Source organism: Pongo abelii, chromosome 1 (assembly GCF_028885655.2).
Source record: "Pongo abelii isolate AG06213 chromosome 1, NHGRI_mPonAbe1-v2.0_pri, whole genome shotgun sequence".
Classification (NCBI taxonomy): Eukaryota; Metazoa; Chordata; class Mammalia; order Primates; family Hominidae; genus Pongo; species Pongo abelii.
Window position 1 is genome coordinate 16,676,733 of NC_071985.2, and position 288,358 is coordinate 16,965,090.

The 288,358-nt window shown below is 41.8% G+C and overlaps 1 protein-coding gene across 12 annotated transcripts; it reads left to right on the plus strand.

Annotated features, from left to right (window-relative positions):
• The first annotated feature begins 2,313 nt into the window (after positions 1–2,313).
• On the plus strand, positions 2,314–240,208 carry SIPA1L2 (signal induced proliferation associated 1 like 2). Of its 12 annotated transcripts, XM_054561454.2 has the most exons (24): positions 2,842–2,938; positions 23,855–23,931; positions 41,807–42,007; positions 121,557–123,306; positions 143,527–143,660; positions 146,116–146,304; positions 153,200–153,374; positions 157,434–157,537; positions 165,627–165,784; positions 171,718–172,294; positions 175,984–176,258; positions 191,252–191,509; positions 193,358–193,441; positions 195,174–195,274; positions 195,648–195,751; positions 197,538–197,926; positions 204,579–204,803; positions 208,441–208,639; positions 211,233–211,452; positions 222,160–222,291; positions 233,928–233,981; positions 234,535–234,658; positions 235,632–235,713; positions 238,892–240,208. In XM_054561454.2, the coding sequence occupies exons 4-24, from the start codon at positions 121,824–121,826 to the stop codon at positions 239,036–239,038; spliced, it is 5,214 nt and encodes a 1,737-aa protein (XP_054417429.1). In that variant the 5' UTR covers positions 2,842–2,938; positions 23,855–23,931; positions 41,807–42,007; positions 121,557–121,823; the 3' UTR covers positions 239,039–240,208. The 12 variants fall into 12 exon arrangements, with proteins under 12 accessions (XP_054417437.1, XP_054417429.1, XP_054417408.1 ...); XM_054561444.2 differs by lacking the exons at positions 2,842–2,938; positions 23,855–23,931 and adding an exon at positions 37,497–38,782; XM_054561456.2 differs by lacking the exons at positions 2,842–2,938; positions 23,855–23,931 and adding an exon at positions 38,792–38,925.
• Positions 240,209–288,358: the final 48,150 nt, after the last annotated feature.

Sequence of the window (288,358 nt, forward strand, 5' to 3'; positions counted from 1 at the left end):
TTTTGCTCTCGCCTGTATGTATCACCATTGTTCTGCACAGCAAAGGGGCTCACTCAGGACCTGTTTGTTGAAAGCAGGAACATTCTGATGAAGGCCAGCCTCATGTGACGTGGAGTTCTGGGAAAGTCAGAAACTCCCACAGACCTTCATAAACGTACACAAATATTTACTCTGCACAATCAATTACAGGCATTAAAAAAAAATACTGCCAACCTTGGTAGTGGGGCTTAGGATATTTCAATTTTAGTTTGGAAAACACAAGAAGTGGGATGGGAAGGTGAGAGAGTGAGAATGGTGGCTAATACCGTCATCGAAGAGTGTCTGGTCAGACTTCCTTCCACATATGATCATTATGTATTGGATATTAAGAAACACATCAAAGGGGTGGGTTCCTCTTCATCTATTAGACAGTGGACATTTGCAGCTGCAGCAGTAAGACCCACCTCAATGACAACCCACTGACCCAGGATCTGCTCCGGACTGTAGTGGATTTGTGCCTTATGGATCAAAATGCTGGAGGAGATGTGGTTCTTCTCCTCAAGGCCCTTATAGACAATGAAACACGCAATAAGGTGAAATGTGAGTATGTCCTCCCTAGGCACTCCCAGGAAAAGTTCCTTCACGGCTGCTTCTCCTGTAGGGTTTTGTTGAGTACATAGGAGATAATGTTGATATTTCTTGTAGAGTATCTACAACGTATGAGGATGCACCTGTGAGATGGTGAGCTCTTGAAAAGCCGAGCCTTATGTCCTGTGCATTTTATATTCCCAGCACCTAGCATGGTCTGGAATATCAGAGGATCTCCATAAATCTGTTTTTTCTTTTTTTTTTTGAGACGGAGTCTCACTCTGTCACCCAGGCTGGCGTGCAGTGGCATGATCCCGGCTCACTGCAAGCTCCACATCCCGGGTTCACACCATCCTCTTGCCTCAGCTACCCGAGTAGCTGGGACTACAGGCGCCTGCCACCACAGGCGCCTGCCACCACGCCCGGCTAATTTTTTGTATTTTTAGTAGAGACTGGGTTTCACCATGTTAGCCAGGAAGATCCTGATCTCCTGACCTTGTGATCCTCCCGCCTCGGCCTCCCAAAATGCTGGGATTACAGGCGTGAGCCACTGCGCCTGGCTTCATAAACGTTTGTTAAATGAATACATGACAATCTTGTAAATGCTGATAATTGGGTGACAGTTGGGAAACTCATCAAAACCTGGAGTGCTCAGGAATTGTATTATGTCACAGGATTGCTTCTTGACCTGTTTAGTTATACCTAATCCCACAGATTATACCTATAATTTAAAAAGATACAAAAGATTGTATAATGTGTACATGCTTCAGATCACAGAGAAATACAGCGTGGGAGGGAACGCCTCTATTTAACTTTTAACAGGGCTGTGTTCTAGGAAGTGTTTGTGATAGGGAAGTAGAGATAACATTTTTTCTTCAGGAAGAAGTCTGACTCTAGAAGGGGAGGAACTGAAAGCCCCAATCCAGTCTCAGGGAACCCAGCTCAAAACTCTAACAAAAAAGCCTGCTCAGGAAATTCTACGGTGTGGCTGGAAGGTAAGTTAGAGGCTGCCTCCACCTGCTTTATTATTCCTGCGTATAGATGACTGTTGCTGTTCATTTAGGCAGAGTCAATTCCAGTCCAGCTTAAAAGATTCTTCTGAGACCCTTTAATCTTTCCGCATCTAATTCAAATGTCAAGCAATTTACAATAATAGTTTCAAATAATGCTTCCTCACAGGTGAGTCAACATTTCTAAGAAAGTTGGGTATAAAAAGTTCAATTCTTCCTCGTCGGAAAAAAGATCCAAGACATTTCTACCGTGGGCTGAGCGCTGCCTGGAGGGCAGGGAGGAAGGGGTGAGCGGACCGCGCTGGGATGCGGGTGCCTGGAACTGCTGGTCTCTCCGTTTTCCCCCAGCTCCTAAAGGTTTCTTAGCAGCATTTCCTGCACGCTGGCACCCCCTGTCCTCCTAACGTTTTACTGCCTGCGTGTTTCTCTGTGCTTCCCCACCCTCCGACCCACAGGGTCCGGGGCGCCCTCCGGGGGCCGGCACATAGCAGGGTCTCGCTTCCTCGCGCTGTCTTCTTCAGATGGGATCACTTCGACTTGCGGCCGTTCGGGCGTTCGCGGGGCCTCGGCGATTCTGTGGCGTCCTGGGCTGTGTATGTAGCCCCAGCGGCCGAGGATCACGGATCCGACCGCCTGGCCGCCGCGTCTGTCCCAAGTTGGGAGATGGGAGGGCCGGGTGGGGTCGCGCCTGCGCCAGGGGGCGGCTCAGAACCAGACTCGCGGTTTTTAACTTATTCCTCAGAGGGGCGAAAGCGAGTCCCGACAAGGACGGCGACGGCTTTCTAGAAGCCGGGGTCCAGGTAGGCTGCCCGGCCCTCGAGCTCGCCCAGCGCCGCTCATGCTGCGCCCCGCAGCCCCCTCCGCAAGAAGGGCGTCCGGGCCCCTCCTGGACGCGCAGCTCCAGCGCGCTGCGGGGCCTGGGAACAGCGCACCGGCTGCGCCCAGAGCCCGGCGGGCGCTGAGACTGACGGTGCCTGCGCCCAATCGTGGGGCGGGGCCGAGGGGGCCTGCAAGCGGCGGCCAATGGGAGCCCGCAGAGCGGGCGGGGGGCGGTGCCGCTGGGCGGGCGGGCGGTGGCATCGGGAGCCGGCGCGGCAGACTGGGAGCCCGGGAGGAGCCGGCGGAGCGAGAGGAGGAGGAGGACGGAGGAGGAGCACCGCGCCCCCGCCGGCCGCCCGAGCGCAGGCCGAGAGCTCCAGCCGCAGCCGGCGGGTCCGGGCCGCCTCCGCCGGAGCCCGGCGCGGGGAGAGTCCGGGCCGATGGGCAGCCCGGGGCAGCGGCGGGCGGCGAGGCGGCAGCCCGGGTACGCGCCGCCCGGCGCGCACAGGCTGTAGCAGGTCCCGGCGGACGGCGTTGCGAAGGTTCGTGTCGGCAAATCGGACGGGCAGCGTGGCGAGGGTCGGTTTGGGATGGCTGCGGCCAGGCGGGGACTGTCCCGAAGGGGAAGGGGATGCCCTTTGGGGCGCTTTGGGGGGCTGACGGCGGCGAGGGGTGCGAGGGGCGCGGGGGTGCGAGGGGCGCGAAGGTGCGAGGGGCGCGGAGGTGCGAGGGGCGCGGCGCAGGGTCCGGCTTGTAGGCGCAGATGCGCCCCGCGCTCCCGGGCCCCGGCTGGAAGAGGAGCCGCCGCCGCCTCTTCTCTCCAAGTTATCGATCGGCTGAAAGGTTATTCCGGTCTCGGCGACACAGGCACTGAGGAGGATCTCCTCCAGGTGCCCAGAACTCCGCTTTGACTAACGCTCTCTGGAAGGGCTCGCGGTTGCCCGACGCAGCTTCCCCGGCGCGCCTGGCCGGTTGACGCCGAACTTGCTGCAGGGCTAATTCCCCTTCTAGAAGGGGTGCGCCCGGAGCGCGCGCCCTCACCGGGACGGATTCCTCTTTGTAAGACCGTGAGCCTCTCGCGAGCGCCCTTCTTACTCACTGCGACCTTTCTTCCCACTTTGCCAGCTCCTGGGCCTCTCCGGGTCTTCCCGTGTCAGTGAGGGTAGTTTGCCCACGTCCTGGGAATATCCCCAGGAACACCTACAGATTCATTTTCAGCCGTGCGGCAAACCCAAAGAATCAATTTCGGCTCATCATCTGCAAGAGAGAGCCGAGGCTTCTCGGAAAGGAGAACAACTTGGCATTACCCCTCTGGGAGATATTTGTCATCATTAACCTGCTTGAGTTAAATTAATTCAGCCCAAGATGACTCTGGCCTGAGTATTGGAAAAAATCAAGTGCGTTGGTCACGGAATTGTGCTCACCAAAACATGATTTTGGTCAAAATAAAATTGTAGACATTTTGGATTTTGGTTAAATTGAGACTGGGTTTTGACAAGAATGGCTTTTTTTCAAAAAACAAGGAAAAAAAGCCTCAAAGAATCTTGGTGATTCTCATGGCTTTGCTCAGTAAGTTCAAAATAGTCGCACAGATTTTTCTTTTCTTTGCCTCTTTTGTCTGCCGTCTCCATTCTAAACGTTAACACTAGATGGCTTTCTTATGACAGACATTTAGTAAACTGCCCATTTGAGTTGCGTTTGTGTGCAGCCTAGGTTGTAGTTTTTCTAGTGTTACAATTAGTAATTGAAGGAAAAAGATCTCCCAAACTGTTGCTTTTTATTACTTTCCTAGAAAACCTACACATACCGATATTTTTGCGGATATTGAGAGGTGGCCTATTATTTTTGGCATTCCTAAAGTTGAATTTCAAGAGACAACTTGGTTACTGTATTTAGTTACATCATTTAAGAATGCCTGTTTCATGTTTGGACTTACTTAAAGAATTCAGAGTTCTGTTAGTTTTGTCATCCTGTTTAGACAATATTTCCAGTTGAAAGATATTTACCGCTTGATTGAATTTGACTGCTTGATTCAGAGTTATAAGAGAGTATTATTCATGAGAAAATGCAATCTTTCTTAAGTTTTGGGTATAAATCACATTGATTCTTCCTAAAAGATTCCATTGATCCATTTTGGGAAGAGATTCAGTTAAAGTATCTGCATGATTCATACCAGGGATTGTGTTAGGGACATCTTCTCCCCAGAGGATATTTGATTTTTTCATTTCTAAGCACAAGCCCTTTTATGACAAGCACAATAGCCCGTAGTTTCAGCAGTAACAGCAGCAGCAGCAGCAGCAGCAGGCTCCCAGTTATGTTTTTAAGCACTTTTATTCTAAAGCAAGATCATGGCAGCCTGTCCAAATCTTGCCTAGGTAGGCAAACTTATTTATACGCTGGATAAATATCTTGAAATTATCTTTATAGCGCTCATTTATTGTGTGCCTTGCCCATTTTAAAATAAGACATATTGAATTTGTTCTAAATTAGAGTGTATTCATAAATAGCTGAAGGAAAAAGAAGAAAAACTACAGAGCAAACATCTGGGAAGTAGGAAATGAAATCAGAAACAGCTTTTATCAGTACCCACATTCTACCTATAGATGGGGTGAAATGAACTTGGATAAGAAGCAGTGTAAGCACTTGATCCGGAAAATAAAGCAAGCCCTAGATCACAGGTATGGGGGTGGAGCTTCTGGCTTTTAGTATGGGCCACAGATTTTACCCAGTTGCTTTAAGTATATGTTTTTCATTAAATGCTTTTTATGTTTTTAAATCATAGATTTTCTCAAAGAGCTTTAATTGTATGGAATGTAACTTTTAGTCTAATAGGGGAATTATCAGATCATGATTTGGCTTCTATGATGCTTACTGTAGTTAAAGCTGTGTAATATGGATTTGGAAGGTTTTTTTTTTTTCTCCCCCCCACCCCCCAAGACTGGGATGGTGGTTTGAAGGGTTTCTTGATACCTGAGCTTAGTAAACACTTGTCCACCTTGGGGATCTTTTTACCTGAGGCAAAGGGGAAGCGGGTTATTATTTTGAAATTAGCAGTCTATTTCTGAAAGTAAGGAAATACTAGCTACCCTGAAAAACCAGTTGTTTTGGTAATTGAAACTGGTTTAAAAGCACTGTGTTTGGGCATCAAAACTAGTTTAAAGGGATTGTGTTTCCCGCATACTTTGCAAAGAACTATGTGTTTATGTGGATACAGCCCCTTGCCCCCAACCATAATTGGTAAATGCAGGGGTTATTTTTTGAGATTGAGGAAGGCATTGAGTTTTTGAACTTCTGATCAATTTATGGTGGTAGTTTAGGATTACAAATCCTTTTAAAGACATACTGAATTTGAAGAAAATTTAGACTGGGGTATTGTTAATTGAAAAGCTGTTTTGTTTTGTTTTTTCTGTTTTGAACTTCAGTGAAATACAAAGTACAGTCCTAGAGAAGAGTGAACCATGTTCTAGGTTTTCTACTTCTGTTAAGGTGCCTAATTCATTTGCAGAGTGAGAGTGGAAAAAGCTTTAGGCACAGACAGGAACCTTGAGCTTCCTGCCTCTACCACCTGTCACAAATGAATTTGGATGAAAGTATTTTCGTGATCCCTTTCAGCACCAAAATTTGGGGTTTCTTTAAGGTTTAAAACGAATGCATTAGAGTAATGAAAATGCCTGTCTGACTGGGATGTTTATATTTTTCATGATTATGTCATTTCTTCGCCTTGGCCTATAGTAAGTTTGTATGTGAATGTTTTGCATGAGGGTCATAGTTACTTGATTTACCTTGAAATCAATGATTCAGAAATTGCTTTTTCTGTTCCAATTGCATTTAGCTGTGACTCCTTTTAAAAGAGTGATAACAATATGGTAGGAATTTAACAGCCTCCCAACTTTAGACATAGATTATTTTGATCCTTTCTGAACTTGATTCATAAACTTTGGTTCCAAAGAACAGCAGTTGTAGAAGGGAGCCAGATCTTGACTCACTGTTGAAGTTCTGCTTCTTGAGAGATTTCATATTTAGTGCAACCCAATTCCTTGGTTCGTTCTTCCCCCCCCAGTACTAGATAGCCAAGTTGGGTGGTAGGAAGGAAGAAAATATGCAGCAAGTCGAGTCTAGTTGTCATAGCACCTTTGGACCAGAAAGGACCTTAAAGACTGCCTCATCATGTTATTCCTATATCTTTTGTTTTCATCTACCTGTAAAATGAAAAAAACAAGCAAATATTAGGGATTGTTAGATATGTCAGCATTTAATGTTGCTACGTAAGTGTGTTTAAAATTGACAACAGCAGTTACTACCTATTGTCAATGCATTTTGTCAAAATCTGTTTGATGTACCAAAAAAGAGAAAAGGTGGGGAAAGGGGGAAGAATATGTATGCTGTCAGACTTAAAGGAGAGTTCTTCCTATCCAGAGAGGAGCTGTGTTAAAATTACCACACTCGTGGATTTATAGCTATCCCCACACAGACACTTTTTTCTTTTGCGTGGGTCAATGAAAACTTCACTAAGTACCAGGGTTTGGAAATCACTGAGTAGCTCAACTAACCCTTCTTTGATATTTGAATCCTTTTATATAATCTCTATAAGTGGTCTTCCAGTAATACCTGAACATTGCAAGTAACGGGTGGTGATCTCCACCTTTTAATGGTTTTGAGTACTAGAAAGTTTTTTTGGCCTATAGAATTGAAATCTGATTCTGCTTGTTTATTCAAATTCTACTGCCTTGGTCTACAGAACAAATCCTTCAGTCTCTGTCAGAGTTGGGCTCCTGGTGTAACGTGACCCGTGAACATGACCCATGTAGAGTAGAGCAGGAGTGTCCTGTCATAGGTTGCATGTTGCTTGCACTGATGTAGTCCAAGTTTGCGTTCACTTTTCCGGTGGCCAGACTCAATGAGTTTCCTTTTCACTAAAACCCCCCGAGCCGTTAATCACATGCTGCCATTGAACCTCGTCTTTCCATCTTGTGCTGATGTCACTGCAAAACCTATTGCGCTGTGGTTTTGCTTTATTTTAGCTGATTCTTTCCATCATGCTTTTTGGAATTTGATTATATTATTTGGCACCTTCACCTGTCCTCCCAAAGAAATGCTGTCTGTACATTATTAGATCAGACTCTTTTATATTTTTGCTTAAGCCAGTGATGAAATTGTTAAACTGGCTGAACAGCACCAAGTGTGTCTCTGGAAGCTTCCCTCGAGGCTTACAAGGAGTTACACTCTCAGTTACAGTTAACTACTAATGCTCTTAATATCATATAACTAGCCCATATATCTCCACCTTTCCACATGGATATCCTGAAAAAGGGTGTCAAACCTCCTTTGCTGGTTCTACTGACCAAGTTATGCTGAGTAATAATGAGTTCATTTTCAGTGTGTCCCTAGTAACGAGGACTCTCTTCTACATATGATTAAGAAAATTTGTTGAATGACTGACTAGATTGAGACACTAGGGTCACGCTGTGATCTGTGACCTCTGGAGGCCTTAGGAACTGCAGTGCTTGTAGGAAAAATCAGAATCTTGTTGGACTTTCTTCAGCTTGTTTTTTGGTTTGGTATTCTCTTGTGTTGAATTGCTTTCAGATAGTAGGGAAGAACACCACAGTCTCTTCCGGTTTTGTTTTAATTGGTTGATATACTTCTCTTCCTATTTTACTAATAAACATTTAGCCAGAAGGGGTGTCTTGAACTCTGCCCATTAGATTACTCCATATTTTTCACTTCTGCATATTTGCTTAATCTGCTGAGAAATATCCCCATTTAGTTGAGTTGCTCAAGAAATCAGAACAGTCCGAAGTAGGCTATCTGGTAGTATATTCAAACTCTTAAGTAAAAATATCTAGGTAAAGAGCCAGTGTTAAAAATTGTTACTGTGGAAAGTAAGAATTCTTGGGTGAATAAAAGATTATGTATGCTGAGATCAACTATTGTGTGGAGTTTTAAAAGAAAGTTCTGATTAATGCTTAAGGCATAGTGTCCTGTGAAGTCAGCATAACTACTTTCACTGTCTTCTGGAGGTGGTTTTGATAACACATTTGGTTCCTTGTTGAACAGTGGGTATTCACATTGTTGAGGAATAGCTTTGGGATACTGTCCTCTCTGTATTGAAGTTTCTAATAAATAATTTTAGGAATTATAGTTTTGATTCTTTGTACAGGGCAATGCTACCTGTTTCAGGTGTTTAAATGGCCTAATGCAAAAAACAGTGGTTTCTTTTTAGTAGGTTCTCAAGGTTCTCAAACTTTTTTCAACGTTCATCCCATCTGTACACAGTTGTCTAAGTGTTCATGTATGTATGCATATACATATATACATATCTGCATGCACGTTTGTGTGTGTGTATATGTATAATATATCTGTATGTATAAACATATACTTTACTGTGCTAAGATATTATTGACATTATAAAACAAATGTACATTTTAAGGAGATTAATATTAAAAATAAATAGATGTAGAAGTATTTTCTCTGCATCTCAAGGGCGTTTGTATCTTTGAAATGTGTGGCCCCTGTTTAGAGACCACTGTTGTACTATCACTGGTTAGGGTTTATAGCAGTTGAGAAATGGAATTTCTAGGGAGCCTGTAGGGTCTTGTGAGGCAAGCCGAAGACAAACTCCACTCTTGATGGGCCTTATATTTACTGTGTATGTATTCTTTTTCCCGAAGACATTTCTGACTTTGGCCTGTTTTCTTACAGAATTGCTTGTGGGTCTTGGTTTGAGGTTTCATTTATTGAGGGGTAGGAGGTTAATGTAATGGTGATGCTATTCTCCTTAGAAAGTTTCTAGTTGAACTCCGCTGTTTTTTTGTTTTGTTTTGTTTTGTGTTTTGAGACGGAGTCTCGCACTGTCACCCAGGCTGGAGTGCAGTGGCGCGATCTTGGCTCACTGCAAGCTCCGCCTTCTGGGTTCATGCCATTCTCCTGCCTCAGCCTCCCAAGAAGCTGGGACTACAGGTGCCTGCCACCATGCCTAGCTAATTTTTTTTTGTATTTTTAGTAGAGACGGGGTTTCACCATGTTAGCCAGGATGGTCTCGATCTCCTGACCTCGTGATCTGCCCGCCTCAGCCTCCCAGAGTGCTGGGATTACAGGCGTGAGCCACTGTGCCTGGCCTGAACTCAGCTGTTTAAGAAGCATCATACTTTCACACTCAGACAAAACCATTCCCAGGATCAGGGTATGTTAAAAGTTCAGATTGATAGCCTAGCTCTGTCTGTATGTGGTTGGCTAGAACTGTAGCACACAGGCACCCGTAGTTCAAGGAATGCGTAGCTTCCCAGCCATTAGTGGGTTGGGAATGAATGAGGAGAGACAGCAGGGAGCCCTGCTCTTGTATCTCCAGTAGCTTCCAGCTAAACGAGCACCATCCACCCCCACCTATCCTCCTGTGCCATTTTAGTAATGGAACATTAACAGCAAACAGGCAGGGACATTTCTAGTTTACTGCTGTATTCCCTGCACTTAGGTGGTTTTTGACACATAATAGGCTCACGGTAAACAAATATTTGTTAAAGAAATGATTGGGAGTTGTGGGTTGAACATAAAAGAACTTCCTTTATCTTGGCTTTTGTTGAACTAAATACTGTTGAGCAAGTTCTAATCATTATTTCTATTGTACATGATCTATCTTGAACAACAGTTTATACCTCATTTATGCCTTTCCTGGGTCATTTGAAATGACCTGTGATTGAACTCTGATATGGAACTGGTAAAAATGTGGAAGTTTCTGAAGAGGGACTGTGTTCCATCTGTTACATCAAGAATTTTATAGCCCCATTCAGAGGGGTGTGGTTCCTGGGAGCCTGGGCACCCTTAGGTGGCCGCCTTTCATGAGAGAGTATGATTTACACCTTTCCCAGGTTTCAAAGTCTCATCTGTGCTGATGACTGCATAGCCCTATTTGAATCCCATGAGGCTGCAGTTGACTTAAAAGCCCTGGCTGGGGCTTAATCAAGCTTACTGAAAAGAAACGATTTCTGAATTGTGTAGTACTGTCTGTAGTCCTTTAGCTCTCAGTCCATTAGCAGGGTTCATTTCTACAGGAAATCATGATGTTTAAAAACCCCATCAGTAGTGTATAGTGCATCTTTTGTTGACTCAGTACATGAGGATATTATTTATGCCTTAAATATGGTAGGTGCTCAGTAGCCATAGTCTTAATTTTACATGGTAAAAGTCTTTTATCTTTAATATCTTAACGTAGTGCTAGTTCTTATAATATGACATTAGAGGGATATCATTCTAACTCCTATTTGTTTATATTTGTGTATAAGGTATGCTGTGATAAGTGCTGTAAGCAAGGCGTACATGATAGTAGAAGCATCCAATTTATCAACCAATTTTATTTGAGGATCGTTGTAACTCATTTGTTTGGAATAATAGGTCATTTTTCCCGTTTAAAATGTTTTAAGTTGGGCATAGTGGCTCATGCCTGTAATCCCAGCACTTTGGGAGGCTGAGGCAAGGATTGCTTGAGCCCAGGAGTTTGAGACTAGCCTGGACTACAAAGCAAGACCTCATCTCTACAAAAAATTTTAAAATGAGCTGAGTGTGGTGGTGCACACCTGTCGACCTAGCCACTGGGGAGGCTGAGGAGGGCCGATCCCTTGAGCCCAGGTGTTTGAGGTTACAGTGGGCTGATTGTACCAGTGGACCCCAACCTGTGTGACAGAGTGAGACCCTCTCACACACACACAAAAATAAAATGTTTTAAATGACAAGAATAAGTGAAGGAGACTAATGTTGTTGATTTATGAAGAGAATAAAGAATTGGGGAGAGATATTCTTAAAGGCAAGTGTAAAATGTTATCGTGCTTGAACTTTCATTTGTGTTCTCTCATGTATACTTAACGAGAACCTTATAAGGCTGGTGGGATTTTTTTCCCTTTTACAGATACAGAAACTAAGGTTTAATGAAAGTGTGGTTTTCTGAATCTGAGTCCTTATATTTTAAACCCATGTCTCTTGGTTCCAGCTATAGTGTTCTTTATTCTACAGCTCACTTGTAAGGTATGGTAGGTTTCAATAAATCATGATAAAAGGAAAGAATGAAAAGACAGAAAGGAAGAAGGGAGAGAGGGAGGGACTAAAGAAGGTGTATGCATATGAGAATGGTGGAATTATCCGACTCACTGTCACTGAAAGGGGGAAGTGGAGGCTGAGGGTTGGGTTAATGAGCTCATTGTTCTGGTCTAAAAACTGCCGTGTTCTCTCAGCCAGTGAATTGTCTGTTATTAACTAGAAATTTTGTAATTTGTGGTGAGGTAGCAGTTTTACTGATTGAATCAGGTTATATATTCTTTGTTGGGAAGTGAGTGGGTCCTTCTGTGATCATGCAGAGAACATTTTTTTTAGCCCCTGAGTCTTTGCCAAGATTAAAAGAAATATAAGAGGAAAACAATTTTTGTTTTGCATTTATACTTTGCTAGATTTGCATAATCTTTGTTTAAGCCAGTTGAATGTGAATCCCTAAATAAATTTCAGGCATTTAAATATTTAAAAAGATTCATCCACAGTACTTTACTCACCCAAAGAATAAGTGCTTACAACAAAGAAAATAACACCCTTGCAGATGTAGCCTATATAGACTTTGTTCACCTTGTCATTGAATTATACAACATTAGTAGCGAAGCTAGAATTTGAAGATTCACTGAAATGCTTAGCTGGCTCTGTTCCAAAATATTGTTTCCCTGGTAGAGAAAGCAGGACAATTTGTTTAAAACTGGCAGTTCGCCAGTCAGAATAGCTCTGACGCAATCATTGCAGTAACTACTTTGCTCTGACTGCTAATTTTAGGGCAGTTAAATCTGGGTGATGTCTGATGGCTGCTGTCGCTGTGCGTCTGGTTATGTGGAGCTTTCTAAATTCATCCTCTTAGCTTGGCACCGTAACTTAGTTCTTTCTGAGATAAGCTGTGGAGCAGAGGGGATGTTGAGTCGGCACAGGATATGTGCATGGAATGAAGAACAAGGCCCTAGGAGAGTTTCAAGAGACACTGCTTTCATCTTACTACGCTCTTTGTTATTCCAATAGCAAAGGCTTAGCACATCTGTACTTCCCTTGCTGTAGCACCCTGGGAGGTGTTGAGGAAGGTGGAGAGAAGTGTACATCGAGACACCTGCCTTCATGGAGCAGGGTTCTGGCAATATGCACTTGCTTTCCTTGTCATCCCTGCAAGCATTAGTGTGTTTAAAAGTGAACTTTTACCTTCTTCCTTTTTGGAACAGGTAAAACTACAGAGAAAAATGATAATTTAAAAAAATCTGGCCAGGCGTGGTGGCTCATGCCTATAATCCCAGCACTTTGGGAGGCTGAGGTGGGCGGATCATGAGTTCAGGAGTTCAAGACCAGCCTGACCAACATGGTGAAACCCCGTCTCTACTAAAAATACAAAAATTAGCCAGGCTTGGCAATGCATGCCTGTAATCCCAGCTACTCAGGAGGCTGAGGCGGGAGAAACGCTTGAATTCGGGAGGCGGAGGTTGCAGTGAACTGAGATCACGCCATTGCACTCCAGCCTAGTGAGAGAGTAAGACTCCATCTTAAAAAAAAAAATCTATTTGGAGCATTTAAGAGTAGAGTAGACTATCTTGCTATTGCAGATGATACAAGTGGGATAAGGGGTTCTTCCGTGGCCTTGTCTAACTCTCTCAGCTTTCTGGGGCAGTGACTATAATCCAATTTTAAAATAAGGATGTGGGGCCATGCCATCTTGAAGTCTTTTTAAATGCTGGCATTCTAAGATTTCCAAGTTAACAGGGGCACCCTAGGGTGTGAGATCCCTGAGGACAGGGATCTTGTCCTTCCATCCCTTCCATCCCGTCCTGGGTAGCTGTCAGGCAGAGTCAGCAAATTAACTGACTTAGAATTTAGTCCTCAGAGGGACTTTGAGTGTTTGTCTAGTTAAACTTCCTTATATTACTGATTCAGAACTATCAGAGGGAATGATTTAATCACTAGAGCTATTGTGTAGTAGCATGGGCTACCTTATTAGGTGATGAATGAACTGCCTTCTTAGATGATGAACTAACTAACTTGGGCAGAGTTGATGGCTATGTGTCAGGTGTATTAGAAAAAGATTCCTGTGTAAATGAGACCATATGATAGATGGGCACTACAGCTTCTTTCAGATGAAAGAGTGTGTGGTTAGCTGAGAATAAGGTGGGTTTGCATAGTTAGGAAAACATTCAAGGAAGATAGAACTTGAGTTAAGCTTTGGAAAATAGTTAGGATTTGAATTTTTGTTGAGGGCCTCTTGTGTGCAGGAAACTGTAGGCCCTCTCCAAGACCAGAAGATACATACAGAACACTCTCAGTTGTTCCTTTGATCACAGTACTATCTCTATTAAAATGATCTGCTTAAATCCAAACTCATCTTTTTGCCTGGTTTAGGTTTTGCAACTCCAGAAATGGATTTTATTAACAAAAGCAACATTAAGGAGAAGTGACGGACAGTATTTTCAAAGTGGTGATAATTACTTTGTCTATCATGTAAGATGGTCATTATGTTTTTTTTCCTCATTGTAATTTACTAAAGGTTATAGACTGTGTCATAAAACTAAAGGAAAAATTATTTTGGATATACAGAGATATAAATGATGTTTTGGTATAAAATTACTGAATTCATTTCAGTTAGTTGACAGAATATACACATAGTATTATATTTGCAACTCAAGGTCATGTGTTTTGTTTTGAGACTTTATACTTAGGAATATATAACTTGATAATTGATACACTGAAGTGATTTATTTTAAAATTATGCTGAGTAACAAGAGTTTTTTTTTTTTTTTTTTGAGATGGAGTCTCGCTCTGTCCCTCAGGCTGGAGTGCAGTGGTGCAATCTTGGCTCACTGCAACCTCCGACTCCTGGGTTCAAGCGATTCTCCTGCCTCAGCCTCCTGATTAGCTGAGATTACAGGCACACGCCACCACGCCCAGCTAATTTTTGTATTTTTAGTAGAGACGGGGTTTCACCATGTTGGTCAGGCTGGTCTCGAACTCCTGACCTTGTGATCCACCCGCCTTGGCCTCCTAAAGTGCTGGGATTACAGGTGTGAGCCACCGCGCCCAGCCACAAGAGTTTTAAACTGAGGCGACATTAGGAAGGATGTCTGTGGACAAAAAGAGCTTGCCTTGCCTGAGCATCCCTTCAGCCCCCAGGTCTCTGGGGTGTTGTTCGTTTGCTGCCCATGCTCCCTTCCTTCAGTCCACTTCCTGTCTTATGTCTCATGAACTAACAGTAAGTGCTGGGTAAGATTTGCGTTCTGCTTTAAACTTCTGCGATTTATTTAAACCAATAAATCTCAGTGTAATTGCCATATACTTTCTCCCAACGTTTTATCATGCAAATTTGCAATCTTACAGAAAAGCTGAGAATATTGTGTGGTTTAGTGGACACCTCTGTACCCACCTCCTGGATCCCAGAGTTGTTAGGTCTGGCTTTATTTGCTTTATACATGTCTCTCTGTCTTCTACCCATCCATCAGTCCATTTTATTTTTTTGATGCATTTCAGAGTAAGTTGCACACATGTTTACACTTTATCACTAAACACTTTAGCATGTATATTGTAAATGAGTTAAAAACTTTTACATTTTTTGAAGTAAAAGGTATAGAGTGAAATGCACAAATCTTAAGTGTATCATTCTGTGAGTTTTGATAAATGCATACACCCATATGGCCCATACTTCTATTAGGATGTGAAATGTTTCTTTCACTTCCGAAAGTTCTCTGATGTCCCTGCCCGGTCAACTTACTCTTTTGTTTCCCACCTTTATCTGAGGCAACCTTTGTTCCTTTTATTTTTAGGGCCATTGATAAGTTTTGCATGTTCTTGTACTTGATGTAAATGGAATCATGCAGTATGCACTCCTGTGTATAAAGCTTCTTTCAAAATTCAGCATAATTTATTTATTTTTACTTTGTTGTATACTTTATATGACCACACTGGGTTTTCTTTACCTTCATCTTGATCACATGACCTTTTCAGAGGTCATATCCGTTTGTCAAATGATTTTAGGAGCAATTTCTGTCAGATATTTATGTATTTATCTTCAGTCACATCTCAACTTTCCTTTTCCCTACAGGGGTGTGATTTTCCTATCTGATTTGGCAGTTTCCCCACTGGATCTCATCTTACATCCCACCCATTCATTCTGGAGATTAGGTGCTTCTTTTGTTAGTTGGCTGACACTTGCTGCAGGCCTGGCTCAGGCCAGCTCACAGCATTGAGCTGAGCAACTTTGCTTCTGAAGAGTTGGATCCTGACATATTACTGGTTTATTTGTATCTGATACTTAGAAAATTTTAGGTGAATGAAAATAAATCTATTTATCTTTGCAAAACTGAGGAATTATTTCTAATTAATTCAAATTATTTCCAATTATTTCAAATGCAACAATTATTAAAACAAAAAAAATTCCTGAGTTCAGTTTTATGATACTATATGAAGGTGACTAATCAATTAGCCATGAAAAAATACAGATTTTCAATCACTTATGCTGAAGAGATACTGGCTGGCAAAATGAAGACATAGTTGACATAAAAATAAAAGTCTAGACTTAATTAACCACCTCCTTTTCTATTTCTTCTACTACTGAAGTTCTGAGTTGCTAAACCTCTCCAGCCATAAATGAAAGTACTAAAATGTTTTCATCAGCTGTACCGGGTTAATGGTTGTTTTGCATATGGAATGTGCATCAAGGTGAGAAGACTTTTCCTTAGGGCTGTATTGGTTAAGGTAGCTCTGCTTGCTCTAAGAGACACTACAGAATGCTCTGGCGGTGGAAAAGCTGATTTCTTTCTAGTGTGACAGCCTAAAGTCCGGACAGGTAGGCTGCTCTCCGCCACCTGACGTGTGTGGATTCAGGTTCCTTCCATCTGTTTCTGCCATCATAGGGCCCAGCCTCGCTGCATTGCTCTCAGCGATCTGCGCTGAGGCTTGTTGAGGGGGAAGGGGCACCCAGGTGTGCATCACCTAAAGGGCCGGCCCAGAAGGGTCTCCTCCATCCCTTCCACTCATTCTTCTGGAGCTCTTATTATGACCTGACCTAACTTCAGGGGATCCTAGGGAATGTCGTGTAGCTGGCTATCCCTGGGCTTCTGTTCTAGTCTTGTGGAATTAGCATTGCCAATTCTTCGGTTCTGCTTTGCCCAGTGTGTTTTATGATGCTTTGTGTGATGCTGGATGTTAGAACTCTTGTGTTGGGAGCTTCCCTAGTATTCCTCTCTACTGTAGGATAAAATTCCTTGTGATCTTGAGCTCTTTTTGCTATATTGTACTCCCAAGATACAGAACACGTTTTGGATAGATCAGACATGGGCTAAGACTGAGGGGCCATCTCCATGGCTGTGGGGCCTGTATGTCAGTCAGCGGCTTCCCCTCTAAAAGTCCACATTTCTGAACCTGTAAGTGGAAAAAATTTAGTCCGTGTCATAGTATTACGGAGAGGATTTATCGAGAAAAGCTGCCTGTCGTATAGCTGGTGCTCAGATGTATTAATTCGTCTGCTATTTATTACGTGTTCTTTTTTACCAGACACAGTTCTAGGGACTCAGGTTATGGTGGTGAGTAAGGCAGACAGGGTGTTGCCCTTGTGGTGCTCTTATTCTGGAAATACAGTAGATTTTCTAATAATATTTCTCAAGATAGAGTCCTTCCCCGCTCCCCCCCCATTGGAAGTAGTTTAGTTCTGGGTGGAGGAAGGGAGAGTAAAGTCTAATAATTAGATTGCTGACAGATTCTATAACTTCGAAAGAAATGTTACTGGAGACATGGATCAGGGGATGTAATAAAAGACCTAGTCCCTGTTTAAAATTCAGACTCATAATAGAAGGCTTAAGAGACAGTTGATGAATGGAATAATAGTAATCACTTATTCAGGAGTCAGAGGATTTCTTGGGAGCAAAAACCTTTGAATGACTGCAGGGCCCTCTGGCTTGCCTGCGATTCAGAGGAAGTTCCATTGGAGTCCAGGGGCCATCTCATACTCTGAGGAGCTGGGATGGAGTTGGGGCAAATAGTAAGGAAGCAGTTGTGCGTGTGATTTTCTCCTTCTCTAATGAGCTCACGTTGTGCTGCTTTAGCCTGAAAGGACCTTCAGCAGACTGCTGGCTAGCACCTTGAAAAACTCTTGAAGTGACGATTCTGATCGATTTTAGTGGCCACTTTGGAGACCGTGTGGAGTAGATTCCGCGCCTGTGTCCAAGCTCAAGGGCAGCAAGTGCTGTGGTCAGTGCACCATGGTGTCAGAGGCAGGAGATGGAGCGTGGCCCCCATTCTTGGGCTCTTGAGTTTTGTGTCTCTAGAGTTATCTTGTGGTTTCCAAGGATGTGTAGCAGTAATTCTGATGATACCAGACATAAATATTCTTTCCAGAGGGTCACCTCATAACATCCACAGTGTACTATGAACGTGAGCTTATTCCTCTCAGAATGTTTGAGAGTAGAGGCTTACACTTGTTTGCTCTAAGTTAAGGGATTATATCCAGCTTTGGACTGGAATTTTCTCCTAGAGATTGGAGTGTTCATGTTCTTGAATGAAGACATGCAAAAGAATGAAAACTTAGTGATAAGGATGCATTTGTCACTTTCCACTATCAAATTAGAAAAAGAGGCAGGAGAAACTCTTGGTTAAAATAAATGACATTTCAAATTTTTGTAAGATGGAAAGGCTAAATGGTTTTTTAACAGGAGCATCATGGCATTTTGATAATTCGAAAGTTGCATTCATTTCCTTTTGAATGCTGCTGTCTGCTCGAGGTGTATTATAGATGGGCTATGCATATATTGCTAATTTTTGCCAATAACTTAATCATGGAAGGATTCCGGGAACCTCCCGAGCAATAAGAATGCAGCTGAGCATTTCTTGAGCCTTTCATTTGATTTGGGGGCAGTAGCTGTGGCTAAACAGCTGCAGATGGTATGTTTTCAATTCATCCTTTGGCAATTTGGGAATTCTTTTTACATCTTTTTGTTTATAGTGAACAAAAGAGCAATGTGGAACTTAATCAGTTAGATCAAATGTGTATAAATTCTGAGGACGGTGTTTCTACTCTATCTGAACTGAAATACGAAACGTGTGTGAGGAAAACTGGCCTGCTGATTTATGGTGCCTGATTAAATCCTACATTAACATGCCTCTAAAATGTGTGTGCTTTGACTTTCCATTAATGGGTAAACATTTACACAGGCCTTGGCTGATGGAATAATGAGTTATTCCATCAGCCAAAACCCTTTATCTTTCTCTTCTTACGCTGTTACACGAAGTATCTGGCAATCCCTGTGTGGAGTGTGAGCCTATGCTTTTCATGACAGTAAGTTAGTGTAGTCTGTTGGTTGGGGATTTTGGAGGAAAAAGGGAAGCCTTCTACAGGAGGGTGAAGGTTTCTCAGAGTTCATGTCTTCATGGGAAGAGTGGGAGGAGATGCCAAAGAAATTGCAAATATACTAATAATCCTCAGATAAGTGGTTTCTGCACAGTGCCCTCCTGCTAAGTGTTCTGTTATTGTTGGACTCGGAATAAAGATTTGCTGGACTCTGCCTCAAATCCTGTGGGCGATTCTTACATTTTTGTGTTCAAACCCATCCTAGCTTCCTGTTGCTCAGATACTGGGTGTGTTCTGTGGGTTAGAAAGCACATAGCACATGAAAGATCATATTCTGTGCTCCCTAAATTGAGATGAACTAATTTGACCTACATTACAACATTTTTGGCATTATACACACACACACTCACACACATATAATTTTGTTCTTGAATTTTAACTTAATTGGAAGCTTCCAAAAACTGGATCCTGCTAATCTTATCTTTATGGTAGTATCTGTATTTTGTTCACAGCTTTTAATCCTTGCTCTATTCTTCTAAGTGTTTAGATTCCTAGTAACTTCCAGAATTGCTGGAAGACAGTTCCGTGTTGGATACCTTCAGAGAATATATAGAATGCTGTTACCACCTGGAGAAGGTTCCCTTGACTCCATAATAAAAGTGGGTGGTTTTCTAAAGACCACCTGTAACTTTGTGTTTTCCTTCTTGCCTGGGCCTTTCTACAGCTTTACCACCAGGATGCCTTCTAAAAAGTCTAGTATAAAGGGTCTTGTGAAAACACTAATATTTTAAGTTATATCTTTCTGGGTAGAGACATTGTGAAGTCCATTGAAAAAGTACTGCTCACTTTTCCACCCACTCAAAATGAAGAGGTGACGAATAAGCTGAAGGTCAGTGTATTAGTCTGTTTTCACGCTGCTGATAAAAGACATACCGGAGACTGGGAAGAAAAAGAGGTTTAATTGGACTTACAGTTTCACATGGCTGGGGAGGCCTCAGAATCATGGCAGGAGGTGAAAGCCATTTCTTACATGGCGGCAGCAAGGGAAAAAGCGGAAACACTTGATAAAAACCATCAGATCTCGTGAGACTTATTCACTACCACGAGAACAGTATGGGGGAAACTGCCCCCATGATTCAAACTATCTTCCACCAGGTCCCTCCCTCCCACAACGTGTAGGAGTTATGGGAGTACAATTCAAGATAAGATTTGGGTGAGGACACAGAGCTAAACCATATCATTGCACCTCTGGCCTCTCCAAATCTCATGTCCTGACATTTCAAAACCAATCATGCCTTCCCAATAGTCCCCCAATGTCTTAACTCATTTCAGCAGTAACCCAAAAGTTAGCAGTCCAAAGTCTCATCGGAGACAAGACAAGTTCCTTCCACCTATGAGCCTGTGAAATCAAGAGCAAGCCAATTACTTCTTAGATACAATGGGGATACAGGTATGAGTAAATACAGCTGTTCCAAATGGGAGAAATTGACCAAAACAAAGGGGTTACAGGGCCCATGCAGCAGGGCAGTCAAGTGTTAAAACTCCAAAATGATCTCCTTTGACTGCAGGTCTCACATCCAGGTCATGCTGATGCAAGAGGTGGGTTCCCATGGTCTTGGGCAGCTCCACCTCTGTGGCTTTGCAGGGTACAGCCTCCCTCCCAGCTGCTTTCATGGGCTGGCGTTGAGTGTCTGCAGCTTTTCCAGGCGAACGGTGCAAGCTCTTGGTGGATCTACCATTCTGGGGTCTGGAGGACAGTGGCCCTCTTCTCACAGCTCCACTAGGCAGTGCCCCAGTAGGGACTCTGTGTGGGGACTCCACCACACATTTCCCTTTTACACTGCCCTAGCAGAGTTTCTCCATGAGTGCCTGCCCCTACAGCAAACTTCTGCCTGGTTATCCAGGTATTTGCATACATCCTGCGAAATCTAGGCTGAGGTTCCCAAACCTCAGTTCTTGACTTCTGTGCACTCGTGGGCTCAACACCATGTGGAAGCTGCCAAGGCTTGAGGCTTGTCCCTTCTGAAGCCAGGGCCCCAGCTCTACATTGACCCCTCTCAGCCACGGCTGGAGCGACTGGGACACAGGGCACCAAGTCTGTAGGCTGCACACGGCACAGGAACCCTGGGCCTGGCCCATGAAACCATTTTCTCCTAGGTTTCTGGGCCTGTGATGGGAGGCGCTGCTGGGAAGGCCTCTGATATGCCCTGGAGACATTTTCCCCATTGTCTTGGGGATTAACAGTTGGCTCCTCATTGTTTATGCACATTTCTTCAGGTGGCTTGGATTTCTCCTCAGAAAATGGGATTTTCTTTTCTGTCACATTGTCAGGCTGCAAATTTTTTGAACTTTTATGATCTGCTTTCCTTATAAAACTGAATGCCGTTAACAGCACCTAAGTCACCTCTTGAATGCTTTGCTGCTTAGAAATTTCTTCTGCCGGATACCCTAAATTCTCTCTCTGAAGTTCAAAGTTCCACAAATCTCTAGGGCAAGGGTAAAATGCCACTAGTCTCTTTGCTAAAACATAACAGGAGTCACCTTTGCTCCAGTTCCCAAGTTCCTCATCTTCCTCTGAGAGCGCCTCAGCCTGGACCTTATTGTTCATATCACTATCAGGCTTTTGGTCAAAGCCATTCAACGAGTCTCAGGCAAGTTCCAAACTTTCCCACATTTTTCTCTCTTCTTCTGAGCCCTCCAAACTGTTCCAACTTCTGCCTGTTACCTACTAAAGTAACAGTCGGCAAAGTCGCTCCCACATTTTCAGGTGTCTTTTCAGCAACGCCCCACTCTACTGGTACCAATTTACTGTATTAATCCATTTTCACGCTGCTGATAAAGATATATTCGAGACTGGGAAGAAAAAATGGTTTAACTGGAGTTCCACATGGCTGGGGAGGCCTCAGAATCATGGCAGGAGGCAAAAGACAGTTCTTACATGGCAGAGGCAAGAGAAAATGAGGAAGATGCAAAAGCGGAACCCCTGATAAAACCATCAGGTCTTGTGAGGCTTATTCACTACCACAAGAACAGGATGGGGGAAGCTGCCCCCATAATTCAAATTGTCTCCCTCTGGGTCCCTAATTCAAATTGTCTCCCTCTGGGTCCCTCCCACAACACGTAGGAATTACGGGAGTACAATTCAAGATGAGATTTGGGTGGAGACACAGAGCCAAACCATATCAGTCAGAGAGCGTTGGTGGCACTCTGGGTTTCAGGCCTATTGTTAGTACAAATAGAGTTTTTATTTTATTTTTTGTAAGGTCATTTTAGAAATGTGAGTTAAAGCCCTACCTGAACCAAGGTGTTCCTCCCCATTTAATTGCCCTTATTCTCCTTCACTTGCTGTTAGGCCTGTGCTGGCCTCTGATGAGTTCCAACTCGGGAACAGATGACACGGTGCCGCTCCACACTGAGAAAGGCTAAACTCTGAGCTCTTCTGGCGGCCTAGTGTCAGGCCCAGGTGCCTGAGTTCATCATTGCTGATGTGTGTATGTGGAGGGGGTTGCTTGTTTGCCTGATTACTGGTTTTTAAGACTTGGAGACAAACTGACAAACATACAAATATTTTGCTGTTTATCAAGATCTCTTAGGATTTTGTATGTATTTTATTTTTAGAAACTACATAAATAAGTAAGGCACATTTCCCTCCTTACATCTTCCATAGCACCGAGTTTTTGTGTCTTACTTTAGCCCTGGAAACCTGGTGTCCAGCCCAGTGCTGGCGGGGCCCTCACCATGCCCTTGCATCGGCAGAGGCAGTTTCTCCAAGCGAGTCCAGGTCTCAACCAGTGACTTGTTCCCATCCAGATCACCTAGCACAGCACTTCTCTGTGGCGGAGAACTGAAGGAACTCAAGTGTCTTTAATTTCCAATCCCTCACAGATTGGTACTTCTGAGAATATAAATAATATTCATTATTAAAAAAGAAACATGAAGAGATACACAGTACAACATTTTAAAACCTCAATTTTTATTGTTAGATTTAACAGACGTTAACTTCCATTCCTTTAAATATAATCACAATAAACATGGGAAAAAAGAAAAGCATTATTAAAGAAAATTATATTTGTTCCATGAAAATGTGCATATCAGAGATGAATAAAGTGAGTCACAATTACTCTCACAACTTTGTTCTGCAATTATAACTAAAGTTACAAGTGAGAGATCAGGTCTCCATTTTAAATGCTAATAACAGATTTTGAACAGACACTATGCATATCATTATTTTAAGATTTTAATTTGATAACTGAGTTTGCTTCCTTTTTTTTCTTTTTTCTTTTTTTTTCTGAGATGGAGTCTTGCACTGTCGCCTGGGCTGGAGTGCAGTGGTGCGATCTTGGCTCACTGCAAGCTCTGCCTCCCAGGTTCAAGTGATTCTTCTGCCTCAGCCTCCCAGGTAGCTGGGATTACAGGCACCCACCACCACACCCAGCTAATTTTTTGTATTTTTAGTAGAGACGGGGTTTCACTATGTTGGCCAGGCTGGTCTCAAACTCCTGACCCTGTGATCTGCCCACCTTGGCCTCCCAAAATACTGGGATTACAGGTGTGAGCCACCATGCCAGGCCACTTGCTTCGTTCTTGCTTGATAATTTATCTACTCAGGTTTGGATTGATAACACTATTTTAGGGGATAATGTGTATCTCAATGGTTTCTGTTTTGTTTTAATAATATGCATAATAGAGATACCCTTTCACAGAGAAGTATGTTGATGGAAATGGAAGAAGAAATTTGGAAGCAATTTCAGCATATTCATTTTAAACTTTTACCCAGAAAGTAAGCAAATGATATATTTCAAAATTTATTTTTGATATGTCATTGGTGATTAGGTCCAACCGTTTATTTTATTAAGTAATAGTTAATTTGATGAACAAAATGGATTCTGGATTTTGTATACTTTTGTATGAAAGTTAACAACTAACTATAAAACATCACTGTTGTAACACTGTCCTAATGATCTTAATTAGTCATGTGACTCACCATACAAGTTCAACAACATCCAAACTGGTCTATGGCTAGTTTGATGTGGGTGATTATCCCAAATTACCTTTTAGAGAGACAAAATTAAATTGTGGAAAACAAACTATTAGAAAAGAGGTTACTTTTTTTTTTCTTTTTTCACAGCTAATTCTTTTCTAAAGGAGGGGATGTCGGTTAATGTTAGATACGTGTTTGACTTTAAGAAGACCGGCCTATTGTGAGTAAGTAGCTAGATTGTGAACTCTTTGGAAGATTTATTTTGGGGCTGTGAGTTGAAGATGGAGTAATGGAATCTCACAGTCCCAGGTAGGTGAACTTGCCTGGCACTTGCTTGGCCATTGTATGTGGTTTTCTCTGTGGTGTATTTCTCGCCCATGTGCCTCTACCTTAGTTGGAGTGCTTATCAGTCTTCTACTGTGCATGGATCTCCTCGTGTTTGTAATATATGCCGAGATATGGGTGTGCGGGACACAGAGAAACATCTGTAATAACTCGAGTAACTTGGCAACACCAAAATGCTAAAATAATTTTTTATTTTAATGAGAGAGGAGGACCATGTTAATGCCTGAGCTTGTACTCAGAGGGTAGAGGAAGAGATAGCATTGAAAAGAGGGCACCAGCCTCTTGATTCCAACCCATTAATTTGTTTTCTATTATTTGAGAGTTGTTACTGCATTTGCAGGTGGTCTTCCCTCTGCAGCAGTCCCTCACTGGATATTTGACCCCTTGTGAGAAGCTATCCCTAAAAGATTATCTGCCCATTCCTCTCAAGAGGTGAAATATGGGGTTGGGCACAGTGGCTCATGCCTGTAATCCCAGTACTTTGGGAGGTTGAGGCGGACAGATCACTTGAAGTCAGGAGTTCGAGACCAGCCTGACCACCATGGTGAAATCCTGTCTCTACTAAAAATACAGAAAAATTAGTGGGGTGTGGTGATGCATGCCTGTAGTTCCAGCTACTCAGGAGGCTGAGGCATGAGAGTCGCTTGAGTCTAGAGGTGGAAGTTGTGGTGAGCTGAGATTGCGCCACTGCACTCCAACCTGGTTGACTCGTTTTTTTTTTTTTTGAGATGGAGTTTCGCTCTTGTTGCCCAGGCTGGAGTGCAATGGTGCGATCTCGGCTCACTGCAACCTCCGCCTCCCCAATTCGAGTGATTTTCCTGCCTCAGCCTCCCGAGTAGCTGGGATTACAGGCGTGCGCTACCCCGCCTAGCTAATTTTGTATTTTTAGTAGAAACGGGGTTTCTCCGTTTTGATCAGGCTGGTTTCAAACTCCTGACCTCAGGTGATCCGCCTGCCTCTGACTCCCAGAGTGCTGGGATTACAGGCATGAGACACCGTGCCTGGCTTTTTTTTTTTTTTTTTTTAAAGAGGTGAAATATGGGAAATAAGTGCAGATGGGAACATGACCATGTAACCCTACCTGTATGCCTGAAGACTTTGAACAAAGAAGCCCTTCTCTTCCATGGTACTGGCTGAAAGATTAATAAATATGAGGAGAAGTGGGGACAGTTTTCGTTAATGCTGAGTGCTCTAAGCATGGCGTTCCTTGTCTTCTTGGTTAAGCTCTGTGCCACTTTTCATAACACAGAAAGTTAATAATTTTATGGGGATTTGGGATGAGCAGTTTACCCTATGAAATAATCACAAGTGGTCTAAAAGATTTATGTATAAGGATACCCAATGTAATATTAGTTATTATATGAAAAATTGGAAAAAATTTGATAGTAAGATATTCAATTATGATACTGCATATGATCAAGTAATTTAAATCAATTAAATATCTTGTTTTATAAGGCTATTTAATGACATGGGAAAATGTTCACATAATATTAAATGAAAACATTTTCTTGGTAAGCAGTATATTAAATATGCATATGTATTAATGGAACAGGGATACGTTAAAAAATTTACAATGGTTATTACTTGTGGTTGTGTTATGTGTAATTATCATTTTCTTTTTGCATTTGTTTTCCAGCTTTTCTAAAATGAACATATTAATTTTATAATAGGAAAAAACATGCTGTTAAAATATTTGAATGACTGAATTATATGTAATCTTTAAAAAATAATTAGTCTGTCTCAAAATAGTTTCCTGATTCAATATAGTTTGGATTTATTTTCTTTTAATTGTATTTAACAGAAGTTTTCAAGGCAAGTAATTAGCAAATATTTACTAGACTCTACTTAACAGAAATTTTCAAGACAAGTAATTAGCAAATGTTTATTAGATATAGATGTCTAATAGATATGTTTTTGGTACATGCTCTTCATCGTAAAAGCCCCTAACATCTAAGTTTAGTTTCATGTATGCTTTGAAAATTATTTGCTGATCTTATATGTCAGTTTAAGCATTATATTTTTTAACCTTCTGACAACTTTCTTTCATTTAAACTTATTACATAGGAAGAAATACATATATATGTATAATTTAAAGGCATTGAAATTAATTTCAGGATCTTTTTATTAATAATATATTATAAATTATATAATATATATAATAAATGAATAATATAATTCATTGGTAAGGCCCAGAATGACTTGCTTTATATACCTACATTATTTTATTTAATTATCACAAGTACCTCTCCTTGACAATGAGAATATTTTTCTGCATTGCTACTAAACGTTAAGTTAGAGATTTTGGCATTTACTTTAAAAATACCGTTAAAGCTCTCGGCTTATTTCTGAAAGCAGAGATACCTTGACCCAGATAACTTCCATGTCTTTTTAGCAGTATAATTGCCGGCCCTTTGGTACTATGCTTTTTGACATTTATGTTAAAAATAAAAATTAGCTAATTTGTAAGTTATGAGGTCTCAAAAAAAAGTTCATTCCTCTTTCACACCTGTTAATGCTTCTATTAAAATTCTGAAATGGCTTATTAAATTAAATGCAGTGTCAAAGGCTAATTGTCTCTCTGTGAATTAGTCTACATGACTTATGAAAGCATGTTTTAAGAATTATGTTTGAATAGCAACTCTGAAGTCAATTTTTAGTATCTATCAAATTGTAATGATAGTAGATGAAAAGTATTAATAGATTATGAGGTCCTTTCTCTTGCTGTTACAAAAGATGCCTATAATATATATTCGTTGTTAATGTACTTGAAATTTCTTGAACTCAGTAGCATCACGTGTCTGAAACACTGATATGAATATGTGGTTAGAATGTGCTGTGTGTGCTACAGCATTGTCTGATGGATCAGAAAGCAGCACCTGTGTCTGACTGTGGCATAGGCAGTGCACATATGTGTGATGTGTGTAAGAATTCCTATCATATTGTTGGAGAATCAGAAATCCTGTATTTTTTATTTTTATCATAATGTAAAAATTATATTTCACAAGCCAGTATAATTTTAGTGGAATGAATGTGAGGCTTGAGGTACCCTGTTTTTTTTGTTTGTTTTGAGACAGAATCTCACTCTGTCGCCCAGGCTGGAGTACAGTGGCGTGATCTTGGCTCACTGCAACCTCCGCCTCACAGGTTCAAGCGATTCTCCTGCCTCAGCCTCCCAAGTAGCTGGGATTACAGGCACCCGCCACCATGCCTGGCTAATTTTGTATTTTTAGTAGAGACAGAGTTTCCCCATGTTGGCCAGGCTTGTCTCGAATTCCTGACCTCAGGTGATCCACCCTTTTCGGCCTCCCAAAGTTCTGCAATTACAGGCATGTGCCACCACACCCAGCTGGGAGTAACTTTTATTCAGTGTCTTTTGAACACCTACCATGGTTTGTTCACTGTGATATTCCAGAGTTTGAACCTGAAGTCTGTACTACCTTGGGTGGCTGGGCACAGCGACTCACACGTGTAATCCTCCTGGCACTTTGGGAGGCTGAGGAAAGTGGATCATTTGAGCCCAGGAGTTCGACACCAGACTGGGCAACGTGGAGAAACCCCGTCTGTACAGAAAAATACAAAAATTAGCTGGGTGTGGTGATGTATGCCTATAGTCCTAGCTACTCAGGAGACTGAGGTGGGAGAATCACTTGAGCCCAGGAGGTCAAGACTGCAGTGAGCCATGATTGAGCCACTGCACTCCAGCCAGGGAGACAGAGCAAGACCCTGTGTATTAAGTCAGTTCTTGCATTGCTATAAAGAAATACCTGAGACTGGGTAATTTATAAGGAAAAGAGCTTTAATTGGCTCACGGTTCTGCAGGCTGTACAGGAAGCATGATGCTGGCCATCTGCTTGGCTTCTGGGGAGGCCTCAGGAAACTTACAATTATGGCGGAAGATGAAGTGGAAACAAACAGGTCTTACATGGCCCACACAGGAGGAAGAGAGGAGAAGGGGGTATGTGCCACACACATTTAAACAAACATCTCCTGAGAACTCCATCACGAGATAGTACTAGGAGGCTGGTGCTAAACCATTAGAAACCACCCCCATGATCCAGTCCCTCCCACCAGGCCTCACCTCCAACATTGGTGATTACAATTCAACATGAGATTTGGGTGGGGACACAGATCCAAGCCACATCACCCTGTCTCAGAAAAACAAAACCACACCAAAACAAAACCCAAACAGATACACCACCTTGGGTAAGTTAAGCCTCGATTCTCACATCTCGAAATGGGGATTAGAATATCTATTGTGAAAGATTGTTGTGAGATTCTGATAATGCTTGTGAAAGTGCTTTGTCAAGTGCCTGGCACATAGTAGGTGCACAATAAACTGTAGTTACTATTCCGCATTATTGAACATCTGGTATGTGTTAAATAACTTGTCTGCCTACACTAGAGCAGAGTGAGAGGAGGCGGCTGGAAAGGAAATGAATACAACAGAATATAAAAGTGGAGTGAATTTTAGTGAACGAAGAGGTTTTTAAAGTCAAAATACAAAAATTGTATTCAACAATTAATATTCTTATTAGTGATAGTGAGAGTCAAAACAAAGTTGATTTGAAGGGAGTTGGTGTGGACTCTCACAGGGGAAGTTCCCTTATGCTTGACAACGTGCTGGAATCTTTTGAAGATTCTTAAACTGATAAGCAAGAGTCTGTGAATGCGTCGTATCCTTCTGCTTGATGTAATTAATCCCTGTGGTGGAATCAGGTTGATTTGTTTGAAAATGCCATTCAGCAGGTCTTAAAAAGGATAGTCTCATTGTGGATTGAGTAAATATGATGTCCACTTCTGTGAAATTCCCTGCTCACTTCACTTTTGTATTTCAGAAGGTTTCTTTCTGCTGGGTACCCTTTTACTTAGTCATCAAAAATAGGTAACTTGAACTTTTCTGATAGTTTCTATTGGGGCCTAGAAGAAATGGTCTCAGTAAAGACTTGGGGTGTAATGATGTGGCTGGTGTTAGAGCAGGGCCTGAGTGCCCCATGTGGATCTAATGGTCACCTGCATCAGTGGATGGCAGGGCCTGGAAGGAGAGATGGGTTTCCATGGCCTTGCTGCTGTGATCCTGACATCCACCAGCTCTCCCACACCTCCGAACCCTGCTGGTGCTGCCACAGTCTTGTCTTCCACCCATGGCTTTCGTCATCTGGTGTTTCCTCCCGGCTCTGTGGGTCCTGGTATTGCCAATCCTACGGCTTGTCCTCAGTCCGCATCCTCTGTCGCTTTCTGCTCCTCTTGACCCTGAGTAACACCCTACTGTTCAAACACCTCTGCGCCTGGTTCTCCTCACTCCCCTGGTCATTTCTCTTCTGCCTTTGCTGGCCTCTCCACCTCTCAATGCCTTTTAAACACTGGGGTCTCATGATCTTATTGTCACTTTGCATGATCAATCACACCTCCCTAAGTGGCATCTTTCACAGCCTCTGGAAGGAGACCTCCAGATCTTTACCTGTCTGGCCTTTTTCCAGCTGTCACTAGTCATCTTCCTTGGATCCTCTCAATACATTTCACAGTAAATAAATCCTTTCTGGATCTGTTGTCTTCCCCCCAGATCTCTGTTGCACTCTGTTCTTTGTCTTAGTATGTGCTGTCACTGTCAACATAGGACGCCCAGTTAGATGAAGCTTGTTGTCCTCCCTAACTCAATCCTTATACCACGTGTCCGGTGGGTCACCAGCATCTGCTAATTCTGCATCAGAAATGCCTTTGAATCTGTCTTTTTCATCTCCCCTGCTCCTGCCTTACTTAGGACATGTCATCCTTCATTGAATTTTGAAATCGCTTTCTAGCTGGTGTGTTCAATATGGTAGCCACCAGCTGCATGAGGCCATTTAAATTTAGATTAACTAAAATTAAATAAAAATAAAAATTCAGTTCCTTATTCTCACTAGCTACCTTTCAGGTGCTCAACGGCCCCATGTAGCTGCCATACCGGGCATTGCAGGAGTAACATTTTCATCACTGCAGAAGTTTCTGTAGATACCGCTGTCTAGCTCATCTCTCCATCTCCAGTTGTCTACTCTGCCCATTTCATCCTTCATATTGCTGCCAGCATTTTCTGCGTGGAAACAGTCATCTAGTTATGAGCCTTCCCTCCTTAAATAACCTGAGGGTGGCTGGAAGCAGTGGCTCACGCCTGTAGTCCCAGCACTTTGGGAGGCTGAGGTGGGTGGATCATGAGGTCAGGAGTTCAAGACCAGCCTGGCCAAGATGGTGAAACCCCGTCTCTACTAATAATACAAAAATCAGCTGGGCATGGTGGTGTGCACCTGTAATCCCAGCTACTCTGGAGGCTGAGGCAGAGAATAGCTTGAACCTGGGAGGCAGAGGTTGCAGTGAGCCAGGATCGTGCTACTGCACTCCACCTTGGGCAACAGAGTGAGACTCCATCTTAAATAAACAAAACAAAACAAAAAACCTTCTGAGGGTGCTTGAGTAAAATCTGCACCCCTCAGCATGGCCTGTAGGTCCTCAGAGCCTCCCCTCTCCTCCCACACCACTCTCCTTGGTCTCTAGGCTCAGAGGCTCCTGCCCCTCTCGAGGTCAGGAGATCGAGACCATCCTGGCTAACACGGTGAAACCCCGTCTCTACTAAAAAATACAAAAAAAAAAAAAAAAAAATTAGCCAGGCATGATGGCGGGCGTCTGTAGTCCCAGCTACTCAGGAGGCCGAGGCAGGAGAATGGCATGAACCCGGGAGGCGGAGGTTGCAGTGAGCCGAGTTCGCACCACTGCACTCCAGCCTGGGCGACAGAGCGAAACTCCGTCTCAAAAAAAAAAAAAAAGAAGTAACAAGGTTTGATCTGGACTCGGAAAAATCACTCAGGCCCCTACTGTGATCCAGGCAAGAGAGGCTGATCTTGGCCCTGTAGTGACAGTGGAGACCTGAACAATTTCGGAGGTGGAATCAGAACTCCACACAGCATTCCACAGGAATTCCACACAGGAATTCCTTTTAGACAGGTTGAGTCTGAGGCACCCGAAAGAACACTTCCAAAGTGCAATACACACCTCACTTTTAAAACCTGTTCTCCATGTTTTCTTAAAGGAAGGCACACCTGCATGTGAGCCACAGACTGAATTTGAAACTAACAAAAGCTTGCCAATAATTGTGTCCTCATCCTCAGCATGGCCATGATCTCTTAATTTTCATTATCTGGCTCCCAAAGAGAAGTTTGTTCTGCTCAGTCAATGTTCCTTTTAAAGACAGCCTGGGCCAGGCTCTGTGGCTCATGCCTGTAATACTGACACTTTGGGAGGCCAAGGCAGGAGGATTGCTCGAGCCCAGGAGTTTGAGACTAGCCTGGGCAACGTAGTGAAACCCTGTCTCTTTAAAAAAAAAAAAAAAAAAAAAAAAAAAAAAAAAATCAGCCGGGTGTGTGCTGGTGCGCACCTGTAGTCCCTGCTACTTGGGAAGACAAAGTGGAAGGATTGCTGATTAAGCCGAGGAGTCTGAGAGGTTGCAAGTAAGCAGTGATGGCATCAATGTACTCCAGCTGAGTGACAGAACGAAACCCTGTCTCTAAAAGAAAAGCAAAAATGACAGCTTGTAGCTAACTCAAAGACACCTGTTGTCTTTTGATTCATCCATAAAGCATTGGAAATATACAAATAAATTATGCAGTGTCTTAGCCTGTTCAAGCTGCTATAACAAAATAGCATAAGCTAGGTAGCTTATAAACCAAGAAATTTATTTCTCACAGTTCTGGAGGCTGGAAGTCCAAGATCAGGCACTAGCACATGCAGGGCTTTGCTGCTTCTCTGCCTGTGCATAACCTCTTCTTGCTGCTTGGAATGCCTACCTCCTCGTCTTCAGACTTGCCCGCACTTCTCTCTGGTATTGACTTCCCCTCCTTGCCTTGTAGCATTTGTTTACTAGGCCACCTTCTCCATGCGAGGGCTTTTCTCAAGGGCATGGTCTTCAAAGATTTTTGTCTTTGCACCCTCTGAAATAATTTTTAAAAAACCATATACTCCTTCACATGCTTGTAAGGTGACATCCCGTATTTTAAATCATAAATAGTATGTTTTTGTTAATAGCAAGTAGGAAGTGTTAAACATATTATGAGATGAAAATAATATGAAGATTGACTTAGTTTGATATACCTTTTACAATAGAATTTGAGATAATTGATTTTATCTACCTGGTTGAAAAATGTACTGTAAAGAATACAAGTAAAATTGTTATCTTTGAAGTTTCTGTAACTTGGCTTGAAGATTTTGGCATTTGGTGTGTTGGGGGTGTGGAATTTCACAAATATTTAAGAGAATCTGTGCCATTAAACCTGTATGTCTTCAGTTTTTCTGAATCCAGAACATCCCCAAATGGGCCAGATTTCACCCATAACAGAAATGTGTTGAAGACACATAAAAACTGGAAGCCATATGGATTCAAGGGGCCATTGGCCATAATTAATCATCAAAGAAGACATCTTGATGATCAGTGTTTTGAATTATCCTTTTTTTGGTGCCCTGAGGTTTTTTAAAACTTTGGAAGAATGCCCCATAATAAGATTTCAGGGAGAGTGGAGCTGTTGCAAAGACAGGAATGCCCGTCTGTTTTCAGAAAGAGTTGCATAGGGAAGGTGAGGGTCTCAAAATTGATTCCGTAGGAGGATTGCTTGGGCCCAGGAGATTGAGACTAGCCTGGGCAACATAGCTGTTAGCTATTAGCTCTCCTTAAAATGGGCACACAGACTTTTCGAGTCCCTAAAGTTGAATATCTCTGTTGGACTACTGCAACTCTAGGATGAGGCAGTCTTCATCTTGCCTGTGTCCCAGGGCCTGGCCTTGGGGCTGACTGAATAGGCCTCCTCCCTAGTCTAACTTGGCATAACTTCCCTGGCTGGTCCCTTGTTCTCCTTTAGGGGATACCTTTGGGGCTGTTGTTGGTACCTGCTCTTGCCTATAGGTTTACTTGAGACACCACTGGCCACAGGAAACAGGGACTGTCATTCTACCTTTGGGAAGAGTGAAAGTATTTTTGTCATGACACAATAACTGTTTATAGCAGCTTGCATGATTTTATCAGTTATTCTACAACCCATTTTGTAGGACAGGGGTGACATTGCTATGCAGGCTGCCTGGCTGTCACGTGTGTGCCCTGAGGCTTCCATATGAGTGGCTTCCATGAGTCTTCGTGGAGCAACTGCCACCTGCTGCTCTGGAACTGAGTGCTGAGGGGCAGGGGGTGGGGCACGATCGGGGTGAGCGTCCTGCCCACTATAGAAGTAAGTCGCACGGTGACCATTGTTCCCCAGCTAGATCACAGATAAACCACATTATGTCATCCAACAGGCATGCTCCTTCATTTAGGCTATTACCTTTTTTAGAAGTTATATAAACAGACACCCTTGGGCAGAAAGCAAAATCAAACAAAAAAGCTTGTTTCAGACACAACAGTTTGATTCTCAGTCACCCCAGTAACCCAGTTTCCTCATCCCTTCACACTCATAACTTTCATTTCTCAGCAGGTAAGGCTTTGTCCACATGAGGTACTCTAGCTGTTGGAAGCTTGAAGTAACTAAAATAAGTTAAAAATACCTGATGAAAAATAAAAAGAGAGTATTGATTATGGCTATAACTTATTAGGGAGGATAGCTGGAAAAAAAGAGTTGATTTTTAAATTCTTGTTTTCAGAATGTGTTTTCTAATTCTGCTACCATAGCACAGCACAGAAATGAAAAAGAATTTTTTTTTTTTGTTAACTCTGTCACCAACACTGCCCCATCATTTGAAAATGCAAACTTGCTATCAGTTTATAGCTCCTTCCAGAACTGAGCATAAAGTTCTCAAGCATCCCCAAAAAGCACCGAGCAAAGCTGAAGGTCCTGCTTTCAGAGCCAGTTCAGGACCAAGGGTGCCACTCCAGAAAGGCACTAAACTCTGGCAATGGATTAGTGCCCATGTTCTGGCAGGAGCCCTGCAGATGGGCAAGCAGAGCCCAAGTGTTTGCTTCCTGATCCTTCGTACATTAGTTGCTAAATTTTTCATCAGTTAGGTTTGTGTAACATACTTTAAGGAAGGCATTTCTTGGACAGGAGGTGCCTAGGTAAATATATGTGGTTAATAAATGGTTTGTTGAATATTTTCGAGCATGCACTCCTGCAGAGCAGACAGATTGTGTTGTAGCAGTCCTCTGGCCTTGCTGTATGTGACTGCAGTCATCTTAGTGTGAGGCCCAGGTCTTGCTAAGAAGCTGTGGGCATAAATGTATCTTACACAGCTCTGCCCGGGGCTACAGCAGGGGACTAGGAAGCATGATTGGTCATCTCCGATCTTAGAGGGTAGTTCTACCCCACCGTGTAGCCACTCTCACCAAAACTCACCAGAACTTCGAAGTCATCACAGCTGCTTCCTACTGTGGAGTCACACAGGGTGGGCACACAGGGATCTGCACTGTGGATTGGTGAGTTTCTCCTGGAATTGGAAACACATTTTGATTTGATAGTGTACAGAAGATGATGCAACTTCCTACAACAGGTAAAAATTTGCCCTTGGCCACAGTTCTTATTGGCAGATCTTTGCTGAGGAGCAGTCAGCATCTTGCTGTCCTGGATGCCCCGCTGAGTGGTATACTTAGAGTGGGGGAATACAGGTGTTGGGAGCAAGCTTTTGGTATAGGCTCCACTGTCAGACTCATTAAGCTGTTACCGGCTTAGGCAGAGTGGGTGGTATTTGCAGAAGCTGTGGTGTTCCAGACGATCAGACACCACTGTTGTTTTTTTTTTAAATATGTAATCTGAATCCAGAACCCTTGCCCTTGTTTTGTCACATTACAGAGTTTAAGCATAGAGCCGGTTGCTGTTCACCTAATGGATGCTCATTATTTGCTAAGGGAACTAATGTTATTGAATCGAATGGATTTGGGGTTCTGAAGGAAATTGCTCCATAAAGCAGCTGTCGAATTACATTTAAATGTAGTGGCTAAAAATCGCAGGATTTGGAAGTCTTTTTTTTTTTTTTTTTGAGGGGTAGAGGGTTTGTCACATACGCAACAGGCTTGTTTCACTGGAGTTGAGCTGCAGCTGAGGCATATTTGTCTTGTTGATCTTAGTCTGCTCACCAGTCTCTACTCGCTTGGTCTGAATATTTATATTCCCCCAAAATTCATATGTTGAAAATCCTGACTTCCAAGGTGATGGTATTGACAGGTGGGGCCTTTGGAAGGTGATTAGGTCATGAGGCCTGAGCCCTGTTGAATTGGATAAATGCCCTTATAAGATGCCCAAGAGAGGAAGAGACCCATTTAAGATGGTGACGTTCTGTGAATCAGAGAAGCAGGCTCTCACCAGACCCTGCATGTGCTAGTGCCCTGATCTTGGACTTCCAGCCTCCAGAACTGTGAGAAATAAATTTCTTGGTTTATAAGCTACCTAGCTTATGCTATTTTGTTATAGCAGCTTGAACAGGCTAAGACACTGCATAATTTATTTCCAATGCTTTATGGATGAATCAAAAGACAACAGGTGTCTTTGAGTTAGCTACAAGCTGTCATTTTTGCTTTTCTTTTAGAGACAGGGTTTCGTTCTGTCACTCAGCTGGAGTACATTGATGCCATCACTGCTTACTTGCAACCTCTCAGACTCCTCGGCTTAATCAGCAATCCTTCCACTTTGTCTTCCCAAGTAGCAGGGACTACAGGTGCGCACCAGCACACACCCGGCTGATTTTTTTTTTTTTTTTTTTTTTTTTTTTTTTTTTAAAGAGACAGGGTTTCACTACGTTGCCCAGGCTAGTCTCAAACTCCTGGGCTCGAGCAATCCTCCTGCCTTGGCCTCCCAAAGTGTCAGTATTACAGGCATGAGCCACAGAGCCTGGCCTACAGGCTGTCTTTAAAAGGAACATTGACTGAGCAGAACAAACTTCTCTTTGGGAGCCAGATAATGAAAATTAAGAGATCATGGCCATGCTGAGGATGAGGACACAATTATTGGCAAGCTTTTGTTAGTTTCAAATTCAGTCTGTGGCTCACATGCAGGTGTGCCTTCCTTTAAGAAAACGTGGAGAACAGGTTTTAAAAGTGAGGTGTGTATTGCACTTTGGAAGTGTTCTTTCGGGTGCCTCAGACTCAGCCTGTCTAAAAGGAATTCCTGTGTGGAATTCCTGTGGAATGCTGTGTGGAGTTCTGATTCCACCTCCGAAATTGTTCAGGTCTCCACTGTCACTACAGGGCCAAGATCAGCCTCTCTTGCCTGGATCACAGTAGGGGCCTGAGTGATTTTTCCGAGTCCAGATCAAATCTTGTTACTTCTTTTTTTTTTTTTTTTTTTTTTTTTGAGACGGAGTTTTGCTCTGTCGCCCAGGCTGGAGTGCAGTGGCACGAACTCGGCTCACTGCAACCTCCGCCTCCCGGGTTCATGCCATTCTCCTGCCTCGGCCTCCTGAGTAGCTGGGACTACAGACGCCCGCCATCACGCCTGGCTAATCTAATGTTTTGGTTTTTTTTTGTATTTTTTTTTTTTTTTGTATTTTTTAGTAGAGACGGGGTTTCACCGTGTTAGCCAGGATGGTCTCGATCTCCTGACCTCGAGATCCGCCCACCTTGGCCTCCCAAAGTGCTGGGATTACAGGCCTGAGCCACCGCGCCCGGCCAAATCTTGTTACTTCTTTAGGTTGATGTTCAGGCCCCTGAGTCCCACCATAGAGGCTGCAGTCTCCTGGCCTCTGCCAGTTCACTATCCCCACCTTGTGCCTTTTCCTCTGGATTGTTTGTGTTTGGGGGCTGCCATCCAGGCCTGCAGGCCTATGTGTGTGGGGTATTGATGCCACGTTTTAATTTTGGCTGTATTCACAGGTGCATTGTTAGGTTAAGTGCCCTTTTGGGAAGGGAAATTGATACTGTTACCCATTCACAGATGTTGGGGTTTCTGTGATGCTCATAGAACCCTCTTCTTGCCCAAGCTTTGAAAAAGTTAAAAACCATAAGGAAAGTGAAAGTAGAGGCCCACATAATCATTTATCACTGATAGAGGCAAGGTTGGAGGCCACAGCTTGTTGTGAAAACCAAATGGTCCTGCCAGCAGAGTCTCAGGATTAGGCCATTTAACTTACGGGCCCAGGTGGCACGTTGCCTGCATGGGGGCCTGGTCCTGGAGCAGGAGGAGGCCGGGAATGAACCATTTTCTAATCAGATAAGTCCCTGCACTTCTCAGGAGTGGAAGAGTCCCAGAGTTAACTCATCGAGCCCCTCACAGGAGAAGTGGGGAAGAAGCACTTCTCACTAACAGGCTTCTCAAAAACTCTTCTTCCCTTTAGTGATTGTTTCAATATTAATAAGAAGAAGCTGTTCTTTCTACAAATAGGTTAACTACTGGAAATTTAATAGAGTATTTATTTAATTCAAGTAGCTAAACATCTTACCCTTCCTTCATATGAACATTGATATTTAGAATGTATTTATTGACAAAATGATAAAACAAGAAATATTTAACAGTTTATTTTTCTGTAAGCAGTTCTAAATGTCTTATAATAGCATGAATAAATTCAGCAACCAAAGAATTATGTTAGGGTTCTTCCTTGTTGGTGATTTGGGGCCCAGTTCTGCTTTGATGGAGCTCTCACGTGGAGTTAAATTTCAGCAGAAGATGCCTCAGTGGCAGTGTATGTTTGAAATTCGTTTCACATATGGAAAACACATAGGGCAGTTTTCTTATAGCATGTGAGCATTGGGGAGACTTTTCTAGTGTGATGTTCTGTATGTTTAGTGTTGTTTCATGAGGGAAAATGGATTTGAGAGAGTGAGCAGTGAGCTAAGAGTGTGCAGTATATTCAGGGTAAGCCTGAATTGGGCATCAGCAAAACCACTTCAAGACTAGCCTTTTGACTTTCCAGAATCCTGGTTAGTTTTAAGCTAGAACCTTCTTTTCTTTCTCCTCTTCTTTGTGTCTAGCCTCCACCCTCACCCCCATCTTCCGCTTAAAACCTCTTACAAATAGCATCCCAAAGGCATCATTCATGAAGCTGAACGGTTTTGAAAAGAGCAAGGGAAGTTACTCACTTTTTTTCCAGTGAACTCTATGGGCAGTGGAACTCTAAGGTAATTGTCAACCATTGTGGAAAGCAATATTTTCATTTGGTTAACGTATTTGGACCCATTCGATCCTCTGTACTAGCATTAGAAAGATGATTTCCATCTATTCTTAATGAAAATAGGTTTTCTTTGAAACATTTAAAGGAACAAAAGCGTAAATTCCAAATAATCCTAAAACCTTAAAAAGGGTTTCCTTTTTGAATGAGCCTTGGAAGAAAATGGTCATTCGTAGCACAGACTCTACCTAAGCATAGTCCACCATTCCCTCCTGATTGAAAGTTAGACAGTTTATATGAAAGTCAGGAATCTGAAATCCTCTTTTGTGGGGGGACCACAAAAGATGACTTTTGCAGACCCAGAGCAGAGTTTGAGCCGGGTGGAATGAGATTAGTGTGCTGGGGGGAACGTCTGGACCCCTGGCCTTCTCTCCTTTGTGAGGAATGTGACAGCTGAAAGGAGTCAGAAGCCGCCCGGTGCAGCAGTGACAGCCCAGCACAAAGGGTGGTGTGCTTTCCGACCTCTGGCCGCCCTTTGCTAGACCTTCAATTGTAGTTTGGGGCCCAGACTTCGCATTTTTCTCTTTTATGGCTTAATTTAATTTTATTTCTAGCCAGTTTATTAGAGTGAAGGCCTTCTTCGTTGCCCCGAAGCTTTGTGCGCGTTGGACTGGAAATTAGATGAGCTGAGGGGTAAGTATTCTTTGTATGCATGAGAGAGTTGGTGACTGGGAAGACACTGAGGGTCAGACCTCACTAGCCAGTGGACCAGTGATTTCAACCTAGCAAGATCACTTATTACTAAGGGAAGGGGCAGTTGAAAAGTGGTAAGCAAGGTAAGTCATCACTAGCAACTAGCCACGGTTGTGTAGCTGTTCCTGTTCCTCAGAATGGGCACCTTTGCTGTGTTTCTTTTGTGCCCTCTCAAACTTGGCTCCATATTGGAATCACTGGTAGCATTGGAAACAACAACAAAAACGGATGCCTGGGCCCCTGCAGAGCTTCTGGTTTAATTGGAATGGGTGCAGCCTGGGTGTGGGCACTGCAGATCTTCAGGTGATGGTACAGTGTAGCCTCAGTGGAACACCACTGGCCTGCCTGAGACCTGAGGTGCTTGGGCATTACCTGTAGGCTTTACAGAAAAGTTAAATGGTGTTAGAGTATTTCAGGGGAGGTTCTGATTAGATCTAAGAATGAGCATTTAAATTTAGGAGACTAGGACTTTTTAGGGTTGTTGAGCTGGAAAAACTTTGGTGGGAACAATGGAGCTTATTGATTTTTTAAAAAAAAAACCTTAAAAAGAATAGCTAGAAAGAGGCTGGGTAAAGGGGCATTGAAATTGACTCCCTTAAGCACTGGTCCCAAGGTATTTGTTTTTCCCAGAAGGAGAGTGAGGATGGAAACTAAAGAAATAAAAATTATCTGGCCATAGCTACTCCAGACAGAGTGATGGCTGTGGGTGATCATGAACATGAAATGAGGCGAGGGCAGGAGTCCTCGCCCTGGCTCCGCTCAGTGTTCACTCACGTCTCTCCTGTGTGCTCATCTTTGACACCAGCTCCTCTGACTCAACTTTTCCCTTTGTTTTTACTCTCTCCTTAGCACCAGCTGTTGATTTTTATTCCTTGCTTTTTCCCCACAGCCAGCTCTGCCTGTATCAGCTCTACCACTATCTCCTTTCCCCTCTGGTGGCAACGCTCTCCTTCGTTCATGTTTTACCTTCACTTCTTGTGTTATCAGTTCCATGGAATCAGTAGGAGTCACGCTCTACAAGCCTGTTCTAGTCCGACTGGGCAGATAGAGTGAGGTCATCAGAATACTGGAGGGGAGTGCTGAGGATGCTGCCAGGGTGGGGTTTTGAGAATTAACAGGGGGCTGAGGTCAGGCTTGTCGGAGACAGGAGGTTAGAGATTACTAGAGGGTCAGAGGTCCCACTGCTTGGGCAGGAGGGCAGGAGGGCAGGAGCCAGCTGAGCAGGGCTGACTGAGGGGCCTGAGCTTGCCCTTGTGGCTTTGAGGCTGGGCCATTTAGACTGTGCCTGCCCAAGCAGGGTCCGCCCTGGATGTCCACAGAGTATAAAGAGGCCCCTTAGGTGAGGGCGGTGCAACCATTCGCTGAAAGGTGACTTTTCTAAAGACCTATTCCTGTTTTGAATATTGCTTATTTCACACGATTTAAGTGGGATGTTTTTGTTTTTATTTGTTTATTTTTGTGTGTGTGTACGTTACTGAGAATTTGTATCTTTTCATTTAAGTTCAACAACTTGTTGGAAAATGCTGGCCACTCTGACTTCTAAGATACTTAGTGACATTTTATAGATAGTTCGGATTGTTTCTGTGTAATCATTTGAATAAAACCATAACAAATCATTTTATGAAAAGCAGGCCGGGCGCGGTGGCTCATGCCTGTAATCCCAGCACTTTGGGATGGCCCAGGCGGGCGGATCACGAGGTCAGGAGATCGAGACCATCCTGGCTAATGCAGTGAAACCCCGTCTCTACTAAAAATACAAAAAATTAGCTGGGCGAGGTGGCGGGCACCTGTAGTCCCAGCTACTTGGGAGGCTGAGGCAGGAGAATGGCCTGAACCCCAGGGGGCAGAGTCTGCAGTGAGCCGAGATCGCGCCACTGCACTCCAGCCTGAGATTGGTTTCAGAATTCTTATGCTGTGAGCTACATTTAAAAAAATGTAATGTCTCCAGGTTAGGCCTTATGAAGCACCCCCATTAATATCCTGCTTATGTTCAGGAACATCTAGAAAAAGGTGTTAGCGCAGAAGCTGAAAGCACACAGTCTGTGCGTGCTGAGCGGGTTCCTCACCCCAGCCTTTCTCCCAGGCTGCAGAAAGGACTCAGGAAATGTAGCCCATCATTATTACTCATGCTTGTTAAACAGGAATTGACCAGATACCTCATTTTAACATTTTAAAGATATCTCTATGAGAGAGTTGAATATTTGACTTAGGACTTTTAGAAAAATATATATTATTGTTTTTCTTAAATGTGATGTTTTGTATTTGTTGTAAATGTGTGATACAATATGTAATAATTCATGCAGCCCCTGAACACGCTGTCTTCAGAGTCATTTTGCAGCTGCTGTCTGAGTTTCCTAAGTCATTTGGATTTACTTGGGTGTGTTCAGCCCAGGTAAAAATTTGGATTTACCTGGATGTGTCCAGCACCTGCACCACTATTAAAACTGAGAATCTCCTGAGGTCAGGAATTACAGGGAACTGATTCTCTTCATTACTTGGGACTAATTTCCCCTTCTTCCATTTTTCTAGTCGTACAGCAGAAGACTATGAAATAGAGGATTTAAGGAGAGAAGAAAAGGGCATTTGCACCTTTTTTTTTTCTGTGAACATTCAGAGAGGATAAACTGAAGCTTGAAATATTAGTGCTCATTTTAATTTTATATTAAATTAGTTTTATTAGAAGTTTTCTAAGGTTCTTTATGGAAAGGTTAAAAAAGATCTGTTGTTGTTGTTTAGTTCTAGAAAACCTAGCCGTTTACAAAGTTTTGGGGTAACAGTAAACATTCCTTTCTTTGATTCACTAAGTTTTTCTTAGTCTTTCAATACCTGAGGGCAAGGAGTGTATAGACTACATGGTAAATCAGTTTTTTATTTTATTTTCACATATAAACCAGTTAATTTGATTTAAGATCACAGACTTGATTTATAAAAGAATACTTGTATTTTTGGATCTGAACGTTTTAGGTGGCTACAATTTTACCCCAAATTAAGAACCTTTGCAAACCAAGTGGCAGGTGGTCTCATTCAGCTATACCAGTTGAGATGTGTTTACCTCTGGAGATGGAGTGAAAGTAATTGTATCTGGCAGACAGCGGAGGAAAATTGTCTTCACGGCGAATTATTCAGTGACTTCTATCTATGCAGCTTCCCATTTTAATTCTGACGGTAAGTGTCTGCAAATGTCTGTGCTAAATATTCCTCTTGCTTTCAGACAGCCTCTAAGTAAGTGTGTGTGTAAAGAATTGATAACTTTATATTTTTTTCCTTCCTTTTCTCTGGTAGTTTATTTTTAGTAGTAAAATAGTGGCAATAGATAATTCAGTCATGTTTTCCTTCTTTTTCTTATTCTGGTAGCCCCTTCCTAGGAGTGATTAGTGGGAAAAAAGGGACACAAGGGCTCAGTCCCAGTAGAAACACCCATAGAAGTGGCCCTTTATGATGGCAGGCGGCACTTACAGGTGTAGGCTGTTGCCATTTCAACTGTGTTCTTATTTCTTTAAGCAAGAGTCTCAGCCAGTTCTAGTAAATTAAAAATTAAAACATAAGAAGTGACTCTTGTTCCTCCTGGGCCAGGATAAACTGGATTTTGAAGTAGAGCAACCTCGGTTCACTGACTCCTTGGTCAGGAGTTTATTGGTACAAGGGCTCAGAAGTATTTTCCCCTCTCCTTGTCATAAGGTACTGCATCTTTTTGATTTTCTTAGACTCTGCCCTAACGTGGCCTCACTAAGGAGACTAGAAAACTGAGAGAAAACCATGCCAGTCAGTAAACTGCATCATGAGGCCTGAAGAGAGAGCTTAAAGGCAACACACAACAAAAGGCAGAGGTGCCAGACGGCTATGCCATTCTGGGTTAAAAGTTAAACCTCGTCCTCCCTGGAGACCAGCCAGAGGCAGCCACATTCCTGGCCCTGGTGGGGGCTGCTGGCCCAAGGGCTCCACTGCCCACCCCAGGCAGACCCAGGGAGGAGCTGGGTTTGGTGTAGAAGAAGTAATGGGCAGCACAGTACTCATGAGTAGCAAACCTTACAGGACTGATCCCGTCATGACCAATATGGAAATGTCAGTACTTGAGTACGTGTGTGTTGATCTCTCTGAAATATAAACAGCTAAATTATTTTCCAATTTGGTCAAGGAAATAGGGAATCACATGTGAACTATTTTTGTAACAGGCCGAGTTACTAATTTTTGTTTAACTAACTGTTTCCATTTAAATGCTTTTGGCCGTTTTTCCATTGTTCTATGTGGGCTGCTATTTTCAGATAGGGTGCTGGAGGTCAGTAAGGCCAAGAGAGGTGGTGAGCACTCATCACTGCTCCCGTGTTGGCTGCACTCCGGAAAATGGACACACACCTTGAAATCAACTGTGTTCTGATTTACCAGGCTTTCCTTTAACCAGCCCTTTAACTTGATCAAGATTTATTCCCTTTTGTTTGTTGTAAACTATGTTGAGGAAACTCTTACAAAGCACAGTCCTTCCTGTTTGTATTGTCTGCATTTTAGGTTGATGGGGTGGGTTTCATTTCTCTCTTAGAGTCACTTCTCTAATCCAGTTTCTTTTGTCTAATGCATGGTAAAGAATTCACTGTTCGATATCATGACTGACTTTGGTCTGCTGTTAGTTGGAAGATCTCATTATTTCACTGCAGGACCGTTTTTTTTTTTCCTTTTTTTGTTTTTTTGTGGTGGTAGAGATATTGGGAGGAATGCAGGGATGGAACTAATTTGTGTGTGGCTGGTTCCATGGGCGAGGCCAGATGCCATGTGCTTCTCTAAGCCACGTTCCCCTTCAGGAAGTAGGTAGGGCCCGAGAGCTGGGGTCTGAATCAGCATGTGACATCAGGTCCACTGTGTTTCTCCTCCATACCCTTTGCTTTCCAGAATACAGTGTGTATGAACTCCAGCTCACTTTCTTCCAGCAGTCTTGTTAAAATGCTGGTGGTATCACTGAGTTAAATTTCTTATTTCTTCTTCAACTTTATTAAGTTGGGTTTAATTTATTTACTTTCTTCAGACTCAAGTTCTATACAAAAATAAATGGAGCTTTATTGAATCTCTCAATTGGTGGCACACACCTTTTAGAGAAATAAAGTCAAGAGTCATTTTATTAGAGAAATAAAGTCAAGAATAAATTCTTGAGGGGGTTTTGCGTAGCCTGTGTGGGAGGGCCCTGGAGGTGGAGGTGAGAGACTGTGGGAATGGGGAGGTGAGGACTGTCTCTTCCATGGTGTGCTCTAGCAAGGTGTCTGGGGACTTGACTTCCCTTGTGGGGAAGAGGATAGGAGAGGTGGAATTCCCGGCTTGCGTCGCTGGATTGCAGGCACACTCTATTGGGCTCTGGAAACCCTCAGAGGAGGAACCCTTGACTTGAGATAGAGCGATGACTTCCTGTTCTGCTGTGATTCGTCCTCCTTGGCTGGATGGTTTCTGTACTGCTGCAGGAAGTGTCTGTTTAGCTGTGCAAGTATTGTTTTAGGAATTAGAAGTTGTGTTTCCTTTCCTGAAACGCATATGCCTTACTATAGATAAGGAGATTGTTTTTTCTTTTTTATAGTTCTTATACCTCAAGCATGCCATTTTTCTAACAGAAGCCTATACGTGAATGCACTTACCAGTTTTCCCCGGGTTCAGTAAAATGGATTTGTCTTAGATTCCTATAGTAAAGTTGTTGACAGAGAGTTGAGGAAAGATCGGGTGAAAAGCATCCAAGTGTGGAATCCAGCGGAGAACAGAGCTTTGCCCATTTAAGTGTCTGACAACTGAGTTATTTGTAAGTTATGCCAAGGATATTTTTAGAACTCAGTATCTTATCCTTAGGTTTCCAATTATTTTGATTCCCCAACAGACTCCAAAGGGTACAAGAGAAGTGAGATTGGAAAAAAAAATTTCTGCGAAGAGAAGCTCAACTGAATCTTAATTATGGTAATTAATTGGCAGAAAATCAATCATTCAGTGAGAAGTCTCTCAGCCAATGGTGGCAAAAGACAATGTAGTGAATGTTAGTGGATTTGGGAGAGTATACAAGTACCAGTGAGCTAATTGGGTGAATTTACATACTGTGTTACTGTAGTGTTACACAAGACTAGTCATTTGGGAAATTGATAGAATATTAATGGAGATCCAAATGTTTAAATAGTTTAATCATTGTCTGACCCTAAAGAGAAACCTCAATGAATATGTATTTGGCTTAATGAATTGAAATGAAACTGCGTTTTGTCACCTGATGATGAGGAAATTTTAGCTCACCTACTTTATGTCTCAAATTATTTTCCATAAACCTGCCCCTGTGTTTCCATGTGGGAACTGCCACCTAAATGTTTCTTTCAGATAGTGCTTCTCAATTATTTTAGTCTCATGCCTTTTTTTTACACTCTGGAAAATAATTGAGGACTCCAAAGAGCTTTTGTTTATGTGAGTTCTATCAATCACGTAATCTATCATATTAGAAATAAAAAAGGGATCTTAGAAATCATTATTGAATTTAAAGTAACAATATACCCACCTGTATGTTAACATAAATAATACTTTCGTGAAAAATAACTATTTTCCAAAACAAAGACGCTTAATGAGAGGTACGCTTCGTTATTTTTTGCAAATATCTTTAGTATCTGGCTTATTAGAAGACGGCTGGTTTCTTGCCTTGCATCCACATTCAGTCTGTTGTGATATGTAGCTCTGGTTGCCATCCAACCAAAGAAAACCTAGCCTCACACAGGTTTGTAGTTGGAAAAGGGAGTGTTTGAATTTCCTTTCAGATAATAGTGGATCTTCTTTGATATAACACTAGAGAAGTGGTATCTCAAAGTTTGGTCGAGATGTATGTAGATCCTGAAACCCTATCTATGAACTTTAAAAACTCTGTTTTATGTATTATTTTGAATATCATGCATTGGCCACTTAGAAAATCTCCCAAATGTTTATACATTTCACTTGTAATATAAAAAATTCTTGTCATGAATCAGAAAATTCTTAAGTGTAGGGAAATTGTCAAGATCACAGTGGTTATTCAAGTTTTAAGAAAGTCTAAAATTTTCATAAAAGCTTAATTTTACTGTTTTCCTCGAAAATGGGCCCATTTTGTTTCTTTTCTTTAAAATACCTGCCAGATAGCCTTGTCTGAATAATCATTGTTTTATATATCGCTCTGTCAAGTACAAGGTTGGGTTCAATGAAGAAAAGTGGCTCATCACCTCATAGGTCCACCCCACAGGTGCTGACCCTTGCGACAGCCACCAATATATGCTGCAACAGGGCTTTCCCTTCCATCACACAGAGTCATAGTGTGTGTGTGCTGAAGAGTCAAGGCGTAATAAAATCAGTTTTTTACTTCTCCATTGTATTAGTCTGTTTTCATGCTGCTGATAAAGACATACCTGAGACTGGGCAGTTTACAAAAGAAAGAGGTTTAATGGACCCACAGTAACACATGGCTGGGGAGGCCTCACAATCATGGTGGAAGGTGAAAGGCACATCTCACATGGTGGCAGACAAGAGAAGAGTGAGAGCCAAGTGGAAGGGATTTCCCCTTCTAAAACCGTCAGCTCTTTTGAGACTTATTCACTGCCACAAGAACAGTATGGGGGAAACCGCCACCATGATTTAGTTATCTCTCACTGGGTCCCTCCCACAACACAAGGGAATTATGGGAGCTACAGTTCGAGATGAGATTTGGGTGGGGACACAGCCAAATCATATCCTCCATCAAGGACAATAATATTTTAACTGCAGTTATGTGGTAAGATGACAGCTAGTAAGTACAGTCTGGGGCCACTGCCTTGCTGTGTGGTAAGGTACACACATTTTTACATGCTGTTGCTCTTGTACTGTTGATGCTGTAGAAAAAGGCAAATAATAGCTTTAGAATTCTAGTTTGACCTCACAGATCCAGTTGAAGAGCCTTGGGGATCCTAAGGGGCCCGTGGTTCATACTTTTTGAGAACCACAACTTTAAGACATACGGGAAAGGTGCTAAATGAGACAGAACTAGACTTGATTCATTATGAACTTAGTATTACAGAAATGGGTCAGATACCTCGTATGTGTGGTGATAGACGTGTGGGGCCATGTGGGAGGGATGTGTAAGAGAGTTCCTGGAGTGTGGCATTTTCACTGGGGCTGTTGACTCCTGTGTCCTGAACATCTAAATCTGTACCTGGTGTATCAGTTCATACTTTATGTAGCAGTTTGAATAATTAGGGCACGTGTAATGGCTGCATAAATTCATTAGTTTTTAAAAAGTCAGATGGGTTTTGTGTTCATAATAAAGATTAGTCAAGGTAATCTTTTTGTATTGTAAAAGTAATAAAGTTGTGAAATACAGCTGCACAGCCCCTCCCATCCCACCTTCCTGTGATACCGTCATCCTCAGTCTCCCTACCCTTGTATGTCTGTTTCCTTTTACCATCAAGGCCCATGACACCAGCTGTGTAGACATACTCCAAAAATAATAGACACAGCCTTTATCATTATTCGCTTAAAAAGCCAACCAGTGTTCTTTCCCCTGATTGGGAATGTGCCCAGTATGAAGGGACAGCATCCGATTGGTTATGTAATTGATGCTGTTTGTGACAAAGACTCCTGTTTCACTCCTGTTTTCCCAGCAATTTTGCATTGTAACTAGGTAGTGATGATGTTTGCTTGTTTTCTGTGTATGAAGAATCACAAGTGTGTTTTTCTTGGGTGGCTCTAGAAGAGAAAGCTTTCATGCCTGGAAGAATATCTTGTTATTTCTATAGAAGCTTTTTAAAAATTCTTCATTAAAAGAAATTTTAAGTCATTTAGAGTAGCTGTTTTTGTGTGAGTTGATATTTTGACCCATTTTATTTTTCTCTTCAGTTTTCTGATTTGTGTGATTACATGATGAGCTCTTCCTGTGAATCTCGAACACACAGGTTGGAGTCATTCGGTCTTTGGAGCCTTTTGGGAGGAAGCCAGGTGCCCTTCAACTGCCCTTTGCATTAGGACTCCCTGGTAATAACTGTGGTGATGATGGACTTGTGTAGATAAAATGACATCTAATAAAATATTAATAAATACATTATAATGGACACCTGCTTCTGAGGATGTGGATGTGTGAAACCTAGACATTCAATTTATGAATGTCTTTTTAATTGAGTCCTCTGGACACAGAGAGAGGACCCACATGATCACTGGAAAATATCAGAGTACAGGTGGCAGAACTGTGGCAGAATTCCCTGTGCAAACTGTATCGCTGTGCGGAGACAGAGCTAACAAACAGGATCTCAAGGAGAAACCGAGTCTTGTGCTTTGCTTTCATGCGGGATTTTTCTGAGTTAGCTGATGAAGCCAAGCTAAGTAAATATTATCTTCTTTTTGTGTTGGCCTTTTGTTTTGAAATATTCCAACTCTATTTCCTCCATAGTTTTCTCTTTATTGCTGTTATTATTTTTACAGATTAGAGGTACCACCTTTTCCAGTCTTGCTCATCATGGTTTTTCCTACTTCAAGCTGTGAACTATTTAATTCAGTTCAGCAAGCATTTTTGGAGTGTTTGCAAGTCAGTAGCTGTGTTATTACCAAACCTGCCATCTTTACTTTCTGCTGTTGCTATAAGCCCTTTGATTTGCATGTTCAGTATCAGCACTCTTAGCAGCTTCTTCTCTGTGTTTGCCTCCCTTGGTAGGTTTTAGATTAAGGGAACCTTGTTATGGAGAATGGGGCTTCCAGGATTGTGTAGCTCCACAATCTTTGTTCTCTTTGTATGGTTTCATCGTTTTACTTTACTCTTTTCCTCGCTCAGAGCTTCTAGTATCAAGCTGTTTCTTGGAGTAGGAAGTAGTTTTGGAGATGAGAAACACAGGGAGAGGAGGAGAGAGAATATTAGAGGAGAAAATTGTTCTCTTTGGATCAGTTTCCATTATGCATTAACCATTGGCCTGTCCCTTTCCCCACTGCCCCTTAGACACTGTAGGTCTTCATCTGTGCTTATATAATGAGGTCTGAATTGTTCTGTGGTGATCCTATGACCATTTCCATAGATGAGACTGTAAATATCTTCTTTTACTGTGGGGAGAAAGGCACTTAGCTAGAAAATAAGAGTAAGCCTCCAGAAGAGTATATTCTGCTATGTTTATAGAACTGTCATCTTTGGTTCTAATACATTGCTGCTGAGAAAATTGATAGAAGTTGTGTTTACTTGAATACAGCAAATTACCTAAATGGATAGGTAAAGATTATTCACTTTTATTACATTTCAAATGGTTTCATGTATTTCCCCAAATTGTACATTTATTACAGAAGTTAGCTTTGTGTTTCTACTTTTAGGTTTATAAAAATCAAGATCTCTACCCCAATTGATGAGATATATAATGGTTTAAATCTGAACACTATGAAATAATGGGGCTTAAATGAAATATTCCCTTACTACTTAGTGAATGTTTGATATAAATCAGCCGCAATACTTCCTCTCTCCCCCATATATGGATGATAGTTATATAACCTTCTAATGATGGATTTATTTATTCTCTTCCAGAAGTGCTCAAGCCTATTGTAGACAAATCTCTACAAATTTATTTTTCTTTTTAAATTTTTCTTCTGTCTGGTTGACCTAACTCATCACAGGTTTCCATCTAGCATTTTGTGTAAGTAGTCATTTAAGTATGATTTAAGAAGTTCATCTGATAATGGGTACTTTCCCTTTGTAGGGGCCAAGGGAAAACTTCCCTGTCACCCCTGAAGGTTCACTGAAAATCACTGACAAGAGGTAGATTAATGGGAGGAAAGGCATACAAATTTGTTTGATCACATTTTTATATCACATGAGAGCCTTCAGAATGAAGACCCAAAGATACAGGATAAACTGTCCATTTTTATGCTTAGGTTCAACAAAGTATGGTCAGCTTTGCAGAAATATGATTGGACTAGGCCAAGACAGGCAGATCATACGGTCTATCGAGACCATCCTGGCCAATATGCTGAAACCCCATCTCTACTAAAAATGCAAAAATTCTCTGGGTGTGGTGGCACGCACCTGTAGTCCCAACTACTCGGGAGGCTGAGGCAGGAGAATCGCTTGAACCTGGGAGGCAGAGGTTGCAGTGAGCAGAGATCGCACCACTATACTACAGCCTGCTGATAGAGTGAGACTCCGTCTTAAAAAAAAAAAAATGGACTAAAAGGATATGATTGATTGCCAACTGACTGAATGGGGAAGCCCAGCAAGGCCTGTCTGTCTAGATTCTTCCTGGCCTCTCTGAGCATGTTCTCCTTCCTTCTGGGTATGGTGCAGGACTCTCTCTGGAATGGGCATCTTATGATCTACAATCAAACATGGTAGTTCAGATAATTTCTTTATGGCCAGTTTTTATACAGAGAGCGGAGAAGAGTTAATACGTTTAGGTTTTATGGCTAGTTCTGGGCAAAAGGGATTCTAGTTTCTATGACCTGTCTTGGGAAAGAGGGATTCTAGTTTCTGTGGCTTGCTTCGAAGGAGAATGAGAGACCAGAGACAGGAGGGCAGAGAGAGCTCCTTTTGAGGCCTTTATTTTGTTGTATCATTTTCTGAGCACCAGCATCTTTCAGTGTTGGAAAACAGAGATAGTACTAAGTAGCAGAGTTATCAGTTTGAGACATATTTACCTTTCATGGACACCTGTAGTCGTTTGAGTGAATTTAGACTTCCTTAGTTTATTACAGTTGCTTTTAGTAGCTGTCCTTAAAATAGAGAATATTCTTGAATTTAACACATACAATTTATTCTCTCCTCTCTTTATTGATTTAATAAGTACCATTTCAGGTTTATAATAGAATTCCCCAGTCTTAAAATGCTTATGGCATTGAAACATCATTAAGTTAGAGCTTTGTTCAGCCTACACAGAGAATGGAGGACGCTGTGGTTTTCACTGTGCTCCATTTGACCATGGATGGTCTTCGGGCTGTATCACTATTCAACTCTTAAGATAATAAATATAAGCTACTACTTTAATGAGTGATATTCTCTCATTTTTAGTGTTTCGCTTGTCTACAAGCAGATGGTAAAAGCAAACTAGTAAATGATGGAAAAACCTGTATCAGCTATATATGCTAAATTTTATGTCCTGTTTTTTTTCCTGGATAGGCATGCTTGTGGTGATGCATATTACTTCCTAACTTTTATCTTTTCTGCTAATAAAATTGTCCCTGCTTCCCATAGTAAAATGATGTCATTATTTGTAATGTTTTACAAATTGGGTGGAAGAGGTGTGTGTTCACCAAGCAACATCATGACGTTTCACTGCTCCACGCTTTACCCAGGCAAGTTGGAAGAACAACTATTTGAGTGTGAGAACAAGAGCACCAGGACAAGAAGCTGGAAAAATAAATAGGAGATATTGCTAGTGGCCTGGTTGCGTTGACTAGAAATTTGCGCTTTCTGTTCATTGTGGAGTAGTTAAAGCTTTTTAGCTTGAATTTAGCAGGGTTATATTGGTTTCCAATGAGTCTTCCTTATATATCTTGTTTGTGGGAAATACTGAAAGAGCTGCAGAGTTTTCAACACCACATGGAGGCTATCCCAATAATCACAATAACTTAATTATTTATTCTTAAAAGCTCAGAGAAGAATTAATGTAAAAAATTATGGGAACCCTTATACACTGTTGGGGGGAATGCAGATTAGTTCACCCACTGTGGAAAGCAGTTTGGAGATTTCTCAAAGAACTTAGAACTACCATTCGACCCAGCAGTTCCATTACTGGGTATATAACCAAAGGAAAATAGATCATATGCCAAAAAGACACATGCACTCATATGTGTATCACTATGCTGTTCACAATAGCAAAGACATGGAATCAACCTAGGTGCCCATCAGTGGTGGATTAAATAAAGAAAATGTGGTATATATATACTATGGAATACGTGCTGCCATGAAAAGAATGAAATCATGTTGTTTATAGCAACATGGATGGAGCTGGAAACCATAATCCTAAGCAAACCAATGCAGGTATAGAAAACTAAATATTACATGTTCACATTTATAAGTGGGAACTAAATATTGAGCACCTATGGATGTAAACATGGGAACAACCTAGATACTGCAGACTACTTGAGGGAGGAAGGGAGGAGGGGATGGGGTAAAACACTGTCTTGGGTACTAGGCACTGCCTGGGTGCAATATACCCATGTAACAAACCTGCACATGTACCCCCTGTATCTAAAAGTTGAAAAAAAAAATTATGGAAAAAGCATAGACAGTGAATTAAATGAATTGTGACATCATCAGCAGCAAATGTTTCTTGAATGCAAGAAGCTTACCTGCTTATTCATTTCACCAACCATTTATTATTATGCATAAGGCTCTGCCCATTAAGAATTCACAGTTGAAGGTGCAGACATATCTATCAAGAAGTTACATAAGAGACTGAAAAATGTTCCAGCAAAAGGTACAAGTAGTATTCTAAGTGAGTAGTAGAGAGGAAGAGACACTTTCTGTCTAGGAAGTTTTTCTTTAACAGTTTTTCCCTTGGAAATGTCTGAGAAGGTTTTGTAGGGAATGTGGGGGTTTTACGCTCAAAGGATGCTGTTTATTTTGGGTAATGGGAACGTCTTAATAGAAGGGACAGAGGCAGGAAACTTTAGGGCATATTCATTTGGGAAAGGTCATTTAATGTGTATTCTGACTGTCAGGTAGGGAAGTTGAGTTAGGAAGGTTCTTGGGCCATATTATAGAATTATTTGAAGGTTATTTTGAGATTTAAGTTACACATAGCATAGTTTTGAATAGATGTGTCTCAGTGGGCTGTTGGTTATCAGTGAAAGAAACCCAACTTAAAGTAACTTAAGCAAAAAAAGAAAGGCATAGCTCAAGTAACTGGGATGTCTAGGAGTGGCATACTGCAGGCATTGTTGGATTCAGGGGCTCAAACATTGTCAGAAGGCCTCTTTTTTTCCTTTCTGTCTCTGTCCTGGCTCTGCCTTCCCTACGTTGAGCTCTGCATAATAGCCCTTTCTCTGTGATCTATGAGACAGTGGCCAGCAGCTGCAGCCCACACCCTCCTAGCTTAGTTCCTTTGGCAGAACTGAACTTCTTAAGATCACGACATCATCCCAGAGAAGACTGTAGATGACCTTGCCATGGCCTGCACATATCCTTGAACTAGTCACCGAGCTAAGGGAATGGTGTGCCCAGAGCAGCTCAGGGGACAGCATGACATCAAGGGTAGGGATGGTTCCTTACAAGAACCAGAACAGAATGTGGGAAAGGGACACGAGGCGGACAGAAACTTTAGCTGCCATGGTTGCAGCACAAGAGGGAGGGTAAGAGAAGACTGGAGCTGTTAGCCCAGGTGGGGAACATGGGTGGAGGAAGAGATTTGTCAGGAAGGATGCAGACTCCATCTTCTGCATGTTGAGTTATAGGTGCTATGGGTCATTCATGTGGCAGTTGGCTGTGAGGGCACAAAGGAGAGGGATAAAGTTAGTGTTGCAGCAGAATAAGGGATTGATGATAAAGAGAGTGAAGGGAACCAAAATATTTTATCCTGAAATATACTTTGACATATTTCAAGATGGCTATTCACTGGGCTTGAAATACAAGAATAGCTGAAAAGCTGTCTTTTGTAGGGGAGATTTGCATCTGTAGGGAATCTGCATTAATGCAGCCAGGCTTTCTCTAAGGCTCTCCCTTGTCCTGATCTAGGCAAGATTAACTGAGAGTCTGACACCTATAAAGGTCTGAAAAAAAATTTACCATCCATTCATTCTCTCTGAGGGCTGCTACCCATGTGAGGTTTCATCTGCATCATGAGGCAACCTTTGCTAGCCAGGACTCCTCCCCTTCCCATAACCTGTCCTGTCATCATAACTTGAGGTACCATCATAACCTGTTGTTGGCTATGCTCCTGTCAGGCATTTTAACCAGAGTGATTCCATCTTGAACAGGGGCTGAGTAAAATGAGGCTGACACCTATTGGGCTGCATTCCCAGGAGGTTAGATATTATTAGTCACAGGATGAGACAGGAGGTCAGCGCAAGATACAGGTCACAAAGACCTTGCTGATAAAATAGGTTGAGGTAAAGAAGCTGCCCAAACTCACCAAAACCAAGATGGTGACAAAAGTGACCTCTGGTCATCCTCATTGCTCATTATATGCTAATTATAATGCATCACCATGCTAAAAGACACTCCCACCAGCACCATGACAGTTTACAAATGCCATGACAACACCAGGAAGTTATTATATAGTCTAAAAAGGGGAGGAACTATGACTTCTTGGATTGCTTGCCCCTTTCCTGGAAAACTCATGAATAATCTACCCCTTATTTAGCATATAATCAAGAAATAACTATAAGTATACTCAGTTGAGCAGCCCATGCCCCTGCTCTGCCTGTGGAGTAGCCATTTTTTAATTCTTTACTTCCGTAATAAACTTGCTTTCACTTTACGAATTCACCTCAAATTCTTTCTTGTGTGAGATCCAAGAACCCTCCTCTCCTGGGGTCTGGATCGGGATCCCTTTTCAGTAACACTCCAAGCCCCCGTTCTTTCTATAACCTCAGAAAAAGCTTCACCCATTTGGCCATTTCTTTGAGTTCTTTTGTTTTGTGAGACTTCTGTTCATATTAATATATTTGCTTTTTCTCCTATTAATCTGCCTTTAGTTGATTTTTCATTGAGCTTGGAGAGTGAAGAGGAAGTTTTCCCATGCCTCCTACAATAATAGCATGGAATAGGGAAGCTCATTGAGGAGGATCAGAGGTTAGATTGGATTGCATGAAATTACTGCTTTTTTAGGTCAAAAATGGAGAACCATTGGTGGTTTCATGTGGTTCAGCCTATTCTTTGGATTCCCTTATGGGAATGGCTGTGTTCTTCCCTCAGCAGACACTTGCTTATCCTGTAGGAAATGCCCTGCCTCCCTCCTCTTTTCTTCATCTCTTCTGGAAAATATGTACTGGGAGCTTTTTAAGTACAGAGCATGTGCTTAGTCCTGGATATGTGGTCATGAACCTTGCTGGTGTCTAGAGTCTAGACCGGAGTGTTTTGGGGCTAATAGAAAACTCTGAGGTGTGGCGGTGCGGGGCTGCAAAACAAACACAAACAAAAACAAAAAGCAGCCTTTTTTTGATGCTGGCTTTCCCCACATACTAGCAAATCCATCTTAACAGTAAGTAGAGAAACGGAGCTTGATGGAATATTTGTGTTCATTTCAGTGGAAAGAAAATGTTTGCCTTCACTTTCTCAGAACTTTCTTTTGCAGAGAAAACAGCTGATGAACCTGCTGGTAAGAATGAAGAGCCAGACCTCTGTTTGTCTGCAAATCTGGTTTTCACACAGAGCTTCCTGATGAAGTGTGAGGAGCCTCCTCTCAGTGATAGACCAGGGAACAAGGGGAGAACCTTTCCCCCTCACACTTGGCATCACAGCACCTGGCCCCAAGCTCTGTTGCTTGAGAAGATTGTGCTGCTGAAAGCTCATTTCTTTTTTTCCTGTCTAAAGGCAAAACAAGGTAAAATACAATAGCCAGTTGCCTCATATAAACCACCTGCTCAGTAGGAAATGAAGTAAAACTCTGCAGTCCCTATTGCTACTTGAAGAATTTGTGGTTTCCTTTCCTGTCAGTAAACAAAAGCCGTCAGTTAAAAGAGTGGAACATTAATTGTTTACAGGATGTTTGCTGTAACAAAGGAAGGAAAAGTGCCTTTTACAGACTGTTCATTGTGTTGGGGATATTACAACATCAAGTGTCTCTCCTAGAGAAGAGACATTAAGCATAAGATATTTAGTCACAAAACACAGACTGTTTCATTAACAGGACTTTAAAAGACTTATTTTGTAAACTCAAGTTGAGGACTTTATAACGTATCGGCATAAAGAATATAGATGAGAGTAGAAAGCTTCCTTAGAGAAAAAATGGGATCCCAAAATTTTGAAAAATACTGATGCTTCAGAGGCTTTGAGGTTTTTTAAATTGTAGAATATCATGCCTTTTTTTTTTTTTTTTGCAAGAAACATTTATCTTTTATAGTTCAGTAATGTATTTTACCTAGGCTTCCGCACGTTGCCTTTCAGTACAGGCATACTTTGGAGGTTTGCTTATTTCCCAGACAACTGCAATAAAACAAATGTTGCAGTATAGCAAGTCACACAGTTTTTTTTTTTCCAGTGCATTTAAAAGTTACAGTTACACTATACTGGAGTTTATTAGGTATGCAGTAGCATTATGTCTAAAAAATGTGCAAACCTTAATTTAAAAATACTTTTTACTAAAAAATGCAAATGATTATCTGAGCCTTCAGCAAGTCAGTCTTTTTGTGGGTGGAGAATCTTGCCTCAGTGTTGATGGCTGTTGACTGATCAGGGTGGTGGTGGCTGAAGGTTGGGCTGGGTATGGCAATTTCTTAAAATAAGACAACAATGAAGTTTGCCACATCAATCGGCTCTTCTTTCATGAAAGACTTCATGCTGTTTCATAGCATTTGACCCACAGTAGAACTTCAAGACTGGAGTCTCTCCTCTCAAACCCTGCCAAGTTTATGTAATATCCTAAATCCTTTGCAGCAATGTTCATATCATCTTCACCTCCATCTCAAGAAACCAGTTTCTTTGCTCCTCTACAAAAAGCAACTCCTCATCCATTCAAGTTTGATCATGAGTTTGCAGCAATTTAGTCAGATCTTTAGGCGCCAATTATAATTCTAGTTTTCTTGCTATTTCTTCCTCTATTGCAATGTTGAGCCCCCGCCCCAAAGTCATCCTTGAAGGTTGGAGTCAACTTCTTCCAAACTCCTGTTAATTGTTGATATTTTGACCTCCACCCATGAATCATGAATGCTCTTGATGGCATCTAGAATGGTGATTTTAAAAGGGTTTCAGTTTACTTTGCCCAGATCCACCAGAGGAATTGCTATCCGTGATAGCTATAACATTACAAAAATTACCTCTTAAATAATAAAACTTAAAAGTCAGATTTACTTTTTAATCCATGGGCTGCGGAATGGATGTTGTTAGCAGGCAAGAAACAACATTCGTCTCCTTGTACACCTCTGTTAGAGCTCTCGGGTAATCAGGTGCATTGTCAATGAGCAGTAACATTTTGAAAGGAATCTTTTTTTCTGAGCACTAGGTTTCAATGTGGACTTAAAATATTTAGTAAACGATGCTGTAAACAGATGTGCTGTCATCCAGGCTTTGTTGTTCCAATGATAGAGCACTGGCAGAGTAGATTTAGCATAATTCTTAAGGGCCCAAAGATTTTCAGAATGGTAACTAAGCATGAGTTTCAACTTAAAGTCACCAGCTGCGTTAACTGCTAACAAGAGAATTAGCCTGTCCTTTAAAACTTTGAATCCAGGCATTGACTTCCCCTCTCTAGCTGTGAAAGCCCTATAGGACATCTTCTAACAGAAGGCTGTTTGATTTACATTGAACATTTGCTGTTTAGTGTAGCTCTCCTTGTACCTCACGAACCAGCCTCTGCTACCTGCAGACTTTTCTTCTGCAGCCTCCTCACCTCTCTCAGCCTTCATTGAATTGGAGTATTAGGGCCTTCCTCTGAACTAGGCTTTGGCTTAAGGAAATGTGGCTGGTTTCATCTTCTATCCAGAACACTCAAACTTTCCCCGTATCAGCAACGAGGTTGTTTTGCTTTCTTATCATTTGTGTGTTCACTGAAGTAGCACTTTTAATTTCCTTCAAGAACTTTTCCTTTGTATTCATGACTTGGCTGTTTGGCACAAGAGGCTTAGCTTTCGGCCTGTTTTGGCTTTTGACATGTCTTCCCCATTGAGCTTAATTGCTTCTAGTTTTTGATTTAAAGTCAGTTGTTTGACTCTTACTTGAATACAGAGAGGCCGTTGTATAGTTATTAATTGGCCTAAGTTCAATATTGTTGTGTCTCAGGGAATCAGGAGGTCTGAGGAGAGGGAGAGAAACGGGGAAGGCTGGTCGGTGGAGCCATCAAAACACAATATTTATGGATTAAATACACTGTTTTATACGAGTGTGGCTCATGCCACCCCAAAACAGTTACACTAGTTCCATCCAAGATCGCTGATCACAGGTCACCATAACAAACGTAAAAGTAATGACGAAGTTCGAAATATTGTGAGAATCACAGTGTGACACAGAAACACCAAGTGAGCACTTAGTGTCAGAAAAATGGTGCCGATAGACTTGCTCCATGCAGGGTTGCCACAAACCTCCAGTCTGTAAAAGACACAGTGTCTGCAAAGCACTGTAACATGAGGTTCACCTTATACCTAGTACTGTGTCTGAGTCCCTGACGGTACTAGACGTCCACTGATGTTACGTAGATTGAGACTGTTGTGCAACCATCACCATCATCCATTTTCAGACCTCTTCATCCTGAAAACTCTGTATCTATTTAACCCCACTTCCCCTCACCCCAATCCCTGGCAACCACCATTGTACTTTCTGATTTTATGAATTTGACTTACTCTGCATACCTCGTATAAATGGAATCATACAGTATTTGTCCTTTTTGTGACTGGCTTATTTGCTTAGTGTGGTATCTTCAGGGTTCATCTATGTTGTAGTTTGTGTGAGACTTTCCTTCCTTTTTAAGGCTGAATAATATTCCATGGCATGTATTTCCCATATGTTGTTTCTGCATTCATCTAATGGGCATTTGGGTTGCTTCTACCTTTTGGGCCACTGTGAATAATGTTGCTGTGAACAGGGCTGTGCCAGTTCATCTTCGAGATCCTGCTTTCAGTTCTTTTGGCTGTATGCCCAGAAGTAGAATTGCTGGGTTATATGGTAATGCTGTGTTTAATTTTTTTTTAGGTACCCACTATATTATGCATCAGATTTTTAAACTCAGAACTGTCTACATAAATTGTCAGTGAGAATTTCTTTCCCCACCCTAATCCTAACCACTGCACAAAATCTTACATTCAGCTGCAGTTGAGGGACTACTGGTAATTTTTCATCTACTGTTTCTGTGCTTCATAAAAATGGAGACAGACTGAAAAAGGAGGGCTTTTTAAAACTAAGACTAGTCATAGCTTTCTCAGTGGTGACCTTATAGTTTATCACCTCTCAAAGTGAAAGGAACGCTGTTAATGCTATGCTGGGTTAACAGTTGTAAACTGGGCTGTCTCTGGGGTGCCCTCCTTCTTGGGGTCCGTCTTGTCTTTTTTAGGAAGCAGTGCTGGATCTTGGCAGCATTTAGAGAACCACATTGTCTTCATAAACCCATGTTTATATAGTTTTGTCTGAAGTGTATACTCCACATTGTTGCGTTTTGAGTCCATGCAGTGTCAGGTCTGAGTGTGAGCCCTGGGGCGCTTGGCTGTAGTTGAGTTTGCAGAAATTCTTACGTTGATTATTTTAAAAAATGATGTGTTGAAAGCATGATCTTAGGAGTCCAGCTGACTTGAGTTCACATCCTGCGCTTGCTGATTCGCTTGGGGCAAATAACCAGTCTCTCGAGTGCCAGTTTCCTCAACCAGGGAGGCAGAGAAGGCCAATTTTTTTTTCTTTTAAAGTGGTGGTGAGTTTGGAAATAACATATATAAAGTGTTTTAGTAGAGTGTCTAGTACGTAGCACTGCATACCTAATATTGACCATCACCATTATCATTAAAAGAAGATGCAGTTCAACAGAATTTAGTACCATGGATACCTGGAGTTTTCAAAATTTTTGGTTTTAGGATTCCTTTGACGTTCTTAAAAATTATTGGAATTCCATGGAGCTTTTGATTATGTGGCTTATCCCTGTTGATGTTTACCATACTAGAATTAAAACTGAGAAATTTTGAAAATATTTATTAATTAAGAATGATGGTAATAACCCCTTTATATTTTATTATAAATAGCATTTTATGAAAATAATTATTTTCAAAACAGAAAAATTAATGAGCAGAATGATATTGCTTTATACTTTTGCAAATTTCATTAATGTATGGCTGAAGAGAAGAGAGCTGGATTCTCTTAGCTGCTTCTTCATTCAATCTCTTGTGCTATTGTATGTTCCTCAACCTCTGGAAAACTCCATTGAACATTGGGGAGAAAAGAAGGGTAGAAAAGATAAATAGTGCCTTGGTATCAACATGAAAATGGTTTTGACCTTGTGGACCCCTGGGGAATCCTCAGATCACATGTTGAAACTGCTGACCAAGAGTTGCTCTGGGAGTCTGAATGGGTCTCTTTCTTCGTTTGTAGGTTCTTGCCAGGCTGTGTGAGCAGGAGCCCGCTGCTCTTCCCCACTCAAGCCTGCAAGCAAGGCATCCTCACTTCAGAGAGGCATGTTGATTTTTAAATTGGGGTTTTGTGTCCCACTAATTTTTTTTAAAAGATAGTTTCAATTTCCCTAGGCTGATAGAATGTATGTTTTTATGTTGTCACTCTTCCACAGCAAACATGGGTGAGCATTGTTTTAAGAAAGCTCATTTGAATTTTGGAGTCACCTGGTTTCAAAGCCTCTGGAGGCTTTGAAAGGAGTCACTGAAGAGTTCCTGTGAGCATCGCTGAAAGCGTTTAAAAGGATCTGCTTTTAATAATTGGTTTGTATGTTAGCTACATGAAGCGTCCCTTATATTAGAGGCACAACACACGAGCATGTTGGTGGGTAAAGAGCTGCCAAAGGCTTCTCTCCTGGTATAGGATGTGCCCTGGACCTACTGAGAGCGGCCGTTGTGAGGAAGGTGATCAAAGGAGTGGTGGGGCAAGTCCCACCTGCTCTGCCCAGGGCCGGGGGCACTGTCACCTAAACCCCTTCCTTGGCTGCAGAATAAAGGCAGAGGTGCTCCCTTACTTGTGTGTGTGCACAAATACTGCATTTCCTGTAGCAGCAGGAAATAAGATGGGCTTGTGAAGGAGCCTGTCTGAAGTAACCACCCCCAGGACATTTGTCCTCCAGCTTTGGATTGTCAAAAATGAATTCCTATCCTTTCCTCTCAGTCTGTGTCTACACAGCAATGCACACAGGCACATGGCACATGCATGCACCCACACACACAGTTTTCAGGTTACAAACTTCATGACCTTTTACCCCTAAGCACTTCAGTGTGATAGAGATATTTGCTTGGGTAACAGAGGTTTAGTTATCAACTTCAGATAGCTTAATATCAATTCCTTACTCACACCGAATCTATTATTTGTATCCTGGTTTTACCATTTGCCTGAAAATGTCCTTTGTAGCATTATTCCCCTCCATATAGGGTCCCTCTAGGGTTAGGTGCTGCATTTAGTTGTCCCTTTCTCAATCTTTATTTCCACAGCCTTTGTCTTTTATGCGTGTTGGTGCATTTTGAGGTCTGTGGCCTGGGAGCTTGCCTTTAAAAATGATTTGAGGGGCCGGGCACAGTGACTCAAACCTGTAATCCCAGCATTTTGGAAGGCCGAGGTGGGCGGATCATCTGAGATGGGGAGTTCAAGACCACCCTGACCAACATGGAGAAACACCGTCTCTACTAAAAATACAAAAAAATTAGACGGGCATGGTGGCTCATGCCTGTAATCCCAGCTGCTTGGGAGGCTGAGGCAGGAGAATCACTTGAACCCAGGAGGCGGAGGTTGTGGTGAGCCGAGATCGCACCATTGCATTCCAGCCTGGGCAGCAAGAGCTAGACTTTGTCTCAAGGAAAAAAAAAAAAAAAAATATATATATATATATATGTATATATATTTGAGGATAAACATTTAAACTGTGACAGAATACCACTGGAGAAGGGGGTGGATATCCACTACGAGTTTCTTATAAATTGTGAATGCATAAGTACAAACATGTTGAGTGGTGAAATTGTGAAAATCCTTGCAAGAGAAGAGGTGGAATGGAGGAGAGAACAGTAGAGACAGACTCTGCCTGAAAAGAATGTGTTGCCTCCTAATGGGAATCAAGAGACTTGGCTGAAGTGCTAATGAAAACCATTGAGACTGAGTAAATTCTGATGTGGAAGTAAAACGAGGCAGATAGTGAACATTTTCACCATAGGAAATGGGAGGTGCTTCCCACCTAGGTTTAAGGAAAAACCAACACTTTGTACGGCTGCCCTTGTCCCTCCCAGTTCCTTGGTTTCCTCTGAATCTAAGCGATGAGTTCTTTGTTACTAGCCTGCTGGCCAGCTAAGGGACACCTCATGCTGCCCGGACACAGCTGGGGACCTTCTGGCCTTTACTGCACTTTGGAGTACTGTGGGAAGTAGGCACTGTGTGGACTTCACACTTTCTGAATTTTCCTTAGTCGGGTGTATACAGAACTGCGCCTAGAGGACATGCTCTCCAGATTAATTTCTTTGTGGGTAATTTGATGAGTGAGGTTCTGGAATATGCTACCGTATACAATAGGGAGCACATTTGTGATGCGTTTTGTTAGCCCCTTTTTGTGTTGCTATAAAGAAATACCTGAGGCTGGATAATTTACAAAGAAAAGGGGTTTAATTCACGGTTCTGCAGGCTGTACAGGAAGCATGGTACTGGCATCTGCTTGGCTTCTGGTGAGACCTAAGAAAGCTTTTAGGTAGAAATTGAAGCGGAAGCCAGCATGCCACGTGGGGAGAGTGGAAGGATCAGACAGAAGGGGGAGGTCCCAGACTCTCTTAAACAACCATATTTCATGTGAACTAACTGAGGGAGAACTCACTTAACCCCAAGGGGACAGTGCTAAACCATTCATGAGGGATCCACCTCCATGATTCAGTCATCTCTCACCAGGCCCCACCCCCAACCCTGGGATCACATTTCAACATGAGATTTGGAGGGAGCAAACATGCAAGCCATATCATGTGTGTGCGTGATTTTAGGCAAACTTTATTTTGCCAAAAGTTCTTTAGTTTTTAAATTTTTAAGTATATTAATTTCAGGTAACACAGAAATGTATAAAACGGAGCATAAATCTCTCCTGCAGTCTCATTCCCCAAAGGCAATCACTGTCAACAGACTTTTCAGAAATCCACATGCACACTTAAAAAAATTGAATTATTCAATATGTACTATTTTTGACCACAGATATGTTGTACATTGCCTTTATTTTCACTTACCAATATATTGTAAACATCTTTTCATTGTCTGGTTTTAATGTTAAAAAAAGTGTTTTATCGTTTTAGTGTTTATGTTCTAAAAAATTAATACTGAGGTTAGTTTACATGCTTATTGGCCACTTGTATTTGTTTTGCTCATTTATCTTTTGGAGTTTTACATGTACTGATATTTTTAATCTCTATTCTGGATATTAGTCTTTTGTCACATGTAACAAACAAGTATTTTTTCCAATTCTTAGTTTGCCCTTGAGCTTTCTGGAGATACCTTTTGCAATACAGTACTTTTGATTTCTCTTTTATCAAGTATGTCAGTCTCTCAGTCTCTCCCTAAGTTTAGCTCCTTTTTTTTTTTTATAGTTTCTGGCCTGATTCTCATGCTAAGAGAAAACTTCCCCACTCCACAATTATAAAAATTACTTTCTATATTTTAGTTTTAAATTTGCATATGATACTTTTTTCTTTATTTTTGCATGTGGTATGAGTTCCAGATCTAAATTTTTTCCAGTCTGTTAGTCCAACTCCAGGTATTCTTTCTTGTTTTAAAATTAATTTTATTTATATTTTTAGTGTTTGAGTTGCTTTTGATTTGGATCCATATGATGTCTTTAAGAGCATAGAGGAAAGTAAAGCTGTGCTTCCTTGAATAAGCTGCTGTGTCCCAGGTAGTCTTTTTTCTCAATTGAAAATCCATTTCAAATGCTATTTTAACATGGGTTACAATTGGACCCTAATTAAAGGGGACATCACAAATCTGTACAACATATCTGTTGATAAAAAGTATGAATGAAGTTCAATTGCTTTGGTTCTTTTAGTTTTTCTTTTGCAGTGACCTTTATTCTCCAGTTAACTCATATGTAAAGAGCACCTTGTTTAAAATCTACAGATTTTGTGATAGCATCAGAACCGAGGAGACGGCATACTTATTTAATTACTGACTTGTTGCGTACTCCTTCGTAGATGATTTTACCACTTGATGCCCTCATTTTCCCATTGGCGAAGTTAGGATTTGTTCACTTAACCATCTTAAAGGCTTAGAAACTTGTTTATCAGAGGATTAGGAGACTTGTTCTGTGGGAGAGATCAAATTATTATCATGAGAAGTGACTGAGACAAGTTTGGGCTGAGCTCCAAATTCTTGTCCTTACAAAGATGAATAGAATTTTCTGAGATAGCTGGCGCTGTAGTGTTACAGAGGTCTGTGTTTCAGCTTTCAGACTTCTATTAAGAATTTTTAACTCCTTAGGTGTTTTCTTATCAGAAAGGTGCTGTTTTGATGCCTGGAATATTTTGTTCCTTCTCTCTGCTTTCAGCTTTACCTTCTGCCTTTCAACCTTTGGGAATCAAAATAAGTATTGGAGGGATGGTGCTAGGCTTCCTTTTGATCCTGCACTTTTTTATTTTATGGTCAGTTTTGTAAAGCCAGTGGAATTCTTTAATTTAAAGCCAGTGGAATGGATCTTTAGAGGATCCATAATTTATCTTTATTTATTTATTTATTTATTTAGAGATGGAGTCTCGCTCTGTTGCCCAGGCTAGAGTGCAGTGGTGCCATCTTGGCTCACTGCAACCTCCACCTCCTGGGTTCAAGTGGTTCTCCTGCCACAACCTCCCAAGTAGCTGGGAGTACAGGCATCACCACGCCCAGCTAATTTTTGTATTTTTAGTAGAGATGGGGTTTCCCTGTGTTGGCCAGGCTGGTCTCGAACTCCTGACCTCAGGTGATTTGCCTGCCTTAGCCTCCCAAAGTGCTGGGATTACAGGTGTGAGCCACCGTACCTGGCCTTCATCGATTGTAAAATGTTCTCAGACTGAGTTTCTCATTGTCCCGCCCAAGTTTCTGAACAAACATTCTAGTTGCTAGATCTCTACAGAGGGAACGACATAGCATCCTTTGCCTGCTTACAGCAGATGTGTGCCATCTCTTGCCAGGATCGGGTTGTCAAGAACAAGTCAGGGGTGCTGGTGCTTGATCCTTCACTCGGGTGTTTGACCACTGGGACATGCAGTTGCCTATGTATAGCATGTTTAGATGATTTCATATCTCTTCCTAAATTCCAATTTTTTTGCTGCTTATGTCTGAATTTCAGGGTGGGTAAACACAAACATTTTCCAGATTACGTTTTGAAACATTTTATTTTATATCGCACTATCAGCCAAATTTAGAAAGCTGTAGCCATCTCAGGCAGATGGTCTTAAAATCCGAAGACCTCAGGGGAAGGAGACTGTGGGCTCTCAAGAGTGATTTCATACAGTAAATATTTACCGAATAATTTCTGTAAGTGCAGTACTCTGTTAGTTGCTGGGGGAAACAAGATGATGAAAAGGCAGCCCTTCCCCATCAAGAGTTTATAATCTAAAGGGGAAAAAGCAAATATACATAAATAGCTCTGATAAAAGGTTCAGTTGCTGTAATGATAAAATACTGGGAGAATACTAGTGAGCTGAGATGACCGTGGATCTGTGTGTCCTCCAGGGCGCCTGGCATGTTGTAGGCACTCAATACACACGTTTGGGTGGATAAATGAACACATGTAGACGTGCATTTTGGTGTACTTTATTCAGAGTGAAAAAGATGTATAGAAAGAGATAATGTGTTAGATTTGCATATGGCTTCATACGGTTTGAGGATTTGATGAGGTCATCAAGGGTCTGAGGCAAACTGAGCAGAAATCCAGCCCATGGTCCACTCCATGTCCTCTTGTACCCAGGACAGCCTGCCTGTTCCTTAGCCGCCTCTTCCCAAGGCTTGGAACGCTTTTTTTCTGCAGCACCTGAACCCATTGCACAAACAAAGTAAGATTTGGTCCTTAATTCAATAGGTCTATGAGAGTGAAAAAAGCAGTGTTTTTTCCTCTGCTGCTGTCATACCACAACAGTCAACAAAGAAGACTCCATGACCACATGTTTGGTGGTTTCCCCCCACACCAAGCAAGCAATTACTCCTGCAGCAAACACCAGCTGGCTGTCTTCTAATTCAACTCAGCTCTGATACTGTTTACCTGGAGATAGTGTCAGATCCCACAGGTTGAGGGCCCAGTCCCAGGACTTTCCTTCCTTTCTCTGCCGCTTCATGTGCCAGTCTCAAGCTCCAGGTGGATTTCCCTGTGCTCCTGATTGACTACATTGGGGTTTCCACAACCCCCTCGTTGGATATGATTAATTTGCTAGAGTGGCCCACTGAACTCAGGGAAACTCTTAGATATACTGGTTTATTACAAAGGTTGTTACATGTCTCTTCTACAGATGAAATGCATAGGGTGAGGTCAGGGAGAGAGACACAGAGCATCCATGTACTTTACAGTCATACCACCTTCCAGGAACCTCCATGTGTTCAGCTGTCTGGAAGCTTCCGGAACCCTGTCGTTTGGACTGTTAGGGAAGCTTCGTTACATAGGCATTATTGATTAAACCACTGGTCATTGGTGATCAAATTAACCTTCAGCCCCTCTCTCCTCCCTGGAGGCTGTGGGATGGGGCAGAAAGTCCCAACCCTCCAATTAGGCTTTGGTCTTTCAGTTGACCAGCCCCATCGTAAAGCTACCTCAGGGCTTCCATCTATCAGTTAACTCATTAGCATACAAAAAGATGTCACTGGAAATTTTAAGTGTTTTAGGAGTCGTATACCAGGAAATGGGGTTGAAGTTCAAATATATATTTTATACTGTCATAGTCCAATACGCTGGTTTCTGGTGGACTGATTCATGCTAATCAGACTCAAAACAAACTCCTTTATATCTTGGAATTTTTTTTTTTTTTTATTGGCAAGGTAGAATATGCTTTACTTGGTAATTAGAAATTTCTTTATTTTCCTTCCCTTTTTCCAATTTTTGTTCTTACCGTTAGGTTATAGCTAGTTGAATAAATGACAATAATTTATTATATATCTTGATTATATTATTAATAAGGTTTCCCAAAATGTAATGCTGATCAACTTGATCACACAAGACACACTTTATGACTGAAGGTGACAGATGCTGTCTCTCATTTGCAGTGTATCTTCAGGCCATTTCCTCTTCTGTTGAATAATTATTCAGCTTTATTTGCTTACTGTTCACTATGTGACAGATAATATTTTAGTATTTTACCTTTTTCATTTAACCTTTCAGTAGTGCTTTGAAGTAGGTATGTCCATTTAAAAATAAGGCCCAGGGAGGCTTTGTGATTTGCCTCATATAGCTAATTTGTAGTGGAGCAAACTACCAGATCTCTGTGGCAGTGCCCCAAGGGTAGTGACTTAAGGAGACGGCCAAGTCATCCCGTTAGTCGTATTTTATAGATAATTTCAGAATGTGGTCTTATTTTGCTTCTGCAGGCAGTTAGGAGAAAAACCAAAAAGAAGCATCTGTACAATTATATTGTTATCTTCTATATGTTCATATATTGTTCATGCAGAAAGATAAGCATATTGATATTGTGCAAAACCAAATTGAATCCTGATAAGACTTCAAGAATGTGTACTAGAGTAATAGGAAAGAATTACTGCATATTCTCACACTCAAATGAAATTATTGATCCATTCATAGCCTAAAGCCCTGCTTGAAATAATCAGACTTCTAAAAACACACTGACCCCTGAGTGTTGTGAACGTTGGATTCTTTTCTGTTTTGCCGAATCTTCAGCTTAAGTGGAGATTAAATGGTTAAGATATCTGAAAGAAGTGTGAAATGTGAAAGTCAGTATATTAAGGATTATCCCTACAAATGTTTAAAATGCAATGTCGTGCTTTGTACAAGCCTTCTACAGGGTTATTTGGAAAGCATTTATAGTACCATATTATAAAGACAGTTTTGTATATTCTGTTAGTGAAAAGCCACGAATACCACTCTTAGTTCATGAATCTGAAATCCAGCAGGGCTTTTCCACATACCACATTGTGATTTTATAAGTTAAGTCTCAGTATGTATGGTTTATTTTCTTTCCTTTGTTTGTTTGCTTTTATTAAACATTTCTCTTTGGAGGAAATATCAGTGGAAAGCTTTATAAAGGAAGAATTCAGTGAGGAACAATGGATAGTGTTAAGGTTTTGATTCTTTAATGAGATAACTATTTTTCCTCAATGAAAGCACTTTCTGAGGTAATGAGCAATGTGTCTGATAGAGGCTGAGAGGCTAAGACTCCATCTCAAAACCAAAGAAAACAAAACAAACAGAAAAAGCTTTGTTATTTTAAGCAGTGGTCTAAGCCCTAGCTGTGCACCTCAGAAATTTAAAACTGAATTAAAAACTGAATTTCCAACATCTGTATTTTCCTAAACTGCCCCAGGTAGTTCTTAAAAGCTATGAAGGGTTGAGAACTTCAGTGTAAGGGCAACTTGAAAGAGCCATAGTCAATAATTATTATAATGTAATCATCACCTTCATGTCTATTTCAGTGGGCGGGTAAAAGTTCTCTTAACTGTGACAGTGTATACTTAGGAACCATCCCATCTTGAGAGTCCTTTCAAACTCAAACATTCCTTCTGCCTCATACTTATGTGGTCTAGGAAGTCACAGGATATTGGATCATTGTGTCCCCTTCATACCTTAAGGCACACATAATAGAAATAAAGATCCTGCGTCACCCATTTTAAAAGTTTGTTTGTTTAGAGAGAGAAAGGAATAGAGAATCTGTATGTGCAGTAAAAGGTGATAATTTTCTGTATTGATTTTCCTACTAACAAATGGTAACACATTCTCAGTTCAGATTTAATTCTTGGTAATAATAATAGCTAGCATTTATTGAGTACTTCCTGTTCTAAGTCTTGCTGTAAGCATTTTGCTGGTGTTCTTTCTTTTATTAATTAGTATAAAGCAGCTCCTCTTGCTGTCTTTCTTGCTCTGTGGATGCAGCACACAGAGGCACAAAGATGCCTAAGGGACTTGTCCAGGTCGTACAGTCAATAGTTGAGCAGGCACTTTGGCCTGAAGGAGATTCTAGTGTCAGGCTCTTAGCCATGAGCCTGTGTTGACACCCATGTATTTGCAGAAAAGCATTCTGGCAGTTGGGCTTGGTGAAAACAGTTTGATTTAGTGAAAAAACCTGGAAGAACCTTAATTTGAGAGTTAGACAGCAACTGGTTTGCCATCCAAGGTGTCAGATTATTAACTTCATGTAACATTGGGCCAGTTACTTCACCTATCTAAGGTTTTTATCCAGATTCATCCAGACGATGCTTGTTGATCTAGCTGTTTTCTTTATTTGAAAAATCAACTCTGTTAGTAAGACACTTACTATTTTTATCTTTAATTTCATTTAGTGTACTTACTCATTATCAATTTATTTACTTTAAGTTCTGGGATCCATGCACACAACGTGCAGGTTTGTTATGTAGGTATACATGTGCCATGGTGGTTTGCTGCACCTATCAACCCGTCATCTAGGTTTTAAGCCCCACATGCATTAGCTATTTGTCCTGATGTTCTCCCTCCCCTCATCCCCCACCCTGAGACAGGCCTCAGTGTGTGTTGTTCCCTTCCCTATGTCCATGTGTTCTCATTGTTCGGGTCCCACTTATGAGAGAGAACATGTGTACACTTATTATTTATTACTTCTCCCATCTATATTAATATGTATTAATTTATTAATACTTCTGGGAGAAGAGTAATACTTCTCCCATCCTGTCCCCACAATAAAAACCCAGAGTAAGAATCTCTTTTCAAATAAATATATTGAAAAAAGGAAAAGTAAATGCTAAATTAAAATTGGGGTTTGAGGTGTGTTAACATGTAGCTTTTAACTTTGTACTTTCTTATGATCTCATCTGCTGGTTTCTTGTAGCTGCCTATTGTGGCCTGATTTTCAGTCTGTCCAGGAGTGCTCTCTAGAAGGGTGGCACTCCTGGCCTCTTGGTGGCCCATCCATTGCAGGCAGGCTTCATGCTTGATACTGACCCCCTCCCTCCTGGTTTTTGTTTCCTGCCTCTGTGGCCTGAGCAGTGGACCTGATGGGGTCTAAAAACCTTTCTTGGCCAGGAGCAGTGGCTGATGCCTGTAAGAAGTTGCAGCGAGCCAAGATCGCACCATTGCATTCCAGCCTGGGCAACGAGAGCGAAACTCCATCACACACACACACACACACACACACAAAACAAACAAACAAACAACAACAAAAAAAACAACCTTTGTCGTTCAGTCTGGCCAACATGATGAAACCTCATCTCTACTAAAAAGACAAAAATTAGCTGGGCATGGTGGCAGGAACCTGTAATCCCAGCGACTCAGGAGGCTGAGGCAGGAGAATCGCTTGAACCCTGGAGGCAGAGGCTGCAGGAAGTGGAGATCATGCCACTGCACTCTAGCCTGGGCAACAGAGCGAGACTCCATCATAAAACAAAACAAAACAAAAAGCTTTGTTGTTTTAAGCAGTGGTCTAAGCCCTAGCTGTGCACCTCAGAAACTTAAAACTGAGTTTAAAACTGAATTTCCAACATCTGTATTTTCCTAAACTTCCCCAGGTAATTCTTAAAAGCTATGAAGGAAGGGTTGAGAACTTCAGTGTAAGGGAAACTTGAAAGCCGTATTCAATAATTATTATAATGTAATCATCACAATAGACCTTCATGTCTATTTCAGTGGGAGGGTAAAAGTTCTCTTAAGCGTGGCAGTGTATACTATAGAAATGTGTGGCTCAGTCATGCACCCCACCTCTGTTTGTCTGCCTAGGTCCCCCCACATTCCTCTCATTTTCTTGTGTAGGCTGTAAGGGCTAAAATTTAGGTTTGCTGTGTGTTCAGACAAAATGAGGAAGCTGGAGGAATCCAGGTGAAGAGGTGACCACAAGAGCTTAGGTGCAGACTGAAAATACAATTTAGTTTTCTTTTCTATTCCTTTGTCTGTTGTTTAGGAGTTGAGTATGTAGGATTATTCCTTGGTATGATCTGCCTGCCAAACCATACTATTTTTAGGCACTACACCACACAATAGGTTTATAAAGAGGCTATTGAACCTTCTGAGGCTGCTGTAGCCTGTCTAACAAGGGCTGAGCTACAAGGAGGGTCCCCCACCTCACCGTTCAGGCATGTAGGATTTTTATTGTTTCTTCTTTAGAAAGCATCTGAATAGCTTAAAAATACAGTGGTTTGGCAGTCTGACAGGTGATGCCAGATGTCTACACAGCTCTCCTTCCATGCCTGGGTTCTCTAGACACAGCCTTGCAGGTGTTTGTTAGGTTGCTGATTTTTATTTTTTCTCCTTTTTAAAATGTGCTAAAATGTGCACAGTTAGTGGTGCTAAGGGGAAAAAAGTGAACATGTGAAGCATTTTCTTGTTTGTAGGTCTCTGTCCTCTGTCTGATGATGCGTTTTATTTGCTGAGGGGATCCCCTCGTTCAGATCTGATTATCAAGTGGACTAAACAGAGTCAGTAGTAAACATTTATTATTTTACATTTGTTGTTAAAATGGCAATCGATCTTGTTGGCTTCGAATCCATTCTTGGAAATACGCATCAGTACATTAGGGTGAAAAAGTATTAGGTTATTAACAGTTGCAATGGAAAAACAAACTTTCATTATAAAATAATGTGATGCCTTTAAGGTATCCATATAATAGATTGGGTATTATTTATTATTCTTTTCTTCCTTTATTCTATCTCCTTCCATTAAAATGCTATAATAGGCGGTGTGTTAGAATTCCTATGTAGCTTTGACTTTTTAAAGCACGTATCTTTATGCAGATCATCCCCAAACTAATTTTCATCCAGGCAATTAGCTAAGTAAAGATTTTTCTTTAGCAGTGCTTAGGGAGGGGATAGACTCTAAGTTATCTTTGACAACTTTATGATTAATACTGAATATATTTAACTCCTTTCTGCTGCTGTTACAGACACATGTGCCTCCTTGGCATTCAAAATGTGCAGTTGACACATCTGCCACTCTGTAAGGACAGGGCTGGGCAGCCTTGCCAAGGGCAGCGTTTTGGTTTTCGTAACTACATTTGGGTCATTTTCCCCATTTCTCCTCATCAGTACTTCTCCAGTGTCCTCTACCCTCCAAAACTCCTTGGGGATTTGTTGGTGATCTCAGCAACTTATCCACATTCGATGCCATATTTACTCGCTCAGGGCCTCTCAGAGCAGCTGGCGCAGTGGGACCCATCAGGTGGTTGGCTTTATGGCCTCCTCTTTATCTCTGGTCCTGGAAAAGGTTTAGTAATCGCTAAGCCTGCGTATCAAGAGTCATCTGAGGCCTTTGCTGAAGTACCCATGCCCAGGTGCATTCCACATGCTGCCCTGTGTATCCCTCTCTCCTGCTCCTGCATTTTGACTCAGTAGGTATAAGCTGGGGCTGGAAAGTGGAATTTTCTTTCATCAAGACCATTCCCATCAAAGCCTGGCAATGACAAGTAACTTATCTAGGGTCACTCTGGACAACCTGCCAGTCAAAGGTAAAAGACCATGTACTCTACTTTTGTTTTCTATCTGTAGAATAGGGAAGGACCAACAGGCTCATTGGACTGTTCATTCTGGACACAGGCAAATGGCTGTTTTGCTCATTAGTGTTTCATTTCCTGTTACTAGGGGTGGGCATTGTGTCTGGCTCCCTGTGGTAGAGAAGGACGTTGGATGAACATGTGATCTGTGTATCCAGCTGCAACCCAAAAGGTAATGAAAATGGGATCCAGTTTGTAGTTTTGCATATGGAAATAATTACGTTAACTGCAGGTACACATCAGGGGCCAGTCAGAATCTGGCATGAGAATGTCCAAAATGTAGTCTTCTGGTCACATAGTGACAGATACATATTTGCAAACCCATTTAAAATAATCAAAAGCTGACTTCCTGAAACTTTACCTGAAACTTTGTTATCTTTTACCAGGATATGTAATGATAAGGAGTTGGGAAGAGAGTTGAGAAAGATGCTGTGGCCATTTGTATCATTAATCAAAAAGGTCTAGGAATTCATATTATTTGACTGACTTTGTCTTCTATTATCTTTATCAGTTGACGTGGAGATTGCAGTATACGTCCCCAGGAACTGGTAGACGGTGGGAATGTCTAAACCAAATGACTTTTTATGCACGTGAGCAAATATGTAAGAGTCATAATATATCTGTCTGGAACATAGTAGATTCTTAATAAATATTTGAATGAAAGCTTAATGCTTTGAAAAAGGCTCCTTTTACGTCTACTAAAGTTCTAGCTCAGGATACTGTAGTGTTTTTATTTACTTTTTTTTTCCTCTTCATGAAAATCTAGACTCTTAAAATCCAGAATCTTTAGTAGATAATTTGTAGTTATTTATTATCCAAGTTTTACATCTTGGCATTTTTCCAGCAGTGATACCTCTCATGATTCTGTTCCACTGTGAGAAATTATATGCACTTAGAAGCTTTGATTTCTGGTTCATGTTAGAACTTCTCAGTACATGGCCCAGGGCTTTGGGGCTGCTGTGTCCTGGTCTGGCCGTTGAGGCTCATGAAGGCTGAGGCCTCTGGGCCTGCCTCCCACATGCAGAGGAGGCAGGTGAGAGCTGGAGGGCCTCCCTGCTGGGCAAGGTAACCAGTACGCAGCATTTTCCTTCCCATGAGGATTAAACAATCACTGGGAAACGTTCCTATATCTAAGGAATTATGCCTTATTAAAGGAATCTTTAGTAAGTACTCAACTTGATGAGCAGATGATCCAAAAAGATAACTCTGAATTAAATTTTTTATTCCTGAGGGCCTTATTAAATACCAGTGCAGCGTATGAGCAACAGGGCATAGCAGCTTCTTTTGGGTGATATTATTTGGTTAAATCAATTACTAATACCAGACTACTGATTTCTTACTAATGTTTTGGTGTAGTGCTGGTAGCTGGGGATGTGGTTTGGGGTAGGAGGTGGTTAAGCCATTTTATCCCAATAGTCTGTTGGATAGGAAAATGGGATTGCTGGCTGCCATGCTACTACCAACTCACAGGGAAAACTGTTTTTAAAAACACAAAGTACGTTTCTTTACTGTCAATAAAGGACTGGCCAAGGGCTATTTCTGTTCTGAGTTAATTCCTTTGTGGGCCCTGAAAGTCCAACAGTTCTGTGTGTGAGAGAGATACCAGATTAGGCAGGGATCAAAAATCAAGAATGAATTGAGGGGAACCGACAGGAAGGAAATTTGTTTCCAGACTGATTTGCTGATGGGTAGGTATTATTACTCTTTGTGAATCACGGAACTTTTATTTCCTTGATGAACAGATAGTCAATTTATATCTGCATTGAATTAGCCTATGGTAGAAACATTGTAGCTTACTCTAACAATAGAGCAATTTATTTATTTAAAGTAATACACACTAATCTTCATTTACTTATATTTTGAACCAAGGCTGCTTTGTTTTATACGGGTAACCTATTAAAAGTAATATATATTACATATATAATATTTGTATAGAAAGAAGGAAATAAAATCTCCTCAATTGTCAACACCCAATGATGAAAACAAAATTTTGGAGAATTTTCTTCATCTTTTTTCTATAAATATATGGTGTGTCTGTATATGTATGTTTGTATTATATTCTGTTGATACACTGCATATACATTTTGGTGTGCTTTTATTAAAGCACATTTCATTATTTCATGGTCTTTATAAATAGTATTTTTATGCTAGAACATGTAATGTATTTATTTTACAGGAGTTGGCACATTTCTTTTCAAGAACACTGACTGGGACAAAAGGAGGTTTACTCTTCTTGCCTGTGCAGTTCCCAGGCTTAGTGCTTGTGACTGCAGAGCCTAAAGCACTCTACGTGCTGGGTCTAGCTGGAGCTGATTGAGTTTATGTTACTATTTGTTCATATTGGAAGCATCCCTTCTGTGTTAAGATGTAGAAGAAAAAGTTTATTAAATGGGATGCTGGTGCCCTATGATTGAGCTCTGCATAGTGAAAATATTTACTCAGTCTGTCTGACTTCTAGGATAATCCCTGCTACCCCATGGGCTGGCAGGAAGGAAGCTGAGCTCTGGCTTCCTGCTGGGCCTAGAGTGCTGATGTCTGGGGTTGCTGGGGTAAATTCAGACATTCTTCTACTTTACATAATTGAGATCACCCACCCACTGGTGGGATGAGGACTCTAGAGTGTGAAATTAACACATCGAGTGAATTTTATATCATGGTAGCCTTGGGCTGGATTTTGCAAATTAAATTTTTGCCTCAGCCCTGCAAAAGCAGTATTAATTTAGTACTGGTGAAACCAAACTGTTTCCATGACACTTCTACCCTGAGAGGTGAGACGATCGTTTTATACTAGGATAGTGAGTCTTACTGAATAAATTGTTATCTGTTTGGTAAAAACTACTATTGACTAAAAGTGATTACCCTCATAAAACTCAATCCACATGATGTAGAAATTTAAGAAAATATGCATAAAAATGAAGATTTAGGATCATGCATCAGCCAGGAGAAATGCCAGTTAGTTCTTCCAGAAGACTTTTATGGGAGATAACTCATTAGCTGGCAAAATTTAAAAAAAAATTCTTTTTGGGGTGCACTGAGAATGGATCTATCTCTCAGACTTAGTTGCTTTAAGCAAACTCAATAGCGGAGTATGTGACAAGAATGCCTACTTAGTAATGTACAAAACTAAATATGCTCACCGTGGGAACCTGAATGCCAGCCTTTTCTCAGTGCCATATTCCCTCCCAGAAGGTAGACAGAGGTCTGCAGGTTGCTCAGCACATTTGCCATCAGAACCGGGGTGGGGGGTGAGGCACATTTACCGTCAGAACCAGGGAGAGAAGTGAGTTGAACAATTACTGGCTTCAGACAAGGACTGCCCAGGAGAGGACTCCCCATCTAGTGGGTCCTTCTCCTCTGGATGCCAAAATTTCCTCTAGGATCCTCTTTTCGTGTCCCCAGTTCCAGACCAAAACTCTCTTTAATTACGTTTTGCCATTAATTAGGATACAGTCAAATCTTACCTCGAGGCTTCTTGCTCTTTGAAGTTTAAATCTCAGTGGGTTATCTTTTCTCCTCATTTCAAGCTGTCTGGGGAGGTTTCACTGTGTGAGATAAAAGCCTATGGCAACTGGCTTTCCAGGTAGGGTTCTGTTTGAACAATACAGCTACGACTTGTCACTTTTGCCAGCAAGGCGTTTGTTTTGGCTTACTCTCCATACAGACACTGCTTTGGTGATGTGGAATAATGATCCTTATAAAAATAATGTCTGAGTGTTTTAAATGTGTGATTTATCTATGGACTGGAGATGTTACAGTCAGTGTCATGCTGGTGCAGGATGTTTGGCCTGTTGACGCTTCTAAGCACATGCCGGCAATGTTTCATTTAGCTGACAATCTTTTGTGCGTTCACTGTGCCAGGTATCTTGTTAGGCAGGGCGAGACAATACCACATTGACCAGGTTTCTCTGATTTCTATATCCTCAGTCTAGTGGGATGGACAAGTATGTAAATAAATAATGGTAATGTTGGGTTGTGTCTCTCAGAACACGGAATAGGGCAAGAGCTGTGGCTTGCCAGAGACAGTGAGAACACATGGAAGTCACAGTAGCTGCAGAGGAAATATTCTTTGGAATATTGGAATTTTCAAAGTGCCTGGAGTTTGGGTTGACAAGAGTGAGAGAGGAAACTCACTGGCTGGGAATGGAAAGACTGGTTGAAGTCATTGTTTGGTGGGGCCTGATGTGTTATGGGGTTAAGATAGTAAATGATTCGCATAGAAAGAAACACACAAGGAGATTTTTTTGTAACCTTTGACCAAAGTTAAACACCTACCCCCGCTGTATGTGGCTTCCACTATTGAAAAGTGCCTGAACTCTCAAGAGTCCGTTATCGCTCATCTTAATAGAGAGACTGATAACCACATTATGGGGTGTCTTAGGTAGAAGCGAATACCAGAAATGGAGCCCAACCCCTGGCAGGCATTCACTGTATGTTATATCTTCCTATTTGTCCTATACGCCTGCTGAATTTGTGATAGCAATGAGACCAGCTCCACAAACATTTTCGCCATAACCTACTGTGGATTGCACAGGCGCTGTGCAGTGTCAGCCTCTCACCTCCTATCAGTATTTTATTGAGCTGCCTTCATGAGTTTTTGTTAATCCTCTTTTGCTCGCGGGAGACAGGTAAAAATTTACTTTTGTTGGGTGTGGGATTTCTTCCACATGGCTTCTCTCTCCATTCTTGACTGTTGTCCCAGAGCTGGCCTGTGTCTCCTGGTCCAACGGATTGCCTCCATCCTGAAAATCTCAAAGACTGCAAAATCCTTGAGATTTCCATATCTGAATCTAAAAAATAGAGGGAAATTAAATGAGCTTTCAAAGAAGTGTGCTTTAACTTTTCCTGGGTAAATTGTCTTATCTTTTTGCAGACTTCAGTCTAACCCCAGTGTTCACTACCTTGGAGCTCTTCCATTTTTTTTTTTTTTAACTGTTTGTATAAGAGAGGATAAGATCCCTAGTTTTACAAAGCAAAGTTCAAAGATTCTCAAGTGTGGTTGATAACAGCTCCCGAAGACACATAATTTCTTTTGGTTTTATCTTGTTTCTGTCTCTGTTTGTTTTTCCTGGATGACACACTTATCTGTCTGGTTTCTCCATATCTGAATGGGGTTTATGTGCCATTGATAGCTGCCTTTTGAGTTGCATGGATTTTGTTTCCATCCTTGTCTGTGCAGCATCAGAGCACATTTGTAGAATTATCGCCTGGTGTGTTAAACTGCACTATGGCCATACCTTATCGCTAAAGGGAGAGAAGAAGTTTTGGGTTCACTTTTTCTTTTAAAAATGTAATTGAGATAATTATTTGGTTATCTTTAACTTAAGCAACAGCAGCAGCAACAACAGAAAACCTGACATGCCAACAGATGAAATAGATGTTGGGTAAATTTGAGGGGCAGAGGCTGCCAGCAAAGCCCTTGATGAGAGAAACTTAGTTGAGTTCAGTTCATTCCTCTGTAAGTTTTGTAACAGAAAGGTAAGCTTTTATCACAGTGTACACATTAAACTTCTTTAAACAGCTTATTGGATCCTGAGTTCTTGCTACAGATATTTCAGCATGTGTGCACTCGTGTTATCTTTAGCAGTAATGTCATCTTTAAGGAATCCTGTGTTAGCTCTTCGTGGCTCTCACCAAGTTTAGGTGATCCTTGAACTGTTGACAGTCTTCTGGGTTAACTATGGCTTGTCGTCTCTGCAAAATGCTATTCAAGGACATTGTTGCAATGTGGAGGTTGCTAGGGAAGCAACTTTTCAGTTAATACCCTTGTGAGCTAATACCTTTGTGATGGATAGATTTTTTTCTGTAATAGAGAATTTGCAGAATGGTTTTGTTTAGAAATGTTGTATTGTGCTTTCTAGGACTTAGAATGTAGAGTTCTCTATCCCCTGCTGTTCTGTCCTTTCATCCTTTCATTTATTTAGAATTTCCAAAGACTGCATAGGCTCCGTGGATCTTTTTTGAATCTGCTGATTTTTCTGTGAAGCTGATGTCATGGTCTGGACCTTCACTCTTACATATGCTAATTATTAGATTACATTTGGCTGTTGAGGCTTCCTTAGAGTGGGGCTGAAGAAAGTGGATTCTTTATCAGCTGTCTGCTTTGTCTTAGACTTGGTGATACTTCAGTGAGAACCTATATATGGTGGAGCAACTGGAGGTTCTTCTCTCTGTTAATTAGGCATTTGGTTAGTCTGTCTTGAGGAATTCTGGTTGGAAGTACACCTGGGGAACCTGACTCCTCCCTCCAGCTGGAGCAACTGGAGGTTCTTCTCTCTGTTAATTAGGCATTTGGTTAGTCTGTCTTGAGGAATTCTGGTTGGAAGTACACCTGGGGAACCTGACTCCTCCCTCCAGCTGGAGCAACTGGAGGTTCTTCTCTCTGTTAATTAGGCATTTGGTTAGGCTGTCTTGAGGAATTCTGGTTGGAAGTACACCTGGGGAACCTGACTCCTCCCTCCAGCTGGAGCAACTGGAGGTTCTTCTCTCTGTTAATTAGGCATTTGGTTAGTCTGTCTTGAGGAATTCTGGTTAGAAGTACACCTGGGGAACCTGACTCCTCCCTCCAGCTGGAGCAACTGAAGGTTCTTCTCTCTGTTAATTAGGCATTTGGTTAGTCTGTCTTGAGGAATTGTGGTTAGAAGTACACCTGGGGAACCTGACTCCTCCCTCCAGCTGGAGCAACTGAAGGTTCTTCTCTCTGTTAATTAGGCATTTGGTTAGTCTGTCTTGAGGAATTCTGGTTAGAAGTACACCTGGGGAACCTGACTCCTCCCTCCAGCTGGAGCAACTGGAGGTTCTTCTCTCTGTTAATTAGGCATTTGGTTAGTCTGTCTTGAGGAATTCTGGTTAGAAGTACACCTGGGGAACCTGACTCCTCCCTCCAGCTGGAGCAACTGGAGGTTCTTCTCTCTGTTAATTAGGCATTTGGTTAGGCTGTCTTGAGGAATTGTGGTTGGAAGTACACCTGGGGAACCTGACTCCTCCCTCCAGCTGGAGCAACTGGAGGTTCTTCTCTCTGTTAATTAGGCATTTGGTTAGTCTGTCTTGAGGAATTCTGGTTGGAAGTACACCTGGGGAACCTGACTCCTCCCTCCAGCTGGAGCAACTGGAGGTTCTTCTCTCTGTTAATTAGGCATTTGGTTAGTCTGTCTTGAGGAATTCTGGTTGGAAGTACACCTGGGGAACCTGACTCCTCCCTCCAGCTGGAGCAACTGGAGGTTCTTCTCTCTGTTAATTAGGCATTTGGTTAGTCTGTCTTGAGGAATTCTGGTTGGAAGTACACCTGGGGAACCTGACTCCTCCCTCCAGCTGGAGCAACTGGAGGTTCTTCTCTCTGTTAATTAGGCATTTGGTTAGTCTGTCTTGAGGAATTCTGGTTAGAAGTACACCTGGGGAACCTGACTCCTCCCTTCAGCTGGAGCAACTGGAGGTTCTTCTCTCTGTTAATTAGGCATTTGGTTAGGCTGTCTTGAGGAATTCTGGTTAGAAGTACACCTGGGGAACCTGACTCCTCCCTCCAGCTGGAGCAACTGGAGGTTCTTCTCTCTGTTAATTAGGCATTTGGTTAGTCTGTCTTGAGGAATTGTGGTTAGAAGTACACCTGGGGAACCTGACTCCTCCCTCCAGCTGGAGCAACTGGAGGTTCTTCTCTCTGTTAATTAGGCATTTGGTTAGTCTGTCTTGAGGAATTCTGGTTAGAAGTACACCTGGGGAACCTGACTCCTCCCTCCAGCTGGAGCAACTGGAGGTTCTTCTCTCTGTTAATTAGGCATTTGGTTAGTCTGTCTTGAGGAATTCTGGTTGGAAGTACACCTGGGGAACCTGACTCCTCCCTCCAGCTGGAGCAACTGGAGGTTCTTCTCTCTGTTAATTAGGCATTTGGTTAGACTGTCTTGAGGAATTCTGGTTAGAAGTACACTTGGGGAACCTGACTCCTCCCTCCAGCTGGAGCAACTGGAGGTTCTTCTCTCTGTTAATTAGGCATTTGGTTAGTCTGTCTTGAGGAATTCTGGTTAGAAGTACACCTGGGGAACCTGACTCCTCCCTCCAGCTGGAGCAACTGGAGGTTCTTCTCTCTGTTAATTAGTCATTTGGTTAGTCTGTCTTGAGGAATTCTGGTTAGAAGTACACCTGGGGAACCTGACTCCTCCCTCCAGCTGGAGCAACTGGAGGTTCTTCTCTCTGTTAATTAGGCATTTGGTTAGTCTGTCTTGAGGAATTCTGGTTGGAAGTACACCTGGGGAACCTGACTCCTCCCTCCAGCTGGAGCAACTGGAGGTTCTTCTCTCTGTTAATTAGGCATTTGGTTAGGCTGTCTTGAGGAATTCTGGTTAGAAGTACACCTGGGGAACCTGACTCCTCCCTCCAGCTGGAGCAACTGGAGGTTCTTCTCTCTGTTAATTAGGCATTTGGTTAGTCTGTCTTGAGGAATTCTGGTTGGAAGTACACCTGGGGAACCTGACTCCTCCCTCCAGCTGGAGCAACTGGATGGAGGTTCTTCTCTCTGTTAATTAGGCATTTGGTTAGTCTGTCTTGAGGAATTGTGGTTGGAAGTACACCTGGGGAACCTGACTCCTCCCTCCAGCTGGAGCAACTGGAGGTTCTTCTCTCTGTTAATTAGGCATTTGGTTAGTCTGTCTTGAGGAGTTGTGGTTGGAAGTACACCTGGGGAACCTGACTCCTCCCTCCAGCTGGAGCAACTGGAGGTTCTTCTCTCTGTTAATTAGGCATTTGGTTAGGCTGTCTTGAGGAATTCTGGTTGGAAGTACACCCGGGGAACCTGACTCCTCCCTCCAGCTGGAGCAACTGGAGGTTCTTCTCTCTGTTAATTAGGCATTTGGTTAGTCTGTCTTGAGGAATTCTGGTTGGAAGTACACCCGGGGAACCTGACTCCTCCCTCCACCTGGAGCAACTGGAGGTTCTTCTCTCTGTTAATTAGGCATTTGGTTAGTCTGTCTTGAGGAATTGTGGTTGGAAGTACACCCGGGGAACCTGACTCCTCCCTCCAGCTGGAGCAACTGGAGGTTCTTCTTGCTGTTAATTAGGCATTTGGTTAGGCTGTCTTCAGGAATTCTGGTTAGAAGTACACCCGGGGAACCTGACTCCTCCCTCCAGCTGGAGCAACTGGAGGTTCTTCTCTCTGTTAATTAGGCATTTGGTTAGGCTGTCTTGAGGAATTCTGGTTAGAAGTACACCTGGGGAACCTGACTCCTCCCTCCAGCTGGAGCAACTGGAGGTTCTTCTCTCTGTTAATTAGGCATTTGGTTAGTCTGTCTTGAGGAATTGTGGTTGGAAGTACACCTGGAGAACCTGACTCCTCCCTCCAGCTGGAGCAACTGGAGGTTCTTCTCTCTGTTAATTAGGCATTTGGTTAGTCTGTCTTGAGGAATTCTGGTTGGAAGTACACCTGGGGAACCTGACTCCTCCCTCCAGCTGGGGGTGATAAAGATCAGGGTGGGTTTCTGCTGCTCCAAGTTGGCTTTAGTGGGGGCAAAGCATGGCATTGTAAATAGAATTACATTCAGACTTGGCTCCACAAATACCTGCTCTCCCACTCTGGCTTCAGATTACCAGTGGAGGTGAATTGTTGAGTCTGAAATCTTTTCTCTGTTTAATTTTGGGCATGGGAGTAGTGCAGCTGAAAGATAAATAATGTTTGGGTGGTTTCATTTGTTCGAAAGAAGAGTCACTGGTTTTCTCAGAACTGCTGAGATTAGTGATGTGATTTAGAACCTAGAAGTTTTTCACATGTTTGTATTGTAACTGATTTTAAAGTAAAAGCCTCTGCCAAAATTGAATAATTAATGTCCATAAGTTTGTAAACTCAATTTCTTGTTTATTTGCTTTTATTTCTTGGACAGCTATTATAAGGAAGCAAGCCAAATACTTTACAGAGAGAAAGGGACATCTAATTTTGCTAATTACAGACACAAATGTATGATGTGCAGATTCTTTCACTTAGAAATTCATTGTTGGAAGTTATTTCCTTATTGTTATTTTGATAAAAAATAATTGTACCCCTTTTAGCCTGTTAGATAAAATTAAACCAAGAAACTCCGTGGAATGCCTGGGAACAACACCCAACTTGCCAGCACAACAGCTGCAAGGCCAGGGCGCACACCAAACACGGCTGATGCAGATCCCATTTCTAGAAAGAAAACATCAGCACGTGTGTGATAGTGTCAAGATATGTGTGCATTACATAAATATCGCTCTCTAGTTAAAATAAGTCGTCGTTTCATTCTTCATGACACCAGTGTTCTTGCAAAAGCAAACTGAAGGGAAATCTACATGGTACCCTGAGAAAGAATAAAGGGAACTATTTTTAGGGTAGCATTGTGGAAAGACTTTTCCTGTTAAAGGCTTTGGAGTTTGAGAGGCTGTATAAAGTAAGTTTGTTAAAAATAGGACTTTAAATGTAAACATTTTATTTCATAATCCCTTCTTTTAGCGCAGCCACTTCACCATATCGTTTCCTGTATGAGCCCTTCTCCTTTGTATTGTGTCCTGTTATTGAAGTTTCAGACTGTCCAGCCACTGATCTGCTATGTCTCTCTTATAGATTGTTCTCCATTTGTCCTTCTCTTCTGGTTTGCTCTGATGACTGCATTTAAATAATTCTAGTGCTTGTTAACATTTATCTCTGAGAGAGACAGACAGGAGATGAAGATAGAAATTTAAAACCAAATGTATCCATTTTGATTCTTAATAGTTACTCTGGTGGAAAAAATAACTTTTTAGAGATTGAAACTAGTGTTGTGGACAGATTTGTACGTTAATCTCGCCTCCTGCAGTAGTTTATAAACGTCCTGGAGTCAGGGCTCATGCCTTAGGTATTTCTCATTGCCTACCATGGGGCCTTGCTGCTTGGTAAATTCTTAATGCTTAAATGAAAGAATGAACATGGGTTATCAGAATTTTCATTTTGTTGATGGCTTTTATGTTCTTTATGAGAAAATTTTTATTGATCATTTACAGATGGCTCACCTCTGTAATGAATATAAATATGTGTTTGTACTCTTGGAGTTTGTCTGATAATGGAGATAAATATTCACAAACTACAGAAAAGACCGATTTTTAAAATGAGTTTTATGGTAGAAGAGGATTTAGACATGTATTTTATAAGGAGAAGAAAACATTAAATGGACGCTCAGGGGTAAGAGTATAAATATAGGAGACAGTCGAGCAGCTAACTCCTCTATCTAAATCCTGTGCTGGCTCCTTGCCTCCTGGCAGCCTGGCCACTTTCCACGTGTAGCTGAGGCCAGAGACAACGTGTCACATAGTGATATGGACAAGAGACAGGAAACAGGGAAATACTGGGTAGAAGAGGGCAGTTCTCCAACAAAGGCCCCACCCCCAAGCCTGGAAACCCACGGCCCTAAGTGGGAACAGACATTCCTGTTTTCATGCTCAAATGTTGTCTTTTGGCCCACTACGCCCCCCGTATCCTGTACCCATATAAACCCCAAACCCCAGGCTCCATGAGCAGATGGGCAGATGAACAGAAGAGAGAAGGGCAGCAGAACAGTGCAGCAGAGAAGGAGAGACGAGGAGGAGCATCTGAATATCCAGAGAAGTTCGGCTAGGGACGGTTGGGGAGGAGATCAGCCACTGGATGGCCAAACTCCAGGGGAGGATTATCCTCTCACTCTACCCCCTCTCCAGCTCCTCATCCATCCTGCTGAGAGCCACCTCCACCACTCGGTAAAACCCCTGAATTCACCATCCTTCAAGTCTGTGTGTGACCTGATTCTTCCTGGAATCCAGACAAGAACCCAAGTACCAAGAGGGCACTGAGCTGGTTAACACTTAGGCTGTCTGCAGATGGCAGAGCTAAAAGCATGCCCATTGGGGCTTTGGGAGTCGCAGGCACCCACCCAAGATGCTACTGTGTGGCTGGAGCCCATAAGATCTCCCCCTGGTTCCTGCACCTGCCCGTGTGCATGCTCCCCCATCCATAAGGAGTGCCACTCGCCTGTCTCACATTCAGTGAAGGGGGTCAGGGAACTCTTCTGTTTCCATTGTAGTGGCCATTTTATGGTGTTAAAATACAGGAATCTGCTTTTTTATTTCATTAATGTTATCTCTTTCTCTTATACTATATTTGCTAGATATAATCCATTCACTTAAGCATTCTTTGATTCAACAGATACTTATTGGCTGTGAGTGGCAGTTCATGCCCATAATCCCAACATTTTGGAAGGCTGAGGTGGAAGGATCACTTGAGCCCAGGAGTTCAAGACCAACCTGGGCAACAGAGCAAGACCCCAGCTCTAGAAAAAATACAAAATTAACCCGATGTGATGGCGTATGCCTGTAGTCCTAGCTGCTTGGGAGGCTGAGGCAGAAGGATACCTTGAGCCTCAACTATGATTGCACCACTGTGCTCCAGCCTGGGCAACAGAGGGAGACCCTTTCTCTAAAAAAGAAACAAACAGAAAACAAATATTTACTAATTACTTAGTCTGTGTCAGGCAAATTACCAGTTCCATAAGTCAGTGAGAGCTACCAATCTCCTGATTTCAACCTTTTACCTAAGAATTAAGAAAAATCTGTAGTGCCAGGTAAATGCAGTATATAAGCATATTGTTATCAGTATTAATAAAAGGTGACATTTACTCACTGCTTGCTCTTTGTGAGGCACTGGACACTAAATACTTGATATAAATCTAACCCTCTCTGGCTTAAAAACTTACTGTTCTCAGCCAGGCGTGGTGGCTTACGCCTGTAATCCCAGCACTTTGGGAGGCCGAGGTGGGTGGATCATCTGAGGTCAGGAGTTCGAGACCAGCCTGGCCAACATGATGAAACCCTGTCTTTACTAAAAATACAAAAATTACAGGCATGGTGGCGGGCGCCTGTAATCCCAGCTACTCAGGAGGCTGAGGCAGGAGAATCGCTTAAACCCAGGAGGCAGAGGTTGCAGTGAGCCGAGATCACACCATTGCACTCCAGCCTGGGGGACAAGAGCGAGACTTCTTCTCATGGGGAAAATAAACAAATAAAAAATAACCTTATTGTTCTCATGGAAAAGTTAAAATTCCTTGGCCTGGCTTTTAAGGCTCAACTATTCAGCTAAACTATCACTCCGGCTGTAGCTTTTTAAAAGGCTTTTACAGTTCACAGGAATCTGAATCATTTGCTCCAGCGCAGCCCTTCCGCCCTCCTGCTCTGTGGGGCTGTGGGCAGCCTGGAGCGCTCTGCCTCTTCCCTCTGCGGAGGCTGGAGGGTCTTTCCAGGCCTTCTTCTCACCGCCCCCACTGGGGCCTCTCTCCTTCCTGGAAATTCCCACTGCTCTTCTTGGGAGTACTACTGCTTTGTCAGTTTGACATATTGTCCTTCATTTTTAAAAAATTTTTCAAATTCTCGTGGCTCATCCTCAGTTAGTTTGTTGTTAAACTAGTTTGTTATTAGGCCTCCCCAGCGAGCATGGAGCAGTAAACCTGCTGGCAGCCAATGTTCCTTAGATACTGGGTGTTAAGTTGTGAGGGCTCCTCTCTTAGGTAGTATTTCAGGTCTACCCCTTTTCTCTTACAGATGGAGAAAGAGCTGGTTCTGGGTCATATAATAGAAACAGCTGATTTTAGGGGAACATGACAGAAGGGACTAAACCAGTGTTTTGTGGTTTTCGTTTTTTGGTTTTGGAGTGCCTATTAGGTCCCAAACACATACGTTCTGTTATCTCATCTAATCTTCCTACCAACCCTCCTGTTTGCTTCATTAACTCTTTACAGATGAGAAAACAGACATAGAAACGCACGGTAGTTTGTCTGGGGCCACCTAGGAGCTAATAGGTGGTGGGAGGAGGATTCCCATTCAGGCTTGATTTTTTTTCCAGTCTGTGCTGTTTTCACTCCTGGTTGGTCTTTACCTGTCTCCTCACTCCCAGTCCACTGTTTCTGTTTCATTGTCCTCAAGGGCACTCTGCTTTAAGCCAGAACCTAGTGAGTTGACTTAGCAATACCTCTTCCATGTTGCTCTTCCCCCTTTTTTCCATTTAAAATATTCTTGAATATTTTAATAGTCTTGACTATTTTAAATAACAGTTTGGAAAGAGGACTTTAGTGTTTCTGTCTGTTTTAGCCCACGCACCTCTCAAGTTTTCTCAATGAAATGCATCACCTCCCCAGGGGAGAAGAGTTGCCAGCCTTGGTTCTGTTGTCTGCATTAAGAAGACAGTAGTGTTGGGTACCTTTAAGTGAGATTAACGTTGCTGCTACTGCTGCTGCTGCTAATTCGGATCATAGTAGCAAAAACAGTCACAATTATTAATGCTCCAAAAGGCAGAATCAGCTGTTTTTCCAAATGTTCTTCTGATTTGTGTAATGGTGTTTAACTGCTTTTCTGGTTGAAAATATTGCTGCTGTCAGGATTATTTCTTATATAAATGAAGGTGGCTGCACAGACTCTTGTGGTTGGCAATCCTGTTTCCTTATGTTTAAGCTATCCTTGTATTGAAATTTCTATATTGGTTTGAAAATAGATAGTAATTAAGTCTGACTTGCGGTGGGTGGCTGGATAAGAACGTTCATATTTAAAATACTGAGAAATGCAAATATTTGACTTGATATAATGCAGCCATACATCCTGCACTAGATCATGATTACTTAAACCTTCTGTTGAGCTCTTAGACAGATGGTCTTTTGAGTAATGAACACTCTCCTTTGAATACAGCAAGATGCCATTTGGTAAACTAATGAAGTAGCGTTGTTAATAAGTATTTCATGCAGCAACCACAACAAAAATCTGAAATGGATGTGGGTAGTTACAGTTTAGAAAAATTCTGAGTTTTGTCTTACAGATAGTTAAGTGTGTAATCCCTCTTCAGGCATTTGATCAGCTATTCTCTATTCCTGCACAGAAATGAAAAAGAAATTCACTGTCACAGTTATCACCATCACACTGTATTTATTAAGAGTCTCTGCCTGTGGGTGACCAGGCTGCAGAATGATTGTAGAGCACCATTCTTTCTCCCTGCTGGTTATTATAATCTAAGGCAGCGGTGGTATAGTCAATTAGCAACATAAAATAAAAATGATGAAGAAAAATAATATTGACCAGTGAGTTTTATGTCAAAACTTGAAATGTAAGTTGGATCAGCAGATTTTTCAGTTTCAGAAAAAGCTTAGTTTTTCCTCCCTTATTTGTACCTCAGATTCCTCTCCTCAATCCTCCCTCCCCCAATTTTAGGTGAATAGTGGTACCGTGCCTCACTTATTTACAATCATTAGGGAAAAAGTGTCCCACTTACGGAAATTTCCCACATAATAGGAGCTCCCATCAACATCAGATAACATGCTGATTTCAGTCATTTTGCATGTTAACAATTCTTGAGAGTTTTCTTATGCTACCTGGCTTCTTCTCTACCAACTGCTTACACTCTAAAGTGGTCAGCTTTAATTCTGTATACCTTTTCTACAACCTTGAGGATTTGGCTTTCAGATCTCCTCTTTTGCGATTAATTAGAGAAAACCACTGGGAAGAGTGACAGGCAGGTTGAAAAGGATGACGGTGTAAGGCTAGGAACATCTGCAGTCGAGTCCTAAGAGGAAGAAAGGTGGGTGGTCAAGGACGAAGGTCCTGTGTCAGCTAAAAGGAAGGCGCTGGGAGGTCGTCCAGGCAGGCTGGAAGTGAGGGCAGTGGAGTGGGGACTTTGCTGGCTGCTCCTGTCACCTCTGGTTGGGGGAGGCCTCACTTGGGTTGTGTGGAGGACAGGGTGCTGGTGGCGCAGGCCCAGCATGAAGGCTCCATGTCCCTTTTGGTGTGCAAATCCTAACCAGTAAAAGGAAACTCCTCCTTCTGTTTCCCAGGTTATTTCTTGCAGAATTCCCTTTCTCAGTGTTATTCAAGCCTCTGGCTGTACACCAGCCCCTTGGGCTCTCCAGAAGCTTCTGCTCCTCCCTGCACAGCTGGCCTTGGCCTTTCCACTTCTGTACCTCATCTGCCACTTGCTTTCCTCCCTTGTCCTTGCACGGATCCTGCTCGCTCTCCCTTCATGTCTTTGCATAGGCTGCGTCCCCTGCCTGGATCCATGCCATCCCTCTGTGACGTGTTCTGTCCTGTCCTCACAGTTGATCTGGGCCCCCTCTGTTCAGGGGAGCTCGGTTCCTGTTGGAGTGTGGGGTTTACACTACCCCCAAGACTGTGGGAGGCCTTGCCGTGTCCCTCTTTTCACTACTCCTGCAGTGCTGGGCTTGTTATCTGCCTTCAGGTAGGGGCGTTAGTATATATTTATTGAAAGAGTAAATGAATGAAGTATATTTATTGAATTTATTAGTACATATTTATTGAAAGAGTAAATGAATGAAGTATATTGAACTTACCATTGTTTGAGGTTGTAAAACAAATATTTTGTCTTCCATGAGTCTTAGTATTGTGGGAAGGTAAATACCAAACAATAAAGATACTCTGGGTTTCATACTAATTATGAATTGAGACAAGTATGTACGGAGGTTGGAAGCAAATGGAGGTGGCGAATGAGGTTGTTTGTAGTCTGAGAATATCCCCTGGGGAGTCAGGGTGGCTCTTCAGCTGTGTTTGCTTATCATGCCAAGCCTGCATCTTGGGAGCTGCAGAAGAAAGCCATACAGTTCTCGAATCTGTGCTTTATAGAATCCATTAGAACCCTTGGAGATTTGGGCTCTGCCTCCAGCGTGTTCATGATTACTATAGTCATCATACTAGTGTTTATTTTTCTTTTACTCAAGTAATTACTCTGTAGAAGAGCCTGTCTGTAAAAAGTGGATTATGTAATTATTTCTCCAGAAAATTGGCTTTCTACTTGTTCTTGGGATTAGCATTTGAGAAGACTGGGAATCACATTTTGGGACAGCCAGTTGTGTGTCAGGCCACAGTGTGTGCTGTTGTGTATCAGGAGGCCATCTTTGCACAGCACAGACGTTGAAGCTGCCACTGAGAACAGTCTCTTGCGCCTTTGCCACTGCATTCACAGTCAGCCACACTCAGCAGGTTAGGGATCTTTACTAGATGTTTATTATTCTGAAGAAAACTGCTTAAAGCTTGAGGGATTTGGAAATGAGATATGATCTGGAAATGTGAGGGATTTGGAAGTGAGGTAACGTTGGCTAATCACTTATCAATAGGAATTGTTTCGTTAAACACTGTAGAGGCCTCCGAAAGTCTTTGAATAACATAGGATTTGGATGATGGCAATGCTGGTGTTCTTCCCTAGATTGGTAATTTTCAAACTTTTTACTTTTTCTCACTCTTATCTGCCCCACCCTGCCCCCACCCAGCCCCCACCCCGGGCCATAGTGCTCATTAGAGCACATTTTGATTACCGTGAAAACGATGGCTCTGGAAACATGCTTGAATAGAATGAAACCTGTGATTCTGTCCCTAGGGCTTCCCTGATTGTCACACCGAGACCACCTTACCCCGAAAGGGTTATTTCATCTTGTGAGGGTTGCGTTCCCATATCCCAGGGTCACTCAGACATGATTTGGGGAAGACCTGTATATACCAGTCTCCTGTCTGTTACTTATCCCAGCTGTGTGTTCTGCATAAAAAATGCTGGATTTGTTTTGTCATGGGGTAGGGGGCAAGAGTTAGTTTTACGTATTATTTATTTAAAATTCTATTTATTTGGAGAGATATATTCATACTGTCTAAAGCATAGCCCTGAAAAGTTTTCTCCCACCCTCTGCCCAGCATCCACTTCCTTACGGTATTACTAATATTAGCAGTTTATTTGTATTACTAGTTTCTTGTGTATCCTTTCAGAGATTTCTTTTGCATAGTCAGGCAGGTACTAATTTGCATTCTACAATTTCCTAGTGCTCTGTCACGCTTTAATTTTGCCAGCCGCTCCTTCTGCCTGGAATGCCTTTGCCTCTTCTCTCCACCTGGCAGACCTCCTCCTCATTTGAGGATCTGAGTATTCGTTTCTTCTGAGAAACTGTCCTGATCAGCCCCATCCTGACAGGTGGCTGTTTTCTTCTTGATGCGTTCATAGGGCTGTGCAGTTATCTCTTTCACTATATTGCTATCAACATGTCTTAATGCATGTCTCTTCCCTTTACTAGACTTGTTTTTAGGAACTGAGCTGTTGTATTCCAGAATGCCGACTGTCCTACACGGTTCCTGAAACAGCCTAGACATTTAGTCAATGAACGGAATGAACTGTGTTCATCAGTGCACTACTTTGTGTGTTTTTGGTGGGACTGTGTTCAGTTTTCCACGCAAAGTAAGTTAGAGTGTGTCTGTGATTACCCTAGGCATCTCCTCAGAGTCAAGTGCCATGTTGTCTGATACCCTGTATGCCATCATTACGTGCCATTGATTGCCCGGCTGGGCAGTCTTCCTGTTAAATCTTTTACTAGACAGAATGGGAGGTTCATAAAGTGTATTGACTCTTACTAAAGAGGAGTGGGCCATAAATCCCTTTTGTAAAAGTAGACGAAAAATGGTAAGTCAATAAAGGTGAAGTCTTGGCGTCATGGTGGTCTTTTAGGGTTTTCTTTCCTCTCTCTTATGGAGGCTAGTAGAAAAATCCTTTATCTAGAGAACAGAAGAAGGTGAAGGGACGTCTTTACGTGCAAAAGTAAGGTTATGCTGTGTAACTGGCTGGCTGCCTAGGAAATGCAGAGTGCACTTTTCTTGTCTTCAGTCTGTTACAATTTATCTATCCAAATCACTCTAGCTTGCTTTAGCCTGAAGATTTAGACAGGACTCTAGGTGTACTAGAAGATTAAAATGATGCTTTTCTGTGATCTGCACATTCCTAACACAATATAATGACAACATGGTTGCTGATTGTGCCTCCATCAGTGACACCAGAAAGAGAAGGGAAGAAAGAAACTTCTTGGTCTGTACATAATTTACATTCTGTTGAGCAATTCTGCATAAGATCTGCATCTATATGTTTAACTCTTAAAGGAAGCTATAACTTATTTAAAGAAGTAATATAGATTTTTATTTGTTGACAGGGAAAGTTACTAATACATTAATTGAAGAAAGATTATAGAACATTATCGCATATATACTATTATGTAATTCTATTACTGCTAAATTACAAACATTAAGAGAATTATATGCAAATTAGAAAACTAGAAGGCTGTGTATATCAAACTGTTAATAATGGTTGAGAAAAGTGTTTTCCTTCTTTAGACTGTTTGAATTTTTAAAAAACAATTATGTTTATCAGAGTAAAAAGCTATGAATGTTTCAGCTTATTAGTAGGAAACACAGCCCAAGAACAAGAGATTAAAAGAAATAGAAATAGAAATAGGTTAGAAGAGGTTAGAAGAATAGCTTCTGTAAGGGTGGTAGTATTACGTGTGATTACATACTTATTCTTCAGTCCTATAGTTTTGTAAATGTAAGTAGATTACTTTCATAATTAAAAACAGAGCCAACCATGGTTCTTCTAGAGCGCTTAGGTGCCCACACGGAGCCTAATAGATATGTGAGTCAAGTGCTTTAATTCAAAGTTTTAAGCCAGATATGAAAAACAAGTAATGTGTATAATAGAAAGTTAGAAATCATATAGTCAGTAAGTGTAGCTTGTTCGTGGCCAGGTTTAGGTCCATGTGAAGGCTGTGCTTTTTCAGTGCTGTGCTACAGGGAACCTTGTACGAGAGTTTATGCTTATTGCTTTGCTGAGTAGTCTGGTAAAAATTAAGGCGTTAAAGTTGCTATCAGATTTTTTTAATTTTAAAAAATATTCTTACAAATTGAAATATCTTAGTATGAGGTTGGCTCCTCTGGTGCTTCTGTAACCATCCACCGCTTTGCCTGGTTTTTTTTCCTCAGGAAGAAAAGGCATGAAAATGAGCAGACAGTTGTGTCACTGGGCCTGCCCCGTTTACAGGTGTATAATTCCTGTTAACGCCTTTAAAAAGAATTCATATGCTGGATTCAGAGTGTAGTAGGCTTTATGCCTATATACAGTGATCCCCTGCCTTAGAGAAGAGGGGATCTGCTTTCGGAGCTTTTTTGATTGTGATAATAACAATGGTAAAGTTTTAGGCACCTGGTGTTTATCTGTCTTTTCGTGCAAGAAGACTTGGCTGTGTTGTGCGTTAGGTATCTTTTATTTGCTAGTAAAATAGGTGGCTGCAGGGCAGGGATGTTCCAAGCAACCTTTGTATTATTTTCTTCCTTTCCGCCAGCACATTTCTTAATCACTTTGACCAAGCCTCTGTCAAATATGTTAGAGCAGATGCTCTTTTTGAGAGATAAGGATCATTATTGGCATTCAAGCACCTTTTTTTTTTTTTTTTTTTTTTGAGACAGAAGTCTCGCTCTGTCGCCCGGGCTGGTGTGCAGTGGTGTAATCTCAGCTCACTGCAAGCTCCGCCTCCCGGGTTCACGTCATTCTCCTGCGTCAGCCTCCCGAGTAGCTGGGACTACAGGCGCTGCCACCACGCCCGGCTAATTTTTTGGGTATTTAGTAGAGACGGGGTTTCACCATGTTAGCCAGGATAGTCTCTATCTCCTGACCTTGTGATCCGCCCGACTTGGCCTCCCAAAGTGCTGGGTTACAGGCGTGAGCCATTGCGCCCGGCCGCTAGCACTTTTGTATTAGAAAGTCATTATAGCCATTAAATCATGTAAAACATTGCCTATGTCCCAAGATGTCTCAGAATGTGGAAGTAGTTCCATGCTTATTCCACGCATTTCAATGCTTATTCTGTGAATAAGAGGATTAAAAAAAAAGAAGGTTTCTGTTGGGGGGTACATAAATACATGCACATGTTTTTGTGTATACCTATGCCCATATTTAAAACATTTGCTGTGAAAATATTAACCGTAATTTTAGAAATTCCAGTCTTTCTGAAGTACAGTTGACTTGAACAATGTGAGAGTTAGGGGCACCAACCCCCTCCCTCCAAAATTTACTAATGGCTTACTGTTGTTTGGAAGCATCCTTAATAATATAAACAGTTAATTAACATTTTATATTTTATATGTTTTGGTTTTGAGATAGAGTGGAGCTCTGTCACCCAGTCTGGAGTGCAGTGGTGCAATCATAGCTCACGGTAGCCTCAAGCTCCTGGGCTCACTGATCCTCTCACCTCAGCCTCCCAAGTAGCTAGGACTGCAGGTATGCGCCACCACTCCTGGCCAATTTTTAAAACTTTTTGTAAAGGCAGGGCCCGCTGTGTTGCCTAGGCTGGGCTTCAACTCCTGGCCTCAGGCTGTCCTCCCTCCTCAGCCTCGCAAAGCCTTGAGATTATAGGCAGCTTGAGCCACTGCACCTGGCCCATTGTATGCATTATATACTATAGTCTTGCATTACAGTAAGCTAGAGAAAAGAAAATGTAAAAACATATTTACTGTTCATTCAGTGGAAGTGGATCCTATAAAGGTCTTCACATTGAGTAGGCAGAAGAGGAAGAGAAAGGGGTAACAGAGGTGGAAAAGGTGGAGGAGGTGGAAGGGGCCAGGAGAGGCAGGCACACGCAGTGTAACTTACTGAAAAAAATATGTGTATAAGTGGACCCATGCAGTGCAAACCCGTGTTCAAGGGCCAGCTGTATTGATTCATTTGAATCATGACAAAAAGTGTTTTGGTAAATTATGCAAATTAATGTTTGTATATGATACATTTCGATTACTACTTAGATAGACCTAGATGAAAGTATAGTAAGGATAGTAGCAAGGCTTTGCTCTGTGCGTCTCTTCATTCGATTTACATAGCAGCATAGTCACAGGCTGTCCTGTGGAAGACAGTGACTGGTTGTGTTAGATACACTGTACAATGAGAGACCCTTCTAGTACAGATTAAGCCTCATGAAGGTGCACAAATTTATAAAATTTACTTAAAATAGCTTCTTGAGGATTCTTGGAAAACTTAGCTGTTTTTCTGAATCTGAGGGAATTAGTAGGTGGCAAAGCCTGATTTTTGTCATGTGCAAATACCAGTGTGTACAAACAAGGCATGTTCCATTCATAGACTTAGGCTATTTGCAGACACATAGAGAGGAGTATATATGAGCGAAAGGAATGTGCAGTTCCTCACAGGGCTCAGCTGGGCCCTGGAGACAAAGTGGGAAGACCCAGACTACCAGAATTACATGAGATCGCATAACTGCAAATACCTTGCCAGTGCCTAGTGCATAGCCGACCTGAGGTAAGCGCATTTTCTTTTTTCTTCACTCTGTGGGGTTTGGCCTCAGTTCCTTTAACTTAGTCCCTGGCCTCTTGGAGAGTGGGAAGTACAGTTGTTTGGGGTCAGGTTTGGAGGGCCCTGATTGCTAGGGTGGGAAATTTGCTTTTTATTTTGTGGCAGAGGGAAAATGAAGATTTTTGCAGGTTTTGAAAGACTGGACATGAACAGATATATGTTGATGAAGGTTATTCTGGTACCCTGTCTTAAGACTAGAGTAGATGCATTTTAGAACTTTATGATAAATACCCACTGTCTATGAGAGTGCACTTTGCATACGGTAAATGCATCTTATTTGAGCTACTGGAAGTGAGTAATTTCTGATAGATGAAATGCCTACATCTTTAAGCATTTTTAAGCATGGCATAGATGGCATAGATGCAGGTGATTGTGCCCCATCACCTCAGTATCTCTATGTTGAGTATCCTGGAAATAATTGTATTGAGGATTAACTAAATTAATAATTATTTAAAATAATCATTTTTCAGGCAGAAGAGAAATTAGTATATATCGCGAAGCGACTTTCCCAGGGTTACATAAGTAGATGGTAGCAGTCGAGTGCTATTTGTCTGTATCATACTGATAACTTTAAATCATTACATCATTCACTACAAATGCTGAATATTCAGAGACACTTTTATGTATCAGATGTAATCTTGTACAAAAACAGGAATAAAAATACTGTTTGTCTTCTGTTAAGGGTTTAGATAGATATTTTTAAAACTATACAGAGAGAGCGAGAGAGAGAGAGAGATTTAAGGCTCAGCCCAAGATTTAACATTCTTTCCCTGCCCCAGTTCCCCCTCACGAATTACTTTTTTTTTTTTTTTTTAATCTGTAGGATCAAGCCAGTCCTTGCCACCTAGATTGTAGAAATGTGCTCTACTCTTGTGAAGAATGTTCCTGGAGAGGGCTTATTTGAGAGGGTGTACTGAAAACTGGGCTTCTGAAGGTCTTAATGTGTTCCTCTTTCATTCTTTCTTTCTTTTTGTTAAATATCAGTAAAAAGCATCAAATGAGCGGATAAAGTTGATGGGGAAGTCTAAGTTTAAAACACTTCTACTGTACAAGAACCAAAATATCAACTTACTGTCTTAACTCAGAGATGCAGATATTGTCAAGAAAAGAATTTAGGACTTGTTCAGCATCAGTGAACCTGGAGTTTTTGGGGAAAAATAAATTATCTATCTGGTTCATCAAAGAAAGCCTGACTTGCACTTGGGCCTTAGAGTTCAGGAAACCCGTAGAACCTACTGTTAAAGGTTTTATGTCTTCTTTATTTTCAAATGGTGTTTTGTTAAATATACCTAGTAGACTATCTGAGCTATTTTCTTGTTGAAAATAATAAATTATTAATAAATGGCAAGCCCAGAAGATATATTCTGTTATGTTATGTTATGTTATGCTATGCTATGCTATGCTATGCTATGCCATGCCATGCCATGCTATGTTCTGGGATACATGTGCAGGTTTGTTACATAGGTAAACGTGTGTGCCATAGTGGTTTGCTGCACCTATCAACCCATCACCTAGGTTTTAAGCCCGGTGTGCATTAGCTGTTTATTCTGATATTCTCCCTTCCCCTGCCCCACTCATTGGCCCCAGTGTGTGTTGTTCCCCTCCCTGTGTCCATGTGTTCTCATTGTTCGGCTCCCACTTATAAGTGAAAACGTGGTGTTTGGTTTTCTGTTCCTGTGTTAGTTTGCTGAGGATAATGGCTTCCAGCTTCATCCATGTCCCTGCAAAGGACATGATCTTGTTCCTTATTAAGAGAGAGATATTCTTAAAGACTTGATATAACAGACAACACACAGTGAGTGCTCTGTAAGTTAATGGCAAGGTGCCTGATGAAGGCGTTGACTATTGCTTATAATGATAGTGATAATTCTGGTCAAATTTTAAGTTTTATCACCGTATTTCACCAACTAGATCCATATTCTTTCTTTTCTCTCTCCCTCTTGCATTTGCCTGACTTCTTTTTCTCTAGAGCCAGTTTTCTTCTTGCATGTTTCTGTTTTTTCCCCAGTTGCTTGCCCTTCTCCCTTTCCTTCCATTCTATCTTTCTGCCGTCCTCTCCTCTAACACTTATGGAAATTGCCAGAGATACCCCTGGTTGGCCTTTGCTCTCTTATTTTCCTGACTCACTTGAGTGCCCTCTGACTGTGAAGACTGTGAATTCCTTCCCTTATTCAGAGGGGGTGGGCAATGGAGGCAACAGGTGTTGGAGAATCGAAACCAATGAAGATTTGCAAAGAGGCTGTCATGGCAGAGGCTGGCTCAGTGAAATGAAGACTCCAGTTTGAAGGTGCCATTTCATTGCTATCTTGCTTTCAGTGTTGGTGCTTTCTAGTTGAAGTTTTGTTTTTGTTGTTGTTGTTGTTGTTGTTTTTGAGATGGAGTTTCATTCTTGTCTCCCAGGCTGGAGTGCAATGGCGCGATATCGGCTCACTGCAACGTCCGCCTTCCGGGTTCAAGTGATTCTCCTGCCTCAGCCTCTTGAGTAGCTGGGATTACAGGTGCCCACCACCATGCCCGGCTAAATTTTGTATTTTAAGTAGAGACGAGGTTTCACCATGTTGGCCAGGCTGGTTTTGAGCTCCTGACCTCATATGATCTGCCCACCTCGGCCTCCCAAAGTGCTGGGATTACAGGTGTGAGCCACCGCACCCAGCCTTTATTTGAAGTTTTAACTTGCTGGGAGCTGGACACTATTTTACATGCTATACAGGCATTGGCATTGGGCACCATGCAGCTTTCTCCATACTGCAGGAACAAATTAGACACAGACCTTTCATTTTTATTTTGACCTTGTAGTCCGCACAGAAGAAAGAATGAATAACGAAAACTGGTAGAATTAAGCTCAGAGGAGCCAGATCTAGATTGACAGGTCACTGGGGCTTTCTGAAGTCAGAGGGCTGTCGTCAGACTGGTGGTAGAAAGAGGCTGGCCACAGGGTGCAGCTGGGATCCCAGCTCTAGCTGGTTCTGGAGGGTAGGCATGGGGGAATGGGGAGAGTGCAGAATGAGAGAAGAGCTGCTCTCCGGGTCAGTTGTGTTTGCTCTTCTTGTACAACCTGCATGAGATCCTCTCCTTTAAAACCTCAGTCTTCATGTGTATTGGCCTGGTGATGCTCTGTACCAAATTTCTGAGGTAGTGGGCCCAGATCTACTTGGGGGAGTGCAGAATTGAAGGCAAAGATGCAGAAGGGGAAATCTCTTATTATGTCTTCTCCTGTCCTTGAAGATGTTCAGGTGGTTTTCAGGGTTGTTTAACTTTTAGGAAACTACTTAACTTCTCTTGACCAAATGAAGTTTAAGTGATTTTGAGTGTTCTAGTTTGACTTTTGAGTGGCAGACCCTTAGACTTTCTGCAGTTGGAAGTACTAGGAAGGACTCAGATTCTTTTGAACCTCTCAAGGCCTTGCCTAAGGTGTCCACTGGTTACCAAGAAGCCCTAGGTAAGACCCTACCCCAAGGGTTTCAACTGGCATCAGGTTAGACAGAGGAGTTGAGCTGCTTCACCTGCAGTGGTTTGTGTAGTTAGCCTGGTAGAAGGCTGGAGATTGTGAACCGAAGATGATGAATAAACAGATTTGCTGTTTGCTTGACAAGGAGACTCTGAGGAGAGGATTTTCATTCTGTGCTGCCACAAACAGAACATGTGACTGCTACTTCCCCCAGCAATCAAAACAGGATTAAGCGGAGTAGAAATTAAGGTAGATAAAACTTGCATCTCGGGAATGTTCGTCAGCTGTCTGAATAGGTAACAAAAATAGAAAAAAGAACATGATATTCTATATACACTTGCAGGTTTAGATGCTGAGGTCAAATTTTGTCTTTCTTATTAGTGGTGAGTCAGCTCTCCCACCCACTGTCACATTCTTGATGGTTGGGAAATTTTGAGCTCTCTACTCAAATTGTACCTTCATGTGATCATCAAATTATTGAAAGTTTTTCTTCTCAGTTGTATGTGTATACAAGCACATGTGTGTATGGGGCGGGGAGTGTCACAAAACACTAAGCCTGAGGGACTTTAAGATTGTATGAAGTAGGAATTAGCACAGAGATGGCAGCATTCTCTGTACTGCTTCTCTTTGGATAATTTGAAACCAGTAATTTTACGTATGCCATTGACTGCCAGTGGTGAAAAGGTTTTAATGGAAAGTGGTGTCGGGGGGCTCTGTGGAAAGGGAGCTGGTGCCATACAGAGTGAGTGCCTTCGTGTGGAACGATGCTTTGAAAGGATCAGATATTGCTGAGGCACCAGACATTCTTTCCCTCTGAGTCATTCTGGAGGTATAACCCCTGCTGAGGGCCAGTTACTGTTCTCTGTGTTTGAGAAGGGAAGTGGGTGTTTGTAGGGTTAGGAGACCTTCCTTGTCTGCCCCATACCCCCTCTTCTCTTGTCTGACATGCCTGAGTGATTCTGGTGCATGCCCTCAACAGCCCCATGGCCTGCTGAGCCAGGTGTCAGCAGAAGATCCCCATCCTGGCCCCATCCTGGCCTGACCGTGATCCCACCTGTGCTAAAATGGAGATATTTCAGCTTTTTTCTGCTACCTTTGAAATTACTGAGACTTTGTTGTTTCTGTTTAACCAATGTTAATGAGGGTTTGAACCCAGCATTTCCTCACTGATGGGGTAAGAACTTGCCTGGGAGACTGTCACAGATAACTTAAATAAATGATGTTTATTACAAAAAGGGTTACACTTAGGTTATTTTTGTCATTTAGGATGTCTGTAATCAGTGAATGAAAAGTGGACAAGCTTAAATATCATAGTTAGAGGTAGAAAGGTTATATGTAGATAGTTTAAGGATCATGAATGAACAATAATAACTGTGGAAAACATTTGCATATGGGAGGCACTATTCTAAGCCTTACCTGCCTCAGCTCATTTAATCCCCACAGCAGTCCTGTGAATTAGGTCCTATTAATTCTCCATTTTACAGATGAGAGAATTGAGGCTCAGAAAGGTTAGCTAACTTGCGTGTCTACACATGGTCTAGTAAGTAGATCTGTGGTTCTGACCTTGGCATCTGACTCCACAGCCCATCTATGCTACTAGCCATTATTACACCATTGCTCCTGCTAAACAAGGGTGATGGACACAAAACCAAAGCTTCAGGGATTTTTAAGTTAAGAAAATTTATCATTTTCCTATTTCGTGAAGTATTCCTTGTTGCTTCATTTTCTTTTTTATCTTTTGAATTTTAGTATATTTTTAATATGGGCACTATAAAGTGATGTATTGCTACTATTGTTCTTCTTAAGCAACTCTAATGTTTTGCTGTTATACTATTGGTTTAGTTGCATATTTATGTGCATAGGAATATTTCTTAATTTTATTGATCAGAATTTCTTGTTCCAAGAAGTAGGACATTCTGTATTTACAAATTGCTTGGTCCCACGAAATTAATACATAATGTAATTATTATTATTTATTTATTTATTTTTGAGACAGGGTCTCACGTTGTCACCCAGGCTGGAGTGCAGTGGCACAATCACAGTTCACTATAGCCTCAACCTCCCAGGTCTCAGTTGATCCTCCCACCTCAGCCTCCCAAGTAACTGAGACTACAGATGCAAACCACCACGCCTGGCTAATTTTTCTATTTTTTGTACAAACAGGGTTTCACCATGTTGCCTAGGCTGGTCTCGAACTCCTGGGCTTCAGCAATCCACCTGCTGTGGCCTCCCAAAGTGCTAGGATCATAGGCGTGAGCCACCGTGCTCAGCCCATAAGGTAATCATGACATGATGTGGTATAGAAAAGAATAGTTCCAAATTAAAGCACATTCTTTGAAATAAAACATCTTCAGTCATAGGACATCCCAAATATTTGGACACAAGAGAAATTGGTTTTTGACTCTTTATTACCTCAACTACTCCTCCTATCAGTCGTCTTATTTTTTTTTAGGCAGAAGAACTTTTTATTTATTACATATATAGTGAAATCATCCATAGTAATATTGCAGTTACAAGAGAAAAAGAAGGAGCTTATTAGACTTAGAACTTCTGTTGTTTTGTTTGTTTTCTTTTTCATTTTTGGAGAACTCTTTTTCACCAATCCGTTTACACATTTTTAATGATGGTGTAGGCTGGCTTTCATTTCAGCCTAAAGGCTTCTTTATTTGTTGGGCTGATTTCTCTCAGTCCCTGGGCTTTGCATCACTGGTGTCACATACCATCTGAAACAGGGTGAGAGGAAAGTAGTTCCTCCTAAGCAATGATTCAAGAGGCCAGGAGAGTGGTTGGTTGGGACCCTTAGGGCTAGAATATAGCTTTGAGCATCTCTGAATTCCCAGGCCTTAAGTTAGATTCCCTCCAATTTTCCTTAAAGGTGTTTTGCCTGTGAAAACCATCTACATACACCAGACATTGGTAAGAATATTCTGCTTCATGGTCACTGAGACGAGGCTGCATTGCCAAAAGAGAGTGAAGGATTTCGGGAGAGAGGCAGGTGATGCCGCAGGCCCAAGCAGGAGTGGGATAACCTGACTTTTAGATAACATAGACTTGTTTTCTCCCTTTCCCAGCTCCTGCGCTCTCAGATCTGTCGTGCTTCCTTGGTCTCCTTGTCTCTGACCTAGCAGCCAAATCCCTTCTCACCAGATTCCTTGGCGGGTCCTCAGTATGCCTTCCCAGGCAGTGCGTGCCCTTTGCTCTGTCAACCGCCGGAATCCAAGTTTCAGAGTATTCTCGCCTGTTTTAGCTACAGAACATACCCCTAAGGAGAAAGTCACTTGAGACTCCAACATTTATAACTTTGATGGAACATTAAATCTCTTTCATGAGCAGTCTGCCTCACTTATGTTTCTGTTTTAATATGTAAAAAATCAGTAGGCCTAATAAAAATAACTAATGCCAATTTTTTGTTGCTTTTCAACATTCATAATACATACCTCACCAAGTAACTTGTTAAAAGACATCAATGATAGAGTACAGAATTCCTTACTGTGAGGCACAATGCATTTGATGTGAACTGAATGTCTGGCATTCAGTTGCATTTGGACATAAGCTCATGGTGCATATTCATATTCAAGTTAAATGTAATTTCTTTAGATGCATAGCAGTTAATATTAATAATAACTTGGCAGATTATTCTTTTAGAACCTGGAATAGCATTTGAACTGAAAACTTTTCTACATAATTTTACTTTTCTTTTTGCTTAGATTAATTTCTAGACATTTGGCTTGAGAAAACTGCGATTTTGGTTTTGTAGTAAAACCATTTTGCCAATGAAGAACATTAAAATTCCGGCTTCTGTTTGTGTCATATTTCAGACTAAAGACATTTTACAATCAAACCAGGAAAATGTGAAAATAGAGATTTATAATGGAAATGTTGATTCAATTTGAGCTGAAGCCAGACATTCATGAAGGAAAATTAGATTAAACAGTAGATGTTTAGAGAGACTTTAAATTATGACAACTTTAAAAAAAAACATATGTTGTGGATGTTTCTCAGGCATACGCGTACTTTCTCTGGCAGACTGGGAACCTAGCTCCTTGATGTTTCAGCCGTTTATCAAATTCCCTTTTATCTTTCTTTGGACTAGTGGACTCAGAACTTACAGCTTAGAGTCTGGTGATTGGGAACTGTATCTTGTACATTACTGTAGGATCAAAACCTGATGTTGTCAGTGGAAGTAATTCTGTCCTGTCATAGCGTATTATATTTATGAGTATAAATTGCCATTTTAGATTGTGAGTATAAAGCTACCAGTTACAACTGATTTATTCCATTTGTCAAAGCCTAACAGATACTCCATGCAAATAATTTATTTTCATATACTGTTCAGATAGGAGGGGAAGTGCTTGAAATTGTGAAGAACTGGGATCTGTGTCAGGGGAGCAGTGTTAACGGGAGGATTCATGAGGCTGGATGTAGATGCTGGAATGATAAGTCTCCCCAGAGATCCAGCACCAAAGGACTCACCCTTGCTGGAGTCAGCAGGACCCCGCCATGATGGTGATATCCCAGCCTCAGGCAGGCATCTGGGGCCAGTGGGACACAGTGTGCTGTTGACACTCCTGCTTATCAGATACATGGTTTACAAATATGTTCTCCCATTCCACGGGCCGCCTTTTCACTTTGTTCAGTTGATAGTGTCCATTGATGCACAAAAGTTTTCAGTGTTGATGAAGGGCACTTCATTAATTTTTGTTGTTGTTGCCTGTGCTTTTAGTGTCATATTCAAGCAATCATTGCCAAATCTATGTAGTGAAGCATTCTTCCAGTGTTTTCTTCTATGAGTTTTATAGTTTTAGTAATTATGCTTAGGCCTTTGATTCATTTTGAGTTAATTTTTGTATATGCTGTTAGCTAAAGGTCCAACATCATGCTTTTGTATATAGAGAGCCAGTTTTCCCAGCACCATTTGTTGAAAAGACTGTCCTTTCCCCATTGAATGGTTTGGCACCCTTGCTGAAAATCATTTGACAATATATGTGAGGACTTACTTCTGGGATCTCTCTTCTATTCCATCGGTCTTTATGTTTGTCTTTATGTTGATACCACAGTGTTTTGATTACTATAGATTTGTAATAAGTTTTATATTCAGAAAATGTGAGACTTCCAACTTTATTCTTTTTTTTCAAGATTGTTTTGGCTATTTGGGGTCCCTTGAGATTTCATATGAATTTTAGGATAGATTTTTTTTTTTTCTATTTCAACAAAACCTTATTGGGATTTTGATAGGGATTACACTGAATCTGTAGCTTGCTTTGCGTAGCATTGACATCTTAAAAGTATTGAGTTTTCAATTCATGAACCTGGATGCCTTGCATCTAATATTTTTTAATATATATTCCCTGTTGGCAAGAGTATACCTTTGGATGTAGCCAGACAGATTTGCTACTGGATTCTTGCTCTGCTGCTTACCTCATTGTTCAGCTTTAGATAAGTGTCTTTGGAGTCTCTGAGCAAAGTGTTCTTGTCTTTACATGGAAGTTGTGGAACACTGTAAGTTGTGTATCAAGGGTCTAGCAGAGGGTGTGTGACACCTTTTTCTTTATCCCCTTCTGCCTTCCTTGGACATCTGTATGTACCTCAGCTTTGTCCTCTGTGATTTAACCAACACTTTGCCTGTTATCTCTCCTATTTTTAGATTGAACACTGGCCCAGAACACCTGCTCCAACTGAAACCTTATATCCACCGTCTCATTCAGTTTATTCAACTCAGGTGCTGACTCCAGTTTCAGGTCAATGATAGGTGCAGTCCATCTTTCTGTAGAGATCATTGCCCAGCCCAGTGGTGGGCCACCTGGGATCCAGCACTTGGAGGAGAACTGTGGTCTTAAACAAACATCATCACTGGGTGACAGGGAAGGAAGTATAGGGTGACTTTAAAGGGTAACTCAATCATTAATGCTACTTCTGAGTTAATGGTTTAATCATACCATATGCTTGTGTAATGTTTTATATTTTCCAAATTATTTTTTTACCCTGTGGATCTCAAAAGGTGAATCAACACCAGAAACACCTGAGGAACTTGTTAAAAACTGTCTGGGGGCCCCACACCCAATCTCGTGAGTCAGGATTCCTAGGACAGTGGCTAAGGAATTTGTGTTTTTAACAACTTCCTCAGCTAAATCTCCAGCGACTGACCTGGCACTGGTCCATAGACAGGCCTTTGGGAACCTCTGACCCATGCCCTCTGTCAGTTCTAGAATCTCATTTTCAAAATCTGATGGGATTTAAAGATCTGTACAGCTAATGTCATTATGGAGCATTGTACCACAGAAGGCAGGTTTTGTCTTGACTCCAGCCTCATCTTGTTCTGTATTTCAGGGACCTTAGTTCCACAGTTCTCTTTAGCATTTCTCCCGCAGTAGAGGTAGGCACCTCATTGCTCTGCTGTACCTCAGTGTTTTTAACAAGGACATGAAATCTGGGTTTTGTTTTGCTTTTGCTTATATTACTGTGGACATTTGTCCTGATTGGGTCATATAGCAGCAAAGCCTCAGGATCTTTGTTTTTTAAAATACAAATTCTGACTCCCTAGACATTTCAGTTTGTTTTAAGAAGTGTTATGGGATGTGCTTTACTGCCTTCAGGAAACACAAACAATTCTGGAAGCTAAATTTATTTTTTTGTCCCTATTGAAAAACTGCACAAAAATGCAAGGTAGGTCAGCATTTATTATGTGCCCAAATGAATTGAACATATAGCTGAGTTTACAGTAAGGAGTGATCAGTGTGAGCTGGAAGATTTCAGGGTTTCATGTGGACTGATGATGACAACAGCAAAAATACTGTTAGTATTTATCAAGTTCTTACTGTGTCTCAGGCCTTGTGCTCATAAGCATTTTGCACATGTGATCTATTTAACCATAACGGCTGCTCCCTTCTACAATCTTCTCTATCTTGATAAAGGTCAACTTCATCCTCTCAGTTACTTACGCCAAAAATCCTGGAGTCGTTCTTGACTTTTCTTGTTCTCCTGCTCAGCCCATTCATCAGCCGAAGCTGCCAGTTCAGTCCTCCCACCCAACAGCTGTCTGCTTCTCACCATCTGTACTGCTGCCACTTGGTTCAAGACCCCATCACCCTCTCTTGCCTGGATTATTGCAGTGGCCTTACCTCCATCCTTCCCATCTTAGTTCCTTGGAGCCTTTCCTCATCACCGCAAACAGAATGGCTAAGTCAGATCTCACTCCTCTGCTTAGAACTGTCCAGAGTGAAAGTCAAATCCTTCCTGTGGCCCATCAGTCGCTCCCGGATCTGAGCCCACTACCTTTCTAACCTGTGTCCTTGCTGTCTTTGTATGTGCCAGGCTTGCTCCCAATTCCAGTCCCTGATTGGAGCTCCTTCCCCTCCTCCCTCTCCCTTCCTGTCTATCTGTGTGGCTCATTTCCTCATCCTTTTCTTCAGGTTATTTCCTTAGCCACCCTACCCTTCCGTTAACGCCCATACCAGCACCTCCATGTCCCCAACCTTTCTGATCCTGTCCCATGATAGCAGTCGCTTTGAACAAGTTATGTAGACCCTACCCAAATTCAGTTGCATTCTGCCTATCCACATTACCAACCACAACTACTAAGAAGAACCAAAAGATGTTCCTCTGTATTACATGACTTCTTCTGCCAGAATACGTGTCCTGTGAGAGCAGGACCTTTTCCAGGGCCTTTCATTACTGCATCTTTGATCTAGAGTAGTACCTGGAATGTAGTAGTCACGTATAAGTATTTGTTGAAAAAATAAAACCTCCCTTACATATGATGAAACAGATTGTGAGGGTTTAAGAAATGTGCCTAGAGGAGCAGAGTGAGTACATGGCTAAGCCAGGATTTGAACTTAGGTCTTATGTCAATGTCTGCATATTTAATATCACAAGAAAGGGGACGGAAAAGACATTGCAGGGAGGGAACTCCAAGAAGGAAGCTAGGGAGGTTGGAGTGGCTCAGGTGTATTTGAGAAGATTTTAAGGTGGTCTTAGTGGTTTTGGTTGGTAAGGTGGATAGGTAGAATGCAGCTAAATTTGGGTAGGGCCTTAAATGCTGTATTTAGAGGCTTGAGAAGTTGTACTCTAAATTGGGTATAATAATAATTCTTATCATATAAGGTTATCAAAATTCAAATACTTAAAAGGCATTTAGAAAGTGCTTGACACCTACAGAATGCTCAGTAAATGTTGCAATGTAGAGTATATTGACAGCAAAGCAAACCCAGGCTACTGTTACCAGAGTAGAAATTTATAGTGTTTTGGACTCATATAAATGATTTCTAGAGCGTTCCCAATTTCAGATTTTCATTTCTTCAAAACTAAAGAACCTTGTGAGTAAATAAATTGTACTACATTCAGCTGTTTAAGTGGAAGATGGTTCAGTACTTGTGAAAGGGGAAAACAGGGAGATTTTAGAGTCATGTATTTAACTTTAGTTTTCCTATTATTAGAATATTGAATTATTAGAATATGTTGAAGCCAGTATTATTAGAATTATTAGAATTATGTTGAAGCCAGTAGCTTCCAATCCTATTTGTGCATGACAACTCCCTTCTAAAATTCTAGATTCCAGGGCTCCTCCAGGTCCTCTGAACCAGAATCTCTGCGGCTAGAGTCCAGGAAGCAAGGTATAAACATCTGTTAGGTAATTTTGAAAATGTATGGTCAGATTTGGGAACTGCTGGGCAAAACAGCCCCAAACTTGTTAACTTTTTTTTTAGTGAAAAGGAGTATTTACCTTTTTGCTCAGAAATCTGTTGTGAAGACTTAAGAACCCTTTCTACTTGTACTACACTTTCATGGAGGGCCTCAGGCCTGTGCTTAAAGGGGAAACTCCGTGGCTAAAATGTGACAGGGGTTGTAAATGCAAATAGAATAAATGGTGGCTGGGCACAGTGGCTCACGCCTGTAATCACAGCACTTTGGGAGGCTGAGACGGGTGGATCACGAGGTCAGGAGATTGAGACCATCCTGGCCAACTTGGTGAAACCCTGTCTTTACTAAAAATATTAAAAAATTAGCCGGGCGTGGTGGTGTGCGCCTGTGGTCCCAGCTACTTGGGAGGCTGGGGTGGGGGAGTCGCTTGAACCTGGGAGGTGGAGGTTGCAGTGAGCCAAGACCGTGTCACTGTATTCCAGCCTGGCGACAGAGCAAGACTCCATCTAAAAAAAAAAAGAATAAATTGGTGAGGCTTCTTGCCCCTAGAGATGATGAGGATTCTGGTTATACAGGAAAGACTGCAGGAGAAACAGGTTGGTTCACCTTCAATGACAAGGGTCAGAGAAGTTATGCTTTAATCACCAATGACTGCTCATACTGAAGTCTGGGAACCAGCACTTCTCTCCCAAACTGTGGGGTTGATGGTGAAATGAGGCTTCAGGTTGCTGATGACACATCATTCTGCAATAGGTGGGGCCGTGCTCAAGAGCATAATACAGATCTCTTACAGCTTTCTCTTGCCTTCTGTTGGCCAAAGTAGGCAATACCTTTTTTTCCTCTGTAAGAATAAAAGCAAAACTTAAAGCTGTTTACTCCTAGCTGAGGAAAGAGAGAAAGAAATTGTGATGTCTGATTTGCCATCCTATCGTGATATCCTTGCTGCTTTCCAGTTTTGCAAATGTATGGGCTTTTAATCTTAGCAGCTAGAATATGGATGAGAAGGTGCACAACTCTGGACGTTATTTTAACTAGCATGAGCCAAGAGCAACAGCAGGAAATCTTAGCAGGCAGGGCATTCTTTTAGCTGAGCTGTATTCTGGCACCCTTGAGCCCATGCTCCTCAAGGGTACTTTACCTGGAAGCTTTTACTGGCCTCCCCCAAGCCAAGAGCCATGTCACCCATTCTTCTGTGCCTAGCTTCATACTTATTAGGTCGATAGATACGTAAGTGGTATGTCATTGTCAATGGATGAATATAATGTATACCGTTATATAGTAAAGGAACACAAAGTACTTTGAAGGTTAAGTTTTAGAGTAAAGTTAGAGGGGAAAAGAGTCATAGATTATGGCTTTGAGTGTGTTGTTAGATTTGCCGCTTCCAGTGGAAGAAGAAAAACATTCCAAGCAAGAGAACTGAATAGCAAAAACATAGAGGTGGGGGGCATACAGGGTGGCCATGTAGATATTTTCAGCCCAACTGAGATACCTATGTATCATAACTGATCATTATCATTAATACAACATTCAAATAAAAAGTATAAAGGACAATGACCTAACTATTAGCATTTTGGGACCCCAGTGGGACATCCATTTTGCTCTTAACTAGTGTTGTAACCTTAGGCAAATCACTTAACTTCTGGGTTTGTAAAGTGGGGGCGTGAGAAGAGATTATCTCCCTTAAGATCTCATGTTCTGATTGTGAGTCTAAGTGGGTGGTTAACACCCAAAACACCACACAGTGCTGTCTGTACAAGGGAAGAAAAAAATGTTTCTTTGAGGCGTAAACCAAAAGTGTCAGTAAAATGCGATTGGGAGTGGTGGTGTGAAGTTTTGATGTTATTTGGGGGTGGTATGCCTGGGATCATGTCCAGTCTGCTCTGCCAGTCAAACATTTGAGGTTTCCTTGGGTTATGTGGGTAACTAGCAGGGGCCAAATGGGAAGAAAGTGCCACACTTGATTGTAAGCCGTGTCTGTGCATGGGTCCCACCAGTGATGTGAGGCTGGAGGAGCTGCCGCGTTTTCCTAGGCCTGTCCAGTTCTACCCTTAGTCTGACTCTAAGAAGGATGAAGAGGAGAGTTGCCCGTTACAGGAAGGAGGAGCAGGAGAGCTGCTGGAAGTTAATGAATTTGTCTAAAGTTAACAAATTTGGGTTAGGTTGGGTTCTTTTGAGCAGATGAAGCCAGTAATGTTTGTGTTTTGTTTTTATTTCTAATTTTTAAAAAGCTGTGTGTAAATTTGAGAACCTGTGACAGTAGAAAAAAATGAAGCAACTTGGATTCTAGTTCTGATTCTCTTGAAACAGTCATTTGACTGCAGGCAAATGCTTACTTTCCTGTCCTGAGACTTTTTTCTTGTCTGTTTATTGGAGAGAGGTGTCTCTTTCTTGTCTCTTTGGAGATTTTTTATGGATCGAATGAACCTATAAGGGTTTGGGGAATAGTAAATCCTTCAATAAATGTAATTATGTTAATACTGACATTTTATAATAAAGAAAATATTCAGACAAGTTCTTTGGGTCTACCTGTGGTTTTTAGAAAGTTGATGGTGTGTGTGTGTGTGTGTATATATATATATGTGTGTGTGTATATATATATAAAACTTGCTTACTTGCTAACAAGAGGTCAGTTTTCACTGTTGGGTGTTCTGTTTGTCTCAGAGTCATCATAACTACAGTTTCTGCATCCCACTCTTATTCATTAACTTGGAAATGCAAAGAAAGCAGTAATTTCCCATGATCATATTTTTTATAAGAAAATGGGATTTTTAATTAAAAAATTATCTGGGCATGGTGGTACATACTTGTAATACCAGCTGCTTGGGAGGGTGAAGTGGGAGGATCGCTTGAGCCCAGGAGATTCAGCTGCAGTAAGCTGTTGATTGCACCTCTGCATCCCAACCTGGGCAACAGAGTGAGACCCTATCTCAAAAAAATAAATAAATAAATAAAAATAAAACAAACAAAAAACAACAACAAGAAGAAAATGGGGTTTTTGGTGTTCTTGTTATTTTAGAAAATGCTGTATATCATATTAAGTGGTCATTCTTTTTTCCTTTTTTTCTTCAGGTAAAGATCTTTAGTGTTGTGAAATTCTTAAAAATAATCAAGCCAAATTAATTAGTGGGCATCTGCAGTTAAAAGTGGTTTAAGTTTCCTTTTCATATTTAGCACTCAGTTCATACTTGAAACATTCCGAATCCAGTATGTTTAAAGAAGAGTCTTCCCCTCAGTGCCCTGGAGTTTGCTCCCTGTGCCTAGTGAATTGAAATGGTATCCCTCTGGAGGCAAAACCTTCTAAAGAAGTACATTATGGGAAAACATTTCTTGAGGATTCATCCTAGCATTACTCCTGGATTTGAGTTTCCAGGAAATTTTGTTTTCTGAAGAATCGAATGAGCTAGCCAACAAAGCTGGGACAATTATGAGTCAAACCAGACAATTAAAAAGTATGGAGCCCCATCTGCTCCTGTCCTCTTTTCTGCTTTTTAATTTAGTGACCTTGAAAGTTGTACCACAAAGTTTCTTGTTTTACTTCAGGACAAGCTTATTGCTGCAGAGGGACATAGAATTTGGACTTGACACAGTGGAGCCAGTATTTTTAATATTTTTTTTCACCCACCAGATCATTGTGCTGGCCTGTCCTTGTGGGATTGCTTTATTTCGGTGACAGTTCCTGAGTAGTTGGACTGACACTCTGGTACTTTGTCTTTATTCTATCAAGCCCCCAAGAAGATGGCAGTATGGGAAGCTTTGGGGAGGCCCCCTCAGAAGAGGACTGTACTGACCCCTCAGCAGGACACTTCAGTCTGGGAGGGAAGAGTCCTTGGGCACAGTCTTGATGTGGGCAGGGACATCTGCAGTGAGAGGATCCACAGCCCTGGGCTCCCTGTCTCAGATACCGGTCAGGGGGGCACAGTCTCAGATGAGTGACTTGCTGCCTAGGCCCACCTTGGAGAATCAGTCTAAGTTTAGGGTTATCAACTCAGGGCAGAGCATGTGTCACAGGCCTACGGTATATAGATTCTGGAGTTGGAAGAACTCTCAAGCAGTGGGTTACGGCAGGGGCCCATGGCCTGTTAGGAACCGGGCTGCACAGAAGGAGGTGAGCAACAGGCGAGCATTACTGCCTGAGCTCTGCCTCCTGTCAGATCAGCTGCAGCATTAGATTCTCATAGGAGCACAAACCCTACTGTGAACTGCACATACATTTAGGTTGAGCACTCTAATGTCTCATGATCTGAAGTGGAACAGTTTCATCCCAACCCACCCACACTACCCACCCCACTCCAGGCTGTGAAAAAATTGTCTTCCACGAAAACAGTTCCTGGTGCCAAAAGTGTTGGGGACCGCAGGGTTAGAGGATCCCATGAGAGGTGTACACACCATCTGGCATGCTTTTTGAGGAGTTAGACTCAGATGCTGCCAGGCACCAGGGTCCCAGGTAGGATGACAGATACAGGCCTGGGGAGGCCGGGTCTGTGTTTTCCTGCAGCACAGTCCACTTTAACTGGCGTTCAGTATTGGCACTACAGGGACTAGGAGAGTCTTAGGCACTTCTCAGAGAGGTTAGGAAGTGGAATATTGGTCTAGAACCTAAGGACAACCTTTTAATTGATTTCCTCAGTTGCAGTTTTGCCAGCAGCTTGGTCTGTCCCACTTCTCAATTTGCCTTCCTCTCTCGGCTCCTCAAAGCTGTTTTTAATTGGGCACAAGTTATTCCTCAGTGAGATGGAAAGAACACTAGCTAAGGACTGGACATACGCACAGGAGTAAATTGCTCCACCCTGCCTATCCAGGCATCTGCTTGCTCAGGTGTCAGGTGGTGATTAGACTCATAGTTTGCATCTGTGGTGTTAAATTTTCTGGAGTACTTATGTGTGCTTCCTCACTTGTCCCACAACATTTATCTAAGTGTGCTAAGCAGACGTTATTCCCATTGTGCAGATGAAACTGAAGTAAGTGGCCTGCTGAGGGTCCCAGCGTCAGTTGTGTCTCCAGAAGTGTGATGCAAAGCTCTTAATTCTTAATCTTTTGTACCATCTACCGCATGAGCAGCCTTGCAGTGCACCAAGCGTCTCGTGGGGCGTAAGGCCTGTGAAAATATATTTGAGTATAAAATATTATTGGCCGGGTGTGGTGACTCATGCCTGTAATCCCAGCACTTTGGGAGGCCAAGGAGGGCGGATTGCCTGAGGTCAGAAGTTCCACACCAGTCTGGCCAACATGGTGAAACCCTGTCTCTACTAGAAATACAAAAAAAAAAAAAAAAAATTTGCCAGGCTTGGTGGTGGGTGCCTGTAATCCCAGCTATTCAGGAGGCTGAGTCAGAGGAATTGCTTGAACCAGGGAGGTGGAGGTTGCAGTGAGCCGAGATTGTGCCACTGCACTCCAGCCTGGGCAACAGAGCAAGACTCCGTCTCAAAAAAAAAAAAAAAAAGCTATTATTATTCTAACAAAAGTAATTTCTGTTGCGTGGGAATAAAGGGCAGTATTTTTGTAAATACCTGCCATAAAAAAAACATTAAATTAATCAACAGTAGGTATTGTTCATTCAATATTAATATCCATTTTCTTCTTTATCTTACTGTGGGACTTTAAAAGGGAGAAGAAGAAGCTAACAGTCCTCTTTTTATACAAGGAAAAATATATGTTCTGTGTGATTTAAACATCCATTGGTTTTATGAAGGATTTAAAAAAATATTTGTTATATTTATTGAATTTAAAGTTTATTTGTATATACGTAAGTTAGCATACATATACAGTTACGTAATTTGGACACATTAGAAAAATACAAGAAAGAAAGCAGAAAGCATGCATAAGGCTATTTATAAGAGCTAACCATTATCTTAATATGGGGGTGTTTCTTTCCTGTATTTTTATGTATATAGATTTTTAACATACTTTGTTTTATGCTTTATATAAAGCTTTCTGTATATGGCTGTTTACACATAATATTATATTATAAATCCTCAAGTTGATGCATATTCTTAAAAAATTGGGATTGTGCAGTATTTCATTTTATATATGTACTATGTTTATCCCTGACCACTGACTGTTAAGACTGTTTCCGATTTTTCATTCCTGTAGTTTTGGATGAATATTTTTCTATGTAAGTTTTTTATTATTATAAGTCTCTTATTTTCTTGGGTAGATTTTTCAGATGTAGAATATTGAGCCAAATGATTTGAACAGTTTTATAGGACTTAATATATATTACCTTATTGATGTTCAAAGAGTGCTGCCAGTTTGCATCTGTCTGTAGCATGTGGGATATGCATCCCCCAGACCCTCACCGGCATGGGAGTGTGTTTGTGTGTGTGTGACATGCATGTGTGACACACTCATGGACTTTTGTAACTTGCTTGGTCAGAAGTGGTATACTATTGTTTTAACTTCACCTCTACTATGACTCATTATTCATGTGCATGTCTTACCCAGCTAAGCTTCCTGAGGATTAGGAAGCTCTTTCATTCATCTTTCATCCTCCTCCTACCAACAGTATCCAGTACAGTGCCTAGTAGAACTGAATACGTTGATTTACTGAAGTAACGAGGGTTTTTTTATATCAGACAATAAACCACATAAAACTGTTCAGCAAAACTCAGTATCTTATAATTCAAGTAAACATGGGAACAGTGCAAAGATGGCTTTCAGTGTGTGTGAGTAGTGAATGGAGTTTGTTGTGTATTTGCTGCTAAAATTACTGTTTTTAAAAAATCAAATACTAGACTGTTGTATGGATTGGCAGGATTTTCTTTTCATGTCCTTTATGCTAAGTTGAAAGGAAGCATCTTCAGATTTGAAGGCTTTGTGTTTACTTGTTGCATTTTAATAAAGAATACAGTGATGGTACATGCTTTGTACAGTTTTAGTTCAATTTTTAACAATATTGATTGATGTTAGTTTCATTGAACACCGTAATACAGATATTTTGCAAGAGTTTTCACTGTGGGTTCAATGGAAAATAATATCATTGAGAACAGAGTGTTTTTAGGAAGGATTGTGTTTTTTTTAAGGCTCCAGCCTGCCAGTTTTCGTTATAAAATGCTCATGTTCTCTTCTTTGCTACCCACTGTCACTAAACATTCATTTAAAGAACAGGACAGATTATGTTTTATGATTTCTAAATGAAATTAATAAGTACAGTCTATATTGGTTGACATTAAGTAGAAATTCTTTTCTCCTTTTGCTGTGTTTTCCTCAGACACAAATGCCTCTGCTTAAATTATTAATTGGAATGACTGATTTCCTGCTGTGCCATCTGTAATTCAGGGGTCACATTGCTGAAAAGATGTATTAACTAATAACCTCCTGAGAGAAGGAGGTGAGGGCTATCTCTTTTTATCTCTTTCTGATTTAAAAAGATTTAATGGGAAGCAGTCAATACTCACAGCTGTTCTTCTGTCTCCTTCAAAAAACTCCATGATCAAAATTGTCTATTTAACAGAACAGCCCTTTGTTTATTCTATTTTTGACTTACAGAATGATGGGCAGGGCAGCAGTTTACTACCAGAAATTGATTCTTGTTCTTTATTGACATACAGGAAGTTTAAAACTTTACAAAAGCCGTATTCTAATACAGTATAAAGTCTCTCAAATAATTTCAAATGTAAGTTGTAGTTGGGAAGAGAATAGTGCCTTCCTGGAGATTGTTTTGGGCAACTCGCTCAGCTTCTAAAAGCTTTTCTTTGTCTCTTGGAGAATCAGCTTAAACACTGCAGTCAGTTACTGGTTTGTGTTCTCTTATTCTTTGTGTGTAAACAGTGAGCAGTCATCCCATATTTTGTAAACCTGACTGTTTCCTTTACTGTGTTCCTTTGGAATAGTTATGGGTTTCATTCATTTGCTCAATTTCAAATCAGTATGTTTATCAGTAAATATACACTCATATATTACATTTTCAGCTATTTCATGGCTTTGGGTCCCGTTGAATCTTTAGAATAATCCTTTGAAATAGATACAGTTATTCCCACTTTACAGATAGGAAACTGAGGCTCCGAGATTACAGATGGCTTTACCATCATCTCAGCAGCGTGTGGTAGAGCTGGATGCTTGCCGAGGGTCCATATGCCAGGACATGTCTATGTCTTCACCATGCTTAGAGTTTAGAGGAGGATAGCAGCAAATAAACTGGTATAGAATAGGCTGGTGTAACTTAGAGTAAAAAAGAAAAAAAAAAAAGGCACAATGCTATGGGGGCCAAAAGTAAGATCACTTAGACCCAACCTTAAAGTTTGAAAAGGCTTTTTAAAAACATGATATGTGAACTGAGGTGTGATGGATAACACCTCTTAGCAAGGCAGGAAATAAATACATCTTGAAGAGATGTGGGCAGAGGTAGTGGCATGTACAGAGGATAAGAACATGAAGGTCAACACATGGGAGCATAGAGGGTGGAAATCGAGCAGCTGCACAAGGGGCTGGAACTCACGGACCAAATCATGAGTGGCCTGTGCTGCCTTAAAGCAAGCAGCTTTATTCAGAGGGAAATAAGGAACTGTGGAAGGGTTTCATTATAATCCAGGAGAACTATGATAGTGGTTCTAACTCTGGTTGTGGCAGTCGAGATGGAGAAATTGACATGGATATGAGGAGTATTTGGAAGGTAAAATGGGCAGGATTGAAGGTGGGCTGTGAAAGGAAGGCAGGATGAGCACTGGGTGTTTGGCTTGGGCACCTGAGTGGTTGGTGGTGCCTTTCCCTGAGCCGGGCAGAGGAGGAGCAGATTTGGGTGCAGGGAGGGGTAGGCGGGAGGACCTAGACTATCTTCGTGCAACTTGGAAATGTCGACTGTGAGACATCTTTGGGCTTGTGGATAAGGATTTATGAGTCATCAGCATAGAGATGGCATATGAGACTACGAGGATGGCACAAGGGAATGTATAAAATTAAAAGAGAAGGCAGGCTAGGGTAAACTCTGAAAAACATCAGCATTTAAAGACAACCTGAGGAGGAGGAGGAGCCAGCCAGGAGACCAAAAGAGACAAATGAGAATCAGTGTGCTCCATGCATGTGTTATGATAATGTGTCGACTCAGGACTTTGGAATACTTTGGTCTGCAGTCATTTCAATTTAAATGGATGGATATAGGTTAATGATGATTGTCAACCGAGTGTCAGGCATGACTGGGAGTAGAAGCAGTGACTGTGACAGACCAGGACCCCACTCAGATGGAGTTTACCAAGCTGCTTTACTTACAGAGTCACTCAAGAGCTCCATTTAACAAACCTTTGATTGGGCCCTTTCCTTCACTATGAAGTACAAATCAGTGTAAAGGAAACTCATAATATGGGTTTCTTGTGGAGACTAAATCCTTCAGGGTTTCTTTATTGAGGTCCTGCTTTACTCCAATGAAAAAATTCTTAACTACATCAAGGAGATCAGCTTTTCTGGGATATCACTTGAGAAATTCCTCCAAATAGCACGTGGAGTACTTTAAAAATTAGTTGGCCTAACACCAGTGTGAACTTTCCAGCAAGAAAAGATTTTATTGCCCTTCGCAGATCATAGGTTACCCCTATGTTATAAAACCCCGAAGAGGAGAATTCTGCTGGTTTTTATGTTCTCATGTTCAAAAATATTTATCTCTGGTACCACCCCAGTGTTTAATTCAAGATAGATGTTTAAGTACTTATTTTCATGTTCAGATCTATCAAAAACTTACCAGGCAAAAATATTATTGAACTTGTATATCAATTTATTGCCATTATTATTTAATAGTAGATACTCATCAAATTGTCTTACAGCTTTGATTTTCATATTCTACTGTAATAGGAATGTGGGTTAATGGGTTGTTTTATAGCTATTTGGTTATAATTTTACTTAATACCAGGCTTAGTTTTTGGTAAATGCATTTTAGGTGATCAGACCTCAAGTGCGAGCAGCACTTCAGCTCAGTGATTGTCTTCTTGGCAACAGAGAGAGGGTAAAAGTGGGATCAGTTTGTTCTTCCTTTTATTCCCTGTCCTATTATCCATATTAGTATTAGAGCTGTTGGGATACTGGCATGAAAAATAAGCATTTTTTTTTTTACTATAGTTATACTTGTGTTATAAATCTGCTATATAATTTTAACCATTTTTTCCCTTGAATGGGGCTCGTAATTTGTGCATTTTGTGGTTTTCAATCCATTTGCTACAGCTGCAGTCCTGATAAGTGGCTCAATTATAACTATAATATTGGTCTTAAAGACTCACTGATGTCTCATGGAAAACTTTGAAAAACATCTTATTTAAAGACAATTATGCTTAAATATCAAATGCTCTCCATTTCTTTTCTATCCCTTTAAAATTATTACCAAGACAGTTAGCATGAGAACAGCTCCTTCATGCTCTAAAATTCTTCAGTTTTGGTCGGTGGCCTTCCCTAGCCCTTCCTCACTTGGGGGCACCCCACTACCTGTGGGGTTTCCATCTGGGTTTTTAAAGTGCTTGCAGAGTGTTGGTGATAATTATTTATTTTTACTGGGGAGCAAAAGCTGTAGAATTTCATGAAATGCAAGAATAATTGGAAACTATGGGGAGAGGGTCAGTGCCCCTCACAGTAAAAATTAGCTTAAAGAACAGAAAGAAAACTGTATGTAGACAAAATCTAGAGATCCATTTTAATTAGATCATTCGAAGGCAAACTCTGTCTTCTCACCACCCTCCAGATGGTCAGAATCTAGGTTTAGGAAATTACCTTGAAGAGAGGATATTCATGTTGCTGACAAGGTCACAGGCCTCGTATAGAAGATTAGTCTGTCATCTTTATAAAGTTCTAGGGAAGGTATTAAATGAGTCTCTGATTTTCCTTGATGTTTGTTTTTTCTCAAGCTATACCAGCTTAGAAGTATGAGTCCATTTAACTATTCACTTAGGAAAGCAGTTAGTATCCTTGTGCTTTTAATTAGAATAAGGCAGGAGGGAGCAAGTGGTACCAGTGGCACTCACCATATACATGTACAATGAGGATCCAGTTTATTCTATATCTTTTTAATATTTTGTTTCATAGCACGTTTGCTTTCTAAGGAAAAATACCATGGCCTTTTTGTTTGAGGACTCTGCATTTGCCAGTCTGCAACTCTCATAACTGGTTTTTTACAATCTGTTAGAATGACAAAATGATGTAAAATCACAGAGGGGGAAGGACAGGTGCGATTCACCGCTGCTCACGAAGAAGAAGGCATGTGTGGGCCCTCGCTTCATATGGCTTCTTCTCTAACTCGGACACGAAGCTGAGGTGGCCTTTTGACCAGGTCTTTCGATTGCACGGTTTCCATGTGCCATCCAGTTTTGGAGTGGTACCATTCACGGGCAGGCATCCAGAGCCCCAGGAAGCTGGCTGCATGCCACCTACAGAAAATGGAGCTCTGCAAACAGTCAGCTGCTTAGCCACACTCAAAAGAGGACAGAGACTGGTGGCAGGATTGGCCGTTTTATTACCTACCATGTTTGGGAATGGGCCTTGGGTCTACTAGAGGAAGCTGCCGAGATGCTTAGAAGATGAAGTATGGCATTCTTTTCTTTGTATACAATTAGAAGACATGTCTGTAATCACCTCATTTGGTTGGTACGAAAGTGGGGGTGGGAAGCTCTCTTTTCAGAGCAGAATAGTTGCTGAATTTTGTGTTCACCTGTTGTAAGGATTTGGGTAAATCCCATGGAGCAAATAGTGTCCTGCAAAGTGTTAACAACCATTCATAGGTATTTGACTTTATAATGAGTGGTTTTCTACAAAGTTATATCAAATAAAACTTTTGTGGTTACAATATATTGTACAATATATTCCTATAACCACCAGAATTTTTCATTTAAATATTTTCTAATATAAGGGCTTACTGCCTAGTATATTTGTATAGTAATTTGTTAATTTAATAATATTTATTAAACATCTACCACATACTAGAAACAGCTCCACGCACCGTAGATAAAATGGGGAAGAAAACAAACATAGTCTGGATTCACAGAGCTTTCTCCTGGGGAGAGACACACAGAGAGAAGCAGGAAGTCCTTAGAAGGCATGGAAATGGGTGTTTGGGAAGTAGAGGACACCATGGGAATATGTTGTGGAGTCACCCAGTTGGGGGGAGAGAGATGATCATGAATGGTTGTCAGTTCAGCTCAAGTAGTGGATGCTCCATTTAGAGGGAACAGCTGGGACACAAGCCTGGAGAGTGGGCTGTTTGAAGACTTGAAAGACGCTTGGTATGTCTGGGGCAGGGCGTAGAAAACAAGGGAGGAGGGAGAGAGATTAAACAACCACAGAGTTTCCACAAGCTACAGTAGAGCAAAATCTCAGGGGAGGAGTTGCAAGGAGATGGGATCCAGGCTGCATCCCAGGACCAATAATTGTGGCCAGGGGATGAGGTATTCTTAACTGGCCACGTGTTAGGTGTGGAGTTAGCCTCACACAAATTAAATGATTCTCCAAAGCAATTCAAGCCACCATTACCAGAAGAAAGGGGAGTGGATTCTAGATAGGAAATATCAGTAGCTGTCCACTAAAGCGGATGTTCTTAGCACAAACAAATTTTCAAAATTCACAACAGAAGGAATATTCTGAGATACCTTTAGGAAAGAATTTCACATGCTCTGAGTTTGCTATAGTTTTCGTCCTTTGTAGTGAACCTAATGATAAGATTCAGCATAAATTCATCTATTTTTAATTTCGTATATTATTTATATTTTAAAACCTTTATTTGGGATGGGATCTCACTTTGTTGCCCATACTGGGGTGCAGTGGTGTGATCATAGCTCACTGCCACCTCTAATTCCTGGGCTCAAGGGATCTTCCTGCTTCAACCTCCCTAAGTAGCTGATACTACAGGTGTGTACCGCCACGCCTGGCTAATTAAAAAAAAAAAATAGGTTTTTGTAGAGACGGGCTCTTGCTATGTTGCCTGTGCTCATCTCAAATTCCTGGGCTCAAGCGATCCTCCTGCCTCAGCTTCTCAAAGTGCTGGCATTATAGGTGTGAGCCATCACACCCAGCTAATCTTTATTTTTTGACTATATATTGGTGTCTTCCATTTTTTCACAAGATATGTGTAATAAATATTTTGTAACTTTAATTTCATCTGTTAAACATTGAGAAAGCTACAAATGTTAGAGGAATGTGAAAGCTCAGAAGATAGATTTTCCAGTAAGAATCTGAGTCCAGTAAATTACAATAGCTGGTCAGGTTTTCCAGGACTAATTATCATCTTATTCTTGCTAATGCTAGTTTTAATATTTGATAGTTTCTCTGGTTTATTTTGCACATCTGTTAGTTGGTGGCCTAAACTCCCAGCTTCCCTGTGGAGCATGGTGAATAGGTTACAAGTGCGAGGAGATGCCGGTTTGCTCTTCTCTCTGGGTGGTGGATTGAGCCCAAGGTGGTCAGTCTATTAACTGTGCCTCTAGTCTGAGCATGTTCCTTCTTGACTCCCTTGTGCTGTACAGATACTGGTATTTCAATATATGCCATGACACGGAAAAGAAAGGAAGGTAGGGTTTGTCCTAATTATTTGGATGGCATTTATTTTATAAATAAAAGGATAAAGGAGTTTCAAGGCAACGATTAAAGTGGTTCTTTGCATTTCATGGATGTGTTTGTTAATGTCATTTCTAGTTGGGGACTGGTTATTTACAAGAGTACAACTTTCTAGTGCATTATGCCACAAGTGACCTGTAAAATAAAGGCCCCTGGAAATAGAAAACACTGCAATTTACCCGTATGTTTGTAGACACTTGATCTAATAACTCTTCTCTTTAATTACTAACATTTTTCTTTGAATTTATTCTTTCTTTATTTAGACACAAACATTTTCAGGTGTTACATATTTTCCAAACTCATGACAGGCTGTCTTACTCATTGGCAGAAGAATGAAAGAACCACTTTACCTCCTCTGAACAAAAGCTATAATATAGCCAGTTTTTTTCGCCCTTCACCAAAGCATAAGGAATATTAATAACTGTAATTCGGTTTGAAAATGTAAAAATCCCAACTAGCTAAACAGCATAAAAACTCTTTCTAGTGGACTCTTAATGGCTTTGAGATGAGCATGTGGGGATGTCTTAGAATAGCAGATATTTTTCTTACGGTGGCAGTTGCTTTTCCTCTACCATAAAAAAAAAAAAAAAATTTAGTCTAGGGATGATAACGTATTGTCTACTCTCAGAGCTGTTCCATAATGGAAGAAATAAAATGATATTTTAGGATATGGCAAACAAAGTGAAAATGAGTAGCCAGATACTGACATGCACAGAACAGAACAGACACACTATCCCATGGTTTTCAGAAAGATAAGATAAATGACTGCATCTTACCTAATTCTCTTAGAATTATTATGTTTAAAAGGATCAAGGATGACTGAATTTAATTTCCTATACAGTTTAGGCTATTATCAAATCCATTCCTGGAGACTGAAAAACTGACAACTGAGGTACAAGAAAACAACTTCTTACCCAGTATCTCACTACTGCAATGTATTTGATGTATCAGATACCAGATCCTTGAAGACCTCTTCCCCCTTAAAGGAGGATCTGTGTGAGTTCTAATTTGAGTACAAGTGATCACTATGAAAGCTCTCTTGTTAATGTCTTGTGTTGACCCTTTTGCTGTGGGACATTTTGAGTTCAACTGTTTTGAAAGAAACTAAACTAATAGTACTGAAACCCATTATATACATGACTTGTGCTACTCTTATAGCCAATTCATTCATTGAAATACTTCATGAATCCCTAGTTAAAGCCAGGCTACCTTAATAGTTAATGCTGGTACACAGCTGAAAGGCATGGTTCTTGGCTTAGAGGAACTTGAAGTCAGTAAGTTGGTAAACAGCAATTAGAGATAAGGAAAATTACTCTGTTGGATATAGACGGAGTGCTGTGGGATCACAACATTCTTTGCCTAGATGCAATTAGGGTGGGAGACATCCTAGGAAAGTTTCTCAGATGAGTTAATACCTGATTGTATGGTGTGAATTTTATCTAGCTATGTAGAGAAGGAAGAGGGTGTTCCAGGGAGGAGTGTTACGAACAGTGCTGTGGATCATGAAACTTCGTGGGCAGAAGCAGAGGGGAAAGACAGATACGAAATTTATCGTAGAATGTGTTCAACTTGAAGCATATTAATTGCTAATGGCTACTTCCTATCTTTTAATTCAGGTGAAGGAAATACTCATGACCAACCAGATGTCTTAAGGAATGCTTTTGAAAAGAGCAGAGGCGTACAACATTATTACAACAGAGAAGCAAGTTGGCTTTGAAGAAACTGTATTCTGAGGATGTTGTTTGCTTTGGGCTAAAAAAAAGAAAAAATACGACTACAGACAAAGCCTTTATATCTGCAAGTATTATGGCGTGGTCAATAGCAATGTAATTAGATTTACATCAGCCTTCCTGGTGAGACTTGGAGGCTCTTCCTTGGTAGACATGAGTGACCCAAGGCAGTCACAAGAAGAGAAGCACAAGCTAGGCAGAACCTCTTCAAAGTTCAAGGATCCCCCTAGAATCATGCAGTCAGATGATTATTTTGCTCGGAAATTTAAAGCCATTAATGGCAACATGGGACCCACTACTTCTTTAAATGCCTTGAATTCCAATGAGACTGGTGGTGGTGGTCCGGCTAATGGTACCCCAGCTGTGCCCAAGATGGGTGTGAGAGCAAGGGTGTCTGAATGGCCTCCTAAAAAGGACTGTTCCAAGGAGCTAAGCTGCAAGGCACTGTGGGAAAGCCGGTCTCAGACCAGTTATGAAAGCATCACCTCCGTCCTGCAGAATGGGCAGAGTGACCAGAGTGAAGGTCAGCAAGATGAGCAGCTCGATCTGGACTTCGTGGAGGCCAAGTACACAATCGGAGACATCTTTGTCCATTCCCCCCAAAGAGAACTTCACCCCATAAGACAGAGGAGCAATAGCGATGTCACTATCAGTGACATTGATGCCGAAGATGTCTTAGACCAAAATGCAGTCAACCCCAACACCGGGGCTGCCCTGCACAGGGAATATGGAAGTACTTCATCCATCGACAGGCAAGGCTTATCTGGTGAAAACTTTTTTGCTATGCTCAGAGGGTACCGAGTAGAAAATTATGACCACAAAGCAATGGTCCCTTTTGGGTTCCCTGAATTTTTCCGCTGTGACCCTGCAATCTCTCCGAGCCTTCATGCAGCAGCACAGATTTCTAGGGGAGAATTTGTCCGCATCTCAGGATTAGACTACGTGGACAGTGCCCTCCTGATGGGGAGAGACAGGGACAAGCCTTTCAAACGGAGGTTGAAATCAGAGTCGGTGGAAACATCTCTCTTCCGAAAGCTTCGAACTGTTAAAAGTGAGCACGAAACTTTCAAGTTCACATCTGAGCTGGAGGAGAGCCGACTGGAGAGGGGCATTCGCCCTTGGAATTGTCAGCGATGTTTTGCACATTATGATGTCCAGAGCATTTTGTTTAATATCAACGAAGCCATGGCTACGAGGGCTAATGTGGGGAAAAGGAAAAACATAACCACTGGGGCTTCTGCAGCATCCCAGACTCAGATGCCCACAGGCCAGACAGGCAACTGTGAGTCCCCTTTAGGGAGCAAGGAGGACCTCAACTCCAAAGAAAACCTGGATGCCGATGAGGGTGATGGGAAAAGTAACGACCTCGTCCTTAGTTGTCCTTACTTTAGAAATGAGACTGGAGGGGAAGGCGACAGGCGGATTGCGCTCTCTCGGGCCAACTCATCCTCTTTCAGTTCTGGGGAAAGCTGCTCTTTTGAATCGTCTCTCAGCTCTCACTGCACAAATGCAGGTGTCTCGGTCTTGGAAGTGCCCAGAGAAAACCAGCCCATTCACAGGGAGAAAGTGAAGCGCTACATCATAGAACACATTGACCTTGGGGCCTATTATTACCGCAAATTCTTCTATGGGAAAGGTAAGGAAGAGCCCTGGGCGTTTGCATGTGTCTCGGGAGTAGTTTTTTAAGAACCAGTCACAATATTTTGCTTTGTGTTGGAGCACCTTCCTCAGAGTGTCCAAGGCTTTAGTCCACTGGGCCTGACCTTGTTCTCCATCGTGGTCCCTCCGTAGCTTCCAGGCTAATTTTTTCTTTAGAAAACTGCAATTCTATGCCTTTGTTGATGGGTAGTCCTCAATGTGTAAATGCCCTTTTGGTTTCTCTTTCTGTCATTCTTTGTCTGCCAATTTGTGATCATCACAAATTCAGACTTGATTTAGATTTCATCCCTTGTAAGAAGTCTTCCCTGATTAATTCTGTCCTCCTCCTATTCCTCTGAATAATCTCTTATGCTGCTTACAGTGGAAAATTCTGTTTCCCTCACCTCTAATCTTTCTGTACTTTGCTTCTCCAGCATTGCTGTATGTGTTGGACATGTTAAATCTTTGTTGAAAGAATGCCTGAATTACCACAACAGACAAATTTTGTTTTCATGTAGTTCTATAGATGGGCTTAAATGTTAAGACACAAGTGATAAATTATTTAATGTTATTTCAAATAAATGGTTTTTGCTTTACGTATATCTTCAGGCTTGAAGGATGTGTTCTTCAGAAGTCATGTAGTTGAATCCTCAACCTTTAAATAAGTGTCCCTAATTATCCCAGGGCTAGGAGAATCTTCTCTGATTTAGAGACCTACAGAGAAACAGGTTCCACATGTGTCAGTAACACATGCCGAGGAAAACACTCCGGCACCTCTCACCACCTTCTTATTGGGTGCAGCTGGTGTCCTTCACCCCTTCATTATAGTGCAGCTTACTTTTCAGAGCTATATTTTTCTGTCTTCAGTTTCACCTGTCAGCCCTCTTCCTGCTCCCAGGGATCCAGGGATAACCTCACAGAGTGCCTGAGGAGGCTGAGGGTGGGCCCCGCTACTCTCCTCCTCCTGTTTCTCAGTGCATAAACTATTCTGCTTCTAGCGCAGATAACTGGGAGTTCACTGTACTTTTATTTTTTTGTTTTTTTTTTTTAACTTTAAGTTCTGGGATACATGTTCTGAACGTGCAGGTTTTTTACATAGTTATACATGTGCCATGGTGGTTTGCTGCACCTGTCAACCCATCTTCTAGGTTTTAAGCCCTGAGTGTATTAGGTGTTTGTCCCAAAGCTCTCCCTCCCGCTTATGAGTGAGAACATGCAGTGTTTGGTTTTCTGTTCCTGTGTTAGTTTGCTGAGGATGATGGTTTCCAGCTTCATCCATGTCCCTGCAAAGGACATGAGCTCATTCTTTTTTATGGCTACATAGTATCCATGGTGTATATGTATGGTAGTTTCTTTATCCAGTCTATCATTGATGGGCATTGGGCTTGGTTCCAAGTCTTTGGTATTGTGAATAGTGCTGCAATAAACATATGTGTGCATGTGCCTTTATAGTAGAATGATTTATAATCCTTTGGGTATATACCCAGTAATGGGATTGCTAGATCAAATGGTATTTCTGGTTCTAGATCCTTGAGGAATTGCCACACTGTCTTCCACAATAGCTGAACTAATTTACACTCCCACCAACAGTGTAAAAACGTTCCTGTTTCTCCACATCCTCTCCAGCATCTGTTGTTTTCTGACTTTAATGATCGCCATTCTAATTGGCGTGAGATGGTATCTCATTGAGGTTTTGATTTGCATTTCTTTAATGACCAGTGTTGATGAGCTTTTTTTCATATGTTTGTTGGCCGCATAAATGTCTTATTTTGAGAAGTGTCTGTTCGTATCCTTCGCCCACTTTTTGATGGGGTTGTTTTGTTCTTGTAAATTTGTTTCAGTTCCTTGTAGATTCTGGATATTACCCCTTTGTCAGATGGATAGATTGCAGAAATTTTCTCCCATTCTGTAGGTTGCCTGTTCCCTCTGATGATGGTTTCTTTTGCTGTGTAGAAGCTCTTTAGTTTAGTTAGATCCCATTTGTCAATTTTGGCTTTTGTTGCCATTGCTTTTGCTGTTTTAGTCATGAAGTCTTTGCCCATGCCTATGTCCTGAATGGTATTGCCTAGGTTTTCCTCTAGGATTTTTATGGTTTTAGATTTTAATTTCATCAATACTGGTTTCTGTCTTGAGAATATTTGTGTAATTTTTGACTGTAGTTTGTTTTATTGGAGTGGGTTGGAGAGGGTGGGTAACACAGACCTTATGAGGTCACTCTGTCCACTTCAGTCCCTTATAATGTTAAACCACTGTGAAGCCTTTTTATTACTTTTTCTCATGGAGTATAGGCTTAAAAGAATTCGTCTGCCAGATAAATTGTGATTATTAATAATTCCCCCTCCTGTTTTTGCATCAATCCAGACTTAGCATGTCTTTCATAGTCACATTATGACAACATGTAAATCAGAGAAACGATATGATGCAATAAAGCTAAATAAACAGATATTTACACTGCATCTGGGCACTTAGTGTGAATTGTCTCTCTGTCCTCATACTGATGACATAATAGGACTGAAATAATTTTGTCAACAGATCCTGGTCCCCTGTTGTGTCTCCTTTCCTCTCCTCCACCCTGAATTTCGGTCTTAGCTTCAGGTGTGCCTCAGTGTTAACACCATGAGTTACTTCCTTCCAGCCAGTGGAATCAAAGAATCTTGGATCTGCTTTTTTGTCTCTGCTGTGAAAATAACTCATAACCCTCATGCCTGTGTTCATGCAGAGGTATCACATTATATCACACTGCTCAAGGATGCTCTCTAGGTGGAAGTTAGTTATTTTTGGAAAGGGATATGGAGAGATAGGCTTCCTAATTAACGTTATTTTTATTGATGAAGCCATGGCTGCCAATTCTTAATAAAATAAAGTCTGTTAGATTTATTATGCCCTGAAATCCCCAGGTAATTAGTCATTCTAGCTAGCTGAGTTTTGTAAATAGTTTGTGATTCAGACTTTGAAATACTAGAACATAAAATTATATATATGTTCATATTTATGCCAAGACTTAGTGCCAGCATCTCATTCATATGCTATTGCACATCCTAAGTGTAAGTGGAATGAAAAACTGTTGTTTTCTGCACCCAGGTCACCACCATTTGATTCATTAATGTCCCCAGGGTCTGTTCCCTGAGATGATTTCAGGTTGCTAGATTCTGTTAGTTTTCTTGACTGCTACTTGTAGTTTTTCTCTTGAATTCTAAACTGTCACTTCTTGGTAGTTTTAAAGACTCCTCTGCAAGTGATTTATTTCCTCCACCTTTTCTGATGAGCTACTTAGTGTTTTCAAGAGCATTGCAAATGACATCATCAAACTCCTTAGGTTTGAATGTGAAATAAATAAGCTCCAAAGAAGAATCTGAGTGTAGACACCCTGTCAGTGAATTGTGGGTGGATGTATGCTTATCATTTGGCATTTTGGTGCTGTTGGGCACACTCTCGGGTTCTGAGCTTTGGTGTGGATTCATAAACGAGTCAGAAAGCGGAATTCTAGACTACAGTCACGCATCAGTTAACAACGGGGATATAGTCTGAGAAATGTGTTATTTCTTCATTATGTGAACATCATACAGTGTACTTACACAAACCTAGATGATATATATTTTTATTCATATATATATATTTTTTCATATGGAAAACCAAATGTCCCAGCACCATTACTGAATATCAGACATTTCCACTTATTCATCTGCACTGCCAATATCAAGTGCCATGCATCAGATTTCTATATATGCTCCATCATGATTTCATGGGCCCACCATCATGTATGTGGTCCATTGTTGACCGAAATATCCCTATGCGGTACATGACTATGCTTTGCAAAGCCCACAAAATGAGGGAGTGGGGAGGCAATCCCCGAGGTCACTTTGTCTTCAGTGTTCTGTGATTCTGTGCTGTGGAAGGTGCTGTTGTGCCAGCAGATGGGCTCAGGGGCTGGGGAAGGAGCGACCACCAGGAGCGAGAAGAAGGCCGAGCCCCAGCTGCTCTGTTCTCTCTCCAGCGCAGCTTTGAACTGTGTCCTGCCTCCTTCTATATTTAGCTCTTCCCCTGTGGTCCAGTGTGACTTCAAAGTGAAATTGGCTACAATGGCATCTGCCCCTGCTCTTGCTGGTCTCTTGCTGAGCCATTAAGGACTCCAGGCAGAGGCAGCAGCCCAGATTCTTAAGTGAAAAGTACAGTGAGGTGGAGGCCTCCTGTGGTGTGGGAGTAGATTCCCATTCCCGCTTCAGCCACTGGACACAGCTGTGCAAGACCCTTCTGTCTGCAAACATCACGAGTTGGGTGAGCTTCATTGTATTTAAAAACAGAGGGCCTGGGCAGACTGGCACAGATAACGATGTTTTTGAGATAGCTTTTTTCTTTCCCTTTTTTGCTTTTCCCTTCTCTCAAGGATTTTCTCTTTGGAAACTGGCTTTCAGGGATCTATCTTTCGATACTTTCCAGAGTGCTTTTATTTTGTTCTGTGCTTCAGGGTTCTGTGTAAAACTTCATTTTCAAGAGAATTAACTGGCTCCCAATCACTGGCAAATGTTTAAAGTGCGAAACTTTAATAATGCGATTTCTTCTTTATTGGGTGGTTAATATGAAATGTCTCTTGATGCTGAGGTGTATTTCTATGACACATCATCACTGAAAGGCTGTTGAATAACTTTGTAAAAGGATTTCTGCAGGGGAGTGGCAGGACACAGGAAACTGTGTGACAACATAGCTTGCCCAGGCAAATCCATCTGTAGCTTTCAGTGAAATAGCTTTTTTTTTTTTTTGAAGACTGAGTCTTGCTCTGTTGCCCAGGCTGGCGTGCAGTGGCGCAATCTCGGCTCACTGCAACCTCTGCCTCCCGGGTTCAAGCAATTCTCCTGCCTCAGCCTCCCGAGTGGCTGGGATTACAGACATGTGCCACCACGCCCGGTTAATCTGTGTATTTTTAGTAGAGATGGGGTTTCGCCATGTTGGCCAGGCTGGTCTCAAACTCCTGTCTTTAGGCGATCCACCCACCTCGGCCTCCCAGAGTGCTGGGATTACAGGCGTGAGCCACTGCACCTGGCCGGAACAGCTTTTTTAAAAGCAGCGAGGATAGTAGCAAGTAGAATGAATGCTCAGTAAGTCCCTTCCTTTCACTGGCGATGACCATGAAGACACATTGGTGCCATTTGTCACACTACTGTTTCTCTGATGGGACTCATCGTGAATGTGCCATTTGCTGCTGCTTTGAGCTTTCCATTTGTGAAACAGGCCGTGACAAAGGGTCCCTTAGATAGGGATTCTAGTTGTGCTTGACCACGGTCAGTCATGTGAGCGTCAGTGAGTCTGGTTTCCATTGTAGCAGAGCAGCAGGCTTTGCCTCCTTCTGGACCTGCTTGGCACCAACAGTGGGGCTAGCGCTGGAACTGTGTGGCAGAGCCCAGACACTGTGTGTTGACACGTGAGGGTTCCCGCTTTGTGACGAAATCCTTAACTTCTTAAGAAGTTGTGCACCTAGTGGGCTACTCAGGAGTTCTAAAACGGTTCTGTGCCCTACTTTATGCCACCCAGACCAGAATAGTTCTAGGAGGCAAAGTGAGTAACATTTGGTTTAAAGAGAGGTTAAAACCAGATGGGAGGATGAAGCTGGGCCTCCGTGGTGACTCAGGAGTAAAGTGAAAAGTGGCTAAATCATTGTCTGAGCCTTTGGGAACATTGTTTTGCTAGAGCCATTCCGCTGGCACAGGAATGCATGTTCCTCTGAATGTAGTGGGGGAAAATGTGGAATAAGATTGACAAATCTGTATCTTTTTTTTCATTTAGAATTTTTAAATGGTATATAAATGTCATGTGATGGTTACAGGAAAATAAGAAAATGTAGAGAAGCAAGAAATAAAGTCTCCCCAGATTCATCAGCTATAGTCACCATTAACATTTCGTCATTATCCTTGAAGGCTTTTCTGATGCAAATAAATTTATGTAAATGGAGCTTACTCCTGCTATTACTGTGGAACTTGTTTTTGATGATCATCCTTCCATGTCATTATGTATAGAACTGCATCTGCATTTTAAGAGCCTTTATCAATTATCGTTATCTGCACTGAATGCATGAGGAGATGCCAGGTATTTGCCAGCCATGATCTGGGCAGATAAGTTAATGACTGTGTTTGCTTTACTTGAGAGAAAAACTTATCAGCTTGATAGAAGCAGAGTAATAGGGGAAGATGCATTATTTCCTGCCCTCTTGTAGATGCAATACATCTACAAAACAACTTACCAAATACATTAGTGAATGTCCATTTTTGTAAAGAAATCTTTACTTGAAAAAGTAATTTATCATTATAAGAGTTTAAGTCAGTGTCCCACCACCTTCCCACTTGGATGTGGGCTGCATTTAGTGACTCACCTTGCCAAAGGTATCGTATGGAAAGACAGAGACAAATAACTTTACAATGGAGTAGCCTGGCAAATACTACCTCCCTAGGTCACCAGGGTCACCATCAACAGTGGTAAGTCCTGTCGGTAGCTTGTACCCCGGGTATGAATGACTCTTCTTCAGGCTTCCTCTCCAAACCTATAATCCCAGTACAATTAGGGGAAAACATTAGAAAAATTCCAAATGAAGGACATTCTGCAAAATCCCTGACTGGTACCCACAGCTGTCCAGGCCATCAAAAGCAGGGAAAGTCTGAGGAAAAAAAAAAAAATCACAGACCGTAAGAGCCTTAGGGGACATGACAGCTAAATAGAGTGTGGTACCCTGGGTGGAATCTTGTACAGAAAAAGGACATTCCATTAAAAACTAAGGAAATCTGAATCAAGTATGGACATTAGTTAATAATATAACAGTATTGATTCATTCATCATAACAAATGTACCAAAATAATGTAAGATGTTAACAACTGGGAAACTGGGAGATGGGTATAAGGGAACTCTGCTATTTACAGCTTTTCTAGAAATCTAAAAGAATTTTAAAATAAAAAGTTAAAAAATTTTACAAATGTAAGTCGTAAGTGCTCATATATTTAAAATTATGATCTATTTCTTTAAGACAAGAAGAAAGAATTTATAAGTAGTTCCTATAAATAACAAACTTAAAGGTTTGTGTTGCTTTATTGAACGACCATAGAATTCTTGTAAGCAGCCAGCTTTACTGTTTCTGGTAACTGCTCTCTTACCTAGCTCTTTGTAAACCCACCCTTTCCTCCAGTGCTAATTTTTATCATTAGTATTTTAACTGAAGAATAATCTGTTGTATGTAAATCCTCCTAAATGAACAAATAGATTCTTCTAGAATTTGTATAATAACCCTCTTACCTCTCTTGATACCAGTTTAACCGTTTTTTGGCTGGGGAATTATCTTTCTGCCATTAGGTAAAAGCGTCCATCCATTTTAATTATAGTTGGAGGTCAACTCTTGGTAAATAGAGGCCTGTGAATGGCGGGCAAATGACATCACTTAAGGCAGAGTGCACACCGAGGTTCACATCCCAACTCAATTTGGGGCAAATCCTTGAACTACTTTGTGCCCTAGTCAATCATCTGTAAAATGGGATGATGATAATACAAATCCCCCCTGTAAAGGGCTTAGAGCAGTGCTTATCAATAGCATGCCCCCCTGCTTCCCAGGGTTACTTAAATAAATGTGTAAGACTTTTCCCTCTAAAAAGAAACTATTGTTCACACAACTGCTACAGGCTTTAAAGGGCAATACTTTCTTTTAGTGGTTCAAAGATGAAGAGAGAAACAAGTAGAACCATATGGCAGAGAGGGCTGGGGAAAGGTGTCTGGTGAAGTCCATCACCCCATTCCAAACACACTCACTTAAGTGTCACTAATGTGACAGTTGTAGGCGGGCCTACACCTTTACATATCAAATGAACTTCACTGCTGAGTGATGCATGGCTGCATTTGCTTTGAATTTCATGCCTGGTGGCTGTTTTTTCCTTCTGATTTTATACAGTCATTGACGAAAATTAATAGGGAGTTGGACACTATTAAATTCATACGGGTGAACAGAGTGCCATCTAACAATAGTACTATTCTAAGGTACACATTCCTCCCTCTGAAGACGTAATCGACTGAGTTCTTCACCTCTCTTCCTGGCCAGTATTGCCTCCCCAAACAGAGGTCCCATCAAGTCCCATGGGGGCCCTTAACGGGGAAGAATTGCCCAGATACACATGAGATTCAGCACCAAGGGCTATGGTCACATGGGCTCCATGTGGCTGTCGGTGGAAAACACCGGGGCTTTCTCTCTTGCAGAGGTGCCGTATCTGGACAGTCACAGTTCCCATACACCACAGTGCTGTAGGAACCTGCAAAAGGGCTGTATGCTATTTCAAAACCTACTGACCCTCTAGCCCCAAAAAGTCTTCAGTCAGTTACTGGGGAAGAAGAACGAATGCCCTATTATTTCCCTGGGAAAAGGAATAAGACTTAATATTTCTTTGCAGTTTGACTCACATGGCGTTTAACTGACAACACTTGTTGGCATTTTGCTGCTGGTACGGTAAGTTGGAAGTAAAGGTCTTTGGAGCATTAGTTCTTAAATAATGTAGAAACTTAGTTTAAACACTTTGTTTAGATCCAAAATTTATTTCATTATTTGTCCCACTTAATTAAAATAAAAGCTGGACAGCCATCCTGTTATCAGTGGGCTCCACCTCTCTCCTTTGAAGTGGTGAGGCCTTTCATGCTTTCCTAATGTTTTCTTCTTCCTTTTGAGCAAATACTAACAATTACAGATTATGAAAAGAAGCCTTTAATAATCTGCCTTCCTTCTTCAGTCTTTGCATTTTTCACTCTAGCTTTCCTTGAAATCATGTTTTTCAAGATACTGTTTTTATGTCAAGGACACATTTGTTGTCTCATCTTTAAGTTGTGTTCACTTTCCTGTATTAATTAATTTTTGTAATTTAAACCTTTGCATGAATTTTTTTAGCCTTGAGCTGCTTTCCATGAGAGAACACTAGAGTCGGACTGCCTGGGTTTGCATCCTCACTGTCCCACCAGATTGTGACTTTGAGCGAGTCACTTAACCTTTCTGCCTCAGTGTTGTCTCTAAGAATAGTTGTGCCTCCTCATAAGTAGACAGGATGAACTGAGTTTATTTTTGTGAAAGATATTTAATATTATTGTCTTCACTGTAATGCTTTGGATTTTTCAAGCTTAGCAAATACCTTGGTTAAATTTGGGTCAAGAGCAAAAATTTACATGACAAAAATCTATGTTTTTCAAAACTTCATGGCAAATTCGGTAATTTAATCTACGAAACACTAACAAAGATGTTTGATACTTCTTGAGGTTGTTGAGTTACTTTTTTTTTTTTTTCTGAGATGGAGCCTTGCTCTGTTGCCCAGGCTGGAGTGCAGTGGCGTGATCTCGGCTCACTGCAACCTCCGCCTCCCAGGTTCATGCACTTCTCATGCCTCAGTCTCCCGAGTAGCTGGGACTACAAGCACACACCACTGTGCCTGGCTAGTTCATTTATTTTTAGTAGAGACGGGGTTCGCCATGTTGGCCAGGCTGGTCTTGAGCTCCTAGCCTCAAGTGATCCACCTGCCTCGGCCTCCCAAAGTGCTGGGATTGCAGGTGTGAGCCACTGCTCCCAGCCTGTTGAATTACTCTTGTTTTTTGTTTGTTTGTTTGTTTTGTTTTGTTGTTGTTGTTTTTTGTTTTGAGATGGAGTCTCGCTCCATCTCATAGGCTGGAGTGCAGTGGCACAATCTTGGCTCACTACAACCTCTGCCTCCCGGGTTCAAGCGATTCTCCTGCCTCAGCCTCCTGAGTAGCTGGGATTACAGACATGCACCACCACACTCAGCTTATTTATTAGTTTTTTTAGGTTTATTGTAGAGACTGGGCCTTGCAGTGATGCCCAGACTGATCTCAAACTCTTGGACTCAAGCAATCCTCCTCCTTCTGCCTCCCAAAGTGCTGGGATTATAGGCCCGAGCCACCATGCCCTGCCCTCATTTATTTACTTATTGTCCCCTTTTCACTTTTTAAAAAATAACTCTAGAGTGTTCGAAAAAAGGGAAGTGATTTAAAATACACATAATTGTTTGGAGAGAAAGGTGAAAGAAGATACATCGTAGCTAGGAATTGAAAGAGCATTTAACTGCCTATGTAACCCAGATCAGCAGAGAGCAGGCAAGTAAATGATCAACTGGTGGTTGAGAGAACAAAGAACCTTTAAAATGCATTTTATGGCAAAATAGCAAGCTAGCTTCTGCTGTGCATATTAACAAAGTAAAGGACTAGGGGGTACAGGTGCACAGTTGTTTGTGGTCTTGGTGTACTTATAAATGGTGCTGTGGTCACTGGATGCTAACAGCTTTGATAAATCCTGTAAGGCAGAGCTGTGAGTGAATGTCTTTTACGTACCTGGCCTCAGGAGGCCCTGCAGAGATGTGATCCTTAACTGGTCAATTCATTAGTGAGTTACCACTGAAACCTCTCTTCTAAGGTATCACCGTATCTAGAAACAGCTTTAGGGCTAGGGTCCAATGTACCACCCCTGCCCCCATTTTTTTTCTCTGTGAGCTAAAATTGTTATTTATTTCTTTACTGAACAGCCACAATGCACCACAGAAATGCACTGAATCTCATCTTCATTTCCTGCACTGCAATCTTGTTAGCTGATTTTTTTATCTTGCACTGTTGTATTTGCATGATAGGTGGATTTTCATTCAGCTTCTCAACAGTCTTTTCATACCTTCTGTTCTGCCAAGGAAGGATTTCATTTTATTCACCCTTGAAGCAATTTTATGGAAATCATCTGCCTGGAATAAGAACAGGCTCTGGGTGGGTGAGGGTCTGAATGCACACAACCCTGAGAAGCCTTGCTTGTTGTCCTCTGCTCAAGATGGGAAGGGCGTCTTGCCATGCAGATAAACAAGGAGGTCTTTCCCAAAAGGGGGATGCAGGATATCCTTTGAAAAGGGCAACTTTTTCCTTCCTGGTTGTTATGGGAGGGGGCACAGTCTCTGTATGTCCTAATGGTATGTTGGAGATGCCCTTTATAAAAGCTAGGCAGCGTCTTACATTATTGAATAGAAGATTTTGATTTCTTTGGAAACACATCTGGGTAACCTGCTGTATTCCTTGGTGAAACCAAAAGCATGGCAAGCCCTTAGAAGATGGTTAGGAGACATAAAAGCTGTAAGTCTGCAGGTGTGATGCTTGTAAACAACAGGAACTTCATCTGTGTGTTTGCAATAAGAAAGTGGATGTCTGTGTGAGACAGAGAGAGGAAAATGGGTCTGTGACATAGATTGGCAAGGTAGGCATGAAGGGAATTTTTTTTTTTAATTCACCTGCCATCTTTGATAAAAAGGGGAATATACAAATTTTGGATTCCCGAACTTTTAAAAGTATAATTTATGATAGAAATTACTCAATGAGGTATATATACACCACTTCTTAAAAAAGACTTCTGTGAGTGCAGTGTAACCTCTCCAGGTGATTCTGGGTCAGCATTTTGAGATTAAAAGTGGGAATTACCTTCAGGCTGACCCATGAACTGTGCCAGAGTTTTGGGCTCAAAATCAAAATACTCGATGACGCGATTTATTTTGTGTGCACTCCATTTTGTTTTGATTTCTTTTTTTTTGCCAGTAACATGCCTGCTGTCAACTATAATACCCCTCCCAGGTCAATGATGGTGTTACATGGATTAGATATATTAGGAGCCGGGAGGATTCTGAGGTTAAGAAAGGTTCTGTAACTAACCCGAGGTTAAGCACATGATAAGTATCAAAGCCCAGATTAGGCAACCAGTAAGTAAGCTTTTTATAATTATAACATTGCGCAGTAAATGGGTTTGAGACTGCTGGTTAAATAAGGCAAATTGAAAACATGTTGTCTCTTCCCCTTCCAGAATACCAATAAAAATGACAGTGAAGGAATTTTAAAAATGGGCATAATGCCACAAAATAAAAAAGCACCAGGGAGAAGCAGCCGAAGGAAGGCAGGGTATATGAAAGCAGGTAGAAGAACAAGGCCACTCCTAGTAGGTTGAGAGAGCCACAGCCTCCTGTGTCCCCCGTCATGGGTGGTCGTGAGGGAAGAGGGTAGAGGCCGTCAAGAAGTGAGTCAGGCCGTGCCACAGAGCCAGGCACCCTTGGAGAAGGGCTTAGGGGAGTGAAAACGGGGCTGGTTACATGTTTTATAAAAGGCCAGATTCTCTCTCCTCCCCCTATAGCCAGTTTACTATTTGCCCCTCTCCCAGGTGGGAAATAAGATTTATTCTGGAGAAATCGAACAACAGGCCCAGCAAAGGGCCGGACTAAGGCACTTAACTAAAGTGGGAACTTAGTGAAAGTCAACATAATGAGGTGCTCAGCCCCACCCCATTATTTGAGCTCAATATTTCTAGACAGGAGACTGGAGGTGCCTTCCCTGGGACACTCACTGGCCCAAGAAGAAGATGCGCCTGTCTGATGGCTGGGCCCTGCCTGACCAGCCTAACAAGGCACAGCTCAGAGATACGGGAGGGTCAGTGCCAGACCACATCAATATGATGAATATTGTAATAAAGTGAGTCACACAATGTTTTGGGTTTCACAGTGCATATAAAAGTTGTTTATACTGTAGTCTACTATGCAGATAGTGCTATATCTAAAAGAACAGTGTACATATCTTAATGTAAAAATACTTCATTGCATTAGCCGGGTGTGGTGGTGGGCGCCTGTAGTCCCAGCTACTCAGGAGGCTGAGGCAGGAGAATGTCGTGAACCTGGGAGGCAGAGCTTGCAGTGAGCTGAGATTGCGCCACTGCACTCCAGCCTGGGCGACAGAGCGAGATTCCGTCTCAAAAAAAAAAAAAAAAAAAACTTCATTGCTAAAAAGTGCTAACAATCACCTGAGCCTTCAGCAAGTCAACCTTTCTTCTGATGGAGGATCATGCCTCTACATTGATGGCTGTTGGCTGATCAGGATGGTGGGTGTTGAAGGTTAGGGTGGCTGTGACAATTTCTTAAAACAACAGTGAAGTTTGCCACATTGATTGAATCTTTCTTTTAGGAAAGATTTTTCCGTAGCATACGATGCTATTTGATAGCATTTGACCTACAGTAGAACGTCTTTCAAAATTGAAAACCCTGCCACTGTTGAATCTACCAAGTTTATGCAATATTCTAAATTCTTTGTTGTTATTTCAACAGCGTTCACAGCATCTTCACCAGGAGTGGATTCCATCAAAAGAAACCACTTTCTTTGCTCATCCATAAAAAGCAACTCCTCATCTGTATAAATTTGATCATGAGATTATAGCAATTCAATCAGATCTTCAGGCTCAATTTCTAATTCTAGTTCTCTTGCTATTTCTACCACATCTGCCGTACTTCCTCCAGTGAACTCTTGAATCCCTCAAAGTCATCCACGAGGGTTGGAGCCACCTTCTAAATTTCTGTTAAGTTTATATTTTAACATCCTCTCATGAATCATAAACGTTCTTAATGGCATCTGGAATGATGAATCCCTTCCAGGTTTCCAATTTTATCTGCCCAAATCCATCAAGAGGAATCTCTATTTATGGCGGCTATAGCCTTACAAAATGTATTTCTTAAATAATAAGACTTAAAAGCCAGAAATACTCTGATTCATGGGCTACAGAATGAATGTGGTGTTAGCAGGCCTGAAAACAACAGTAATCTCCTTATATATTTCCATCAGAGCTCTTGGGTGATGAGATGCGTTGTCAATAAGCAGTAATATTTTGAAAGGAATGTTTTTTGTCTCAGAACTAGTACTCAACAGTGGGCTTAAAATAGTCAGTAAACCAGGGAGGCTGAGGCAGGAGAATGGCGTCAACCCGGGAGATGGAGTTTGCAGTGAGCCAAAATCGTGCCACTGTACTGCAGCCTGGGCGACAGAGCGAGACTCTGTCTCAAAAATAAAAATAAAAATAAAAAAGTCAGTAAACCATACTGTAAACAGATGTGCTGTCATCCGGGCTTTGTTGTTCTGCTGATAGAGCACAGGGAGAGTAGTTTGGCATAATTCTTAAGGGCCCTAGGGTTTTCCGAATGATCAATAAGCATTGGCTTCAACTTAAAGCCACCAGCTGTGTTAGCCACTAGAAAGAGAGTCAAGCCTATCCTTTGAAGCTTTGAAACTAGGCATTGACATCCCCTCTCTAGCTATGAAAATTCTAGATGGCGTCTTCTTTTATTAGAAGGCTGTTTCATCTGTATTGAAAGTCTGTTGTTTATTGTAGCCACTGTCATCTGTTATCTTACCTAAATAACTTGCTGGCTAACTTGGTATAGCTTCACTCCGTCAGCACTTCCTGCTTCACCTTGCACTTACCTCATGGAAATAGCTTCTTACCTTAAGCCTCGTGAACCAGCCTCTGCTAGCTTCCAATTTTTCTTCTGCGCCTTCGTCACCTCTGTCAGCCTTCATAGAATTGAAGAGATAGGGCCTTGCTCTGGGTTAGGCTTTTGCTTAAGGGAGTGTTGTAACTGCTTTTGTCTTCTATCCAGACCACTCTGACTTTCTTCATATCAGCAGTAAGGCTGTTTTGCTTCTTAATCATGTGTTCTCTGAAGTAGCACTTTTACTTTCTTTCAAGAACTTTTTCTTTGCATTCACTACTTGGTTCACTGTTTGGTCCAAGAGGCCTAGCTTTCAGCCTGTCTCAGCTTTTGACATGCCTTCCTCACTAAGCATAATCGTTTTTAGCTTTTCATTTAGAGTGAAACAGGTGTGACTCTTCCTTTCATTTTAACTCTTAGGGGCTATTGTAGGGTTATTATCTGGCCTGATTTCAATGTTACTGTGTCTCCAGGGAAAGTAGGGCAATTGAGTGTAATTTTTGTCTCTTTCCTATATTATTACCCCCACAGCACTAAAACATTTTGAAGCAGGCAGTGTTTGTATCCCCAGTATTTATCAGTTTCTGGCACACAGTTGAGACATCCACTGTTCAACATTTGAATAAGTGAATTAAAGTGGATTAAGTGTATTTGGAAGGCTAAATAGTGGCCTCCAGAGATGTCCAGGTCCTAATCCCTGGAATTTGTGTACGCTCCCTCATATGGCAACAGAGACTTTGCAGTTGTGGTTAAGTTAGGGATCTTGAGATAGGGAGATATCCTGGATTATCCAGATGGGACTGGCTGGGACCTAAATGCAATCACAGGTGTCCTTATAGGAGGAAAACAGAGGGAAATTTGACTACAGAAGAGAAAGGCAATGTGACCACTGCAACAAGATGCTAGGCTGCTTGCTGTGAAGATGGAGGAAGGGCCATGAGCCAAGAAACGTAAGGAATGTAGGTCTAGAAGCTGGAGAAGGCAAGGAAATGGATTTTTCCTCTAGAGCTGCCCAGGGGAATGCAGTCACTCCAGAACCTTGATTTTTGCTTATTGAAACTGACTTCTGAGCTCCAGAGCTGTGTGCAGTAAATGGAGTTGTTTTAAGCCAGAAGTTTATTAGAAATTTGGAAATTTGTTACAGCAGTAGGACATGATAGGTCTATTGCCATGTAAGTTCCAATAGATATATAAGTTCTCAGTTTTATAAATACTTCAAGAAATTGTATTGCTCCGGTCACTGAGAGAAATGCCTGCTGCAGCCTCCAAGATGCTTCACACTGTCTTATCACTTCCTGGCATGAAATGAGCTACCTCCTTGTTTTTATTTCAGTATTCCTGCTTGAGGTCAGATATAACCATTGCTTTTGGACAATACCAGAGGAGGCTACTTTTAGTTCAGTGATTCAAGAACAGTTTATTAGGCACCTGTCATTTATTAGGCACTATAACACTAGGGCCTCGTGATGTAAAATTGGAAGGATTTGGCCTTTTTGGAGGTGAGGGGAGTATTTCCAATGGAAATGATGTTTGGATTGAGTCTTGAATGATGAGTAAGAAGAATGTCAAGTGAAGAAAAGTAGAAGACATTCCAGGCAGAGAGAGCAGGATTGGTGCCATGAACGGTGGAGTGTGCTTCCCTAGACCTTTGTGAGTCAGGGGATTTGCGAGAGAAGAGCCTGGAGGAAGCTTGGGATGATATCACTGAGGAATGTAAAGGAGAAGATGGGCGAGTAGATGGAAAGACAGAAGATAGACATTCTTATAAGTATAAAGACACAGACAGAATCAGAAAGGTCTAAGGCTGGAGTCTTGAGAAACACTCATGCTGTAAGGAGAGGCCAGAGGAGGAGCCATGCCGGACACCCCGAATGAAAGACCAGAAAGCAATCTCACCTGGAAAGGAGATGCCATAGTAGTGGAGGAGTAGAGGGCCCCAGACAAGAAGTGAGTGGCCACTGGTGTCACATAGCAGACAGCTCCGGCAGTAGGAGGCCTGGAAGATAGTTGAATTTGGCAACAAGACCTTGAGTGGAGCTATAGCATGGCAGAAAGTTTGATGCAGATTGAGGATTAAATAGTAATTAAGGAAACAGGAATGAGAGAGAAGGATGATGACTTGAGGAATAGGTACTGTCCCCACTGACAGGCTGTGGGGGAGTGAAATGGTCATGGCTTCTGTCTGTGCAGAAGGCCCTGTCCATTTGCAAGGACCACTGGCCCTTCCCCCCATTGACTCTGCCTCCCTCCAGTTTTTAAAACTGAAGGTATATTTTATGTACAGTAAAATTTATTTTTAAGATGTGCACTTCTGAGAGTTTTGAGAAGTAAATATGGTGTTTCCATTGCCGCAATCAGCGTAGAATAGCTTTGTGACCCCAGAACGTTCTCCCGTGCCTCCTCTGTAGTTGGCCCTTTGCTCTCCCTTCCAGCCCCTGGCAGCCATGGCTCTATTTTCTGCCCTTGTGGCACCTGCTGAGTATGAGAACAGTACACATATGATCATTTTATGTTGTCATGTATTAGAATTAGTGATTTGATTTTCTTAATCTGGGGCTCTCAATCTTACCATAAAAGGTAGTTTTATGTATTTACTCTTGTACTCCCTACAATAATTTGAAACTCTTTTGGATCTTGTTATGGGGCTCATCAAATACCAAATATAGAATTGAGTATTTTTGCAAGTAACTTTTTGAAATGTGTTATAAGAAGGAAGCTTTTGTCTTATGACTGTTGTATTTTTGTGCACTTTTTGAATATTTTTCTTAATGCATTTGGCTTATAATGCATTTGGCCCATTGAGGGAAAAATGAAAGTTATTGTCAGGATAGTTAACTAACTGCAACTGAGAATATTCCAAACTGATTTAGTTTTAAGTTTAAAAATGCATTTTCCATTGGATCTACTGCCATGGGTCCAGTTGTCACTAATGCCAGCTTAATATAGTGACAGTGTACTTAGTTTAGTAGTCTGAAGTAGACAATTAACTTTTAGTCTATGTTTTCATTGAATATCTTTTTTTTTTTTTTTTTTTTTTTTGCCTGCTTCTGGATCAGCTCTTCTTAAACCCAGATCTTTGTTTATGTATGCTTAATGTCACTGGAGCTTTTTATGTTTGTAATAGTTACCTTGGCCGTTATCAGTACACAATACAGCCATGCATCACTTAAGAACAGAAATATGTTCTGAGAAATGCATCCTTAGGCAATTTCATCATTGTGCAAATGCCGTAGAGTGTGCTTACAGAAACCTAGATGGGATAACCTGTACATGTGGGCTCTGTGGTATTGCATATTACTCCTAGGCTACAAACCTGCACAGCATGTTACTGTACTGAATACTGTAGGCAGTTGTAACACAATGGTAAGTATTTTTGTATCTAAACATAGAAAAGGTATAGTAAAAATACTGCATGAAAGATCAAAAGTGGTACACCTGTATAGGGCACTTACCATGAATGGAGCTTGCAGGACTGACTAAAAGCTGCTCTTCGTGAGTCAGTGATTGAGTAGTGAGTTAATGTAGGACATTGTGCTACTGCAGACTTTATAAACACTGTACATTAGACAACACTACATTTATAAAAAAAAATTTACTTAATAATTAACCTTAGCTTAACGGTAACTTTTCTACTTTATAACTTTATTTTTTTAACTTTTTTACTCTTTTGTAATAACACTTAGCTTAATGCACACATTGTACAATTGTACAAATATGCTTTCTTTATGTCTGTTATTTCTCATTCTGTAAGCTTTTTTCTACTTAAAAGAATTAACTTTTCTGAACTTTTTTTGGCTTTGAGTAATATGTTGGATTCCCACGTAATGACATCTCTAACATCACTAGACAATAGTTTCTCAGCCTCATGGTAATCTCGTGGGACCACCATTGGTATATGTGCTGCGTCGCTGACCAAAGCAGCATTATGCAGCATAAGGGATTTATTACCTACTAAAACAAATAGGCTAGTTTCCTTTTGTGCAAGTCTAGGACTATACCATGTCAATAATTCACCTTTCATCTTTTTTTTTTTTTTTTTGGAGACGGAGTCTTGCTCTGTTGCCCAGGCTGGAGTGCAGTGGGGCGATCTCGGCTCACTGCAAGCTCCACCTCCAGGGTTCACGCCATTCTCCTGCCTCAGCCTCCCGAGTAGCTGGGACTACAGACACCTGCTACCACGCCTGGCTAATTTTTTTTGTATTTTTAGTAGACCCGGGATTTCACCGTGTTAGCCAGGATGGTCTCGATCTCCTAACCTCGTGATCCGCCCGCCTCGGCCTCTCAAAGTGCTGGGATTACAGGCGTGAGCCACCGCGCCCGGCCCCTACCTTTCGTCTTTTAAAATAGTTTACTTGCTGTTTCTACCCCTGACTCTAAAGGGAAATAATGTCAGTACTAATCCCATTTGGTTGCAAACAGCAAATAGGTAAATGATTTGCCTTTTCAAGGTCTAGCCAGTATTCGTTAGTGGCTTTGGATAGTGTGTGTTCTGAGTGATTCAGGTGCTGTTTTCTTTTGCTGATCTCATTCTGTTTTCTACTTTCTCAGCAACATTTCTTATTCCTTCAGAAATCATTGTGGCAAGCATTGGCATAACCAAAAGCCTTTGGAATACCTATAGGTTTCCTTCAAGTTTGCAAATGTTCCCTGTATTATGTTTCTTTTTAGCCAAAACCTTAAGTCAGGGTGAAAAAAATCAATTTTTTGAGGATACACCTCGGAGAACGGACCTGGCAGCAGTTCATTAAGAAATAAATGAATAACACCTGGAGGTTTGCGTTTACCACCTGCTCACATGAATTATTGGTGTGATGGGGCTGCTAAAAATAGATAAATTTTTAAGCTGCATTAATAAGCATTTGGGTAATTGCTCCCACTATTTTGTGTGTTGAACCATATCTTGAATGTTGTGGTAAGTTCGGGTCATTTCAGAGGAAACATTTAAAAAGTTTGAAAGTTGCAATGAGATACTTTGGCTGCTTTTAACAGCTCACAGACAAGAAACCAGCAGTCTAAAGGGAGTTGCTCACAGAGCAGTAAGCTTCATGTCATTCGAAGGGTTCAGAATAGAGTATTTGCTTCATAAGTAGCGGCTATTTTCTGGAATGTTCTCCCCATGTTCCCATGGCTGAAACCATGCCCAAACATAGTGATTGCACATATGAGGAAGAGATGAATGACCATCTCTTAGGAAAGATGTCCTGGAAGGATCCCTGTGTTAGATGGACAGTATGGCTTCAGGTGCCACCCTTTCCATGTAGATGGACCAGTGATTTTATGTGAAAGAAATGATTAGCTGATGACATTTTAAACCAAGTTATAGGATTTGTGGATAAAATTTGACTTTAGAAACTAACTGACCTTTTATGTATTTTCTGTTGCTAAATTGTGCTCTAGACTTTATGAACATTATAAGCTTTATAAACATTATGCTGTTTTAGTGACATTGTAATGAAAAGGCAATCTTAGCTACACCACTGATCACCAAGATTAATCTGGCTGGCTTGTGTGGCTACTTAGGTCACCTCTGGTGCCCTCACTGCATAAAAGATGATGACTTTCCCAGACGGAAGGAAACTGTTTTCAATATTGATTCTACAAGTAGCCATGTTCCTCTTTTGACAGTTTCTAAGAATGACAATACCTCTTTCTGATGATGCTATTGACATGATCACAAAATAACAATTTTGGGTTAGGGAGGCTTTTGCTGTTCATGAACTAGTGAAAAGCAGAATGAGAGGAGGAAGTAATTGAAAATGCGATGTAGGCGTGCATCCGAACTGGAAACCAGAAGATTTGATGAAACAAATACAAGGAGATCATTGTGTATGAGCTATGTGGTATTTCTTCAGAGATTTGATACACAAACTAAGAGATATCCATCCTGCTCTTTGTTCCTTTTTCATTCTTTTGATGCCACTCTCTCTCTTCCATTATAGAGCACCAAAACTACTTTGGAATAGATGAAAACCTTGGTCCAGTGGCAGTCAGCATCCGGAGAGAGAAGGTGGAAGATGCCAAGGAGAAAGAAGGATCCCAGTTCAACTACAGGGTAGCTTTCAGGACAAGTGAGGTAATGGGGCTGCTTGCCATTGTTATTGGGCTAAAGTCTAAACCTCCTTTGATGTTACTGCTTCAGTTTGTTTTAGATGGGGTACTTAATTTATTTTTTTCATGTTAATGATTGCAACATGTAAGATAATTAAAAAGGGCATTGCAGTATTTTATTCTAAATGAAAAATTTGGAAACATGCCATGGATATTAAGTGGCTGTATTAGTTCATTCTCACACTACTATAAAGAACCACCTGAGACTGGGTAATTTATGAAGAAAAGGTTTAATTGACTCACAGTTCCGCAGGCTTAACAAGAAACCTGACTGGGAGGCCTCAAGAAACTTACAATCATGACGGAAGGTGAAGAGGAAGCAAGCACATCTTACCATGGTGGAGCAGGACAGAGAAAGAGTAAAGGGGGAAGGGCCACACACTTTTAAACCATCCGATCTTGAGAGAACTCACTCACTGTCATGAGAACAGCAAGGAGAAAATTCACCTCTGTGATCCAATCACCCCTACGAGGCCTCTTCTCCAGTTTGACATGAGATTTGGGCAGGGACACAAATCTAACCCGTATCATTTTGCCCCCGGCCCCTCCCGAATTTTATTTCCTTCTCACATTGCAACAATTATTCCTTCTCAGCAGTCCCCTAGTCTTAACTCATTCCAGCATTAACTCAAGTCCACAGAACAAAGTCTCATCTGAGACAAAGCAAGTCCCTTCCATTGATGAGCCTGTAAAATCAACAAGTTAGTTACTTCCAAGATGCAGTGGGGGTACAGGGATGGGTAAATGTTCCTGTTCCAAATGGGAGAAATTGGCCAAAACGAGGGGGCTACAGGCCCCATGCAAGTCCAAAACCCAGCAGGACAGTCATTACTACCCACGCTTTGTTACATTGAGGACCCAGGTTAGATTCTTCCTTGTCTTGCTTTTAGTGGAAAGTGAGATTCTTGTATAAATTACACAACATGTATAGCTAAATAGGTAGATATTGATTTATATAAAGAATTAAGTCTGAAGCTGGGCATGGTGACACATGCCTATAGTCCCAGCTACTCAGGAGGCTGGGGTGGGAGGATGGCTTGAGCTCAGGAGTTGAGGCTGTAGGGCAGTATGGTTACACCTATGAATAGGCCCTGCACTCCAGCCTGGGCAATATAGCAAGACCCTATCTCTTAAAAAAGAAAAGAATTAGATCTGTCCAGCACTTTAGGTTTTATCCTTTTAGTTCATTTTAATTAGAGGGATATATATTTGGCAGATATTCCAGAATATGTATTTTGGTTAACTGCTTCTAGATCAGAGAAAACACAGAGCCCTTTTCTAGTTTCCGGCTGCATGAACATGTGTACCCCTGTTCATCTTATCTAGTACATAGGTGTCCCAGTGACCTAGGCTCTATTCTAGGTATATGTGAGATAAAGCCCCTCTCCTAAAGTGACATATTTTAGTTACAGACCTATGCAGTTCAGTTCAGTAGCCACTAGCCGCAGGTGGCTACTTAAATTAAATTTAAATACTTAATTTAATTTAAATGTTAAATTTAAAATAACTAAACAAAATTAGAAATCCTTTTCCTTAGGGACATTAGTGATTTAGAGTGTTCAATAGTTGATGTGGCTAGGGGCTCCTGTATTAGTATAGATAGAGAACATTGTCCTTATTGCAGATAGTTCTGTTGGCCAGTGTTATGGAATATTATGTAAACGTTAGGTATCCTTATGACTGCCATCAACCCAGCTCCTGTTGTTAGTAGTCTGAGGACTCTTACCAGAGTCAGAGAGAGGTTGGATTAGAACCAGGTCTCTTGATTTATGGTTCTGGGGTTTTCTCTCTCATCATATAAGATCTTAGGCATGTGCTCCAAATATTGATTGCATGTTTCTGTGGTGAATTTGAGGACACCTAAAAAGTCATGAGACAAAATTTAGTGGCAGTTTTCTCAGCCCTGAATCACCCTGCCCATGGATACCACTGGCTGCTGCTCCCCTGTTCAGCCTCGGGGATGGTCACTATGGAAAATTAAATCTAAGATAAGAAAGGAAGGGGAAGAAAAGAAGATGGAGAGATAGGAGAAAGGGAGGATGGAAGAAGAGTGATCATGGTCAGGTCCAGGATCATCATGTCTGGTTTCCTGTCTGTGTAAACCTTCTCACGTGGGTTCAGAGTTGTAGGAATGTCCTGATTTTCATAGCATTGCTCTGCCTTGTTTCTCCTCATTCTTAGGCATACATCTGCTCATTTCCATTCCGCCTGGCTTGTTCCTGATCTTTGTATACTGTTACTGTTTAAAGACTCCTTGAGTGTTGATTTTGTTTCCTTAAGTGGAACACTGTAGCGCCTTTCACTACACTCAGAAAGAGCCTTGCTTCTCTTTTTCCTGTCTTAAGGCAGCCAAACAGTTAGGCTGTGAGTAGGTAATTGAGAATCAATATTAACCGAAGTCTTATGTTTTGTCACTGCAGCTTACAACACTGAGAGGAGCAATTTTAGAAGATGCTATACCCTCTACTGCTAGGCATGGTACCGCACGAGGACTACCTCTCAAAGAAGTTTTGGAATACGTCATTCCAGAGCTGAGCATTCAGTGTCTGCGACAGGCTTCCAACTCACCCAAGGTCTCAGAGCAGCTGCTCAAGCTTGATGAACAAGGGGTGTGTATAATGTGAGATTGTATGTTTGTGTGTGAATTTGGGTCTGTTTCTAAAAGTTTTGGAATTTTCCCATCTGTCTTTCTTGTAAGATCATTTATTTTAAATGACTCAGAACATTTTCTCTTTAGTTTTTCCCAAATATGTTTTTATACTAGTTTAGAAACATGATGCCATTATAATGTAACACACCTCCTGCTGAGTTGTGAATTTTTGTTATTACCAAGGTTTTGGTGTGTCCCAGCTTGCAAGAGTGCATCTGATTGCATGATTAATAGAAGTCAATAGTAGTTTTTTTCCAGGGTTTAAAAATCTCTTACGGCCCTTTCCCTGAACCAACATTTATTCCTGTCTACTATGTGGAAGGCATCATGCTGACAGATGGGTGTGAACAGCAAGCATTAGGAAGATTGAAGCTGACTAAGACCTAGTCCCTGGCCTCTGGGGACAGTAAGACTAAGAGCAGAAAGGCCTCTCCAAGGCAGAATCTGGTAAGAGATCTTGGAGAGGTGTAAATGTAGTGAGTACCTTGGGGAAAGAAGAAATAACATCTGGCTGGGCAACACTCCTGAAAAGGTGGCATTTTAACTAGGTCTTTGGACTTGGATAGAATTCTAAGAGGGAGACATGAGTAGTTGCTGTTTTAGGAACTATGACTAGTTTCTTTACAAAGAGAAGAGAGGTGGTGAGGTGGGGTGGGGTAGGAGAAGTAAGTTGAGACTAGAACAAATGAGACCTGGAATGCTAGGCCAAGGAGATTGCCCTTGATTCAGGAGGCAGTGGGGAGCCATCGAAGGTTTTCCATTAGGATGTGACGTGATCAGAGCTGTATTTTAGGAAGATTATTCTGGTAGAAGGGAATTGTACAGGCTGATGAAGATAGAGACTGATGGCTATGTGGAGATCAATTATGTGATTATTGACATTGTCCAGGAGAGAATTAATGATGAACAGGATTGAGATGGTGGTTCAGAATATGGAAAAAAGGTCTTTAAGTTTCAGGTGCCAAATAACTGATAGAGGAAACTGAGCAGTACATGCTCAAGTGCATGCAATTTATTTTAAATGAGTGGATTTGTTTGTAAAGCCATGATCTTAAAAAGTCAGTGACCATGTATATTTTCAGAATTTCCCAAGTAGGATTCTTCTGCATGTTTTAGAGGGAATATGAGGTATTTCCTGGTTGACCAAATAATACTGTGGTTAAAGTCGAATATTTGACACCTCAGATGGCTAGAATTCTAAAAGTGATGAAACTAATTGGTCTAACAAGTTAACACTGCATTATTAGCAAAAAGAAGCAGATATTGTAACACTCAGAATGAATAATCTTGAGATCTGTCTGTCTCAGGAATGAAAGCTGACATATTAAAAAAAAAAACCATACTCTAAACTTGAGCAGGTGACTTCTAAAATTATGTAATACACAGAATAGGTTTACCATTATGACTGGTAAAGTATGTGGAATATATGAAATGTTCATGAAACATATATATGAACAATATATGAAGTGTTCATGAAACAGTTGATGAAAACATGTTATGGCGGGATAGAGAGGATACATCGGGGTGGGTTGAAAGTGCTCAAAGTTCGGGCAGCCTTGATGAGAAAAATAGCATTCATTTGCATGTTGTAAGAGAGTTGGTGAAAAGAACTTGCCACCCATGTGGTAGGTAGTTCTTGATCCCTTTGTAGGATATGTCAGTTCTCCCTTTAAAATATATCACTGTACTACAGAGCAGGTGCCTAGTGGGTGAGGCACTCATTTGGTCCCCTGAGGCTGCTCTAGAAAGTTTTACAGATGGTTGGTGTTCCCCAGAAGCCCTCAGGGCTCTGCCACTGCCACCATCTAGGGCTTCTTTTACTGAGCAGTGAAAAGAGACATCATGGCAGCTACAAGTTGACTGATGTAACCATCAGTCTCTATCCTCATCAGCCTGTTTTAGGCATCAGTAAATGTGGCTACCTTTCTTCTACTAGAAGAATCTTCCTAAAATACAGCTGTGATCTGCCACATCCTAATGGAAAGCTTTCGATGGCCCCCTGTTGTCTTCTGAATCAAGTGCAAGCTCCTTTCGAATGTCTTTGTAGTCAGATAGATCTAGAAGCTATCCCAGGCAGTTCTAAAAACCAGGCATTTTAAGTATTTTTACTGAACACCTGTTTACAGTCTGATGTCAATGAATGAATTTAGAAAATGGGATTCTGCTTTGATAAAACCACTGCATTTCATATCTCTAGTAGTAGTTCATGGGCTTTTCTTTAGATTTTATATTTGTTTGACTTTGGTATACTTTTCTTAATGATGTTCAAACTTAAGCACAATGTGCCATTTTAACTCCCTAAAACTCTTAATGGTATCAGATTCCCATTGTACATGAGGAAAACATACTGTTTTATGTTCATCTTTAAAAGAGATTGGGCAGCTTTTTTAACATCCCAGTTTCTAAAGAATCCTTACAAATCGCCACTAACCTGTTAGGGTGGTGGAGAGTTTATTCCAAGCGGTGCTGTTTCTTTATTCATTTTCTTAATAGTAAATCTTCCCAGGAAGAGATGGGGCAATTTTGTTATTGTTCTAAAGGTTTGTTAATCTTGAAATTATATTTAAAATACAACCTAATTATGGGCCGGGTGCGGTAGCTCATGCCTGTAATCCCAGCACTTTGGGAGGCCAAGGTGGGTGGATCATTTGAGGTCAGGAGTTCAAGACCAGCCTGGCCAGCATGGTGAAAACCCATCTGTACTAAGTATACAAAAATTAGCCGGGTGTGGTGGTGGGCACCTGTAATCTCAGCTACTAGGGAGGCTGAGGCAGGAGAATCGCTTGAACCAGGAGGCAGAGGTTGCAGTGAGCCAAGATCGCACCACTGCACTCCAGCCTGGGCGACAGAGTGAGACTCTGTCTCAAAAAAATATACGTGTGTGTGTGTAAGTGTGTGTGTGTAACCTAATTACATATATTGTTAGTTTCCTCTCTTTTGTAGTTTGCAGTCCATCCTGGTTTGTCATGTAGCCACTGAGTATATGTACTTCGTACAAGACAGTTTTCAGAAGTAGGAGATACTGTGGGTGTTTAGATCATTCCTTCTGTTCCTTCAGTTTGGTTAGATGTTTTGAGAAGGAAGACTCGAACACTGTGGAGAATTTTCAGGAAAGTAATTATTAAACAAGACATTTTGCTACTTTTTCTACATAATTTCACCTCTGCAGTTCTAAAACCCCATTTTTCCTTTTTAAAAAGACTATCCCAATGTGTTTAATAGGTAAACTCATAAAATTATAGAGGTTGACCAAAGTGTTATTTAGATGAATTATGACAGCTCACTATCTTAGAATATTATGAAATCCTTAACAGAGTTATTCATTGGTTCTTAAGGCCAACTGCCCCATTCCCCTCTTGTCCTCTCACCCCAGATATATATGTTTACTCAAATATCAGATTTGTTTCAACCGAAGTCAAGCAGGTCTAAATAAATGAGACTACATGCTTAGAACAAGTAGGCTGAGTCAGGAGAATGGAGGGGAAGGGATTTATTGCACACTCAAATATATGCTCGAGACAATTCTGAGGCTTTGTTTTTTTCTCACCTTCATTTGAATGTAAATTTTCTTGTCAATAATAACAAAGCTTCTGGCCTTGGAAATAGAGCAGCCAGTTTTTATCCTGTCTCAGAAAGAAAATGGGACGTTAGTTGGATCCTCTGCTGTCTGGGCAGTATGTATGTATGTCCAGCTGTCAGCACTGAAGCCATAGGGAATTTTGACAAGTGGATATTTTTAGTTTGCAGAAGTGTTTATGTCCAAATGCAAGCCTAGTTCTATCCCAGGACTGTGGGGCTGGCACAGCTCTTATCAAACAGTTAAATAAAGGTTTCTGCAGTAGACTTAAATGTTAGGCTTAGCTTGAAGTTTAATGAAGCCTTGGTTTGAGAGAATGAGGAATGTTAGTATATGGAATCTGGAGTCCCTCCTTTACTTTATATTATGATGGAGCTGAAGAAGTATGTTGCTAGCCTTCTGATATACCCCTGGAGTATTTAGTAGTTGATACCACATTTCAGTTGTTTCCAGGTTGCTGAAAGAGACTCTGGTGAGAGAGATATCTTTACTGAACATTTCATTCTGTTTCATTATTCATTTCATTATTGTTTTACTGGAATCAGCCCTTGTTGTAAACAAGCCACAGTTCTTTACTGTGAGTCACTGGAGATATTTCTGTCTCCTAAGTTTCACCTGGCAAACTGATCAAAAGTAGGCATGACTGGCAAATATCTGTGAGTGGTAAACTTGTACCACGCCATGTGTGTAGCAAGGTGTTTTCTTTGGAGCCAGAGTATGGCAGCTGTCCTAAGACATCTGAGGGCCTTGAAATCTGCTTTAGTCACATCCACTGATTCCCATGGGCCTAGGAGCTTCTTAGATGGAAATGCAAATCCTGTTCTAGATTCTGTTAGGATCTAGACACAGGCTGGTTTGTCCAATGGCTGGGAAGAGAGGGGTGTGAAGTTGACAGTACAACAGTCAGCAATGAGGTCTCATGAAATTTCAGTTGTCCAGTTGTTTGGCCTTTGCCTGAATGAGAGTTCACAAGAAACAGCAAGCCCACAAGGCTCTCCGAGTCAGAGAGGAAGTGTGCCAGGCTGGTGATGGCTCTGCTTGACATACCATGCACACCCTCGGCTCCCAAACAGCTCTACTCCAGGACTCCTCATTTAAGAGCTGGATGGGAGAAGAGGAAGGGGTTTCCTCTTGCAGATGCCAAAGCAGACTGAGGCAAGCTGTCTTTGTGTCCTGGGGCAATGGAGACAAAGATGGCCTTCAGATGACATGGCACATGGCACTGGCAGTGGTCTCAGGTGAGCAGCAGGTAAAGGAGCAGAGGATGGGCAAACAAGGACAGCAGCCACCAGGGCAGAGTGACCTCCGAGGATGAGGATGATGGTGCAGCAATTCTGCTGGGTGCAGAGGAAGCAGTGGGCACTGAGATGCACAGGCATTGGAGTGAGTTAGTATTCTGCAATATTAATGGTGGACTCTGATTACAGCCAGGGCCAAATAACTGGGGAGCTGAAATCCTCTTCTCACAGCGAAAGAGAAGTCAACTAACATCGTTGTCCATGATGGGAAGTAGTCATTTTCAGGCCACGTTTTAGTATTCATATAGATTCCAACAATCACAGATGTCACCAACATCTGTATAATAATTGTTAATCATAATAGTTTCTCTAATGCACTTTCAGATCCTGAAATTCTTCTGAGTCACTCAGGAGCAAATAATGTTTACAATAAAATGAGGTTAGGCATTTTTATTGTACTTAATATTTTTTGAAGATGATTGTCTATTCTCAGTAAATGTGGTATCTCATTGATTTGGATAATTGAGTTGATCAGAAACATTGATTGCTCAATCTCTGGGTGAATAGAAATTTTTCTTCTTGACCCTACTAAAGTAGTAGCTCAATAAATTCATAATGTTAGGTATTGAGTAGTGTATGCACACCATCTCATCCCCACACTCAAGGTACAGATCATTTTCCTCGCTATGTAATTAGGGATCTCCTGACCTTGACAGGGTCCCAAGGCCCATGAACTGCAGTGCCATAGCATCCACTGGTATAGGTAGCTGATTCAGTCAGATTGTAAACAGATGATATTTCCTTTTATAGTCTTCTCATAGCACTTAGTCAAGATCAGAATACATTCAGAATATATGGGTAGTTGACTCTACCTGCTCAACTCTAAGTTTATCCAGCATGTGGTAAATGTTTCCTGATGTCTGCTGAGGTCACCCAGGCAGATGTTGCATGCCTTTCTTGCATAGTATGTTGTCATTAGGTAATAATATGGATGAGACTGCTGTCATCACTTTGCTGCTCAAGGGAAATGATTATCATTTTGCCTTATTTTACTAAGACAGTCAGCTATGAATTTTGATTAAAGGTTCTGTTTTACAGCTTGATAATAAAAGTGAACAGTGTTGTGGATTGATGTCTTTGGGGAATTGGCGATGTCTGATAATCTGTCAGCCTTTCAGGCTCAGATTGCTGGTAGTAAGAATAAGAGCTCTGATTGCATGAGTGAGAAGTAGTTCCTCTTTGGGGGACATAAGAAAGGTATGAAAATGCCTCCAGTTTCTTACTGGCCTTGGGAGGAAGTCCCATGGCTTCCAGCATGAACCTGGCGTTGACTGTAAGATAGGAGGATTACAGCAGGAGCTCCTCAATTGCTATTAGATTCTTTGTGGTACACTGTATATTTAGCAGATGTTTTCAAGATAGTAAAAAATGTAACAAATGAATATAATTGTAAGCCAGAGTTACTTTTTTATGGCAACAAAACATTTTAATGTTTATATACATATATCATAATTTCCATTGGAATTCTGCCCTTACCAGACCTTAATTTGATTTGTTTTTTCCTTATAGTCTTACATATTTACGAGAAATATATAAAATTTAGATAAAGAAATAAAAGGTATTACTGGAGAGAAACACTTCAAAGTTTATAGCCTTTTTTTCTCTCCGACTTAGAAGATAATCCTAATTACTATATGAAGTGCGTAAGATTAAGTATTTCCACAGTTGTATTTTTAAGTAGATACTTGAACCTTGACTTCCTATCCTTTTTGGAAACCTGGCAAATCCCACATGGCCACAGCCATACATTTAATTTGTTAGGGTTTCTGACATGTCTTCAGCTGTATTCTGGGGTTTCTGGGTTATTATTTGTAGCATCTCACACAGTGGCAGTTGCCTACTCTTTTGCTTATTCACTTATGGGAATTGTTCTGGCATGCTTTCCTAGAACAATTCTCAGCTTCTGTAGTTTTAATTTTACTGGAAGTTAGCTCGTCTGATATGCTTTGCCAAGTAATTATATTTCTCCCCCATTTCAGCTGAGCTTTCAGCACAAGATCGGGATCCTTTATTGCAAAGCAGGCCAGAGCACAGAGGAAGAGATGTATAACAATGAGACGGCGGGACCAGCTTTTGAAGAATTCCTTGATCTTCTGGGCCAGAGAGTCCGACTGAAAGGATTTAGTAAATATCGAGCTCAGCTAGACAATAAGAGTAAGTTTAATGTTTGTGTGTGTGCACATTTTTAATTCTCCAAAGGTAGGCATGCTTCATAAATCCAAGTAAGTGATCACATGCCCTCCTGTTCCCAGCCCCAGAAGCAGCCTAGAAAGCTTATTTGGAATAGAGTTTAGATTTCCTCAGATGAACAAAGGAAACACATTTCTCAAGAGGTATGTGCTTCACGTTGTAAGCTCAAAGGGTCAATTCTTTTTCCTTTGTAACACCAGCAGAGAGATTCCCCAGTGTTTCATGAAGAATCGTTTAATATTTTCTTCTTTCTTTTACCCTAACCTCTTCTATTACACCCTTGTTTCAGTATACCAAGGACAAGCACTGCATTTATTTCTAAGAGAAAAAATATTAACACATCCATTCATGCTGTTATTGGGCTTATTTTGTTCATTTCCAGATTCATGATGTTAACCAGGGAGGTGGAACAGTGATTAAAAAGCTAATGCGTCTTCACACAATATCCCCTTATAACAGACTAGCACATGTACCCCCTGGATCTAAAACTTAAAAAAAAAAAAAGCTGATGCATCTTATTGTTCAAGGATTTTATTTAGATCCCCTTGAGTGGGACACCTACTAGCTGTACAGTGGCAGATTGACTGGCCAATCCAAAACATGGGCTTTATGCCCTCCTAGGATGCATGAATTTTTCTAATATCTACACATAGATAATCATGTTTCTCATGGTGTCTATAAGTTCTATATATTTTATCTTTGTGCTGTTATTTAGTTGCTAAGAGTATCTGAAATACCAGGCAGAGTAATTTGATGTATGTTGGAAAATTCTGCTTATTATCAAACAATTAAGTGTTCTCTCTTTGAATGAAAAGAGATGAACAGATAGTCTAAACTTGGAGGATCTGAAGGAGCTTCTTGCCCCGACTCCTAGTAGGAATGGTGAAGTGGAAGTTTTCTATGTGGGAGCGTCAGGGTGGGGCTGAGCTGGGATTGGAACCGAGGTGGCCTGATGCTGTGTCTTCCTGCCTTCTATTCTCCTTGGTCACCAAGCTCTGTCCCCAGGTCTACTCAACTTTGGGACTATCACTGATATTCCATCTGGATGAGGGTGGTGCCTATAGTGAGTTCTGTTTTTGGAAGTAGCAGGTACAGGATAGTTCACAAGCCCCTGCGAAGGTGTAAACGCACACATGGGCCCCCTAGTTGTCCTCTACACACGCCAGGGCTGGAGTTTGACTGTTAACGTTATATGTATAATGCCCATGCCTCAGAAATAATTCATGGTACCCAAAATATTAATATCTATATATTTTAAGAAAGACGAATGAGACCTTTTCTGATTTTCTTTTTTTTTTTTTCAAACTCCTCTTTTCTGTAAAGAACCATTCACCCCCTAGAGATGCTGATATTCTGTCCTTAAGGATGTCCCTCCAGGAGAACCACTGCTGATGTGAACTCTTATTACTGTGATTGTGTGTCGTCTCTCTTCAGTGAATTGGACTGAGAAAACATTTAAAGAATTTCTGATCTGTGTCGTCTGTAAAACTACAACATAAATAATCCAAGTATTTTCCTACATATAGAATTGACATTGGCTTTGCATTTTGATGACATAGGCCTTATCCTTGATACACTGCAGATGTAATATTAAGCACCTTAGCTTAAGGAGATGAGAACATAACAACTAGAGTTTGATATGTTGACTTTAATAATAAATCTGTAAGTTATTTTTATGAGCAAGGCATTCTGTGAGATGCAAAGAAGTCTGGCATTCTTTTAGTAGAGAGGAGATACGTAAGAATTAGGTGTGGGAGAATGGTCAGATAAAAATTATGTCTTTCGAGGAACAAATAAAAATCTTTCTTCTAGAATTTGGGGGACTTGAGTTCTGGTTAGAACTCTGTCTGCCCATAAGATTTAGATCAAATCTGGGCCTCAGATTCCTCACAAGGAAAGTTCAGGATGTTGGGCTAGAATATCTGGGATTTTCCTTTCACCTCTAAAATGGGTTGTTTCTCTCTTGAACACAAAATTAAATGGGATAGGAACATAGGGGATTTGAGCCACTAAGATGCTCTGTTAACTAGAGCAGAGTACAGAATCCCAGCCATGAAAAGCCTTTATTGAGCTAGGTGCAGAGAATGATAAAATTGATAGCCTGTATCCCTTTTTGAATAGAAATATTTATAGCAAACTCCAGAACAACAAGCCTTGTTAGTCTACATTCTCCATTACCTTGCTGATGTTTGACATACAGACTTTCAGAATATTTAATTTTAGAAATTCTTCTTTTAGTATGACTTGAGAAAGACATATTATTATCACATTTTAAGAAGTACATCCCCCCCCCGCCCGCAATGCATCTTTGTTTCTTCCTTGCAATTTCCTAAATCTGAAACCTGATATCAGTCAGCATTTCTCTTTCTGAATTTGAACCACCCCGATAGCAGTGTTGTGATGGGTGCCATTGAACATACCAGGCCTTCTCATCATCTAGCCTTTGGTTTTGTCATCAGTGAGTCCATTATTCATTGAAGGAGCATCCATCCTGCCCTGGGACTGTGCTTGCTCACATCCAGAGCCACGTTCACTGTCAAGGTTCTGAGCCAAGAGAATTAAAATGGAATGTTACTTTCTAAGAAGTCCTTTGAAAATAACATGTATGTGTTTTTAATGAATAGTTAAAAGGAATTTTTTTTTGGCAGGGCTGATTTATATATGACTTTTTAGATGAATATTCTCTCCATCTGTAAATTAATTTATTGGTAACTATATGTAAACACTAAGTATTCGCCTTATTCATGAAAAATGCCTTTTATGAATGTCTTTCGGAGCATCTAAGAACTCTATAGGATATTTTTTCTAGAGAGTTTTCAGGTCTGTTTCTGAATTGGATATAAATATTAGAAAGAAAGACATACTACAGGGTTCAGAAAGAAAATATTAAGTCCATGAAGGTTGAATGTTTTCGTGTTTTTAAAGTAAAAATTTAGATTTTTTAGATTAAAAAAAGATGAACTCAAAATGACTACTTAGAGGTTTCCCCAACAAACACAATGGAATAAATGATGTTAACAACACTGTTTCTTGTTGCTTAAAAAGTAGAGAAATGAGACTGTATAGATCAAGAATTGCCAAAGAAATTGAATTACATTTACATTTTCCTTTTTGTATATCTTTTTGTCTTCATTATCCATGTGCAAAAACTCATTCAGAACTTTACTCCAAAATTACTTAAGTATTTTATAGTCAGCAGGTTAGTTTCAATGTGTGAAACTCTCAATCTGAGATACTGTTATTAATAATACAGATGGAGTTTGAATTTACAAAGAATCATTCTCCTTTTCAAAAGATGAATAGTTTTATGATTAATAGGGTTTCAAATGTCATAGTTTTTTAACATATATGTCACTGGATAATATACTGTAAGTGATCACATTCATTCTCCATATTCTTCATGTGATGTATCACTGTACTTCCTGTTGAAAGGGAAAAAAAATAATTACATTCAGGGAAAGATATATTCAAAATAACATTTTTTGTTCTCATTTCCATATTCAATCAATCTTATTTCATTTTTCTGGGTTCTGGAAGATGAAGTGCCAAGAATAACTAAGAATTAACTGTAAACACACACACATACACACACACACACACACACACACACACAGATGCGTTCAGGCCATCTACCAGTTTGTCACGCCCTTCAGATAATTGCACCCAGACCTGCACCAGCTTCTCTTCTCCACTGGTCACCTGTGCACTTGGTGGCAAAAGCACTTCGCTTTCAGTGGATCACCTAAATCCACACTGTGAGGGCAAGAACAGAGAAGAAAAGTGAGGAAACTGAAGGTGCAGTAGAAAGCAGTGGAGAAGGAAAGGAGCCCCGCAGTCCACAGTCCTGGAGCGGGAGGTGGTAGAAACAGTGCTTGATGAAAGCTGGATGGGCAGCATCCAGATTCTGGTTGGGTAGAGCTTGGTGTTTTTTGTTTTTTGTTTTTGCAACAATAACCTTTTAAATATGAAAGCACTAATTTTGTAGTGGCTTACCTTGCTTCTGTAATTCATCTTTGTTTTCAGCTGATTCCACGGGCACGCACTCTCTCTATACCACATACAAAGACTACGAACTCATGTTCCACGTGTCAACCCTGCTTCCCTACATGCCCAACAACAGACAACAGGTATGTCCTCCCCAGCCTGGAGCTTTTTACCCTGAGTATGAAATCTGAGGTGGGCCCACTGATAATATTGATGCATGTAGAACTTGCAAAGAATCAGTGAGGGTTTTTCTTGAATAGCATTAATCATCTTTGACTCTGATCATTTGGAAGTATTTGGGCTTTAAAGGGCATATTGTTGCACTTTTTTCTTATAAAACTTAGAAACTCTTCTGCACTCACATCTATTGCTTGCTAAGCAAAATCTTTTCTTAAGAGAAACTTGTCTCAACTATGTTAATTACGAAAAGGCCAACCGTGTTGACCTGACTTCGGTTTTTGTGTGTGGGTAAATAGCTTATTTATAGAGAATACTGTTTGCAGTTGTTACTGGTGCTATTTTCAGCTGTTCCTCTCCATTTCGTTTTTGTTGTTTTAAATGGATTTACTGGCCAAAATTTCTTGACCCTTTTAAAGAGAAAAAAATCAGAGTGCATCATGCTTTGAATACAGCCACTCAGTAAGAATTAAGAACCTTTGAAAACTTGAATGATGCATAAATCATTGTAAAATAATTTACATTTTGGTATAACTTTGAGTCAAGCAAGTTTTTTTTACAAAGATTACTAGAAATTATGGCCATTTTTATCTTACGCTAGAAATATTTGAAATGCTTTGTCTACTGTGAGCTTGAGAAGACTTGGAGGATCACTTGAGATAGGAAAGGACCTACTTTTGGGATAGAGGATCTATGGGATACCTAAGGCTCCATTTCACATCTTGTTTAGAATCTTCTGGGCTCTGCCCATGTTAAGCTGAAGATTTTTTGAAGAATATTGACTGCTTGAGTTTCTGAATATTTGTTTACAGAAAGGTTTGTGAATTACTGGGATCTTATAACTGATTCATTGACATAATTTAATTTTAGGGATTTGATTGTATTTAGGTTAAATCCAGAGTTAAAGTTCATTTTCACATTTAGAAGACAGTTCTCTGGATGTCACTTAACTGATACTCCTTTACTCCAAATATATTAAAGCACCAAGGACTACATAGGAATTGCTCAATAGGTATTTGTCAAATGAGTGAAATTTGTCACAGAGAATTTTTCCTTTTTAAAAAACACTCATAAAAGTATATAAATTTAGTCTAATTCTGCATTTTTTCCCAAAGAGGAAACCAGCCAACTACCTCCCCTTCTCCCATCACTAGTTGGAAGAAGCCCCTTAGCCTTAGATCGTCCAGCTAGGATGAGAAAGCAGGCCCCTGACCCCCAGTCTCTTCTCATGGTAATTGCTAGCTGGATTTTCTTGCCATTTTCCATCTCATACTTATCTCAATCCCTTGTCCTTTCTGAATTTTCTAGTGTTTTCTAATAATCATAGTTCTTCCTACCACCTTCAAAAAATCTATCTTTATATTACACATCTGTGTATTTTTAAACATAGACTTAAAATCATTAGATCACATGTATGTATTTATGTATATTTTAACCTAAGGGATTTTAGCTCTCAAAAATTTATTTGCAATAATGCCGCACAGATTCACTGGATCTTAAGAGGCTTAATTTAGACCAGGACAGTTGTCCAGCAAATACTTGTGAATCATTCAGTAATTAAACTCTGTGGGAGTTGTTGCTCAGAAAACTGATAGGGGTTACTCAAGCCAAGAAAATCTGTCAGTACGTTAGCAGAAATAGAGCCAGTGACTTTTGACCCCTGTCATCGAGTATTCAAACCACAAAGCCTTTCCAGTTCCCTAATTACTTGAGTCATTGGACTTCAGGCTGAATTGGCCCTGGCATTTCACATGTGGCAACCTCCAGAGGTTTGAAGTCTTTGCTTTTACCAGAACTCAAAACTGGCTTTCCCGCCCCCTTTCGTTGAAGCATAATCAAAATCTGTAGGCATTAGAGTTTTGTGTACCTGACTTCATTTCACTGAAACTAGCCTTGAAAAAATTGTATGCACAAAAATCAAGACAGCAAAGCAGTGAAAATGTAGATGCAGCTGGGGGGTAGAGGAAGATGTGTGTGTGTTAAACTTCCCCAACTGGAAGGTAAAAGAAAAGTCCCTGTAAGTTGAGGCTATACATTACAAACTCGCGAAAGCTGGGATTTGTATCTGTTTTGTTCCCTGAAGTGTCCCTGTGTGCCCAGAACAGTATCCAGAACATGGTAAGAAGTCAACAAACATTTGTTGAATGAATAATGAATGAATGAGTGAACCTTTCTTAGGAGATAGAGAATTAGGCAAATTAATGCATGTAAAGCACTTAAAATAGTTCCAGGCATAGAACTAAGTTTTAGTTGTTACTGTTTTATGATTCATTAGATATAGAGCCAGTCGTATTTTGGATGACCTAATTTGCATTTTATTTTCCTGTCTCCGGTCCTAAAGATCTATTATGAAAAACTAAGACTCTGAATGGTTAAGAAAGTGAGAGACTAAATTTATCAATTATTTCAGAAAATTATTTTTTGACATTTAATAAAATATTTTGCAATCACAGGTTGTCACCAGAATGTTCTGTTTGTGGATAAATAATGCCACTTGCAATCTTGGGACATGTGTTTTCCAAATTTGTTAATGAGTTGTATTGACTCCGTTTCTCTCACCCTCGCCGTCCATGCCCACAAATTATGTTAATACCAAAGGCAGAAATGTCTGAAATGACCAGCTGGGTTCATGAGTGCAATTTGAAGCCACAGGACTTAGCAAAGTTAACTGGCCCCTACATGAATTGTGCCTGTAACCTTGGCTTCTTACACTACAGTTGGTGACCATTTAACTGGTCCAGACTCGTCCACATCAGATCTAATTTCTTGTGTTCCTTCTTGTAATAAATCAAGCTGGATGCCAATTCCAAGATGTATTAAAAGTCTTCAGAGAGTTTACCACAGTTGCAAAAGAGCTTTAATCTTTGGAATGGTCTCTGACTCTTGCGTAGAAAAACTCACCAGACCAAAAGAATGATTAAGAAACCCTGCTCTTGGAGTTATTTTCTCTCTTCAAAAGTTAAGTCCTGCAAGTCTCTCTGCATCTGTCTGGCAGTCCATCCACTTTTCCCAGGGCTGTCTTCCCCTGTGTGCTTTCCTTCTGCTTGCCCTGGAGACAAGTCATGGTTAAGCCATCGTGGGATGTCATCAGTGGGAAGAACTTCACGAATTAGCTTTAAACTTCACTTTGGCAAAGAAATTCTTTCTTCAAAGTAGGCATATAAAGTAGAGGTGCCTCAGTGCCTGGCACACAGTAACCTATTTCTTTTTTAATGTATGCGTAACATGTTAGCTGCTCTGTTGGGAAGGGGTACCTGACACCTCTTGGAGGTATCTAATGAGTAAGACCAAGCCCCTAGGTTTCTGAGATGCTAATTAAAGGATACTGGTCTTACTCTAGTAATGGACTTGACACCAAAGAGGTAATGATGTTACATTTGGGCTAAGCCTGGAGCCCTTTTCTCCATAGTGGGTAGACTGATTGTAAGCTCCTGCCTTAAAGAGTTTGTGTACTTCCTTAAGTCCCTAGTTGGTGTTGCTAAGGACTCATGTAAATACTGGAACAACCTGCCTCACTAAGTGCTATGAGCCCTTGGGTCCTGCCTATACTTGGGTTCGTCTATGCATAATACTATAGAATATTTTGGAAGGATAAAATGCTTACTTAGCTTTCCATGAGTAGCTTTATTCCCAGACCCTAAGTAGGAGCATATACCTATACTATATCACAAAGATTGTTACTTAGAGTGAGGGTTGGTATTGCCTAGTGTCAGAAAGAAGAAAGAGATATTTATATCTTCATAATCCTGTTATCTTTACTTTGTTACGAAGTCATTAAAGATCTGCATTCTTAGATTATTTTGTTTCTTCCTTTGCAAAGTGTTCAACATTTCTTAATTTGTTTGTACATTTACTGTTGTTATTGGTAAAATATCATAATTATATGAAATGGTAAATCAGTGACAAATCCTTCAAACATTAATTAAATGTAATATCCTCTTCTTGCTCATCAGAAATAAGAACAGTTCACTAACATTCACTTTTTTGCAGGAGGTGGGCAAGACTTTTCTTTCTTTTGTATTTATGTGGTAAGGGTATACGTTACTCTTCCTTAGTTATTATTTAGAATGCTTTTCAACATTAACTTTTTCCGTAGGAAACTCTATACGCCTCTTAAAAATCAAGGCATAGTTCTAACCACTAGTGCAAACTCTTGAGTATAGTTTATATGAGGGGATATGTGTGTTTATGTACATACATGTGTATGTATAAGTGCAAAATTAGGGCCATCTCCCTAAAGGAGGAAAAGCCAGCCCTCCGGGTGAAGGGGAGGAGCTTTCCAGGCAAGAGATTCGGAACTGCAAAGTTCCTTGGGTGGGAACCAGTTGTTCTGTAGGAGGGACAAGATGCTGTCTAAATGGTAAGGAGCAGGTGATGAGGTCAGAGAGGTAGGAAGGGATCAGTCATCTCAGAGGAGTCTTTGTCAGCCCCCTTTTTAGTAACAGGATTTAGATTCAAACCCAAGGACCAGGATTGAGAACTTGTATGTGTTTAGAGAATATGGGTTTGCTTCTTTCTAAAGACCTTCTCTGGAGACCTGCAGATGACCTTCCTCTTCTCTGACTCTTACGAGCTTCTGAATCATATCCCGGTTGTTCTCTTTCATGTTGTACAGCCTGCTTTCTCCCAGCATTAGGTGCAAAACAGTTTGTTTCTGTCTTACTGGGTTAAAAATAATAATTTAACAAATGAACCCATATACATAGAGGCTAGCAGATACTATCTAATTCAGCTTTCATTTTTCACCCAAGTGTGCTGTCTGATACTTATTTTCACTTCCTGGTTTTTTTTATTCTCAGTTTGCTTTTTGAGTTTTTTCCTATCATTAAAAAAATTTTTTTTACTGATATATAATAGTTGTACATATTTTGGGGTTACACACTGTATTTTGATACCTGCATACAATGTGTATTGATCACATCAGGGTAATTGGCGTATCTATCACCACAAACACTTATCTTTGTGTTGAGAACATTTCAAATTTTTTTGCAGCTGTTTTGAAATACACAGTAAATTGCTGTTAATGACAGTTTCCCTACTGTACTGTCGAATAATTAGAACATACTCCTTCTATCTTACTGTATTTTTGCACTAAATTAAAACTGGTCTTGTGAGATCCCAGTTTGTTTAAGGAACTGAGGCTAAACCTATGGCCATATATGGTATTTCTGTAGCATCTGTCTGCTTTTGCCATGGAATTGGGTGAAGACTCGCATTTTCTCTTTCCTTCTCATAACAAGAGCTTATTCCTGTTTCACAGCTGGAATCGAGTGTTAGAAATTTAGTAGAAATGACTATGTAAATCTATCTAATACAATATTTATTAACTCACTGTTGCAGTTGAAAACACTAATAAGTTGGTTCTCTTGACATCACTGAAAATTGTCATTAGCTTTACATACCTGGAAAGAAGTTCGCCCCAGAAGATGTCATTTGTACAATTCCCTCAAACAAATAGTACCGTCAGGTTTTGCCAGGCTGCGTTTGTTTGTGGTTTGCCATCCCTTTTCCCCATTTACAGACTCTGATTGTATAGAATTTCATTGACCAGTTAGAAAAAAGCATAAACTAAATACTAAAGAAAACATTTGCCTTTAAGAAGTTCAAGAAATTACTTATTTCATGTTTGACTAAGTCCTAAAACAGAAAAATGAATAATATTTCTGTTAATTTTCCAGATATTTTCTTTAGTCTCTGAAGCAAATTCAAGCATCCTATTAATGGATAGTGTTCATTTTTCTTACTATATTCTCCTTCAAAGAGCTTTAGATTTTACCCTTCCTAATGAATCTTCTTTTTCCCGCCCCCGGTCGTCTATTTTTTTCCCTGCAAAGTGCATTATGTGGCCATGGTTAAATTAACTAGACTTTTGAAAACATTTTTTGGCCCATTTTACAAAGCAAAAGAATGTGTCTAGAAAGGGACAACAGTGGTTTGGCGTGTTGTCAAGGTAACCAGACTTTAACTTGTGCTTTAAATAGTCCTGTGGTGAAGTATAGAATCAGACCCAACATGTTCCTTCAGGAGGAAAAGAAATTGGATAGGAATAACTGTGCAATTTGTTGTTGCAGTCTCAACAGCCATGAAGCACTGACTAACAAGGCCCTCCCTGCACCCTGTGTTTAATTGAGAGGGCTGGCCAACATGAAGCCACACCGGCAATTACTCAGGAAGTAGGAGGCGCTGAACTCACTGCCTGGCCTTGGCCAAAGTGAGCTCCATCTTTTGACAGTCTGAGAATTCCTGTGTTTCAAGGGCATTAAATAAAGTAGAGTATGAACTGCTGTGTTTTGTAGTCTACAGATACATTGAACACAATGATGGGCATATTTTTAAAAACTATTCCTGATTTTTCCTTGTCTCATTGCAATACATATGAATCATGTATTTCAATTTTTGGAGAAAAGAGTAAAGAATGTCCTTGCCAAAGATAGTTTTCACTGATTATTTACATGCATTTGAAATGGCACATTTTAAATATCTAGCAAACTTTTTAAAAACTACATATTTAAATGAGGTGGCTCATTGGGTGTGTATTATGATGTATTAATGTATGTTTCCAAACTTCACTCAGACAGTAAGATGATTTTTGTGTGTTTATAACTTTGACCATGGGGATTTAAGTAGGAATTTCTCAGCATATGAATCAGCAATTTAACTGGCCTGTAGAAAACTCTGAAAGAATGAACATTTCATTCCCACTTTTCCAGGCCTTTTATCATGCTAAATCACAAGTCAGGGACCTGACAATGAAATCCTTTTTGTATCTGAGTTTAAAAGGCTTTAAAACTTGAACTTAATGGTCTTTACTTGGAATATGCGCTGTAGGTGCCAAATAAATTTAAGGGTAAGGTCGTGGTGTTTCATATTACTAGTAAAAAGAGATTTACTATCTGAGATTGTCACATTCCAGCAATGTCATCACCAAGTTGTGTAAGGATTGTTTTATGTATTAAAACTGAAGATCACAAACTTTTGAGAGCACAAATCTATGCCTTCACTTGCATAAGCTTACAGAGTGCCTTTATGTGGATTTATTGGCATGTGTTCTTAGGAAAGAAGTGGTCACAATTTTGATGCATAATGTGATGTGTCAGTAAATGTATATTTGGATTATTTATTTGTTAAACAAATGTGTATTGGGTACCTCCTTTGCCTGGCACACCATTAGAAACTAGGAAACTGAAAGTCAGTATGACACTTCTGTGCCCTCATGAAGGTTATGACCTGATGCAGAAGAAGTAAACCAACCATTAGGAGACAGTACAACAACCAGTGTAATAGAAATGGGCCTGGGAAATAGGAAGTTTCTTTCAGTTGAGGTGGGATCTACAGAGACAACTGCATTGTCTGGGAGAAACCTGGAGGGAAGGGGGCATTCTTGGCAGAAGGAACATCAAAAGTAAAGGCGTTGGTCAAGTGTTACTGCTCTGAGCGTCATTCCCCCTGCCAGATTTGTGATTTATAAAATTACAAATGACTGGGCTTCTGGTTGTTAATCCAGTTGAATTCTGTGTTTCTGAATTGCATTTTAAACGGCCAGGGTTCAGTTAATTGGTTTGTATTATTGCTCACCAAAATGACAGTGTTCTGTATTTTTGTTGCAGAAATGCACGTTACTTTACTGTGGGAGCACAGGATACAAGCTGAAGCCCACCAGTGTGATAGTGTAGGACCTTTCAGCAAACTTGTACCCTCTCTTGGACTTTGTCTTCTAGAGCTTAAACTACAACATTTCTCAAAGTGTTGTGAGCTCTAACATGCTATTATTTTAGGGGTTTAAAAAGAGGAACTGGATAAAGACCAAAAGGAGAGAGAGTACGAATTGAATTTTAAAATAAAAGAGATAGACTTAAATATTTAGGCTTTTCTTTCCGCGGGTCTTTTGGATGAAGCCCATTTTGCTTTTTCTATGCCAAATTTAGGAGCACTGACTTCCAAAGAATGACTGTGCTTTTTAAAAATCACTCCTTCAAATTGAAAGATGAGTGAATTGTATATATATTTTGTTTTAAAGAAAAACTTATTTGTAACTCTTCACTTTCTTGACCACAGCTACTGAGGAAAAGGCACATAGGAAATGACATCGTCACCATCGTCTTCCAGGAGCCTGGGGCACTTCCTTTTACTCCAAAAAGCATCCGGTCTCACTTTCAGCATGTCTTTGTCATAGTCAAAGTGCATAATCCATGTACCGAAAATGTGTGTTATAGGTGAGTCAGTCATCCCTGATCTATCATTCTCCCAGGTTTATTCCAACAGGGCGTCTTTTCCCAAAAATATCTTTGTTTGCCAATTATTATTTCCAACTTTGTGATTTTCTAATTACTCAGACACTTTCTGTAAGAAATAATTGCCTTCTTCCCATTTTACCCCCTTGAAAAAGTGAAATGCCTATAGCACTTTAAAATGGTGGATTACACATTTCCTCTGTTTTTCTCCTAAAAACTTGAGCCAGAATCAATAGCTTAATTGGTATCCTCCTCTGAGTTGGATGAAGTGGCTGGTTAAGTGCTTATCTAGGAGAAGTAAGTATTGTGGCAGTAAAACATTTCTTTTCATCAAAGATCTTGGATCTTTGCAGGGCTGCTGAAACAAGGAGTTGGCACTTGTTGGGTGACTTCAAAAGGCCACATGTGTGCCTTGGAATCCCAAGACTGGCTCTGACAAGGCCTGCTTTTATACTTAACCGCTACTCCCAGACTCTGTCTTAGGAAATAACTGCAGCCAAATGATCATATCATGTGGGGCATTGGTAAAACAATGGGTCTTTGACCAGAGTTTGAAGCCAGCTTTACCGCTTTGTGTGGCTTACTTTATTTTTCTTAATATTTGATTCTTCATCTTAAAATTGAAGATAATGGTAATGATAGTACCTACTTCAGTATGTTATGATGAGTAAATAGCTTAAATTATGTAAAACACCTGTTAGAGTTCCTGACATTCGTCCAAGTTTATTTTCATTTATCATCTTAAAACAGTAATTGCCAATTCAGCTGCCCACTGGGCCTAGTTCGGAGACATAACTATTCCTTGTAAGAAAGTGAAGACTACAGAGCTTGCTTCCTAAAGGCAAAAGAGAAATTAGTCTGTATGTGAGAAGTTGCCATTTTACATCCCACCCTACAGATGCCCAAGCCATTTTAGAACAAAGTCTGAAAACCAGCAGTTCTTACCCTGAATTTTACCTCCCAGTCGCCTTATTAAACATAGCCCTGGTCTATGGCTCTACTGTGCTGTGTTCTAATGCAGTACACCTGGCATCTCTATACTTTCCTCCATAGTCATTCTTACACACATCTGGGTTTAAGACCACTGGCCTAAATGCTCAGAACTACTTTTTAAAAGTGATATTTGAAAGAATATGATATCTACTCTATACAAATGATAGGCTTAAAATAGATAATATTGGTACAAACCTGATGAGTTGGCCTTTTTTTCCTGGGAGCTCATCCAGCAAATGGTAATTCTGAAGAATAAAATGAACCTTCCTAATTGGATTGGGAAAACTGAAGTATAAGGCTTTATTGTATTATATTTGGTGTTATTTGTTGGGTGGCTATTTTTAGGTCAAATTGAGTATTTTAAATTACTTGCTATCTTTATGCTCATATCATGAGGTAGTTCATCAGCACAAAAAATTGTAAAGATAGGCAATACCTGTTCAATTTATTTCTTTTAGGTTTTCTGGTTTTAATTAAACAACTCTGTTTAATTAAAAAACTGAGTTGTTTAATTAAAACCAGAAAACCTAAAAGAAATAAATGTTTTTGAATCTAATTAAATGTTTTGAATGTATTTAATTAATGTTTTTGAAAACACCACAGAGATCTCTTACATATAACAAAGTACATTGCCTTATTTTTTCTGTGATAAAGATACTATATGCCAGTCATTCAAAGATGGAGTCATTGGTTTTTAAGAAACCACATTGTTATTACTAAATTAACCTTTACTAATGAGATTCAAATGTAACATCAGTTCAAGTGCCTAACATTTTTGGAAGTGCTTCATCAGCTTCATTGATCTTGCTTAAAAACATCACTAGTATTTCTTAAAGAATCAATAATAATCTTGAGTAATCCTGTAGTCACATGAATTCCATAACATTTTATAAAGCTGTCCTTACTCTATCTCATGGAATAAGGTTGGCATGCCCTCATTTTCTAAAAACACCTTATTGGTCTGTTTCATGTGATACTCTTCTAAATATTCCAATGGAGAAATAAATTTATTAAAATAATTTCCAAGGAAATGATATAGTCCAGCTCTACAGTTTTCTAAAATTTTGCTATGTCCTAATCCAGAGTGGCAAACTCCCATGAAAGCTGTTTTTCTCCTGAGCTTTGTGCAGGTGTTGAGTGGCAGCGTATTCTTGCTGACACGGACCCACAGTGCCAATGCCGATTCATAGGCCTTACAGCTATCAGAAGGGTCTGTGCGGTTGAGATCACCTTCTCTAATGAAAATCGTGCAGCCTGTCAGGTGTACCTGCCTGAGCAGAAGACCACACTGCCACCCTACAGAGGGAGTCAGGCCTCCCCCATGAGCGCAGCAGAATGCTCGAGCAGTTATGCTGGGTCCACTGGAACTAGGAGAAATGAGGCAACACCCCCAAAGCCCCACGAAACATCTCGCTTTTAGCCTGATAATGTTTAAAAAGCAGACATAACAAATTGCCCATTTCTTTATAAAAGACTCTTTAGTTTGTAGCCAATGTTAAGCTAACTTTCAGGGATTTATGTTTTTATGTACTTTCCAAGATAAACTTTGCAAAATGCTCAGTAACAGAATGAGAAAAGGCTTGGTAGCTAACAGTGAATTAAAAGTGGAGAGATATCTACAGAAAATGATGACTGCCATTTTTTAGAAAATTTAATATGTAACATCTTCTGACAAAAATTAGGTGACAGGGTTAAATCATTTATTAAAACAACAACTATGATAGTAATAGTGACAGTAACAGCAACAATTTGGGTAATAGAAGCTTTACATGCATTATTTTCTAGCATCCTTACAATGGGCTTTTGGGTATGATACTATTTTACCCTCCATTTTGCAGATGAGGGCAGGGAGGCACTGAAGGATTAATGTAGTTAGCTCAGTCACTCAGGAGGTGGTAGAGCTGCATTCCCTGACTCCAGGAGTTACCTGACTCCAGTTTGCTCCTCACACCTTTCTTTATTGTCCTTTGGCCAGCAGGCCTTATTAAAAACCTTTCATGCGCATATTAAGGAATGCTTATCTTTCTGTTGGCTTTCGCTGGAGGAGCCTTAAATATCTAAGGCCCCTAAGTCATTAATAAATGCTATCGAATCATTTGGGTGAAATAAGGAGCTCGGATATAAGTTCTCATTTCCACACATTGGGAATTATCTGAATCTGGCAAAAGAATATTTCTTCTGAACTTGACTCTACTTGAAATGTTAAGGATCCTATGAGCTTTTGTAACCAAGGGTCTCTAATTGATTCCCATACCCAGAATATCATAACAATCATGGAATAGCCATGTTTACATTCTGCTGCTTTTCTTGTACAACTTTGAGATGTGCAAGAATACAGTTGATTGAACAAGAATATGGCATACATTGTAGAGAGAACCTGCAATTAGATATTAGGGTCTATAATTGGATACAAAAAGAATTTCTCTAATATGTAATGGAATCACTAAGTCTCTCTTATTCACTATGTGACACCACAGTGGAGCATATTTAGACACAAGAAATTTCCCCTGACATTGTAGCTTCAGTCCCTGACATTGTAGCTTCAGTCCCTGACATTGTAGCTTCAGTGCATGCAAGCTGCAGTCAGAGGGTGGCATGAGATCTACAGAGTTAATGCAAAGAAGTAATGCACTAGAGTGCCAGATGACATTTGGCCGCCTCAGCATTCCATGGGTAAAATACCGCTAGAAATCTGTACTCATCGTTGGAAGAGAGAACCAAATTTAAGAGCGGTGATACATTGGTTTGTCATACCTGATATTTGCAGGGCAGGTTGCAGTGCACAGAGAGACCCTTTGAGCTCATTGACAGTGTAGAGAAGAGAAGCCACAGGGTGTGGTTAGACTAATCACAAGTCCAAACAGGTAGCTTTAGGACCACTCTCCCAGAGTTAACATGGGGGATTGTGGGGGATAAATTAATTCCCAGTCTAGAATGGCCATCCTGAGGATGGTGGTGAGGGGAAAATGGGCCACACCTGATGTAAATCCCTGGCAGCGTCAACCTCTGTGATGTTTTTAAGGACCTTCCCTTCATTTAAGCACGGAAGTCAAGTTCTCACACACACATACCCTCTGGTGTAGTATATATACTACCATAAAGCACCACTAGGTGCTATTGATGAGTTTGGTGTATCTGTCCCAAAGCAAAGCAGTCATTCCTTCCCTTTCGTATCAGTGCAGGCCCCATCTAGCCAGCTGTCTGTCTTGCCACTACAGGTGGTTAACTCTGCTGAAGAGGTTGCAGATTAAAGCACACGTGGGAGAGCCTGCGATTTTTCTAAAGTCTAACCAACCACATTTCAGAAGAGGAGTTTGCATCTGACAGAACAAATTTGGACAGAATGTTTTTATTCCTTAATTTACCTTTTTTAGAATTTTCCACAATGATGAAAACAAAACAAAGATTGCTTCCTTTCTTTACTCCAACATCAGCCTGGGCAGATGTGGGATTAGTACAGATTCTTGGTCTGTGGTAGCTACTCAGTAATTGGGGTGCTCTCAGTGCTGCCAGTGATACAGGATCCATTCATTCACTTACTCATCTTAATCTTTCCTTTGTTTTTGTTTTTGTTTTTGTTTTGAGATGGAGTCTTGCTTTGTCGCCCAGGCTGGAGTGCAGTGGTGTGATCTCGGCTCACTGCAAGCTCTGCCTCCGAGGTTCACGCCATTCTCCTTCCTCAGCCTCCTGAGTAGCTGGGACTACAGGCGCCTGCCACCATGCCTGGCTAATTTTTTTGTATTTTTAGTAGAGACGGGGTTTCACCCTGTTAGCCAGGATGGTCTCAATCTCCTGACCTTGTGATCCACCCGCCTCGGCCTCCCAAAGTGCTGGGATTACAGGCGTGAGCCACCACGCCTGACCAATCCTTCCTTTGTTAATTCATTAGTCCGCTCTATGATTTATCTTATGCAGAAAAGGATATGAGATAAATAAAGCAACTCTCTGATGTAGGGGAGCATTATTGGTTTTAATAGATTATGATGCTCATTATTAACACTATGCATTTGATCTCTTCAGTCCCTGAGATCTCTTAAAATTTTGCTCCCATAAAACCTTCATTTAGATTTTCAAAATGTGATCAAGTAAAGTGAGTATTTCCTTTAAAAAAGTGACGCTTAAAATTTTTGGCCCTTGTAAGTATGATCACTTTGTCCCATGTCACTGAATCCCATGCAGCTAACTTGGGCTAAACCCACTTTGGTCAGAAGTGTTACTGTTTTTCCCAGTGATAACCAGCCCCACAGAGTTATAGAGTGCCATCCTGCTTATTCTGCATGGTGTGGATGTGCTACCCCCGTATTAGTTTGGTAGCACTGCCGTACTAATGCCACAGGCTAGGTGGCTTAAATAGCAGGCTTTTATTTTCTCAGAGTTCTGGAGGCTGGAAGTCTAAGATCGAGGTATCAGCAAGGGTTGGTTTCTCCTGAGACCTCTCCCCTTGGCTTATGGATGGCCGTCTTCTTGTGTCTTCACATGGTCTTCTTTGTGTGTGCATACATCATTGGTGTCTCTTTGTAAGCCCAAATTTTCTCCTCTTATAAGGACACCAATCAGTTGGATTAGGGCCCACCTTAATGGCTTCAGTTAACTCAGCCACCTCCTTAAGGGTCCTTTCTCCAGATTGTGTCACATTCCCAGGAACTATGGGTTATCTTGTCAACATGTGGATTTTGAGAGGGACATAATTCAGCCCATTACACCTCCTGTCTACTAAGTTTAAAACATTTTGCTTAAACAACAACAACAACAAACCCTGGGTATCCAGAAATTAGGAGAACAAGAACCTGCAGAATAGACCAGTTAAGTTGAAAGTGTGTGTGTGTGTATGTGTGTGTATATATATATATGCATGCCAAATTCGGAAAGATACATATTATAGCATAGCTCATCTCATTTTGTTTCTGTTTTTACTTCCTCAGTGTTGGAGTTTCCAGATCAAAAGATGTGCCACCATTTGGCCCACCGATTCCCAAAGGTGTAACTTTTCCAAAGTCAGCTGTGTTCCGGGACTTCCTTTTAGCCAAAGTAATCAACGCAGAAAATGCAGCCCATAAATCAGAAAAGTTTCGAGCGATGGCCACTCGAACGAGGCAAGAGTACTTGAAAGACCTGGCGGAGAACTTTGTCACAACCGCCACTGTGGATACCTCTGTGAAGTTCAGCTTCATTACACTGGGTGCAAAGAAAAAGGAGAAAGTAAAGCCAAGGAAGGATGCCCACTTGTTTAGCATTGGGGCCATCATGTGGCATGTGATAGCACGGGACTTCGGCCAGTCTGCTGACATCGAATGTCTTCTCGGGATTTCCAATGAGTTCATCATGTTGATTGAAAAGGATTCCAAGAATGTCGTATTTAACTGTTCCTGCAGGGATGTTATTGGGTGGACATCTGGATTAATGAGTATCAAAGTGTTTTACGAAAGAGGAGAATGTGTCCTCCTGTCCTCGGTAGACAACTGTGCTGAAGACATCAGGGAAATTGTTCAGCGATTAGTAGTAAGTACATGTTTTCTATTTTACCACCATCCTTATGTTTTCAATTCCAGATTCAAAATAACTTTCACTGGGGAGCTGCTACCATGATTATACCAATTAGGGAATGCATTACTATTTCTTACAGATACAGAGCTTAATTTTAAATGCTGGGTCCTTCTGGGGAGTTGTTGAATACATGAACAGTGGAGAAGCAACCATCATAAATCAATTGGAAAAGAAAAGTTAAGCCAACCTGCAAAAGAGAACATTGAGATGTATTTTAGTAGCATTTGAAGGAAAAACAGAAGTGTCTGGGTAGAATGTCTGTTTATGGAGGCTGACATAACATACCTTCCCAGTGGGTAATTAACAACAGAATTGCTGTTGACTGTATGAATGACGAGTCCTATCTGCAGTTTCACCCCTGCATGTTTATACAGCAGGTATTTTTGTTTAATGTGCCAGATTAAATATATTATTAATCTTAGAGCCAGTTTCTTAAGGGAGTTTTTCAGAATTACGCATTAATTTAGAAAGGCTTTTAAAAAGTTAGACTTAAGAAAGATTTTCATGTATGTGATTTTTAGTGCAAAACCCTTATATTTTATCCATGGTGTTCAGTAGTCATATTTCTGCTCCCAGTTTTAACAAAGTAAGAATTAGATTTTAGTTTGAGCATATAAAATAAAGTAGTAAGAATAAACCAAACTATTTCTAGTTTTTATTTTTGGTAATATAAGAAAACAACATGCTTTGACAATAGAATTTCTTGTGTGTAAATCTTCCCCCAAGAGGGATGTAATTTTTTTTTAATTAGAAAAGGTTTAGTTCACTATGGATCATGAAAAAAGGAGAAATTATATCCATTTCTTGCCCCCTTTCCTCCCACCAAAAATATTTCCTCCCTTTTGTTATTAGAGACTACGTATAAGAGAAGGTAAAATTAGGGCAGTGTCTGCTAGCCTTGGAAAAGTAATTTCATTATTTGTGGACTCTATTTACAGTAAAGGGCCTCAGTGTGTTCAACAGTATTATCAGGTATACGTGAGCAAGCCTAGATAAGAGTTTGGGGTGATTAAGTAAATGATTAGTTTATATACCTAGAGAATTGACTTGAGTTATACTGATGAGTCTCTGGATGCATTGTGCTTTTGCTAATTGCAAATACTTCTTTTTAGCATATCCACCAAATCATTATAATCTGTGCTTCTGAAAATACAACACAAATACCACTTCACCAACCACAAAAATGTACTTTCCCTGGATATTTACACACGGGCTTTTATACATTTGCTATTCGATGGACCCCATCCTATTTTCCTAGAAAAGTGTATTGTCAGTGTGACCAAGATGCACAATATTAAAAATATATTTTAGGAATTATATTCTGTGTCTAGGATAGGATGACTTGCAACATGAGCTGTTGGAAACAAGCCAGACCAAAGACTGTTGAAGGGATTAGATCGTAAGGGTTGATACAGAGTGGTAGTAACAGAAATGGGAAGAAAGAGAAGAATGCAGTCATAGTGGAGATGTCGGGAATGCCTGCCCGTTTGGCGTGGTTAACTCAGTATCCATTCTCAGGTGGTGGAAAGTGGAACTAAAGGTGTCTGTCTTGCAGGTAACGGTACAGGAGCGGAATGAGAGTTTGTTCCTAGAGGGCCAGGCAGGGCTCACTTCACGGATGTGCAACCCATGCAGTTGCACAGGGACCTGCTCTCAGAAGAGTTCGTGCTTGGTTGAATGCTCTGCCATTGCCATCTTGAAATTCTTAATAATTTTTTCATAAGGAGCCTTGCATTTTGATTTTTCATGGGGCCCCACAAATTACATAGCCAGTCCTGGCTAGGCGACTACAATTTTCGTGTGATAATTGGGTCCATGGAAGAAGTCCAAATACATAAATACATGGAGAACACCTTACTTCAGACTTTGGGGATGTTAGGAAGCAATAAACAGAGGGGATAAAGAAATAGCAAAAAGACAAAGTAGGGGAGGTGGCAGGTGATTGGAGGAAATGAGCAGAAGAGCCAGAGCTGGAGGACTCTGGAAAGGCTCGGCCAGTAAGTCTTCAGCTTGATACATGGATGATAAACTTCACCTGATAATCGCGTTGATATTTGAAAGAAGGCTGGGTACATGTTATGTGTCATCTTTTGATAGGATTGCTTAGAACAAAGTTGAAAAAGAAGTGACCAAAATTTATTTGTGTTGTGCATATTACAGAACTACTTTTTCAAGTTTTAAGTTACTTCAGTTCATGACTTTAGAAACATCAATATTCTAAAACGTCATCACTAACTAAAGCCAGCAGTCCCCTTTCCGCATTTTGCTGAGTCGTGAACTGTCATGCCTGTCTGGGAAAAGCTGATTGGCATTGTGTGCACTTGTGGTAACCATGGAAACATCAGACACAGTGGTGATACATGAACCAGCCCCAGTCCCAGAGCTGTACTTACTGTCATAGGTCTTATTAAATAGGTATCTGTGTAGTCAGAGCATGTTTCATAGAAATGGAGCGTTCATTAAACTGAAACTTCATACATTGCCTCTGGGCTTTTGGGGATAGGAGTATGATACCTCCCAACTTGAAATTCCCACAGATAGGTGAGGTCATAGTCATCGGATGATACTTAATGAGCCCATGTTTTTCTTTCATTGCATGTAAACTATGCTCAGTGAGTGCTTTTGAGGGCTGCATTAGTGATGCTTTAATGTACCAAGTGGGATGCAAACCACCATTCTTCTTTCATGTTCCTTTTTGTGGAACTGCTGTTGACTCTCTCTCACTCTTGCGTAAGGTACATACACTGAGGCTTCCACTGATTGGGGCTGCCCTCAGCCCCCAGGAGACAGGCCTAGTGGAGGAGAGGCAGCCCATAGGCACAGAGGGTCTGTCTGCTGCCTGCCAGAGCACCATCCTACACACTTGCCTTGTGAACAGATGGCCAAGGAGTCTGGCTGGCCTGCCCCCACTATGGATCTGAATGGTCCTCACCACTCAGGCAAGCATAGGCTGTTGTCTGTCCTCAAGAGAAGGACCCTAGGGGACAGAACACTCCACAGTATGTCCCCAGGGCTGGTGTGTAGAGAACATTTAGAGTTTTCCTAAAGCTCTGACTTTCTGCCATTGCCCTTCCTGAACCTCAGAGTGGGCTCTTAAGCGTTAGCTTTCAACTGCTTTGGGGTGTTTTTCTTTGTTTGGGATGAATAAATTGTCTAATGGTTTTTAGTGCTTGCTGGTTGAACCTTGTAATGGTCCTCAAAAGTCTTTACAGGTTTTCCATTGCAAAAATCCATCTAGAACGATGGGATTTATATGCTTAAAAGCTAAGTCAATTTACCTAATAAAGGAAAAAGGGGAATTATTTGAGCCCATCTGAAGCTCTCAAGCTCTGGGTCAGTGACATCTAAGAAAGCAGGACACCTGTATCAAGAACAGATATGACTTAGAATAAAGAATGAAACCATTGTTGTGCTTCTGTTATTTTCTTTGCACTTGATGCAAATGTTAATTGTGATCAGCTCTGAACTTAAATGTGTCCTTGTCTTGTCACTTGGACAGTTTGAGGAAAAGACAGAGAGAGACGGGCTGGGCTGCGAGGGCCCAAGGGAGAGGGCTGGTGTGGAGGCCCATACGTGCACCTTTGGTAGAGCCCCATGGCAGCTTGGGCAGGAAGGGCATCTCTAACAGTCTCCTTCCCCCTTAGATAGTGACGAGAGGCTGCGAGACTGTGGAAATGACCCTGAGGAGGAACGGGCTGGGCCAGCTTGGCTTCCATGTGAATTTTGAAGGAATTGTCGCAGATGTGGAACCTTTTGGCTTTGCCTGGAAGGCTGGCCTTCGCCAAGGGAGCCGCCTCGTGGAGATCTGCAAAGTAGCCGTGGCCACTCTGACCCACGAGCAGATGATCGACCTGCTCCGTACTTCTGTGACTGTGAAGGTGGTCATCATCCAGCCCCATGATGACGGCTCTCCCCGAAGGTAAGGCGTGGGAGGCCCAAGTAATGCTCACTCCTCCTTTGCCTCTGTAGCAGGTGGCTGTCCTCAGTGCTCCTGCAAGGTCCTCAGAAAATGCAGTCAAGTGTGTCTTTGTACAATGTTTTGGGATGTCACTCATTCGTACAGTGTTGTTGGGATGTCATTCATTCGAGGAATTGAAAAGGAGTTTTAAAATATGTAATAGATGATAAAAAATAATTTGCTAAAAATTTTAATGGAACATTGACTACATTAAAGCTGAGCTATTCTGAACTAAGGGGAAGAGCACCTGCCTGGTTCTCCTGGACCTCTTATATCTAAGAGGAAATAATTCTGCATCACAGCTCAGCCTTGAGCACATTAAATACTTAACTATTCAGTTAGAATTTCTTCCTATAACATGAAGCCATTGATTATTTAAAAAATATTTAATAGACCAATAGTTGTAGGTATGAAAGAATGTTGGAACAGCACATGTACTCTGTGTGGTAAATACTCCATTCTCAATTGAAGCTTGACAGATGTTGAACTGGTTCAGGGCGTTATCATAAACTGTCAGGAGAAATAGATGAAAAGGAACGGCTAGACTTGGAAAGTTCAGAGGCGGATAGGTGGAGGGCTGAGATAAGAATGGGGTTAGAAAGCAATACTGTTACATTACTAATAGAAAATAATCATGCCCAGCATAAAATATTAGGCCAAAAGGAGAAAGAATGCTAATTAAGAAGGAGCCATTTATTGAGGCTGTGGCCCACTACTTCTGTTAATGCATAACTGGTGGTAGTATCTAGAGCACCTTCCCTCTATCTTCATTCCCAAATGGAGTTCCTACAGGCAGCCTTAAGAGCTCTGGCTTTTGAGAGACAAAGTATGCTTGGAATCCAGGAATTTGCTCTGAGGCCTGGGGCAACTCACACACTTTCTCTAAGTCTCACTTACTCTCTATAAGATGGGATTATTATATTGCCTACTTCCTATGATTTCAATGAAGATGAAATAAAATAATGTATGTAAAGCACTTAGAACCTTCTGGCGTAATTACCCCACACATTTAATTTAAAAAAATAAAACTTTAGGCTGGGCGCTATGGCTCACACCTGTAATCCCAGCACTTTGGGAGGTCGAGGTGGGCAGATCACTTGAGCCCAGGAGTTTAAGACCAGCCTGGGCAACATGGCAAAACCCCATCTCTTCAAAAAATACAAAAATTAGCCAGGTGCAGTAGTGTGCACCTATAGTCTCAGCTACTCAGGAGGGGAAGGTAGGAGGATCCCTTGAGCCTGGGAGGTCGAGGCCGCAGTGAGCTGAGATCGTGCCTCTGTACGCCAGCATGGGTGGCAGAGTGAGACTGCATCTCAAATAATAATAATAAATAAAACTTTAGCATATTCATTTTAATTTGTTTGATATGAAAAAATAAATTCTTATTATCCAAAGATAGTAGGATTGTTGGGTCTACTTTCTGGACTTACTAACCTAGGTCATGTTGTCTCCTTTCTCTATTTCCTTTCTTCATCCTTTAAGCCAGCACTCTGCATTAGCACTTTCTACAGTGATCTGTGTCTGTACTGTTCAGAGCAGTAGCCACAAACCACATGTGGCTATTATGTACATGAACTGTAGTGCAACTTAGGAAACGAATTTTTCCTTTTAATTAATTTATATTCAATTGGCCACGTGTTGCTAGTAGCTGCCATATTGGATAGATCAGCTAAACCATGGTCTCCTTTTAGGAAAAAAAGCCACTTACACTGTCTTCCTCTATGGTTAATGTGCAAAATCTTGCAAAAATCTTTCTCTATTAGTTATCTTACCATTTGCCTCCAGCCTCACTTTCTGTGGCCTTGTTTCCTGTATTTGCTCAGTGTGTTTATAAAATAAGGATTTAAGAAACTAAGTTTTCTCTGTAGAGTATCAGTCCCATGTTAAGATGTTTCTTATTGCCTTGCCTGATTCTGCCCGGTTGAATCTATCTGCTTTTCCAGAGTCCCATGAATCACATGTACTGCTATGAGTACAAAGAAAATAAAAAATTAATTTATTAAAAGTGAGTCCTGGAAATAACAAAAGGCAAATCCTTTAGGCCTTAAAAGCTAAAGTACTGTATATGTAAAATTCTTTTATAGTAAATTTTCCAGCATTTGTTAGAAATTTTTTCATACAGTAAGATTTCTGTCTTCCTTAGTAGAAATATAGGTTTTTAATAATTATGATAAGAATCAGTCTTTTATCTGCCTTTGTATCAAGTCTTTTATCTGTCCTAGCAGCCGATTACTATAGAATTGGACAAAAGTGTTACCTTGCGCTTCCTTTGGGTTAAAAAATAACATTTCTTGCCTATTTTTAGTTTTGGTCTACTGTTAGTAAGAAATTTTTAAAGCTTTCAAGAGATCTGTTTAATAAAAATGGTAAAGTTGTCAATGATACTTGGTATTTAGAAATATAATTTAGGAGGATAGAATTTTCTACGAAATATTGAATTGTTTTTCAGCTAAAACAAACAAAAACTACAATTTAAAAGTTCAAGCAGCTGTTATCCTTTTATCCAAGGACATGTTTTTCCTCTAAGGAGTCAGTTATCTGCCTTGGTCTATACATAATTAATTCTTTGTTTTAAATGCAAATTCTCTTATTGGAACTAGGCAAGATATTTATTTAAAGATTTTGCCCTTGCCTCCTAGGAGTCTCATTAGTGTCATTCCCTAAACATACAGGGTTTTTTTTCCCGATTAATCTGTAATAACTGTCTTTTAACCTTAGCCAGAAGGATTAGAATTAGCTATTTGCCTAGTAGCAACGTTCCAAAATTGGCACACCCATCACCCACATTTCTGCAGGTCATGAAGGCTTTAAGCCTAGCCGGTATCATTTAAAACTCTTTCAATTCAGTTTTCCAATTTTCTGGGAATCTGAATTTGTAAATTTTTAAATCCATATTTTTGTTAGTTTTGATTTGTTTTCTGCCTGCAACTGCCTGGGTGCCCTGATAAAAGTACTTGGTGTTGTCAGACAACCTCTCATAACCAGATACCAGCCTTGCAATACCAGCCCTTTGCTTTAGACCACAAGTGTAAGTATGAAATATTTTCAGTTTCACCCTTGTGCTCAGCATGTTTAGCCTTCTGCATTATTAGATTTGTTAAGAAACTGTAGAGGAGGGGCTAAGAGGAAATGGGTAGCACTTCACTCCTTTTAAAATTTAAAATACAAACCCTTTAAATCAAACATCCTTTAGTACTATTAACCGTATAGCAACACATACCAGGATGTGCCTCAAGCTAAAGCTATACATTTGACTTGCAGCATGGAAAATTACCTCCAACTTTCTCAATTTGACTCTTAGTGCTTGTGAGGGGGGAGAAATATTATTTAAATGGACATGTATATGCATGTGTGTGTTTCTGTGTGTGTGTATATATACATATACATTTTTACAGTAGTTTTTAACATAAACACTATGAAGACTACAAAAATGGCCAAATTAAGGAATTATGAGATATTTTAGTCTCATAAATGTTGTGAAAAATGCTTCAGTTCATTTTTGCCATTTATCAACTCCTGTTTTTTCCTACCAGGATATCACTGAGAAAATCATTTGACATGGGAGCCCAGCTGCTCCTGTGGGCAGCATGAGCGGCCTGTCATTTAATAGACAGTGTCTCTTGTCCTCAGGTCAAAAGGTGTTTGGTTTTGACTCAGAAGCTGCTGGAATAAATGCAGTCTTTAGTAGGAAAAGTATTTATTAATATGTTGAATCCAAAGCCACCTGTGTTTTGAAGTCCCATTTGCCAGCCTAAGGGAGGTGACAGTCTAGGTTGTCCCTCAGCGTGAAGGGAAGTCAGAGCTATTTTTAGTTTTCCTTGTGGAGTTGCAGGGAACACTGAGCAGGGAGAATCCCCTTGAGGGACACTTAATAACTGATCTCGTGCTGGGATTGGATCCTGGAGTGAATTCATATACATTGGGAATGAGTGGCAAGAAGCAGTTTGGGAATAGTACTCTTCAAATGGAAATGAGGTTTGAAAGGGGAACCAGGGTGTTTTCTCAAGCAGACAGTCGCTGTGGCAAAGATGAAGAGTTGCTGAGGCCAGAAATGCTTAATTAAGATCTTTCTTGTTTTTGCAAGGGATAATTTACAGCCACTGGTATGGCCCTGGCCTCTGGCCTTCAGAGGTGACTGACATTCTATCAGTGTCATTTGAAGGAAAGCATATCAACCTAAAAGGCGGATATAAAGGAAGTAACAACTCATCAGAATTATGCATGAGTTGTTATATAATGTGAGTGAATTTAGTAAATATGTCCAATAAAAATGGAAATGAAATTCCTTGCTGCAGTGCATCTGTTTTGTGTGATTTTTTTCATACTTTGTTGACATACTATCCAAGGCATTTTTCTATATAATGCAAAACAGTGGAAATTTTCTCATGTTATCATGAGTCTAAATTATTATTCTCTCATCATTCTATAAAAATTAAAACTTTATGTTCTCATCTCCTGTTTTGCTGTTGCCTGATCATTCAGCTCCCTGAAGTATGCAGAGAGAAGAATATGGAAATAGAAGGAAAACTCAATTTTGTCAGTTTAACAGTTTTTATTTTTATATGTGTATCTACACACATACATATATAAAATAAATGGTGGGCTGAAATCTGGACTCAAGTGAGCTTTCTTTTTTTAAAATTTTTTTCCATGCTTTATCCCACTTATTATTCATTACAAAGCAGACTTTTTTTTCTTCCCAGCTTTTAGGTTCAAGGGGTACATGTGCAGGTGTGTTACATGGGTAAATTACGTGTCGTGGGGGTTTGGTGTACAGATAATTTTGTCACCCAGGCAATCAGCATACTACCCAGCAGGCAGTTTTTCCATCCTCACCCTTCTGTCACCCTTCACCCTCAATAGGCCCTGGTGTCTGTTGTTCCTTTCTTTGTGTCCATGTGTACTCAATGTTTAGCTCCCACTTGTAAGCAAGAACATGACAGCATTTGGTTTTCTGTTCCCATGTTAATTTGCTTAGGATAATGGCCTACAGCTCCACCTGCGTTGCTGCAAAAGACATAGTTTCGTTCTTTTTTATGGCTGTGTAGTATTCCGTGGTGTATATGCACCACATTTTCTCTTTTTTTTTTTTTTTTTTTTTGAGATAGAGTCTCGCTCCGTTGCCCAGGCTGGAGTGCAGTGGCGTGATCTCGGCTCACTGCAAGCTCCGCCTCACGGGTTCATGCCATTCTCCTGCCTCAGCCTCCCGAGTAGCTGGGCCTACAGGCACCCGCCACCACGCCCAGCTAATGTTTTGTGTTTTTAGTAGAGACGGGGTTTCACTGTGTTAGCCGGGATGGTCTCAGTCTCCTAACCTCGTGATCCGCCCACCTCAGCCTCCCAAAGTGCGGGATTACAGGCGTGAGCCACCGCGCCCGACCAACCACATTTTCTTTATCCAGACCACTGTTGAGCATCTAGGTTGATTCCACGTTTTTGTTGTTATAGTGCTGCAGTGAACATATGCCTGCGTGTGTCTCAAGTGAGCTTTTTATATTCGAGTTCCAACTTATTTGTATGGATAATAAAAATTAGTTATGTCTAGTATTGTCTTATGGACCCTCCAGTATTGAATTTTGATGTGAAATGTGAAGACAATACAGAACAAAGGTAACCTAAAGTACAATCACTATTCTGAGTCCTCTGGCCAGTTCCTCCAATATAACATTCAGATTGTTCTCTCACTCCCTAAAGTAAGAACATAGGATTATAGAATTTAAGGTAGATTGCCTTGCATTCACTCATTCATTCATTCATTCAGCCACTTACTCTTAACTAGCTTGTACCAGGAACTGTGCTGAGCACTGGGGCTGTTAAAATGGATAGGACAGATGTAATCTGACTTTCAAGGACTCCTTTTAGTCTTTCTGGCTTTCTAAAATGCAGTAGTACTTATTCATATTTTGGCTATTTAAAAGTGATTTTTCTCAAACTATAGCAACAACTTACTACTTAATAATAAATGTCTCAGAGTAGTGTAGAAAATGCTGTCACCCTTTCCAAGTAATAATCTATACTTTAGTGCCCACGTGTTTTTTCATTTTGAATGTTGAGTTATTACCATCACAGTAAGAGGAATGCAGAGGATGGCGGTAAAGCATGAGCATTGTGTTAGACCAGTAACCATCTCATGCTTGACAGGTTACACCGTAGCTACCATAGTGGACAGCCATTGGATATTCTCCCCCATAGAAATACATTCTTCAAAAATCAGGCATCAGATAGCTAGCTATTGAGAATCTTCTCTGTATAATTTTGAAGTATTACAGTGCAATGTTATTCTTGCTCTCAAGCTTTCTAAGAAACAAAGCAGTTGATTTTGACAAGAACGTGCTGAGCTTCTGTCCAGTGCTCTGCCAGGTACTGGGGATACAAAGATACCATCTGCCCCTGTGTCTGCTTCTAGTAAGGGAGGAAAAGGATGGAAGGAAGCTGATGAATTAGTAAGTGCCAGATAGGCTCACTTCCTATTTCATATGATACCTTTTCAATTGCTGACCTTTATAAGAGGGCTTGGTCAAGTGTGATTATGGTTCAGATGTCTTTTTTTCTACCTATTCTGGGTATCTCTGTGTTTCTATCTGTAAATTAAGGAATTTGTTGAAAAGCAAGTTACTATTTCATTTAGTGCCTATTTCATGTATGCCACTGCCCTAACCTTTACAGTAAGTTATACTATGTGGTTATCTCCCTGTTGGAAGCCTTTGATTTTTTTATGTACCAGAAAGAGTTTGTGATTCAAGCGAATGAGCATCAATTACCCCTGTCACCTTGTTGGATAATTTGGAGTATTTTAGCTATTAGCAGGCTATTAGCATAACAGACATTAAAATGATTAAAATATCAGTGATTACTTTCATCCCTAGGGCTATAAAAGGATTCTTTTACAAAATGCATAATATTAAAAAAACATTTAATTTGTTTTAGAGGATCGGCTTTTGTTTCCAAAGATTCTTTTAGCACCTACTGAAAAATATGACATAGCGTAGGCTGCATTAACTGTTCTTGGATGGGTTTCAAAAAAAAAAAAAAAAAAAAAGCCATGTGTTTTAGGAAGAGCCCTGAACTTAGAGTCAGAGGACCTGAGTTCCATTGTGAACCCTGTCTCTGATTAGCTGTATCATCTTTCCAACCTCTCTAGCCCTTCTTCTGAAAAAATGGAGATTTTCTTTGTATGTCACACATTTTTGTGAAAGTCAAATGATGTATGTGCAATACTATAAAGTTCTACACACACTAAGGTGGTGGATTGGAATTAAAGAATAGCATTGCAGTACTTTGTAAGGCTTTTCCTTAGATTATTGGGTTCACTTAAAGGTTCTCTGTGATGCAGCCAAGTAAAGTAAAACCAATAGGGAATTTCAGAGTCCAGTAAATGCAAGTTCCAGTCATGGGATTAGATGAAGCTGTGGCTGCACAGTCTATGATACCTGGTCCAACTAACTGTTCAACTGCCCTCTCTTTTTTTGTTAAGAATATACATTCTTCCCTTTGAACTTTCTCGGTTCTCTAGGTTTTTTGGTTTTGTTTTGCTACTCATCATTCCCTTAGGACTCTTCCCCTTTCTTAGTTTCAAAGTACCATAATACAAAGTCATGTGTCCTCCTTTTATGTAAGATGAAAAGAATAAAATAATGAGATAATGATATATTGTTCTACAGATGAATGTAGATGAAGGGAATTTTACAGCTCTAAAGATTTTTTCAATTTGAAAGTTAAACTTTAAAATTCCAGAACTCTATAAACATCTGTTATCTAGAACTTTCATAAAATTTTATGTACCTTTTGCAGTTTAATGTTGGTTTCCCACTTTTTGTGGAAACAGAAGTAATAATGTCTATTTGTAATGAACTTCTTTCTTTGAAGCTGTCACTTGAGGAAGTTTACATATTTTATGTAACTTAATCTTGATGCACCCTCTGCTGTTACTATTCTGTTTTCAAGAGGAGGGTCTAAGAGGTTGTCACATTTCTAAGCTACACATAGTCATGTCTGGGTTTTGAGCCTAGAGCCCAAACTCTCTCTTTAATGGAGATAGTTTGGTATCTAGGGTTCCTGTTGGGAACAAATGGAAAAAACCATATGGCTTGACTAGACCCAAACAGTGATGGTCTTGACGGTCAGCCTGCAGAGTTTGAAGACATGATTTAGAACCAAGTCCGTAGCCTGGCCAGCAGGGATTCTACCTTCCAGTGTCCAAATTATTGATGGTAGATGGAAGGTTCTTCCGAGAAACTCAAGGTGTCGTTGGAAAGGAATGCGCCTGGGTGGGTGGATGCCATCTTGGGGCCCTTCCTGGGTGCCTCTGAAGTTGTGGGGCGCATACACTACAGTACTTGGCAGTGACCGTGGTGTCTGTTAACTGTGAGCAAGATTGGACACCCCCTCTTTGCTGATCATGTTCAGGAAGCCAGGAAGTGGTGGCAGCTGTAACCAAGAAGTCTTCTGGTAGAAAACTTAGCTTTAGGCATCAGGAAGCAGGGGAGAAAGCCCATGAGTATGAATACGAATAAGTTAATGAGTGTCCCTTTTACAGGATTAAGCCATCCCAGGAAGTCCACGATGGTGAGTTCAAAAGGACAAGTAGTACTGTTTTTAGAATACAGCAGTAAAATAAAAGATCCTCTGAGGATGCCATCTAATGGAATTACTTGTTATTCTTAGTTTGATAATGCCACATCTTTAACTAACACATTTTCAATGACCTTCTTGGTCTACAGAATGTTTTGCCTTCCAGTGTATGTTTTTGAGAGAGAAGAGAGAATAGACTCAGAAAAGTTATTGGCTAGACAAGAAATGTGAAAAATTGCACTTATTTTTAACCCGGAGCTGAGTTTGTATTGATCCCTATGTAGCATGGTAATTAGGAGCATAAGCTGATGATGTGTACATTTGTTATGGAGCAAAGAGGAAATCAATATGCATACATAAAAGTGATCCCACAGCCTTATCTTGAGGTTTTTTAGTATCTCCTGTTGGCAAGCAAACTGTAAGGAATGTGCCAGAAGCTAGAAATGCAGTTTCCATCCATTGACTTGATTTGGTATGTCGAGAGGAAGCCAAGCATGTGTATCAATGAGGTCTGAATTTTTCTACTGTAGCAGGAAAGCAAAAGTCTTTTCTTTAAAAATGTTGCAGTTACACACGGGTTGAGCAGCTTGTTTTTTTAGAAATGTCTTTTTGTGCTAGGTTTTTGGGCATTTGGTCTGTTCGGGTTTCAGTTAGCCTTTATTTAACTCATCGAAATATTTGCCATGTGCCCCATCCACAGCAGCCCCAAGTTTGACACTCCAGATGAGCTGGGGTGTCTTGCCTGGTGTCCTGTGCTAAACCCCCCAAGTGGGAGAGAGGATGCGTGCCAAGGGGGACGCACGCAGATCCATTTCTGATGGGCACTGTAGCATGAGGACTTCTCCAGGCTCATTTGTCATTCTTCTTTTATGCCTTTTCCCATTTCCCTAAACATTGGTTGAATTTTCTGTATGCATCCTTTAAGGAATTTCTCATATATATGGAACGGAACTGTGTTTGACTAGGTTTGATGATCGCTTATATCAGTAGTACCAATTTGGCACCTTAGTCATAGAAGCAAACAAAGCAAAATCTAGTTCACAAGAGTAGTTGCTGTAAAGGTGTCACATAATAACAAAATTAGTTTGATTTTAAAATAAAACCATTCTTTTGAGAATAGCTAATTTTTATTAGGGCAAAAGAATGCCAGTTCTTAGTATTTTAAAAGACCTTTCCTATATGACTTTCTGCACAAGGTTGGAGATAAAATAATTCCACCCAGATTCTCTCTTCAACTTAATGGATTGCACAGATTTTTGCCAACATTCTCTCAAAATATGAGTCATGATTATGCATTTATATTACATGTTTCTTTCCAAGCCTCAAGCTAAATTATAGTGTCTTATAAAGACTACAGTCTATGGGCATGAATTAAGTAGGCCACACTACTCAGCCATCTGTCTTCTCTTTCTTTTTTTTCTCTTTTTTCCTCTTAAAAACCATACCAAACAAACTTGAAGGCCAAACAAGCACTGGAAATGCAAAGTTGCCTTTTGGTTCACAAGATTCAAGGTTCACGTTCCTTTCATTCAACATATAACTCCAGGATCTTTAACTTCAATGGTAGTCAATTACAGTTCCTGATGTGCAGTGCTCAGGCAGCTGGAACCTGTGAGACATCAACGCCTGGTGTTCACCTGAACATCCAGTGACGCTTAGAGCATCGATGTGAGTGGAAGACAAGAGTCGGTTTTCTTGATGTTTTATTATCTACTGTCATATCTTACCTTTGATTTCTGATTAGGTCTTTGGCTATGGGGATGAATCAGTAGCCCTAGGGATGTGGTATCTTAATAAACAGAAAACACTTGGAAGCAATATAAATCCATGAACAAAACTTATAAAGCCTTGGCATTTTATAAGAAAATGATACAACCCAATGTAATTTGCATTTACTCAGTTTGACCAATAATGTAACTGTTAAACTCGGTAAATCCAGAGTAACTTAAACTAAATCAGAGAAGTGAATTTTACTTTCAGGAAGGGAAACAAAGTTAAAATAAAGGGTAAGAACTAACCTTTACTGATGCACAGAGAAATCACTACCTCATGTTCTATAAGCAGATGTTAAGATTTCTTTAGGAGGGTGTATTCAGTCCACTCTTCTCTATTAACGCTGCCATCAATTTGGTTTCCCAAGCCAAAAGTTAGGATGTTGTTTTTTATTTTTTTCTCTTTCTCTGTCCCAAGCTCCAAGTACTATGGATTTGACAAGTTAGAAATCACTTTCACCCAGAATTTTACAAGGATTTCCTTTGTTATATTTTGTACCTTCTAGTATTGTTGTTGAGAAGAATGGAACTATTCCACGCCCAGGTCCTTAGACACTTAGGCTCCCACCCACCCCGTCCCCAGAACCGTAGGCTTACTTCCTTAACCCAGGAGTCTGAATTCTTCAATGATGTGTTTTCATGTGGACCATTTTTTATTCATTGGGCTCGGTACTCTCTGGACCTTTTAATCCAGTTTTACGTATCTTTTAGTTCTAGAAATGTTCATATACTATTTCTTAATAATTTTCTCCCCCTTGTTTTTCTCTCTTCTCTTTTGTGATAGCTCTGTCTGGTAGTTGCCGGACTTTTAGATTGAACTTCAGTTTTCTTAATTTTTTTTTTTTTTTTTTGAGACGGAGTCTCGCTCTTTCTCCCAGGCCAGACTGCAGTGGCACTATCTCGGCTGACTACAAGCTCCGCCTCTTGGGTTCATGCCATTCTCCTGCCTCAGCCTCCCGAGTAGCCGGGACCACAGATGCCCACCACCACGCCTGGCCAATTTTTTGTATTTTTAGTAGAGACGGGGTTTCACCGTGTTAGCCAGGATGGTCTCGATTTCCTGACCTCGTGATCTGCCCGCCTCGGCCTCCCAAAGTGCTGGGATTACAGGCGTGAGCCACCGCGCCCGGCCAGTTTTCTTAAGTTTTTATCTCTCATAACTGTTTGAGAGAATTTCTCAGTTTACCTTCCAACTGTCTTACTGGATTTTTTAATGTTTAATTTTAACTCTCATAAGTTCCTCCTCTTCAGCGATCTAGTTGCTCCATGAGCTTCACTGCAGAGTGTTTGGATGGTTTACATCTGCTTGTCTTTTCTCTAGAGAACCATCTTCTTTGATCTCTGTGGGGTGGTGAGCATTCTGAGGCCAAGTTTGGAGGAAGGAGAAGTGACCCTGGGTCTCATCTCTGCCTTAGGCTTGTCATTTTCATCCCTGTTCTCTGCATCTCACGCCCTTGACTCTGCATCTTTTCTGTTCTCTAAAAACCACTGCTGTTGCCCTGCAGTGGTAGGGAATAGGTTACTGCCTGACTAGGCCAGGCGCTGTGTGGACCTCAGGGCCCAGGGCCGAACTCCTGTTCCTCTTTCTAAGTAACTTTTATGCCTAAATCTCCCTTTTCATTTGGCCTTTCGCAGTGCTTGGTGTTTCCCGTCCCTGCATCATTTTGGCGTTCTGCAAAGACAGTGGTATTCCTTCCTACTGATTTTTCCCTCAGCACACCTTCCTCTACTCTGCTAAACCATAACCTCTCTTCCATTCATCTCCAACTTTACATACTGTGTATTAGAGTTTCAGGGATCTCCAAATTCAGCTGGCAGTTGAGGTTGTTTCTGTTTCTTGTTCTCCTTGTTCTGTTGTGATGGTTTTCAGAAAAGGCTGAAACTTTTTCTATACCATGCTGACAGTGGAGTTCTGCTTTTTAACAGAGTGATCCCTTGTTCTAATAGATTTCTCAAAGGGCAAATATTAGGAAGTGTTGTTGTTGTTGTTGTTGTTGTTTTATGTTGACTCTGGAATGTCTAGGGAGAGGCACTGGCTTGGGATGCTGAATGCTTTGCCAACATGGTAAATTGAATTCTAAAGTTGAGACTTATCTAGGCTTCCCGTGTCCTTGCCGAACTGCACCAGTTAGCTTTGCAGGCTGACTTTGGTCAAGTTAACAGTACGCCTTGCACTGTGCAATTGGTGGGAACCTTAGGCATAGCTGACTTAAATCATATATTTTAGGCTAAAGAGTCTTAAGTACCTGACTAATCGCTTGAGCACATGAGACAGCTGTCTAGCCTGTGACCTTTTAGGGAGCTGTGATGCCAGTTTAAGAGAGTAACTATGGTAACTAAAAGCCACACCTGACTTTTACATGATGGACACTCAGGTTTTCCCTGAATTGTGACAGCTTTTACTAATTGTGCTTTTCACTTCTCTCAGACTCAATAAAAAAGTGATTTGTAACTCTGATTCCTGATTATATTAATATAACTATAGTTTAAAATATCTGTTCAGATAATATAAATGAAGTATTTTTAATCTGTTAAAGCTTATTTATCACCCAGGTTCAATGCTCTTGATTCCACATATGCATATTAGTTAAAGATATGATCAGTTCTGTCCTAGAAGTTTGCTAATTACCTGGAAAGACAGAATTTGTATATGAAATGCCTAACAGCAATATCCATCAACTAGCCAGAGCCAAAACCACGAATATTGGATCATACTGATCCATCCTGGTTGTAAATAAACAAGGCCCCCATAGCCAAGAATGGGGCTATTGCATGCACTTGCATGGCTTGTGTCAGAAAGGTATCTTCCTGCAGTGGTGAGGGACCACTGAAGTTCAGCCGTTCTCTGCGCAGGGGCCTGTATCTGTTGGGGCATCTGTGCAGAGCACACACCTTTTTTAAATTGTACCATGGCTTGCCATCCTTTGTGCTGTGCAGCACAATCAGCAAATCTTATGGAGAAGGCAAGATTTAAGTTGAGATTTGGGTCAGACTGGGAGATATGATTGCCAGGCGGCGGGGCTGGAGCAGATCAGCCAGCTGGGGGTAGATAGACAACATGCAGAGAGCTGTGGCAGGCCAGGTTCCTCTACAGGGGGCTGTCCAATAGAAAGATTTTGTCTGGATTTTCCAGTAGCCATATTAAAAGAAGTAAAAAGAAACAGGTGAAATTATTTTTAGTAATATATTTTAACCTTATATCTCCAAAATACTATCATCTCAACATCTAAAAAATGTTAAACGATTATTAATGAGATAGTTTACATTATTTTTTGTATATGTCTTTGAAATTTGGAGTACATTTCACACTGACAGCATATCTCAAATCAGATGCTAAATTTTATCCTGAGTACTTGCTGTTTATATTTTGTAAAATGTAAAGTTGAAAACGTAGATTCACATACTCAAGTTATTCTAAACATTTAACAAATGAATCATAGTATCGGTTTTTAAAGTTAAATTAATGAAAATGAAATCACTGTGTTCCCCCAAACACAAGTCCATTTCAGGTGCTCAGAGGACTCTGAGTGGCTCTGTGAGCCACCTCTGGCGTCTGTTCTGTGGGCAGTGTGACTATGGAGGGACTGGGAGCAAGCCAGTGCTAGGCACATGGTGTGCCTGAAAGGCATTAAGGAGACATTGAAGTTTTCAGGAAGATAAATCTCATACAAAGTTTGTAATAAGGAGGAACTACAGACAGAGAAAGATAGAGAAACCTTAGAATCCACCAACTCCCATATGTTGAACACAGACATGGCCTAGTTCTTTTGGTCATTAAGACTGGTTATGCTGCATTTAACCAAAGACTTTCTTGAAGAATAAAGTATCAGACAAAAGGAAACTTTTCTCTTTCTATTTAGTAAGATTTTTTCTACAACTTTATTGAGGTGTAGTTGATGCATAATGAACTGCACGTATGCAAAGCATACGTTTTGATGAGTTTTGGCCCATGTGTGAAATAGTCACCACAAACAAGATAATGGACATTTCCATCATCCCTAAAAGTGACGAACATTTGCTTAGAGGGTCTTATTTCTACGGTCCCTGGGAGTGGATGTGAGGACCAGAGGCCCAGTCTTGGTCCTGCTGAGTAACTGTGAACAAGGTGTTCAATGTCTCTGGATTTTAGATTTCTAATTTACCGGAGATAGTACTTGTTATCTCCAGAAATATATTTAAAATATTTAACCTACAAGTCCTAGAGGCCTCTGCTGTGCCAGGTGTTAATTTTTTTTAGCTGTGTATTGGGGGTCTTGGGACAGCAGCTCCTTACGCACTGGTAGTTGGAACATTTTAATAACCATACAGCTGTATTAGCAGGTACCAGCATAGATGATGTGTGTGGCTGCACGGCAGCCAGGAAAAAAGCCACAAACAGCCTTTCTCATTTCTAGACGCAGTCATTGCTGGCAGAAGAGGAATTGAATAGTGTGGGAATGTGGTTTTATTATAGGTGAGATGCTCCTAAGGGTGGATCGCTCTGCATCATTGACTTGGAGCCGGGAGAGGCACACACCATGTGATGTGTGTTGATGGGCCCAGCAGTGAGTAAGCCATGCTGACAGCTCAGCTGAGAGCTTCCCTTCTCACCATTTCTTCTTGGCCCAACAGAGGGTGTTCAGAGCTCTGCCGGATCCCCATGGTGGAATATAAACTCGACAGCGAGGGCACCCCCTGCGAGTATAAAACCCCCTTCAGGAGGAACACCACGTGGCACCGGGTGCCCACTCCTGCCCTGCAGCCCCTCTCTAGAGCTTCCCCCATCCCTGGCACGCCCGACCGGCTGCCGTGCCAACAGCTGCTCCAGCAGGCCCAGGCCGCCATTCCTCGAAGCACCTCCTTCGACCGGAAGCTGCCCGATGGCACGAGGTAATGCTGGTTCCGTTTCCTCAAGGGCGGCCCTTGTAAATCACTGGGGTGAGAACTTGACATTGTAGGGAGGGTTTTGCTTAATCGCTTCTGAGTTAGCTTGTTCACAACAAGTTGGCAAGCAGGGTAGCAAGGCAGGCCCCAGACACGATGCCTGGGGTCGGGCACTCTCCTGGCCCCAAGATGGTGCTGGTAAAATGAAGTTTCTGCCCACCAGGGTCACAGCTTTTCCTCTTGATCCAGTATCTTTCCTCCATGTCCACTGGCTCTCTTCCCCAAGATGGGAAAGGCACCCCAGAAACTATTCTGCTGGAGCCTCTAGAAAAGTGTGAACAGGTTTGAGCATAAATAAAACTGAACAATCGGTGCTTAAATATCATCATAATGTGAGTAATACTTTAAGAGGTTCCAAGCCCATTAGGACTTCCTCTTTGCTTTTCTCCTTTTAAGCAAAGTGAGTTGAGTTTAAAATTATTTTTTCAAAGAAGAATACATATACTTGTTTAAAAGTTAAATCCAGTACCATTGGAAGCTGGTGAGGGTTTTCAGATGCCTAATTTGCATAGATCATTTTAACAAAACAAAATAATAAATTTCTTATTGTTAATTTGTACTCCTTTTATTCTAACTTTTATGTAACATGTAGGCACGGTAATGCCATGAGTTTTCTCAATTATGACGTGTCAGGCTCTGGTCTGATAGACCACGGACTGGCAGCCAGGCTGGAATCACAGCTCTTAACTTACTTGATGTACTGTAACCATGGGCCTGGTACTCATCCTCTCTGAACCTCCAGTTTCTTCATCTGACAAACCACATCAGGAAATTTTGAGGACTGAGTGGGTCAATGTATGTAAAATGCTTGGAACTGGGCCTGGCACTTAGTAAGCTTATATAAATATTAACCAGAATTAATTGATAAGCTTATATAAATATTAACCAGAATTAACTGATAAAACCTGTGGTCATCCCCTCCCTTCTCCAATTTTTATTCTTTCCAGAGTAAATGCAGGAGAGGTGTTAATTTAACAATCAATCATCTTAGCTCTGGGTCTCCTAACTCAAAAGTCGGCTAAGTTTATAACTTTCCCATATTCAAAGAAATGTACATGGATAGCCCTGGTAAAAGGGGCAACATGTAGAAGGAAGGGGGGTCTGCAGAACCTCCCTTATTTAAGTAAATTTAAATAATCATAATTTAAGTAAATTGTATTAAATTAAAATTTACTTTAAGTAAAATTAAGTAATTCTAATTTAAGTAAAGTATAGGAGAAAACCAGAAGGATTCTAGTAGCAAAAGGGAAACTTGGCAAGCACATCTTCATCAAGTGAGTTTTCATGAGTATTTTTCATTTTTGCATGTCTGAAAAAAAGATAAATAGGATTACATTCAAGAGATGTGTGAAAATAAATGGTTTTGCCAAATTTAGGTTTTTCTTTTTGCATAAGTTTTAAGTATAGAACTAAAACGTGACTTGTTTTAAATTTCACATAATAAGAATTAGTAATGTTGTCATAATTCTGTATTCTCAGAAATTGTATTGCTGTTCTTCTGTATTTCTCTGGGAGGGAATCATTATCTGTGCTTTAAATCTTTAGACAGTGAAGGCTTGTCCTGTCATACCTCTTTCCTAGGACAAATTGCCAATCATAAACCACTGATATCCCCGGGCATCACCAATTCTTAGTTTATTTTTCCATGATTTATTCTGTTTCACATAGCAATATGTTTTTCTTCCTTTTCTTTGTCATTCTCAAAGTTTATTTATTTGTGAAACAAAACAGGCCAGGTCAAGGGGCTTGGCAGATAGTTCAGTGCCCTGTTAATGATTTTACTCAACCTTTCAGAAGCTCGCCCAGCAACCAGTCATCCTCCAGCGACCCTGGACCTGGTGGGAGCGGACCCTGGAGACCACAAGTGGGCTACGACGGGTACCGTTCATTTTTATCTTAGTTATCCACTGGGAGGAACCTGTTTCTGTGACTCATTCAAAAGCATTTACTGTGTGCCTGCTGTACCCGGAGTCATTTGGGGAATATAATAATGCCAGACATGCTTTTAACAAGTGACTTGTCCAGGTTGGAAAGCTCATTATTTCTATGTAGCTAGCGCTCACTTGCCTATGTTCTCAGCCTGTTTTTTCCGTTTTGATGAGGAAAGGTTTTCAGAATATGAAAATTAAGGATGTGAGGGCTTAGTTGCCTCCTGACTTAAATTGCTGATGAGGAAACGCTGCTCAAAATCAGAGAAATGGGTTTAGCATTTGACTTTTTTGCTTCCTGTCTGAGAAGCACTGGGAGGTTGCCGCAGCACACCTAGCTGAGAGCTGCCCTTTGCAGTATCCACGCAGTCCCCAGGAGCCAGCAGCTCAGGCAGAGCCTGAGGACTTCTGTGAACAAAGACACCGAGTTGACCAATCCCACCACCTCTGGGAAGAGAAGAGGGAGCGTGGCGCCAGGGTGTGCTCCTGAGGAGTGGTCTGCTGGGGCCACTGTGACTTGGTGCTGCTTTGGGTTGAAGTTGAGGAGCTGGTCACACTGATTGAGAGGAGAGAATGGCCGGTCAGTGGGAAGGACTCCACTCTGAGGAGCAGCTTATATCACTGCTCCCGCAGGTGTACGGGGAAATTTCTCTCCATATGTAGTCTGAGTTATATGTGTTCCTTCCCTTAGATGATAGACGGAGTTCTTAAAAGTTGTATGTCAAGCAACTTTCTATATTATATTGCATTTTAAGAGAAGAGAGGATTTTTTGATGTTGGCTTTTTTGGTTTTCTTTTTTGTATAAACAGTAAAACCTTTTCTGGCTTTTTCTGTAAACCAAGGTCTTCAACCAGAATTCTGCAAATAAGGATCACTTTGTAATGTGAATAAGTTTTCTTCTACTTATTTCTTTCATATTTGGGGTTTTCATAAAACAAAGTCTACTTGGATATAGTCTAGAGCTAATCTTTTTTTTCCTTTTTTTTTTTTTTTGTTTTTCTTTTGAGATGGAGTCTGGGTCTGTCACCCAGGCTGGAGTGTAATGGCATGATCTTGGCTCACTGCAACCTCCACCTCCCAGGTTCAAGCAATTCTCCTGCCTCAGCCTCCTGAGTAGCTGGGATTACAGGCGCCTGCCACCACGCCTGGCTAATTTTTGTATTTTTAGTAGAGACGAGGTTTCACCATGTTGGCCAGGCTGGTCTCCAACTCCTGACCTAGTGATCTGCTCGCCTTGGCCTCCCAAAGTGCTGGGATTACAGGCAGGAGCCACCACGCCCGGCCCTTTTTTTTTCTTAAGAAAAATTTAATATAAAGATATGTCAGTGCCATGTATTCTAAGCATAACGTAAAAATGCGACCTCCTCCTTAGCTTGTAGGTACATTGTCTGATCCTGGACAGTCCTTCAACCTCCTGGTTTCAGCAGCCCTTCTTTATCTGTAAATGGCTGTCATCTGGCTGCTTTTTCTGACCCTCTGGTTAAACCAGATCCCACAATTTCAGATGCTTTTAGCTTCTCTGGCGGGGCTAAGCTGACAATTTGTATTTTCATTTGCCAAAAAACCAGCTCCTGGATAGGGCTTTCCCTCACGTAGCCTACTTGGAAGCCAGCACTCCCGTGTGCATGCTGGCAGGTGGCACGGTTGAGAAAGGACAGGCTCAGCTCTGTGTTCTTTTCAGGTGCCAGTCCCCTCTACTGCTCGAACACCAGGGCTCAGGCCCTTTGGAATGTGACGGAGCCAGGGAGAGGGAAGACACCATGGAAGCAAGCAGGCACCCGGGTAACAAGGAACTCCTGGAAATTGACCTCCCCTGCTCCCCTTTTCCCCCTCCCTGCCCCCTCCTCTCCCATCACTTCATTTTATTCATTCACTCATTCAACCTATGTGCACCAAGTTGAGGTGATCAGCTGGGTCTCCAGATGCAGGAGGGGGTGTAGTCATTGTTGGTTGTGGTTGTGGCACCTGCAGAAAGTGAACACTTTATGGTGGTGGTTCTGTCTATTTTTGTGGCATATCCATTGGTAAGACCAGAAAGTCCTAGAACCACAAGCCTGTTCGTGTTTACCAAACCACTTCTCTGACTCCTGGTTTTCTTTACTCTTTTGGTAATACTAGAAATTGGAAATTCAACTCCTCTCTTTTTATGTGACAGAAACCAAATGGCATGGCCCACCTTCCAAAGTCCTGGGTTCCTATAAAGAAAGAGCTCTGCAGAAAGATGGAAGTTGCAAAGATTCCCCCAATAAGCTTTCTCATGTAAGTCCTGTGTTCATAAGCCCTTCACTGGCCTAGCCAGGACTGATCTGTCTTGGCACACAGTGGTACAGCCTGCTTCCTGGGGATGTTCAAGAGCACATTACCTCACAGGGCTCTTAGAGGTGAGGTTAAAAAAGGAAACTCTCTTCCTGATTTATAAAGAACCTCAAAGAAAGGTTGCACAGCAAATTAGTGGCAAAGCCAAAATTATATCCTCAGCCTTTTGATCCTCAATATCCAGTGCAGTAGTTACTAAATCATGTTCCCATTTGTAATCTGTTAACCACTTATCGATTTAGTGGCACAAAACAGAAGCAGAAACCACTAATCGGTGTATGTGGTCAGAGGAACTCTGCCCATAGGTAGCCATTTACTGTACAGTCATAGATGATTTAATCATCACGGCCGCAGCTGCCCATTACACATGTCAGGGTAGAGCAGCGCCCACGTGGTAGTTCTCAGTCCTTTGCATGTGTTGCCGTGTTTATCCCTTGAAGAAACCCTGGGAGGTGAGCCTTGAGGGAGACTGTAGCCCAGTGAAACAAAACTTCCATTGAAATGCAGAAACAGGAATTGTTGGTTATTACAAATAAAGCCAACATTTTAAAGTGGCTTATTTTTTAAAATGTTCAGGTGAAGATAATTTATAAGGTCCTGAATTAAGTTATGTCTTTCTTAATGTGTCATCAGCCAGCTTTGCAGTTGTCCCTTGGCAAACACATGCGACATTTCTTCCCTCAGCTGTGACCGCGACCTTGTTTTGAGTCAGCCTCACCGTATCTATTTAAATCCACCTTTACAATGTTCCCATATTGGTTTCAGCAAAGGGATATATGATGTGGGTGTAGTTTTGAGAATATCAGTGTATGATGAAAAGGTCAAGGTGATTTGCTTAAGGATCTAATAGGCTGGAATGAAAAAAGATAAGGCCAAACCGCTTTAAAATCTACCGGGGCCTGGCTCGTTCTTATGATTCCAAAGCCCTTTGCTGATGCTTCAGATCTTGTTGCTTTTCCCAGACTGTGAAGAGAGGCCGTGTCTGTATGAGCACATTGTACAGACAGGGACATTTCTTCTATTCTATTTGCTTTTTGTCTTCCAGAGACCCCCCACCCCAACCAAAAGCATTGACTCTTTTTCAGACCTATTTACTCTCAAGAGAGTCCCATTTCTTAAAGGCTTGGGACGCAGTTTGATGGGCTGTCTCAGAGAGATACTTCGTGTTTACCGTGTACTTTGCAGCAGCCAAGTGCTTCTGCATATATTATCTCATTTGCTTCACACAGGAATCATGTAAGCTTGGTATTACAAGCACAGAGAGGGTTAAGTGATTAACCAGAAAGTCCTACCTTTGTGACTGGAACCTGAGTCTTCTGCCCCAAACTCAAGGCTGGCAGTATAATTTGTCATAGAAGTATTTTCTTAATAAGTGGCCCTTCTCTTCCTTGTATTAATTTCCCATGTTCCTTCCCAGTTTATATCACCTTTGTTATTTTCTTTGCTAGTGACACTGTGGCCATACTTTTATGCTTCATGCACAAATAATTAAATAAAGACTTAAAGATATCCATTTAACTTAGATAAATTATGGGAAGAAGTATGAATTAGAGACTTCTGCACAAAACCAGGTTGTTTTTGAAAAAGGAAATCCTGTCATTGCCCACATTGAAGAGTGGGTAGAAAGGGCTCGGGTGCAGTCCCATGGCTTGTAGCTCCCTGAGTCAGGATGAGAAGCAGCTGAGTTCAAGATTCACTTGAAGACTCTCTGTTCCTCTTTCTTCCTAAGATTGGGGATAAAAGTTGCTCCAGTCACTCCAGCAGCAACACGCTCTCCAGCAACACCTCCAGCAACAGTGACGACAAGCACTTTGGGTCTGGCGACCTGATGGACCCCGAATTACTGGGGCTGACCTACATCAAAGGGGCCTCCACCGACAGTGGCATCGACACGGCCCCGTGCATGCCCGCCACCATCCTCGGCCCTGTGCACCTGGCAGGCAGCAGGTCCCTGATCCACAGCCGGGCCGAGCAGTGGGCTGACGCTGCTGACGTCTCTGGGCCTGACGACGAGCCGGCCAAGTTATACTCTGTGCATGGCTACGCGTCCGCCATCTCCGCCGGCAGTGCTGCGGAAGGCAGCATGGGCGATCTCAGTGAGATATCCTCTCATTCCAGGTAAGCCCCACAGCACAGCAGAGTAGTACCTGCTGGTGCCACCTGGGCCTGCCTGCTGGGATAGGGCAGAAGCCTGAACTGTAAGCAGTAGGGGCATCAGGTAGGTTGGTGTTATTTTTCCTAGCTGTCTGACGTCAGAGGAAGTGCTTGTTTCTGCAATATGAAAGTGTGAAATCTTGCATGTTAATAAGTCCCTTGTTTGTGTTTTGTTTTCCTATTAAGTTTGAGTGAAAAGTCAATAGAGATATTAATCACTCTAGTCAGGCCACTTATGTCTCTCTCCTAATTCAACCTGTTGTCCCTACATGTTTTGGAGAAGAGGTGGCCCTCGCTAATCTTCAGACCATAGTAGTAGGAAGCTATGAGGGCAGCGTGTGCGTGGAGCACGTGTAGCTCCCTGCCGTGAGGGCATGCACACACTTCCTCCCTGTTCCTACGGCCCTGACAGCAGGAAAGGCCTGAGATCATGTGTATAACAATGAAAGTGTGTTCAGCTCTGCAGCTGGGGTTCATTCAGTAAAGACTAGCCAAGTGTAAAGGAACTGTGTTCTAAGTACTCTAAGTGTAGATGTTTAATATCTCCTTATGAATGGTTTTAAACCCCTGTTTGACATACTTCTCTGCAGTGGTTTTAAAATACCTAATTTGCGATTTCTGCCTTCACTTTCAAAGACTAGGCAAAGGACAAAGAGATGCATTTATTCAGTTTGGCTGTGGACAGAATTTAACTATTTATAGTAACTACCACTGTCATTTTTCTGCTTGTTTCCAAGGCCTTCCCTGATTCAGCTCCAAGTTACTCTCTGACTCCTGCCCACAATGCTGGAGGGCAGAGTCTAAATGCTGGAGGGCAGAGTCAGATGAACTAAGAATGGGAATATTTCTTGCAGGTACCTAGTGCTGTGAGGGAGCATTTCTCCAAATGATGGTGCTCAAGGCAGACCTGTAGCGGTCACGGTGAAAGGCTTTTTATGTTCCTTAGGCTCCCCTTCAGAGTCCTCCCTCACCCCACCACTGCCAGGGGATACTGAATGTCATTCAGGGACCTTTATATTACAAGTTAAAGAAACTCCATGCTGATTGGTTCACGCAGCCAGGGTCATATTGGGGCTCGTGTAACCAACAAGTCTAGCACTTTCAAGGTTCTGCTTGACCCAGCATCTCAAAATGATACTGCCCGGGACCAGGTTGCCTCCATCTTCCCACTCCACATGACCGTTTCCCAAAATCTCAGCAGTCTTCTCTTGGCTGAAAACAGCTGTGCCACCTGCAGACCTCCCACAGTCACGCTCATCTGTCCCCAGGTAGAAAGTGGTTTTTTTCTAGTTTCTGCAGGAGAAACAGGTTTCTGCCTTCTCCAAAGCCAACCCCCACCGACACCACCCCCGTATCTCCTCACATGTTCCTAGCTCTAATCATGTGGTTAGGGGGTAGCATCGTCTAGGGCAGTCGGGGCCCTCAGCCTGGGCTGGGGGTCAGTCCCTCTCACCAAGCTGTGCAGCCGAGGAATGGCAAATACAGCCACTGCCCCAGAAGAGAAGCAGGCATTATTTGACCTGGAGAAGGGGGAGTGGATGCCAGAGAGTAGAAATCATGCGTGTCCACCATGCAGAGGGAGCTTAGGATATGAAGATTATTTTCAAAATAGACATTCCTACTACTTTTTTTTACCAGTTCTATTTAATAATTTGACTTAAAATAGGTTTAGTACTAATAACTAATATAATAATTAAGGATTATCAGTGAATTTGGTTATCTGAATTATTCCTGGCTTAATTTCAGGAATAGTGATCATACTGTGGAGACCATCTCGGGATTGCACAACCTGCTAACATCTAGTTCAAAGTTTAGGTGATTTGTAAAAGAGCTGATTTCGTGACACCTTTTTGGACAGATATCATTGGCATCACAAATAGAGTTTTGTATTATTATTATTAAGTAAAATTTCTATGGAGACTGCCTTCAGAGTATATTCATTTATTGATATTTGGTAGGGCTTTTTACCGGTATTTGAAATGGATTTTCATGACTACCTTAACCATTCGCAAATTTAATGGGCTAGACTATTAGAAAGTATATGACAGTGCTAGATTGGATTTCTGATTGATTTTACTTTCTTCCGCCACTCTAAATTGGATGTGGCCCAGCTGTTGTATAAATGATAGATGTTGAGTGAGTGGAATCTTTTACCACTTGACTTCCCTTTTCTTGTAATTCTTCGTTGATGGTGACTTTGAAGCCACATTTCAACTTGCATCCTAGGCTTTTGCTCAGCGTGGAATTCAGTCATTGAATGAAATCTTTTTAATACTTCCTCTTGCCTGCCCCCCGACCTGCACAGGAGGCGAGGAGGAGGGATGGGATTTATAGCATTTGCCTTGTTTTCTGTATGTTGAGTGAAAGGCAGGTGACTCATTAGAGGATGAGGGACCAACCTATCAAGCCACACGAAGATTCTGCAAACTCTGAAATGCCAACCCCAGCTGGGGCATGGGTGGCCATGAGGAAGGCTCCCTTAGACCCGTACTTTCCTCTCCTGTCCCAGTTCAGGCAGCCTTGCAGTCCCCTCAAGCCGAGGCCTACTGCTGTAGGGCTTGGGTTGTGACTGGGAGTAGCCCAGGTAACAGAAGAGCAGAATAAACTTTCAGGAACTGACATGGGTGACCATCCTGCCTAAACCCACACTTCTGCCTCCAAGTGCTCCATGCCCCTGACCCATGTGTTATTTTCTTCATAGCACCCACCCCCAAATAAAATCGTTTGTGTTTACTGCATATTCCTTCCCACGAGAAGGTCACTTATCGCTACCTTCCCCTACTGGAACATTCGTGTTTTGAGCTGATAGGGTCATGGCCTATCTTGTTTGCTTGTATCCACAACACTCAGTACGGTTCTGTGCACATGGCAGGCATCTGAATATTTTTTGAATGAAGAAAGGAACTAGGAAAAGTGCTGGATAAATGCTTATTGATGGAGTTAATAAACCAGTGCCTGGGTAACCTAGGGAAGTAGGAGGAATGTGGGATCCACCATTCCCAGTTCACAGTGTCAGGAGCCCCAATCAGTATATGGTGTACTCTTAATTCTTTAACTCTGGGTTTTCACCACCGACACCATAGCAGCCTCCTCCAGCCCCAAGCACACACACGCACATTCCTTGGCAGCCATCCGGGAGTTAAATAAGGACAGAATTGTGTATATGGCACGATTCCAAGATTGTACTAAGGAGGCAAAGGGAGGACTTACAACTCTAAGACAAGTTACACTCTTGTGAGGAAGAGGGTAGGGGAACAGGAATCATCTATTAAGCAGAACAAGCATATATCTAGCCTGCTTTCTCCTGCTGTTCAGTTCTTTTAATTTAGCAAACACATTTTTTTCTTTCTTCGAGGGCAGGGCATTTAAATAGGAGCTCAGAATACCAAGCAGTATTTATGCTAGCCTGACTAAGGCTTTGCAAATTAAATAAATCAACTGCAAAAACAAACCCCATGTTCTGGATTCTCCTGTAAATGGCACACACACTGTTGGGCTGTTTATCATTATTCATGCCACCATACCTTTCTCCTGGTACAAATGACTGGACGTTGGCAGTATAACTCCGAAAGAAGAGCATTAGTCCAGAAGGAAAGGATTCATGAAAAGTTTGTGGACAACATTCTAGAAAGTTATCAGCATCAGAGAACATTTCTGTAATGATATGACTGCTACTAAACAAGGAATTGTGCCATATAGCTCATCAAATGGATTCTGTACATTTATTCTTCAAGTTAACTTTAAAATATCTTACAGTTGGGATAAAAGACATTTTTAATGAAATCTAATTTTTAGAAAATGTTATAAAACAAATGGAAAAATACATAGAGTTTGTGATCACACTATCATTACCTATACATTTTCAAAACTAAACACTTTGGTCATTTTAAGGGGGAAAGGTGAGTAACCTACACACGTGCAGCATATTAACTAGACCATGACTTTGAGTGACCCAGCCTTTAACAACCAAACATCTCGGGGATCATCCAAGGCTTAAAAATACATGAGGCACACGGGTAGTGGAAGGCAGTGCACAGTCCTTCATCAGATTCTTAATGGGGGAAACTAAGGCCATAAGCCTTATTGGGACAATGGGGAAACTAGCATGTGGACTGTCTGTTGGATAGCAGCATTGCATTAATGCCTGATGTCCTGTACATGATCATCACTTGGTTAGCTACTGGGGGGATGTCCTTATTCTTGGGAAATAAATGCTGAAATATAGGAATATGATGTCTTTACGCTTGCAGCTAATTCTCAGATGGTTCAGAGAGGAATTAGTGGACCTAGAAAAAGGGTATGTGGATGTTTATTCTACTATCCTTTCCCTTTTCTGTAGCTTTGAAATTTTTCAAAATACACTTGGGAAAATAACATACAGGGCTTCTGAGCTCGTTGTCTAGACACACGGTTTTCATGTTAGGGCTCCCTAACTGGCATGCACCCCAGTGAATGGGAAGAGTCCATTAGCTCCTATTCTCCATGCCTGTTGATTGCTTGCCTTACTCCTCAGCTCACCTTGGTCATGTTGCTTTACTGTTCTCCCAACCTGGTGTTCCATGTGTGTGGATGTCATTGGAGAGGCAGTGTAGCGTCTTCCCGAGACCCACAGTTAGCGCCCAGAGAGAGGGAGCCACCAGTCATACTCAAGGGCACCAGACCAGCCACCAGCAACTAAGTTTCTTCATAGGAGTAGATGAGGCGCTTTGTTTGTTTGTTTGTTGGTTAATTTTACTTAATACCACAGTGTTTTCCAAAACGCAGAGACCCTTAAAATGGGTCCGTTTATTTTGTTTCTTTATTTCCTCTTGAACCTCTACAAAAAGTTCATTTTAATATCACTCTTATTTTTATACTTTATTCGTCTTTTATGATACTTGCTTTATACATGTATCAGAAAAGGTCTGTGCTCACCTGGGGTTTCAGAATAAGATTATATTTACAGCATACTGGAGGAGCTTGCTACTGCAGGAACCCTGTGTTAAACTCTTTCAATAGAAAGGACTCCTACTCATGAATAATCCTTTCCTGGGTCACTTTCTATAACTACATTTATATAATGCTTACCCTATGCTACTCACTGTTCTAAGTGCTTCACTAACATTAACTCAGATTATCTTCAGAGAAACCTTCGGAGGTAGATACTGTTATTATCCTCAATTTACAGATGAGAAAACTGAGGTTAAGAAACTTGCCCAGGGTCTGGCAGTGGTAAGGGACAGAGCTGATGTTGAGACCTGGAATCCTTGCATTGGACTCATGTGTCAAGTTTGCTGAAAGTGAAGCCCACCTGCCTTTCTGAACGCTGAGATTAGACCTATAATTTAAACTCTTAAAATTTTTCATATTTATAAAGTAACTTTTATTCGTTTTTCATAAAACATATTGTTGATCTTTCTAATTTAAGAAAAAGATATTTCTGGTGGTGGTTAACTGTCCACTTAATTTCTCAGTCAGCCGGGGGTGGGTAGTCCTTCTGGCCTTAGCTTAATTACTAACCTTGAAAATTTTTATTGTTTTTAGGGCCTCTGTCTGTTTCAGTATTGTTGCTGTTGTATCATATGATAATGCAGCAAACACCCCTGTAACTACCACCAGGTTAAGGACTAGAACATTGCTGTGTCTGGAAGCTCTCTGCATCCTACCCAATTACAACCCCTTCTCTTCTCCCTTGAGGTAGCCACTAACCTGGCTTTTGTGATAATCATCCCCTCATTTTCTTTACATTTTCCTGAATGACATGTTGTTTAGTTTTACCTGTTTATGAACTTTATTAAGAAACTGGCTCATGATCATTGTATTCTTTGTGACTTGCTTCTTCTCTACATTGTTCATGAGATTGCCCAAGTCATCTGTAGCCTCAGTCCATTCATTCGTAGAGTATTCCATGTATTCATTCATAGTTATTAATCGAATATCCTTCTACTATTGATGATTTGGGTTGCTGCCATTGGGGAGTTCTTAAAATCAATGCTTCTAATCAACATTGTTCCACGTTGACAGTTGCACGTGCAGCAGGGGTTTACTGTGTGTGTGCCCTTGGAGTGGGATTGCTGTATCGTAAGCTCTGCAGGTGCGCACACCTTCATAGGTAATGCTCAAACTGTTTCATGCACTTTTTACTCCCACCAGCAGTAGGAAGGTACCTACTGCCCCAGTTCTTACTAACACTGGGTCACTGAGTATTGTCAGGCATTCCCATTTTTGCCTGTCTGGTGAGTATGTAATGCTATTCCATTGTGGTTTGCATTGGCATTTCCCTGGAGACAACTGAGTCTGAGCACCTTCTCCGACAAACATATTCACCATTTGAGTTTGTTCTCTTTTGAAGCATCAGTTTAGGAATGTTTCCCATTTTTCTATCAGATTTCCCCGGCCATGTTTTTAACATCCTTCCTGCCACAGGCATACAACTTGTACGTGAATAACCTTAGCCTATGTAAAATGAGACTTCCTAGCGAGCTCCATGGTAGAAAGAAGGCTCCATCTGCCTCGCTGGGCCCAATTTTGCTCTCGGAGAAAGACTTGAGTAAAGCCTTGTGGCTCTGAATTTGGCCGTGTGCCAGCACTGCTGAAATCGGATTGTATTGCAGCTTTTGTCTGTTTTTCTCCTCAGTGGTTCTCACCATTCAGGAAGCCCTTCAGCTCACTGTTCAAAAAATAGTGGATCTCTGGATTCATCCAAAGTCTACATCGTGTCTCACAGCAGCGGACAACAGGTTCCCGGGTCCATGTCCAAGCCCTACCACAGACAAGGGGCAGTGAACAAATATGTCATCGGCTGGAAGAAATCGGAGGGCAGCCCACCGCCCGAGGAGCCTGAAGTGACTGAATGTCCCGGGTAAGGTGGTTGGCTGTTCTTCTCTGGTCAGCATTTTTCACTGTAGGGATTGATTAAGCAAATGTATTTTCCTCCCAAAGGAAATGTATTTTCTAAAAAAGAATAATCTAGAAACATCTTTCTTAAACTCTTTAAATGTTGATGTTTATATTTCTCTATAAAATTCTTCTGTTTTCTTGATTTTTACATAAAAAAATGAAAAGAAATCTGTGTTCTTTGCTTTTGTATTCAAATCTGCCCATAATAGAAAACTCATGGTAACATGGTACTGATGGTATGAGTATAGAGTCTCTATAAATACACAAGGTCAAAGGCAGTTCGAATTCCCATGGAGTCCTGTGTGTTTCTTAAAGTTGCTGTGTAAGTGACATCCTAAAAGAAAAAGTATTTTTCTTAATTTTAGCATGACTTCCAATTTTCCTTTTAGTTGTTAGGTTTGAGGTTGGGGTGGCAGTGGGCATGTAGGGAAGGATGCTTTGTATCTGTTTGAAAAAGAAAAGATTTAAAAATACTGATAACCCATCTTACAACACTTGTGAAAACTATGCTGATGCCTCTGTGAAGAGACAGGTAAATAAATTGCATTTCAAGAATGCAGAGCAAGGCTGGTTCGGGCTAAGGAACTATTTTGCTTATTTCGTAAAGAAGCTTAACAGAATACTCGTGCTAAATGATCAGGTCTGTGTGCTCTGCTGTACCTGCCTGCGATAGCGTCATCAGGCGTGTGGTGCTGAGTGTGGCATGCACCCACACTGGGATGGCTCTTCAGAGAGAGCCTCCAGATTTTACACTTTGCCAGTGAACTAGTATCACTTTTTTCTCTTAAAAAAAATGATCCTGTGTCTTAAATACAGCTCATATGATATTGCCTTCTAAATTAAAAATTCTTTTAGTGCTTAAAATGAACATGGAATCTTTTGTTAAAAAAATCATGTCAGTCATTGAAAATGGCTTATTTAGGAAGGAATTTCATAGTGATAACTAGCCCTTTTTATTATAAATGAAAATGGTAGAATGATACATTGGTATTTCTGTCTAATAAGAGTCTTCTGAGTGCTTCACAGGAATTCATTCCAAGCCTTTTTTTAAGTTCTGTGAAATATTTTTAGAAGCATTTTATATGTCACTGTAGTACTATGTTTAGGCGAAGGACTCTTTTGGAAAGTCAGAGAAATGTGAAAGGAGCCCATTTGGACAGTTTTCATGCAAAAGCCCAGGGTTTATGCATTTTCACGCACTGGTTTGATGGCACTAATGCTCAGTGAGAATGAGGCAGTGTCTAGAATGAGGTGAGAAAGGGGTTTGCGTCTCTTGAGTCTCAGGTTGTGTGCACACTGGAGGAGACTGAGATTGTGTCTCCGCTGGAGCTCCCCACCTGGGGACCCCTGTGGTGTGGAAGGGCAAATGGCAGTCCCCACACATGCTCTTGGGTGTACCTGGGAGGGGAGAGGCTGTAGAAGTTCTTCTGTCCTAAGTTGCATTTTATGGGGAGGATTTGAGCTCAAACTGGTTATCACAAGAGGCCGGTGCTGGGATTCGAGACCAGGGCTCCTGGTCAGTGTGCGGGCTCATCCTGGCAGATGGAGCAGGTGCCCCAGGCTCTGCCCAGCAACACAGAGTGTTTCTAAGGCAAGGCAATCATACAGGACTGCACTAACTAGATTTGAAGTTTTATCAAAACAGTGTTTTACCGGATCACTGAAAGATATGCTTAGAAAACAGTCAGCCAAGTACATCATATTTTTAGTGTCTCCTTGTGCACCGAAGAAGAAATCAGTTGTGCTCTCCAGAAGTTTCACATAGACCAGTTATTTCTCAAAATCATATTGTGGAAGCCCTACTGTTAATTTTGTTAATAATATCGTCTTACATTTTTAAATATTATAAGCAAATGAGCAGTTCTGTCTCAGGCTTCTGTGCACCCATTCATGCTGTTCCCTCTGCCTAAATGCCCTTTGTGAGTTTCTGAGCCTGGCCAGCACCCTCCCAAAGGGGATTGTTCTCTGCACCCGCTAGCCCAGTGCTTCCTACAGTGTCTTCGCACTTGGTCGGTCATCTCAGCCTGCAGAACATATACCACATACATACCACATGCACACACACCCGGACTGGGGGTCCTGTGCAAGCCCTATGTCCTGCTTACTTCACTACTCACAGTGGCTGGCACAGAGTAAACCCTCGGAGCATATTTATGACACGTCATTGGATAATTTCTTTAAATTACTAGTTTAGCAGAGAAGGCTAGTGTTTTTTATAAACACATATTTTAACACATATTCTAAAAACGCATATAGAAACTAGAACAGCACATTGTAATCGTAATTATGGATGTAATATTTTTATCCATGCAGTTATTGGTAGGACCTGGGATTTTTCCCCGCATCTTTCCCAAAACGCATACGGCCTGGAGCTCTTGAGCACCACCTAACTCACCTCAGGATCAAATGTTGGGCGCTTCTTGGATTGCAGTCTTCGTAAAAACTATATTGTTTTGTTTTCCTTATGTGGCTTTTGTGCAAAAGCCCTCCAGCGTCTTGGGTTCTTCTTGTAGCTCCCATTTTCATGTCATGCCATCCCACAAACCAACTAAATCTTCAGTAATGTTTTAAAAGTTATGAAATGCTTCTTTTTTTTTTTTTACAGCCACTATTTGTTCATGTTGTAACTGTAACTTGTGCTTCAAGAACTGAGAGGTACAGGGAAACCTGTCCTACCTCAGGAACAAAGCCATAGAGGATTTTAGAGAAATCTTTCTTAATTTTGGGCATGTTTGTGTATGTTTCTTATTCTAGCAATTTCCCAGTGAGCTGTCATACAGTTACAAGATAGCCTAGCTTTTGAAATCAAGAGTCATCTCGGAGGCACACAGCAATAACATTCAGGTCATTCTCCAGCTTGTTGCTGTGGGCTGTGAATTCCTAGAGTGTTATGTTTCAGGTTGTTTGGCAAAGACTGTTTGCCTCCACTGACAGTACAGCCGCTGACTGTTTACTGTGTCTTCAGGAATATTTGGTTGCTCAGATTGTATTTTCAGAGTAAACCTTTTTAGAATGACTCCCCAGTTTTCTCCCTGTAAAGGAGCTAAAAACAATAATTCAGCTTGACACTCTTTTGTTGTCTGTCAATACATTTTTATATACTGATAAGGGAGACGGCTGCTTTATTTATCCAAACAGCTTTGTGAAACTGCTGATAATAAAACATGCTTAGCACACACGTGAATTGATGACTCATGAACCCTGGGCTCCTTCGGGTGGCTTCCTCTCTGTTGCCTGGGTGCCATCGGGGCTCTGGTTGTCCAGCCACGAGAGCACACAAGGGTTACTTCGAAAGACATATGATCATCTCTGATGAATTATTGAAACTGTGTTTTCTGACACAGATTAGGAAAGGGAAAACACAGCCGTATTTTAAAAGTTGTCTATGTATTTTTTTCATCCTGGGCTTTGGGGATCTGATTTGTGTCTGAATTATTCAGACATCTAACTTTGTAGTTGAGCTCATTTCACAAATGTGAAATGGCAAGGGAATTTGGAGCAAATGCAGCAAAAGTGAACTGATGTAACACCTAAGAAGTGTTTGTATGGGTTTGTGGCTGTTGAAACTGCTTACTAGGTTTTAATTCTTACCACTACAGGCACTTTACAAAAGGCTCAATTTCCATCCTGATTGTTTTCAACAGGATGTATAGTGAGATGGATGTCATGTCCACAGCAACTCAGCATCAGACAGTGGTGGGAGATGCTGTTGGAGAGACTCAACATGTTCTGTCTAAAGAAGATTTTCTGAAATTGATGCTTCCTGACAGCCCCTTAGTGGAGGAGGGGCGAAGAAAGGTTAGTGACTTAGGGAGCTTAGAAGTTACCAGAAACACTAAAAAAAAAAAAAAGTCTAAAGAAACTCGAGTGTTTCCAGAGTACTCCCACATGCTTCATCTCTCATGACCCTACCAACGACTCACTGCACATAGTTGACTGTTCCAATTTTGATTCTATCAGTATGTAAAGGGAGCCTGGGAGAGGTTAAGAAGGCTGTTTTTAAAATCTCAGATAGAGCTAAAAGTCCGGCTGGGCTAACCTCAAATCCTGGCTCCAGCAATGAGTAGCTGCATGACTTTATGCAAGTGACTTGGCCTCTTGACCTCAATGCTCTCATCTGAAAAAAGGAGATCATCATAATTGAATTGTGAAGTTACAGTGAAGATAAGAAGTAATGTGAGAAGAGCCTAGTACAGCTCCTGGACATAACTAGTGATTGTGAACAGCAGCTGTTAAAATTCACACCACCTGACTTTTGTTCCAGAGCTCTAGCCTCTGCTCCAGGCTGTCTCTCCTTAAATGTAATCCTGTTCCGGAACTGGACTGGAGTTAGACAGCACACTGCTGGGCACTTTAACCAGGGTTGGAACGTGCACGCTGCCATTTAGAGATATGCAGAGATCAAAGGGAAGGCCGTGCTGAAATCTTATCAACCAACCCCAAGTTCAATGGCATACCTTTGTCATTCACAGTGTAGTACTCAGTAAAGTTAGCTTGCTTATTGGCTTCAGTTTCATTATTATTACAGTCTCTTAAGCCACTTTGCTAAACAATTCAAAGTACTAAAAAGGACTTAAAGGCGATTTAGCCCAATCACCCCTTTTAGCAAGTAACTGAGGCCCCAAATGGTAAAATGTGAGCTCTTCAGAAATACTTGGTGCCAGAGTCAGCAACTGAGTCCTTGTCACTCACTTCTAATCCAGCACTCCCTCTTGTTCATATGAAAAGGAAAAAGGAAATCAGGTATTGCCACTCTGACCGTGATCAGGGTAAACTACAGGTCTTTGTGCTTCTGTCTTCCCTATAGTAAAACAATTCTGCAATTAACCTAATTGTGTTTTTAGAACAACACTTTAATTAGACACTACTGCAAAGCTGCTTTAATCTTATATGCCTGTAATCAAGTTCTGAAGAACCTGCTGGTGGTGTGTGAGGAGGGAATCCCATAAGAACTCCATCATAATGAGTCTTTTTTAAAAAACTTACATCAAGTCATGTGCATGATACTGTATAAGCTTGGGTGCAAAGGCAGACTGTTGTACAAAAAGTGTAAATAGCTTTTCTTTTTGGAGGGTTGAACTTCTTGACATGTGTTTTTTCTTCTAAGACAAATCACCTTCTTTTCATGATGTAAATTTAACTTTGTAGCTCACACACATTCCAGTTACCATTCATCAGTTGGAAAGACTTGACAGAATGGAAGGAACACATACAATAGAAATGTTTTTAGACTTACTGCTATATTCATAAATGTAAATAGCCATTTCTTTGTTTGATGTGAACATTCTGGCTTTTACTATTGTTTACCTAAAAGGAATGTGGTCAGTATGCAAAGGAAGTAGTTGAAAATTCAGATTTGATTTAACTTTTCTTGAGTATTTGACTGCTTATTTCTTTAGTAAGAATTTGCCTTACCCTATCTGTAATTAAACACAACAATAATTTTAATAGTTCATTTAAGTCTGGTTATGATCCATTATTGTAACTCAATTTTCAACAATTATACAGACTTTTGCAAGTGATACTTTTTTTTTTTTTTCCGAGACAGAGTCTTGCTCTGTTGCCCAGGCTGGAGTACAGTGGCATGATCTCAGCTCACTGCAAGCTCTGCCTCCCGGGTTCACGCCATTCTCCTGCCTCAGCCTCCCTAGTAGCTGGGACTACAGGCACCCGCCACCAAGCCCAGCTAATTTTTTGTATTTTTAGTAGAGACGGGGTTTTACCATGTTAGCCAGAATGGTCTTGATCTCCTGACCTCGTGAGCCACCAGCCTCTGCCTCCCAAAGTGCTGGGATTCCAGGCGTGAGCCACTGTGCCCGGCCACAAGTGACACTTTTAAGTGGACAGTAAGATTTTATTGGACTGCTGCTGTTTTTTGGAAACGTGTTTATGTGGCCGGCAAAGCTTCAGTGTTCACAATTAGTATTATTATTATTTAGATTAGATTGAACCTCACATGTAGTTGATTGGTAGAGAAATTGCCTAATATTACAATGTAGTCATTTCAAATTAAAATCAAACCAGTATTATGTGTAGCTTTGAATAACTATTGCCTGAAATGGCAACCTTATATAATTCCAGGAACTATCACTGCTATAAGGTTATGGAGGTTTTATTTAACATTTCAGAATTAATAAAGCTGTGCGTGTCTAATTCATGAAAATATTTCATAGAATGTCAAAGGAGGAAAATATAAAATCTAATAACTACACCCAAGCCCTGGTGTATTTGCCTTGATCACCTGCATGCTGCGTTTGGCATTCTTGAGCTAACAGAGAAAACTCAAGGAAGCTATCACAACAGTACTTGAAACCACTGGACTTAGTCCAACAAGCCCCATGCATTCGTTTTTTTATGTCTGTTCCCTCCTCTCACCTTGTTTAAACCCTAGTTTTCGTTCTATGGGAACCTGTCTCCAAGGAGGTCGCTTTACCGCACGCTGTCTGACGAGAGCATCTGCAGCAACAGGAGGGGGTCCTCCTTTGGCAGTTCCCGGAGTTCCATGCTTGACCAAGCCCTGCCCAACGACATTCTGTTCAGCACCACCCCACCCTACCACAGCACGCTGCCTCCGCGGACCCACCCCGCACCCAGCATGGGGAGCCTGAGAAGTAAGTGAGGGGCTGGCTGCTCCCTGGCCAGCGCTGAGGGTGGGCTGATCGCACAACTCCTGCCTCATTGGGCTCTGAGGGTGGCGTGATTTGGGAGTTTGTTTTTGTTTTTATTAAATATGTATTATTTGGTGTTTTTCTTTTAAATAATTTTCAAATATAAAAGCCCCAGAGTGGACATTTTGAAAAAGTTAGGTAACACTACCTATTTTGAAAGCAACTGAGAAACTCATATTAGATATTTCTGTCAAGTCCAATAGTGACTTCTGCATCATATCTCAGCTATCATATCTATAAAGGAAAAAAATGTCTTTAGCCTGATTTAAAAAAAAAAAAAAGAAAAGCCTGATGTAAAGAGTGGGTTTTCCAGTGGGTGACAGCAAGGAGGGACGTCTGGTTTTCTAGCCTTCAGTTTCTTCATACAGTTCAGTACCTGGAGATGGGGAGGTGGCACGTGTGCCTCGGGAGACCTGGCTTATAGACTGGGCTTTACCCGTGGGCGGCTTTGTGTTCCTGTGCAGATGACGTGTGTTCTCTTGTGTCCCTGCTTATTTCAACTTATAGTCACAGGTCAACCTGACGATTTCTAGGTGATTTTCCTTCAAATCCTAAAAATCTTTGATTTTTACATAGTGTCAGGTCTTCATTAATGTCAGTTTTTAAGGGCACTGTTTTTTATGTTAGCCTTATTTCCTTTATACATAGTTATTTTTGTACAGAAAGAAGGGGAATTTAATCAGAAATCTGTTCATTGCCAAGTTTTTTTTCATTTCATCACAGAAAATATCTTTAGGACCAATTCGAACTTCATAATACACTTAGAAGTCCCAGGCTAAATGAAATCAAAGTTCTAATAATGTTTCTAATGTTTAACATAATTGGAAATGAACCTTATCTCATAAAATTCTTAATCTATTTCTTTAAGTAACATCATAACCTGCCTGTTATAAAGAGTCCATTTACCTAAATTGAAGAAACCTTTAAACACCTTCTTGACAACCACGTGAAAGGTCGGACACACTTAGGCTACTTTCCTAATATTTCTCCAGCTGTTTTCTCTTTTTTGTAAAAGGTAACTTCAATGTCCTCTTAAAAGCTTTTGTAAAACCAATAAAACTCTAATTTTATTTCATTTACAGTGTTTGAAGTGTGCTTGTGAACTCTGTGTGGTACGTGTGTTATGTTGGTCTTACATTCTACCGTTCATTTTGTTTCCAGGTGAAAGATGTATGTCCTTTTTTTTTTTTTTTTTTGTTAGCTTCACTTAAAAAAAAATAGACTTCTTAGAGCAGTTTTAGGTTCACACCAAAAAGTACAGGGGTTTTCCATATACCTCCTCAACACATTTTCCCCACTGTCAACAAACCCCTGCCCTCGAAGAGTGGCAGTGCTACATGTGTTATGATCGATGAACCTGATGAACCTATGTGGACAGATCCTTATCCAAAGGCCCTGGTTTGCATTAGGGTTCGTTCTTGGTGTTGTACATTCTGTGTGTTTCTAAAATGTGTAAGATGACATGTATCTGCCATTACAGTATCATTCAGAGTAGTTACACTGCCCTAAAAATCCTCTGTGCTCTGCCTGTTCATCCCCACCTCCCCTCTAGCTCCTGGCAACCACTAATCTTTTTACTATTTCCATTGTTTTGCCTTTTCTAGAATGTCGTATAGTTGGAATCATACAGTGTGCAGCCTTTTCAGACTGGCCTCTTCTACTTAGTAATAAGCATTCAGCTTCCTCCATGTTTTTTCATGGTTTCATAGCTCATTTCTTTTTACAGCTGAATAATATTGCGTCATCTAGATGTACTGTAGTTTGTTTAGTCATATACTGGAGAACTGTATCCTTTTTTAATGAGTTCAAAGGCACAATTAGGAAACAGTCAAGTTACACTGTTCATTCACTGTCCTAGTTGAAAACTGCCTCACTTGTCTTCATTTTTACTTCTCTAGAAAAAGCACTAAAAGTTTTCCTTGCCATTTGCTATCTTTAAAGAAACCTTCTTATTTAGTGATACATCTCCTCCAATAGCTACACTTAAGAAACTACTCAGAAAAAGTTCTCTAGGCTTGATGGATGAACTAACAAAATGTAAATCAGAAAACTGGAGGTAATTTGTATTGAAGTGTATTCCCCTAAAAACTTCTGATTTCCAACCTCCTGTCCATGGAAAGTTTAAGCTTCCAGAATCTAGTTGTTTGGAGGCCTCTAGTTCCCTGGCCTTCTGACTACCACAATTGCCTATGTGATTATAGATGCTCCTTGACTTACGATGGGGCCATGTCCAGATAAACCCACCGTAAGTTGAAAATATTGTAAGTTGACCATGTATATGGTCACCTAACCTACTGAACATCATAGCGTTTCCTAGCCTACCTTAAACATACTCAGCACACTTGCGTTAGCCTCTAATTGGGCAAAATCATCTTGCAACACAGTACACTACACAATATCAGTTATTTACCCATGAAATCTCGTGCGTGGCTGACCGGGAGCTGTGGCTCACTGCCAGTTCAGCGTTGCGACAGAGTGTCATACTACATACCACTAGCCAGGGAAAAGTTCAAAATTCAAAATTTGAATTATGATTTCTACCGACTATGTATCACTTTTGTACCATTAAGATCTACTCAAGACAGGTTTTAATAATCCTCTTCTTTCTATGGTTTCTGGCCATTCTGTAGACCCTCTCTAAGAAGATACCACTCTTTAAGAATAGTTTGACAGTCAAAAACTAGAGCAGCCCAAAAAGCTGAAATGTGAGTGTTAATGCCCAGAAGATGTCTTTGAGGGAGAAATGAGGAATATTTGAAGTTGCCCAGTAGTTTTTCTCTTAGTTTCTCAGAGAGACACAGCTTCACTTTAAAACTTGGAGCAGAGGTTGGTTCCAGATGGTTTTAAATCACTGTGTAGATAGAGTTGGGCAGAAAACTCAGAAAGCACAGATACTCTTCTTTTAAACTTTAAAACATAGAGCATTCCTAGGGAAAAGAGAATCTTTCATCAGGAGAGACTAATCAGATTTTGTTTGTAATTTGGAGGGAGGGTAGCAGGGCAAAGCACCAGTAACTGCCCATCTCTTCCCAGTGAATATTGGAAGACCTAATCTCTGCACCTTTTCTACACATAATTATCATAGTCACAGGCTTCTCTTTCAGGTATTTTTAGCTTTTAAAAGTTACAGATTTGAATCTGTCTCAATCTTTCTTCTCTTGAAACTAAGATCTTAATCTTCATACTTAACAAACTCATTTTGGATGTAATTCATGTCATGATTCATCTATATTTCCTGTGAAGTCACTGAAATGTGCTGTATCTTTATGTCTTCAACTTGGAGGTGTGCAAATATCACCTGATCCAGCAGTTGAGAATATTTCTGAAACATTTCTGCCTTGCCTTTAGGACCTTTGTTTTTATCGTTGGTAGATTGCAGAAGAAACTTTATTTAAGGGCCCAGATGAGAAAAAAAATGAGAGTGGGCTTTTGAACACACAGTTCACAGGCCAGATAACCAGTGACACTGAAAAGCAGTCATATTTTCCTTTTCTTCTTTGGCAGGTAGACAGCTGGGTTCATTCAGCACAATCCCAAGCATTGGCAGGCTCACGGGCTTAAAGATAATTTTTTAGTTTTTTATGGAACGGAGATCAAAACTCTGAAATCTTCCTATGAGAATGGACTGATGAGAATTCTTAGATTTCAAAAATGAAAATAGAGAATATTATGTGTGGTTTCAAATCCTATAGTTCTGACCTACGCACATCACAAAGAATGCCCCTTGAAGTTAAAAAGTGGGAGAGTGGGAGAGTTTAGAATAAATAAAATAAACTGGTATTTTAGTTATAATGTAATACTTGCACGTGTTGCTTCAGACCACATGTGTAGCCTCGGTGGTTTTGTGTTGTAGATGATAAGGACTACCAACCACCAGAGGAAGAATCCTTGCCAAGGGTGGCATGGCAAGGTGTCCATCCACCTGCAAACAGGGTTTCGACTATTCAGTATTTGACTAGGCAGTATTATTCAGTATAGTACTTCTTTCTCTTTTTTCAAATGTCCTCAGTCTTCCCTGTAATAAACATTGGTTTCTGAAAAGTGTAATTGTGAAACCTCAGATATCTGACCGCCAGGAAATGCTGTTGGGAGGCTCCTTGGCATTTGTAATAATAGCAATAAACTCAGACTCAGTAAAGATGGTTACTGTGATTTCAGGTTTTGGGTAAACAGACGGGAAGCCACAAGATCAATGTCGCGAGCCAGAGCAGGTGCACAAGCAGTGGTTCCCTGATATTACCCACCTTACAGAATTCATGAGTCTCTTGAAAGGCTGACTCAGGTCCGTAGGCAACATGGGCAGTAAGAATTATGAGCACAGGGAAGCATCTTCTCCAGAAGTGAGGTAGGATGGCATCTACCCAACTGTGCCCAAAAAATGCTTTCAGAAAGCATCCTCCCCTCCCTGCTGTTTTTTGACTCATCCTGAGAACTCCCAAGAAGTATTATGGGTATGAAGTAAATTCAGTTACTATTGTTTTCTACTCACTAAACGGCTCCTCTTATTTGACATTAGTATGTGATACCATAGGCAAAATTGGTTCGGGTTTCTGTTTGGAAAAACTCTGTGAGAAACTTGTTACGCCAGGAGGTCACTGTGCTTCGTGTGGGGAGCCTGCAAACGTGCCCCACACTTGTGCCACCCACTTTCCTGGGCCGGTACTTTTTTTTTTTTTTTTTTTTGAGACGGAGTCTCACTCTTTCGCCCAGGCCGGAGTGCAGTGGTGCAGTCTCGGCTTACTGCAAGCTCCGCTTCCCGGGTGCACGCCATTCTCCTGCCTCAGCCTCCCGAGTAGCTGGGACTACAGACATCCACCACCGCACCCGGCTAATTTTTTGTATTTTTAGTAGAGACAGGGTTTCACCGTGTTAGCCAGGATGGTCTCCATCTCCTGATCTCGTGATCCGCCCGCCTCGGCCTCCCAAAGTGCTGGGATTACAGGCGTGAGCCACCGCGCCCAGCCACAGTCTTGTCTTAATTGGGCAGAAGAGTTGTGCGGGCTCCTGAGGCTTGGGAGAGCTGGATTTAAAATAACAGGCTTTGATACCTGAGGCAAATGGTGCCTTTCGTATAAAACCATACAACTGAGGAGACAAGACAGTTCCAGCCACTGTGGCATCACAAAGCACAGGTGATCAATTGCTCTTGCCCCTTCAGGTCTGCACTATGCATATCTTTTTTTTTGTTTTTTGGAAACAGTTTCGCTCTTGTTGCTCAAGCTGGAGTGCAATGGCACGATCTTGGCTCACTGCAGCCGCCACCTCCCGGATTCAAGCAATTCTCCTGCCTCAGCCTCCCGAGTAGCTGGGATTACAGGTGTGTACCACCACACCCAGCTAATTTTTTGTATTTTTAGTAGAAATGGGGTTTCACCATGTTAGCCAGGTTGGTCTCGAACTCCTGACCTCAGATGATCTGCCTGCCTTGGCCTCCCAAAGTTCTGGGATTACAGGTGTGAGCCACCGCGCTCGGCCAGCACTGTGCATATCCTACTCCAAACCCCTCTCAGACCAACAACAACAGTATTCGTCTGTTTGTTGACAGGGCTCTTTGAAGGATAGAACTTGGGTCTTACTAGTTATTCTCTCCCTAGGTTCTGATGTAGTACCCAGTAGTTCCTGGAATATAGTAGATGCTCAGTAAACATCATCTGGGTGATGGGGGTAGTGATAAAAGTATTGCATATAATTTTGGCTAGTTTAGAATCTGTGTTACGCTGTTCTTGCATTGCTATAAAGAAATACCTGGGGCTGGGTAATTTATAAGAAAAAAGATTTAATTGGCTTTTGGTTCTTCAGGCTGTTCAGGAAGCATAGTGCTGGCATCAGCTTCTGGTGAGGGCCTCAGGAAGCTTACAGTCATGGTGGAAGGTAGAGGGGGGAGCAGGAGTGTCACATAGCAAGAGAGGGAGCAAGACAGAGTCGATGGCGAGATGCCACACTCAACCAGATCTCACGAGAACTCATTATCACGAGAACAGTACCAAGCCATGAGGGATCCACCCGTGATTCAAACAACTTCCACGAGGTCCTACCCTCAACACTGGGAATTACATTTCAACATGAGATTTAGAGGGGACAACATCCGGACCATGTCAGAGATTCAAAAAAACAAAAACAGAATAGTGATTTTCCCAGTTACGTGATATTCTAATCAATGGAAAAGAAAATGTATGTGTTTTTCATGTTGATTATTCATGGAGATCTATAGGTGGCTCTTTCTCTAACAAGACTGCCATTGGAAGTCTTCCTGCTTATGGAAAAATGATGGATTTTAGATTTAAATCCCCATATTTTCATAGCTTTTATTCCTGAACTATGCTCTTCATTAAGAAGCTTCTCATCATTTGTGTCTCAGCCAAGTGTCCCCTCCTTGGACAGGCCTCCCCCAAATGTGCCACCAAGCTTCACAGTCACATCACCCTGTTTGCTTTCTGCAGAAGACTTAATCACTCCTTGTATTTTCTTGTTTATTCATTTATCATCTTTTCTTTGATGTAAAGCTTCATGGAAGCAGGGCGTTGTCTGCCTTACCCACTGTTGTGCCCCCATCACGTGGCAGGCGGTAGTCACTTATCAAATACATTGTGGATAGACTGCTGAGTGGACAGTGCTTCGGATAAACTCTAGAGAAAAGGAGACATCTCATCTGTGCTAACCTTCTCTGCCAGTTCTGCAGTATCAAATAGAAGTCCCATTCACCACTGGAGGAGGGGGGACAATATTTTGTAATAAAGAAAAAATGTCACCAACAAATGTCCTTTGCTTTTGCTCCCTGCTTGGCCAGCCATACAGATTAAAAGTGGTGAGGGTTGTCTGGGCTTGCCTTTGGTTGTGAAATGTACACCCCAAAACCATCTCAGATCCGAGAGCCATTAGTGCCACATAGTGTGTGGTCTCTGCATGCATTGCATAGGGGGCAGCGGGCAGAGACCTTCAGAGCTGGTTGGCTGGCCTGCTCTGTGGGCATCCAGGCCCACTCACACACTGTGGGCCACCAAGATTCACATTTGTGCCTTGGCAAAATTATGAATGGCCACGTATCAGGAACTTTAGAGGTGCTTAGGAATTGTCAGAGCTTATTTCACCCAAGACTGTCAGGAAACCACTCTATTGAGTACTGGTGAAAGATGCACACAGCTGCAGGAGGGACCAGGGGAGGGGGAAGCAAGGGACATTAATCTCACATCCCAGCTTGTGAATCAGGGCACTGGCTGCCATCCCCTCTGTTCTCATTGCATTTTACCCCTCTTGTCTACTGTGTTATTTTTCTCTTTTCCTGTCTCCTGTTATCGCCAAGTAAGGATCTTGTTGTATAGTGGTCTTAGGGGAAAAAGTAGCACATAGAATGTGCGTTAGGCTTGATTTTAGCCTTCAAGAATGCCAGAAGCTGGAGTGAAGGATTGTTTCTTTATAAACACAAGGAAAATTCACAAGTTGGCATTTCTTAGTAAAACATGATGAACAGAATGTACTTTCTGTAGAAATGTCCGTATATCTGAATAGAATTCCATTCCGCTCCCTGATGCTTCCCCTCCAGTAAGGGAAGGAGGGAGGACAATGCTGCAGTGGGCCCAGATTCCAGCCTGCCTGACCTCCGCGGCCCTCACAGAGCTATGCCGCTCTTGCACCGTTTCCCGAAGAGCTCAGCCATGTGGAAATCAGTGACAAAAGTAATTGCTGCCTCCATATATAATTTCTTGACACTTGGTGCAGAAAACTTGCCTCAAGCAAAGCAGCATATGAGTTGCAGAGAGAGAAGGAAGTGTTTTTTAAGTGAAGGAAGATTCCTGGGCTTCTTTACCTTTCTGCTTGAGAGTCTTTCTTTACCTTTCTGGAACTGTTTCTTGCTAAGCAACTGAGACAGGACCTGACAGCCAGTTCAGCCCAGTCTTTGCCCAGTAGGGAGCGAGGATGCTCCTGGGAAACAGTGAGTGCTGGGTGCCCTCCTTCCCACCTCCCACTCCTATGTTGCTGCTTCCCTCCTCTGCTGGTTAACTTCTTGGCAAGGACGAGCACATCACACACAGAACAAATAGAACAAGGAAGAACCAGTGTTGTTTCAAAGAAAAGCATGTGGAGAAGGGAGGGTGGAAACAATGTGGACAATATATCCATTACTGGGTTCCCTTCAAAACAGAGGCAGGGAATAATTAGGTGGAATATTACCCCAACTTCTAAAGGTGGTAGGTAGCATGGAAAATTGGCGTAGCTGTAACTGTTAGAGATCTGGTAAGAGCTGCATTTGTCCAGAGTCTCAAAAGTCTGTCGGTCTCCTTCAAGGCCAAATTTACTAGCTGTCTTAGTCCAGATGCCAGCATTTCACAGCTACCCAAAAGGATGTGGGAATAAAAATTACAGGTGCATTTGGTTAATTATGCCCCCTTACTTAACATAATTGCAGGCTCAGACAGCCAGGTGGTCATTATTTTGATTGGTCTAATTAGTCAGATGTGTTCACAAGCAGCTGCATGCAGTGTTCTGGGCAGGTTCAGAAAAGGCACATTAAAGAAAGTCCAGTTGAAGCCTTTTTAGAACTTGTCCTCAGATGCATAATAAGTTCTTAATGAGTATTGTTATTGACATAAACACTTAAGTACCTTGATGAGAGTTTAAGGAGAAAAAGAAATGGAAAATGTCCATTCATAGCCAAAGGAAAACCACCCAACATTGAATACAGGATGGGTGACTGGTTTCTGCTTTAGCCATTGATAAAACCATCTTATTAAGTCAGAAAGGTAATCCAACCACTTGTGCTTTGTACGTAAAATAACATCCTCAATCTCATGTATTAATAAAAGCAAAGTAAGTCTTACTACATTTTTATAATCAATTGGTATTTGAAGCATCTCAAGTTTGTGGTGCCCAGCTTAGAAGTGTTCCTCAGTAAGCTTTATAAATCAGGATGGAGATTGCTCCAATACTTCTTACAGCAACGTAAACCCTGCAACACTTTTAAAAAGAGGAAAGTCTCCCCTGAAGAAAATGAGGATTTCTCTTGCAATAGTCAGACCTGGATGTACTCAAAAGAAGCCCCCTGGAAGAAAACCGCGAAATTACAATAGTATACAGTGGCTTTGATTCTAATCTTCCTGCCATCCCTGCCTTTACATGCTGGCCGACCTCTCACTAGTGCAGACTCGGCTGCTTTTTACAAACCTCCATTTTTCCAACTACATCCCTTTTGGGCAACTGCAGCCTCATTTTTTCTTTTTCCATTAAGAGCAGGAAAAATTATCTTGGCCACTTTGAGAGGGGATGGTGGTTCCTGTGCTGACTGACTCACTGGGAGGGGACAGCATTGCCTGTGCTGTGCTCTGATTGACTGACTCCTGATTGACTCTGGGAGGGATGGTGATGCCTGTGTTCTGACTGACTGACTCTGGGAGGGACAGTGGTGCCCGTGTTCTGACTGACTGACTCTGGGACGGACGGTGGTGCCCGTGTTCTGACTGACTGACTCTGGGAGGGACAGTGGTGCCTGTGTTCTGACTGACTGACTCTGGGACAGACAGTGGTGCCTGTGTTCTGACTGACTGACTCTGGGAGGGACAGTGGTGCCCGTGTTCTGACTGACTGACTCTGGGAGGGACAGTGGTGCCCGTGTTCTGACTGACTGACTCTGGGAGGGACGGTGGTGCCTGTGTTCTGACTGACTGACTCTGGGACAGACAGTGGTGCCTGTGTTCTGACTGACTGACTCTGGGAGGGACAGTGGTGCCCATGTTCTGACTGACTGACTCTGGGAGGGACAGTGGTGCCCGTGTTCTGACTGACTGGGAGGGACGGTGGTGCCTGTGTTCTGACTGACTGACTCTGGGAGGGATGGTGATGCCTGTGTTCTGACTGACTGACTCTGGGAGGGACAGTGGTGCCCGTGTTCTGACTGACTGACTCTGGGACGGATGGTGGTGCCCGTGTTCTGACTGACTGACTCTGGGAGGGACAGTGGTGCCTGTGTTCTGACTGACTGACTGACTCTGGGGGGGACAGTGGTGCCCATGTTCTGACTGACTGGGAGGGACGGTGGTACCTGTGTTCTGACTGACTGACTGACTCTGGGAGGGACGGTGGTGCCTGTGTTCTGACTGACTCTGGGACGGACAGTGGTGCCCGTGTTCTGACTGACTGACTCTGGGAGGGATGGTGGTGCCTGTGTTCTGACTGACTGACTCTGGGAGGGACAGTGGTGCCTGTGTTCTGACTGACTGACTGACTCTGGGGGGGACAGTGGTGCCCATGTTCTGACTGACTGGGAGGGACGGTGGTACCTGTGTTCTGACTGATTGACTCTGGGAGGGACGGTGGTGCCTGTGTTCTGACTGACTGACTCTGGGAGGGACAGTGGTGCCCGTGTTCTGACTGACTGGGAGGGACGGTGGTGCCTGTGTTCTGACTGACTGACTCTGGGAGGGATGGTGGTGCCTGTGTTCTGACTGACTGACTGGGAGGGACGGTGGTGCCCGTGTTCTGACTGACTGACTCTGGGAGGGACGGTGGTGCCCGTGTTCTGACTGACTGACTCTGGGAGGGACGGTGGTGCCCGTGTTCTGACTGACTGACTCTGGGAGGGACGGTGGTGCCTGTGTTCTGATTGACTCTGGGATGGTGCCCGTGACTGACTGACTCTCCGGTTTTGTTTCTGTTTAGATGAGTTCTGGTTCTCTGATGGGTCCTTATCAGATAAGTCCAAGTGCGCAGATCCTGGCCTGATGCCCCTCCCAGACACAGCCACAGGGTTAGATTGGACCCACCTCGTGGACGCTGCACGGGCATTTGAAGGTAAAGACTCACCAGCCTCTGGCCTCACCCCTTACCCTGGGAGTGCTTTCCTGCAGGGCCTGTGCGGCATCTTAGGGGAGTCCGTCTGTCTCCCATCATCTGGTCAGAGTTTTGAATGCCTTGCCTTGTTGGACGATGAAAACAAGCAGGGGCTGGCTTGGGCTATGACTGAGGACATTTCCTAAGGGAGACCATGTCATTTAGTAAAAGGAGCACTAGGCAAGAAATCTGAAAACCTGAATTCTAGCTCTGGCACCATCTGTAAGAGCTGCATTTGTCCAGAGTCTCAAAAGTCTGTCGGTCTTCTTCAAGGCCAAATTTACTAGCTGTCTTAGTCCAGATGCCAGCATTTCACGCTACCCAAAAGGATGTGGGAATAAAAATTACATGGAGAGCACCTTGTGTCTTTCCTCATAGCATACTGAGGTATAATGTGGGGGACACATTTAGGAGGGGGGAGCTACTGGGCTTCGCCAAACGAGCACAGGCTGAGGAGTCCGTTCACTTGGTGTAAACACAGACTACAGTGTGATCGGCTTGACCCATGCAAGTGTCTCTACCTGTCGAGGCCTCAGCTTCCTCCTCTTAAAATGTGGGTCAGTGAGGGTGGGTGGGCTAGCCAATCTCTAAGAGCCATCCAGCTGCCACACTGTCTTCTGTCATTTTTGGATGAGGCTACCCCTTCAGGAACAACTTTGTCTAGCTCGCAGATAAAGGTAGACAAAACAAGGAAGATGCTTGCTTCACGTGCAGCCTCAGGACCTCACGGTGATACTGTGTAAACCTGGGGCTCTCGGGATCGTGACTTACGACTTTTTGCCCTTTGCCGCTGCATTCTTCAGTGAGTTTTTACGATGGCAGGCTCTGGCACTGGGGAACCTGGCAGCTAGGACTGACAAAGGAGGCAGGATCATTTTAGTAGGGGCTGTTTAATGCCCTGCGCTCTGTGAGACTCTCATGGTGTAACTGAGTCACAGCATCCTGGAGGCGCCCGAGTCCACTGCTGCCTTCTCAGGCCTGAGGGCCCTTCCTTCTCTTTCTCACTCCCCATTTCTTTTCCCTTCTCAGTCTCTGCTAGCACAGCCCCATCACCTGTGTCACCAGGCCTCAGGAAACATAATCAAATTCTTTTCCCAGGAGGGGAGGTGCATTTGAAGTCAAAATGCAGAAGGTTGAGGGCTCACTGCCCCTCATCTGTGACTAGCGTAATACGTTAGGGAGGCCCGATGGTGGCTTTGCTCTACCTAGTTGGTATCAGTGCCTCTGGTCCTGAGCCTCTGGGAACAGGAGTTGGAATCCACTCTCAAGTGGACACGAGGGAAGTAGGTAAAAGGCAGCTTGCTAGGAGGAAGCTTCTGCAACATGAATATGCGCTCACTGCTCCCTAAATGGAAGGAACGAGACTGCTTTCTTTACAAACCACTCACTCGTAGAAATTTCAGAAGAGCCCTGTCTGCCTTGTGGGGAGACCCTCATTCTCTGATGTTACCAGAAGTTAGTTGCATATTTTAGAAGCCCCAGGCTAGTGGTCTAGTTGTTTCCTGGGCTCCCCATGCTTCTAGCACTTTCTTGGGCATGACCCAGCACCAGAGCACAGGGACGCTGTCTTTACCTCTGTCCAGAGCAACCCAGGGGGGAGGTAACACCATTTTCTCTTTCCCTGGGGTGTTCTTTACACACTGCAGTCTCTCACTCTGACCAGATCTTTCTGCCTCAGGAGAGATAAGACCAGAGATAAGATCTCTGTGTGGCCTCACTGTGTAACTATCTGCAGAGTACTTAACACACTGAATTCTGCTTCATTCTCAAGCCTGTCTCTTAAGAGATGAGTTTCTTAAGGGAAGGCTGCCTCTTTTATTATTTTATCTGTATTTAGCAAATACATATCAAGATAACCAAAGGAGAAGCGCTAGTAACAAGGAGTAAGTAGGTATTCAATACACACAGTTTTGTGCAGCCCGGAACTATCCCAGCTCATAGCACAGCTCTCAACCTCTTATATCCTTTTGCATTTTGTGATCACCTTTCAGATTTCAAACAATATTTATCACCTTATCTCTGTATCTACCCTCATTTATGTCTTTACTTGGTTCCCTTCCACCCCTTTCAAATGTTCCTTCAGAATAAAATGACTGCTAGAACATGCATTTTTTTTCCAGGGAATTAGAGAAGGCAAAATGGTGCATGGACTGAATGATCAATTTAGGGATTTTGGTCATAACTTCAGCCATTTCTGGGCCATAGGCCTTTGGACAAGTCACTTACCTACTATGACATCCACACTTTGTCCCAATACTCTTCTAGGTCTTTTACAAATATGAACTTGGTGAATGTTAAATAGTAATCCTTTTGGACATGTGCTGAATTAATTTGGGCTTCAGTCTTCTCATCTATAAAATGAAGAACCAAAGAACCTGTAAGGAAAGCTTCATCTAGTCCTAAACCTCTAGTTCTGTGGTTTCGTTATCAACAACTATTTCTAAGCTGAAGTAAGAGTATAGGTGGTAGTTGGCACAGAAGGGAAAAAGTATGACATGGAAATTCTTCCTAGCCAGTGCCCTCAGATACATGAATGCCTAAATTAAACAGAAAATAATGTAGTATTCTGTTTGCCAAAGGAGAAGACTCTGGTTATCTGAGCTTTAACATTGATAAAATAATGTGGAAGGAGTTACCACTGGCCCCTAACATTGATAGATAAAATAATGTGGAAGGAGTTAGCATTGACCTTTAACATTGATAGATAAAATAATGTGGAAGGACTTAATGCCGTGTTTAATTTTTGATGCTGCTCCATAGAGTGGCATGTCATGGTGAGATAGTAGCCAGCTTATGAAAATTCGGTTGAGAATGTGCGCCTCCTTTGGCTAATCAGGTTCCCTTGTATCAGTGTTGCCTCAGGTTGTATCCCAGTGACCTGCTCCCCTGTCTCGTGAGTTGCATGGTGGTGATGAGCGTGATCAATCTCTTTAGCACTTTAAAAAGAAATGTCTTCAGGTAGATAATCCAGTTGCCCTGCTCATGACTTTATCTTTTTGTACCAGTTCTCAAGGCCATTTCTGAGCTAGAGTAAACATTATAAAGAAAAGATAACCCAAAACATGTCCATATGCTTGTTTATGTCATTGCTGCAAACTAACAAAGGCAGTTCAAAAGGCTTATTGCCTCAGACTTCCCTGGAATAATCCTGTGCCCCTATTTCAGTCAGTATATCTGAAAATAGGCTTGGAAAATGGAATTTACCTGCCTATTGGATTGAGATCCCATGATCCCTATAAAATCCAATAGTGTAATTGATCCCTGGCAGACTTGCCTCTCCACCATTGGTCTACCTCATTTATGCTACACATTTTGGCATATGATATGTTCACCTTCATTTAAGGGCTAAAGTTGACATTGGACGCGAGTTTAAGAATTTAGATTTTATTATACCACTTAAGAATAGAGCAGAGGCACCAAATTAAGCTGTCAAATCATGACTACTTAAATGTTTTAAACTCTATTAGTGCAAGGACCATAATAAATGGTATAGTTGTGGGTGAGAGCCAGGTATTCTGTGCACAAGGACTCAGTAAGCTCCCTCCAAAAAGGAGGCATGTTTCCAGACCACATTGCTGACCATAAGGCAATGATAATAGAATTAAATAAGAAAAAGAGAAGCAAAACACAAAAATCTGACCATTTAGAAAGTTTTAAATGTTACTGTAATAATAATTATACTGGGAAGAATTAATGAATATGACAAGAGCAATTTTTTTAGGATCATGAAAAAGATGCTTCCTAAATCTGGACTACACCCAGAGAGAGGGTAGCTTTTAAAGAAAAATATGTTTCAGAAGCATTTATTTCAATGGAAAAAAAGGGAAAATTAACTAACTTAACTGTACTTCAAAAAGATTCGACAAAAACTGTGAAAGAAAAACACACAAAGAAAAGGAATGAAGTAAGTTGTAAAAAAAAAAAACAACTGGCAATTGAAATTACACTGCAATTTATAAATAAAACTAACAACCTCAGTTTTTCTTTGAATATTGATAAACCAATAGCAAATTTGATCCAAAATATAAAAAGTACAAATGAACCATATTAGAAAGGAGGTTAAGTTAACATGAGAAGAAGACAGTGGGACCAAAATGACCTGTGCCGAACTGTGCCATCTCCCTGCAGAGGACAGTGGGTTCTGCCTTACCCCTCAAACCCCAGATACCTCTAGCATAGGAATGTTATTACCTCTCCCTGGCTTGGATTATGGAGACCTCGTGATCATTTGGGGTCTTGCGCTCCCCACCATAATGCAAACCAGGCCAGCCTGAACCCATAAAATCTGGTCAAGACGAGACCCTGTCCTTACTCAAGAACTTGGTTTCCTGTAAATCTAAATATGTAAATGTACAGTATTAGTAATTAGCTGTAGAGGCAGAAGGAAACCTGTCAAAGGACAATCTAGAGATGCAAGCTCAGAACACCCTCCTTAATTCACTGTAGCACATACACACAACCTGCCCACCTTGGCTGATCCCAGTTGTGGGGCTCTTTATTTACCCAGAAAATTTCTTTTCTGTCTTTAATGGTATAAGATGATGCACTTGATCACTTAATTTTCTGCAAACCTTGGCAGCCTACTTGGCTGGTTCCTTCTGCACAAAATACTGGTATACCACCCTAACCCCCAGCTTCTGGCCCCAAGTGGATCTCAGTCCTCTATATTTTCTAATTAATATGTTCTCTGGGTGACATTTTAAAAAAGAGACATAGAGTTTTTTTAATTACTAAGGCACATCAAGCAGCTGTATAGTAATACATTTGGTGGATAAGGTACTTAGATTATTTCTTGCAAGAAAACGTTGCAGGGAGCATAAGAAACAGTCAAAGGCCCAGGTATGGAAGGCATTGAAAAAGTCACCCAGGAATATCCCCAAATACCAAATATATTACCTGAAAATAATAAGTTTACAGTTAATTGTTTTCAGAGTTTCAAAGACTAATGATGCCCTTGTGTATAGATATATATATTTTGAAATTCAGAAGCAGCCTTCTTGCATGATAGGATTCTTTCCTGATAAACACGTACACACAGGAAAGATAAGACAATCTCAGTCTTTAATATTAGTATGGGAAAGCTTAGATGAAATTCAGTAGTAAATTGAAAAGAGTATTCATTGTTATTGGCAAGAGTTTAGTTTAATAAAAGAAAAACTTTAATTAAAAAGTTACAGTAGGTGAAGTAATTAAAAGCTATATCAGTTTGTCCCAAAAAAGTATATCTAATAGAATTAGAACCTATTTCTTCAAAAATTAAGATTTGAGAGATACCCCCAAAGACTAATATCTACTTTATTTCAAATGGTTACATAGTACTTAATAGAAAATGTTTATAAGCAGATTGCTTATGTCCAGAAACTAAGCAAGTGTGCTCTTTGAGACCGTGCCCTTTAATTTTATACTGGAATCTTTGACATTTAAACAAGGAATGCAAAGAAAAGGATCAATGTTGGAGATAAAAAAAATTTAGATAGGGTTTTATACATAGAAAATACAAAAGATCAAAATGAAGTTTAATTAGAGATTATAAAATAGGTAAAGTAATTAGATATTTTGAAATATATTTTTATATATTTCAAATATATATTTTTATATATTTTATTTATATATTTCATTTAAATAAAATATATATTTTTTATTTAAATAAAATATATATTTTTTATTTAAATAAAATATATATTTTTTATTTTTATATATTATAAATATATATTTATATATTTTATATATTTTTTATATATATTTGAAATATATTTTTATAAGTATAATTTCAAAGTGTTATTAATTTTTTCAGTTACCTATTGCTATGTAACAAACCACCCCCAACATTTATGGCTAAAAACAACAATAGCTTATTATTTCTTATGATTCTCTGGGTTGACTAGGCTCAGCTGGGTGGTTCTTCTGCTCCATGTGATCTTAGCTGGGGTCACTCAGGCAGCTGTATGCAGCTGTAGCTCAACTGGATCTGGAGCATTAAGGAGATTTCACTCACCTGTCTGTGTCTGGAATGGCTGAGGCCTAGTGAGACCCCTGCCCTTCAGCAGAGTAGTTGTATTTATTCACGTGGGGGCTTAAGGAATTAGAAGAGCAAAAGCAGAAGCTCTGTGATGTCTTAAGGCCTGGTTTTGAATGTCCCAGAACATTGTATTCACCACATTCTATTTAGGCCAAAGTAGTTCACAAGGCCGGTATTCCAGGGGTGCGACACAGACTCTACCTGTACCTCTTGATGGCAGGTGCACACAGGGAGGAAGGAGTTGTTGGCAGCTGTCTTTGGAGATAGGTTTCCACTGTAATAGTCACAAGACACCTTAGATATATCAGTAAGATTGAATTAACATGTTCTTTGAGAAGTAAACCATCAGAAATATGAGAGAATTCCAAGGAACGCTTTAATATCTGAAAAGTCTTAATATGTAAGACTAGAAATGGATAGAAAGATTCGTAGTAAAGATGACGGTTCTTCCTGAGTTAACTTGTAGAGTTAATGCAATTTCAAGAAAAATAGTTGAAAAACGAAATTTGCCTCCATTTGGAAAATAGGTAAATGATATTCGACCAAAAGATCTATTATAACTTAATAATAATTAAAACAGCATAATTCAAAAATAGGAATAAGAATTTTTGAAGAAAAATTAAGAGCTCAGACAGAAATCTGAATATATTTAAGAGTTACATGGGTAAGGAATTTATGTATTCCATTTGGATTTAGGTATTTAAAAAGTCAATTTTAGAAAAAGTAAAAGTAAGATTGTGGTTTTGGAAGCAAGATTATGCTTTAATTATGGAGTAGTGAGAGAACATACAAAATGTAATATGGTCAGATAAAGGTATTTAAATATTTAGAATTATGGGAGCCTGAAAGAGAATGTTAAAATAAAAGAGGAAATATTGGACTTTAGGAAAAGATTTCTAAAGAATGTGATAGGTAAAACCAGGATACCTGAAGTACATAAAGGAACTTACCCAGCAAAAAAATACCAAAGCCACAGTAAACAAATGGTCAAGGAATGTGAATATAAATTTCACAAAAGACAAATGCACAATAAATAAGAAGGTGAAAAATGTTCAACCACACATGTAAATTTAAAGAATAATGAGTTACCAGCTCACACTTTTTGAATATGAAAAATGATACAATAACTCTAGGAAGCTATGAAGAATACTCACAGTTGGTATCATTATAAAGATTATAAAGTGATCCATCTTTTTGTTCAGCAATATGATAATATGTTACTAGTACTAGAAAACTGTACCCACCTTTTAACCAGAAATCTAATTCCTGAGAATTTGCTGACAGAAAGTTATTAAAAAGAATTAAAAAGCTTCCAATAGAAAAATATTGTGCATTTAAAAAAATTAGTAAGTGATCAAATAACATATCTCTACCCAAACAGTTTAAAAAAAAACAAAAAAACAGTCCTTCATAGGTCTAAGAAGGCAAAAGTAAGTTGGATGCCCTGTGCCTCCCACATGCTGTAAGGTCAAGTTTGAAAAGCTGGCAGAGTCACATTTTAGACTTTGTTTTAATGTATGCAGTTATTTTGTTTGTTGGAGGGCAAGACATGTCCTTCTTACATGTCAGAATTCCTAAGTGAAATTGATGGTCTATCTAGTTCAATAAGATCATAGTTTTGCCACCCTGCAGTGCTTATCATACCCTTTGTTACGTAGAATCATGTCAAGTTTGGGGGTACCTGATTAATGTGTATAATGCCTTTCATCCCCCGTTAAACATGGTAATGGGAACAAACCCGACCAGAAAACCTGGCTATGGGTCAAACAGTGAAGCTGGGGAAGGGAAGTGGAGTCTCTTCAAATGCTCTAGGATTTCATCAGAATGTCAGAAAGAGGCAGTTGGTGTGTTTTTAGCATTTGTTGAATGGATAATGTTGTTTTCAGTGAACATAGGCTTCAAAGGTAAAATCACCAACTAGTGATCTTAGACTCTGGATTCCATGTTGCTGCCCTAAGAAGGCCTGTCCTCCTAGGTTTCCACACTTCCCCAGTTGGTGGTGGAGATCGCCATCTTCCCATAGCTGTTTGGGAGCATGGATGTGTGTGTGCTCCTGTGCAAATATCAATGTGAAAGACACATGCAGAGTTAACAATTCACATTCCAGGCACCACTGTGGCAATGAAATGCTCCACATAACCGTATTTTCCAAAAATTCGAAGTCTGTATCTTTAATTTGTTGTGTTCTTTAGGCCCTTGGTTTCTTAAAGAGCATAATAAACATCACTTTTTATGATGAGAACTTTTTCTGTTATGAAGCTTCAGCTTAAAGCTGATAAAGTTGCTATAGTTATTGATATTTGACCACTGTGTGTATAAGAGAGAGAGTGTGTGTGTATACAAATATAAACAAAATGTGACTTACTGAGTAACTCCTAATGGTAACATAATTAGTGAAAAAAAAATGGAAAGAAAAATGACTACCACATGGATGAAAAATGCAAAGTCAAATTTGGAATAGTAAATCCATTTAAATTATCTCAAAAGTAAATTAAAATGGTTTCAGGCCAATGCAATAGTTGTTTCTTAAATAAAGAATAATTTCAGGACTTCTTCTCGTTAATTACTCATAGGCAGATACTAGACCATTATCTTTCTACATGCATGGATGGGCTTCCAAAAGTCTAAACCAGAGAATTTTAGGTGGAAAACAGTACAGTGCAGCCTTTTTTCCTTTCCTAGTGGCCAGTTAAGTCAGTTTTCTGCAATGCAATAAGCACAGGTGTCAAAATCAAAACTTTTAATTTTCTACATGTAACTACAAAACCCTACTTTGTCTTTAGTTTGCAGTTCTAACAAAGACATATTAGAACAGCTGTATTTGTGGAAATAGGTTTAATTTAAACTAGCCTCGTACTTGGGTGTCCCATTTGGCATGTATCTAGGGCAGGCGCTATCGTCCTATTCCTCACCCTCAACAGACATGACGCATTGATCAGACCATTCACCCCCACCAGTCCAGCCTTGGCGTTACGTTGGACAGACATAACACGTTGATCAGACCGTTCACCCCCACCAATCCAGCCTTGGCCTTAATGTTCAACAGACATGACGTGTTGATCAGACCATTCACCCCCACCAATCCAGCTTTGGCCTTCACGTTCAACAGACATGACGTGTTGATCAGACCATTCACCCCTGCCAATCCAGCCTTGGCCTTACATTCCTGGTGCTGCAGGCATCCTAGACGGGGTCATGGGAGTGACTTGCAGTCATCTGTTTTGCCATCTTGGCTCTAGGATATGGAATAGCCTGTTGACTATTCATCTTCTTGTTTAGTGCTAAATGCACCAAAGATAAGAAACTGACATCGAAATAAGATTTTTTAAAAGATTATTTTAAAGGATGGATTGTTTTGTGTGTCAGCCATGCCCAGCGTTCCACCTTAGCCAGATCTGCTCGCACGGGAAAGGAAACCGAAGAGGCTGCACGTGTGGAGTGTGGGTGATTGGGTCTGTACCAACTGTGACCGTGTACGTGAAGCTCCTATTCTTGTGCCTGTCTTTTCTGATGGTTTTGTTGGTGCCATTTGATTCTATCTCAGTAATTGCTTGATTATTGAATATTTATCATCACAGAAATAAGCTGAAGGGGCATAAAGCTTCCACTGGAAACTGTCTCTAAGATTAGCTATTTTATAAAGTAGTTTGGTGTCTGTACTTAATCAAATAGCATTCTCTTTGCATTTCAGCCTCCCAAGCTTTTCAATTCCAAAGTGAAATCCTGTTTGTGAAATTACATTGCTGGCAAAACTCTGGTTTTGGCTTCTTGCCTCCTGACCAGTAGGACCCTGTTTCTCCCTAGGGAATGTCTGAATGACTGCCTGTAGCAAATTCTGTTTCTGTTAAATATGTGGATATTTTATCAATTAAGGTAAAAACAAATGAAGGAAGCTAAGGCATGTTCATCCATGTATTTAGACTTGACCACCAGACCCAAATACATTGAGAAAGAAACGTAACTGAATTATCGCTGGCTTGCATAAAACGAGGATGAGTCAATGAAACTCCTAAAGAGTTAGACAAATTTTTATCCATTTTCTTTTCCATTCCTTTTCTGGTCAGTAAAGTCACTATGGAATAAAAATATATCTCCTAAAGGTTTTTTAAAATGTGATGTGTTCCCATATTCTGGGCTCTTTACAGAACAGAGGGTTATGTTGGACACCACTGCAGGCCAGACCTCCCCACCCAGCCCCTAGAGCAGTTGAAGCCCAGCCAGGATTCTGCCCCCAGCTCTGCTGTGCACGTCACATCATATGTAGAAGTTGGCAGGGCCCCAATTATGTTGTTGATCTTAATTACATTGCAAATTACTTTATGCAAAAAGCCTACTATGCAGTACCAAATTGGTAACATGATGCTCAGGAATGTATAGTTATAGAATGTTTATCATCTTATGGAAGATTTGATGTGGGGAGCTTTACAGAATTAGTTGAAAGACATCTGCCTGCCTAGGGCAGGTGTGTTAGCAAATGGAGCCACGTGGATGGAGAACTCTCAATGCAATCAGTAGCTGGGTGCACTCAGGAGGGCTCAGGCCTCTGTCAGGGCACTGACAGTGCTTTCAGCACCATGGCCACAGCCTACAGCCTTGGCTTTACTTCATATGTTCCTGGCAGCTTCAATGTGACCATCCTTTTTAATTAACTGGAAGTGAATGACCTGCCATAAAGCAAACAAGCAGGTAGCCTCATTAGGAGGCTTGTCCAGCAGCCAGAGGGAGGCAGAGTGGGGTAAATTAAGAGCGGAGCACCCCTGACACGGATCCAAGTGCAGTCTCTCCAGCATTAACCAATTCATAGGAAAAGGACCGCCACAGCACTGACACACCTGCTGTATACCTCAGATTCCTACTGTAGATACATAACGTGTGCTCAGAAACCAAGCAGAGAGACTCCAGGGAATGAGGGTGAAGTGATCATGGAATAGATGGCGAGGTTCGGTTCTCACTTCCACATGGTTCAAAAACAGAATATTTTTCTGCATGCCATTCAGCATTTCTGGATTACTGTTCTTGTTCAGTGCTCAGCCCCCGGAGCCGGGCCAGTCTGGCACCCATTCTTAAGACTATTCTATTCCCTTTCCTTCCGACCTCTTAAAACATTGAATGTTAAGTTCCTAGTGCCAAGAATAAAGATGTCCTTGTGCTAAGATAAGGCATTGTAGTCATACTGATCATTGGTACTACTGCTGTACATACTGAGCCCCTCAGATCTTCCTTTAAGTGTTTCTAGTGAGATTACTTAGCTAATCTCTCTTACCACCACTCTCTTTGGATTTGTGGAGTGAGTCATTTAAGTAAGCCCACAGTTGTGTATGCTCATGGTTGGATCCATGTGTGTATGGCATACCACATGTCTTTGTTGTACCCTACAGCCCCGCTTCCAACCAACAGTGAAAACATGAAATGTGTCATCTCATTGCATTGGAGTTACATGATACTGGCTCTCAAGGGTTTCCCCTGGTCCATCACACACACACGCTGTACTTCACACAACCGCATTTTGTGGGCCCCCGAGATTCTCAAGTATAGAGAGATACTCCTGTTCATAGGAAAATTCTAAATCTTATTTCAGGTCTTGACTCAGATGAAGAACTGGGGCTGCTCTGTCACCACACGTCCTATCTAGGTGATTGTCTGGGGCTGCTCGTTGGCTCCTGATATCCTGTAACCTTTTCTGTATATTTCATGTGTCTGCACGTCTGCATGGTTATTCACGCCCTGAGGGTTGGGGGTGCACAGCGGGACATGTGTCCTGGCTGTTCTGTCTCCAGAACCTTCTCTGGGTTTGGGGAGAACTTGAGAGAGAGGTCCCTCTCCTTGGTTCTGTCAGTCGAGTCATTATCCAGCTATTATTTCATGCATAGCCAGCAGCTTTGGCATTTCTTGGGATGTGGAAAGAAGAAAGCAAATTGGCTCTAGCAAATCCAGTGTCTGCTAATTGTCCCCATGGCTGTGATGTGCATAGGCCATACAGCCCAGTAGGAGGACAGCCAATCTCCATGCTTTCTCCTTCTCAGAAGCTTGCCTGAATTTGTTTTTCTTTGTTTTGTTCCAAAACAAGGCAGTAACTGGTTTGAAGGGGGGAAAAGATTTTATTTAGCTATTGCATTTCCACAAAGAAACATTGCCTTGCATTGATTACTAACCCTTCTTTCTGTGTGTGTTTCTCCCCTTCCCAGACCAGAGGGTGGCATCCTTCTGCACCCTGACAGATATGCAGCATGGGCAGGACCTGGAAGGGGCCCAAGAGCTGCCCTTATGTGTAGATCCAGGCAGTGGAAAAGAGTTCATGGACACAACTGGGTATGTAAGCCCCTGTGGACCCCTCCCTCCTGCTGTTCCAGGCATGATTAGCCAAGATTTGGCTAACCGACTAACCCTGAGCCAGGCAGGCGACCATATTGCACCGTGCCCTTTCCCAGTCCTGAAGAATCCAGAGAAGGGACTGAGTGGGACTACTTGGCTCCCTGCCCTGCTGTGGGAGACTGCTCTTGGCTGCATGACCACTCTGCTCCATGGGCACACCCTGCCTGCCAAGACTTGTGACCCTGTGCCCACGGTGACGATCCTCACTGTCAGAGAGGGCAAGAAGAGGCCTCAAGGTCAGCGTCTGCTGCTGAATTACTGCAACAGCACCAGGCAGGGATAACTCGCCGATTGGCCTTCCACCTGCCAGGCTGCACGTGCTCACCAGCCCAGGGCATGGCCCCTCCCAGAACCTGGTCCTTGATCCGGCCTCATGCCCTCCATTGAAATATGTTGGGAACATCCCAGTCTTTCCCCTATATTCATGACATGTTCATTCCCCGTGAAATGTGTATTCTTTACCTGTGTCATCCATTCTTAATTCCATCTTCCATGTGAGCTGAATATAGAACTTGGAATTAACTTAATTAACTTGCATGTTCACATTGGTAACGAGCTTTATAATATTGTTATCATAGGGAAAGGCAAATTGGGGAAATTGACTGGTTCCCAGGACTTCATTTGGGTCTACCTTGTCTCCATTGGCTAAACCAATTTAAATAATATATCTTTTGTTTTCCTACCAACTCGTATATCTATAGAGATTCTGGATCTCTTTTTAAATCAGTAAAGTCCCAGAATGGGCTTTCCACTAGATCAGCAATATAGACACTTTCCCATTCTGACATAATATAACGTATCTGCTTGCTGGGCTCTAAGCACATGAAATCATTTTTTTGAGTGAAAACTTGACCAAAAAAATGCTCAGTTGACTCTCTTTAATCTTTCTAATTCTCTCCTTATTTGCTAGGGAGCGTTCTCCATCACCACTGACCGGGAAAGTCAATCAGCTGGAATTAATTCTTCGACAACTCCAAACCGACCTTCGGAAGGTAATCAATTGGAAGAGCATAATCAGAACTCTTTCTCTTATAAAATCAGCACCTTATAACTACTACAGATAAATTGAAGAGACTCAGGAAAGAAAACTGCCTTACACAAAAACCAATGATAAATACAAACAGATGCTCCTGAGGGCTCACGCCATCTGCTGACCTGCAGCTGATGTATTTCATTTTGTGGGATGCGGGGATCTCAATGGATATGAGTAAATGAGGATGAGCCCTTGGTGTGGCTAATCTTCAGTGTGCAGTAGAAGCATGGTGGGCCAGCATTTTTTAGTTCAGTGAGTTATCAGTTGCACCAACTCTGTATGAGCTGACCTCAGAGGACTCCATTGCTGCCAGAAAGCCTGGTCTCTATGAGTCCTGTCCTCTGTCTTGAATCAGCTTCACAGCCCTTAGAACTTCTGCTGTACATGTCAACCTGCACATGGTCCGTCCTCAAAAGAAATTAAATCCTGTATCCCACAAATACTTGCTGAGCTCTGTTCCATCAACCCTGTGCTGGAGAGCCAGTTGGCTGTCCAGGGAAACGGAATGGGGTGCGGTAGCAAGCGGGGGGGCATCACAGGAAGGTTTTTGTTGTGATGGTTTGGTTTGGCTTTTGAAGAAGGGAGAAATCGTAGCTGGTGAGAATGCTGAGGAAAGGATTCCATTGGGAGGGAAATCATGATGAGGATGAAGAGCAAGTGGGTGGAGTTCTGATCTAGTCACAAGGAGGGAGCTGGCCTTAGATAGGAGTAGGGACGACAGCTCATACATAGTTACCAGAGTGGAGCAGAGTGTGTGTGCACGTGCGTGTGTTCATATATGCACACGTTCATTCACATACACAGAGTCCAGACAGAGATGTTGGCAAATTTCTCTGATTGTTTCTTTTTTTTCTAGTCATGGGCTAAGAGTGGTGGGAAGGAGCATAAGAGCTTTGTGGATAGAGGATATGGGTGTACCACAGCGTGTAAACCAACTGGGTATATTTGGGAGACTTGCCAAAAAAAACGCTAAAGCACGTTTTAATTTGGAGCATAAGTTAAAGCGATACCTGTTTTCCTGGTTGTGTGTTTTTTCCCCAGCTTGGGTGGCCAGCTGTCCCAGTTTGCCCGGGATGGAGAAGTTTTCTAGGAGATGGAACTTTCCATATTAGAACTGGCAAAGTCCCATGCAAGCTGAGATGCCTGGTCACCTTATCTCCAGCTGCAAGTGTAGAATCGTTGGAGAGTTGAATTTAACCAATATTAAGGTTTAGACAGGAAATCAAGACGAGGAGAGAGAGAGAGAGAGAGAGAGACAAGGACCCTAGGGCGAGTACAAGGCATGAATAAACCAAAGAGTCTGGAGTCCAGGCTGGTTGAAGAGAAATAATGTCACTGCTGGGGAATGGCTGGGGTGGAGGTGTTGGTGGACAGTGAAAATAAGAGTAAGATTGATAAGATTGATGGACTCTCATTTACTGGAGGAGTAGATACTGGAGAAATTATTTTTAAAAGACAGGAGGTGGTGGTCAAGAAGTAGGAACTTGAGACTTTTAGGAAGAGGTGCAGTCATTGACAGTAGCATGGTATAGGATGTGGTCATGGGAGTGGGGGTTGAGGAGGGTGGGGTTTGAAGATCACTGAGAGAAAGCGATGGAGAGGCTGAACGGCCAGAGTGTCAGATGGAATATCTCAGTGGATTCGAAATCATCAACACAGATGACAGGAGTGGGATGGGAAGAAAAGAGCAAACCAGGTTCTAGAATCTTCCCGTAATGATGGTTGGGACTGGGGATACAGTAGATAATTGCAGCCAGGAGGGGTAGCAGGTCTCATGACCTAATGGCACATTTTTTAGAGGAGCTGGAATTGTAGGAAGGAGCGGAGATCTGGCCTGAACAATAGGGGATGCACTGTCTGCCTGCCCAACCCCCATAGTGAGCTGCTGGGGACGGTGTCCTCAGGAGGGAGCCAGGATTCACTTAGAGCATGAAGACGAAGGGAATTTCAGGAGGAGAGACTGAGCGTGCACAAGGTCTTCATGGCAGAATCCAAGTTCCATGGATCACAATAAAAGGTTTGCAGGGATGTGGAGAGGTGGGCAGCTGAGTCGCAGCAGAGATGTTCTGAGCTGTGGGACTCAGACTGTCTTGGGACGAAGAGTCATGGTGAGGAATGTCCGGGCAGAGTCAGTATCCAGGGTGGGCTGCAGTTGCTTCTTAGAGCTAAGTGAGTCTATCCAGGGTGGGCTGCAGTTGCTTCTTAGAGCGAAGTGAGTCTATCCAGGGCGAAGTGAGTCTTTCCTTACAGCAAAGTGAGTGGTCATCTCTGATGCAGACCTCCTCTGAGGACCAGCATCTTTTGGGCCAGTGACCAGGCAGGTGGTATTGGGGAGGGCCTCGGAAGGGCTCAGGAAACGAGGAAGCCTGAGGGCAGGACCAGACATGCCAAGGGTGGGGGCGTCCACTCACCTCACTCAGTGCTCCTGCACAGTGCTGGGGGTGGCATGTGGTGGCTTTAGTGGTCGAGTTAGATTCCAGTACAGAAATACCGATTGTTACAATCTGACAATGACGCCTCTGTTCATTTAGGGCAAGGCATCCCTTTCAGCAGGGTGGGGAACTGAAACTGGTGCTATACATTTTTTTATTGCTACATGTTGGAAACTCCAGATGTGATTCTTCTGAAAGTCTTGATTATTTTTACACAGTTTTTAATGGCAGACTTTAAGGGTCATTATGGAAATATAGTGTAGCAGGAAAGCTTGATGGAATGAAAGACCTAAGTACATATTTTATTATAAACATATGTAACAGCTCTGCTGAGTCCAATTTTCTACTTAGAAAGTTTTGTGCATCTGTCAAAGGGGTATTACCTTTAACCTCACTGTAGTCTCCCTTTTTTGGATAGAGGGTAATATAAACTACGATGAACACCCTTCCTATATAAAGGCTATCTTAGCACCCTGTGGGAGCAGAATGAGATGAAAGAACCGGGTGTGTGGAGTGTTCATTCCCATCCCTTTGTCATCAGCAGGAATCAGGATCAGGAAAGTCCCCTCACTGAAGAAAGTCACCCCTTCTCCCCTCAAAAAGTACATAAGTAAAAATAAGAATCAAAGATTCTCGTAGCCCAGCTTAGGAGGAATGAATGTATCAGTCAGTCTCCATGACTCAGTTTATTTCTACTCTGACCAGGAAAAACAAGACAAGGCCGTTCTCCAAGCAGAAGTGCAGCACCTGAGACAGGACAACATGAGGCTGCAGGAGGAGTCCCAGACCGCGACAGCTCAGCTGCGGAAATTCACAGAATGGTTTTTCACCACCATCGACAAAAAATCTTAGCCAGTCCGCACCTCATCAAGGGACCATTGGGAAATGCCCCTTGTCCCTTTGAAGTCACAAACGTGGTTTTTCTGTGTGCTTTCAACCAATCGTAGATGTTTTTGCCGTTCCATTCTGTGTAGCACCATTCACCACAGCAGGATAGGGAGCCTCGACTCTTTCTCGGTAGCCACGGCAGAGAGCAGCGCCAATGTGAAGATGAATGAATGTAACTCCTGGTGTGAAGATGAATGTAAACCCTGGCGACAGTTGAGACCTTTTTCTTTTAGACTCTGCTAAAACAATGCTCTGGCTTGGGCTTACCTCAAGAGGGAAGATAGTTGAGTTTTATTTCCTGTATATCAGGTGACCTGGTAGAGATGTAAAGCAATTTACCATAGTTTGGGCTTTAGTATTGTAAAATAAACATGAGAACAAATAATCAGACATATACTTTAATGTTAAAGGTGCTCTATTTTTTTGGATGTACAGTAGTTTTATTTCCACAGCCACATTACCATAGCAATAAGAAAGGAGGCATAGTACATAGTTGGAAAAGCTTTGTGGGGGGATTAAAAAAAAAAAAAGCACTGTTGTGTTTAACATTAGTTCAGATGCAGTTACCTTAGAGACTTATTTATTTGCAGGAACAAATGGTGCCTGAATATTAACAGTGTTCTGATTAAAAACAAAAAAAAGATACATATGCCTTGTAAATGGCTCACCGAGTTGTCAGTAGTCACTTCAACTCTTAGTTCACTTTTGTATAGTTGCTCTGCTGGAAAAAAATGAGAGTGAATCTGCTTACTCACTAGAACTTCCCTGTGTGCTGTGAGCCAGCGGAACCACTTGTACAATGCCAGATTTGTTTATCTTTGTACAGAAGCTTTGATGAAGTGTCTTGTATTTAACACCCTTATTTAAGCTTATTTAACCTTAAATTGTTAATTTTATACAATTTGGTTTGGCCTGCACTACGATGAGGGATGGAGGTAGCTGCAGGCTCAGAAGAGACTGAGCTTGCACAGATCAGACCGAGAAGCAGGGTGAGATTCTAATGACTGGATGCTGCTAGTAACACATTGTTTGTATTGCTTTACCATTTTTAACTGTTAGATTTGAGATGAACATACATTTTGCTTTTTTAATAAATGTTTAAAAGAAGTCCACATAAGAAATGGTGTTGTCAGGTGACTGTAGATTTTTTGTGATCTAACATGTCAACAGTCTAACTGTATGTGAATTTATTTCAGGTCATTTAGGACCGTGATTTGTATTAAATACTGTTCAGCTGCCTTCTCATAGAATCCCAGATCGATTTCAGGAAGGAGTACCTAGCAGTTTTTAGTAGCTGCTGTGTGGCAGACACTATTCTCTGAACTTTTCATCCATCTCATTTAACCCCAATGGTATCCTTCATAGGTAGGAGGTGGGGTTCCCATTTACAACCACATGAACTGTGGTTCAAGTGAAGTAATTTACCCAAGATTGCCTTTAAAAAAAAATAATTAAAATAATACTTTGGTGTTGCCAGCACTTTGGGAGGCCAAGGCGGGTGGATCACCTGAGGTTGGGAGTTCAAGACCAGCCTGACCAACATGGAGAAACCCTGTCTCTACTAAAAGTACAAAATTAGCCGGGCATGGTGGCACATGCCTGTAATCCCAGCTACTTGGGAGGCTGAGGCAGGAGAATCACTTGAACCCGAGAAGCAGAGGTTGCGATGAGCCAAGATAGTGCCATTGCACTCCAGCCTGGGCAACAAGAGCGAAACTCCGTCTCAAAAAACAAACAAACAAAAACAGTAAGAGTTCGAAAAATTATCAGGAAGAGGTAAACTGTAAATTTGAATCCATTGTAAGACAAAAGACACAAAACATGGATCCAGATGTGAAGGGAAACACTGTAAGGTCCATTGCTCTCAATCTTTGAAGAACAGAAAGCATATCAAGAATTCAGAGGAAGCAAACTGACTCTTAGAATTGGCCCTAAAAGGAGTTTTCCATATGGGCTTTACATGAGAGGCATATTGAACAATTAACATTCTCATAGTGGATGTAGCAGTAGGTTTCCTAAGGCTGTTTCATGCAGCTGCCCTCTATGAAATGCACAGGTGCACCTCCAAAATGCAGCCAGGGACTGGAGATTTTCAGGGAATAAGGACCTTATGGGCCACATAGATACCATCCTTCCTCCCTCCTTCCCTTTTTTTTCTTTCCCATCACTGAACCAGGCAGCATGCTAGGAGCTGAAAATCCAACAGTGATCAACAGGCCAGGGCCCCTGTGTGCACAGGCATACAATCTAATATGGGGAGACAGACATAAGATCACTTCAAAACATGAAAGACAGAAATAAAAGTACCTGCTACCTTAAGTACAGGCTACCTTAAGTAAAGTACAGGCTACCTTAAGTAATTATTATAAACACTGATACTGTTTGAATAGCTCCTGGGTGCCAGGTCCTGTTGAGCTTTGTGTTACCTACCTAGCAACCCTGTGAGGTAGGTGCCATCATCACTCCCTTTTTAAAGATAAGGAATCAGGATCTAGATAGGGTGGTCCGTGGGTAGATGAGGGCACATGAGGTTCAAAGTCCCTAAGGTTAGTGTGTTCAAGAAGTCTAGCGGAAGCCAGGACGTAACAGGAAGGGTAGAGTGGTGGGAGATGTGCTTAAAGAGATCGGCAAAAGCCACACCACGAAGGAACTGGAGGCCATGCTAGACTTTGAATTTTGTTCTAAGTGAAAAAGAAGCCACTGAAGCAGTAAAGATGCCTGATGTGAGCTCTATTTTAAATGGATTGTTCTGACTTCTAAAGCAGAATGGACCATGCAGGTCTTCAAACTTTCTCTATGGGGCTTTTTCTGCAAAGAAACGATTTGAGGCTTTGGGAGTCACAGACTGCCTCTGTTGCATATTTTCAAATTTCTATTTAATACCCTTTAAAGATGGTAAGAGTCATTCTTAGCTTGCAAGACCACACAAAAATAGGCCACTCACGAGTATAATTTACCAATGCCAGGCATAAGGCAAAGTACACGAGGAAGACCAGTCTAGAGATGGTGTTGGCATGCCTGTGGTAAGGCAGTGAAAATGGAGAGAAGTAGGTAGGCTACATGTGAGAATGTATTTGGAGGTAGAGCCCACAGAACTGGGTTGGAGACAAGTTGGAAGGGTTGGATCCAGGGATATGCCCTAGACTTCAAAGGAATCGAACTGCATGTTCATCAGACAGTTTTCCAGAAATATCTCTTGCCTTTAGTAAAGGCTTAACAACAAACAGTTATGCTCCTGGCAAGGGCCTGGAATACAGCTCTCCTGCGTCTTTGATCAAGGGTGGATACATTTGCTTTAGAGCAACTAATCAGATGGAAAGGTGGACATCATTTAGAGAAAATAAAGGAATCTGACAAAAACCTAGCTGAATGGAAAGCCATTCCATCTTCCAAAGGCATACCTGAGGACAAGACCAGAAGACATTTCTTGAAAACACAGTTCTCAGTCTATACTAGCAAAGGAATGAATAGTCTCTCTCAAGTCCATCTCCAAAGGGCCCTACCAAAAAACATGGCCAAAATGATTTGGGTCTGTTAAGCTTTTACAAACATGTTTCCAGTCAACAACCAACCAACTACATGCTCCCATAGTACATGTAGTTTTGAACAACTTGGTATCCTGGTGAACACTGTTACAAAATGTACCCCTTAACAACTAAACCTATTGACTTGCTATAATGACTTACTGGATACAAACCAAATATTTTGTGGAATATGTCTGCTAAAAAATTTATTTTAGAATAAGCAGGTTTTTCTAACCATACGGAGTGAACTATTATGTATTAAGGCCATTTTAGTATGTGACAAAATTAATTAACATATTAGGCTTTTATCCTGCTATTCTCTATAGCTAGGAGAAGGCTTATGATTAGAAACATAAGTTACAGTTGAGGGGACTGATAGTACAGTTTTGCCTTTGCTGCTCACAATTATCTTTTGAGATGCCTGGAGTCTGTTCTGGGAGTCCACTAAACTGCAGAATTTTATCACCTATTATTTTTAGCCTTCAAAATCATGAAGCCATAAAACATAGCTTCTTATTGGCACATCCAAAAATAAAAAAGATAACTATAAGAACATTAATAATAAAGACCTGTAATGATGATAATAGATGAGTGCTTGAATAGGAAAATCACCTGCTCCTTGTATAAAATAATTGGCCTGAGTAACCTGGATCTGTGGTTTAGGGAGAGAATTGGCATACAATTTAGACTGATCAACAAATGAATTCTCTAGTTATGGAGGAGCTGTGACCATAACCTCTTTAAGAGTTAACTCTGCTGTTTTCTGCCGGATGGAACGTTTGTGTCACAAGAAACAAGCCACCATCTGAGGCAGAGCCATCCTCTCTGACAATCACTGCCCCACCAAGAAATACATTTGTGTGAACCTAAGAGACAAAGGCCCAATACTTTCAGGTCAAACGGGATCATTAAGTAGCCTCAGATCCCCTGAAATCACACCAGTGTTTATTCTTTAGAATTTCCAAGTTGAGTATGGGGCTGGGAAGAAGTAATAAAGATTTCTGCACACACTTTTCTCCTTTGAATGACTGGTTAGTAAGAAACAAGTTCAGTTCATTTGAGTGTCTGTGGATTTTGTGCTTAACACATTTAAAACCACTTCCCTAGCTCTAGTGTAAGCAAGTCAGGCATACTACTCACTCCCAAAAAAGAAAATAGAACTAAATGGGTTCTATTTAACACCAGTTAGGGGCAGGTAGGAGGAAACTGTATTTATTTATGACCCACAGGAGAGAAAATGGTAAGAGACCTGCCAAGACCCAAGGAATGCATTTGATTTCTGACCTGTAACCTCCAAATTAAACCAAAGAGCAAGTTTCCTGACTTTCAAAAATAGGAATTAGGCAGAAACAAGTACAAAGGAAGTATCTCCTCATGTATTTTACAAAAGGTTTAAATGGGCATCACCCCCAAATGTCACATTCTTGCATTCTGACACACAAGATTTGGGGACCTTTAAGTTGCTTTTAAAAAACACAAAAACATAAATCCTGCAAGCCCTCTCTAGTTCATGTTAATACCAGAAAATGTACTGCCCTCTTAAATCCTTACAAAGTTTTGATTAAATTTTAGCATGTGCAGACTCTAAAAACATTTATCTCTGTTTTTCATCTCTTAATATCAGGGATCTGCCTAAAATTTGCAGAGCAGCCTGTTTTTTAAGTAGAACAAATGAAAAATAATGAGTCCCCTTGACATGCAAAAATACCCTTTGGCTGCAAAGCTGGAGCTGAGTTAGTGAAAAAACAAAATGAAGGGTAAGACTTCCAGTGTCCTGGCCATCAGTACCCATCAATCAGGCTATTAGGCAGTGGTGTTGGAAGACTTATAATAAAGAGCTGCTCTCCCAGCCTTCCTGTGACCCAGTGAAAGCCATGAGGAAGGCTGTGTGCAGGAGAGGGCTTCAGAGTGGTAGCATTTCAGTAAATTGCCTCAACTAAATCAGTGCTGGCTATAAATACACATCTGCAGATGGAGACTTCAGGCCCTGGCAGAGTCTCCTCCATCGCTGTGTATGAAATAAGCTGGGACTGGGCGTCTGGGCCCTTGCCCCTCTTCCCCACGACCATAATCATTGATGCCAAACCAAGCGGATCTTGCTGAATGCTCCATTAAATGAGAATAATTAAACATGGCAGTCGTGTGCTGCTCTAGGATCTGATTAAACACCTTGTAGAACCCCATCTGCGCTGAGGGCTTGCAAACAGCAGGCTACAGCACACAGTCCCCACTTCCATGAATATAAAATTCCCAAAATGGGCATTCTGTATCATTTTAAATTAAATACTTAAGAACGCAAATAGCACTACTCAGGAGAGAAAGTGCACAGAAGTCAGTGAGTTTAACCCCTCAACTCCTACTTGATTATTTTTCATTGTTACTCTTGAACTATAAGGCTGTTGCTCTGCCAGCACCATCTTAAAACTATTTGACTTCAGATGATCGTGAAGCAGGAGGGAGTAGAGAGAGGCCTGGTAGTGACCCAGTTAATGACACTGGCATCTGTAGACTACACTCTTCATGTGAATTCCAAGGTAGATGGTAGCTTCAAAACCAAGTTTTTCTCCCTAATTTAACAGGTTCTTGTTCTGTTCTTTCAAAGCAAGAGCCACCTAAGTGATTTGTCCTGAAACGTAAAATTGAGATTTTCTGGGAGTCTTGGCTACTGTCATTGTTTACTGTCCCATTGGTCAGGGATTATTCTTGTCAGTGACACTGATTTCCAAAAGAAAAATTGTATTAAGATCCAAAAATGTAGCTCTATAACGAAAGGTTCTGAAGGAATCCCACCTTCACTTGTCCAAATAAACAATTTTTTTTTTAATTTCAATAGGTTTTAGTGAACAGGTGGTTTTTGGATACATGGATAAGTTCTTCAGTGGTGATTTCTGAGAGTTTGGTGCATCCGTCACCCGAGCAATGTACACTGCATGAATGTGTAGTCTTTTATCCTCCACCCTTCCCCCTGAGTCCCCAGAGTCCATTAGATTATTCTTACGCTTTTGCCTCCTCACAGCTTAGCTCCCACTTATAAATGACAACATATGATATTTGGTTTTCCATTCCTAAGTTACTTCACTTAGAATAATGACCTCCAACTTCATCCAAGTCACTGTAAAGGCCATTTTGTTCCATTTCATTGCTGAGTAGTAGTCCATGGTGTATATATAACACATTTTCTTTATCCACTCATTGGCTGATGGACATTTAGGTTGGTTCCGTAATATTTTTGCAATTGTGAATTGTGCTTAGATGCATGAAGTAGTTCTGCCATAAAAATGCATTACATTAACGGATGTGAACATCAAACTTGTGTATTTATAGACACACATTTTATTTATAAAAGTAGCTGCCAATACATGCAGAATATTCCAACAGAATATCTTTAATATTTCTGTTGGAAAATTTGACTTGCCCTGCCCTGCCAAAATAACTCTTGGTTCTTTATTTTTTTTATTTATTTATTTATTTATTTATTTATTTATTTATTTATTTTTCGAGACAGAGCCTCGCTCTGTTGGCCAGGCTGCAGTTCAGTGGCATGATCTCGGCTTACTGCAACCTCCATCTCCCAGGCTCAAGCAATTCTTCTGCCTCAGCCTCCCGAGTAGCTGGGAATACAGGTGCCTGCCACTATGCCCAGCTAAATTTTCTTTTGTATTTTTGGTAGAGATGGGGTTTCACCCTGTTGGCCAGGCTGGTCTCGAACTCCTGACCTCAGGTGATCTGCCTGCCTTAGCTTCCCAAAGTGCTGGGATTACAGGGGTGAGCCACCACACCCGGCCTAACTGTTGGTTCTTATAGAAACCTGTTACCTTTATTCTTCCCTGAGACTTCATCTTGCATGGCCTTGTTCCCTCCTGAATTATGGCTTGTGATGAATTGTATTTTAAATGAAAAGGATAGGGATGTGGTAAGTCTTAGCAAGCATGTGGAGAAATTGTAACCCTGGTGCACTGTTGGTGAGAATGTAAAATGGTGCAGCTGCTATGGAAAATATGTTGATTCCTCAAAAAATTAAGCTAGAATTGACCATGTGATCCAGCAATTCCACCTCTGGGTATGAACCCAAGAGAATTTAGGAAAGAGGTATTTGTACACCTGTGTTCATGGCAGCATCATTCTCAATAGCCTAAAGGTGGAAACAACCCTGATGTCCATCAGTAGATGAATAAACAAAATACGGTCTATCTATACAATGGAATATTATTCAGCCTTAAAATAGAAGGAAAATCTGACACTTGCTACAACGTGGATGAACTTTCAGATGTTATGCTCAGTGAAATCATCCAGTCACAAAAGGACAAATACTGGATGATTCCACTTATATGAGGTAGTACAGTAGTTAGATTCATAGAGACAGGTAATAGAATGGTGGTCACCAGCGGGTAGGGGGAGAAGGAATGGGCAGTTGTTTCGTGGGTCCAGAGTTTCAGTTTCGGAAGATGAAAAGAGTTCTGGAAATGGATGGTGGGGAGAGTTGCAGAACAATGTGAATGCACTTCATACCACTGAATTGTACTACTCTAAAAGGTTAAGATGGTAAATTGTATGTTATGTTTATTTCATCACAATTAAAAGTAAATAATTTTATTTTAAAAAGATAGGAATGTGGCCTGAATGAGTGAGTTTGTGAGGACTTGGAGTGGATAAGCACAGGGAAACCAGGAAGCTTAATCTCACAAAAAACAAAGACCTGTTGGAACAAGTGCAGGAAAATATAGAAACACCATTGAAGTGCTCTCTGGACGTTAAAGAGCAGACAGACTTTGATCAATTGCCATCTATTCAGAGAGAAGAGACGTCATTCTATGGAGCTGTGCTCTGGGGGCCTGCAGGAGGATCAACAGGGGAAAAGAAGACCTCTCTCTGAAGAGTGATTAATTTGGTAATTAATATGTAGAAAAGGAAGAATGACTGAAGTCTTTGCTCCAGGCCCTAAATTTTAACATTTAGCTCTGCAGTGGGAGCATCTGGTAGGACACTGAGGTTGGATGAGCTAAAGAATGAGATCAGACCAGGACAGCAGGAGAAGAGATTAAATATGAATAGCTTCAGGGGTGCTTGAGGATTGGGAAGCTTGGACACAGTGGGGAAGAAAGTGCTTGGAAAGAAGAAAAGACAAAGGCCATTATGAGAAGTCCTCATACCCACTGGAAGAAAGAAGAACCACAGAGTTGGAGGAGACCAATCCCTTCACTTTATGGAAGACTAAGTTCTAGATACACGGTTGAAGAGGTGAGATCAAATCTATAACATGGTCCCCGATAGTTATTTTTTGGTTGAATCAAAGGAAGTATTGTATTTGTGAATATAGGGCGCTGTTTGCAATTTGGATAAGGATATCTGCACTCAAGATTTTATTAATCTCAGTCAAGTTAGAACAATCAAGACCTACAAGTGAAAATAATAAAGCATCATTGAATACCTTTAAGAGGAGGAATTATTGAGGAAAACCTAACTTTTGCCATTAACCCAACTTTATTGGACCTGCCTACAGCCTGGTTCCCATAGTAATATCTCCCCTGGTCATCGAACACCAGAGCATACTCAAGGTACAAGTGTAGAACAGGTGAGACTTAAGACTCCCCGTGGCCCCACGTGACCATTTCAGAGGTGCTGGGACATTGCCCACCTTTCTGGCCTTCAGAAGGGAGAAATATCCAGGTCAGCATGCATGCAGCTGACTGCCCAGTGAGAAGGCAGATTGAATTTGTGCTTATGGAGGACGCTGGATCCGGGCTCAGTTACTCCCATTCAGCCTCTTGGAACTTCATGTTGACTTGCCCAACTCCTGTGCACCTTTCCCGGAAAGGTCATGTTTAACCAGTGCCATGAGCACTTTTCAAAAGGCTAATTGAGTCGCCTTTCTGTGCCTTCACAGAATGTCTGTGAGCTCATGCTAGCCTATGCTTGCTATTAGGGAACCAGGAAGAGTGCGTTGGTGCTTTTTTTTTGGAGATGGAGTCTCACTCTGTCCAGTGGCGTTATCTCAGCTCAAGTCAATACCCACTTCCCGGGTTCAAGCAATTCTCCTGCCTCAGGCTCCCTAGTAGCTGGGATTACAGGCATTCACCACCATGCCCGGCTAGTTTTTGTATTTTTAGTAGAGACGGGGTTTCACCATGTTGGCCAGGCTGGTCTAGAACTCCTGACCTCAGGTGATCTGCCTGCCTCAGCCTCCCAAAGTGTTGGGATTACAGGCGTGAGCCACAGTGCCCTGGCCAGTGCCTTTTTTTTTTTTTTTTTTTTTTTAAGAGACAGGGTCTCACCTTGTCACCAAGGCTGGAGTACAGTGGCACAATCATAGCTCACTGCAGCCTTGGACTTCTGCGCTCAAGCAATCCTCCTCCCTCAGCCTCCCAAGTAGCTGGGGCTACAGGCACACACCACCATACCAGACTAATTTTTAAATTATTTTGTAGAAATGTGATTTCATTATGTTGCCTAGGCTGGTCTTGAACTCCTGGGCTCAAGTGATACTCTTGCCTTGTCTTTCTAAAGCTCTGGGATTATGGGCATGAGCCACATGCCCAGGTGATTGGGACCCTTGAGTGCTATAGAGACAGAGTGGGTGTGCACTTCCTACAAAGCTGCCTCCTTTCAGCTGGCCAGCCTTGGCAGAAAGGGAGGATGGACTGAATGTTCACTGATCCCAGCTGACCCCACTGCTGAGGCCATGAATCTGTTTTGAAATGAGGAGGTAAACTGTCTTAGATGGCTCCTGAACAGGGTCTAGAACCCCACAGATCCTTGCTGTCCTTTGCCAAGTGTCCCGATGTTGAGGTTAGGAGAAGGGACAGGGTCCGGCTGGAGAGAAAGAACACTGAGAAGGAGTCTATGCTTGCTACAGATGCCCTGTGCCCATTTTCCATTTGCATGGTGGCCGTGAGCAGCCACATGGCTGCAGCCTAAACTTTTCAGGAGTGACCATTGGGCCTAGAATTTATTGTCAATTATATGAAAACCTTAGAAGGAAAATCTGCTATCAGGACTTTATTTTTCCTTACTCAGCAGAATTGGGCTATCTAAGATCATCTTTGAAGATTTTTTTCTCTAAGAAGAGATCATTTACAAACTATTTTCAAGTACTATTTTAGAACTCACCAGAGCTTTGTCCCATAACTGACATTAGTTGGTTATATTACACTGCAATGTAACTCCTAGCCCCAAATTATAACGCTCACTTCCTTCCCCTGCTCCTCTTTCTCCCCTAGTCGCCCCCACCTTTTCACCCAGAGACTATGGTGAATACCTGTTATGGGGCAGACACTGTGCAGGGCATTGGGAATACAGCATGAGACAGCCTCTAAGGAGACGGTAGTGGGTGGAGGAGAAGACTTTATCAACAGGGGGATCACCATTTGCCTTGGAGTGCAAATAACACAAGCAGCAGGAGAGCAGTGAGTGGATATGGAGAGGGGCTGCAGAGAGGAAGGAGTAGCAGAGCCGGGTACTAAAAGGCAAACATGCCTGTGTCTTTAATTTTTATTTATTTATTTTTGAGACAGAGTCTCACTCTGTCACCAGGCTGGAGTGTAGTGGCGCCATCTCGGCTCACTGTAACCCCGGCCTCCCAGGTTCACGCAATTCTCCTGCCTCAGCCTCCCAAGTAGCTAGGACTGCAGGCATGTGCACCACCAGGCCCAGCTAATTTTTGTATTTTTAGCAGAGACTGGGTTTCACCATGTTGGTCAGGCTGGTCTCAAACTCCTGACCTCAGGCAATCTGCCTGCCTCGGCCTCCCAAAATGCTGGGATTACAGACGTGAGCCACCGCGCCTGGCCATATGCCTGTGTCTTAACTCCACAGCTTATCTAGTCTTCATCTCCACTACAGCCATATTGCTAAGAAGTAAAAGGACCAGGACCTCTGTCCAAGTGTGAAAGGAAAGAAACGAAGAGGTGTTGATACCATCTAACTCTGTGGTTGCCAGGAATCAAAGGAATGCGATACAGGTATTAACTTAGAAAAAGCATTTTTGTTTTCTGCCCGAATGCCCAAAGGCAATGGACTAATACGACTGTTGAAACTCACAAGTGCCTGGTTTCCATCACTGGTGGAAACCATTGGCCAAGCAGATGGTCCTGAGTCAGCTGATGTGTGCATCTGCTGGGGCATGCTGGGCATCATCAGCAGAAACCGGGTGTGACTGTGCAAGGCAGGCTAGACACGAGTTTAAGCTGAGAACCCCAAGGCATGGCAGAGTGCACCTGGGCAGATGGATCCAACTTGGGCTGCCCCCTGTGTGTCTGCAGCCCCTGCCCTGCCAGGTCATAAAGGCCAGGTCAGATGAGAAGAGCTGGACCTTTGAGGGGGGGTGCAGGACAGACTCCAGATGGCCAGCCCTTGCTCTGCCCCTAGAAAACCCAGGGCCTCAGAAGAGACCCAGCTTCCAGGACCTTGCTAACCTCAGCTGGGCAGACAGCTAGAGCATCCTCAGAGCCCTGAAAGGAGGCACAGAGGAGCCCAACATGGGGACCAACTCCTTTTAAAGGATGCTAGCCCGTCTCTTTTCCCAATGTAAATGCCCACAGTAGAAACATTTTCCCCTCTCCAAGTTTTAAATTTTTCAACCCAGCAAATAAAAGCAATCTGTGGGCCTGTGCTGAGTCATGTAGGTGTCTGTAATGGGTTTCCCTGGCCCCTGTTTTCTGTTTGCCCCGCACCATGCACCACACTCAGTCACATTCACACCCAGGAAGCCAGCCAGCCAGGGTGACCCAATATCCCACAGGGGTTCCCAGCCAGCTCTGCTTCCGGGATGTGTTCCGCCATCTTCCACGGAGTCACTTCTGCTAGAAGGAGCTGAAAGTGCTGGCCCTGCTGAGAGTCCATGCTCACCTGAGTAGTAGAAGAGATATCAGGAACAACTGAGACAGTTTCCTGGCATGGGCTCCTGGTTCTTTTCACCCCTCCAAGTGGGATCTACCATCAGCTAGGCTGGGCCCTAACAGCGCAATGTTTTGAGGTTGATTGATTGGCCAGACTTTGGAAGGTAAGACAGGAACAATGATCTGGAGAGGGCTGAGCCTTGAGCTTTGACAGCTGACAGTGATCCCATGATCCCTTCCCAGAGAATGTGCTGTGTGGCTGGGTGAAAAGCTGCACTTGGCTCCAGGGACAGGTGTGACCTCAGTCCTGTCAGACTGAGGAACCCCAGGCCATGACCTTCCTTCCTCTCCTCACTCAGGGTGGCGTCTCCTGTGCCACATACAGTCTTAGTCTGCACCATGGACATTCGAAACACCAGAGCACCGGCAAATGTTGCCGGGGCCCTGAGCCCTAGGGATGCAGGCATCTCTCCAGGGGAGCTCCTCTCACACTTGGAAGTAGGCACCGAATGTGTGATGTCCTCTGTGCTCCCTCTCCACCCACTCATTTCCACACTGTCTACATGTGCTGTCTACACTGCCTGCATGCCCACCTGAGGCACCCAGTAACCAGCCTCTATTTCTACCACTCACCTAAGCCTGAGGATTCTGATGAGGGCCACCAGAAGCCTACCAGCTGCTAAAACAAATAGACATGGAATTTCAATAAAAATAGAGTGCAAGGGCCCGGCGCCGTGGCTCACGCCTGCACCCATCACGTTGGGAGGCTGAGGCAGGCGGATCACAAGATCAGGAGATCGAGATCATCCTGGCCAACATGGTGAAACCCTGTCTCTACCAAAAATACAAAAAAAAATTAGCTGGGCTTGGTGGCGCGTGCCTGTAATCCCAGCTACTTGGGAGGCTGAGACACGAGAATTGCTTGAACCAGGGAGTCAGAGGTTGCAGTGAGCCGAGATCGCACCACTGCACTGCAGCCTGGGTGACAGAGTAAGACTCCATTTCAAAAAAAAATAGAGTGCAATAGCTGCCTTTCACTATACATCTCCATGCACTGGCACATGGTACTGATGAAGTTGAATTTTTCAGACCTTCTCCTTGCCCTCCCACGGCATTGGCAGGGTGACATAGTCCCTCCTGGAAATGTGGTGCCCCCCATCCCAGGACACTTGGCCGTGTGCGGTTCTGCCCACTCTTGCCTGCCGCCTTCCCTGCACCTCTCCTTTGGCCACTTTGCTGAAGTTGGCCTCTCTCTGTGTTTGTGGCCTCCCACAGTCTCTGCGTGGGGAGTGCTCATTCCTGCCCAGGGCCCTGCTGGTCCCAGCTCTTTGCCCTAACTCTCCCACAGCCATGCGGGAAGTGCAGATGGGCGGACTCACCACCTCCTGAGACGAGCTTCTCTGTACCGCATAGGCAGAACACCTAACACTGCATCCTCAGCAGTGAGAGTTGCAGATACAACTTAAATGCTACCAATCAGTCCCTACGCAATGCAATTCAGAGCTCAGTCATGTGGGCAAAAGGTAGCAGTACAGGAAGTATCCACTGGTTGCTGTAGGTGTGGCAGGCAGGATGCTGGACCCCATGGTCCCTGAATCATAGCTAAGGGTGGAGACGCTGGAGCCAGTGGTCAGGTGGGCTGCGTGACTCCAGCTCCCTGACTGGGGTACCCTGCACCTCCTTTTCTACACTGGCTCTGTGGACTTGCTCCAGGAGTCACTCCTGCAGCCTGCTCCTAAGGTTTTGAAGCCACTTGTACAAACTACCGTCTGCTGACAAGAGTTGGCACGCTTCTCTTCCCTCCATCATGGAAATTTTGTATTACCTGGACCACTGTCTCTACTTCAGTGTCCCAGTTCATGTTCATGATTTCAAAACCAGAATTCTCCTCTTCTATGTCAGATAGTATGCTTCCAGTAGCAATTAACAGACACTGAATTCAAATAAATTTGAATTCTAAGGGGGATTTTTGGCTTACAGAACAGGAACTGGAGATCAGCAGGCTTCAGAGCTGGTTTCCTCTGGTAGCGTAATCATGCTCCCAAGGCCCTGGTTTCTGCCACTTATCTGTTCTGTCTTTGATGACCTCAGCCTCATCCTCAGGCTGGCTCTCTGCCTGCTCCCAGGATGGCTATCCAGGGTGGGCCTCCTTTCTTCTCCACCTCCAGAGAGAGAGAGAAGAGAACCTCCAGAGAGAGAGAGAAGAGAGAAGAGGAAAAAAAAAGAGAGAGAAAACACAGACAGAGACAGAAAGACAGAGAAGTGGGGGTGGGGAGAGAAAGGGGAGGAGAGAGAACAAGGGAGAGGGAGGAGAGACAGAGAGAAAAGGAGAGGAAGAGGTAACAGAGCGTGAGAACGAGCTCATGTTTCTGCTTCAAGAGTCAAGCAGAAGTCCTAAGGTCTTCTCTGATTGTGCCGACTTAGATCATGCCCTCATGAGCTCATCACAGCAGGCAAGGATGGAGGATTAACTTAAGACTCTCAGAGGCCCCCTTGAAACTTGGACCTGGAGTCAGCTTCCCCAAAGCATAGGGAGCATAGTGGACAAGGTGACTACGCAGACTAGAATGTGAGGACTGTTCTGAAGAATAGAAGAGAATCCGTGCTAGGTAGGAGAGAGTCAGTGCTGGGAGGAGAGAATCTGTGCTAGGTGGGACACTGCCAGGGACTGAAGGCTTCTTCTCCCCACCCCCAAATTCATACATTAAGGCCCTAACGTAGTGGTATTTGGAGGCAGGGCCTTTGGGAGGTAATTGTGTTTGGATGAGGTCGTGGGAGTGGATCCCTCATGATGGGAGTGGTTCCCCATAAAGGGATGAAGAGCCAAGGGCTTGCTCTCTACACCATATAAGGATGCAGTAAGAAGGTGCCCTCTGTAAACCAGGAAGTGCACCCCCACCAGACACCAGATCTGCTGCACCTTGACCTGGGATGTCCAGCCCCCAGAACTGTGAGCAATAAATATGTGTTGTTTAAGCCACTTGGGCTTTGGCACATTTGTGACAACAGCTCAACCAGACAGACCAAGACAGAAAACCAGCAATATCCTCCACCCGCTTCCAAAACGGTTCATGTTCTGCGTTCTCATCTCCATAGTGGTGGGTGACAGCCATCTACCAGGTACCCTGCCCAGGAATCTCTGAGTCAGCTTAGGTCATGGCCTCTGCCTCACTGTCTGCATCGAGTTCATTGCCAAGATACACTGTTGATGGTGGTGGTGCACTCACTTCCCAAATACCACGAAATTGTGTCCTCCAGCTTTCATCCTTTCTTTCAAGCCCTCACCAGTGCCCACCTGAACACAGCACCCAACTCCTGAGTGGTCTCCTGAACTATCCATTCCCCCAACCCAGCCACCCCCATACCATGCTGCCGGCACCAGGGTGCTGTGACACATCCTTCCTTCCTTGCCAAGCTCTTGATTAAAATGCTTCTGGAGGCCGGGCGTGGTGGCTCACACCTATAATCCCAGCACTTTGGGAAGCCAAGGCAGGTAGATCATTTGAGGTCAGGAGTTTGAGACCAGCCTGACCAACATGGTGAAATCCCATCTCTAGTAAAATACAAAAATTAGCCAGCCATGATGACGGACACCTGTAATCTGAGCTACTTGGGAGGCTGAGGCAGGAGAATCACTTGAACCCAGGAGGCGGGGGTTACAGTAAGCCAAGATTGTACCACTGCACTCCAGCCTGGGCAACAGAGTGAGACTCCCTCTCAAAATAAATAAATAAATAAATAAAATGGCTTCTGGCACTATCCTCTGCCTCAAAATAAAGCCCAGCCATGCCTGCCTCCTATAGCTCAGCACCATCTCCTCTGTGCTACCTCCCTCCTCACACACCCACTGGCTTCCCAAACACATGAGCCATTTGACACGTAGCACATTTGCATGACTGAGGGGAGAGGCTCCGGAGCCTCTGAGCTGGACGAGGGGTTGCACACTAAACTCTGGGGCAGTGGCCACGTCCCAGCCCTTTCCCTGGTGATTCATTCCCACTTTCTCTGTTGGTGTGAAATAGAATCATAGAAACCTGATCCGGTACTCCACGAAACTAAAATTTTTAAGATTCCCAATTCATTACATGCCTAACTATAAAGGCAAAGGTATGAAGCTAGTAGAAAGCTTTAAAACTATAAAACTGGAAGAAAATGCAGAAGAATACTTTAGAGTCTTGATGAGGAAAAGCTTTATTTAAAAAAAATCAAAAAAAAAAACCACAAGAAAAATGATGTCACTGGCTTTACTAAAGTTTTCTGTTCTGTAACTAGCAACAGAAACTGGATGAACAGACAGGAGAAAATATATCCATTTTCTTTTTCTTTTTCTTTTTCTTTTTTTTTCTTTTTTTTTGAGGACTGAGTCTTACTCTGTAGCCCAGGCTGGAGTGCAGTGGTGCGATCTCAGCTCACTGCAACCTCTGCCTCCCGGGTTCAAGTGATTCTCCTGCCTCAGCCTCCCAAGTAGCTGGGACTACAGATGCATGCCACCATGCCTGGCTAATTTTTTGTATTTTTAGTAGAGATGGGGTTTCACTGTGTTAGCCAGGATGGTCTCGATCTCCTGACCTCGTGATCCACCCACCTCAGCCTCCCAAAGTGCTGGGATTCCAGGTGCTTTCTATACCTGACAAAAGCCTGGTATTCAGAAACCATAAAGAACTTTTGTAAATCACGCAGAGAAAGAAGATAAATACGATAGAAAAATAGGCGATGCATACGAGCAGGCCTGTCACGGAGGGAGAAGTTCAAAGGCTAATGAGCATATGAAGAGATTCTCAACCTCACCAGCAATGAGAGCAGTACAGATTAAAATATCAGAGAAATACAAATTCCCCGCACCAGTTGGCCGGAGCTAGAATGCTGGAGAAAAAGCAATTGGTGGTGAGGATGTGGGAGGAATGGGAGCTCATTGGTATGTGGACTAGTGCAGCCATTTGGAAAGCAGCCAGGCAGTGTTTAGTGAAATTCAGGAGAGAAATATCATATTACACATCTTTGCATATCCATATATATGTATATGTATGTATATCAAAAGGAATGTGCACCTCTGTGCACAAGGGAGCATGTCTCAGGATATTCATCATGGCGCTGCTTCTGTTGGGTGGCCGAGATGTCCTCACTAGAGGGATGGTCAATCTGAGCTGTTAACACCACCAGATTTCTTGCAGCAATCGGAAGCCAGAAACTCTGTCTGCAGAGAGCCAATGATTACGCCTCAAAAACATACTGTTAAGTGCAAAAGTGAGTAAAAGGAAGAGACTGATATTGCAATGCTATGTTGATATTATTTGAAACAACGAATCACAAAAGAACAAAGCATATTTTCTGTAAATATAAATATGTACAAATTCATACATGAGGGGATGGATGATAGCCACCTCATGAATGTGGCAAAGTGCCGAAGGGTGGGTGGGGTGGGGTGTGTGGGGTGGAGGGTTAGAACTAAAGGGGAAAAAAGTAAAATAAAAGAAGGCAAAAGAAGGGCTTTTCATGGGTCTAAGTTTGCTTTGAATGTAGGAGTGTGGTCAAGTCAATGCCGTGCACCTGAGGTCCATTAAAAGAGAAAGGAAGGAAGGAAGTTCAGCCTGAAAGATTCCATGCATTTTTATGGACTCAGGTCAAAGCATTGTTTATCTACTCTGTCTCCCCTACTCCGTCTCCCACTGGTGCTGATAATCCAGGAGATATTAGAAGTAAGAGTTGTGCTTGATTCTGGCCCATGATGGGTGCCTCCCCACTCCACTGTGGCTGAGCTCAGGCAGTTGGTGTAGAGCCTTCTTACCCGCTACTTGAAGGAGTTTAGCCCTTTGCCTCTCTACCAACCTCCATTCAGAAAGCAAAATCAGGGTCTCGACTTAAAATGATCATCTTGAAAGAAGCCATTGGCCAATGTTCACTGCAGTGTTTCTGCTCCCTGAAGCATCTCCCAGGCAACTTCTGGAGACAGGACTAAGTCTGGGAAGGAAGCGTGTCTGTGCTTTCCACTCAGCACCAGGTCAGTCACCAGGGTTGGCTGGCTGCTGCTCTGAGTGCATAGTTTGACCATAACCATTCTGTTAAAAGAGAATAAGATGAAGTGGCAAGGCCAGCTTTGTTGGTCAAGGTCCCCAAGGCCGTGCTCACCAGGGCCGGCTGCATAATTTGTAGCCCAGTGTGAAGTGAAAATTCAGGGCTCCTTGCTCAAAAAGCAGAAAATGAGTGCTGTTATAGATACTACGATACAGATGGTTTCCTCTCTCCCTCTGTCTCTCTCTTTTTCTCTTTACTTGCCATGGTGGGTTTTTTTTAATTGGCTATTAAATAGCCAATGAAGACATTAGAAGAAGACATTAAAATCTTCTTCATGGACACAGGGATGTCGCCCTGTGGGCACAGATCATCTCAGGCTCCTGTGAACCCCATCCTGCTACTAGGAGGGGGCGCCCTTCTCCCAGCCATCACGTTGACGTACCATCCCTGAGCTGGGGCAAGGCAGGCACTCTCCCCTTCCCATAGGACCGGAACTCCAGTTCATGGTTCCTCCCAAGGGATGACACCTGTGGGCCAAGACCAAGATCACTTTCTGGATAAGGGGTAAACCAGAAGCTCCCCTGTGCTGGGTCACCAGCAGCTACCATCTTGAATTGGGGACAGGCAACTCCATGTCCTGGGCCAAGGTATATGGAACATGCCTGCCGGACTTTCCTGTCCCCACACCTGCCTCAGGCCCCCACTGTGCAGGAAGATGGCCAAGGTTGCTGGGAGAGAGGGGAAAAAGGAAGCCAAATGGGACCTGGTGCCAGGGAACAGGGGAGCCAGCGCCAGAGGAGCCATCCCAGGGAGGCAGCAGCAGAAGGACCACAGGGGGCCAAGCAAGCCCCTGTGCGTGCTGCACGGTTCCATGAGCTGTCACTCACAAAACACAGGTCCTAAATGACAATAATTACAAATTGCAGGCCTGCAACCACACAGCATGAAACCCCTGTGCTGTTGCAGTGGTTACATGGCCAAAAGGCTGACCCTGCTGTTTACCATGACAGATCCACTTTTTCCTCCAGGAAGGAACTTTGAATCTCACCACAATGCCCTGGGTGCCTGCCTCTCTCTCTATGTGCCAACTAATAAATATTTGGAACTTTTGCAAGCCGATTGTTGTCCTATTGGTGGCTCGAAATTGGCCGTTTCTTCTTCCCTTCAAAGCGGTTCCCTTTCAAGGTCTTGTTCATCCACCTAAAGACATGGCTGGCCCCTGGGACAGATGAATGTGGCCAAGTCTGAAAAAGGGAACAATCTTCCAAAAGCAAGGCTGAGAGGGGCAAACAGAGCCCAACTCTCCAAGGTCCCAGCCCCTACAGGAGTGCAGCTGTCCCCAGGAGCCTCCCACATTGCAGAGTCAGCCTGGGCAGCTGGGAGACGGAATGGCCATCCCCTTGGTACTATCTGGTTTGTCCTGCACGTCCCTCCTGGGTGTACATTGTCTCCTACAACCCTCCCCACTACCCCCTCTCCCCAGTGCTCATTCCCAGGCTGGGAGTTGACTTCCTTGTTGTCAGAGTCTCCATGGAGCTCTGAGGGGTCATGAGAGTGGCCACTGCAGAAAGAGGGAGGAGCGGGGAGAGGAGGTGGCAAAGCTCCGTGGGTCCGGCCACTTAGCAACTAGGTCTTGGGCTCCATAAAATGGCTTGGCAACAAGCTGATGATTTCTTCCAGTTTAATTTTGTGAGCTAAAACCCTGGCTCAGATTTCCTTCTCAATTGCCCTCCCCAACTCACGTATGAGACCAGTTGCTATTTGTTCTGTAAAAGAACACCCTGGGTAACTTTTGAAACTATGGGAAATGCCTCAAGGAATAAAAACTGCACAGATACTGTCGCTCCTCCCTACCAGGCCCTGGTTGGGAGTAAGTGCCGGCTCCTGGGAGCGCTCAGGTAGGCTGCCTTCCCTGGGAAGCCCAGTGGGGCCTCTGGAAAAGTGGTTCCCACAGACAGCCCCTTGCCTGGTCCCTGAAGGAGCTGGGCCTCACCCTTGGGCCTGGAGCCCAACAGAGGAGTCAGAGACAGCCCTGCTATTCCTTTGAGAAGCAAAAAGGAATCCTCTCAACATAAGCTGCTTTGACTTTGCAGTTTTCTGGTTTCAGAGGCTGTGCAGGCCAAGTGTACCTGACTCGGGTTAGCAGGGGCAGCGGGCCCTCAGGTGAGGCCTCAGGCTCCCTGATGTGGCCCCCTCTCCTCCTCACAGGCTGGCTGTGTGCTTTGACAAGACAGCAGGGGTTGTGGAAAGGAAGGGACAGGAAGCTTGTGCACGCTCTTCCTTCCACCAGCCAGCTCCGGGCAAAGCCAGTGCCCCAGGCACCTTTCCAAGGCAACTGTGCAAACATTTTCACTTCAGATCAACCTTCTGTCTGCAAAATCCAGCCTGTAAACTGGCCCTGCACCCTACAAGAGGCACGGGGATTTGCTGCTTGTTTTTACTCATGGGTCATATAAGTTCTCCCTTTAGTGAAGGGAGAACTTCCAGAGACCGTCATGCTTGATCACACATTGGCCAGCACTCATAAAACTGTATCATGTTTACTAAACTATTTATTTATTTATTTATTTTTGAGACAGGGTCTCACTCTGTCACCCAGGCTGGAGTGCAGTGGCACCGTCATAGCTCACTGCAGCCTTGAACTCCTGGACTCAAGCAATCCTCCCACCTGGGCATCCCAAAGTGCTGGGATTACAAATGTGAGTCACCACGCCCAGCCCAAGCTATTCTTCTTTGCATGAATCCATAAGCAATCTTATTTTAAGGGGAGGGATTGTATCTTATTGACCACTGTATCTACAGTGCTTAGAATATGCTAGATGCTCAGTCAAGGTTTGTTGTGAACTAAAATAATAATGCTATTATTTTAGCATTATTATTTTAATAATAATAAGAAAAAAATAATAAGGGAAACAGGAAAAAAGAGAAATATATGGACTTTAGTGTAAAAACTATTTTGAGTCTAATTCTGCTGTGTCTTTAGACAAATTGCTTAACCTTTCAGAGCTACTGGCCCTTCATTGGTAAAGTTTATATAATCACATAAAATTCATGGTGTTCTGCTGAGGATGAAATTATAGACTGTATTTCAAATGTCTGGCCAGTTGTAAGAGCTCATTGGGTATAATTTCCCAGCAGGCTCGTAGCTTTTATTTGAGTCTCTTAGGATCATTGTGTTAACATTGTCAGCGGGGGAAGGAAGGCTGACTCACTTGTTTTCCATTTGGCGATGAAGATCAGTGAAAGCTCAGTGAAGCCAAAGGTCACAGAGAAATGGTGTGATTAGAACACAATATCCACTGTATTCTAAGTGCCTAGGCCTGGGCTGGATATTCTGGAGAATACGGAGGTAAACCAACTCATGAACTGACCTTGTCTGTTGGTTTCTACTTTGCTGCACTAGTGGGTTTGCGCCTCTATGACCCCAGGCTTGGCTCTGATCCTCACTCCGGATCTTGCTCCTGATCTCTGGAGTGGTAGAAAGAATCCAGCCCACACATGTTTTAACTTGAATGGATTTGGGTAAATGACTGCATCTCTTTGATCTGAGGCTCCTGTCTGCAACGTAGGTATAGTCATCATAATTTCACCCACTGGCCAGGGCTGGTGTTGGATTAGGTCACCTCCAACACCACCTTGGAGTCCCTCACTAGGTGTTGTGCTGGTGTGTGGACACTATAGCCAAGGACGTGGCATCCCCCGTCTATGGGCTCCCCTCCTGGTCTCCACCCCAGCTCCATTTCCTGTTCACCATTTTTGGCTCTGATCCATGACCTCTGCTAGCAAAGCAGCACATTTCTAATTTGGCAGGGGCTGCTGTTCGTGTCCTTTTCTCTGCCCAGGACAAGAACGATGTAATTGGAACCACCAATGGCAGACACAGAAAGAAAACAGGATTGACAAGGTGGCACCATGTGAGCCCATGAGAGCCAAACCATGGCAGGGGGATCGCAGAGAGTCAGATTCTCCACTGAGCCCTGCCCCGGCAGGAAGGCAAGCTCCAGTCAAGGGTGGAACAAGGTGACGCCCACGTTCAGCCATAGGAAGCTCGCACATCTCCTGCCACCAGCCAGGACAGCCCCCGTCCTGCACAGGCAGGCCTGAATCTTGGGAAACACAATAGCTGCCGCCATCACAGTTATAGATATTCACAGGTCTCAGAGAAGGTGAGATTCACGGAATTCACATCCCAGCTCTACCACCTACTGGTGTGTACTATGGGCCCCAGTTTCCACATCACTAACCTGGGATCATAATTGCCTGATTCATCAAATCCCTATGAGAATTAAAAGAGAATGTATTTGAAATGCTTAGTTTTGGACCCTGTACAAGCAGAGTAAGTAATAAATGGTAGCTCCTACTCTTACCCTGGATGTGGCTGATGACATTAACATAATTTTTTTTTTTTTTTTTTTTGAGACGGAGTCTCGCTCTGTTGCCCAGGCTGGAGTGCAATGGCGTGATCTTGGATCACTGCAACCTCTGCCTCCCAGGTTCAAGCAATTCTCTGCCTCAGCCTCCCAAGTAGCTGGGATTACAGGCACCTGCCACCACACCTGGCTAATTTTTATATTTTTAGTAGAGACAGGATTTCACCTCTTGGCCACGCTGGTCTTGAACTCCTGACCTCGTGATCCACCTGCCTCGGCCTCCCAAAGTGCTGGGATTACAGATGTGAGCCACTGCACCCGGCCAACATAAGAAATCGCACTCACTGCACCCGGCCAACATAAGAAATCGCACTCACATGTTCCCTGTAGCAGAGACTACTGGTTGTCAGCATCAACAACTGTTCTCTCCTTCCTCTTAAGTGACAGAGCCCTAATTGGACTTGGTGGACAAGGTGCTCAGCTAAAAGATTATCTCCAGCATTCTCTTGTTGTTAGTTGTGGCCAATGAGACATAAAGAGTGGACCATCTGGGTGAAAAGGGTACCTTTGTTCTTGCCACTCCTCCTGCTGCCCAGGGCACCCTGCTGATGGCCAGAGCTGTGGTGACTTCCCTGGAAGATGGGAACGAGGGTCGCAAGCTCTGGATAGAAGATGAGTCTGGGGGCTGGTGGATTTCCTGAAACCATGATTGCTCTGCACTTCTGGCCATTGATAATTGCTTTTTTACATGGGGGAGAAAGAAGTCTTACTGTCTTATTTAAGCTTATCTGAGATTTTCTGTCTTGTAGAGCCCAAATGCAATCCTAGCTGACACGATAACAGATATTTAGCAGCGAGTGGAGAGCCCAGGGAAGAATACTGTGATGCTGATGGGGAACATTGATGGTAAGTGCTAAAAACAAGACTTACCTCCTTGTGGTAGGACCGGCCCCGTGGAAGATACCCGTGTTTCATGTTTTTACATCATCAAACTCCCAGTTTGCAGATAGTGGCACGTGGTGACACCTCCTCACTGTGTGATCAGGGGCCTTCCCTGACGTGGTCCTGGATGTTTCTGTGCTGATGGCCTCACTCCCCTGGCTGCTTGGCTCTGTACTGGGATTTTCATCTCAGGTAATTGCACACTTCTTGCTTAAGATTCTCACCTCCAAATTTGGATTTCCTTGGGAAAGTAAAGTAGTTTCTGGGGAACCAGACTGGGAGCCTGAATTTTATAACAGTGTTCCCAGTGAAAACTGTGTTTTGAGCTACAAAATACCTAAAAACCACCTTGTAGAACTGGATCTGTGAGATGACAAAGGCTAAAATAATCCACACATTGCACTGTGCTAATGTTGGCCCTCTCTTTAGATAATGGGGCTGTGTACATCAAAAATGTGTCTGCCAGAGGTTCTTGAAGACACACAACCTCCCTGGGATGTTCTCCGAATCCACAGTGGCTGAAGATGGAGATTTTATTCCAGTCTTTCTCTCTTGTACCCTCTGAAACCCATACTTGGGGAGAGTGATGAGGATTTACTCCCTGGGACAGTGGGAATTGGTGTGATTCTCGGACATCTTCACCTAAGAAATCATACATTGCAATCAGTTTCCCAATTTTTCTTTCTTAGGATGTATGAAACCAGCCTGAAGACAGTTCTTGTAAAAATGTCCTTGAAACCATGAAATTGGCACAGGACTGATCAGAACTGAGATAAGAAAGCCACTCAAAGAACTTGAAAGGCTACCAGGCCAGAGAGGGCGGTCTACGACTTAATTGGTTGTATCAACCCATGTAAGCAAGGATTATGCCCTTCAGAAATGGGTGAACAAGAATGGAAAGCTGGAGGAAGGAGAGACAGAGTCACACATGGGCAGTGCTCATCAGGAAGGGCTCTGTGTGGCAACAGTGCGTCAGATCCAACTGTCAGGTATATCCTTATTTTGAAGGTGAGACTTCCTGGCATTTTGGAGACGGTTGCTAAACTCTGAGCTCCAAGAAAGCAGGAACAATATATCTAACTTGTTCACAGGGCCTCATGCAATGTAGGCATTTGATAAGTGTTTGTGGAATGAACTCATTGACTCTTTTAACATTCAAATCTTTCATATACACGTATAAATACAGAAGTTATGTATTGCATGAATCCCTTGTGTCTTTTTATTCCGTATTTTTGATGCTTTGACATCTGGGGCTCTTGCTGATCCTGGAGGGACTGCCCTTCTTAGGGTTCGTCAATTTCTGGGGATAGCTAACAACTCACCCACGATCATGCCTTTCAAATACAAACCAACCCATCCAGAGCCCACACTCCCAACCACCCCCTCTGTGGGGCTATCACACTCTGGACCCCTATCCCCTACCCTAATCATCCCAGGGCCAGGTACCAGACAACCAGGAACAGCTCCTACACCCCAGAGTCCCGAAATATTCAAACTAGCCCATCCTAAGCCAGCTTACGTTGTCTTACCCTCTCCTTCCCTTGGAAACAACAATAAAGGCTCCCGCCCATATTTCCCTCCTTCCTGCTCTGCTTTCAGACCGACCCTGGTGCTTTCTGCTTGGCCCTGCGTGCTATGCCTCCTGTTTCTAAGGACCTGTGAGTATGAACTTTTTCCTTCATGACAGTCATTTCCATTTCTGTGTGTCTCACCATACCTAAGTAAAACAAATCCCAGGTTCCCTTAAAACATGGCTTTCTGTTCTCTAGTTCCATTCCCTCCAAATGGCATTTCCGTATTTAGCTCCCCATATAGCTTGCCCACAGGGAGGGAAAGTGTCAGGCCGATGTGAGCATCTGGTCCACCTGACAGTTAAATTTCTCATTCTAAAAAAGAAAGAAAAGAAAAAGAAAACACCATTCTTATTTTCTAGTGAGTTTTGCTAGGGTGAGTCAACATCACCAGTCCAAATGGCTCTTGGTCCCTGAAGCAGCAAGATGGGAGCCAGACTTCAGATGGTGGTCAACTGGCCCATTCACCGGGGCCAGACTTCAGATGGTGGTCAACTGGCCCATTCACCAGCCCAATAGCACTTTGCGGGGACTAGTCTGCGTGACTGCCTGCCTGCCCCTGTCCTCTCTGCCTGGATGTGGACTTTCCTCTACACCAGGGTTTGGATCTGATTGATGCACAGAAGCTGGTTCCTGCTGACTCCTCTGTGTGTCCAGAGCTGTGTGTGCCTGAGACACAGGCAGATGCCCAGGCACCCGGGGAGAAGCCAGCCTGGGAACCAGACTCTTGTACCTGGAAGTTGCTCCAGCTGACATTTCCAAATGAAAGTCTGACTAGCAGGAAAAACCTCAGACACGCAGATGTCCCCAGAACAGTCACTCTTTCCAGAGAAGAGCGATGAAAGGACTTAGAAATCCAGAGCCAGAACGGAAGCTGACCATGGTTCTCCACTGGCCCCTGCTTCGCGGAAGGCCCTTTTGTCTTCCAGCAACAACATCAAGGCCAGCCCTGGGCCAGAGGCAACATGCGATCTCCCCAGATGACTGGAAAGCTTCTCCCCCAGGCTGTGCAGCACAAACTGGAGCCTCAAAACAGAAGCTACTTTGTCTCTGCAATGAGTCAATTCTGTCGTCACTGGGGCGCAGTAATGGAGCCACTGGGTAAAGTCATGGAGTGTCGAAGGACAGGGTGCCCCCTGCAGAAAGTCTAGGGGGAGGGAGCCATCTGCCCTGTACCAACTGACACCCCAGCCCATTTCCTGCCCTCCCGCCCCGGCCTCCACCTGCAGTCACACTTCTGCCCCGATGTCCATCCTTACTAGCAGGTGGCCTTGGAAGCCCCCTTCTGAGTTCCACTATCCCTGTGAAGCTGGCCTACGGCCCAGCCCCCATGCCCCCCGCTGCGGCTGTAGGTTCACTTGCAGCAGCCGGGGTGCACCTTAACAAAGATCCGCGGCCATTTGGAGAAGCTGCTCATCCCATAGTGAGGCCTGTCAGAGCTTGGATAAAGACAAATCAAAAGTTTCCATAGGCCAGGGACCTTCAGACCAAATCAATTAAAACGGGTAAATGGGGGCATCAGGGAGTGGGGGCCTGAGAGAGTTTGACAGCTCATCTAAATCTTGGTAGTCAGTCAAAACTAGCATCACAAGGGAAAAATAGATGCTCAAGTCAAGACCAAACATCTGAGAATCACCTGCATCCAAATCACCTTCAGTCATTGTGAGTGCAAACTCCCCAGCGCACCCCAGATGGCTGATTCCAAGCATCCTGCGGGTGACGAAAAGGTGGGAATCTGCAGGTTGAACCAACTCCAGGGTGTTCTAAGACCCTCAAGATTGGCTGCTGAAAAGAGGGAAGCTCTTTTGTGGGCTTTGATGAAGTGAAAGGAGGGGCTGGGTTATACAAGGTAAGTGATCTGGAATTCAGAAGGCTTGAACTCATGCCTGCCTCTGTCCTGTACTGTTTTTGTCCTTTCTGCTCTGCCTCCAAGGGCTTTGGGTTCCTCGGCCAACAGGCACATGCTCCGAGGACCGCCCCTCGCCCTGGGCTTCTGCTCCACTGCGGCTCTGAGCAGATGGTTTCTGATCAACTATTTTTGCAAGTGTCACTTACTATTTATTATCAGAGCAATGCTTGCATGCATCATAATTCCTAGATTGGGCCCTAATTGTAAGTGTGTCCTGCTGAAGCTATCACACAACGACCACATACTCCAACAAACAAAAAGATGAGCAGGGAGGAAAGTATAATCAAATTGTCGTGTCAGGGTGAAAAATGATGGCTGAGTTGTGACACTGTCTCGATTTCAAAAAACACCAAAGATACACATATTTATTCAAGATCCTTTCTTTACAAAATTTTGGTTTGCGTTTTGATGATCACATTTCCCTGGTTACAAAAGAGCAAAGAACTAGACTCTCTCTGAGTGTCTTGATGGAAGACAGTTTGCTTTTGAGGAATTAGATAATGGATGCCCAGAGGATTCTAGTTAGAATGACAGTTGCGTGTCGTGTAACGTTTTGGTCAGTGATGGACCCCGTATACGATGATGGTTCTATAAGATTGTAATACCATATTTTTACTGTACTTTACCTATGTTTAGATGCACAAATACCATTGTGTTACAATTGCCTGCAGTATTCTGTACAGTAATGTGCTGCAAAGATGTGTAGCTTAGGAGCAATAGGCTATACCACACAGCCTAGGTGAGCATCAGCTTATACCATCTCGGCTTGGGCAAGTACACTCTATAATGTTCACACAGTAACAGAATCACTTAATGATACATCTCTCAGAATATATTCTTTTCATTAAGTGATGTGTGACTGTGCTCCAGACGTTGGCCTTCAGCATTTTCCCCATTTAGAGTCCTGAGGTCTCCATTTGGATGTCTGTGAGTCGCTTACGTACTGGATGGCACACTGAAGTCACTACCTTTGTCCAGTGCTATGGCTCTCCATTTCCATAAATATGTCTTGCAAAGAATCACCTCTCATACTCCCTTCCATATAATCGCAGAGTCTTCTAATTCTGCCTAAAATAGACTTAAAATGTGTCAGTTTCTTTCCAAATCTGCTGACCAACTTTCCCACTCTAGTCCAAATTGCCACGGTCTATCTTTTGGAGTTTGAAGGTACTTCCTACCTGGTTTCTTCCCATTCACTCTTCCTTTCCCCCGACCTACTCTCTATGGAGCAGACAGAGTAATTTATTTTATTTTTATTTTTTTAAAGACAGGATCTCACTCTGTTGCCCAGGCTGGAGTGAAGTGGCACAATCTTGGCTCACTGCAACCTCCATCTCGCGGGTTCAAGTGGTTCTCTTGCCTCAGCCTCCCCCAGTAGCTGGGATTACAGGTGTGGATCACCATACCTGGCTAATTGTTTTTTTTGTATTTTGTTTGGTAGAGACGGGGTTTCTCCACGTTGCCCAGGCTGGTCTTGAACTCTTAGGCTCAAGCAATCCTTCCACCTTGGCCTCCCAAAGTGCCGGAATTAAAGGTGTGAGCCACCGCACCCAGCACAGTAATCTTTTAAAAATAAAAACATGGTAATGTCACTGGCCTGCTTTAAATCTTCAAATGTCTCTCTTTTGTTCTTCGGGTCATGTTCTGACGCTGTGACTGCAACCTCCTCACCCTCTGCAATCCACGCTGCTCACTAAACCCACAGCCAGGCTGGTGTCCTCTTTGTTTCTCAACCTGGTCGGAGGCCCTCCTGCATCCTGGACTTGCGGGTGCTCCTTGCTCTGATGATGTAGTGTCACTGCCCACTTGGACTGATCCCTCGTGCTCCTGTCCTCCAGCTTCTGTGTCACTTCCCAAGGAGAGACATTCCCCATCACCCAGGCCAGGCTGGTCTCCTACAATCACATAGCTCCATGTATTTTCTCCCACAGCACTTTCATCACAGTGATAATCACATGTGTGACTATTTTTATAATATCCCATTAAGCCACAAGGTCCCTGAGGACAGAGACTATGCCTCTTGGTCACACTGAAGGCCCAGTGTTGAGTGTAGTACTTATTATTTTGTAAACATGAAACAAATATTTATTGAATAAATGAATGTGCAAGTTAAGGAATCCCAGTTCAGCAACGAAATCAAGTCAACCCAGTGACTCAGAGAGTGAAAATAAAGAGTGGAAGAGCTGTCTGGACAGAAGCAGCATTTTCCTTCGCTGATTTCACACCATCTGTGGAAACAGAACTTTCAGAAATATGCCCCTTGCCGAGTCTTCCCAGAGTTGACAGTTGTGTCTTCTAGAATGAAAGGCTGGTGGACATAGAGGGGCAAGGTTCAGAACCAACACCAAGAAGAACCATCATCTGCTTAGAGCTGTCCGGCGCTGGGATTCGCCGCAGCAGTGAGCCTCGACTCTGGAACGCTGAAGCAGAGGATGAATAACAGGTGTGACTCTTGCAGAGGAGGCCGCATTGTTGAACAGCCCCTTCCTACTCTTGCGATGCTGCCCTGCTGTGCAATCCAGCCCTTTTGGAATGATGGCCATTCCTCCCACTGTCATCTCCTTCCCCTGGAATCTGTGCCCAGCCCTGCCTGCAGCTCTTGCTGCTGTGTCTCTTCTGGTTTTCTTTCTGTTAAGATGAAGAGCAACCATCAGAACTAGGAAACCAACTCCTAGGCTGGTCTGACACAACTGGACATTTGTCTTTCCAGTTTAGCATTTGGATAGCGAAAGATGAGGTTGTTAGATAACAGTGCCTATTTGAAATAAAGGTCATTTTGGACTTTTGAATGCAGAGGAAGCCAGCTGAGTGAGACAGAGAGAGAGATGTATGGATGGACAGACAGAAGACAGGAAGATGTAAAAATGAGAGGGAAGCTAGCTGAGTGAGAGAGAAAGAGACAGAGACAGAAAGAGATGTATGGATGGATGGACAGACAGGAGGCAGGAAGAAGTAAACATAAGGAAGTGAAGCACATAGCATTTGGACCTTGAGAAGTAGTAAGAGGGGTATGTGTGTGTGTTAGAGAGAGAGAGAGAGACAGAGAGACAGAGAGACAGAAAGAGAGAAAAAAGAGGAGGAGCAGGAGGAGGGGGAAGGGAGAGGGGAAAGTCCCAATTCCTAACTTTCATGTTCCAGTTTTATTCTCTGTGTGGCTATAACTATAATTATATTACTGTTATATATATTATATATTATTATATAATATAAATATGACATATATTATATAAATATGTTATATATAATATAAAATATATAATGCAAAATATAATTATAATACAAAATATAAATATATAATACAAAATATAGATATATTATATACTATATATGATAAAAAATAAATTATATATTATATACTGTATATAATTAAAAATATGTTATATATAATACACTATATAATAAATATATATTATATATTATATACTACATATGATAAAATATATTATATATTTTATTATATATAATAAAATATATTATATATTTTATTATATATTATATTATATATAATAAAATATATTATATATTTTATTATATATAATACAAAATATATAATAGATAATATATATAAGTAATTTATACATATTATAAAAGATATACTATTAAAAGAATATATATTATTTATATATAAATGATATATATTTATATATGAATTTTTTTTTTTACTGGAAAGTGTGGGAAATTATAGCTTGAGAGATTTTCTGCTGTTTTACATCAACATTTCCTAACGAAGATTATGTACATTTTGGGCCCAGTTTTTCTGAGTCTTACATAGATTTCTGGTGATGTGATAGCTGCAACCCAAACTGGAATAAGATATCCTACCATGCTTAGCAATATTTAAATAACTGAACAGTTTATTCACCAGAGTACGACTATCCAGGGTCTGTTTCCTAAGACACAGCAAACACTCTGACGGCCACCGTGGGTTCTCTGCCAACTCACCTGTTCTCCTAAACAGCAAAAGGTCAAAGGACAGGTGGGGAAACCACAGAGCACCTTGCATTCCTCTGCCCCTGTTTTCCTCTCTGCAAGTCTCTTGTGTATTCAGTTTTGCGGTCAGTCTAGCTAAGGAGACTCTGAGTCAGCACTCTTTTCAGCCTTCAAGCACCGCATTGTTGGCCATCTCCTGGTTCATGCCATCAAACCCAAGCTTTGCTTTTGACACCAAGATAAGCTTAGTGTAATATGATCATGTCATTGGCTAAAGAAACAGAGCTAAACACCTGTGCGTTTTAGCAGAACGGATGTGGCTTCAAGTCTGAAAGTCGACTATCTTGCACGGTCTTGTCTGCTTCTGCAATGATGAAAGCAGATGGAGGCAGTAGCTACTGACGGTTACAGAGTCATAGATGCGGAAAGCTGGAAAGGAACTTAGAATTAATCTACACTGTGTCCTTTATCATTTTAAGCATCAATTAAAATTTATGAAATCATACATAGAAACCTACTCATTGAAAAACACCAAACAGCTGTAGAATAAGAGGAACTTTCCATCTTTCATCACATGCCCCATAGTAACGGTGTCTGTGGATCATCATCTATATTTATATATAAGTCTTATATAAATGGATTCTCTCCATGTTTATTATTTTGAGACTTATTTTTTATTCCTTAAGAATAGATCTTGGAGGCCTTTCTATGTCAGTGTGTATTATTTTAACAATTGCGTACTATTGTATGGTAGGACTGTTCTGCAGTTCAGGTGATAATCTTCCAGTAACAGACTTTTTGGGGTTTTCGCAGTTTCTTACTATTACAAACAGTGCTTCCATAAATCATCTTTACTTAAATTTTTGTGCACCTGTGCAGGTATTTTTTAAGTTTAGGTTCCTGAATTGGAACTGCAAAGATCATATGAATATAAAATTACATAAACACTGCCAAATTTTGTTTTTTGTCTTTTGTTTTTTCGTGTTTTTTTTTTTTTGAGACGGAGTCTTGCTCTGTTGCCCAGGCTGGAGTGCAGTGGCAGCATCTCGGCTCACTGCAAGCTCCGCCTCCTGGATTCACGCCATTCTTCTGCCTCAGCCTCCCGAGTAGCTGGGACTACAGGTGCCCGCCACCACGCCCGGCTAATTCTTTGTATTTTTAGTAGAGATGGGGTTTCACCATGTTAGCCAGGATGGTCTCGATCTCCTGACCTCGTGATCCGCCCACCTCGGCCTCCCAAAGTGCTGGGATTACAGGTGTGAGCCACCACGCCCGGCCGACACTGCCAAATTTTGATCCCAAAAGGATATACCAATTTATCTTCTACCAACATCAAATGAGAGTGAATGTCTTTTCCTGCCAACATTAGATGTTTACAATCTTTTTAATTTTTGTTAATCATGTAGATAAAAAAGAAATTATATTGTTTATATTGAATTTCCATGAGTATATTTTCAAGTGTTTATTGGCCATATGAATTTCTTTATCTGTTAATTACTTGTTCATACCTTTTTCCCTTAAAAAGCATATGCACAATCAATAATAAAATTGATTATTTTTTAACTTTTGGTCTTGTAAGAACTCCTTTTGTAGTTTGTGCATTAAGAATTTTTTCTGTATATTATGAATATATATTATATAATATACATAATACATATTTCTTATATATTTCTAATATATAAGACTATATTTTTATAGTCTTGCTCATTTTTAAACTTTATATCATTTTTGTCATAAATTGTTTTGATTTTCGGGTAAACACAATTGTCTGCCACTTCCTTTAGAACATTAAGGTCTTACTTCTTGTTTAGAAAGACCTACATGCCAAAGTTATAAGATTATTTGCTTATTTTTATAAAACATATTATTTTGCCCATTTACATCTTAGGCCAATTTGGAATTTGTTTTTATATATACTGTGAGCATAGTATCTAACTTTATTCTTCTTTCACAGATGAGTAGCCAACTTTTCTGTCACAATGTGTTGAACTAATCGATGAAATAATTTCATAACTTTTTCTGCTGATTGGAAGTGCGAATTTTACCACATACTGAATTAATATGTTTCTTCTCTCTCTTTTGATCCATGGATTCACTGTCCTATTTGGCTAATCTGGACTAAGAATATTCTGGGATTTTTCCTTGTTATTTCTTCTTTTATTATAGTTTTACGGAGATATAATTCACATGTCATACAATCCGTCCATCTAAAGTGTAGAATTCAATGGTTTGTATTATATTCACAGACTTGTGCAACCATCAGCATAATCAATTTTAGGACATTTCATCACCCCCAAAAGAAACCCTGTACCCAATAGCTATCACACTCATTCTCCATTTCTCCCCAGGCTCACGGGTTCTAGGCAATAACTATTCTCCTTTTTTTCTCTATGGATTTCCTATTCTGGATATATCATAAAAATGGAATCATACACTCTATGGTTCTTTATGAGCGGGTTCTTTCACTTAGCATACGTTCAAGGTTCAGGCCTGCTATAGATACTCTCTTTTTTCTTTTTGTAAATGTCATTTATTTTTATTGTCATCTAATATTGCATTTTATGGATATACCATATTCTAATTTATCCATAGCTCAGTTGATGAACATTTGGGTAGTTTCCAGCTTTTGACTACTATGAATAATGCTGCTGTGAGCATTCATGTATGTGTGGACATGTATTTTTACTTCTCTTGGATATATATGCCTATGAGTGGAATTTCTGGGTTATATGGTAACTCTATGTTTAACCTCATTTTGAGGAACTGCCAGACTGGTTTTCACAGCAGCTGCACCATTTTACAATCCTACCAGTACTGTATGAGGGTTTTGATTTTGTCACATCCTGGCCAACATTTGTTATTGTCTTTTTTTATTATAGCCATTCTTAGTGAGTGTAAAATGGCATTTCACTGTGGTTTTTATTTGCGCATGACTGATGGCGCTGAGTTATCTTTTTATATGCTGATTGAGTAAATGAGATGTATGCATCGGAAGAAAGAGTTCAAACACATGGGTTGTGGAGATGCATGACATAGAAGCATGGGTTCCCTGATGACTTTCCTACCTGCTTAACTGCAGCAGCGTTTACTGTCATGGAGGAATAAGGCAGGCCTATTTTTAGTCTTCACAACATACTTGTGGACCTTTCGCTTATACTCTTGTAACCTAAATATTTGAAAACACTGACTTAAATATTTTGACTCTCTTTTTTTTTTTTTTTTTTTTGAGACTGAGTCTTGTTCTGTTGCCAAGGCTGGAGTGCAGTGGTACAATCACAGCTCACCGCAGCCTCGAACTCCTGGGCTCAAGTGATCCTCCCACCTCAGCCTCTTGAGTAGCTAGCACTATAGGCACGCACACCATGTTCAGCCTTGTTTTTTGTTTTTTTGTTTTTGTAGAGACAGGGGTCTCACTATGTTGCACAGGCTGATCTCAAACTCCTGGCCTCAAGAGATCCACCTACCTTGGTCTCCCAAAGTGCTAGGATTACAGGTATGAACAACAGCACCTGGCCTCAACTCTTTTTGTATGCTGATTGAGTAAATTTTTTTTTTTTTTGCCATTGCCTACATTTCAATTAATAGATAAATACTAAAATCCCAGTTTTGTTGAAGTGACTTGCCCAACATATTGAATTTTCAAGAAGAAGGATACCACCAATGTTAGAATCTTTCTCTCTTTTTAAAAAATAATGTCTTAAGTTCCCAGATACTTTTATAAGATAGTTAAATTTCTCCAGGCTAACAAACCTCAGATAAGTGGTTTGATGGGTTTAAAGCTACTTCGTTTTTTGTTTTGTTTTTTTATTTGAGACGGAGTCTCAGACTGTCACACCCGCTGGTGTGCAGTGGCGCGATCTCAGCTTGCTGCAACCTCTTCCTCCCAGGTTCAAGCGATTCTCCTGCCTCAGCCTCTCAAGTAGCTGGGATTATAGATGCCTGCCACCATGCCCTGCTAATTTTTTGTATTTTTAGTAGAGATGGGGTTTCACTATAGTGGCCAGGCTGTTCTCGAACTCCTGACTTCATGATCTGCCTGCCTTGACCTCCCAAAGTGCTGAGATTACAGGTGTGAGCCACCATGCCCGGCCTGAAGCTACTTTTTAAGGATAAACATTGAAAATAACTTAATGAAGGAGGTGCCATTCTCTAAAGTTAAGTTTCAGGTATGTGTATAAACTATTCATTTATGTTATTAAATGTCCTTCACCCATGGGCTTTGTTTCTCTTATTTTCTCTTAAAATACGATTTGCAGCTATAAGTATAACTATTAAGTGTTACTTCCCTTTCATCTTTTTCTTGTTTTCTTAAACAAACATTTTGTACGCAGGGCAAGGAACCTGGTGCTGAGTTCTGAGAGTGCCAAGTGTTGGAGGCTTGGTGAGCATTAAGGCAGATGTCTCCCCAGGACTTTAATGAGGGTTGTTTCTTTATCTGCTGGAGCAGATTCCCTGTGCTATGTGGTACTGAGGCACCTGATGAATGCAATGATGAATTTCTACCGCCTCAGATTGCTGAGTTTGGAAAATCTCTTTGACATAGCAAAAGTTGCTAAGCATCTCACCCAGCTGTGGCCGTTTTTTGCTCCTGAACAATACAGTGGGACATTATTCATCCCTTAGAAAAAGGCTATTAAAACATCCCACAAGACAGTAAATTACATGGAGCAGGTGTCTCTAAGAGAAGACTAAACATCCCACAGCCAAATATGATGAACTGGTACTAACCCCTGTTTCCAGGAAGCCTAATTTATTTCTTGTCTCTTAATTAAAATGAGGCTTTAGGCAAAAATGTTATTGTAGTGGCTGGGTCTAATGACAGTATAAAAAATATTACTCTTGCTTTATCTGCTAAGTTTGATTGGAATAATTTTAGTAATTATATATCAAATTCTTCTCACGGTCTTAGCTATTGGATAGTTTTTAAAAAGTATATTACCTCCAAGATTTAGAAACATAGAGACTAAGAAAGGCTAGGAGGAATTTTCTATATCAGGATCGCTTGCTGAAGAGAGTAAACCAGGCTTAGGCATCTCTCCTGGTTCAGCCTGAAATATTCCTCTTTATCTGCCTATCATATTTGTCTTCTGGACAGGATGGTCTTCACGGGGAGGCCTGTCTGCTTTTTGTGACCCTGGCAGACATTGCTAATCAATCACAGATTTCTCTTATTGTAAAATCCTTCTTCACATTAGGCCCCAGAGAGTCACTGTGAATAGGTCAAAGTTGTCATGCTTCCTGAAACTAATTTGCTTTTTTGGGTATATGTTTTATTGATGAAATGATTCTATGTCTAAAAAAAATTAAAACTGTTGTTCTACTAAAATTCCTTAATTTTAGGCATAAAAATGGAAGCTCAGACTTGTCCCAGAACACAGCACAAGTTTATGGCAGAATCAAAATTAGAATCATTTGTCTTTTGTCTGCCAGAAGAATATAATATTCTTTCTTTCTCTTGTCTTTATTCTCAGCACATCTCTGCAGCTGTCTACAAACATTTGTCTCTTTTGAATGATCCAGTCCACATACGGAATGCTATCACTTCTAAGTAAATGGTCTATTTGGCAGATAGAGAGCAGTAATTAGTGAACCTAATGATTGTGCTTCTCCTTGTAGTTCTACCAGTTTAGCTACCTTTGTTAGCACACACCTTGTACCCACCTGACAAGAGGAAGATGGGGAATGGGGAATTGGAAAGGAAGAGGGAGCAACCTCACTGAATATGGTATGCCAAGTAGTGAACATATGTTGCCTCATCACACTCTGACAATAACCCACAAAGGAGACCAATATCCCATTATAACAGAAGCAGAAAAGAAACACCCCTTATGTTACTTTACTAATAGGAACCTTCTCTAGATTTGACCCCAAATGATATTATTCCAAAGCCTATGCTTTTGAAAACTTAAGAAATGTACAGATTTATTTTGAGAAAAATAACCTTCCATAATTCTTGAGCATACTCCATGAATCTCCTAGATTCTGTGGCACTAAGTTTGTAGAATACCACATTAGGACTGAAGTGCTACCAGTTGGAGAAGCAAAATAGCAAAGTAGTTAAGAGCTGCTAACTCTGAAGCAAGAACTGCCTGGTTGGGTTCTGACTCCAGCATGTTCCAGCTTTGTAAAATGAAGCATGACACTTGATGTCTCTGTGCCTGCTTCCTCATCTATAAAATACGTATGCTAATAGAATCTACCTTGTAGGGTTCCTGTGAAGATCAAATGAGTATATGCATTAAAAAATACATAGACTGGTATCACCTGGTGTAGAGTTAAACAAATCGGTATGTTGTGCTAGTATAGAAACTGTAAACCAAATGAAAACACAGAAACCAGGCTTTAGTTAGGAACTGATGATCTCAGAATATACATATATTTTTAGAGTATTAGCAAAATGGTAATACAAATTTAAAAGAATGCATTTGTAAACATTCTGATCCCTGGGAATCTATCCATCCAGGCTAAATTGAGAAATATTGCACTCTAGTATTTCCTGCAAAGAATGGTTATCTGTTAAAATATAGAGTGAGTCTTGGCTCCTACTATTAATAGAGAGGCTTGTATAATTCACACCCTCTTGTTTATAAATGTGAGAAAATTCTAAAGAGTCATGGTTAAGCCAAGGAGACTATTTTAGTTCACCACAATCAAACATGTATAACTCTAATTAGTGGATTGATTATGAATTATTGCTTATTTGCAGACATGAGCTCAAGCTCAGCATTGACATGAATTCAGAGCCTGAAGGAAAGATATGGATTTCAGGCCACAGTTGCTTGTTGTGGAGTTAGAAGCAGAGCCCAAATTCCCTGTCTTTCATTGCAGTCCTGGATCCCAAATTCTTTTCTATGCAAACTTTCAAGTTCTTTGTCACCTAAGAGATATGGGTACTTTTAAGTTATACCAGTCATATAACTTAAATCCAATCAAAAGCAGAAAGCATTTTACCCCTCTTGGAAAAATTGATGCTTATAGATCAAAGAAAAAGAAGTAACAGGCAGGCCAACAGGCACTAAATTATCCAGCAAACAGCATCCTTTGCCTCCTTTCCAGTGATCAGCTCTCCTGGTTCAGACTTTTTGTATTGAAGTGCACTTGCATCCAGGAGGCAGCTGGAGAGTACTGGGAATTTTCTCAGGAACAAGTAGCTTGTTGATGAAGGAGGGCAAAGCTGGAGAAAATGCTAGGCAGACAATAGAGAGCCAGAATAAGTGAGATGGGAAGGAAAGCTTCGCATCATTTCCTTTGGATCAATCCAATCACTGAGCCGGAGGTCATGAAGTGTAAAGATCCCCAGGAAACCGAACAGTACAATTACCAAATGATAAGATGTGATTCAGAAAGCTAATATCTTCCCTAAAGGCTAAGGCCAAATGACTTGTTTGAAACAGCCAGGAAGGAAGGGTATTGCTCTTCATGTCTTCCTTTTCAAGTCCATGGTTATTTGCCTTTTCTTGCTGCCTTATAAGGGCGTTTGTTAAAAATTCAGGAACAATGCCAGCTACCAAGGTAGACAGATCTGGAGTATATGACAAATAAAGTAATCTAGCACTATTATTAACAGCAGGCATGTTGCTCCTAGGCAATTTTATGGCTCATTTTGAATGCATTATCTCCATCCGAAAAAGGTAAATGTGATTCTTATGTCTAGGGCAGTTCCAAGAGTCTACAATGAATGTGGTTCCTCTGACAAAGCAATCAACTTTTCCATGGTTGGCAGGTGAGTAAATTGGGTATTACTAGGAGTTATTAAATATGGTTTTTGGCTGATTTACTACCTGCTGGGTTTCCATGGAAGTTGAGTATATAATACACCAGGCCAACAACATTAATCTTTTGTCCTTAATTCATTGCCGTTTTCAACGTGAAGACAGGCGCAGCAGTATGGATGTTACAGGAAAGCCATTTCTAGCTCTGCTCCTTTAACATGTGTAAAAACATCTGTGGGTGACAGGCGGCACCCCAGCTCCTGGGGTCGTGACAGAGGCTCTTGGGACTCCTTCTTATTGAGATGCACAGTGATCTAGGTGTTCCCCAGGCAGGAATCCATGGAATCTTTGGCTTTTCCTTGACCTAGCCCAGCTTGACCCCTCTCTGGACTTTTGCACCCCTGTCCCTCAGCAAGTCGCTGCTGAACTGATGGAGCTCCTGTTGTCTTGATAAGAGGGCACCATTCCTGCGTGGAGGGAGGTTTACATGGCTGCTCCTTCTCCTGATAAGGACACGGAGCCTCCCTTCCTTTCTGTGGCTCTGCTGCCCTAAATCTCTCCTCCCCTTTGCAAAGCGACCAGTGCCAAGAAGGAGGATAAACCTAGAGCAGGTGACCCACCCACTGCTAAGGATCACAGTGGGATTCCCAATCTGCCTCTTAGCTCTTAAGTCTGCTGCAGTTTCCACAGGAAGCCCTAGCTTCTCTGGCCATCCCTTCTCAGGACCACTGTCCCGTTGTGGCTAAGTCGATTCTCCAATCTGATTCAAGCTCCCAGGCTTCTGACACCCAAAGCCTGTGCTCTGGAAATCATGGTAACCAGCAGCATCTCCCCCAACATCAGCTCTGGCTGGATGGTCCCTTCATTTTCCCACTGTGAAGCAGACCTGGCCCTTCCTGGGGACCCTGCTTCCGCTACATGTCTCAAGTTGGCTATTCTCCACAGCCTTTCTACTATGCCTGGCTATCGGGGTGTGTGTGTGTGTGTGTGTGTGTGTGTGTGTGTGTGTGTTTGAGGGCAGGAGATCTTTGCTATTTATTAGCATTGATTCTCCCTCTTCCATAAAACACCCCAGCTCTCCCACTCCCAGTTGTAATCATTTATAGACTCTTTGCCTCATTCATCAAAGGTTTGAGCACTGACTCACTGTCATCATTCCTGGCAATTTCAAAGCCACATACACTCTTCATCTCATATCCTCATCTTTGCCGGTGACCTTGTCCTCCACCCCACCCTTGCCACCCCTCCACTGCCCTTAACCACAGCAACTCCAAAATACTCATTTCAAACACTCTGCTTTGTGCCTTCTACCTCCTATCTATCCAGGTCACTCCCTCTCATGGCCTGAATCTAACAATTCTTTGCCCATTAGGACCACCAATCAGTACCCTACCACTTTGTATCCCCATCATTTTCTCACTTTCCTTTTTTCTCAGCCTACAGTCCATCCCTTTAATCACTCCTGTACATACAGCCTCAACAATTGCATCTTTCTATCGTAGAATCCTTGAAAAAAAAAAAACAGTTAAATTCAGGTGTACTGAGTCTGCATCTGAGTGGTTGACTAGGCCAGAGTGAAAGAATAACTGGATAAACTGGAATCAACTCAAGTTTATGGCCAGACATCAAGATGGGTCCCTCAGGACTGTTGAGCAACCCAGCCCCCAGTCAATTCACTTTCTCACTCCCTGGGACCTTCTGTTCTCTCCTTCAACCTCTAACACCTTGTTCCCACCTTTATTCTCAGCCAATGATCTTGCTTCCTGTTTTACTGAGAATGTAGACACAATTGGAAGAAAACATCACTCTACAGCCACATGCACCAATTTACCTGTCTCTGATGGTGTACCCCGCCTGGTGGACAGCTGTGCCTGCCCCTCGTGAAGCCAGACCCTGAGCTTGTGCACTAGTTCCTGTCCTCTCTGGCCTGTTCTTTGCTTATGCAATCAACTCTTTTCTCTCCTGCATCAAAGCTCTCCCACCTGCTGTCTCATTCCCATCAGCAGACAATCACTACCCTTTCTCCCATCTTTAAAAAGAGCTCCTTTCCAGCAACTGCCCGCACTGAATCACTCTGGAGAAATTCTCTATATTCACTGTTCTCTCATTCTCTTTTGAACCCACTTGTTTGAGATTGTTGTCCCCACCAGTGCTCTGAAGTTATGACCAGTGTTACCAACAATCTTCACACACGCATATCCCATAGTTGAGTCTCAAGTCTTTTTCTTTTCTGATTTTTTTTTTACTTGATTTCTGGAACATTCCACCTTCTTGGTTTTCTTCTACTTTACCTACTTCTTCGCAGCATCATTTTTCTGGATTCCTCTCCCTTTCCTGACCTTGGAATGTTCGAGGGTCCCCAGGTTCTGTCCTTGAGGCTCTTCTTGTCTCCATTTACATAAAACTTCCGTCAGAACCACAAATTCCAAATGTGTGACACCACCTCTTCATGAACTTCTGATGAACACTTAAGCTGTGTCTAGTAGGCACCTTAAACTTTACACACTCAATACAAATTATTTGATTCCCCAATCCCCTGGCTTCAGCAACTGTTCTTCCTCCCCTGTTCTTCATCTCAGGAAACTGCCATAGCATCTTCCCAGTTAAACAACAACAATAAAAGTCCCTGATTAAGGTGACTGTGTATCCCAGTTTACACTGTCAGTCTTTAAGCATCCCCTTTAACTGCCAAAAATCTTGGTTTGCATAATAAATTATAGAGCCATGCTTCCCTGGTTCTTTTTTGCTTCTCTCTATAAATATTCCCTGTTGAGTCTTCACTCTAAATATATTCTGAATTTACCCACGCCTCACCACCTCCACTGCAGCCACCCCGGTTGGGCCACAATCGTCTTAAGTCTTGACTGCTGCTGTGAATGACTAACTGGTTTGTCTCATTTAATTTTGCTCTCAGTGGTTTATTTTCTACACAGAAGCCAAAATGATCTTTCAAAGAGTCTGCTCATGGCATTCCCCCTGTTCAAATCTTCCAGTGGCTTCCCACTGCCATAAGAATGAAAACAGATATGGCCCAGCCACCTTTGACTTCATTTATCACGCTCTTGTTTGCCACTTCCAACCCCACATGCTGTAACTATAATAGGTTCATTGCCCAGTGCACATAGCAGGTCAATACACTGAGACACTGGGTTGCAACAGAGGAATAGATTTAATGGTAGGGCCACCAAACGAGGAGACAAGAAGAAACCTCAAATTTGTCTCCTCCAGGAATTTGGGCTTAGGGTTTTTACAAGTTTTGGAGTGGACCAAAGTATGGATATTGCTGATTGGTCAAAAAGTGCAGGGTGAAGTCTTGGGAAAAGGAGATGAGGAAACTGTACTCTTGTGCTGATTCAGTTCCCCTGTGAAAGTCTTTAAACGGGTAGTTGCCAGCTGTTCTGCTGAAATTCAGGATCTGCTTAAGCAACTCTTAAACAAAAACCTTCTAATTCTAATGTCAGGAATTTTATCCATAGGAACAATGGGGAATTGAATGCTCAATATCTAATGCTTTATGACTTTTAGTTACAAGAAAATGGCTAAAGTGCAGCCTGATTAGTGCTTCATTATAACTCTATTTCTGTCCAGAATTCTTGTTAACCCTGTGAAGACGGCTTCAACGCCTCTTAGCTGTTCCTAACCCACATTGTCTCACCTAGGGTTTTCTGCTTTTGCCGTTCCTTCTGCCTAGAAGGCTTTCCCCCAGCAATCAGCATGGCCTGGATGCTCACCTTGTTCTGGTCTCTGCTTACATTTTGTTTTGCAGAGACTTGACAGGTCCTTCTCCACTGCCTTACCTGGCTTTGCTTTTACTCTGATAACTTGCTGTTACCCGTCATTGTATCGTATTTGTGTCTCTTCCACTGGCAAACATGCCCCATACCAACTTTGCCTCTTTTGTCTGACACTAGTTTATTAGACCCTGGAACAGTAACAAGCATAGGGTAGGGCTACTAGAATAAATATTTTCCAGTAAATATTTATTCAAAAAAATGAATGACTGGTTGAAGGGATGAAGCAGATCTCTTTTATTTAATTGGTTTCAATAATCTGTGTGCCAAGCAGTTTACTCTCATATTTAGTCCTTTTAAAAACAGTGTGGCTACTGCTATCCTCTGGATTTTACAGACAAAGGAATGCAAGTTCAGAGAAGCCAAGGACCTTGCCCAAGGTCACCTGACTGGTAAATGGCTGAGATGTTTTTGATTCCAGACAAGCTAAGTCCAGAGGCCAAGTTCATCACCATAATGCTATACAGCCGTCCTAATGTTATCAGGTCACAAATTTAAGACACTATGGATTTTCACAAGGGAGAGAGTCTGGTGGTTTCTTGTAAATGGTGACTTTGTTTAGTTTCTGTCTTCTCCATGGAAGGTACACATCCTGAGAGTACAGTCTTTGCTGGATGTGTTTGTTGACTATGACTAAGCCCTGGCTTGCCTCAGCTCCTTCTTCCCTAACCATCGCAATGCCACTCAACACCTGCAGATATAGCCTCTCCCTGAACCTGGTCCAATGAGAGCCCCATGCAGGGCACTGCAGAACAGGAGCCTCTTCTTCTGTTCATCCTTCTTGGCAGTGCCTTTGAACACTGAGCAGCCAGCTTGGCCTCCCTGCTCCAGACCACTGTGAGTAGCTCGTTAGCTTATCTGGTCCTTCTGCCTGGGCCACTGGCTTAAGTGTCTGTCTTCTAGTCATGTGCTCAGTGTCTGGTCCAATCTCACAACCATTCTGAGAATAGAATACCCACATCCGCACACCCATCCATCAGCCAAATGACCTAACTTCCTCACCCAAATCTAGTGGTGCTCTTGCTTCCTTTTCTCCCTGGGCTGACACTTGCTCCACTGTCTCTAATTCTGAGGTCTGTTCTAACTGAAAGCTTTCCAAAATTCTCTCCTCCTGGAAAGCATTCTGGACCACAGACCTCATCCTGGATTGGTCCTGAGTTATTTTTATCATTATAACAACATTCTTGTTGTTGTTATTATTATAGCAGCCAATTTTATGAAGCACTTTCCATACAGTATTTCCAATAATTTTCACAGTTACTCTGTGAGATGGGTACTGTTATCATTCCCATTTTATTGAGGAGAAATCTGGAATTTAGGGACATAAGTAAGGTTAAACTCCAGGTCACCCACTTGGCATGCGGCAGAGGTGAGATTCAAACCCAGGTAGCCTGGTTTCCAAAGATACTTCCCTACTCCCAAACACCCTTTGCAGGGTGCTGAACTGAGGATCCCCTACTAAGACAGGATGATTTTCCCCAGCCACCTGAGGGGTTCTTGGGAAGTCTGGTCCTATGCTAGCTCAGCTTTGGTTTCTGCTTGCATTCTCCTGTTTCAGGTAGGAGTAAGGGAGCTTCCAACCTGGATCCCAGGCCACTTACACAGCCTTTGTCCCCTGCGCCTGGATGGACTGCCTAGCCCTGGACCGCTATTGCCTCATCTTTGATTCCCACATAGTGCTCGATGCATAGAAGGTGCTGGACTGGCTAAATGAATCACCATTGGCTTGTTAAGAGCATGCCATTGGAGGGAAAATTATTTATTATAAAACAAACCTGAAAAGGGAAAGGAAAGACTGAGTGCTGGAAGTGAGAAACAAGATTGGAGATCAGGGAGATCGAGTTGGAAGAATATCCATAGGAAGGAGAAGAAAAGCATCAAGAAGCTCCATAAATCACAGCAGCAGTATTTTCACCTACATTGTCCTTCTTTATTTTACGTCCCTGGCACCAAACAATTTATCATTCCCATTTCATACTAAGTGCTACAAAAATAGCAATTGGCTCAACATTTGAATGAGAGACAGCAGTTTTGAAATAATAGCAACATGTGAAACTATCTGAATTCTGGAATTTTCTGTAGTGTCCTCTCCACCCCCACCACCAATTGCAGGTGTCTTTGCCCTGCATGGACACAAAAAGGCCAAGGGTAATAGACCTAGAAGGGAGGGGGAACCTTTTCCTGATATTTAGTGGCGAAGCTGAATGTGGGTTAATCTCACTCTTACATTCCTCTATTTCTGCCCTGCACAAGGCATTCTAGCCAGAAAACCCAAGATCACCTTCCGCTTCTATTGCAGGGTGTAGGGGGTGTTGAGAGGGTAGGTGGCAGGTGTTTGGTATTGGTGGGCAGCCCAGAGCTGAGCTGTAACACTTCCAAAGCTAGCAAGGGGGGCGGGAGAGGAGGGGGAAATGAAGAGGAGAGGGTTTGATGCTTTCACAAAGCCTTAAAGGCAAAAATACTTAGACAAGAAAGCTTTTTAAAGCAATGACTATATAGCACTCCCCCATTCCAGGTCTTTTCAGAACTCATTGAGTGATTAGAGCTTTAACTCATTATTTAGAAATAAATACTTGGAAACCACTCTCCAGAGTAGATACTTTAACATCCACCTCCCCACCCTCAGAATCTTATTTATATTTGAAAGTAAGGATTACTTTTTCCTTTGAAAAGTAAATTTTTCTGTCAGCAAATAATTCCAGCCAGCACATTTCCAGTGGATGAGATTTGGGAAGCCCCTCATTCCTTCCCCTGTGCTTGTGGCCATCCAACAAGGACTGAACCAAAGAGTCCCAGCCCCGTTAAATCAGTCATACTTATCATCAATTTCCCAGCATTTAACATGTCCCAGAGATTATGCTAAGAGATTTACATGTAGAATCCCACTTAAAGCTCTTGCTTTTAAGGATGAAGAAATTGAGGCTAAGACACATGGCTGGAATCCAAACTGAGGATGGTCAGATGCTAAAGTGCATCTCATGAATCATCAACATCAATGGAAGACCACACCATTAGGATGGAAGAGAAGTGGGACATCCAACACAGCGGAGGAGCCCACTACATTCAGTGGTTTGGAGCATTTCCAGGCTGCTCCTCTCAGCAGTGGAGCCAAAGAGAAACCTCTGACGGTCGTTCAGCTTGCTCTTTCTCTGGCCAGCTCAGTGGCTGCAAAAGTAGACAGAAGGCAGAGCAAAAGCACTGAGCTGTCCATCCACTGGGACAATGCTGGGCTCCTCTTTAACAGGAAGGGCTGCCATGGTCCCCCTGGAGTCTGCCCCCCCCAGGCCCAGCAAACTCATTTACTATTACACAGCGGCCATGCTGAAGTTTACATTTGCACTCACTCCCCAGCCTCATGCTCTGTGCAAGTGGGGAGAAAAATGATACCTCACGCAGGAGATTTCGCTTATCTCTTTTCTCCCTAAGTCTTCTGCTCAAAATAACAGGTCTGCGATGTTCTAGAAGGTGATTGCCATCGTGCCTGCTGCAAGCGCAAGGGCAGTGTTGATAAGGGTACCTTGCCTCTGACCTCAAACTTATTCACCGGTTCCTATCTCACCAGGGAAACTGATTGCTGTCTGAGCCTTTTATCAGGCAGCAGGTAGGAAGGACATCTGTGAAAGAAAGAGGAGGTGTCAAAGGATGGTGTCCCCAGGGAGCCAGCATGACTAGAGGCGAATGCCACATGTTTTAAATCCGGAGGCCCAGGCTCACATCCCTCTGTTTTCCCGCAAAGCTCTAGCCATGCCTTCCAGTCCTAGGCCTACTGTCCGCCACCTCCTTGCTGCCGCTCTGGGCCTGCCTTCCTGAGCCCTTGGACGCTCCCAGTTTATTTGCAAGAATGTTCTTTCCTTCTTCCAGGGCTTCAGGATGTGCTTTGCTCTGTCCTGCAGGCATAACTACAGTAGACTCTCCTGGAGAGTGGCTATCCTCCCTGATCCATATTTCTAAGAACTATGCATCAGCCACTTCCCTTGCTGCCGTGTTATTAAGTGCACAGACACTGCCCTCACTCCTCCACAGCCGGTTGGGCGAGGATGATCTCCTGACACACTCCAGAGGGCCTCTCTGGGGCCATTCTCCAACTGTGCTCTCTGAACAGGGAAGGCATCTGCAAGGCCAAGAGAACTGCCTAGAGGACCCTGTGCCAGCTCCCACCAGCACCACCCTGAAGAATTCCCTGCTCAAATGTCCCTGAGTCCACTTTTATGATTTGCCTGGACCTCATGCTCAGGAATGTCTTCCTGGCCAGGCTCTGCTGCCTGCGTGCTCACCTCCAGGTGTGAGAGGAGCTGAGGGTGGCTGCTTTGGGGGTGTAGACAGAGCCTGCCCATGAGGGCAGGGGGGTTCACATGGAGGCATGGGAGCACACTCGTGAGGCAGAAAGAGCCAAGTGTGGGAAGAGAATGGGGCTGGTGGCCAGGGGATGGGAAAGATGAAAATTCTAAATTTGAATCTGATCTTCCAAGTCATTTTAAAATTAGGACTTAACTCACATACATAAAATTTACCCTTTTGAAGTGTTCAATTCAATACTTTTTAGTATATTCACAAGATTGCACAACTATAATGACTATCTAATTCCATAATACTTCATCACCATCCCCCTAAAAAAATAACCCATACCAATTAGTACTCACCCATATTTCCATCTTTATAGAGTTGCCCATTCTGGACATTTCATACAAATGGAGTTACACAATATGTCATATTTTGGGTCTGATTTCTTTCACTCAGCATGATGTTTGTAAGATTCATTCATGTTGTAACGTATCAATACTTCAATAGTGGCTGAATAATATTCCACTGTACCACATTTTCGTTATCCACTCATTCATTGATGGACATTTGGGTTATTAACACTTTTTGGCAATTATGAACAATGCTACTTTGAATGTTCATTAGTTTTTAGATGAACACATGTTTTCAGTTCTCTTGGTACATACCTAGGAGTGGAATGGCTGGGTCGTGGTAATTTTAAGTTTAACTTTTGAAGAACTGCCAGACGCTTTTCCACAGTGACTGTGCCATACTTTTCATTCCTACCAGCAATGTGTAAGGAGTCCAGTTTCTCTACATCCTGGCCAACACTGGTTATTGTCTGTCATTTTGATTGAAACTATCCTACTGGATATGCAACGGTATCTCACTGTGGTTTTGTTTGCATTTCCTTAATGGCCAGTGATGCTGAGCACTTTTTCATGTGCTTTTCGGTAATTTGAATATTTTCTTTGTAGAAGTATCTATTCCAATCCTTTGCCCATTTAAAAAACTGGGTTATGTTTTAATTGTTGAGTTGTGGGAGTTCTGTATATATTCTGGATACTAGATTCTTACCTAGGATATGATTTGCAAATATTTTCTCCCATTCTGTGAGTTGTCTTTTCACTTTTTTGATGGTGTCCTTTGAAACACAAAAGTTTTTAATTCTGACAGTGTCCAATTTACCTATTTTTTTCTTTTGTTGTTTGTGCTTTTGGTATCACATCTGAGAAACCATTGCCTGATCTAAGGTCATGCCTGTGTTTTCTTCTAAGGCCAGGCCATCTTGAAAGAAAAATTGTCAAATAGGGGAAAAACTTATTTAATATTTCAGTTTGTTAACTGAATTAAAAAATTATAAACATTTTTACATATGGTGTACGGACCTCCATTACATGGTCTCAGGCCGTGTAAAATTCACAGTGGATCTTGACATTGAGTAGCAGAAATGACATGACATCCTGAAGTGATGGATGTGTTAATGTTGCTCTCTGGCTGTCTGTTTCTCATACGTCCTGTCTTTGCATTCATTGTGTAGGAAATTTCTCACCCATATGTGACTGAGCCCTGGCAGATAGTGTCTTCTCCTAACCATCATCATGTCTTCTAAGTTTTATAATACTATTTAAATTTTAAGACCAAATATATTGAATCCCACTTACTATTTGTATTTTAACATAGATGGCCCTAATTTTGACATGAGCTCCACGACTCCTTTTTAGATCAATACATAATCCTTAAGGCATCCACTCAGGAGAAAATGCAGAAAAGTCATAATTATGGTGCTGTCTTGGATGCCTGCTACCTGGAGAACTTTGGAACTTCAGAGTAAGGTCCAGAGTGGTGAGTAGGCCAAGTTGCAGAGAGGTAAACTGAGTCACAGAGCAGAAAAGTGACTGTGTTGGAAGGACGTAGGTAGCAAGAGTTAGACTTGTAATAGAGTCAGAGTTAGAGCTGCCAGCCTAGTGCCAGCTCTTTCTGAGCTAAGAGAGAGCCCTTCCCATGCTACACTTTCCCAGTGCCACAGCGGCTTCACATCTTGCTCCTGTGCCTCGAACCCTGCCCCATGCTCCTATTGTCTCCTGTCTTAGCCAAGCCCCAGCTGCTGCTTCCTCTAAGGAGTTGCTACCTGCTTCTCACCGGGCTTCACATACTTATCTCTCTCTCTCTGTGTCTCTTTTTTAAAATCAATAATCACACAAAGTCAGGGAAACTCCAGGCAATCTTCTATGGACAGCTTTTTGCCCAGATGGGAGTGGTTGGGTGAAGACAGGTGCCAGAAATTCTCAATTCCTGTTTCAGCCCACTTCCTATTGAACAGATGTCAAGGTCACAGCACCTTGCTGCCCCTTGGTACTAACCCCATTTCCTGTTGTCTGAAAAGGCAGGAATTAGATGGGCATAATGACAGAGCTGCTCACTGTAAA

Bases quoted from the DNA above. Each gene is read 5' to 3' on its own strand.
- SIPA1L2 (XM_054561462.2), top strand. From the start codon at position 121,824: ATGAGTGACCCAAGGCAGTCACAAGAAGAGAAGCACAAGCTAGGCAGA. The intron at 157,538-165,626 runs GTATGTCCTCCC...TCTTGACCACAG, and splicing joins TGCCCAACAACAGACAACAG to CTACTGAGGAAAAGGCACAT. The intron at 197,927-204,578 runs GTAAGCCCCACA...TTTTCTCCTCAG, and splicing joins GAGATATCCTCTCATTCCAG to TGGTTCTCACCATTCAGGAA.